The sequence below is a fragment of the Hypanus sabinus genome, chromosome 7 (genome assembly GCF_030144855.1).
Source record: "Hypanus sabinus isolate sHypSab1 chromosome 7, sHypSab1.hap1, whole genome shotgun sequence".
NCBI lineage: Eukaryota > Metazoa > Chordata > Chondrichthyes > Myliobatiformes > Dasyatidae > Hypanus > Hypanus sabinus.
The window spans coordinates 48,043,216-48,282,788 of record NC_082712.1 but is presented as its reverse complement, the minus strand read 5'-3'; the positions used below and the strand labels follow the sequence as shown (position 1 = coordinate 48,282,788).

Here is a 239,573-nt window from a genome sequence, read left to right as displayed (position 1 = left end):
TGGGGTAAGAAGGGGAGGAGGGGCGTTAACAGAAGTTAGAGAAATCAATGTTTATGCCATCAGGTTGGAGGCTACCCAGACGGAATATAGGGTGGTGTTCCTCCAACCTTAGTGGCTTCATCTTCACAGTAGAGGGGGCCATGGATAGACATATCAGAATGGGAATGGGACGAGGAATTAACGTGTGGCCACTGGGAGATCCTTCTGCCCCATTCTCATTCTGATTTCCACGTCCCATTACCATTCTGATAAGCAGGATCTCCCAGTGGCCACACATTTTAATTCCACGTCCTATTCCCATTCTCATAACGTCTATCCATGGCCTCCTCTACTGTCAAGGTGAAGCCACACTCAGGTTGGAGAAACAACTCCTTATATTCCGTCTGGGTAGCCTCCAACCTAATGGCATGAACATTGATTTCTCTAACAATTAATTCCCCTTCTTACCCCATCCCTTATTTATTACTTTTTCCTTTTCTCTTTTTTCCCTCTCACAATCACTCCTTGCCTGTTCTCCATCTTCCTCTGGTGCTCCCCTCCCCTTTTATCTTTCCATAGGCCTCCCATCCCATGATCCTCTCCCTTCTCCAGCTGTGTATCCCTTTTGTCAATCAACTTCCCAGCTCTTAGCTTCATCCCTCCCCCTTTTGTCTTCTATCATCTTAGTCTGTAGACACAAAGCTTTTTCAAAAAAAGGATTTTCAAAGCTTGCAGGGAGATTTATGCCGGTTAGAAGAATGGGCTGAAAGTTGGCAGATGGAGTTTAATGCTGAGAAGTGTGAGGTTCTACATTTTGGCAGGAATAATCCAAATAGAACATACAGAGTAAATGGTAGGGCATTGAGGAATGCAGAGGAACAGAGAGATCTAGGAATAACAGTGCATAGTTCCCTGAAAGTGGAGTCTCATGTAGATAGGGTGGTGAAGAGGGCTTTTGGAACGCTGGCCTTTATAAATCAAAGCATTGAGTACAGAAGTTGGGATGTAATGCTAAAGTTGTACAAGGCATTGGTAAGGCCAAATTTGGAATATTGTGTGCAGTTCTGGTCACCGAATTATAGGAAAGATATCAATAAATTAGAGAGTGCAGAGACGATTTACTAGGATGTTACCTGGGTTTCAGCAATTAAGTTACAGAGAAAGGTTGAACAAGTTAGGTATCTATTCATTGGAGCGTAGAAGGTTGAGGGGGGATTTGATCGAGGTATTTAAAATTTTGAGAGGGATAGATAGAGTTGACGTGAACAAGCTGTTTCCATTGAGAGTAGGGGAGATTCAAACTAGAGGACATGATTTGAGAGTTAGGGGGCAGAAGTTTAAGGGAAACACGAGGGGGTATTTCTTTACTCAAAGAGTGATAGCTGTGTGGAATGAGCTTCCTGTAGAAGTAGTAGAGGCCAGTTCAGTTGTGTCATTTAAGGTAAAATTGGATAGGTATATGGACAGGAAAGGAGTGGAGGGTTATGGGCTGAGTGCGGGTAGGTGGGACTAGGTGAGATTAAGGGTTCGGCACGGACTAGGAGGGCCAAGATGGCCTGTTTCCGTGCTGTGATTGTTATATGGTTATATTTCAGATTTCCTCCTCCCACCCCCACTTTCAAATCTCTTACTGTCTCTTCTTTCAGTTAGTCCTGACAAAGGGTCTCGGCCCAAAACATCGACAGTACTTCTTCTTATAGATGCGGCCTGGCCTGCTGCGTTCCACCAGCATTTTGTGTGTGTTGCTTGAATTTACAGCATCTGCAGATTTCCTCGTGTTTGTGTTCTGAAACTTCAACTTGGTTTTCAAGACTAGCCAGAAGCAAACATCCTTCAGCATCTACTTGGCGAACTCCTTAATAATTTTCTACACATCAATGAAATCAGAGATATACTGTATAGCTGTCTCCTTAATCTGGCAAAACAAGCTTGTTATCTCTGGAATTAATCGGATGAACGTTCTGTCTTCTATGAAACTTGCTATTATCTTCCTCTTAGTAAAATTGCCTTCACTATGTAGTTCAAAGCTTCTGTGTGCGGCCCTCCAACCTGATGGCATGAACATCGATTCTCAGACTTCCAATAATGCCTCGCCAGCATTTTGTGTGTATCTGCGGCCCTAATTATTTGATTCCTGAGGACGCTGGTTGAAGCCAGTTCAGGTGAAATGTCCCACACGAACAACTCCCTCTTTACCAGCACTGTTGCTTGCAGGTGTTGCTGCAATATTCCTTGATACAACCAGCTTTAACAGCTTCATTGAGTTTAATACTACACTGCTGCTAAATTGGCACACTATCTGATAGGTGGCAGGTACTGTTTGTATCACAAGTGCCAGTCAGCTTTGATCTCATGTAAGAAATTGTCTTACTCTCACCTCTAGACATTTTACAGAATTACCATTGCCAAAACCCAAGCAACAATATCCTGAGGAGCACCAGGGATGAGAAACTCAAAATTGATTCAGATGCATTAATACTGTGGTCATGAGTGTAAACCTAAGGCTGAATATTCTGGGGCTGAGTGAGTAACTTGCCTCCTGAAACTTCATAACCTTTACACCAACTGCAAGGTATGAAGCAGGAGTATAAAGGAACACTATCTAGGATGTGAGCAATTTCAATGGCAGAGACAGTGCAATCTGCATGATGGCGTGCAACATGTCTACCTGACGTACTTTTTACGAGGTGCATTCTGTGAAGGGCGAAGTTGTCTTTGAGAGCATCTCACACACCCATGGTCACTCGACAAGGTAACACCAGTATGGTGCAAAGTAAAATTACCCTCTTTCAAATTGCTTTCCTTCCTGATATAGAAATGTATTGGCACTGGGTCAAATACTGCAGGAAAGTCTTTCATACAGTCATTCAGATGTTGAAGAAGGCAGTTCACTGGTGCCTTCTGATGGACAATTATAGATGAGCAATAAATGTTTACCTTCTAGAGTTGCATGCATCTTACAAGTAAATAAAGAAAAGGTGATATATTACCATTTATTATCTTCAAAAAAATTGTTTTTCTCACTTGTGCTAGAACATAGAACATTACAGCACAGAAACAGGCCCTTCGGCCCTTCTTGACTGTGCCAAACCATTTTTCTGCCTAGTCCCACTGACCTGCACCTGGCCCATATCCCTCCAAACCTCTCTCATACATAAGCCTGTCCAAGTTTGTCTTAAATGTCAAAAGTGAGCCTGCATTCACCACTTCATCTGGAAGCTCATTCCACACTCCCACCACTCTCTGCATGAAGAAGCCCCCCCCCATGTTCCCTTTAAACTTTCCCCCTTCACCTTTAACCCATGACCTCTTTTTCTCCCCTGGCCTCAGTGGAAAAAGCCTGCTTGCATTCACTCTATCTATACCCATCATATGCACCTTTTATACACCTCTATCAAATCACCCCTCATTCTACGCTCCAGAGAATAATAGTGCTAGTTAATGTTGCTCCTCATTCTAACTTGTGATAACTACCATCATCAAAGTAATTGATAATTATAGTAAAGGCCAGAGAACAAATTCTGATTCTCAGGTGCAGCATTTGTAACATCAGAGAAAGTATCTTTTGTCCTTACTATTTTCCACTTTTCCAACCAATTTACAATGATTGTAGCAAGGTAGATTCTGATTTCATGCATTTTCTCTTTTGTTAATCTCTCATGCAATAAATTACAGTTTGTCATCTAAAAATCCACAGAGAGATTTGTGAAATTGCCCTATGTGTTAACAAGATACTTACAAAATGTTTGGTTGCTCAAACATAGCTTGTCTTACATAAATGCAGACGGGTTCTGATCATTGCTATCAAAATAGTCACTCTGCTCCTTGCTATTAATTATTCTGAAAATGTTCCATGACTGACACCTTTATATTTTCCTTGATTCTTTTTCCTCCTCCTTGAATAATCTGGGTTAATAATAAAGATGAGCAACATATGTGCCACAACCATACCCTTTTGTATTTTTAAGGCAAAATATGAATATTAAATTCTGATCTGCTCAGATTTATTGGATGAAGCCAATTTTATTTCTTGATTGTAAACTTGCAAAGCTATACATTCTGCTTTGTTGAACAATATGATGTTGCCTCTGAGTTGCTGCCAATTTGCTTACAATTGTTTTCTAATAACTTCAGAGGCAGAAAATATTGCCAGAGTTTTAATATCAAGTTATATCCCGAAAGCCAGTGAATCCCTAAGTCACTGCCCTTATGTTGGGAACAGGAAGTTGCAGGTCCGTGATTCAATTAGCACTTGCAGTTGCAAGCAGGTGAAATTCTATGGTGCAATTTGTGTATCAGTTAGTTATAATATTTCATGACAAGTATTTATTTAATCAGTTTTGTGCAGTTTGACTCATTTATTAAAATTCAAACAAGCTCTAAAGTGTTAGTTATTATTCTGAACAGCACCCGCTTCTTTTTATGTAACAGATTTTCCATACAAACTAAACTTTGATTATTAAAACACATGCAAATATGGCATCAATATGCAATTTACTAATGTACAGCATATAAAGATTACATTTGTATATAACCAGAAATGATGAAGATTTATTGGAGATGCTCAATTAATATGCACTGTCAATTCAAGGAAAATAGGCTGGTGGCATTTGATCTGAAGCAATTTTCTCATATGCAGGTGGAGCATTGGGAATCTGTTAAATGGAAAACAATTATTGTTTTTAAGGCTAATATACACAATAACTCAAAAACACAGTTTAATATCATTAATAGTTTACTGCATCATTGTTTTGTTTCACAGTGCTTAATTTAGATTTATTTAATGATGGAAATAAGAAACGATTAAAGCTTGTCAGTTATTTTAAGAAATATCTGGTGCACAATGCTTTAGATTACAATACTATTTAAGCTTTTAATTTGGCAAGAATATGAAAGGAATTATATATAGAGTTGTGATTTTGAGGCATAATACAAAAATCCAGATTTTAATGGAGACAGTTAAGAGAGGACAGCACATCAGTCAAGTCCTGTGAGATATCAGATTTTAATGGTGAACTTGCTGGGCCACAGATATTCTTGGGCTTTTTAACTACTTAGTCTCTGTGGAGAAATTTATTTCCTGACAAATAGTTGTAGACATGAGTCACTGTGAGATGCAGCTCACATCTAACTGTTCTCACCAGCCATGATTTGTTCTCTGGTATCAATCTTGACCTATGCACTCAGGTTTCTTCAATTCTTTTAAACAATTTTTTAAAACCTCAAAGTCCACTTCATAGTGAACATTGCTTTTGATGTTTATTGTTGAAAATGTTACCTAGATATCAAGGATGTAATTTTATCTTCAAGTTTGAATACAATACAACTTGCCAAGAAAACTTGAACAAGAATACTTATTCATATCTTTATATCCTGGAAATCTAAATGTGCCAATTAGATAAATTTATGGAATAGGCAACTTCATACCATATTTGAATGTGTGTAATCATCCATGGGTATTTTTGTCTCTGAAGAGATCTCTTCTTTGCTATGATAAAGGGTTGGCGTAAAGGAACTCACTGCATTATCAGGCGCACGTTGATTCTGAAATAAAATGGGTAAGTAAATTCAGTTGGGACATACCACTAATCCTTCAAATGGATTATGCAAAGATTAATACCAAGTATGAAAGTGAAATACAGTTTAAATTTATAAACTTAAAATGTTACTGAAACTTCTATTCCCAGTTGTAATAAAAAGAGTAAGATAGATCATCTGGTTGCTACAATAACTTTGCACTCAAAAACAAAGAACTGATTGTGGACTTCAGGAAGAAGTCCGGAGAACACATACCAGTCCTCATTGAGAGGTCAGCAGCTTCAAGTTTTTGGGTGTCAAGATCAAGGAAAATCTGTCCTGGGCCCAGCACATTGATGCAATCATGAAGAAGGAACTCCTGCGGCTCTACTTTGTTAGGAGTTTGAGGATATTTGGGATCTCACCAAAGATTATTACAATATTTTATATGTGCAATGGATAGCATATTTACAGCCTCATATGAAGTCTACAATTGACAGGGTTGTACACTCAACCAGCTCCATCGTGGGCATAACCCTCACCCCCTTTGTGAATGTTTGCATGAGACAGTGCCTCAAGAAGATGGAATCTGGCATTAAGAACCTTCACCATCTGAGGCATGCCACCTTCTCATTACTGCCATCAAGGAAGAGGTACAAGAGCTTGAGGATGCATACTCAATGATTCAGAAACAGTATCTTCCCCTCTGCCATCAGGTCTCTGAATGGTCTATGAACGCATGAACACTACCTTGTTATTCCTTTCTTTTGCATTATTTATTTTAGTAATTTATAGCTTCTTATGTCTTTGCACCATAGTCCTTGTCTATACCTTTGTATAACAGATTCTCTCAGTCTCTTCCTTTGCACAAATATTCCCTTGGTGTCTGCACCACCTTGATTTTTCCTCCATTCATATTTTCCTAACTTCTAACTAAGAGTTCTAACATTTCCTAGAAATATTTACTCTATTTATTTCTCCACAGATGCTACCTGACCTGAGTATTTAAGACATTCCCTGTTTTTACAGTTCACTGTGTTCATATTTTAATGCAAGGGTTCCCAAACTGCAGTCTATGGACCCCTCAGTTAATGGTAAGGCTCAATGGCATACAAAAAGGTTGGGAACCCCAGTTTGATTGGTATCTTTGCATTTTTGATTCACAGAATACATTATTGCTTGACTGTTTTTCATTAAACTACCTTCTAGTCATGTATGTTGAAAATGCAGAGTCAGGTACATGAAAAAGATACCTGGAGTATTAAGTATCCATTGCGTTTTTTGTAATACCAGCACCCAATTATCAGTAGAATTAGAAGTATTATAACCAGAACAGCAATGCCAATGGCCCTGGAAGAAAAGAAATAGGAATGTCAATTTGTACCACTTAAAGTTCCTCTGTTCTCCATCTGATAGAAAAGACATTTTTAAAATATATTTCAATAATCATTAGAAAGTCAGTGAACCTAAATCTTGATTATCACTGATTATAATCAGGTTTCTTGACACTTTTAAGAAAAAGATATTTAGTCAATTGAGCTAGAACCACTGTTTCACTATATACATATATCTCAGCTGTTTTGTCTTAATTTAATTTATTTTTGGTTTTGTAATCTTTGATTTTCATTCTCTGTTAAATACCTATATTTAGAAATTTCCAGTTTCTCCTTATTTTGACCCTACAAGTTTTTGGGTGAGTGTGTTCTAGATATTTTTGATTAATTATTGTGTGAAGGAGTACTTCATAATATCTCTGAACACTCTGGGTCTAATTTTAAGGTTATTTCTCCTTGCTCTGAATTATTCTGGCAGAGAATGTAACTTAGCCAGTAATGGTTTATATAGTATAATCACTTATTAATCTGAAACAGTTCTTCAAAATTGCCATTTGATTTTTGATAAGCTGGGAAAACTGAGCATTGTTTATGCATACTGCATAGCTCAGTTAAAGTTTTGGTAAATGTAAATTGCATACTACCAAAGTTCAATACAGTGGACTCTAGTTAATTAGGCCATTGTTTAATCAGGGCAGCCACATACTTGGGACAAGTCTTAAAGATCAAGAACTAATTGAGAAAATAACTGGGATTCCTTTTGTTTACTTGGGACACTATGCCGTTTAATTGGGACCGCAGACTGTTGCCAAACAGTTTCCAACTAGAGTCAGACATGTTCATTTGTGTGGCTGTTAGACACTACACCATGTTTTGAGTGAACATTTTTTAAATAGCATCAGTTGCATTTGCTTGCATTATAAAAAGCTGTGATTTTTATCACCGTTAGTTTCTGAGAAATTAGCAACAAGACAATTTAAAACTGTTTTGCTCACTGTGGTTTCAAGCATTCAGGTTTGAAGGTGCCAGGAGTGATAACGAAACAATTTCAAAACTTCGAGTTAGGTATTACAAAGAATTAAGGTATTGATGATCATCTTCAATGTTGCAGTGAAAGTGAAGACTTAGAGGATGCAATCATTGATAGTATGATATGAAGACAGTCCATTATCGACATTAGTTGTCTGCCCTGATTCTGTACATTTACAGTTAATGCAGCAAATTAAATTCTCCTTCGATAACTGTTGGTCAAACAACACTACAGCACAGAAATAATCCCTTTGGCCCATCTAGTTCACGGCAAACCATTAATCTGCCTAGGCATATTGACCTGCACCATAGCCCTCCATATCCTTCCCACCATGCACCTACCCAAATTTCTTGTAAATGTTGAAATCGAACCCACATTCACCACTTGCACTGGCAATTCATTCCACACTCTCACAATCTTCTGTTAAAACTTTCCCCCTCATGTTCCCGTTAAATATTTCACCTTTCATTCTTAACCAATTAACCTCTAGTTCTAGTCTCACCCAAGCTCAAAGGAAAAAGCCTGCTTCTATTTACCCTATCTATACTCCTCATAATTTTGTACTCCACCATCAAATCTCCCCTCAATCTTCTATGTTCTAAGGAATAAAGTCCTAACATTCAACCTTCCCAAGAACTTGGGTCCTCAAGTACTGGTAACATCTTTGTAATTTTTTTCTGTGCTCTTTCAAACTTGTTTACATTTTTCCTGTAGGTAGGTGACCAAAACTGCACACGCAACTCCACATTAGACCTCACTATTATTTTATACAATTTCAATATAACATCCCAACTCCTTTACTCAATACATTGATTTTTGAAGGCCAATGTGCCAAAAGCTTTCTTTATGACCCTATCTGCCTTTGAGAGCACTTGCATGGAATTATGACTCTGTAGACAATAGACAATAGGTGCAGAAGTAGACCATTCGGCCCCTCGAGTCTGCACCGCCATTCTGAGATCATGGCTGATCATTCACTATCAATACCCAGTCCCTGCCTTGTCCCCATATCCCTTGATTCCCCTATCCATCAGATATCTATCTAGCTCCTTCTTGAAAGCATCCAGAGAATTGGCCTCCACCGTCTTCTGAAGTAGTGCATTCCACACCTGCACAACTCTCTGGGAGAAGAAGCTCTTCCTCAACTCTGTTTTAAATAACTGACCTCTTATTCTCAATCCATGCCCTCTGGTACTGGACTCTCCCAACATCTGGACCATATTTCCTGCCTCAATCCTATCAAATCCTTTAATTATCTTAAACGTTTCAATCAGATCCCCTCTCAATCTCCTCAATTCCAGCGTGTACAAGCCCAATCTCTCCAATCTCTCTGCATAAGACAGCCCTGCCATCCCAGTGAATCTACGCTGCACTTCCTCAATTGCCAGAATGTCCTTCCTTAAACCTGGAGACCAAAACTGTACACAATATTCCTGGTGTGGTCTCACCAGGGCCCTGTACAAATGCAAAAGGACATCCTTGCTCTTGAACTCAATTCCCCTTGTAATAAAGGCCAACATTCCATTTGCCCTCTTCACTGCCTGTTGCACTTGCTCATTCACCTTCATTGACTGGTGAACTAGGACTCCTAGGTCTCTTTGCATTTCTCCCTTACCTAACTCTACACCGTTCAGACAATACTCTGCCCTCTTGTTCCTGCTTCCAAAGTGGATAACTTCACATTTATTCACATTGAATGCCATCTGCCAAGTATCTGCCCACTCACCCAGCCTATCCAAGTCTCCCTGTATTCTCCTAATGTCCTCTTCGCATGTCACACTGCCACCCAGTTTAGTATCGTCAGCAAACTTGCTGATATAGTTTTCAATGCCCTCATCTAAATCGTTGACATAAATCATAAAGAGCTGTGGTCCCAATACGGAGCCCTGTGGTACCCCACTAGTCACCTCCAGCCAGTCTGAGAAACACCCATTCACTGCTACCCTTTGCTTTCTATCTGCCAACCAGTTTTCTATCCATGTTGAAACCCTGCCCCCAATGCCATGAGCTCTGATTTTACTCACCAATCTCCTATGTGGCACCTTATCGAATGCCTTCTGAAAATCTAGGTACACAACATCCATTGGCTTACCCTCGTCTAACATCCTTGTTACACCCTCAAAAAACTCCAACAGATTAGTCAAGCATGATTTGCCCTTGGTAAATCCATGCTGGCTCGGCCTAATCCTATTACCGCCATCAAGATATGCCACTATTTCGTCCTTAATAATGGACTCAAGCATCTTCCCCACGACTGACGTTACGCTAACAGGCCGATAGTTCTCCATTTTCTCCTTCCCTCCCTTCTTGAAAAGTGGGATAACATTAGCCACTCTCCAATCTTCAGGAACTGATCCTGAATCTAAGGAACATTGGAAAATGATTACCAATGCATCCGCAATTTCCTGAGCCACCTCTTTTAGAACCCTCGGATGCAGACCATCTGGACCCAGGGATTTATTAGCCTTCAGTCCTATCAGTCTACTCATCACAGTTTCTTTCCTAATGTCACTCTGTTTCAATTCCTCTGATATCTTATGACCCTGGCCCATCCATACATCTGGGAGATTGCTTGTGTCCTCCCTGGTGAAGAAAGATCTAAAGTACACATTAAATTCTGTTGCCATTTCCCTGTTTCCCATAACAATTTCTCCCAATTCATTCTTCAAGGGGCCAACATTGTTCTTAACTATCTTCTTTCTCTTCACATAGCTAAAAAAGCTTTTGCTATCCCCTTTTATATTCCTGGCTAGACTGAGCTCATACCTGATTTTTTCTCTCCGTATTGCTTTTTTAGTTAAGATCTGCTGTTCCTTAAAACTTTCCCAATCATCTGTATTCCCACTCATCTTAGCCCTGTCATACTTCTTTTTCTTTAATGCTATACAATCTCTGACTTCCTTTGTCAACCACTGTGGCCCCTTCCCCCTCTTTGAATCCTTCCTTCTCATTGGAATGAACTGCTTTTGCATCTTTTGTATTATGCCCAAGAATATCTGCCACTGCTGATCCACTGTCTTTCCTGCCAGGGCATCCGCCCATTTAACTTTGGCCAGCTCTTCCCTCATGGCTCCGTAGTCTCCTTTATTTAATTGCAACACTGACATCTCTGATCTGCCCTTATCCCTCTCAAATGGTAGATAAAAACTTATCATGTTATGATCACTACTTCCTAATGGCTCCTTTACTTCAAGGTCACTTATCAATTCCTGTTCATTACACATCACCAAGTCCAAAATAGCCTCGTTCCTGGTTGGCTCAAGCACAAGCTGTTCCAAAAATACATCCCTTAGACACTCCACAAACTGCCTATCCTGGGGTCCAGCACCTACCTGATTCTCCCAGTTCACCTGCATGTTGAAATCTCCCATAACAACTGCATTACCTTTAGCACATGCCAATGTTAACTCCCTAATCAACTTGTACCCAATATCCATGCTACTGTTTGGGGGCCTGTACACAACACCCATTAGGGTCTTTTTACCCTTACTGTTCCTCAGCTCAATCCACACAGACTCTACCTCCCCTGTTCCTAAGTCACCCCTTGCTAAGGACTGAATCTCATTCCTCACCAACAGGGCCACCCCACCCCCTCTTCCCATATTTCTGTCTCTACAATAGCACGTATACCCTGTTACATTCAATTCCCAAGTCTGATCCCATTGCAGCCATGTCTCCGTTATCCCAACAATATCGTAGTTCTCCATTTTCATCTGAGCTTCAAGCTCATCTGTCTTATTTCTGACACTACGCGCATTCAAGTATAGTATTCTTAGCCCATTCCTCCTCTCTTTGCTTAAAACACTGTCTATTGTACCTAACCCAGCTCCTTGAACTTCCATCGGGCTAATTGCACCTTGAATTTTGATGACCTTCTCAAGATCACCCAAACCTTCTACACATTTAACCCCATGCTCCTTCTGACCAACCCTCTGTACATGTAACTTTTCCAACACATGTTCTGTCTCACCTTTCTCCTTTACACAATTAATATTTGGGAAACGTGTATTCCCCACCTGTCCCTTATCCTTCATCATATCATCTTCTCTTGTTTTCTGGATCCCTGCCCATCTTCCCAATCCCTGCCCAATGTATTCCCACATCTTCTGATTCTACCATTCTCCGCGGTGCCCTATCACTTACCATCTAAGATCTACCCTAGTTAGTCCTCCCAAAGTGCAGCACCGCATGTCTGTCTGCATTAAATTCCACCTGCCATATTTCAGCCCATTTATTCAGCTGGTCAAGGTCCTACTGCAAATTGAGATAGCCTTCTTCACTCTCTACTACACCCCTCTAATCTTGGTGTCATCCACAAATTTGGTGATTTGGGAACTAATACACAATTATTAGGAACTAATGCACCATTTTATAGTACTGTAGTAGTATTGATAGTGTTCTAATTTGTTCTGTATTTCATTTAAATTCTTTATTTGTTTCTCAGTTAAATGGTAGTTCACTTTATTTAAAAATAACTTTTAAACTATTTCAATGAATCTTTGGTTAGTTGGGGTAACTGTTTAATTGGGCCAACATGTACTGGTCCCAATGTGTTCCAATTAACTGGAGTCCACTGTATATCAAAAATATTTCAATGACTGAAGATTATTTCTACTAGTTATATATTTGTATTACAAAGCAATCTCATTAGGATAATAGTGAACTTGGTATAATCTTTGGTTCTTGATATCTAAATTTTTAAAAAAATCACAGAAGGGGTATAGATAGAGTGAACACACAGAGTTTTTTTTCTGCAGAAAGAAGAACTAAAATCAAACAGCATAGCTTAAATATGAGAAGGGAAAGATTTAAAAGGGATCAGAGGGGCAAATCTTTGGTGGTGAGTCTAAGAATCAAACTACTGGAGAAAATAGTTGAGGCAGGTACAATAATGATATTTAAAATATATTTGCATAAGTACTTAGGAAGGGTTCAGATGGATATAGGCCCAACATAGGTGAAGAGTGCTCGGTGGGCACCATGGTTGGCAAGATCTCATTGGGTCAACGGGCTTGTTTCCATGCTGTATTAATCTCAACAGTAAATGCATCTTCATCCCTGATGAAGATTGCAGAGTTTGTCATCAAAACATTGGTTATAATCGATACCTGTACTCAGCTGGAAGCACAAGAGGAGTTTATTTGGCATTATTACAGTTATTTATATAATTCAGCCATTTACAGCTACCGACAAATTGAACAACAAAGTTAAAAATGTCAAGATGATATGGATTTATGTTTCATAATCTTCAATCTTTTTAAATGCAGACAGTTGAACTTACATTGATCATGTCAGACAAGTTCACCTTTTAAATTCAAAATTGGTATTAACCTATTTAAAATGCATTTTATATGCTGAAACATGCTGAAATTGTGGGTCTTCCTGACATATGATTTTTTTTTTGTGAGGTTTGAGTGGAATGAAATTCTAAACTCACAACAAGCAATGTGATTGCGATTTTAGATGCTGAAGTTGCACTTATTCCACAGTAGCAATAGGGAATAGTTAATTCATTTGGGTATTAATTGTGTAACTGGTAAGTTAAATAGGATACTTTTTTGAAAAATGTTTAGATGTGAATCACATACTGAAAGTTAATAGCTTTGGACATTGATTACAGATGTCTTAACACAATGGTGATATTTAATCCTGTCTAACAGTGGTGACTTTGTACTATAGATTTGCCTCTGTGAAGTAAGTCTTGTGTTCATAAGGTATCTCTTTGGGTAGATGATGTAATAAACCCTCTAGGATATCATAATGAATTCAGTCATTTAATTCTGAAAGCGCAAAACATGAACATCAAGATGGATGTGTTCTAGTATTAAGGGATATTGTCTTCAGGGAAAAATACTCTATTTAGAAAGAGAAGATGTATTGACAGGCAGCAGAACAGAACATGGCTTTACTGTATATTCAACATAAATAGGTGTACTGTGACAATTATTCTGAAAAAAAACTAACAGACTTTTAATGCACAAAAAATAATTTTTACAAAAAATTCTCATTTGTATCTTTGTTTAACAATTAATTTGCATTGGTACTCAAGTTTTCACTTACTCTTGAATTTTCAACCCTCTTATTGAATGAGCTTCTGATCAACAGAACAACAGTATTTTCACCCCATTTAACATATAATTCTGTCCTGTTTCTACATTGCACACAAGTTTATTTTTGCAGCTCATTTAACAAGAATGATCTCCCAAAAAACATGCTGAAATTGTGGGTCTTCCTGACATATGATTTTTTTTGTGAGATTTGAGCGGAATGAAATTCTAAACTCACAACAAGCAATGTGATTGCGATTTTAGATGCCGAAGTTGCACTTATTCCACAGTAGCAATAGGGAATAGTTCTTAATTTGTTCTTCAGCCTCAATATGTAAAGTTCAAATCTTCCAATTTTGGACTTTATATAAAATGTGTCAGACTGCAGCATTTATAGCAAAAAACTGGGTCATGCATCTTAACAAGTATATGTTGGTACTTCGTAGGATCCTTCTCCCACGATGTTTAATCTTACTCCATCAACACTTACTATTTAATTCTTCCTTATACATTTAACTGATTTATCCTTAAACATAACCTTTTTGTTAAGGAAGACACTGTTAATTCATGCTTCATCTACTCAAAGTATTGAACCACAAACACATGTAAATAACACACATACTCATTCTTTAATTTTACATGGTCTGCCAGTAATTTGATGTTTCACTTCCAGTCTCCATTTCATAAACTCAACAATGATATTTATAGTCGCTTCAATGATTTGAGAAACTTTATGTATGTATGATCAATGTTTTAAACCAAATTTCAGAGAACTTTTAAATTGAGTTCATACTGCAATTTATACAATTGTCAAAATCAGAACTTGGGTTATGAAAGCAGATGTAGAAATTATAGAACCAGTTCAGCAAATGTTTAAACACTATTTGCAATTAATTCCACTGGTGCATTAAGTTATCTTGGAAGTAGTGAAGGGGAAAAAGTGATCAGAATGCTTGCATTCTCACAGGTTATTCAAACTTACTCTTCTAATTTCAGATGAAATCCATCTCCCCTAGAACGAAAACCTCCTTGCACAGTATAGTCATTCTTTGGCATTTCTGGTGAGTCCGTTGGTCTAAGAAGCAAAAAAGCATAAATATGAAATATTACTAGAATATGTTCAACTTGAAACAATTTGATTGTTCAGAACCATCATCTGCAATAGCAAGATAAACTTCAATATTACTCAGTGTAAGAGATGGAGAGGACAGCTGCATTATTAAATGCTCTGAACATAACTTGAATTATTGTATCGAATTAAAACTGAACTATTATTTTGATTGCTTCAGTTAGCACTAGTAACTTACCCTTGTTAGAAACTGCTGGTGATGTATGAAAAGGTCTTAATTCCAGGGCTGAGTAGTGATGGTATTAGCAGTGCCTTTTGTATTCCACCCCCCAAACCCCCTGCCTGGAGTTCTCATGACTATCATGAGATCAAGGCCTGACCAGTAGGATTTTTTTTATAGGTATAATTGGTGTGAATAAGCAGCAAACTGGCAAAAAAAGGAAATTGTCAGATGTTTCAAGCTTGATCTGCCTTTTATGAGCACAAGATTGCAATTCAGTTCTGAATCCAAATAGTACCTTCCTGTGGTGCTTCCTAGCATGTATTTTACCCCTGTGCTCCTAAACTACTTGAAAGAGGCGCAAGTTCCGTTTAATAATTGAGCTAGGTTTCAATGAGGTCTCCGCTTTTGAATCTATCAAATCATGAAAGGCCTTGATAGAGTGGATGTGAAGAGGATGTTTCCCATGGTGGGAGAGTCTAAGACTGGGGGGGGGGGGGGGTCAGCCTCAAAATAGGGGGGGTTGTGGCGACCCTTTTCCTGGCACATCCGAACCGACTCACAATTAGATAGCCTACGGGGGTTTGCGAGCACAGAGCTTTGGAGCCTCTGCGCCATGGGGGGGCAGGTTGAGGGAGGCTTAAAAGTGAGGCTGAAGATTTCGAATAAAGTTTTTTTCCTTCGACTGCAGTTACCGACTCCGTGTCGTAATTTTAGCGCTGCATGTAGCACACCGCTACAGGGTCATCCTTTTAGAACAGAGATGAGGAGGAATTTCTTTCGCAAGAGAGCGATGAATCTGTGGAATTCTTTGCCACAGACAGCTATGGAGGCCAAGAGTTTATGTATATTTAACGCAGAGGATGATAGATTCCTCACTGATCATGGCAAAGAGATATGGGAAGAAGGCAGGAGACTGGGGCTGAGAGGAAAATTGGATCAGCCACAATGAAATGGTGGAGCAGACTAGATGGGCCAAATAGCCTAATTCTGCTCATATATCTTCTGGTTTAAGAGCTTTGTGAAAGGAAATCACTGTTTCAGATTGTATTTTTTTTTCTTTCTCTTGCTTCCACCTGCACCAATACCATTACCCCATTCCAGCTCCCTTGCGTTAGCTGCAACTCTAACTTTGAATCATGGTAAGAATCCAAAGTTCAAGAAATTGGCTCACTCAAATCAGACTGTTTAGTGACACTAATTCCAAGTATATTTTTGCATCATTTTTTTTAAAAAAAGAAGGTAGAATCCATGGGATGGATAAATCACCTTGATTGTGAAAATATATAAAAGGTATTATATAACCATATAACAATCACAGCACGGAAACAGGCCATCTCAGCACTCCTAGTCCGTGCCGAACCCTTAATCTCACCTAGTCCCACCTACCCGCACTCAGCCCATAACCCTCCACTCCTTTCCTGTCCATATACCTATCCAATTTTACCTTAAATGACACAACTGAACTGGCCTCTACTACTTCTACAGGAAGCTCATTCCACACAGCTATCACTCTCTGAGTAAAGAAATACCCCCTCGTGTTTCCCTTAAACTTCTGCCCCCTAACTCTGAAATCATGTCTTCTCGTTTGAATCTCCCCTACTCTCAATGGAAACAGCCTATTCACGTCAACTCTATCTATCCCTCTCAAAATTTTAAATATCTCAATCAAATCCCCCCTCAACCTTCTACGCTCCAATGAATAGAGACCTAACTTGTTCAACCTTTCTCTGTAACTTAAGTGCTGAAACCCAGGTATGCAGCCAGGAATATGATATTCTTTTTGCAAAGAGGGCTACTTTGTGTAACCTGCTCAAATGTAGGCTAGAGATGGGCTTGAAAGCCAGTTCTTCAAAACTGTTTTCAGAAACTGGGCTATGATATTATTACCTAATCTCTGATGGGACTAAATGTCTAGAAGATTGAAAGAATACGTGACTGTTGTGTATTTAATATATCAATAATGTTTAAATAATATAAATAGTGTTTGATTAAGCATCCTTTGTTTACATAATACATTATGAATTCTATGTAAAAGTACATGAATGACATGTATCATCACACATCATACAGTACTGTGCAAAAATAGTGAGGCACCTTGGCAATATACATGTACTAAGACTTTTGCACAGTACTGTAGTAATTTTGTATATTACTGTGTAGCTGCTGCAAAAATAAACAAGTTTCATGACGTGCAAATGACGATAAAGCTGATTCTGATCTGGGTCTCTTTTGCGGACTGAGTGAGGGAGGGGCGCAGCCCTTATGTGTATGGTCTCAAACGGCTGGCAGTGAGAGGCAATCAGCGTTATTTTTCCCCTCGATGTGTTGTCAGTCGTGAACTTTGATGTGTAGGTCAGGTGGCACTTCTGCAGTGTAGACCAACGGACTGATATTGTGGGTCAACGTACTCTGTCGAATACGAAAACGGCAGACAGCGAGATAGGGAAGAAGCTCGCGGTTAAAGATGCTGTACTTGCTGGGGGGGAGCTATCTTCTAAAGAAGGCAAGCAGCTACCAGAACCTTCCAACAAACTGTTCGCGCACAGCGCCCATAGTCTGAAGCATCGGTAGTAATGGTTGTGGGTGCATTGGGGAACCGGTGCGCTAGCAGGATCACGTTGGAAAGAGCATATTTGGTGTCATCAACTGCTTTAGTTACGTGATTAGCGGTTTTGCAGGAGGGAGCACGAGTTCAGCTGCTCGCGGAATGAAGCACTGAGAGAAATTCACCATATCTAAAAACTCTTGCAGCTTTTTAGTAGTGTGGTGCGGTGGGAAATTCATAATACGGTGGCTTTGGATGGGAGGGGTTTTGCACCTTCTGTGGATATGGGATAGCCGAGAAAGTCAATGGCTGGTATTTAACAAAATTAATAATCAACCCGTGTTGGCTTAGCGCTCAAAGTGCGTGGAGATAAGTGTTCGGACTTGGATGCACCGGCGACAAGTATGTTAGACCTGTAAACGAAAAGAAAATGTAAGTCATTTAATTCAGAGTCCATCAGCTGTTCGGAAGTCTAAGTTGCATTTTTCAGCCAAAATGGCGTGTAGAAACGCAAGCGAAATGGGGTTATCACAGCCATTTTGGGAATGTCCTCCAAGCACCTGATGATAGCTCCTAACTAAGTCAACTTCAGTAAAAAATTAAAATTCTGGCTAAGCTTACCGGGAAAAAACTTGGATGTGCGGAACCTGGTAATAATGGAGGGGGGGGGGGGTAACCTTGTTAAGGCATGGGTAATCACCACATGAGCAACAACCACCATCAGACTTGGGGACCATGTGGCGGGGTGAAGCCCAGGGGCTATTCAATCACAATGTTGTCAAACTCAGCCTTCGTGGTGGCCGGCTTTTCTGTGTTCACTGGCATGGACCAGCAGGCCGGTAGTGGAAACACGGTGCTCAACCCCGTGTTTTGTGACTGTGGTTCAGAATGTGATCTTGGTGAGGCAGCAGTTGAGTAAACTCACATGCGGTGGTGCACACGCTTGACAGAGTCATTGCAGGAATCTTACTGGGGGAGCAGGTAATGACCCAAAGTCCTTGACATCCGCAAGCTGGCAGTTCTTAAAATCAACCAATAGTCCTTGGGCACACAGGAAATCTGCATCAAGCAAAGGTCCGGCCATTTTATCCAGGATGAAGTCCAATGTGTAATGTCGCCCACTCATCGTGTCCCATAAGTCTGGATCTTGCTGCCATTGGTGTCCTCCAGCGAGGTTTTGTTGCTCTTTGCCTTCTGATCGATGGGTGATACTGGTATCACATTCACTTGAACACCCGTGTCACACAAGAAGCATCACCCTGAAAGGGTGTCTGTAATGAACTGTAGACGACCCTGGCAGCTGGAGTAATGGAATTCACAGACCTCCGATGTCCCAATGTGGTGGCACTATCGAAGCTGCACGATGGTTGGCACTTTGTAGTATTCATATCAAAGTGAGTGTGGTAAGAACACAGGTCTAGCACTGTCTGTTTTTGGAGCTGTAGGCGTGCATGTGTTGGAGGCTCTGCTGACCGGGTTTACTGAAGCAGGAAAAGGAAGAGGAATTGTGCATCTCTGCCTGGCTGAGTGTAGATTATCAGCCATTTTAGCAAGCTCCCTAAAGTTATTGATGGGTGTATTAGTGAGGACTATGCGAACTTGCTCAGGCATTTGCTGCATAATGAGTTCTCTAAAAATAAAACACAGATGGTGATTCCCAGGAGAGACGGCATGTGGTCTATTATCTCTGAAGGCTGTGCAAGGAGAGCAACTGTTTGGTGTGTTCAGACTCTAATAGTCCAAAAGTCTGCAATAGCTGAGTTCTCAGCGTGCGATTGTTTTTTGCACTCGGATGGGGTTCAAGCAGGCTCGACACTCTCATTGCCAAGAGATGACTGAGCAATGCTATTTCAAAGTAATATCTGGTGTCATCTGTGGAGATTTCTCGCAGCATGAATTGTGCCTCTGCTTGTACAAACCAAGAGATGGTATTGAGCCCCCAAAATTCCAGCAGTTTCAAACTGACTGCCTTGGCCAACATGTTCAATAATTCTGGAATCATCCTAGAGGATTAGGAACACCAGTGTAGGTTTTCATAAATAAAACAGCAGAGTGTTTTTAAGTTTAAGGAAAACGGTAACAGCTCCTTTATTGTCAACCAAATACAGCACATAAAGCACGGTTAAAAAAAACCGCATTGTCACATCATCTTGTCAGACCAGCCTCTTGAAGTGAACCCCAACTCAATATATGTGGTTGTGAATTAGGCATATGTTTCCACCCTTTACATTACCCCATAGGGGCAGGGTGAGGGAATCATGTTTGGGACAAGGGAAAGGGAGATGGGAGGAACTGAAATACATCAGAGAGACGTTCTGTAATGATCAATAAACCAATTGTTTTGAATCAAAGGACATTGCCCGGTGTCTCAGGGCTGTGTGTGTCTGCACCTGCGGCTGCCCCACCCCCCACTGCCCTAGCACTCCTCTGCCACCTATTCCATACCCCTCCCGTGGCACTCCACCCTCGCCATTGACACTTTTTTGCTCCCACTAGCTTTACAAACTTGCTCTCTACTCCACATTGACAAATACAATACTGTGTAAAAGTCTTAAGCACCCTAGTGCTATATACATAATCTTTTGAGTAGTTTTATGTTTTGGAGTCAAAAAACATAAGAATGACTCTTTAACACATCCTGGCATGAGAGCCATAATTCATGCAATGTCGAATGCAGGGGTGTTGTGAGCATTGGACTTGGAAAATTTTTCTCCTGCCAAATTAGATCCAGAATTAGCCTCATAATTTTTATTCTATCACATAATTCTTTAATATTAAAACTTTGTTAAGCAAAAATCCTGATTGAAATACAAGCATGGAAAGATTAACTAAAACTTTATAGGGGTTTATAGGGGTGTATCAAGTATATTGTCTACAGCAAGTTTTAAGAAGCAAGAGGAAGCAGGGTTGCCTAGTGGTTAGCATATTGTAGGACCAGTGACCCAGGTTTAATTCTTGCCATGACTGCATGGGTTTCCTCCAGATGCTCTGGTTTCCTCTGTTACGTCCGTAGCCCCCTCCTTTGTGAGAATCGCAAGATCACCATTGGGTTGGGTCAAGGGGCCCAGGAAATGAGAGTGGGACGTGCAAAATGCCTCATTTCTCCGGCGATGTAAAGCTACGGGACATGGCCATTGTCTCCGGAAGACCAAGTTGTGTATTGAGTACTGTACTATTCATTGAAGCCCCTCAGGGGATGACCAGAGTGGGCTGGTTGAGGGATTGCATCATCCCAACCTCATTGACATCTGAGACACCGTGAGGAAGTATAAAAGAGGGTCTGGGGAACAACCCCTTCAGACGCACCAGGAGAAACACTAGAAATCCCGTGACAGCGTTTAATAGCGACAGCCGGTGGGGGGCTCGTGTGCGTCCTTTCCCTTGCCTGGGATCGGCAGCCTCACCACGGAAGAACGGCTCTAGCTAAAGGAGAGGCCACAAGTGAACGGCCACCCCAACAGGACTCCTGACGGATCGAAATCGTAAAGGTTGGAAAACCCGCAGCGGTAACTGTTTCCAGTCTATTCCTATTTCTCTCTCTCTCCAACAAAGTGCAACACAGTGACAACCAAAAGGCTGCAGCCTGCGTGAACTGAGTGACTTTTATATTTCCATTGGACAATACATTACCCCCTAGACAACGATAGAGCTATTTCTTACTGGTTATTATTGTACCCGCGCTTTAGATTTAGTATTGACGACGTATATTATTTGTCTGTTTGCATTAATCTTATTTTGTGCCCTTTATCAATAAATACTTTTAAAAATAGTACCATCAGACTTCAATGGACCTCTCTATCTTTGCTGGTAAGTGATCCAGTTACGGGATTTCGTAACACCTCCCACATTCCAAAGACATATGGGTTAGTAAGTTAATTGGGCTGGAAGAGCCTATAATGTGCTGCACCTTTACAAAAATTTCTATAGTACCTTGTAAGGAAATATCTGTGCTATTACCAAATAGCAAATATTTGCAAAGATGAATTGATTCATCCTTTTCATTCACGTTTTGATTCTGTTATGTCCTCCAGTATTTACAATATTTTGCTTGTACCTAATATTCTGACAAGTCCTAATATTCAGCTGAATGCATACTTTTCTATGGTTTATGGTATTGGAATATGCTGAAACCGGAGCGGATTCAAAGGAGGTTCACGAAAATTATTTCAGGATTGAATGGCTTGTCATTTGAAAGGCATTTAATGGCTCTGGGCCTGTATTCACCAGAATTCAGAAGGATGAGGGGTGACCTCACTGAAACCTATTGAATAACAAAAGCCCTTGATAGAGTGGATGTGGAGAGAATGTTTGCTGTGGTGGAAGAATCTAAGACCAGATGACACAGCCTCACTAGAGGGATGTCCTTTTGGAAAGGAGTTGAGGAATTTCTCTAGCCAGAGCATAGTGAATCTGTGGAATTCTTTGCTGCAGACAGCTGTGGAGCCAAGTTTTTATGTATTTAAAGTGGAGGTTCATAGATTCTTGATAGGTCAGTGCATGTAGAGGACAAGGCAGGAATTTGGAGCTGAGAGGGAAATTGGATTCGCCATGATGAAATGGCAGTGCAGACCGTTACACAGTTTCCATTTTTTTTCTACCACTAGTAATACAGGTATGTCCAAATATCATTACCTCTTTGACTTTTCAGTAACAAATGATTCTTTATTCAAAATAATGCAGTACATTTTCACTCTTGTTTTAAGGGGTCAGACTATGGAATGTATTAGTATTTGCTAGGTTCACATACTGATTTCTTTGCATTTTAAACTGCTGATCCTGGTAAGGTTTTTGTGGTGTGGGAGCTATGGTTACAATTCTATTAGCAGTGTAAAATAGACATGTTAAAAAAATCTTCTGTTATGTAAAAATATGACTATGTAAAATCTTGATTTGATTCAGTTTCCAAATCTGACACACCCTTGTAATAACATTCAACAGTTGTAAGAGAAGAGTAAAGAATGTAGAAAAGTCCTCTGCCACAGATCATGGACAATTTGCCCCATAATTAAATCTATCCTGGTTATTCAAAGAACAAATTGGTTCTATTGCAAAGCAGAGAAATAAAAATAAAGTTTGAAGACCTTGTAGCATTGAGGTCATAAGTCTATCTAGTCAGATGACTTCAAGGTGGACAATATCAAAATATTCTCTTGCAAATTACACTTTCAGAGTATTCTTGGTTGGTTTGTTTTGAATAATAACATAAGGTGAAGTAAAATATATTCAGAACAACATTTTTTAAAACAATTTCAGAAGTACTGATCACTTAATTCTTGATTTTCTGCAGTGCCATATTGAAGAGGAGCTTGCATTTTTCACTTAGAAGTGTGATGGCACTGAAGTTTCAGGAACAATTTTTGAAAAAAGACCATAAGACATCATAGCAGAATTAGGCTATTTGGCCCATCGAGTTTGCTCCACCATTCAATCATGGCTGATCCTTTTTTCCCCTCCTTAGTCCCACTTCCCAGTCTTCTCCCCGTAACCTTTGATGCTGTGTCCAGTCAAGAAGCTATCAAGCCCTGCCTTAAATACACCCAGTGACCTAGCTTCCACAGCTGTCTGTGGTAACAAATTCCACAAATTCACCACCACCTGGTGAAAGAAATTTCTCTGCATCTCTGTTTTAAATTGACACCCCTCTATCCTGAGGCTGTGCTCGCTTGTCTAAGAATCCCCCACCATGGGAAACATCCTTTCCACATCCACTCTGTCCAGGCCTTTCAACATCTGAAAGGTTTCAATGAGATACCCCCTCATCCTTCTAAATTCCAGCGAGTACAGACCCAGAGCTATCAAACGTTCCTTGTATGATAACCCTTTAGTTCCTGGAATCATCCTTGTGAACCCCCTCCAATGCCAGCACTTTTCTTAGATGAGGAGCCCAAAACTCTTCACAAAGTGAGGCCCTCACCAGTGCCTTTATCAAGCCTCGGTATCACATCCCTGCTCCTGTATTCTAGACCTCTTGAAATGAATGTTAACATTGCATTTTCCTTCCTCACCACTAACTCTACCTGCAAGTTAACCTTTAGGGTGTTCTGCACAAGGACTTCCAAGTCCTTTTGCATCTCAGATTTTTGAATTTTCTCCCTGTTTAGAAAATAATCTGTATATCTTTTCTTCTACCAAAGTGTATGGCCACGCATTTTCCAACATTATATTTCAATTCTTCTCCTAATCTGTCTAAGTTCTTCTGCAGCCTATCTATTTCCTCAACACTACCTGCCCCTCCAACAATCTTTGTATCATCTGCAAACTTGGCAAACTTTCCATCATCTAAATCATTTATATACAGCATAAAAAGAAGTGCTCCCAACACCAACCCCTGTGGAATACCACTAGTCCAGTTGGCAGCCAACCAGAAAACGGGCTTTTTATTCCCACTCACTGCCCTTTACCAATCAATGCTCTAACCATGCTAGTAATTTTCCTGTAATACCATGGGTACTTAACTTGGTAAGCAGCCTCATGTATGGCCTTCTAAAAGTCCAAATATACAACATCTGCGGCATTCCCATTTATCTATCCTTGTAATCTCAAAAAATTCAAACAGGCTCTGGCAAGAATTTTCCTTAAGGAAACCATACTGACTTTGCACCATCTTGTCCAGTGTCACCAAGTCCTCCATAATCTCATCCTTAACCATTGACTCCAATGTCTTCCCAACCACTGGGGTCAGGTTAATTGGCCTGTAATTTCCTTTCAGCTGCCTTCATCTTTTCTTAAGAGTGGAGTGACATTTACAATTTTCCAGTAATCTAGCACTATACCAGAGTACAATGGTTTTCGTAAGATACCTTTGCAATCTCTACTGCTACCTCTTTCAGAAGTATAGGGTTCAGTTCATCTGGTCAGGATGACTTACGTACTCTTGGGTCTTTCTGTCTTTTAAGCACCTTCTTCCTTGTAATAGTAACTGCACTCACTTCTCTTCCCTCACACCCTGCAACATCTGGCACACTGCTGGTGGCTTCCATAGTGAGAACTGATGCAAAATATATCAAAGCTGATGGCACTTGGCCAAGAGTTGGCACTGTATGTGGATATGAGTGAGATTCTGCAGTTCTTTCAATAGCTTCACCAGCCATTTCAGAACAAATGAAACAGGAATGAAAGTATATCATCCTTGATTCCAAATGACCGCCAAACAAGATGGTTCTAATTGTTATTGTAACAAAAGTTGTTTTCAAGTTTATTCAGATTCGGCAATAGTATTTGCATATGTATTTGCAAACAAAGTGAGGCACTGCATGTGTTAAACTGCAAGGAATCACTTTATTAAAGTTGTATAAAACATGCAATACAGGAAGGAAAACAAATGTAGCATTAATATAGCAGTACAGAAAGCAAACTAATACTTATCATCCACTAAACAAGCTGTTCTGCAGTGTGCTGACAAACTTTCATGCAGCCTTTTCTCTGTCACCCTCTTGATGTTCTTGTCCCTATCTCAGAGGTCGGCAACCTGCGGCTCCGGAGCCACGTGCGGCTCTTTGATCTCTGTGATGCGGCTCCCCGTGGTTTGTTAGCTTTTGAAATGTAATTCGAAATTTGAAGATTATGGTGATCTTGTACAATCTGAAAACTTTGCGGAGACACCATTTCCTGGCACATCCGAACCGGCTCACAATTAGCCACCGTTCTGGCTAAGGGAGATAGCCTACGGGGGTTTGTGAGTACGTGTCTTTTGGAGCATCTGCGCCCACGGGGACGGGTTGAGGGAGGCTTTAAAGCAAGGCTGTTTAGTTCGAATAAAGTTACCTTTGACTGCAGTCTTTATTTTAGCGCTGCGTGTAGCACACCGCTACAACGTTTTTTTTTATCGCTATTAATATACATCACAACTGCCAATGCCTGACACCCGCCAGTGCGCGCATTCTTTTAATTCTTCGATCCAAGGTAGGCTACCTACAGAGTAACCTTCAACCCAACGTCTTTTTTTCGGAGTTCAAAATGTTTTTGTTGCATGCAGAAATGTAATTTCGTTTTCTCTGCAGGAGTTCATCAATTTCATAAATGCAACACATTATAGTTTGTTTATACATAGCATAAAGGCAAAAAAAACCAGTTGTATGCAGTGTTATTTCATTTTGTGGCTCCCAGTGTTTTCTTTTCTGTGGGAAATGGGTCCATATTGGCTCTTTCAGTGGTAAACGTTGCCGACCCCTGCCCTATCTTCTTCAGTTAACATTAGTCCCATGAGAGGGTTCTCTCTCTCCTCTCTCCTCCCTCTCCTTCCTTCCTCTCTCCCCTTCCCCCTCTCTCTCTCCCCTTCCTCTCTCTCTCTCCCCCTTCCTCTCTCTCTCTCCCCCTTCCTCTCTCTCTCCCCTTCCTCTCTCTCTCTCCCCTTCCTCTCTCTCTCCCCTTCCTCTCTCTCTCCTTCCTCTCTCTCTCCCCCCTTCCTCTCTCTCTCTCTCTCCCCCTCTCTCTCTCCCCTTCCTCTCTCTCTCTCCCCCTTCCTCTCTCTCTCCCCCTTCCTCTCTCCCCTTCCCCTCTCTCTCTCTCCCTCTCTCTCTCTCTCCCTCTCTCTCTCCCCTTCCTCTCTCTCCCCTTCCTCTCTCTCCCCTTCCTCTCTCTTCCCCCTCTCTCTCTCCCCTTTCTCTCTCCCCTTCCTCTCTCTCTCCCCTTCCTCTCTCTCTCCTTCCTCTCTCTCTCCCCCCTTCCTCTCTCTCTCTCTCCCCTTCCTCTCTCTCTCTCTCCCCCTTCCTCTCTCTCTCCCCCTTCCTCTCTCCCCTTCCCCTCTCTCTCTCTCTCCCTCTCTCTCTCCCTCTCTCTCTCCCCTTCCTCTCTCTCCCCTTCCTCTCTCTCTCCCCTTTCTCTCTCTCCTTCCTCTCGCTCCTTCCTCTCTCTCTCCCCTTCCCCTCTCTCCTTCCTCTCTCTCTCTCCCCTTCCTCTCTCTCCCCTTCCTCTCTCTCCCCCTTCCTCTCTCTCTCCTTCCTCTCTCTCTCTCCCCTTCCCCTCTCTCTCCTTCCTCTCTCTCTCCCCTTCCTCTCTCCCCTTCCTCTCTCTCCCCTTCCTCTCTCTCTCCTTCCTCTCTCTCTCTCCTTCCTCTCTCTCTCCGCCTTCCTCTCTCTCTCTCCTTCCTCTCTCTCTCTCCTTCCTCTCTCTCTCCCCTTCCTCTCTCTCTCTCCTTCCTCTCTCTCTCCCCCCTTTCTCTCTCTCCCCCTTTCTCTCTCTCCCCCTTTCTCTCTCTCCCCCTTTCTCTCTCTCCCCCTTTCTCTCTCCCCCCCTTTCTCTCTCTCTCCCCTTTCTCTCTCTCTCTCTCCCCTTCCTCTCTCTCTCCCCCCCTTCCTCTCTCTCCCCCCTTCCTCTCTCCCCCTTGCACAAAGGAATTGGCCCTTTGTTTACCCTTCTATATCCTTTGTATACTAGTACTTGCACTAGTACTCTCTCATTCATTTGGTACCTGCACAATGATCTCACCTTCCCCAGATAAACATGTTTTTCGTCATAACAACGCACACAAAATGTTGCACACAAAAAAGTACAGTCAGCGTTTCTGGCTGAACCCCTTCGGCAGGACATCTCGGCCTGAAACACTGACTGTACTTTTTTTCCATAGATGCTGCCTGGCCTGCTGAGTTCCTCCAGCATTTTGTGTTTGTTGCTTGGATTTTCAGCAACTGTAGATTTTCTCTTGTTTATGTTATTCATCATTATCTGGAGTCAAGGCTGTAGACTTGTAATCTCTTAACTTTCTCAAAACATTGTTCTCAAAATGATCCCACTCCAGACTAACACCATTTTATCTTACAGACTTCCAATTTATTTTAGCAGATACAAAGGAGGAATCACATTTAACTCTTTCCTTACTGTAATATATCACATGTTTTATATAAACAGTCAGATTGTTAGAGTCTGTCAGAATAGTAACAAATATTTATAATAAGTACATGGATATAAAAGCTTTGGAGATTTATGAGCCAAATGAGTGTGGATAGGGAGATAAGGGATGCATTGCTTGAAAGTTGCAGCCTAATTTTAGATGGCCTGGATTTGTACATCTTTACTTTATTGAAAATGTTGGTATGATTCATGGAAGTTACACTTTGTTACCAAATACAGGCAAATAGATGAGTGGGCCAAAGGCCCTGTTTCTGTGTTGTATAAATCTATAATTTCACCATCCTTCATTGAATACAGTGTCTATTTTGTGACCATACTTCCCAGCTTCAGTATATTTGAAGCATACGATGCACAAAACATCCTGCAATGTAAATTCCTGTATCCAGAATTATTATGTTATCTTCCTGCATTATGCTACCTGATTACTAAGCTGAGAAGTGATTTATGGAAAAGTCTGGCAGAAGCTGTCCCTTAGCTAAGTGTCATCAGTATTACTAAAATTGCCTAGTCATTGCTACTTGTAGGACATGGCTGTATGTAGATTAGTTTGCCTTTGACAACAATGACAATGTTTTAAAGAAACAATTCAACATGAAAATGGTGCAAAGGTTTATTTTTCCTGTTTTTCATTAATTCAATCAGAAAAATCTCTACAACATCATATAGTTACACAATTTAAAAAATGTTCAAGACTGAAGGAGACCATGTCAAAAATGTTTTAATAATAAATGAGCAGAAGCAGGGTGACACTGAGGTGGAAATTGGTTGACCTAATGATGACAGAATGTCCCAATCTCAGTTGTGAACAGTCTGATTCAGAGGCAGGCAGTGCAATGGGGAGAGGTAATATTGGGACTCTGGAATGGACTTTGTGGCAGAAATGGCTTTGGCTTTCCCTATAGTAATGAAGGTTCTCCATTGGTACTGGATGTTGGACAGTCAGCCTGTTTAGAGACAGTGGACAGTGAAAGGAGTCTTGATGGTGGGAAAGAACTGGCTCTAATCAGCATACACTTGAAAAGTGAAGCTGGATGACGTAGCCAAGTAAATGTTGCTGGCTGTATTGGTGCTGCTTCATGCACTCATGCTGAGCTCATCAATTTTGTCTGTAACTTCCACCCTGCCGTTAAATTCACTTGGGCTATCTCTGTCACCCCTCTCCCCTTTCTTGTTCTCTCTGTCTCCATCTCTAGAAACAAAATGTCCACTGACATTTTTTATAGACCTACTGATTGCCTTGGTTATCCTGACTATACCTCTTCCAACCATATCTCTTGTAAAAATGCTACTCCCTTCTCTGCTTCCACTGCATCTGTTCTCAGGATGAGGTTTTCCATTCTAGGACGTCAGCGATGACCTCCACCTCTGAAGTACTGGGGTTTTCTCCCTCTGCTATTGAAGCTGCCCTCAACCGCATCTCCTCCATTTCCTGTACAACTACATAACCCCATCTTCCCAGTGTTGTAACAGTGATAGAGTCCCTCTGGTCCTTATCTACCATCCCATTGGCCTTTACAATCAACACATTATTCTCCACAACTTCCATCATTTCCAAGGGTACCCTACTACTAAACATATTTTTATCTCCCCCTCCCCACAGGGATCTCTCCCTCTGTGATTCCCTTGTCCATTTGACCCTCCCCACTAATTTCCTGCCCGGCATTTATCCCTGCAAGTGGCCAAAGTGCTACACCTACCCACGCACATCCTCCCTCACCTCCATTCAGGGCCCAAGAAGTCCTTCCAAGTGAGGCAACACTTCACCTGTGAATCTGCTGTGAATAGACGACCCGTCTATTGTGTCCGGTGCTCCAGATGCGGCCTCCTCTGCATTGGTGAGACCCACTGTAAATTGGGGGACGGCTTTGCTGAGCACTTCTGCCCCATCTGCCGCAAACAAGACTGAACATTTCAATTCCCATTCCCATTCCGACATGTTGTTCCATGGCCTCCTCTTGTGTCAAGGTGAGGCCACCCTCAGGGTGGAGGAGCAACAACTTATGATCTGTTGGTGTAGCCTCCAACCTGATGGTATGAATATCAATTTCTCCTTCCAGTGAACAAAATTCACTGCCCCCCCCCCATTCCCCACTCTGACCTTTTACTTCTCCTCACCTGCCTATTACTTCCTTTGGGTTCTCTCCTCCTTCCCACCTTCCTCTCATCAGATTCTCATACAATCTCTTCTCCCTCCTGCCATCTGGGAAAAGGCTCCGAAGCATTCGGGCTCTCACGACCAGACTATGTAACAGTTTCTTCCCCCAAGCTATCAGACTCCTCAATACCCAGAGCCTGGACTGATACCTTATTGCCCTACTGTCCTGTTTATTATTTATTGTAATGCCTGCACTGTTTTTGTGTACTTTACGCTGTCCTGTGTAGGTCTGTAGACTAGTGTAGCTTTCTCCATTTTTTTTTAACATAGTTCAGTCGTTTTTTTTGTACTGTGTCATGTAACACCATGGTCCTGAAAAATGCTGTCATTTTTACTATGCACTGTACCAGCAGTTATGGTCAAAATGACAATAAAAGTGACTTGACTTTTATTCTTGGAGAAGATTCTTTCTTCTCCAGCCCTTGACCTTTCCCACCCACCTGGCTTCACCTATCACCTTCCAGCTAGCCTCCTTCCCCTCTCCCAGCTTTTAATTCAGGCATCCCCCCCCCATTTCCTTTTCAGTCCTGAAGAAGTGTCTCAGCCTGAAACATCAACTGTTTATTCATTTCCCTAGATGCTGCCTGACCTGTTGAGTTTCTCCAGAATTTTGTGTGTGTGTTGCATTAGATTTCCAGTATCTGCAGATTTTCTTGTGTTTATTATCAATTCCAGTTTGTAGATACTTATATACAGGCTTGTACATATTTCAGACTTAACTGAGTGCCAAAACAATGGTACGTGGGTACATGTGCTTTCTTCACTCAGGCAATAAGGCATGGCATTCTTCTGGCATGATGTAATTCATCATTTGTGAATCCCAGACTTCTTGTAAGATCTGGTTCAACAACCATGCATTGGCTACAAAGTTACCTCCAGTTTAGAAATGTATTCCTGAATTTGAAGTCCCTTGCTATTTTGCAAGCATGCATTCATGCTACAGTACAGTATGTTATCAATCATGCATTGCATGTTGATTAGCTTCACTGCTGTACACTGTGTGTTAGCATGTCACATAATTTAACACTCATAGAACAACTTTATTAAAGGCATTGACTACATTTGCTCTGGATTATTTGAAACTCAGTTAACGGGAACCTGTGGCCGTAATATTGCTGTGCATTTGATTTCTCGGCAGCAGCGGAGTGGCATCTTCTGTCGGGTGGGAATGGGGCATTTCTCGCCCCACCATTCAGGGTCAGGTTGGATCCGAGCAGATAAGGGAAGCTCGGAGCAGACTCGCTCACTCACTGGGGCAGTTAGACCGGTTAGCGGCCGCTCTTAGCGCGGTTCTCGCTTCCGCTTCACAGCTGTTTCCGCAATTCTTCCCCACCCTGTGGTTCATTTCTTATGAATAGTCCTTTGGAATGGAACTCTATCTTAACCTGCGCACTGGCTGTAATCTATTTAGTGGCGGGTGCTTTGATAGCACTCAGTGCAATTCTTTGAACAGTTCCAGAGATACTTAGAACAGTTTTCTGTTTGTTTTCATGTAATAGCAGTTAGCCCTACTGCAAACCCACGCAAACCCGGAAGTAGTTTAAACATGCTTTCCAATTTACATTTGAAATTGTTTCCTGATGACTAACTTTTCATTATCAAAACTGTTTTTTAGCAAAGTACAACATGATCTTGAATTACATATTGTACATTTCATTGCGAAGAACCTACTTAAAATATTAGCTATGAAGGGATTGTCTTTAGTTCCAGCATTATTTTCCATCAATTCTACACAGCTCCTTTCCAAAATAATTACAGAGGCAGATTTTGGCATGAACCGAATGAAATTGCAACTGTAATTTGCAAGTGATTTTGATATTACAAGTAATTAGTAACAGGCTATTGCTTAATTGATGAGGCAATGCTTCAGTGTTTGTGCATTAAAAGATCGATCTCGGGTTGTTATTTACATACTGTAGTAGTGGGCGGGCGTTTAATCGGATAGGAATCGGGCCGTTCGCTACCGGTTTCCTTGTGGTTGACGGCTGCCTGGCGTGAGTCGTCGCCAGGGCTCGCGTTCCGATGGCGGCGGTTGTTAGGGAGGGCGCGGAGCTCGAACCGGGCGCCGGTTTAGGCCGCGACGTGCGGATCCGGGGGGCCCGCAGTCGAGGGCCCGAGCCCCTCGCCGCCAAGTGGGAGAGCGGAGCGAAGAAACAGTCGAGGAGAGGCCTGCACGGCGTGGCGGCGGCGGGTCCGGCGCAGGTGCCGGAGGCGGCCGTGTGGCTGCTGGTGGCCGCCCATACACTGCTGCTCTGGGGTGCCATTCAGCTATCGCTGCAGCAGCTGCTGACCGGACCAGCGAACAGCGGTGGTGGGGACGAGTTCAATGCACTCAGGGCAAGGTAAATGGCGTCAGATCTGCAACACGCCCTCTTGCACCCGTTGTGGTGCAGAGTGGGCCCCCAACTATGCTGTGAGTTCCAGTTAGACATTGAACCACCTGCCCCATTGGGTCAGTGGTCTAATACTAATTCCGGCTGTGGAATGGAGATTATTCCCTTCTAATCATTAGTTTGTCATTTCCGATGTTCAAAGTGATGCTGGATTGTTGTAGTGGCGTCCAAATGAAGTTTTCACTTTTAAGAGGAGGGGATATAGTTAATAGAGATACCTTTTTTTGTGAAATTGTTACATTGTAGTTGCCTGCTGTGCAGGTCAATTCCTGGTCCTTAGGTTGTTAATGGAGACTTGTTTTTTTTTAACGTTTGGGCGCATGCAAATATCTTGAAAAGACAAGTAGTCAGAGTAAGCAAAATTGAAGCAGCTTTTGGAAATCTTCAGGCTATGAGATGTTTAATACATTAATCATTTTTAATTTTAGCAGATCGTAAGATAATTACATAGAGTACAGGGTACAGAAGCAGGCCCGTCAGCCCAAGCTATCAGTGCCGACCATGATGCCAGTTTAAATTGTCCGCTAGTGACCCGTATTCCACCATCCCCTGCCTGTTCAAATGCCTTTTTAAATTACGCTTGGAGGTATTAATAAATAGTTGTTTCAGTGGACATAATTCCGTTTTTTAAGAGTGTTGCTCATCTGTTCATAGTGGAACCACCCGGAATTGTTGTGCTGTTTGCTTTAAAAGGTTCTTCCTTCAAGTTCGATATTGAGGTTTTAAGGACACAATCTTAAACCACTAGCACCGATGCAATGAAATGCTCACCAGGAGCTAGTGGCTTCCTGTCAGAAAAAAAACCTTGTCATTGAAATGTCTTTCAAACATATCCTTAGGAGGTGTATAATATTTTGCCATTGAAGCGCAGAATCTGTGATCTGAGATGAAACAGATGAAATGTCTATTAGAAATTCAAGTTTAATTGTCATTCAACCATTACATGAATACCCACCAATGAAGCCAAATGAAACATCATTGCTCCAGGGACCAGCTGCAAAACACAGTATTAAGCTATACACAGCACGAGGTACTTATAAGATAGCAAGGTACATTTCAGATATCAGTAAAATAGTCACATAGGAAAATGTAGTCCAAGACTCTGAGGCCATGAATGTTGCAGCAGTCTGCAGTTGAACATAATATGATATGTCTTTAGAAGACATCTGTAACTAAACTTTCTGATAAGTAAACAACACACACAAAATGCTGGTCCTGACGAAGGGTCTCGGCCCAAAACGTCGACAGTGCTTCTCCTTATAGATGCTGCCTGGCCTGCTGTGTTCCATCAGCATTTTGTGTGTTGTTTGAATTTCCAGCATCTGCAGATTTCCTCGTGTTTGCTTTCTGATAGGTAACTCTGCTTATCAGATCTTCTGCAGCTTTAGACTATTAGCACCAGATCTGCAAAAGTGAAATGGACTGGTTGACACTTCAATATTCTCTATATTAACAATATATTTGCAGTGTAGCCATCTAGCTGAGGCCTAAAGACTGGTGCCCCTGTATTTGTGTAAAAGGAGAGTTTCTGTTCTGAACATATTGATCACAAGCAAAAGCTGAAGCAGTGTCTATCAGTGACTGGTTTACTAATTCATTTGCTTACTGAGACTTGAGTGTAATGTCTTTTGTGTAAGGGACTTCAGAACTATAGTCTGAGTTACTGTTAATGAAGGGAAATATCTTTAATTCCCTTTTTAATACAGTTCCTTGTTTTGGAATTTGTTTTAGCATAGAGTGGATAAATTGTATGTGATCTTGAGCAGTCAAAAATGGGACATTTAAGATCAGGAAAACATTGCAGAAATGCTTTCTTTTCACCTATGCACCCCTTCAGCTGCAACTGAAGGGATATACTGAACATTGATCTTCCATTCTTTTGCTTATAATTAAGAACTGCTTAATCGTACTGTTGAAAATGGGGGATATCAAGTCAGCAACAGTACAGCAGTTTTGTGTTCTGGCCATTTTGGTTAGGTGATAAGGGTAACTGTATTTAGAAAGATGTACCTTGCTTGCTGTTTGAGAAATAAATTTGAGGACACATCTGCAATGCTAAGAAGTGTCATAGAATCACACCGCGTGGTAACAGTCCTTTTGGCTCAACTGGTCAATGCTGACCAGGATAACTGATTTGGCCATTTGCCCACATTTGGCTCAGAACCTTCTAAACCTTTCCGGTCGACTTGTCCAACTGTCTTATAAAAGTTGTTATTGAATCTGTACTGGCAGTTTATTCTACAGACACTTCAGTGACCACTTCATTAGCATTACCTATACACCTGGTCATTAATGCAAATTTCTATTCGGCTGATCATGTTCAGTAACTCAGACATGTAGAAGCATGCAGACATGGTGAAAAGATTCAGTGTTCAGACCAAACATTAGAATGGGGAAGAAATGTGATCCTATCTGACTCTGACTATGGAATGATTGCTGGTGCCAGATGGGGTGGTTTGAGTATCTCAGAAACTGCTGATCTCCTGGGATTTTTACACACAGCAGTCTCCAGAGTTTGCAGAGAATGGTGCAAAAAATGCAAAATAACATCCTGTGAGCAGCAGTTCTGTCGATGAAAATGCCTTGTTAATAATGAGAAGGGCCAGACTGGTTCATACTGACAGGAAGGTCACAGTAAATTAAATAATCATGTGTTATAACAGTGGTGTGCAGAAAAGCATCTTTGAATCCACAACATGTCAAACCTACAGCAGCAGAACACAAACACTCAGTGGCTGCGTTATAAAGTACAGGAAGTACTAAATAAAGTGGCCACTGAGTACACACTTAGGTTTTGAAAGTTTCTCTTCAAGTGCCTATTAAATCTTTCCCCTCTCCTCTTAAGCCTATGTTCTCTAGTTCTTGATTTCCCCAACACTGGGGGAAAAAAAACAATCACAGTGCATTCACCTTAATTATGTCTCCCAAAATTTAATTTTCTCTATAAAGTCACCTCTCAGTCTCTATGTTCCAAGGAATAAAGTCTTAGCCTGTCCTACTCAGTCCTGGCAAAGCTTCAGCATCTGTTCCAGTTAAAAAGACTTTTTATAGCAGGGTGACTAAAACTGAACACAATTCTAGCCGTGACTTGTACAACTGCATCATGGTCTCCCAGCTTCTGTACTCAGTGCCCTGATTGATGAAGGCTACTGTGCCAAAAGTCACATTCACCACCTTGTCTACTTGTGACTGCACTTTCATGGAACCATGTATGTGAAATTCAAGGCCTGTCCCACAACACTCCCCAGGGCCCTCCTGTTCATTGTGAAAACCCTACTTTGATTAGATTTACCAGAGTGCAACATTCTGCACTTATCTGAATTAAACTTCAGTTGTAGGGCAGCAACCGTGGAGGCCCTTTACCCATGCCCACCGAGCCTCGCTTTGTCCGTTAATGAACACGGTGCAGTGGCAGAGGCTTTCCTATGTATGACTGTTGCTGTGGTAGTGCTGTGCCCCTCCACTGTGAGGGCTTCCGTTCATTGCTTCCGGCTGCTGCCTGCCTTGGCGAGGTGCCGCTGTGAGGTGGTACCAGCTTGATCCTCTGCGTGGTGCTGCAAGACTGAGTGGCAATTGAGAGAGGGGGTGTTGAGAGTGCTAAATTGCAGAGGTACCAAAATTGCAAGTTCAAATAGATTTTGAACGGGCCATTGATATATGTATGAGTAGGACGTTAAAGAAATTTTGCCTCTTCTACGTGAACAGTGAAGTTGTTGCGAGTAATCAGATGGCAAAACCATCTTCTTTTGTTAGGAAATATCTCCAGGACATTACTGATTTTGGACCCAGACCAACTGGAAGTGCTACCAATGAAATCCTGACTGTTAACTACCTCTTGGACCAGGTCCAGAAGATCAAAGCAGAAAGTACAGCAGTGCATACAATTGCAGTGGATGTTCAGAGACCAACCGGCTTCTTCAGTATTGATTTCCTTGGCGGTTTCACCAGTTATTATGCTAATGTTGCTAATGTTGTTGTGAAGTTGGAACCAAAGAGTGGAGCAAAGCATGCTGTGCTTGCAAACTGCCATTTTGATTCTGTGGCCAATAGCCCAGGTAAAATTATTTCTGTACTCTTTCTGTCTATTTCTCTAATGATTTGGTGATCTGCGATGTGAAGCAATGAAACACGAGGTGGCCAAGCTTTTATCTGTGCTTCCTTCCACTTCTTTATACTGTCTATCTCCACTCTTGTGCCTCAGTCCAGATGAAGGGTCACAACCCCAAATGTTGATTGTCATTTCCCTCCGTATACTGTATGCTGCCTGACCTGCGAAGTTCATTTGTGTATTGCCCAAATTCCAACATATGGAGTCCCTTGTGTCTCTGTTTATGTCTGTCATTCTAGGAATCAGCTGTTGGTAAATGACTAAAGTTCACTTTTAGTGAAGTTATTTTTCTCACACAACCTTTAGCATGAAGTGGACCTGTAGGAACCTGAGTTTAACATGAACTGTAGGAACCTGAGTTCTCATGTTCTTGTAATGGTTATCAAAGGACAAAATATGTTTTTGATACTTTCTGCTCACACATGTTACTTTATCGATTTTGACTTCCATGGTAGAATTATTTACAGTTCTCTGTAAGCCTTTACTTTTCAAGGAACCCATGTCCATGTTATTAAGAAGGTTTCCTTATCTTGAAGATAGCTTTAGCTTCAGGGGGCTATAATCTCTCCTTCAACTGTAGCCAGTAGTGGAGAACATTTTAGGTCTTCTATCACAAAAATAAGCCTTACAACTAGGAGGCAGGGGAAGCTAATGCTGATGGGGCTCCATTGTTAGAAGCTGAAACCAGGCTTCAAGCTATTATTTGTCCAGCTTACCCAAGTCCAAACCTTTCAGGCAGCCACTGGACATTGCATTGACGGCTCTGTCTGACTCGTTGGTTGAGAGGTCACTTAGCTCTATCTACTATTTAATGTACAAATGGTACCTTGTTGTTGTGGTTGTACTGACTACCCTTTTGGATTATCAATATAAATAGTGACATGTCAAAATAATCTGTGAGGATTCACTTGGGTGTTTCATTTCGTACAGGTGCCAGTGATGATGCGGTCAGTTGTGCAGTTATGCTTGAAATTCTGAATGTTTTGTCTAAATCTTCATTACCTCTGCAACATGCAGTTATATTTGTTTTTAATGGAGCAGAAGAAAATATTTTACAGGTAGGATGAAAAAGTGACCCTTGCATTGAATATTAACATAGAAGTTAAAGAGTGTTAAAACTGCTTGGCTTTGAGTGTATCAACCTGTCTCTGTCTTTTTCTTGGCAGGCAAGCCATGGGTTTATTACCCAGCACACTTGGGCTAAACTAGTAAGGGCATTTATTAATTTAGAAGCTGCTGGCGTAGGAGGGAAGGAGATTGTTTTTCAGACAGGTAATTACTTGTTAATATGTTTATGGTTAATAATGTTATCTTTGATAAAGTTTTACGCAGATCAGATGTTGGATTAGAGCCTGGCTACCAAACCTGTGCTTAGTCAGGTTGGGGCTACGCTCTGAATTGTTGGAATCCTGCTGCATTGACTGACTCTAAATGTTATTCATGTCTTTGACCAATTTACCAATCTTACTGGCATATCAATAGCAGGTCTAAGGTTTTGTTGCTGTCCTATCCAGAACTGATGTAGGGTCTTCATCTGGAAGGTTGACGATCTCTATATCTTCACAAATGCTTCCTGATCTGCTGAGTTCCTTTTTGCGACAGATTTCAGCACCTGCTCTCTTGGATGCCATTTATGGTTGTTATATTTACCGTTAATGGTTGGATTTGTTGGGGGAAGAATAATAAGTGGACATTGTGTTCAGTGGTTGTAGTTGGGTCAGGTTTCAATTTTATACCCTGGCCGGCCTCTGACTTTCATTACTATCCAGTGTTCGGTGCTTGCGTATTTTATTTATTTAAGGTGTTAAGCAAGAATCTTTTAGACAAGAACATATCCAAACCTGTAGCTACTTTTTTCATTGTCATTAATGCAGATTGTTGGTTCTCTCTGTCTCTATAACTTCATAAAGTTTGCATTTTGAGCATTGACATCAAATACTCTCATCAAATCTTATTCTTTGATCTCATTAGAAAGCTGGCAGCCTCCCTGTGTAACTCCGTGTTGTGTGATCTCCTACAGAGCGTTGCACCTGAGTCGGAAACAAAGAAGAAAGATTGTAACTTTAATTGAGTGATCTGATTATCATTAGGTTTCAAAACTGCTCTTAAACTCACTAAATTGCCTTCTGCTTTTGTAGTAGTGCTAAAACCTTTCTTTGATGTAGTATCTTTTAGAGCAGGGGTTCCCAACCTTTTTTCTTATGCTGTGGAGCCCTACCATACATTAGGGTTGGGAAACTCTGTTTTAGGGCAGCCAGTATACTATGCCATTAGTTACAAAGTTAATGTGCAAAAAGATAGGTCTGTTCTGTGGGTTGACATTCTAAATTGGAGAAAGGCCAATTTTGATGGTATCAGAAAGTATGTAGCAATACACACAAAATGCTGGAGGAACTCAGCAGGCCAGGCAGCATCTACGGAAAAAAGTACAGTCAACATTTCGGGCCAAGATCCTTTGGCAGGACTAGAGAAAATAGCTGAGGAGTAGATTTAAAACATGGGGGAGGGGAGAGTGAAAAGCATAAGGTGACAGGTGAAACTGGGAAGGGGAGGGATGAAGTAAAGAGCTGGGAGGTTGGTTGATGAAAGAAATACAGGGCTGGAGAAGGGGAAGTCCGACAGGAGAGAACGGAATACCATGGAAGAAAGAAAAGGTGGGTGGAGCACCAGAGGGAGGTGATGGGCAGGCAAGAAGATAAGGTGGGGGGGGGGGGAAGCAGATGGGGAATAGTGAGTGAAGGGGGGCATTACCGAAGGGTCTTGGCCCGAAACGTCGACTATACTTTTTTCCATAGATGCTGCCTGGCCTGCTGAGTTCCTCCAGCATTTTGTGTGTGTTGCTTGGATTTTCAGCATCTGCAGATTTTCTCCTGATTGTGATTGGATTGGGACAGGCTGTTTTCTTGCAAAGGTGTACTTGGTAAGTGTGAAGCCTTCAAAGGTAAAGTTTTGAACGTATCAAGCTTGAATGAGCCTGTCAGAATAAAGGGTAAAAATAACAGGTGTAAGGAACTTTGGGCTTTCAAGAGATGTTGAAGCCCTGGTTAAGAATGAAAAAGGAGGTGCTTTGCAGATATAGGCAGATAGGAGCAAATGAGGTGCTTATGGAATATAAGAAATGCAAGAAAATCTTTAAGAAAGAAATCAGAAAGACTAAAAGAAGGCATGATGTTGCCTTAGCAGACAAGGCAAACAAGAATCCTAGGGGATTCTACAGGTATGTTAGGAGCAAAAGGATTGCAAGGGAAAAATTGATTTTCTGGAAGAACAAAATGGTAATCCATGCATGGAACCAAAGAGATGGGGGAGATCTTAAATAATTTTTTGCATCTGTATTTACACAGGAGATGGAAACAGAGTCTATAGAAGTGAGGCAAAACAGCATCAACTTCATGGAGCCTATACAGATTAAAGAGGAGGAGTTGCTTGCTGTTTTGAGCTAAGTGAGGGTGGATAAATCCCCAGGGCTTGACAGGGTGTTTCCTCGGATCCTGTGGGAGGCAAGTCAGAAATTGCCAGGTCCCTGGCAGAGAAATTTAAAACATGCTCAGTGACAGGGGAGGCACCAGAGGTTTGGAGGACAGCCAATGCTGTTCCAGTGTTTAAGAAAAGCTCTAAAAATAAGCCAGGAAATTATAGGCTGATGAGCATGACATCAATAGTAGGAAAGTTATTGGAGGGTGTTCTAAGGGATGGAATATGAGTATTTGGAAAGACATGGACTGATTAAGGATAGTCAGCCTGACTTGGTGCATGGTAGCTCATGTCCATTCAATCTTATAGAGTTTTTCGAGGAAGTTACCAGGAAAGTAGATGAAGGCAAGGCAGCGGATGTTGCCTACGTTGACTTTAGTAAGGCACTTGACAAGGTGCCGTATGGGAGGTTGGTCAAGTAAGTTCAGTTGCTTGGCATCAAGATGAGGTAATAAATTGGATTAGACATTGGTTTTGTGGGAGAAGCCAGAGAGTGGTTGTAGATGGCTGTCTCTATGACTGGAGGCCTGTGGTTAGTGGAATGGCGCAGGGATTGGTGCTGGGTCCATTGTTTTTTTGTCATCTATATCAAAGGTTAATTGGATCAGTAAGTTTGTTGGTAATGCGTAGATTGGGGCGTAGTGGATAGTAAGGAAAACTCTCTAGCACACAGAAACAGAAAATCTAAAGCACAATACAGGCCCTTCAGCCCACAATACTGTGTTGAACATGTACTTACTTTAGAAATTACCTAGGGTTAACCATAGCCCTTTATTTTTCTAAGCTCCATATACCTATCCAGGTGTCTCTTAAAAGACCCTATCGTATCCACCTCCACCACCATCGCTGGTAGCCTATTCCATGCACTCATGCACATAAAGAAACTTACCCCTGACATCTCGTTAGTCATTTTAGCCCTAGTAAAAAGCCTCTGACTATCCACATTATCAATGCCTCATCATCTTACATGCAAAAGACTGGGCACCCATGGTCAAAATTTCTGTTACTGTGAATAGTTAAGTGAGTGGAAGATGAACTCCGAAAGGCATAAAGTTAAAGATGAAGCATTCTTTTCAACATTTTAAGCAATATTAGTGTATTATTTTTGTTTGGTACAATTTCAGAGTGAAAAAAAGGAAAGGAGCACCATGCAAAAGTTTGGGCACCCCAAGAGATTTGAGCTCTCAGATAACTTTTATCAAGGTCTCAGACCTTAATTAGCTTATTAGGGCTATGGCTTGTTCACAGTCATCGTTAGGAAAGGCCAGCCGATGCAAATTGCAAAGCTTTATAAATACCCTGACTCAAACCTTGTCCCAACAATCAGCAGCCATGGGCTCCTCTAAGCAGCTGCCTAGCACTCTGAAAATTAAAATAAATGATGCCCACAAAGTAGGAGAAGGCTATAAGAAGATAGCAAAGCGTTTTCAGGTTGCTGTTTCCTCAGTTCATAATGTAATTAAGAAATGGCAGTTAACAGGAACAGAGGAGGTCAAGTTGAGGTCTGGAAGACCAAGAAAACTTTCCAAGAGAACTGCTCGTAGGATTGCTAGAAGGGCAAATCAAAACCCCCATTTGACTGCAAAAGACCTTCAGGAAGATTTAGCAGACTCTGGAGAGGTGGTGCACTGTTCTACTGTGCAGCGACACCTGCACAAATATGACCTTCATGGAAGAGTCATCAGAAGAAAACTTTTCCTTTATCCTCACCACAAACTTCAGCATCAGAAGTTTGCAAACGAACATCTAAACAAGCCTGATGCATTTTAGAAGCAAGTCCTGTGGACTGATGAAGTTAAAATAGAACTTTTTGGCCATAATAAGCAAAGGTATGTTTGGAGAAAAAAGGGTGCAGCATTTCATGAAAAGAACACCTCTCCAACTGTTAAGCACGGGGGTGATCGATCATGCTTTGGGCTTGTGTTGCAGCCAGTGGCATGGGGAACATTTCACTTGTAGAGGGAAGAATGAATTCAATTAAATACAGTACCAGCAAATTCTGGAAGCAAACATCACACTGTAAAAAAGCTGAAGATGAAAAGAGGATGGCTTCTATAACAGGATAATGATCCTAAACACATCTCAAAATCCACAATGGGCTACCTCAAGAGGTGCAAGCTGAAGGTTTTGCTATGGCCCTCTGACCTTAGTCAGACATTAGTCCCCTGACCTAAACATCATCGAAAATCTGTGGATCGACCTCAAAAGAATAATATATGCAAAATGGCCCAAGAATCTCACAGAACAAGAAGCCTTTTGCAAGGAAGAATGGGCAAAAATCCCCCAAACAAGAATTGAAAGACTCATAGCTGGCTACAGAAAGCGTTTACAAGCTGTGATACTTGCTAAAGGGGGTGTTACTAAGTACTGACCATGCAGTGTGCCCAAACTTTTGCTTTGGGCCCTTTTCCTTTTTTTATTTTGAAACTAAAAGATAGAAATAAAAAAGTAATTTTGCTTAAAATATTAAAAAAATGTATTATCTTTAACTTTATGCCTTTTTGAAATCGGGTCATCTTTTACTTGCTTAGCTATTCATAATAACAGAAATTTTGACCAGGGGTGCACAAACTTTTGCACACCACTGTATACACCTCTATCAGGTCACCTCTCATCCACCGTCGCTCCAAGGAGAAAAAGCTGAGTTCACTCGACCTATTCTCATAAAGCATACTCCCCAATCCAGGCAACATCTTTGTAAATCTCCTGTGCACCCTTTCTGCAGTCTCCACATTCTTCCCTGTAGTGAGGTGTTCCTCTTTTTCAACGTCTATATGCTCAAGCTTTTCAATCCACTGTAAGTTATCCCTATAATCGCCAAGATCCATTTCTGTAGTGAATACTGAAACAAAGTATCCATTAAGTACCTCTGCTGTCTCCTCTGGTTCCATACAGTTTTCCACTGTCACACTTGATTGGTCCTATTCTCTCATTTCTTATCCTCTTGCTATTCACATACTTGTAGAATGCCTTGGGGTTTTCTTTAATCCTGCTTGCCAAGGTCTTCTCATGACCCCTTCTGGCTCTTCAAATTTCATTCTTAAGCTCCTTCCTGCTAGCCTTATAATCTTCTAGATCTCTATCATTACCTCATTTTTTGAACCTTTTGTAAGCTTTTCTTTTCTCCTTGACTAGATTTTCAACAGCTTTTATACACCATGGTTCCTGTACCCAACCTGTTTTGTTAGAACGTAACTATGCAGAACAATGCTCAAATACCCCTGAACATTTGCCACATTTCTACTGTGCATTTCCCTGCGAACATCTGCTTCCAATTTATTATTCCCTGACCCTGACCCCGACCCCAACCCCGTCTGGAGGACCTGAGTCATATGGAAAGATTGAATAGGTTAGGACTGTATTTCTTAGAACATAGACAATTGAGAGGATGTTTGATAAAGGTATACAAAATTATGAGGGGTATAAATAGAATAACAGCAAACAGGCTTTATCATCTGAGGTAAGGCGGGATTAAACCAGAGATCATGGGTGAAAGGCGAAAAGTTTAAGGGGAACATGAAGGGAACTCAGGGTCATGAGAGTGTGGAATGAGCTGCCAGTGCAAGATAGATTTCAATATTTAAAAGAAGTTTGTATGGGTAGGGGTATGGAGGGCTGTGGTCATGGTGCAGGTTGAAGGGAGTAGGCAGTTAAATGGCTTTGGCATGGACTAGATGGGCTGAAGGGCTTGTTTCTGTGCTGTATTTTTCTATGACTCTAAGAACAATTGGCAAATCTTAACACTAACAGAGAACTTTGTGAAAGTGTTTCAAATGTTTTCAGGAGGAAAGAAATCTTCACCGTGCACTGCTTCAGGAAGGCTAATAGTATCATCAAGGATTCCTTTGCGTATCTCTGTACCTTTTGGAAGAAGATATAGGAGCTTGAAAAAGGGGGTGACCAGATTCAAGACCTCTTCTTCCCCACTGATATCTGACTTCTATATCATTTGCCTCCTTCACATCCCCTTTCCTGTGGTGCCATCACATTCTTCAACTCTTAACTCAACCTTTCTTGTCACTTTAGCATTTATTTTTGCAATACTTCAGATTGCACTGTAGTCTTTGCAGTATTTTGTTGTTTTGTGCGCTGGTCACTGTACTTATTGTATGTTGATTACAAATTTTAAGTGAGGAAGATATTTCATTGCATCTTGGCGTATATGACAATGAACGGATCTGAATCTAGAAAGTAATTGGGGCAAAAAGTGGATGCTGGAAATGTGAAATAAAAAACAGAAAATGCTGGAAACGTTCAGCACATTAAATAGCATCATAAGAAGAGAGAGAGATGAGACAGAGTTCTACAATCTGAAGAGCAGATGCTTGAAAGTTTAGAAAAAAATTAGAGAGACTATTCCAGGAATTACAGATATCAATGCTGGTGATTATGTTGGTGTTTTGAGCAAGGAGGCAGGCTGAAGGATTATAGAGAGATATAAGAACTTGAATAGGTTAGAAATGGGGAGGGATGAAATCACAGAGTAACGGAGTCACTCAGATCTCCTTAATGAAACACAGTGAGTCATTCAAGTACAGCAGATAGAGATGGGCTTTGGGCATTTTTTCTGTGGATCTGCAAATCAGGCTCTAGGACATTTCACTGCTTTTTGCTTGGTGGAATGACCTGTTTTCATTGATATTCTGCTGTCTGCATTTTACCACCTAAAGGTCCGGAAAATCCATGGTTAGTTCAGGCTTATGCTCGTGCAGCTAAACATCCTTTTGCGTCTGTCGTTGGTCAGGAAGTATTTCAAAGTGGGGTCATTCCATCTGACACAGATTTTCGAATCTACCGGGACTATGGCAATATTCCAGGTATGGTGTTTCTTTGGTGATTTCTCATTACAGAAATTGCAGTTTGAGCTGTTATTGCTGAATTTATAAAACACCTTTAGTTTCATTTAGTCTTTCAAACTAATTTCACAAATGCACCTTTTGAATGCACATTGTTAAATCAGGAAGCCAGCTTGTGCTTTGTAACTAGGGGATAAACTGAATGCAAGGAAATTGAAGCCGTTGGTTTTGGTTTCCATCTGCATTTGGTTCCTGGTTTGAGGCACTGTGAGTGTAAGTTTGGTAATCTTCTGTAGGGAGATGTTGACAGTTGGGATTGAAGTTGTACATCTGATAGTTGCTCGTAAAAAGGATTGGAATCTGTCCAGGTTCTACTCCAAGCTTTGAAGGTGCAGTAGAGATGGTCCTGGGTAACAAATGGGTTCCATTTTTTAAATGTGCATCCACAAGTGGATTTTATCCATAATTTGGAAAATAAACAAACATCACTTGATATGGTAACTAAATTATTGTAATGAATGGCATGAAAAGCACATAAGATCATTAAGAAACAGTTACTGTAAGTAGAAAGATAGAGGAACTGGTTCTGTCATTCCTAGAATGAACCTATGTACGTATCTCGGATTTACAAATTTAATAATGTATAACTAATGTAAATATTGGACCTTTTTAACCCTGAAACAGCACAGGCTCTTTGGCTCACAATAACTGAGTTAACCATACTGGCAATTTAAACTGAGCATCCGCCTGCACATGGTTTGCAGCCCTGCATTTCCCACTCTGAATGTCTACGATCATTAGATGGTTGAGGTTCTGCTTTCCCCAATCTCACTGTTGCTTTAATTCATTCTGTTTGTAAATTCTACCAGTACCTCCAGAACTCTTACAGAAGTTAAGGTTTCAACTATTTAGCGCTGTAATGTAGTTTCTTTTCCTGTTCATTGTATGTAGAAAAAAATTATCCACTTATCAAGAAGCATAGTGGTTATAGTGAAAGGTGTGACTATCATGAGCCAAAACCTAGCCAACAATGCTTTGGTAGATTAAACTTGAGGTTTCCTGTTTTTGTGCTTCCCTTAATTTAACATATTCATTCTGTTACAAAACAAAATTAACATTAACTTACTTGCGACTAATAATTGTTTTCTTTTTCAGGAATAGATTTGGCTTTCATCGAAAATGGTTACATCTACCATACAAAATATGATACAGCAGATCGTATCCATTTAGACTCCATTCAGAGGGCTGGTCAGTATTATGTGACTTCTACAGCAAGAAGGACTTGGTTAATTTGTTCTATTAACTAAGCTTTTCAAAACTAGCTAATGATAATTGCTTATTTAAATTGGTTTATTATTGTCAGATGTACACTGAAAAACATGTCTTGAATATAGTTTATGAGGACTATTTCATTACAACTGTGCATTGAGGTAGTACAAAGTAAAACAATACTGAAATTATTAGTTACAGAGAATGTGCAGTGCAGGTAGTCAATAAATTCATAACAGAATATTTCAAGGTTAGAAGTCTATCTTATTGTATAAGGAAACCATTCAGTAGTCGTATGACAGCTTTTGCCTAATGGAAATGAGGAAGAAGGGAATGTCTGGGGCAGTTGCGTCTTTGATTACACTGGCTACTTTACTGACGCAGCAAGAAATGTAGATGGAGCTCATGGTGGGAAGACTCAATTCTGTGATGTGCAGAGCTGTGTGCACAACTCTGTAGTTTCTTGTGGCCTTGGACAGTGTTGCCATACCAAGTCATGATGTGTCTGGATAGGACTCTTTGTGTTGCATCATTTAAAAATTGGTGTGGGTCATAGGGGACATGCCAAATTTATTTAGCCTCCTGAGGGACTAGTGCTTGTGAACTTGGCAGTGGTTGGATGGATTGCTGGTGAACTTGAAGCTTTCAGCCCTTTCAACTTCAGCACAGATGATGTAAATCATCCCCTTGCTGAAGTCAAGACCAGTTCTTTAGTTTTGCTGACATTGACTGAAAGATTGTTGGCATGACACCTTGTCACTAGGGTTTTTATCTCTGTCCTGTACTCAGACTCATCGTTATATGTGTCACAATGCTATATACAAATTTGTAGATGGAATTGGAGTAGAATCTGGCCTCAGTCATGATTTGTACAGTGAATAGAGTAGAGGGATGAGGAGAAAGGCCTTGTGAGGCACCAGTGCTGAGGATAGTTGTGATGCAGATGTTGTCTTTTATCTTTAGCATTTGCAGCTGGAAGTCAAGTTTCCAGTTCTAAAAGGAAGTGTTGAGTTCCAGAGTTTAGAGTTGAGTTTGCTTGACTTAGTCTTGAAGGCAGAGCTGTCGTCAACAAACAATAGGTGACTTACTGTCCAGGTGTTCCAGCGACGAACGTAGGGCCAGGGAGATTGTGTCTGCCATAGACCTGTTTTGTGGTAGGTGCATTGCAGTGGATCAAGGTTGTCTGGGAGGCTGGAGTTCATGTGTAACATGACCAGCCTAGCTGAGTTAATCTGTTGGAAGAGGGTTGCATTTGGTTCCATTCTGAGTTATAAAAGTCAACACCTGTATGTATCAATTTGAGGGTTGAGGGGTTCCTCTGTACTCCTGGGATAACGTAAGGGTTTTCAATGCAGATGGCTGAATGTATCACTAATGGCTGTTTGGAAAAACAATAGCATTCCTCTGTACTTTAAATATTTATCCACTGCTATGACTTGTTTTTGTCCTGCAAGGCTTTCCATGACATACTGCCTTATGCTTAGAATATTTTAAAGAAACATTATTTTCTCGCACATTCCAACTGTGTCCATTATTGTGAAATTTCTCATGGGAGCTTGCCGCCGAACTAATCTCACTATTGCTACTTCTGAGTCATAGACTTCAGGCAATGGTTTTGTAAATAATGTAATTCTTTTATACCAGTATAATTGTGAAATGCTGCACCATTATTGCAATGGCTCTGCAAATTGCCCCATGTGTGTAGGTGAAAGATAGAATCTGCGAAGGAGGTACAATGTAGGACAAATGGGGTCAATGTAGGATTAGTATAAATGAGTGATTAATAACTCAGTGAGCTGAAGGGGCTGTTTTCATGCTCTACCTCGCTATGAATCTACTGATTGTAGTGATGTTTTCCTCAGGTCTTTTGATTTTTCACTTGTGATACCACGGGCCAGAGAGAATAGCACGTTACATAAGATTATTCACATAAGATCATAAGTTACACAAGATCTTATTGTTACATAAGAAATATTTCCTCAAATTGCAAAAGAAATTCTAATTTTTACATAAAAAAACAACTGCTTTCAAACATTTGTGTTGTCGTTAGCAGGTTTACATTGCTATGATTTTGGTGCCTCAGGTTCTTCTGCAGGTTAGGAACATCTTGTTCACATTTTGTCCTAAGTGCACCCAACACAGAGGCACAGATGTACTAACATAAAAAATGATAATGTGACTTGACCTTGTTTTATGCATTCCCTAATATAAGAACTTTACTGCCAATAGATTTTGAACATTGGTTGGGTTATATTTGGATCAAAGTCGTTGACCAGAGCTCAAAGGATGATCCGTGCACTTGTTAGAGAAAGGCCAGTCTTTCTTCAGAGACCAAATTTCAGTTCGAGATGACTGAAAGCTATTATACCTGTAGTTTATTTAGTAAACTTATTTTAAAGTGTGCTGCTAACATTTAACCTTAACTACCACTTAAGGAGGATTTTCAAACAATGATATTCATTTTAACACCACATATAACCACTGCCCTGACCCTTTTAGTAAAAAATACTCTTTCTTGAGATTTGGGTGGGTTTTGCAAGGACAGCATTTATTGACCATCCCCAATTACCTTGGAGGTCTTGAACGATTGCAGATCCTCCAGTGCAGTTTGGTGGATAGGGAGCTCCAGGATATGGGTCCAGAGATGGTGATGGTGCCCATCAGACCCTCTGATTTTACCATTCACTTGTACAGCTTACAGTGGCCAATTAACCTGCCAGCCTACACATCTTCAGAATGTAGAAGGAAAACAGAGCACCTATAGGAAACACACACAGTCACAGGAGAACATGCAAACTCCACACAAACAGCACCACAGGTCTGGAATTAATCCCAAGTTACTGGAGTTCTGAGGTAGTGACTCTACAAGGTGACCCACTGTATTGCTTCCTGTTATTCTTTTCATCTTTGAATGTTTCTTCATTTTTCCTTTAATTGCTCCTTCTGCTGTTGATTGTGTGCTAGTATTTCCCACTCTAGAGAAAAAAGGTTTCTCTGACCCAACTAATTATTGGTTGTCTCCTGCTCTGCCACCAAGTACTGGACTTTCCCACAAGTTCAATGCTTTTGACAAGTGATGCACTCCCATTCAGAATATTAAGGACCATCCCTCTCCTCACCCCATCAGTTCGTCCTCAGGGATGAACACTGTTCCTTCAACAAAGACCAGCATGTTCCTGACTGGATACATATGGAAGATATTAAATTTGAGACTGTGGAGACGACTGGTGTCGGCTGATGTTACTTGCTGCAAACAACCCATCCCAGAATGTGATTCAGATCTTGCCGCATGGAGATGCAGGCTGTTTCATTTCCTGAGGAATGGTGGCTGAAATTGAGCATTATGCAGTCATTAGCAAGTATCCCTGGCCCTGACCTTGTAATGGCAGAATATAATGAAGCAGGTGAAGATAGTGCTGCTTGAACTGCATTGATGACCTGAGACGAGGATAATAAACCACAAAGAATCACAAACAAGTAGTCCTCAACCAATGAAGACAAGTGTGTCGTGGAGTTGGGATGCCATTTATAGTTACACATCACCTTGTTTCGGCTGCACTTGAAGAATTGTGTGCAGTTCTGTTCACCAGTGCTTGAGGAAGGATTGATTTAAGCTGGAAAGCAGGCACAAGATATTCATGAGAAAGTTGTCTGGATTTGAGGGCTTGAGGTGTCAGAAGAGATTGGATAGGCTGGATCTGTTTTACCTGGACCGAAGGAGGCTAATAGGTGACCTGCTGTATAAAGCTGTATAGTATTATGAAAGGCATAAATGGATTAGATAGTATTACCCACGATGGGGATGTCTACGACTAGTGATAATGCATAAGATGAGAGGGAAGAGCTTCAAAGGGGATCTATGGGGTAAAATTTAAATAGACAAACGGACATACTTTATTGATCCCGAGGGAAATTGGGTTTCATTATTGTCGCACCAACCAAGAGTAGTGTAGAAATATAGCAATATAAAACCATAAATAATTAAATAATAATAAGTAAATTATGCCAAGTGGAAGTAAGTCCAGGACCAGCCTATTGGCTCAGGGTGTCTGACACTCCGAGGGAGGAGTTGTAAAGTTTGATGGCCACAGGCAGGAATGACTTCCTATGATGCTCAGTGCTGCATCTCAGTGGAATGAGTCTCTGGCTGAACGTACTCCTGTGCCTAACCAGTACATTATGGAGTGGATGGGAGACATTGTCCAAGACAGCATGCAACTTGGACAGCATCCTCTTTTCAGACACCACCATCAGAGAGTCCAGTTCCACCCCCACAACATCACTGGCCTTACGAATGAGTTTATTGATTCTGTTGGTGTCTGCTACCCTCAGCCTGCTGCCCCAGCACACAACAGCAAACATGATAGCACTGGCCACCACAGACTTGTAGAACATCCTCAGCATCGTCCAGCAGAGGCTAAAGGACCTCAGTCTCCTCAGGAAATAGAGACGGCTCTGACTCCCAAATAAGAGTAGTTCATTTGTAGAATGAGCTGCCAGAGGTGGTGATGGAGGCAGGAACAGTAACAACATGTAAGGTATCATGGGTTGTTGAATTAGTTTAGATAGGCAGGATGGTTGGCATAGATTCGATGAAGCAAAGGTTTGCTTATGTGCTGTACAACTCTATAGAACCCAGGGCACATTAGAATTTCTTCAGTGCCACACCATGTATCTTTGTTGCTGGATTAATGCTCCTTTTCCTGGGTTCAGCACATCATTAGGGAACCAGTCTATCTCCCATTCACTGTTTACCTGGCATCTTTTTCCAGAGTTTCTAATCCTCAGCAATGGATTACCACCCATGTCCATTCTATTTCTATTAACATGGGGTAAAAACGTGTCTCCTGGCCCAAACCATTGAACGATATAACTTTAAAAAAAATTGTGTGTACATTCACAGCAGTCTGCAGAAGACTGCTATTTAATAGGGTGCCACTGGCTAGTGCAATGCTACTACAGCTCAGGATGATGGAGTACAAAGTTCCGTTCTGGTGTCCTCTGTAAGAAAAAGGATCTTGTGCTTTCCCGGCGTATATGCCGAATAAACTCTTCTCGGGCTTCCAGCTGGGTATAGGTATCGATGACCAACTCTGCCATCTTCTTCAGGGTTGATGTCAGGGTACCTCCGTAGTCTGTCCCTCCTGATTGGTTAGTCCTCATCCAATCAGATTTCTGCTCTCCCACCTTGTTGACAATTGAATTCCAGTTCTTGTTTAGACCTTCGGCTTTGTTAAAATTCTTTTCTGCTATTTTTATTTCAATGGTTTCCTTTACCAGCTGGTCTTAAAAGCCAATAGCGTGGCTCAGTAGTTTAGTGCCATTAGAGTACCCGAGGAAATGAGACATTTGCACAGGGTGTTCCTACAGAATGGCTACAGGTGAAGGAAATCAATTGGGCCCTTAAATGGGCCGACAGGAAAACCAGGAAACCTAACAACAAAGAGGAGTCCATCGCTACCACCTGTTTTTCCTATATTTCCCTGAAGAAGATGGCAGTTTATCATTGAAATGTCAGTTATAATCGATACCTGTGCTTGGCTGGAAGAATTTATGTCCTCTGTAAGAAGTCTGTATGTCTTTCCCAATGAGCATGTGAGTTTCCTTCCACAGATGTACTGGTTAGTAGGTTAATCAGTCATTGTGAATTCTCCTGTGGTTAGGCTAGGGTTAAATAGGGGGGTGCTGGGTAGTGCAGCTCGATGGCCTGTTCTGTACTGTTTCTCTAAAAAAGTAAATAAAATTATATTTGTCTTTAACCTTTAGCTTTCTTTTTTTTCCCTTCTCATTAGTAGGTGTGAATTGAAGTCATCTGATTTCATCTGAATTAATCATCTGATTTCTTGAGCCTGCTTTGCACACACTGGTTTTCTGCAGTGAAATATTTGATAAACAAGTAGATTATATTTTTCAACATCCTCAATAAATCAGAATGTGGATGGAAACATTTTTAAAGCCTTTTTTCCTAAAATTTTCCTGTATTATTTCTAGGTGATAATATATTAGCTGTACTGCAGTACTTGGCAATGTCCGAGGAATTGGCTGACTCGACACAGTATCGTCATGGCTCCATGGTGTTTTTTGATGTGCTTGGAATGTTTGTTGTGGCTTATCCAAAACGGATTGGTACCATAATAAACTGTCTGGTAGCCTTAGCAACTGTCCTCTACCTGGGAAGAAAGTTCTCTCTATCAAAAAGTTCTGGTAAGTCAAAGTTTAATATATCATAAGCTTTTATTGTCTTTTTTTCTACCTATAGTATCTAGGCATGTTTGAGTAGGCTGCATTTGCTGCCCGTTTCTAATTAATTTTGGGAATGGTGAGCCACATTCTTGAACTGCTGCTCTTTCTGCTGAAAACACTGTTCAGTTGGGTTGAAGAATTTCGACTAAATAACCTTGCAGGACTGTTGATGTTTCCAAGTTAGAATGGTGTGTGACTTGAGGAAATATTTAAATTTATTTATCATGTGTGTCTCAAAACATGCGTACAGTGAAATGTGTTGTTTGCGTTAACAACTAATATACCTGAGAGTGCACTGGTGCAGCCCACAAGCATCGCCATACATTCCAGTGCCAGCATAGCATGCTCACAATGCTCAGCAGAGCAACACAGAACACAACGTCCTGTTCCTCCTTTCCCCACACACACACACACAGTCCTCCAGCAACCTGGTGTCCAACAACCCTCTTGAGAAGCTCCAATTCTGGCCTTGCACGTCAGTGATTTTCAGCATTCTGTCTGTGTGAAGTTTGCATGTTCTCCCTGTGACCATGTGGATTTCCTCTGTGTGCTGCGGTTCTCTCTCACATCCTAAAGATCTGTGGTTTCATAGCGAAGTTGGCAGTTCATTGTAAGTTGTCCTCAGTGTGTAGGTGAGTGGTAAAATCTGGGAGATAGGGGTGGTGGAATTGATGAGAAAATGAGAATAGAATTGGATTAATGTAGATTTGGTGGGCTGAATTTGGGCTGTATCTCACCTTGACTTAGGGGTTCTCCCACATTAAAGGTGCTTTATAAACACAAGTCATTGTTAAAGATATTGAATCTTTGATCATCTTTTTGTTTATTCTCAAGTGTTAACTGGTGTGATTATTTGTAGGTTCTCTCTATAGGAGTGATCTACTTTATGGAATTGGCATCACAATAATATGCTGGTTTATCATCATTGTGACCGTCCTCATTGTAGCTGTATTTATATCTCTCACTGGACACTCCATGTTTTGGTTCACCCACTTCTATGTTTCTGTCATCTTGTATGGCTCCATAGCCCTCATGAAGCTCCTGCTGATGCATACACTGGCCAAAAATCTTTTCTATGGAGTAAGTATACTCATGTATTTATTTAGAATTGATATAAAAAGTTCATTGGGGAATAAGTTCTCAAATTTAGTATTTCTGTTTTTTTATTTCAATAATATAGCATTTAATTTTCTCTCAACTTACATTAGTGTTCTGTTCACCTTCTTGTATAAGTTATGTATAATTAGGTGTAGGAGCCATGTATCTGTTCTCTATTTACATTGTATTGTGTCACACATTTAGTATGCTAAATGCTAGGACTTTATTCCCTGGAGCATAGAAGAATGAGAGGACATTTGATAGAGAGGTATAAAATTATGATGAGTGAATGCAAGCAGGCTTTTTCCACTGAGGCTAGGGGAGAAAAAAACACAGAGGACATGGGTTAAAGGTGAAGGGGGAAAAGTTTAAAGGGAACATTAGGGGAGGCTTCTTCACACAGAGCATGGTGGGAGTGTAGAATAAGCTGCCAGATGAAGTGGTAAATGTGGCACTTTTAACATTTAAGATAAACTTGGACAGGTACATGGAGGGATATGAGCCAGGTGCAGGTCAGTGGGACTAGGCAGAAAAATGGTTCAGCACAGCCAAGAAGGGCCAAAAGACCTGTTTCTGTTCTGTAATGTTCTATGGTTCCATGGTGTTTGGATTGGCGAAGGATGGGTATAGGGACTCTAGCCATATATGGAGACAGAGTGTTATTGTGGATTACAGAGACGTAGAAGATTATGGAAATACAGTGGGATGTGTACAAGGGCCTATGGAGATGGGGAGGAGTGGGTTTAGAGCTCTCTTTTAACTAATGCCTGACCAATAATTTCTATATTCTCTTAATCCCACTCACTTCAATCCTCTGGTTGACAAAATAGTAGAGATTTTGCAGATTGATTATGTGTGGTGAACTGCTTGTTCAAGTCTCTCATGGCTTCTTGATGTTTTAATGGATAGACATGGGAAAAGGAAGATAAAAAGATGAAATTTCCTTTGTAAATCATCTGGCTTTATAACATTGAGTTTTCAGTTCGGTGTTAGTGAGCTTCCAAGGAATAAACATAGGTTCCTGACTCTGTAAATTAATGTAACCGGACTAGAACTGTTTTCCAAAAAATTGCTCGTAACTTATGAAGCATCCTTTTTGGCTGGGGTGTTTCTGGTGTCAATGCACAAGGGAGCAATTCATGTGCTGAAGCTACCATAAAGAACAAAGAAGATAATTCTTACGCTTAGAGGTCCAGGCTATGAGAAAGACAGTACTTTTCAGTCCAGTTACTTTTCCTTTGGGAGTAATGTACACTGACTTACAGCTACTGTCGTACAATGCTTAATGACTTGTCTAAGGTATTCCAGCACCATAAGGTATTCAATCATACCGATTAATTTCTTTGCATTTGGCAATATCAAAAGATGTTGTTGCAACATAAATAATAACTGTATAGATGAGTCATTAACTGAAATGATGACTGTTCATTTCCCTACATTGATGTTACTGACTTGCTGAGTTTCTCCAACATTCTTCTTTTTGTAAATAATATGTTTGTCTCTGGGTAACAAAGCTAAATTTGCTTGTACCATTTCTTTCATGAATTAACTTGTGACTCAGATAAATGTTGGACTTCTCCTTGTGCCTTGGCCTTGGCTCTTTTTTTGAAGGATGCACATGGTTAGGGGAGAGTGCAGAGGACATTTAGCCAGATGTTGCATGGATTGTTGGACTTAAAACCTGGGGAGAGATTGGATAGGCTGGTCTTGTTTTCCCTGGAATGAAGAAACCTAAAGGATGATCTCCTAGAAATATCATGACATTTTTAGGGCAGATGGTCCGTATCTCTTTTTTTTTCTCCTGTGATAGAGAAGGCAGAAGTTTAAAGTGAGAGGAAAGAATTTTAAAGGAGATCTGCCAGGAGTGTTGTACATACAAAGCAGTTGATATCTGGAACTCCCTGCCAGAGGGGGTTTTTGAGTTAAATACATTCATTTTGTTTAAGAGGCATTCAGGCTCTTAAGTAGGCAAGGTATAGAAAGAGGTGGTCCTAATGTGGGCAAACAAGAATCAACATATATGTGGTTTGCTGACGGATGGTTTTTAGCATGGCTCTACGAAATGGATTATGAACTGTGTGGTCTATTCACAACTTGTTGCAGTCTCTTTTTCAGGCTTTTTGTACAGGATTGGCCATACTATGGTAGTTTATTAGAATCATGTGTTATACTTGGATTGCATTGAAACGTTTGAGTTTTGACTTCCTTGATCTGTCCAGTAAGTTAAGTTTGCCCAATTAATCTATTAGCACAGTGGATTCTGGTTAATCGGGACATACCCGGACCAATACATTTTGGCCCAATTAAGTAGCTGCCCCAATTAGCTAAAGCTTATGGAATGGTTAAAAAGTTATCATAAAAAGACAAGCTGAGTGACAAATTATGTATTTAAATGAAGTGCAGAACGAATTAGAGCACTATTAAGATTTGCATCTGTCAAATCTTCATTTTCATTATAAGGTTCAAAATGATTGTCAATACCTTCAAATTGTTTGAAGTTCCTCACCTATTGAAGTAGTGAAATAGTTTCATTTTCACTCCCAGCCTGAATACTTACATCTCCAAGTCTGAATACTGGAACCTGCAGTAAGCAAAACAGATCTGAATTGCTTATTTCTCACCAATCATTGGTGACAAGATCACCACTTTTTGAACACAAACACAGTATTTTAAAAACTGTTCACTCTAAGCACAATGTGGTGTTGAATGGCCACACAAATGTGAGTGACTGACACTAGTTAGAACCTGTTTGGCAACAGTCTCCTGTTCTGGTTAAATGTCCCAAATAAACAAAGGGAGTTCTGGCAATTTTCTCGATTTAGTTTTTGTTCTTTAAGAGTTGTCCCAAATAAGCAGCTACCCTGATTAACCAGTGGCCCAATTAACTGGAATCCACTGTATTTCTATGTTGTCCTCTGTTTAGACCATAGAACATAGAATAATACAGCACAGTACAGGCCCTTCGGCCCACAGTGTGCCGACCCTTAAACCCTGCCTCCCATATAACCCCCACCTTAAATTCCCAATATACCTGTCTAGTAGTCTCTTAAATTTCACTGGTGTATCTGTCTCCACCACTGACTCAGGCTCTCAGGCACTGTCTCTCTGAGTAAAAAACCTTCCTCTAATATCCCCCTTGAACTTCCCACCCTTTACCTTAAAGCCATGTCCTGTTGTATTGAGCAGTGGTGCCCTGGGGAAGAGGTGCTGGCTGTCCACTCTATCAGTTCCTCTTAATATTTTGTACACCTCTATCGTGTCTCCTCTCATCCTCCTTCTCTCCAAAGAATAAAGCCTCCCTTAATCTCTGATCGTAATGCATACTCTCTAAACCAGGCAGCATCCTGGTAAATCTCCTCTGTACCCTTTCCAATGCTTCCACATCCTTCCTATAGTGAGGCGACCAGAACTGGACACAGTACTCCAAGTGTGGCCTAACCAGAGTTCTATAGAGCTGTGTCATTACCTCGCGACTCTTAAACTCTATCCCTCAACTTATGAAAGCTAACACCCCATAAGGTTTCTTAACTACCCTATCTACCTGTGAGGCAGCTTTCAGGAATCTATGGACATGTACCCACAGATCCCGCTGCTCCTCCACACTATCAAGTATCTTGCCATTCACTTTGTAAACTGCCTTGGAGTTTGTCCTTCCAAAGTGTACCACCTCACACTTCTCCAGGTTGGACTCCATCTGCCACTTCTCAGCCCACTTTTGCATCCTATCAATGTCTCTCTGCAATCTTCGACAATCCTCTACACTATCCACAACACCACCAACCTTTGTGTTGTCTGCAAACTTGCCAACCCACCCTTCTACCCCCACATCTAGTTCATTAATAAAAATCACGAAAAGTAGAGGTCCCAGAACCGATCCTTGTGGGACTTCACTAGTCACAACCCCCCAATCTGAATGTACTCCCTCCACCATGGCCCTCTGCTTTCTGCAGGCAAGCCAATTCTGAATCCACCTGGCCAACCTTGATGCCATGCCTTCTGAATTTCTGAATAACCCTACCTTGTGGAACCTTGTCAAATACCCTCCTAAAATCCATGTAGATCACATCCACTGTACTACCCTCATCTATATGCCTGGTCACCTCCTCAAAGAACTCTATCAGGCTTGTTAGACACAATCTGCCCTTCACAAAGCCATGCTGACTGTCCTTGATCAGATCATGATTCTCTAAATGCCCATAGATCCTATCTCTAAGAATCTTTTCCAGCAGCTTTCCCACCACAGATGTAAGGCTCATTGGTCTATAATTACCAGGAATATCCCTACTACCTTTTTTCAACAAGGGGACAACATTTGCCCCCCTCCAATCCTCCGGTACCATTCCCTGGATAATGAGGACATAAAGATCCTAGCCAGAGGCTCAGCAATCTCTTTCCTCGCCTCCTGGAGCAGCCTGGGGAATATTCCGTCAGGTCCCTGGGACTTACCTGTCCTAATGCATTTTAACAACTCCACCACCTCCTCTCCCTTGATATCAACATGTTCCAGAACATCAACCTCACTCATACTGTCCTCACCCTCTCACTGGTGAATACTGAAGAGAAGTATTCATTTGAGGACCTCACTTACTTCCACAGCCTCCAGGGCACATCTTCCCACTTTTATCTCTAATCGGTCCTACCTTCACTCCTGTCATCCTTTTGTTCTTCACATAATTGAAGAATGCCTTGGGGTTTTCCTTTACCTTGCTCACCAAGGCCTTCTCATGCCCCCTTCTTGCTCTCCTCAGCCCCTTTTTAAGCTCTTTTCTTGCTATCCTATATCCTTAATAGACCCATCTGATCCCTGCTTCTTAAACCTCATGTATGCTGCCTTTTTCCACCTGACTAGATTTTCCACCTCACTTGTCACCTATGGTTCCTTCACCCTACCATTCTCACCGGGACAAACTTATCCCTAACATCCTGCAAGAGATCCCTAAACGTCGACCACATGTCCATAGTACATTTCCCTGCAAAAACATTATCCCAATTCACACCCACAAGGTCTAGCCTTATAGCCTCACAATTTGCCCTTCCCCAATTAAAAATTTTCCTGTCCTCTCTGATTCTATCCTTTTCCATGATACTGCTAAAGGCCAGGGAGTGGTCAATGTCCCCCAGATGCTCACCCACTGAGAGATCTATGACCTGACCCAGTTCGTTACCTAATACTAGATCTAGTATGGCATTCCCCCTAGTCGGCCTGTCAACATACTGTGACAGGAATCCCTCCTTAACAAACTTAACAAACTCTGCCCCATCTAAACCATTGGAACTAATCAGTTGCCAATCAATATTAGAGAAGTTAAAGTCACCCATGATAACAACCCTGTTATTTTTGCACCTTTCCAAAATCTGCCTCCCAACCTGCTCCTTGGTATCTCTGCTGCTACCAGGGGACCTATAAAATACTCTCAATAGAGTAACTGCTCCCTTCCTGTTCCTGACTTCCATCCATACTGACTGAAAAGAGGATCCTGCTACATTACCAACCCTTTCTGTAGCTGTAATAGTATCCCTGACCAGTAATACTACCCCTCCTCCCCATTCCCCCCCCCCCCCTATCCTTTCTAAAGCACTGAAATCCAGGAATATTGATAATCCATTCCTGCCTGGGTACAGGCCAAGTCTCTGTAATGACCACTACATCATAATTCCGTGTAAGTATCCAAGCTCTCACTTCATCACCTTTGTTCCTGATGCTTCTTGCATTGAAGTACACACACTTTAGCCTACCTTTACACCTTTTATTCTTCTCTTTCCTCAAAACTTCTCTATATGTTAGACCTGGCTTTACTCCATGCACTTTTTCCACTGTTCTATCGCTTTGGGTCCCATCCCCCTTGCAAATTAGTTTAAACCCTCCCTCCCGAATCATTATTTAAATACATTAAAGTTTATTTAAATACATCTTTGCTTGCATTTATTTTGAACAAAGCTGCATTTATTCCTTGCTCTACTTGTTTGCATTGGGACTATGCTTCATTTTTGAATTAACTCTGGTGGTATGGCATAAAAGTTACTGGATTAGTAATGCGGAAACTTGGGCAAACAATCCTTGAGTTCAGATCCCATTAAATTTGGAACAAGAACAAGAACAAGAACAATTTGTTTAAGAACAATGCCACATAACCCTTTTTTTAGATTATTGTAAAAACCCATCTGCTTCATTAATGTTCCTTAGTAAGGAAGTGTGTTGCCCTTGTCTGGTCTCTATGTTAACTCTTACATGCTTGCTATTGTAGTTGATTCTTGATCAGCTAAGGATGTGCAATAAATGCAGGCCATGCCAGCTGTAAAATGAATAAATTAAAATAAATGTTTTACTAATTTGTCCTGTTTGGCACAGTATTACAGTACTGCAGTAAACTTCTACTGTGTGAAGTAATACTCCTTTAATGGGAAGAGATTCCTGGATTTAGTTGCTTCAGGTGTGATAGAGTAGGAGGGACCAGAGGAGGAGGTGTTGCGTTGCTTGTCCGAGAAAATCTTATGGCGGTGCTTTGGAAGGATAGATTAGAGAACTCCTCTAGGGAGGCTATTTGGGTGGAATTGAGGAATGGGAAGGGTGTAGTAACACTGATAGGAGTGTATGATAGGCCACCTAATGGGGAGCGTGAGTTGGAAGAGCAAATGTGTAAGGAGATAGTAGATATTTGTAGTAAACACAAGGTGGTGATTGTGGGAGATTTTAATTTTCCACACGTAGACTGGGAAGCACATTCTGTAAAAGGGCTGGATGGTTTAGAGTTTGTGAAATGTGTGCAGGATAGTTTTTTGTAACAATACATAGAAGTACCGACTCGAGATGGGGCAGTGTTGGATCTCCTGTTGGGGAATGCGATAGGTCAGCTGGCAGATGTATGTGTTGGAGAGCACTTCGGGTCCAGTGATCACAATAGCATTAGTTTCAATATAATTATGGAGAAGGACAGGACAGGACCTAGAGTTGAGATTTTTGATTGGAGGAAGGCTAACTTTGAGGAGATGCGAAGGGATTTAGAGAGAGTGGATTGGGTCAAGTTGTTTTATGGGAAGGATGTAATAGAGAAATGGAGGTCATTTAAGGGTGAAATTATGAGGGTACAGAATCTTTATGTTCCTGTTAGGTTGAAAGGAAAGGTTAAAGGTTTGAAAGCACCATGGTTTTCAAGGGATATTGGAAATTTGGTTTGGAAAAAGAGGGATGTCTACAATAGATATAGGCAGCATGGAGTAAAGGAATTGCTCAAGGAATATAAAGAATGTAAAAGGAATCTTAAGAAAGAGATTAGAAAAACTAAAAGAAGATAAGAGGTTGGTTTGGCAAATAAGGTGAAAGTAAATCCGAAAGGTTTCTACAGTTATATTAAAAGCAAGAGGATAGTGAGGGATCAAATTGGCCCCTTAGAGAATCAGAGTGGTCAGCTATGTGTGGAGCCGAGGGAGATGGGAGAGATTTTGAACGATTTCTTCTCTTCGGTATTCACTAAGGAGAAGGATATTGAATTGTGTAAGGTGTGGGAAACAAGTAAGGAAGTTATGGAACCTATGACAATTAAAGAGGTGGAAGTACTGGCGCTTTTAAGAAATTTAAAAGTGGATAAATCTCCGGGTCCTGACAGGATATTCCCCAGGACCTTGAGGGAAGTTTGTGTAGAAATAGCAGGAGCTCTGACGGAGATCTTTAAGATGTCATTAGAAACGGGGATTGTGCCGGAGGATTGGCGTATTGCTCATGTGGTTCCATTGTTTAAAAAGGGTTCTAGAAGTAAGCCTAGCAATTATAGACCTGTCAGTTTGACATCAGTGGTGGGTAAGTTAATGGAAAGTATTCTTAGAGATAGTATTAATAATTATCTGGATAGACAGGATCTGATTAGGAGTAGCCAGCATGGATTTGTGCGTGGAAGGTCATGTTTGACAAACCTTATTGAATTTTTTGAAGAAGTTACGAGGAATGTTGACGAGGGTAAGGCAGTGGATGTAGTCTATATGGACTTCAGCAAAGCCTTTGACAAAGTTCCACATGGAAGGTTAGTTAAGAAGGTTCAGTTGTTAGGTATTAATGCTGGAGTAATAAAATGGATTCAACAGTGGCTAGATGGGAGTTGCCAGAGAGTAGTGGTGGATAATTGTTTATCGGGATGGAGGCCGGTGACTAGTGGGGTGCCTCAGGGATCTGTTTTGGGCCCAATGTTGTTTGTAATATACATAAATGATCTGGATGATGGGGTGGTAAATTGGATTAGTAAGTATGCCGATGATACTAAGGTAGGAGGTGTTGTGGATAATGAGGTAGGTTTTCAAAGCTTGCAGGGAGATTTATGCTGGTTAGAAGAATGGGCTGAACGTTGGCAGATGGAGTTTAATGCTGAGAAGTGTGAGGTTCTACATTTTGGCAGGAATAATCCAAATAGAACATACAGTGTAAATGGTAGGGCATTGAGGAATGCAGAGGAACAGAGAGATCTAGGAATAACAGTGCATAGTTCCCTGAAGGTGGAGTGTCATGTAGATAGGGTGGTGAAGAAGGTTTTTGGAACGCTGGCCTTTATAAATCAAAGCATTGAGTACAGAAGTTGGAATGTAATGTTAAAATTGTACAAGGCATTGGTAAGGCCAAATTTAGAATATTTTGTGCAGTTCTGGTCACCGAATTATAGGAAAGATATCAATAAATTAGAGAGAGTGCAGAGACGATTTACTAGGATGTTACCTGGGTTTCAGCACTTAAGTTACAGAGAAAGGTTGAACAAGTTAGGTCTCTATTCATTGGAGCGTAGAAGGTTGAGGGGGGGATTTGATCGAGGTATTTAAAATTTTGCGAGGGATAGATAGAGTTGACGTGAATAGGCTGTTTCCATTGAGAGTAGGGGAGATTCAAACGAGAGGACATGATTTGAGAGTTAGGGGGCAGAAGTTTAAGGGAAACACGAGGGGGTATTTCTTTACTCAGAGAGTGATAGCTGTGTGGAATGAGCTTCCTGTAGAAGTAGTAGAGGCCAGTTCAGTTGTGTCATTTAAGGTAAAATTGGTTAGGTATATGGACAGGAAAGGAGTGGAGGGTTATGGGCTGAGTGCGGGTAGGTGGGTCTAGGTGAGATTAAGAGTTCAGCACGGACTAGGAGGGCCGATATGGCCTGTTTCCGTTCTGTAATTGTTATATAGTTATATGGGAAGAGAGAAGGTAATGAGGAAATAATCCCTCTTTAATGGAAGGCGATCAGTCTCTCTGTCAGCTTTATCTCGTAAAGATAATGGATGTTAGTTCCCTGAATTTTTTTATAAAGAATAGGTTAAAAAAATTCACCAGAACCTGTCTTGTTTATTACTTATCTGATGTACTTAACTGAGATTTTTTTGCTTCTGCACAGAAGAACGTGAACAAGGTTTACCTATCAGAACTGTATTTTGATGTTTCACTAACAATCTGGTGCTGCATTTTGATTTACTTTACTCAACGAGATCTGTGCTCTGCTTATGTACCGGGACTGTGGGTGGCTTTTCCTTTACTGGTGAAGTTACTGATAGGTGGACAACTGAAACAAAAAGGTAAACTTTCACATTTATATTCTAGTGCATATAAATGAATACACAGCAGTAATCAGAAAATAATTTGATTGTGCCTTCGCTTTGTGTATATTATCAGTTAATTTTTTTTCGTTTCTTACAAAAACTCAGCTCGCTTCTTGATTGAACTCTTGGTAAAAGGCATGCACAAATGAGCTGCACTGATCATCGGGCATCAGACATTGACTAGAATCTTTGAATGAAATCTTTGTTCCCACTTTTGTTATACTATATTGTACAGTAATTGAAGGTAGTAGTATTCATGAATAATGAATTGTCGATAAATTCAGTGTATGCTTTGTATAAAGAAAAATATGGACTCCCATATTGATGCATTTTCAAAGAAGGCACAACAGATTTTGAGGAGAATTGGAATGTCACCAAAGACACCTACAAATTTCTGCAGATTTACTGTGGGCAATATTCTAACTGTTTGCAGTATGGAGGGGCCACTGCACAGGATTGGAAAAAGCTGCAAAAAGTGTAAATTCAGCCAGCTCCATCCTGGGCACTAGCCTCCCCAGCAAAGAGGACATCTGCAAAAGGTGGTGCCTCAAAAAGGCAGCATCAATCATCAAGGCCCCCCCCCCACCTTCTTCTCATTGTTTCCATCAAGAAAGAGGAGGTACAGGAACATGAAGACACACACTCACTTTTCAGGATCAGATTTTTCTCTGCCATCAGATTTCTGAATGGATAATGAATCCACGAACATTACTTCAGTATTTTTCCTCTTTTTGTACAAATTTAATTTAAAATTCATATATATTTATTTTAATTGATAATAATCATTATTACATATTACAACATAGTGCTGCTGCAAAACGTATGCCAGTGATTTCAAATCTGATTCTGAATTCTTTAAAGATTAGGTTTATTTTTCATGTACATTGAAGCATACAGTGCAATGTGTTACTAGCGTCATCAACCAATGTAGTCCAAGGATAGTGCTGGATACAGCCTGCAAACGTCACCTCGTTTCCAGTGCCAACACAGCATGCCCTGAACTCATTGGAAAACAATTTTTTTGATATTCCTTCCTGGAATTTTATTTTCCAGTTATGAACGAACAGTCAGTGCATCATAATGTTTTGGGCATTCTGCACATGAGATAATTTTCAACAGAAGCAATGTGGTTTCCTCTGTGTTTTGCTGCCTGTGTATAATCCTTGAAAAGGGAGAGGATTGTTTTTCATTTACTTGAGCTTTAAGCTTTGATTGCTACCCTGCAATTTTGTTATCAGCACCAGTACCAAGTTGTTGGTTATGTCACTGTTCACTTAATGAGGTTAACGATTTCCATTTGTACTACTTCCCACAGATTTTCTGTGCTAGGTTTGCTCTGCAGTGTTCTCATGGTTGTTTCTTCCTCTTTTCTGCCTTCAAATTGTTTACATACTTCACCTTTTGTTCTTGAACGTTTATTTGGGCACAGTCTGTGAACCTTTTGTATTTGCAATCTTCTTGCTGGTATAAGCTTTTCTGCTTCTAGCACTGAGCCAGAAAAACTAGTGTTTTTTGAGATGTTAGTGTAAATTTTTCCATAAGTTTTAATTGGGTACAGCTCGGTGAGGTTGTGATGCTGTTCATCTTGTTTTCATGAGTGGAGGGCACTACAATAAAATGTCACTGTAAAATTACCACTTTTCACTAACATAAGTAAGTTTAAAGTAAGTTTCTTCCTTTCCTGCACCCAATTTCTGAAAGGTCCATGAAACCCTTGAACTCTACTCGTTATTTCTTTTTATTGTATTATTTAATTTATAGTACTATGTACTATTTTATTGTACTATGTAATTTATAATAACTTTATACCTTTTCATGTTGTACTGTCTCAAAACATCAAACTTCAGGATGTACAAGTCAGTGATGATAAATCTAATTCTGGAAAGTAAATTCCTTTTTAGTATGGTTAATTCTGATTTGTCAGATCCTTAATTGAGGGCGATTTCAACTCTGTTTGAGGCTCTGTAGGTAGCTGATGCAAAGATTCAAAGTACTTTTTTAAATCAAAGTATGTATGCAGTATACAATCTTGAAATTTGTCCTCCCCACAGACAGTCATGATATATGGAACCTGTTCAAAGAAAAACATCAACTCCCCTTCTTCCATCCCCACAGACATGAAAAAAACCAGAAGTTGTGCAAATGGCATCAAAAGATAAGCGAGAATACAATATAAAACACAAAATCAAAAGATATATTTCAGTTTAGTTCGGTGTTTGTTACCTGCAGGCCACCCTGATTCAAAAAATCTCCTAAAAATAGCAAAAAAAAGTGACCATAAACTAGAACACATCAAATATGTGAATTAGTGTCCAATCTACAAACCGTGTTGTTTAAACCTTGCTCTGGCACCATCCTTCAACAGCATTGAGAGAGAGAGAGAGAGAGAGATCACTGGAACACAAGGACCTTCCCTCAGGAGTAGCGAGTGAGAGGAAGTTAGAGCCTCCCACTTGTAGACACCCTTCTCTGGCAGCAGAGAGTGAGAGGCTTGTCGACGGTGCTGAACCCTCACTTGCCCTCTGCACCCACCTCAATGATTTCAGTTGTCCTTGGTGCTTGAATTGGTGAGATCGCTGAGAGATGGAGTTGATCATGGGCTAGTGCTCCATCTCCAGGCTTCCTGGCCTCCATGCCGCACACTTCGTTTGCCGCCTTGTAGAATCCTCTCGGAGACAACAAAGCACCAGATCATCAGTTCATCCCGAAAATACACCGCCAGAATATAGATAACAGGCTCCAACAGTATCAGAATCACATCTGAAATAAAAAGTAAGGACCAGCTTGAGGATGTCACCCTTGGTAGTGTTGTTCGCTGGCGCCATCTTCTGACGAGGCCAGTGTTAACCTCCTGTTAATCCACAATGGTAACACTATATAAATATCTATTTTAAGTTGGTACGTGTTTAATTTATGATAAGTAAATTCTAAGACTTGCTAAAAATTCTGTTAATTATAGACTGTTAATCTGATTTAGTGTTTGGGAAGATGACTGAGTCCATTTTTAAGGATGAAGTTTCAGGGTGCTTGGAGGTATATGTTAAAATAGGCTAAAGCCGGCATGATTTCCTCAAGGGGAAGTCTTGCCTAAAAAATCTTTTGGAATTTTTTAAGGAAATAATAAGTAGGAGAATAGGTGGATGTTGTGTATTTAGATTTTCAGAAGGCCTTTAACAAGATGCCGCACAAGAGGTTGCTTAAACAAAGTATGAGCCCAATGGTAATACAGGAAAGGTAGATTGTACAGGAAGATTGGCTGACTGGCAGGAAACAAAGAGTGAAAATAAAAAGGGCCTTTTCTAGTTGGCTGCTGCTGGCTAGTGGTGTTCTGCATGATTTGGTGTTTGGACTGAGCTTTTTCATGTTATATTGTCAGTGATTTGGATGGTGGAATTGATGGCTTTGTGGCAAAGTTGACAGACCATACAAAGGTAGGTGGAGGGGCAGATTTTGTTGAGAAAGCAGGGAGTCTACAGAAGGACTTGATTGGGAGATTAGGCAAATAAGTGGCAGATGGAATATTATGGAGGAAATGTATGGCCATGCACTTTATTTCTTTAGCCAGAGGGTGGTGCATCATTGCCACAAATGGTTGTGGAGGACAAGTCATTGAGTATATTTAAAGTGGAGGTTGATGGAGTTTGATTAGTCAGGGTGTTGGAGATTATGGAAGAAGGCAGGATAATAGAGTTGAAATGGAGTTGACAGCTGCTTTCCAAAAATGTAATGCAAGGATTTCCAAATACCTCGCAAAGCTTGTATGTGTTTATACCTTCATTTTCCCTGTTTATTTTATGAGGACAAGCTAGCTGGCTTCCAGAATAACAGCTACTTGCATGAAGCTTGGCTTGATCTTGTTTCACTGGCCTATTAATTGGTCATGGGGCACCTGTTTCAAAATCCTTTGCTCCATTATTGTTCTGGGTCTTAACCCGTGGAGAGGTTAATATATAAGCATTTGTTTGCGATTGCTCCAGCCACAGCTGTGTACTGTTTATACCACAGTGTCCCCAAGCCTAGCAAATTCAACCCCCATCCAATACCTTTATTTTTCTCTAACCCCCCCCCCCCCATTAAAACCTTCAACACAGACTTGCTGTGACTCAGCCTTTGTGTGTGGTTAGAGCATACTGACTGACAGCTTCCCAACAAAACTGGTGCAAACCCATTGTTTTGATAAACCTTGTAGTCTTGGATCACACAAGCATTTTGGAAAGGGAGGGAGAGCAGCCAGATGTCTTGGTACATATTGATACTAATGTCTAGGAAAGGAAAAGCAAAGAGGTCCTGAAAAGAAAATTTAGAGAGCTAGGTAGAAAGCTGAGAAGCAGGACCTCTAGGGTAGTAATTTTTGGATTGCTGCCCGTGCCACGTACCGGTAAGGGCGAAAGACAGGATGATTTGGCAAATTAATGCATGGCTGAAAAACTGATGCAGGGGGCAGGGCTTCAGGATCTTGGATCATTGAGATCTCTTCTGGGGGAGGTATGACCTGTTCATAAGTGACAGGTTGCATCTGAATGCGAGGGGAACCAATATCGTTGCCAGCAGGTTTGTTAGAGCTGTTGGGAAGGGTTCAAACATTTGGCAGGGGGTTGGGAACTGGAATGAAGGGACTCGGGATAGGATGGATGGTATAAAAGCAAACATGGTGTGCAGTCAGACTGTCAGGAAGGGTAGGCAGATGATAGGACAAAATTGCAGCCATCAGTATGAGTATCAGTGCATTCGGGATGTAGAATCAAAAAGGGTAGCAAATACAGTACTCAGTGTTATATCCGAGTGCACGGAGTATAAGAAATAAGGTGGATGATCTTGTTGCATTATTACAGATCGTTAGGTATGATGGTTGTGGCCAACACTGAATCGTGGCTGAAGGATGGTTGCAGTCAGGAGCTGAATGTCCAAAGTTACACGGATTGGAGGGATGGGGGGTAGGCAGAGGGGGTGGTGTGGCTCTACTGGCAAAGAATGGCATCAAATCAGTAGAAGGATGTGACATAGACCATAAGACCATAAGATGTAGAAGTAGGCCCAACGAGTCTGCTCTGCCGTTCAGTCATGGACTGATCCAATTCTTCCAGTCATCCCCACTCCCCTGCCTTCTCCCCACACCCTTTGATGCTCTGGCTAATCAGGAACCTATCTATCTCTGCCTTAAATGCACCCAATGACTTGGCCTCCACAGCAGCTCGTGGCAACAAATTTCACAGACTTACCACCCTCTGACTAAAGTAATTTCTCCCCATCTCTATTCCAAATTGACATCTTTCAATCCTGAGTTGTGCCCTCTTGTTCTAAACTCCCCTACCATGGGAAATAACTTTGCCATATTTAATCTGTTCAGGCCTTTTAACATTTGGAATGTTTCTGTGAGATCCTCCCTTCATTCTCCTGAACTCCAGGGAATACAGTCCAAGAGCTGCTAGATGTTCCTTATACAGTAACCCTGTAGGACATAGGATTGGAGATATTGAATCCTTGTGGGTTGAGTTAAGAAACTGCAAGGGTAAAATTACTCTGATGGCAGTTATATACAGGCCTCCCAACAGTGGCTGGAATGTGGACCAAAAGGGCAATGTTATAATAGTTTTGTAGATTTCAGCATGCAGGTTGATTGGGAAAATCAGGTTGGAAATGGATCTCAAGAGAGTGCGTTTGTTGAATGCATATGAGATGGCTTTTTAGAGCAATTAGTCATTGAGCCTACTAGGGGATCAGCTATGCTGGACTAGGTGTTATGTAATGAACTCTCATTTGATTAGGGAGCTTAAGGTTTAAAAAAAAAACAACAGGTAGCAATCACAATATGACTGAATTCAACTTGAAACTTGATAGAGAGAAGGTAAAGTCTGATGTAGCAATATTTCACTGGAGTAAAGAAAATTACAGTGGTACGAGAGGGGAGCTGGTCAAAGTAAATTGGAAGGAGCTGCTGGTAGGGATGAGACCAGAACAGCAATGGCATGAGTTTCTGGGAAAAATGAGGGGGATACAGGATAGATGTATTCCAAAAATGAATATATACTCAAATGGAAAAAAAAGTCCAATTGTGGTTGACAAGGGAAGTAAAAGCAAAAGAGCAAAAATACAACAAAGCAAAAATTAGTGGGAAGACAGGATTGGGAAGCTTTTAAAGCCCTTCAGAGAGCAACTAAAAGAATCATTAGGAGGGAAAAGATGAAGTATGAAAGCAAGCTAGCAAATAATATCAAAATAGTTGGTAAAAGCTTTCTCAAGTGTGCAAAAAATGAAATAGAGAAGAGAGTTGACTGCTAGAAAATCAGGCTAGAGAAATAATAACGGGTTCAAAAAGATGGCAGATGAACTAAATGAGTTTTTGCATCAGTCTTCACTGTGGAAGACACCAGCAGTGTGCTAGATCTTGAAGGGCGTGAGGGAAGAGAAGTGAATGCAGTTACAATTACAAAGGAGAAAGTGCTCAAAAAGCTGAAAGACCTAATGGTACATATGTCACCTCGATCAGATGAACTGCACCTTAAGTTTTGAAAGAGGTAGCGTTAGAAATTGTGGCGGCATTAGTAATGATCTTTCAAAAATCATTGGACTGAGGACTGGAAAATTGCAAATGTCACTCCACACTTCAAGAAAGAAGGAAGGCAGCAGAAAGGAAATTATAGACTCGTGGTTGGGAAGATGTTAGAGTCAATTGTTAAGGATGAGGTTGTGGAGTACCTACTTAGAGTCAAGGGACAAGATAGGACAAAGTCAGCATGGTTTCCTTAAAGGAAATCCTTGCCTGACAAACCTAGTAGAATTCTTTAAGGAGATTACAAGTAGGATAGATAAAGGGGATGCAGTGGATGTTGTATATTTGGACTTTCAGAGGGCCTTTGGCACTGTGACACACTTGAGGCTGCTTACCAAATTAAGAGTCCATATTATTACAGGGAAGTCACTGGCATGGTTAGGGCATTAGATGATTGGTAGGAGGCAGTGAGGGGTGATGAAGGGATTCTTTTCAGATTGGCTACCAGTGACTAGTGGTGTTCTGTAGGGGCCAGTGTTGGGACCACTTATTTTTCTGCTGTATGTCAATGATTTAGATGATGAAATAGATGGCTTTATTGCCAAGTTGCTGATGATGTGAAGATTGGTGGAGGGGCAGGTACTGTTGAGGAAACGGATAGGCTGCAGAGGACTAAGACGGATTAGGAGAATGGGCAAGCAAGTGGCAAATGAAATACAATGTTGGAATGCATGGCCATGCATTTTGGTAGGAGCAATAAATATGCAGACTATTTTCTAAATGGAAAGCAAATCTAAAAATCTGAGATGCAAAGGGACCAGAGAGTCCTTGTGCAGAACACCCTAAAGGTTAATTTGCAGGTAGAGTCAGTAGCGAGGAAGGCATTTGCCATGTTAACATTCATTTCAAGAGATCTAGAATACAAGAGCAGGGATGTGATGCTGAGGCTTTATAAGGCACTGGTGACACCTCACCTTGGGTATTGTGAATAGTTTTGGACTCCTCATCTAAGAAAAGATGTGCTGGCATTGGAGAGGATTCAGAGGAGGTTCACAAGGATGGTTCAGGGAATGAAAGGGTTATCATAGAAGGAATGTTTGATAGCTCTGGGTCTGTACTCGCTGGAATTCAGAAGGACGGTGGGGGGGGGGGGGTTGCGAAACTCATTGAAACCTTTCGAATGTTGATAGGCCTGGAGAGAGTGGATGTGGAAAGGATGTTTCCCATGTCCATAAGACATGGAAGCAGAATTGGGCCATTCAGCCCATGAAGTCTGCTCCGCCATTCCATTGTGGATCGCACTCAACCTCATACACCTGCCTTCTTGCCATATCCTTTGATGTCCTGACCAATTAGGAAATAATCAACTTCCGCCTTCCACCTTAAATATACGCACGGATTTGGTCTCCACTGCAATCTATGACAGAGCATTCCACAGATTTACTACTCTAGCTAAAAGAATTCCTCCTTACCTCTGTTCTAAAGGATCCAACATAGGAAACATCCTCTTCGCATCCACCCTGTCCAGTCCTTTCAAGGTTCAGTAGGTTTTGATGAGATCCTCCCATGGTAGGAGAGTCTAGAACCAGAGGGCATAGCTTCAGGATAGAGGGGCATTTATTTATAACAGAGATGCAGATAAATTTCTTTAGCCAGAGGCTGGTGAATTTGTGAAATTTATTACCAGAGGCAGCATGGAGGCAAAGGTCATTGGATGTTTTTAAGGCAGAGCTTGATAGTTTCTTGATTGGACATGGCATCAAAGCTTACAGAGAGAATGCCGGGGAGTGGGGCTGAGGAGGGGAAAGAAGGATCAGCCATGACAGAATGGCGGAGCAGACTCATTGGGCCAAATAGCCTAATTCTGCTTGCACATGCTCTTTGAACTTGCCCCTTCTCACCTTAAATTTTGCATTTTGGTGTTAGACATTTCAACATGGTGGGGGTGGGTGGGTGGAAGATGCTGTTTTTTGACTCCATCAGTGCATCTCATAATATTATAAACCTCCATCAGATCTCCCTTACCTCTCCTGCTCCAGAGAAAATAACCCAAGTTTGTTCAACTTCTCCTATAGCACATGCTCTCTAATTCAGGCAGCATTCTGGTAATTCTCTTCTGTATCCTCTCCAAATCCTTGACATCTCTCCTATAATGGGACGGCCAGAATTGAATGTAAGCAATGCAGCCTTGCTAGAGTTTTACAAAGCTTCGAAGCAACTTCCCAACTCTTAAACTTGGTCTCTTGATTAATAAAAACAAGTATGCCATATGCCCTTTTTTTAATCACTCTATAAGCTCCCCACTTTAAGGGAGCTATGAACTTGGATGCTAAGATCCCTCTGCTCATCAACATTGTAAGTGTCTAGACATTAGCAGTGTACTGTGTCTTTACTTTTGATATCCCAAAATACAACAATTCACAATTGACTGGGGTTAAATCCATCTTTCATTTCTCTGCCCATATCTGCAACTGATCTGTACCCCACTGAATCCTTTTGTGAGTTTACTATACCATCCACAACACCACCAATATTTGTATTATATGCAAATTTACTAACCCACCCATCTTTGTTTTCATCCAGGTCATTTAAGCATTTATATAAACTCAATGGTTACTTTAATAGGCATACCCGTACACTTGTTCATTAATGCAAATATCTAATCAGCCAATCATGTGGCAGCAACTCAATGCATAAAAAGCATACAGACATGGCCAAGAGATTCAGTTGTTGTTCAGACCAAACATCAGAAAGGGGAAGCAATGTAATCTGAGTGACTTTGACTATGGAATGATTGTCGGTGCCAGATGGGGTGGTTTTGAGTATCTCAGAAACTACTGATTGCCTGTTTTCACACACAATGATCTCTATAGTTTACAGAGAATGGTATGAAAAAACATCCAGATACTGGCAGTTCTGTGCATATGTGCTTTGTTCATGAGAGAGGTTAGAGGAGAATGACCTGACTGGTTCAAGTTGACGGGAAAGCAATGGTAATTCAAATAACTTCAACAGTGGTGTGCAGAAGAGCGCGTATAACCTTCAAGTGGATGGGCTACAGCAGCAGAAGACCATGAACATATACTCAGTCACCACTTTATTAGGTACAGGAGGGAGCCACAGACCTTCAGCCAGAATAAACCAATTCTGAACCCAAACAGTTGCTTCACTATGGATCCCATGCATCTTAATCTTGTGGATGAGCCTCCCATGAGGCACCTTGTCAAATGCCTTACTAAAATCCATATAGACAACATCCACAGCTCTGCCATCATCAATTACACTTGTCATCTTTAAAAACTCAATGAAGTTTGTAAGACATGACTCGCCCCGTACAAAACCATACAAACTGTCCTCAATTAGACCGTGGTTTTCCATATGCTCACAAATCCTATATCTGAGAATTGACTCCAGAAACTTCCCTGCTACTGATGTGAGATGTATCACTCTATAGTTTCCAGGATCATCCTGGAAACATATCTGAGAAAGCTTCTGATATGTTAATCAGGAAGCTACTCGCAAAGTGCGGCTTAGTTTGAAGCTGAAGTAGAGTTTAAGGGGCTTTATGAAAGTTGCAAGCATTCGGTTTTCGTGAGTAAAATAAACCAGAATCTACTCTACGTCCATTAAGGTAATTGTATGAAATTCAATTGGGAGACAAAAATCTGCTTGTAAAAGTAGTTGCAAAGACCAAAGCCCAGCTGGATGAATGGAAGGTCAAAACGAAGTGGCAGTATGAAAATGGAGGATTCGTCAGATGATGATGTGGATGAGAAAACCAAGAGGAGAGATCAGATCAATGAAATATACGCACCTCCCCAAGATCAAAATGCACAAACTAGATGACTTTATACATCTATATGGGTAGGGAATGTGGAAAAAGGTCAAATGCATGTAAATTAGACTAACTCAAGAATATACTTTAGGAAGAGTTGGACCAAGGGCCTTTTTCTATGCTGCGTAATGGACTGATTTGGACATATCAACACCATATGAGTTGATAGAGTGAGCAGGCTTTGAATAAGTTTTGATAAAAGCATAATTATGATGACATGAAGCGCATGCTGCTAAGACCTAGGAGCAGAATTAGACTGTATGGCCTATTGAATCTGCTCTGTACTGGTTGGCTGCATGTGACGTGTTAACCTTGTAACCTTTGGCTGATCAAGAATCTACTAACCTCAGCTTTAAATGTACACAGTGACTTGGCCTCCATAGCAGTTCTGCCTAAAATAAATTCTTCCTGGTCTCTGTTCTAAAGGGTATTGTTTTATTCTGAGGCTTATGCCCCTTAGTCCTAGACACCTTTCCCCTACTGGAAATACCTTGTCCATGTCTACTCTATCCAGACCTTTCAATATTCTGTAGATTTCAATGAGATTTCATCACCTTCTCCCCCCCCACCCCCAATCCTTCTAAACTATGAGTGCAGGCTGAGACCGATCAAAGGTTTCTCATACATTAACCCTTTCACCCCCAGGATAATTTTCATAAACCTCCTCTAGATGATCTCCAACGTCAGCACATCCTTCCTTAGATATGGTCCCGGAACTGTTCACAATACTCCAAATGTGGTCTGACCAGCACCTTGTAATACCTCAGCATTACATCCTTGCTTTTATAATCCAGTTTTTATAAAATGAATGCTAATGTTGTGTAAAGGGGGTTTCTTCTTTTTTCTTTGTTACTGTTGGGAAAGGGTTTCCTTTTGTTAACTAGCAGGAATGCTAATTTACTGATAACAAGAATGGTATTCCTTTGTAAACCAAATGGGGATTAATGTTCTTTCTTCTGAGTCTGTAAACTTTTGATGACTGGCTTTTGGGCAGATCGGCGCGAGGGGGTCGAGAGAGAGAGGACGCAATGCTCTAAGCTGGGCGAGGATCGGACCCCAAAGGGGGGGTCCGAGGCCGGGAGGTACTCCGGGGGGGGGGGGGGGGATGAAGCTAGATGTACTTGGTTGACCACTCGGAGGGTCCTGAGCTGCGAGTCGAGGAGTTCGGAGGGGATTGAATGGTGGCCAGAAGACTTCAGTAATTGAGCTCCAACGGTTGTGCACGAAGTGGTTTGGACTTTGATAAGTTTGGCGCCTTTTCTTTATTTTTTTCTCTTTATCTATACTGTATCGTTATTAATCACTTAGTTATAGTAACCTTTATAAATTGTACTCATTTAACCGCTTATGGTGTACTGTCTGTTTTTTGTGCGAGGCGGGGACATCCCACAGCATCCACACCAGCTGATTACCCAGTTTGGCGGGGCCGAAGGCTGCTACCCCTAGACGAAATGAGCTGAGCGAGCCTGAGGCGACCCAGGGGGTTACAGTTGCATTTGTACTTTCTTAGTACCAATTCAACCTACAAATTAACATTTAGTGAATCCTGCACCAGGATCCCAAGTCAATTTGCATCTCCAATTTCTGAATTTTCTCCCCATTTAAAAAAAATAGTCTGTTTCTTTATTCCTTCTACCAAAGTGCATAATCCAACACTGTATTCCATCTGCTACTTCTTTGCTCATTCTCCCAAGCTATCCAAGACCTCCTCCAGACACCCTGCTTTGTTATTAACATATATTAGGTTATTATCATATAACATGAAAAGTAGCAGACCTAGCTACAGAACACCAATTGTCACCAGCAGCCAACCAGAAAAGGCCTCCTTTATTCCCACTCTTTGTCTTCTGCCAGTTTGTTAACTTTCTATGTATGCTAGTGTCTTTCCTGTAATTCCATGGGCTCTTGTTTGTGTTACCTGGGCTCTTCATGTGTTACCTTGTCAGACACCATGTGAAAATCCAAGTAAACAATATCTACTGATTTTGTCTGTCCTGCTTTAATTTCCTCAAAGGATTCCAACAGATTTGTCAGGCAGGATTTTCCCCTAAGGAAACCACGCTGACTTGATCCTGTTTTATGTGCTTTCAAGTACCCCCACCCCCAAGACTTTGCCTATAAGTTCCTGTCTTTTGCCCCTCTCTCTTAGAGTTATCAATTTTCTAGTCCTTTGAAACAATTCCAGAATCTAGTGATTCTTGAAAGAGCACTGCTAATGCCTTCATAATCTCTTCTGCTACCTCTTCCAGATGACTAGTCCATGCAGTCCAGGTAACTTGTCCACATTCAGACTTTTCAGCTTCCCAAGTACCTTCTCCATAGTGATAATGACTATGTTGCTGGTGTCTTTGAAAGTGAAGACCGATGGAAGCTGGTCAGTTCATCTGCTGTTTCTCCCCAATTAAAACTACTTCTCCAGTGTCATTTGCTAGCTGAATGATGTCCACCCTTGTGTATCCTCTACTCTTTTATATCTGGAAGTACTTTGGTATCCCCTTTAATTATTACCTTCATGTTTCATCTATTCTCCCCTTATTTCTTTTTTTATTTGCCTTCTGTTGGTCTTTGAAAGCTTCTTCTAGCTTCCTGCTAGTTTTGCAATATTGTATGCCTTCCTTTTGGTTTTATGCTGTCTTTGACTTCCCTTATCAGCCAGAATTGCTTCATACTCCCTTTAGAATGCTGCTGCTTCTTTATGATGAATTAATGCTCCATCTTCTGAATTACTTCTAGAAACTCCAGCATTGTTGCTGTACAATCATTCGTACTGGGTTCCCTTACCAATCAGCTTTGACCAGCTCTTCTCTCATGCCTCTGCAATTACCTCTATTCAACCGCAATACCAATACATCTGATTTTTGGCACTTCCTCTCAAACTGCAATTTGCAAAGTTAGTAAAATTGAGAGTCCGGAATACATTACTCGGTAGATGGATTGAATCCTTTGGAAGGTCTTTCTAACAGCTGCATTTGTCTTCATTGTTGCTCTAGGGTTCCACTTTTGATGCACAATATCATAGCAGTTTTTCTGTTAAGATGTACATGATATATTTTTGAATTATAACAACATTCAGCAAAATTGTGTTATAATTAAGCATTTCTTATATACCATTCACTTTTCTATTTAGTTTTATTTTTTTCCCTTCCCCACCCAAAGTACTTAGAAGATTTGTGTCAGGTTTGCATATTGACATGAGTGAAATCATACTATTTATCATTGTGTATTTTTGCCTTGTTGATTATTTAATTTTGAGAATGTCTTTTTCTCCTGGGTTGTCTTGTTTTCTAAATTTTCCTCTTAAAGTGAAAGGAATTCCTGTGTATCATGCTGAAAGAAAACTGTTTCGTGACAGTTTTTAGAAGTTGCAAAAATTTCTATTTAAAACTTAATTTTTCCTGTGGCTAATTTGTGGTATATTTGAAATATCAGTTTATTTGTTTATTGATTTTCTAATTATTTCTTTGTGATCAAGGTCCTACATTGAAGCTGATGGCAATTTATTTTCTGGGCCTGTCTGTTCCTCATCTTTTGACTATGTATCTATTTTGGGCTGCATTTGAAATGTTCACACCTATCCTCGGTCGAAGTGGGACTGAGATACCTCCGGATATTGTACTGGCTTCTATCATTGCAGCATGCACAATCATTCTAACAACTTATTTTGTAAGTTATCCTATTACATTATTTTTAAGCTTTGAAGTTTTAAAAAGGTAAAGCAAAGATATTTAATGTTTTGCTGTACTGAAATAGAAAATTATTAATAAACATTTCTTAAAGGCACAGTGCAGTTTTAGTTTTGAGTTGCATCCCTTTATAGCTGTTGAAGTCCTGGTCAGACTGTACTGCAAGTCAGTAAACTGGCATTATATTGAATTTTTGTAGCTGTAAGTAGGCAGTTTCACCTAACAGGTTTGTGTCATTTTTTTCACCCCAATTTAACTTTCCTCATCCAAAACTTAATTTGATTAGTAGAATCAACAGAAGTAGGTCCTTTTGTATCTCATCCCTGCTCATCATGTTGCCTATCTACATTGATCTTGTTTACCCACAATGTGCCCCATCCCTTTTGTGCCTTTCCTACCAAAATATCTGTCTAAATGCCTGAGACATATTGAAAATTTATATGCAACCCTGAGTTCTTACTTAACATATCGCCAATGCATTTGATAAGCTAACGGAGATATTCAGTGTTCTCTACATAAATGTTTTCTCTTTCATTTGATTGGGAGCTTCATGGTATCATTTGTTGCTCATCCTTCTCTACACCTTTTCCAACCTTCTGACTTTGGTCAAAAAAATTATAAATTACAAGGATGACCAATGTCTATTTTGCTTTCAATTTTATGCCTGAATAATAGTTTCTTTATTTGGGTGAATTTGTGATGAGAACTCCCTGATATCCAAGCATTCCTCTTCTATTTATAAAGTGAGTTCATGCAAAATATTTTCAGGTTAAAGCATTGCACATCTTCTCTGCTGTGCACTTGCTCAGTATAACTGCTCTGGCAAGTTATCCAGATCAACTTCTAATTTCCTGTTATCCTCATCTAATTCTTTCTTTAACAGATTTCTTTAATTTTTCATTCAGATCACCAGGCCATTAAATTCTATCAGATAGCGTCATGTTTATAAGTACATTTTGATGGGAATGATGAAAAATCTAGTGTGTCCATAATGTGGCCTTTGATTTTTGTTCTGGGTCTTAAATTGTGGAGAGTGTGACATGCCAATGTGTTTCAATATATAAGTAATTTTTTGCAATTGCTCCAGCCACAGCTGTTTACTGTTAATAGCCATGGTGTCCCCAAACCTAGCAAATTCAACCCCCATCCAAAACCTTTATTTTTCTCTAACCCCCCCCCTCTCTGCGCCCCCACCCCCATCCAACCATTAAATCCTTTAACACAGACTTGCCATGCCTCAGTCTTTGTGTGTGGTTAGAGTATACTTACAGTTTCCCAACAAAACTGGTGCAATCCCATTGTTTTGATAAACCTCGTAGTCCCCACTTACTTAGCAATGGTGTTGTGTCTTCTGCTTTCAGTTACTTACTCTAAAGGTATTTTCTTTAGGTAAGCCTGATCTACCTGTGCCGCAGTACCAAGTGGACTCTGCTGAGTTTGGCGATTGTGTTTCTGGGTTCTGCCTCCCTTGTGTGTAGTGGAGTGTTCTTTCCATATTCAGGTGAACCTACTAGTCCACATCCCAAACGAATCTTCCTGCAGGTAAGGGGTACTTTGATTACTTGCAACAGAGCTTGCTGGCTCTACTAGAAGAAGGGCAACTTATATTTTTATAAGTCTTTTTTAATCTCAGGAGACTGCAAATATTTGCAGTCAGAAGTATTTCTGAAGTCTAAAATCTTGTAAAATAACCAAATTGCTGACTGTAACAGGGTCAGAAATGGCATTGGACTAACGCTCTGCTTTTGTTGGTTATGTAAATAAGGTAGGTAGACTGTTCCTATTGTTCTTCAAGGAAAAAGATGTGGGATAATTTTAACCACATCTGACAGGGCAGATATGATTTCACTCAAGGTACAGCATTTCTGACAGTGTTGCACTCCCTCAGCACTGTGCCAGAATGTGGGCTTGCATTTAGGGCTTAAGTGGGGGGGGGGGAGAAATAGGATTTGAAGTCTCGCTCCTCCTGACTCTGATCAGAAGGTGCTGATGCATGCAGAGCTGGCATTCAAGACATAAACAGCTAGTGGAAATGCCCAGTTCTGAAATGTTAATATGATCCTTTAAGCAGATTGAAACCGCTGGTTTTGAATTGTGTTCAGGATGCTGCCTGAACATGCAGTGAATCTGGAAAGATAATTGTGTTTAGTATCCAGGGTGTTGGGGTCAGCAGGCTTGATCAGGCAAGTGTGATTTGAGAAGTGGTAGCTTGTCTCAGTTAGGAAATTTACTTGTTTTAGTATCTCATATAGACTTCTTACATTTGGATTAACTTCTTTTTCCACTTTAAACCTCTTTAGTGGTTAGCTCTAGAGTGAAGTTTGATCTTGGAACTTTATTGAGCCATAGTGCTTTAAAATAGTAGCTCAGAATGGCTTGTAAGGGGGCTGGGGTGGATAGATTTGGGTATGCGATGAGAACATTTGTTGGTGTTTCCTTAGTTCATGAGTCGTGAGTAAAATGGTAGATTTTACAGTAGATGATAGATGCAACTGGGTAATTTTTTGTCTTCATCACCTGATTGGTAATCAGAGTTGTTTCTTTGTCATTATCTGCATCTTCGACTGTGCTCCCTGGTGCCCTACCATTCACTGTGTATGTCCTATGCTGGTTTGTCCTCCCAAAGTGCAAATCATCACACTTGTCTGCATTAAATTAATCTGCCAGTTTCCGGCTGGTCCAGCTTTCATGGCCTTCCATACTGTCTGCTTTGCCCCCTAAACTTGGTGTCAACTGCAAATTTACAGATCCAGTGTATTCACATTATCAACCAGACCATTAATATAGATAGCAGAGTCCTTGCTAATGTCCATGTAGACAATTTCCATTGCCTTCATGAATTTTCTTGATAATGCCCTTTCTATCCCAATACTTAACCTGTGCTTTAGAATACCTTCCTATAACTTGCCCACTACTGATGTCAGTTCCCTGGCCTATAATTTCCAGTTTATTCTTCAAGCCTTCTTGAACAATGGAACAGCATTAGCTATCCTGCAGTCCTGCAGCACTGCAGCACATCACCTGTGGCTATGGATGTTTTAAATACATGTTTCAGGTCAATTTGCCCTTTAATCTGCACCAGCTTTCCACAAGGTCCTAGAGAATACCGTGTCAGGTTCTGGGGACTTATCCACCCCATTTTGCCTCAAGACAGCAAGCACCTCATCTCTAATCCAACATGGTCCACCTTACTACTGTTTTGCCTCAGTTTTATAGACCCTTTGTCCTCTCCCAAGTAAGTACAGATACAAAAGATCCATTTCAGATCTCCCCCATCTCATTCAGTCTCATGTAGAAATGACCATGCAGATCTTCAAAAAGACCAACTTTGTCCCTTGCCATCTTTTTGCTCTTAATATATCTGTAAGAAGCTCTTGGGATTCTACTTCACCTAGTCTATCAGAACAACCTCGTGTCTTTTAGCCCTCTTGATTTCCCTCTTAATTTTCCTCGTGTTCTCTTGCAATTCTTATACTCCTCAAGCACCTCATTTGCTCGTTGCTGCCTTTTCCTGCTATGCACCTTTTTCTTAACCAAAGCCTCAATATACCTCCAGCCAATGTTAGCCTTGCAGGAACTCTTGTAGACTCTGTATACTCAAAATTTCAGTTTTGAAGGCTTCCTACTTGGCAAGCATCTCTTTGCCAGAAAACAACCTACCCAAGTACACACTTTCTAGATCCTTTCTGATGCCATCAAGATTGACCTTTCTCCAATTTAGCGTATTGACATAGGAGCAGAGTTAGGCCATTTTGGCCCATCCCGTCTGCTCCTTCATTCCACTATGGCTGATTTATTAGCCCCCCCCCCCCCCAACCTTGTAATATTTGACACCCTTAATAATTAGAAACCTATCTGCTTCCACTTTAAATATGCCCAATAACGGCCTCCACAGCATCTGTGGCAATGAATTCCACAGATTTACCACCCTCTGGCTAAAGAAATTCCTCATCGTCTCTGTTCTAAAGGGACACAATTCTATTCCAAGTGTGTATCCTCTAGTCCTAGACTACCCCGCTGTAGGAAACATCCTCTCCATGTCCACTGTACCTTGGTCTTTCAGTAGGTTTCATTGAAATCACTCTCCACCCTACCCCATTCTTCTAAACTCCAGTGAATATGGGCCATGAGCCATAAAATGCTCCTCATATGTTAATCCTATCGTTCCCAAAGTTATTCTCATGAATATCCTTTGGACACTCTCCAATGCCAGCACATCTTTTCTTAGATAAAGAGCCCAAAACTGCTTACAATATTCCAAGTGCGGTCTGACCAATGCCTTGCAGATGATACAAAGATTGGTGGATAGGCGGGTTGTGTTGAGGAAACAGGCTGTAGAAAGACTTAGACAGATTCTGAGAATGGGCAAGAGAGCGGCAAATGAAATACAATGTTGGAAAATGCTTGGCCATGCACTTTGGTAGTAAAAATGAATATGCAAACTATTTTCTAAGTGGAGAGAAAATACAAAAATCTGAGATGCAAAGGGACTTGGGGGTCCTTGAGAACTTGCAGGTAGAATTGGTGGTGAGGAAGGCAAATGCAATGTTAGGATTCATTTCAAGAGGTCCAGAAATCAAGAGCAGGGGTTTTTTGCTGAGGCTTTATAAGGCAGTGATGAACCTCCTCGAGTATTGTGAACAATTTTGCGCTCCTGATCTAAGAAGAGCATTGGAGAAGGTTCAGAAGAGGTTCACAAGGGTGATTCCAAGAATGAAAGGGTTTGATAGCTCTGGATCTGCACTTGCTGGAACTTAGAAGAAATGTGGGGGGTGGGGTGGATCTCATTGAAACCTTTCGAATGTTGAAAGGCTTGGACAGAGTAGATGTGGAAAGGATGTTTTGCCATAGTGGGGGGAGTCCAGGACAAGAGGGGGACAACTTTAGGATAGGGGGTGTCCATTCAGAATGGATGCAGAGAAATTTCTTCAGCCAGAGGGGGGTGAATTTGTAGAATTTATTATCACAGACAGCTGTGGAGGCCAGGTCATTGGGTGTATTTAAGGCAGAGCTTGATAGGCGCTTGATTAGACATGGCATCAAAGGTTACAGGGAGAAGGCCAGGTTGTGGAGCTGAGGATGGGTTAAAAAAAAAGGATTGGCCATGATTGATAGCAGAGCAGACTCGATGGGCCCTAATTCTGTTCCTGTGTGTTGTGGTCTTATAAAGCTTCAGCATTACATCCTTGCTTTTGTATTCTAATCCACTTGAAATGAATGCTATCATTGCATTTGTCTTCCTCACCACCGACTCTACCTGCAAGTTAATCTTTAGGGAATCTTGCACAAGGACTGCCAACCAAGTCCCTTTGCACTTGCAGTTTGTGAATTTTCTCTCTGTTTCGAAGATAATCTATACTTTGATTCCTTCTACTGAAGTGCATGAGCATATACTTCCCTACACTATCTTCCATCTTCCACCGTGCCCATTCTCCCAATCTATAAGTCCTTCTGTGGACTTCCTGCTTCCCCAACAATACTGCTCCTCCACCTTTCTTTGTATTGTCTGCCAACTTCACCACAAAGCCATCAATTCTGTCATTCAAATCATTGACATATAACGTGAAAAGAATCAGTCCCAACACAAACCTCTCGCTAGTCAGTGGCAGCCAATCAGAAGAGGCCCCTTTTTGTTCCCATTCTTTGCCTCCTACCAGCCAGCCATCAGATCCAAAGTGTACCCTCACACATACTTCTGTCCCCTGCCCTGTCTGGTTCCCTATCACACTCAATCCAGTATCACACTCTCTGTACTTGGGACCTCTATATACAGATTAAGGAAACTTTCCTAAGCACATTTGACAAACTCCATCCCATCCAGTCCTGTTACAATAATGGGAGTCTCAGTCAATATGTGGAAAGTTAAAATCACTTATTTTTCTGGTAATTCCCTGCTATCTCTACAAATTGGTTCCTCTAAATCCTGCTGAATATTGTGATGCCTGTAATATCATCCCATGAACATGGTCATTCCTTTCCTATTCTTCAGTCCCACTCATAAAGCCTCAGTAGGAGAGCCCTCTGGTCTGTCCTGACTGAGATTGGTGTGATATTTTCCCTAATTATGCCCTCCCCTCCATCCTAAATCACAGAGCCCCCGAAACACTGAGCTGCCAGTACTGCACCTCCTGCAACTAAGTCTCACTAATGGGAGCAATACCATGTGCTGATCCATGCTCTTAAGCTCCTTTGCATTGAAATAGATGCAACTCAGAACATTAGTCCCACCATGCTCAAAGTTTTGGTTCCTATAATTGTATGTAGGCTTAACATCTACTTTCCCAAATGACCACTCCACTACTTGCCCTGGCAGACTGTTCCCTATTGGTAAAAGTGCTATAAAAATGTAGGTTATTTTTAAAATTAAATTGCAAATCTATCAAGCTCTCAAATAAATGGAATACTAAAAAAGGTGCCAATTGTGTAAATTGATCGGCAAATTCTGCAGATATAACTTGCTTACTACCATAAATTTGAGGTAATGATGTGCATTATCAGCCCACCATTTTACCTTGCCTAAATTAAAATGGGGAAACCAGGTTAAAAGTGAGAAAACATGACACTTGCTGTGTAAACTGGAGAATTTTGACATATCCATAGGCTGATTGTAGAGGGAGAATACTGATTTCTCTTCTTCTTTCTTCTTCAGCATATAACACGGACTTTTCACAATGTTAATGGAGAAATGGTCAAGAAAGATTCTGGCATCTGGATTAATGGATTTGATTACACCCTCATGTCCCATGTTACTCCATATATACCTGAAATCAATGATACATTGAGGAGCCCCTGTGAGAACGCACCTTTTTGTGGATTCCCTTGGTATTTACCTGTTCATGGTTTTATCAGGTGAGAAACTTGCTCTCCTCCCACCTCGTTTCCACTTCTGCTTTCTTGAAAACTTTGCATCTTATTAGGGCTGGCTGCTCTGTGTGCCACTATTTGTCCAAAATTATACATTTAGCAGGCAATTGACTGTGGGTTGGAGTGGATTAGGGTGAGTGGATGAACATCAGACAACCCTTGTTTAATGAGGTGAAAAGCCTCCTCTTGATATTTGTCCCTGATAATGGTACAGGGGTCAAACATGCTTTTGAACATAGAACATAGAATAGTACAGCACAATACAAGCCCTTTGGCCCACAATGTTGTGCCGATCCTTAAACCCTGCCTTCCATATATCCCCCCCACCTTAAATTCCTCCATATACCTGTCTAGTAGTCCTTAAATTTCACTAGTGTATCTGCCTCCACCACTGACTCAGGCAGTGCATTCCACGCACCAACCACTCTCTGAGTAAAAAACCTTCCTCTAATATCATTATGTTAAATACCGTTAGATACCCCAGTACCATTATTAACCTGAGACCCATCTGTTCTTCACAGACAACAATTCCATTGTAGCACTATTTCTGATAAATCCACCAATTAATGTTACTTCTTTTTGCTTAGATTTCAAAATAATGTTTCTAAGCTTATTGACTAATTTTTACTGTTTTCTAGGAAAAACTGGTATCTGCCAGCTTCAGAACTTCCAATCAGAGAACCTGTTGCTTTCAGACTTATTTCCAAATACAAGCTGCCTTCACAATGTATAAACATGACCTTTGAGGTGGATGGTATGATGATTAAAATATTAATTTTTTCCATAAAATACATTCTAATTATCTAAATATAAAAACTTTTCTCTGATGGGTTACAGGTCTGATTTTAAAAAAGAATATCAACGAAAGAAAAGAACTATCATTTACAATCTGAGAATGATTTGGGCACATTCCTTTGAAGTGTTAATGGTTTCTTCTTTGCGGTGTTGCAGATAGTGGACAGTGGGGAATTGATAGGGTACAGAGCTGGGCTGAGAAGTGGCAGGTTAAGTTCAACCCGGAAGTGTAAAGTGATTCACTTTGAATGGTTGAATGTGAAGGCAAAATACAGGGTTAATGGCAGGGTTCTGAACAGTAGAGCAGATGAACAGGCCCCTCAGTCCAACAGTGTGGAGGAGCAGAGGGATCTTGGGGTTCACATCCATAAATTCCTCAGTGTTGCAGGGTGGTTAAGACGATGTATGGTGTGTTGGTCTTCATTAGGTGGATGAATTGAGTTCAAGAGCTGTGAGGTGATGTTGCAGCTTTATGAAATTCTAGTTAGACCATACTTGGAACACTGGGCTTTCTGGTCTGCTCCTTATAGAAAGGATATGGAAGCTATTGAGAGCGTGCAGAGGAGAGTTCTAGAGCTTTTCTCTTTGGAGAGGAGGAGGATGAGAGGTGACCATACAGGTGTTCAAGATAATAAGAGAAATAGATAGTGAACAACTAGCACCTTTTTCCCACGGTGGAAATGGCTAATATGGGGGGTGGGGGTGGGGGAGTGGATAACTTTAGGGTGTTTGGAGGGAAGTATAGGGGGGATGTCGGAGGTAGTTTTTATTAAAACGCAGAATGTGGTAGGTGCACGAAATGCACTGCCAGGGATGGTGGTAGATGCTGATACATTAGGGACATTTTAGAGACTCTGAGATAGGCATATGGATGAAAGAAAAATAAAGGGCTACGTAGGAGTGGTTAGATTGATCTTGGAGTAGGTTAAATGGTTGGCAAAACATCATAGGGCAAAGATCCTGTACTGTTCTGTGCTCTATTCCCAGTATTTTAGATTTAAAATAGCTGATGCCTAATTTGCAAGATGTTTAAATTTGTCATTTACTGTAATCCCTGCACTTACACTGTGGTGTTCTGCTGTGTGCATTGTTAGTGTGCTCTAATAATTAGCATAAGAACTAGTTAGACAATATGTGATCTCAGTGTTTTCCATGAAATAATCCATTGGATCACGTAAATTGTTATATTTTTTACATCTGCATGATTGTGGGAATGAGTCTCTACTTTTTGCGAAGGCTGAGGAAAGTCCATCTCCCACCCCCCATCCTCATCACATTCTACAGGGGTTGTATTGATAACATCCTGAGCAGCTGCATCACTACCTGGTTTGGAAATTGCACCATCTTGGGATGCAAGACCCTGCAACGGATAGTGAGGTCAGCTGAGAAGATCATCGGGGTCTCTCTTCCCGCCATCACGGACATTTACACTACACGCTGCATCTGCAAAGGAAACAGCATTATGAAGGACCCCATGCACCCCTCATACAATCTCTTCTCTCTCCTGCCGTCTGGGAAAAGGCTCCAAAGCATTCGGGCTCTTACGACCAGACTATATAACAGTTTCTTCCCCCAAGCTATCAGACTCCTCAATACCTGAAGCCTGGACTGACACCTTGCCTTACTGTCTTGTTTATTATTTATTGTAATGCTTGTACTGTTTTTGTGCACTTTATGCAGTCCAGTGTAGGTCTGTAGTCCAGTATAGCTTTCTCTGTTTTTTTTTTATCACGTAGTTCAATCTAGTTTTTTGTACTGTGTCATGTAAACCATGGTCCTGAAAAACGCTGTCTAATTCTTACTATGCACTGTACCAGCAGTTATGGTCGAAATGACAATAAAAGTTGACGACTTGAGTTAGTAAGTTAACTTTGATTTAATTTTAGCTTGCTCTACATCACCACCTGATGGCGAATTTCTGTACTGCATTTTGCACTTTAGTTATCAAAATATTTTAAAATAACTGAAAAAGCTGATAAAAAGCATCTATTATTCCACTGCTTTTGTGAAAACTTAGTCACATCTGTTTTAATTCTGTTCATCTTTTATCACATGTATGCACTTTTATGAGGTTGTATCTCATACATTTACTTTTCCACTCAAAATGGTACATGAAGTCAAGATTTGCAGATGCTGAAAATCTAAGCAACACACAGAAAATGCTAGAGGAACTCAGCAGGCCAGGCAGCATCTATGGAAAAGAGTAAACAGTCGACAGTTTGGGCTGACACAAAGGGTCTCGGCCCAAAATGTCGACTGTTTACTCTTTTCCATAGATGCTGCCTGGCCTGCTGAGTTCCTCTAGCATTTTGTGTGTGTTGCATGGTACATGATGTATTGTATTGAATGGCTGATGTTCCTGTTTAACTGCAAATCTGTCTCATTTTAAAAAAAAAACAAGTTGCAAATGAACTCTGATGATTTTGTATTCTAGTTTTATTAAGAGAGAATTGGGTATGAAAGGTGATTTCTCTCCATGCTTTATTACACCTTTCCTCTTTGCATAGGTCCCAGTCACATGACACTGTACATTCGGCCACATGAAGGTTCTTCCATAATCAGGTCGTCTGTTGGGGATGGAAGTTCTTTGTACAGCACTGATGATGGGGATTACTTTTTCTTCTATTCCCATGGGCTACAGGCTCCCCCATGGCAATTTTGGTTGGAGATCCAGGTAAACATGCTTTATCTTGTAGTATTAATTTAAAAGCAAAACTTGTATTACGTATTAGGGGATGAGATAGAGAAGTGGCAGAAGTGTGTGTTGGGGGAACACTTTGGTGCTAGTAATCATAATTCTGTTGGTTTGAAGTTAATTATGGAGAAGGATAGGCCTGGTCCTCAGGTTGAGATTCTGAATTGGATAAAGGCTAATTTTGATGTCAGAAAATATCTGTTTAGTGTGGATTGGGACAGGTTCATTTCTGGCGAAGCTATGTTTGGTAAGGGAGGGCTTCAAATGGGTAATTTTGCAAAGACAAGAGTTTGTGTTCCATCAGAAAAAAAGGAGGAGGTGCCTTGTAAACAGAGGCAGCAAAGAATAAATGAGGCACTTGAGTATAAGAAATGCAAGAGAACATTTAAGAGGGAAATCAGGAGGAATAAAAGAAGACACAAGATTGCTCTGGTGAAGGAGAATCCCAAGAGCTTCCACAGATACACTAAGAGCAAAACGATAGCTTGTTAAAAATTTGGTCCTCTTGAAGTTCAGTGTGGTCATCTATGCATGGAGCCAAAAGAGATGGGGAAATCTTAAATGGATTTTATTTGCATCTGTATTTACTTGGGAGATGGGAACAGAGTCTATGGTACTGAGGCAAAACAAGTGAGGCCATGGACTGCTTTTGGATTAGAGAAGAGGAGGTGCTTGCTGTCTTGAGGCAAATTCGAGTGGATGAATACCTGTGGCCTGAGAAGGTGTTCCCTCAGAGGCTCATGCAGAAATGGCAGAATCCTTAGCCATGGGTGAGGTGTTGAAGAATTGGAGGACAGCTAATGTTCTGTTGTTTAAGAAAGGCTCTAAGAGTAAATTGGGGAGTTATAGGCTGGTGAGCCTGACATCAGTAGTGGGTAAGTTATTGGAAAGTATTCTAAGGGACTGGATATATATGTATTTGGATAGACAGGGACTGATTTGGATAGTCAACGTGGCTTTTTGTGCTTTACATCCTGTCTAGCCAAACTTATTAACTTTGTTTTGAAGGGGTTGCCATGGAGGTTGTTGAGAGAATGGCAGTGGATGTCATCTATATGGACTTTAGAAAGGTCCCATGTGGGAGGCTGGCTAAGAAGGTTTAGTCACTTGGCATTAAGTACGAGGTAGTAAATTGGATTTGACATTCACTTCACAAGAGAAGCCAGAGAGTGGTAGCAGATGTTGCTTCTCTGACTGGAGGCCTGTTACTAGTGATGTGCCACTGTGACTGGTGTTGGATCCATTGTTGGTTGTCATCTTTAGCAATTGTCTGGATGATGCGGTAAACTGGATCAGCAAGTTTGCAGATGACATCAAGATTCGGGGTATAGTGGACAGTGAGGAAGATTATCAAAACTTGTTGTAGTTTCTGGACCAACTGGGGAAAATTAGGCTGAAAATGCCAGATAGAATTTAGTGCAGGTAAGTTTGAGGTGTTGCATTTTGGGAGGACAAATCATGGTAGGCCTTACACGGTGAATGGTAGGGCACTTAGGAGCGTGGTAGAACAGAGGGATCTGGGAATACAGATCCCTAATTCCTTAAAAGTGGCATCATGGGTAGAGGTTATATAAAGAGCTTTTGATACATTGGCCTTCATAAATCAAAAGTACTGAGTACAGGAGTTTGGATGTTGTATAAGAGATTGCTGAGGACTAATTTGGAGTACCATGTACAGTTTTGATCAATAAGGTATCACTGAGATCAAAAAAGTACAGAGAAAACTTAAAAGAACATTGTCAGGTTTTGAGGACCTGAGTTATAGGGAAAGGTTGAGTAGATTAGGACTTGTTTCTCTAGAGCAATAGAGGTGTACAGTACAAAATCATGAGGGGTATAGATAGAGTAAATGCAAACAGGCTTTTTCACTGATGTTAGATGAGAATAGAACTAGAGTTCATGGGTGAAGGGTGAAAGGTAAAATGCTTTAAGCAAAACAGGAGAGATGGTGAGAGTGTGGAATGAGTTGCCAGGAGAAGTGGTGGATGTGGGTTTGATTTCAACATTTAAGAGAAGTTTGGGTAAGTACATTGATGGGAGGGGTATGGAGGGCTGTGGTCCAGGTGCAGGTCAGTAGGATTAGGAAGAAAATATTCCAGCAGGGACTAGATGGGCTGAAGTTCTCAATGATTTTATGGTAAAAACAAGATTCAAATCCCCCTTGACTACAGGCAATGCTGTGAATCCAGCTACATTGATTGAGATGAGCCCTGATGCATGTCCATGGAACAGAATTATTTTCACAAGAAATTATTAAATTGAGATATGCAAGTTGTTTTAGTGCTTCTGCTCTTATTCTCATAGCTCTCTGGGCTGAATTTCTCTCCCCAGTCCTGGCTCTGAACTTGCAATTCTGTGTGTGGCATTCCTTGTCCCATTTAAGGATGATGTGCATTGAGAACAATTTGGAGGCTCGTTACACTACAGTACTGTGCAAAAGACATAGGCACATATATATAGCTAGGGTGCCAGAGATTTTTGTGTTGTATTGTAGTAATTTTATGTATTGCATTATAATACTGCTGCAAAACAAAATTGACACATGTGAGTGATAATAAACCTGATTTTGATGTGGACTGAGAGTGGGACAGGAGCAGAGAGGGAAGCACCAGAGACATTTTGTAATGATCTATAAACCAAATCTATTGTTTGAAATCAAATGACCTTGCCTGGTGTGTTTGCACCTGTGCCACCCCATCCCTTCTGTCACTTGCCCCACACCCCTCCCACAGTGCTCCACCCTTGCCATTCCTAACATCCTTTGTTTCCACCAGATTTGCAAACTCACTCTCTGCTGCTCGTTGACATACAGTATTGGACAAAGATCTTAAGCATCGTAGATGTATATACTTTTGCACAGTACTGTAAATCCTGGAATATATGGGTAGTCTGAGTTATTCCTGTTGGATTAGATCACACCTAAAACGATATGACTTCTGGTCATCATACCTGATGAAGGACATGGGCTTGGAGAAATTCCAACAACAGCTTACTTCAAAGCTGTATTCTAATGTCCAGATTGAGAGTGAAGAATAAAACTGGGCTGGTACTTGCAGCTGTACAGAGCAAGGCAAGTGGCTGAACGGACTAGATGTTGTTGCTTCTCTCAAGTTCTGAATCTGATCCTGTGGTGTTTCTTAATGATTTATTTCCATTGTTTTGGTTAAAAAAATAAATTTCATAATCTTTGTCAAAATTTCTTTTTTTTAAGACTCTAGACCCTACTCCTGATGAGATGGTGGTTATTGCTGTAGCTTCTCATTATTTATTTGGAGATGAACAAAGGACAAGAGAACTTATTGCTCTTGAAAAGAGATTTCCAGAATGGTGTTATATATCCAGCTGGACCAGTATGTACAACTTGTTTGTCTTCTGAAACTAGGTAAGAGATGGAGACAATATACCCCATGTTGCTACACCATCTCTGCAAAGGCAGCAAAATATCTTGAATATGAGACCATAATATGTCAATAATCATTCAATTTGATGACTATTTTGGATTGAAGGAAAGACTGATCAAGTGAAGCTTCAAGCTATTGCCAGGAACTTCTTGGCCCTAAGATGATTAAAAAATATCACTGGTCTTCTTGACTCATTTTGCTGTGTTTTGTCATGTGTTTGTTCATTGGCAATGCTTCGCCTCAGTGAAGACCAGCATACTTGCTCCACAGTTTGGCCCCTTAAAATTCTAACTATTTGCAAGGAATTAGTTGTGAAAGTCGCCTTGAACTAAGACTTGAGATGCATTAGTGTACAGAGACTTGAGTGTATTGTTAACTGCCTGTCCCTGATTTATATTAGAAAATGAATACCTATATAATAAAATCTAGGATTAATGGATGAGGCGAAGCAATATTACTGTGATATAATTAAGACTTCAACCATTGCATTTCAGAAGGGAAGTGGATTTGTTATGCAAGATACTCTTGAATCAAATAATGCACTCAGAGTATTTAAGTTGTTCCCAGGGTATTAATCTTTCCCTCTGTTGTCAGATGTCTGGTGAATCTGGCAACAGAGGGAATACTGTTGTAAATGGTATTAGGTACTTACGATGCTCCTGGCATTTATAATTTTGACTCTCAAGGTATTTCTGAAAGTTCACAATGCTCTTTTGTACACCTTGGGAGGAGTATATAATCAGTCAAATTCACCAGCTGCAATTGAACAAGTGCTCCACCAGAAGAGATTCTTAATACCATACACCCAGTATGCTTGGATCCATAGTGTGAAATCATATTCATTTTATTAAGAATTTAATGATCCTTTTTTTAAGCCATGTGTAGACGCACCAGTCTGTTTCTCAATCATGCTTTACTTGACACTGTTGTGTGGAGTTCCTTCACAGAATGCTTTTTAAAGTATTATACTGAGCATTGTTTACATTAGAGGTACTGTAGTTTTTATTTCTTTGCACTGGCATTTGGATCTGGATTGAAATGAAACTGGACAGATACAAGAACAAAAACTTTTGGGGTTAGATTTAGTATGAATGACAGTTTCTTTTATGCCATGATTTTGTTAAAGCGTCTGTATTAAGTTAAAATTGAACAGACTTTTTTAAAAAATTGAAATTAATTACTGCTTTAATACTGAATATTCTAGCAATGTTAACTGGTAACTATAGTATTATTGAATATTAAAGCAAAATAAAAAGTATTAAACAGTTGATAGAGAACCTATTTTTGTAGAATACTATATAGTTTCCATGGTTTTGCATACTGTGGTATTGAAAAACTGGAACCCGAGTATATAGTTCTAGCTTTTGAGATGCCAACACTGGAGCAATGGTAAATTGCACATAAGCTTTTCTGACACTGAAGTATATCATAAGTTTAAAAAAAATATTGCTGTGATGAATGTAGTAGTTAAATTTTAAAATATTCTTGTTAGAATGGGTGTCAAAAAAGCCTGTTTGCAATGAGATGCAGATTTCTTACCTGCTGTTGTTTCAAGTTGGGTTTGGAAGTACATGGAGAACTACAATCTGTTTTACTGACTGATTAGTGATGAAATTTATTTTGTTTATAATTTAGTAGGTTAAGGATGAATGAGTAAGATATTTTCAAACCGCTATCTCCAAACACAGTTTTAGCTTGGGTCTGACACTCTTGAAATGGAAGCTAGTTTTAATGATGACATTGTTTATAACCAAGTATTACCTCAATGTCAATGTCCATTAATTTCACAGGTTTGTTTTGTAGGGAGAGTGGAAATAAATCAGGTTGCAGACAGTACTATTGATAAAGATGAGATGACCATCATACGCACATGGTTGCCTGAACTATCAAGGGATTGTTGCTGAAGACAGTGTAACTACTAGTTTTAAATGTGTACTGGAGCCAGATTAATATGTTAGTTTAATCCAGCATTCTTCCGTTTACCAAAATTATATCAGCTTTTCACTTGTTGGATATTTGTCTCAAAACCTATTTGAGGCATTTTATCAAATCCTTGGATTACTTAATTGGGTTGCTGATTTTTTTAAAGTAAATATATTTTACTTAAGATTGAGTTTTGGAAAAAATCTTAAAGGCAAAAGTGCATTGGACAATTATCAAATAACAGGCCAGAATACTTCTAGGAAAGATGCTACCAGAAAATGCATAAGGAATTTAGTTAAAGTAGCTTGTTAAACTCGGGGAAAGTACAGTACCTAGAAAGAAACTTCCCCTTATTTTTCTATAATGTCTCATAACCACTAGGTGGCACTTGCTGAATGTGCACCACATTGAGCTTTTACTTTAAAAATGGTGCCCTTTGTGTGTATAACTCCTGCAAAGTTGTTTTACATGCTTCAATTTTTATAGTTGAAATACATCCAGTATATAACAAAATAAATAGTTTAATAATACTGATGGGAACTGTACATTGATTATATCATGTGGCAGTGATTGTTGAGGGAAAAATGTTCAGTGGAAGCTTTCATTGATTTTATTTTAAGATTGAACCAATTCCTGTGAAGTAAAATTTTGCTATTAATATTTAGAGCACAATGCTATTTTTTTCAGGAACAGCCTAAAAACAAACTTGCGTAATCAAAAGTGTTTATTGCTGTAAAATCGTACATGTGCCAGGAAACAAAAACAAATAAATTCATTAGTAAAACAGATAAAAACTGCCATTCCATCAATCTTGCAAAGAGAATTCTAACTTTATGCCCATGTTGCTACATTATTGAGGTTATGTTAAACACCACCAGACCATGCTCAATATTTCTGAGAGTCTTGTCTCTATTTCACAGCTGTCAACAAAAAGTTACAGGAAGGGGTCTTACTGGGATTTTTAAAAAAATATTTTTGGATGAAAATACTGCTTGTTTTGAAACACTTTTTGATAGGTTTTAAGTAGATTTATAGTGTGGTGTTTTAACAGGTTAATGTGTCAGTTATTTACAAGGTCATGTTAGCAAACTGAAGAGTACAAAAGAGAATTTTTAACAGTAAGCAGACTTAAATATTAAATAGAAAGATATTAACTGCATAAAAAAACAACTGCTTGGAAAACAGTCTAAAATATAATTAACTTTGCCATGTGTGGATGTACAGCCAAGCACACTTCAAACTTAGTTAAGAAACTGACCTCAATTTAGCCCAGCCAAGTACAGGGGCCAGTAATCAAATAATACATTTTTATATTAGCTTAAGTCTGATTGTATGGTACATGTGCAACATGAATCCAATCTCAACTCACTCACTCACTCCCTCTGCATTCCTCTGAACATTCAACAAAATGTTAAAATCCCTTTTAAAGGATATATTGCATTTAATGAATTCTGTTCTATCCTTTATTATCCTATGAGCTTAAACATTGATAATTAATATACTAATTACTATTTAGGGCTAGATTACCAATTTGGTCCACATCAAAATTCAATTCAGTTTGGCTAAAAAAATAGACTACTCGTATTGTATAAAATAAGCAACAATTTGCATTTCTTTTGTTCAAATTGCACAGTAACAAATATGCTATTTTAGTCTCTTAATACTGCTTCAGGTACATATACCTTTGCATTCAGATGCAAGGAAATGGGTATGAAGATAGTACCACTGTATAAGATTATACACGGCAGCACCTTATTTGGAGTAGGAAATTAATGGGTGACTTTACTCCCTTGAAAGTGGATTAACATAATAATCAAGCTTTAATTAGGACAGCCTTTATTAAAAGCTATTGTTACTGTTCATATTTTACACCTTGCTAGAATCTAACCAAGTATAAAAAACATGATTACATAGCTTTATTTTATTTACATAAAAATACTTTTTGCATCTAGAACAAAGCTTAAGTTTTTGGGAAAGCAATAAATAAAGGCATTTCTAAACACAAACCTGTTAAAACAGTCTTTTGATAATTTTCATAAATGATCTTTTTCAGCTCCTCCTGTCTCAAAACAATGGTATTTATTTTACAGCACAAATCTCACACAGATCTTACAACAGGGTACCAAATTCAAGCATCAGTTTAATGTTTGAGCTACCAAATGCTCATGCAACACATGCGCCAACACTGTACAATATAAATAGCTGTATGAGCAGTTGGGTTAACGATGGTGTCTTAAACAAAATCTGAAATGCACTTTATTTTAGAAAAAGTTCTGTATAAAATACTTGAGGGCCAAGATCAATTCCTTAAGCACCAACACGGGTTTAAAAGTTTAATTTGGAGCCTCATTCACATGTCATGCACATGTCTTTTGCTTCAAAAACTGTGACAGGGTTTTCTGACATTGAAATATCCTGTCATTGTGGAACCAAATGGCATGATTTGTATGAGATCTTAACACCTAGCAGGAAACTCTGCACCGATAGAAAGGGAAATTTTAAATTGCCACATTTTGTACAATAAAGGTTTAGACTTTGCAATATTCTAGGTAGGAATAATTAATCGTTGTCTCCAATGTTCCAATGGAGTACTGAATCATGCCTAGCTCAAGTAATAGGTCAGTAGGTCAAGTAGAGTACAACTGCTTATAACACCAAGGCTATAAGCATGAAAGAGACATTGTGGATCACTTCCACCCATCACTAATTGGTTGTTCGACCACTATAACTAAAGTTAGGGCTAAACTAAGCAATAACCTATGGAGCATATGGTCAGAATTACCAATCTGAGACCATCTCTCTAATTCAGCAGAGGTATAGTAATGAGCAAAGTGCACACTTGTATCTAGAAGGCATGGTAATGTATCCTGCCTGAATAAAGTGGAAATTAAATATACTTCAAAAATATCAAGCATCTCACTTTTGAGTCATAAGTGCCTGGAAGAGAAACAGATACATTGTAGAATTGGAGCTCCTTTCAAATGTACTTGGGAAAATCCCTTTTAAGAATATAGTTTTTATATTAAATTTATGATAAATGAACATTTCTAGTACAAGTGAAGTATGGACTCACACCTCAATGTAGCGCAAACTGCAAACTAATGTTCAGTTTGTACAGCATTATTTCATTATACTTCCTTGACGAAGAACAAAAATAACAGAATTTGAAACACTTCTGAACTAAGAGCACCTTTATAAGACTCGCCACCCTAACCAAAATAAGGCAGTATTAAACCAGGCACTGTTCCAATCCAGAAATAGTTGCCTTTATAAATTCAGAATTTATGCATTTAGAATTCATGCATTTCTTCCACACTGTCTGGCACTCTGTATGTCACATGATGCTCAGGAGCACAGAAGGGAAAAGAATGGTTACTTTGCCAGAGATGTTCCACATCAGCAATCTATTTCAATAACAAGATGTCATTTTTTTTTGATTTTATGAAATGAAGGCAGACATTTTGTTCCAAATTCAGATTGGACATGCGTGTGAGAATTCTCCTTCAATATACAAGACATGTGCATAACAGAGAAAGGCACCATTGATTCATTTGCATTCTCAAAGTCTGGAATTCAACCATCTAAAGAATAGCTATTCATGACAGAGTACACTCATAACTCCCTTCATCCATGAGTGGTACATCTTTCTCCTCTCCCTGGTCATCATCTTCCTGCCCGCTGATACCACTACCACTATCAGTCTGACTATTGTTAACATGGCTCACAGAGGTTCTGCTGTCTTCGGACCATGGGTTGGGGGGCTCCACTGCCTTTGATATGCTCAGACGACTTGAAGGCTGAAAAGCTTCGGGCTGAATTTGCTCCTCTGTGACCTCATTCAATTTTTGCAGCTGAGGCTTTATACGATTTAGAAATGGCTTGTATCCAGGGCTGGCCATATTCAATTAGCATTAGGGGAAGAAAAAAAGATTACTGTGTGAAACAGAATTCTGCTATTCCTTAACAAATCCTTCTCACTGAGTATTTATTCAGCTGTTCACTATGTGTAAATAAATGATACCAAACACAAACATTTCAAGTAATCACCTTTCACACAGGTGTGAAAATGGTCTGAGGTTACCAACAATCTGCAAAGACCTTAAATAAAGACAGTGGTTAACTTGTCATTTTAGATGTGATCTTTCAAAATAAATTTTATTCCTGTTGCTACAAGTTGTGAATAAAAAGCACATTTTTTTCCTTTATCGGGTCTTCATCTAGGGCTTGCTTGACCCATTTCTCCATTAAGCAAATGTACAAATCTCCTTTATGCACATTTGCTTTGGCTTCACTCCCAAATATCCTGCTGCTCACTGACCATGAATCTACCTTGCAAAAACGCTTTAAATGAATGAGAACAGCAGCTGCACTTCTTTACATACCAAGATTGCCATCTGAGGGGAAAATATGACTGCATCAACATCTATACTCCAGACCAGGAGTTTATTAAAAAGCAGGGGGAAGTGAGGAGACAAACACAGGAGAGTGTTCCGTATGGAGTTAATTTAAAGGAAATACTTTGTTCAGTCAGATATGGAAGGTTCCTTGATGGCACACCTGAGCTTATCCAGTGACCATAACACCTGGCAATAAAAAATGTAGTCTGAGAAAGGATCCTGGCATATATGATGAATAAATTCTTCTTGGGCTTCCAGCCGGGTATAGGTATCGATGACAAACTATGCCATCTTCAGAATCAGAAACAGGTTTATTATCACCGGCATGTATTGTGAAATTTGTTAACTTAGCAGCAGCAGTTCAATGCAATATATAATAAAAGAAAAATAAATAAGTAAATCAATTACAGTACGTATATTTAACTAGATTAAAAATCATGTAAAACAATATATATTTAAAAAAAGGTGGTGTTCACAGTTTCAATGTCCATTTAGGAATCGGATGATCAGGGATGATGCCTAGGCGTGTCTGGTCTGCGGGTATATATACAGGTTTCCACTCTCCCAACTTGTTTATAATTGAATTCCAGTTCTTTCTTTGAGCAAGACCTTTGTCTTTGTTCAAATACTTATCTAGTCTTATTTCAATGGCTTCTTTCACCAGATCGTCTCAAAAGCCATTGGTGCGGACTGTAGTCTGTCGAAATCAATACTCTGGCTTTTGCATATGAGAAATCGGCAGTAGCAGAACATTGCATGCACAATGGTCATAGATTGATCTTGACAGTACAAAACTGTTGTGTCATGCCAATGACTCTTGGAACTACCTGGTAAAGGAAGCCATTGAAATAAGACTACAGAATAAGAATTCTGACAAAGACAAAGGTCTAACTGTAAGAAAGAACTGGAATTTGATTGTGAACAAGGCAGGACAGTGTAAACATGAGTGTATATAAACTCCCTGACCAGACATGCCTAAACATCACTGGTGAAGGTGGCAGTTCATCATCGAAATGTCAGTTAAACTTGATACCTCTACCTGGCTGGAAGCCCAGAAGAGCTGATTCATCAATATGTAGACTTGATTATTTCCGATGAAGTGATAGTTTAAAAAAAACTGTGCCTTTCAAAGGAAAGATGTTGGCAATTTGGGACTCCATTACTATATAGATGACTAAAAATTAATCCCAAAATTTAACATATAGCCACTTGAAACTATATAATCTTAAAATGCAAAACCAAATGCTCTGACAGTACAGGGCAACACTTACCAGTCTGATGAAGCCCATCCATCCACAGCAAGCATCCCATCTTTAATACCCTGCAAAACATCCTTGGAAATCTCGGAGTGTTGGATTGAACTAATTATCTGACCTATTGCTGTAGAATCTCGGAGGACGAGTGCTGTCACTATGCACCACTCCAAACAGCCAGCTTCCAAAAATATATGGAGTAGATACCTGCAGGATCAGAACAGGTGACAAAATTAATGATTGCAGAAGTAAGTCCCCAAAAGTTCCACCATTTCAATATGTTTCATTTCGAAATTATGTGGCCATTTTAAAAATAAAACCTCCCTCTAGGTTCATGCTGCTGCTTCTATGCACTGTCACCTCAATCTTCCTCACACCCACCCACCAATCCCACCTCAATTCTATTTGCAATTAACTACATTAGCCAATTGCCAGGATATTTATGATGTGGGCACCTCAAGATCATAGACAATCACGTGCAAATCCCTCAGACAGTTCCAGATTAATCCCAGGTCACTGCAGCTGTGAAAGGACAATAATGAATGCTGCATCACTGTGCCAGCTTTTATCTTTGCCATTTAGGCTTACCTCAATCCTGCCCAATGGGCAGCTGGGACCTACTCAACCTTTTTCCACCTTATTCTGGATTTCATTCACAAATGACCAGTGGAATCTCTGACTTCACTCACTCTCTTACCCCATGCAGAGGAAACAGAAGGGGGACTTCGCCCATCTCATTTTCAATTCTGCTGGAATGGCAGAATATGCTGAGCAAAAATTATATGGGATATGTTTTCACACACTAGTTTTAAATGCTGTTGACATAATGATACAGAAAATAAGGTTAGCAGGTTATTTACCTTAACTGAACCTGTGACTTACAAGGACCTTTATTAGCCAACTCCATTGATATATACTCCAGCTCAGACTGCGTGAGGCTGAGTGTGGAAAAATGCTCATCTACCATAGTCCAGTCACCATCCACCATTGAACTGGTTTCTGTGAGATCAGTAGCCGACCCAATACTGCATTCATCACCTACAATAATAGTGAAAATATAATGCAGCATGAAGAAAACTTTACAACTTCCAGGAAACACAAGTTACTTTTTTACGCCAAAAACAAATGCCAATAAATAAAAATTTATTGATAATCAGTCCTGAATGTGAAGTTTAGTGCTTAATCTGCATCAAAATGAATTGTAATTTAACACTAAAAATTAAAATTACAATTTGCATTATGTAGCTACTGCATAACTGTCATTTAAAAATATACCATTCTCAGAGTAAAAATAATTTTTGCCAACTAGCAATAAAAGGAAAAAAAAATTAAGCAGAAACCTGCACATGTGTGATATTGTTCATACATAAATGTATGCCAACACACCAAAGGTATAATAAACAAGTGTCAAACACGGAACAGATTTTTAAAAGCTTGGCCACTTATGTAGGTTTTAAGGTAGAAGAGAATTTTAAAGTTTATCTAGTGACTAAATATATGGATTGTGAAAAAATCAAAAAGGGCAGGTCAGAGGATTATGATGAGAGTAGGGGTTGTGCTGGAGGAAAGAGCAGTGGTATACTCAAAACTATTAAAGTACCAGGAAGATACAAGACAATTTTCAAGAAAATAGTGTCTGTCCTTACTTTTGCACTTCAAGGGTGATGTGTCTACAGAACATGCCCCCAGACACTTAGGACAGATACAATAACATTCAAAAGACATTTGGAAAGGTGCATTGATAGGAGCAATTTAGAGGCATATGCACTACATCGGGGAAGTTGGAACTTGTTCAGATGTCCTTTTCTCAAGGGGCTTTATTCCTCCACAATCAATGCCGTCCACATCCACATCTCTTCCATTTCGTGAACATCTGCCTTCACTCCATCCTCTCACCACCCCACAAGGGATAGGGTTCCTTGTGTCATCACCCACCACACCAGTAGCCTCTGTGTCCAGCACATAATTCTCCGTAACTTCCTCCATCTCCAACGGGATCCCACCACTAAGCACATCATTCCCCCCCCCCCCTCCCCACCCTCTCCGGGGATCAACGCCCTACCCGACTCCTTTGTCCATTCATCCCTCCCCAGTGATCTCCATCCTGGTACTTATCCCTGCAAGTGGAACAAGAACCATACCTGCCCATACACCTCCTCAAAGACTCCTTCCAGGTGAGGTGACATTTCACCTGTGAGTCTGTTGGGATCATCTACTGTATCTGATGCTCCCGGTGTGACCCCCTGTATATCGATGAGATGCAACATAGATTGGGAGATTGCTTCGCTGAACAACAATGCCAGAAAAAGTGGGATCTCCCACTGGCCACCTACTTCAAATCTACTTCCCAATCCCATATGTCAGTTCATGGCCTCCTCTACTTTCGTGATGAGGCCACACGCAGGTTGGAGTAACAACACTTAATATTCAGACTGAATAGTCTCCAACCTAATGGCATGAACATCGATTTCTTGATCTTCTGGTAATTGCTCCCCCCCTTCACTATTTCCATTCCCATTTCTCTCTCTCACCTCATCTCCCTACCTGCCCATCACCTCCCTCTGGTGCTCCTTCCCTTTCCCTGGTCTTCTACCCTCTGCTATTAGATTTCCCTTCTCCAGCCTTTTACCTCTTTCATCTATCAGCTTCCCAGCCCTTTACTTCACCCCTCTCCCTCTCCCGGTTTCACCTATCACCTACAATCTCGTACTTCTTGCTCTAACTTCTCATCTTTTCCAGTACTGAAAAAGGGTCTCAACCTGAAATGTTGACTATACTCTTTTCCGTGAATGTTGCCTAGCCTGCTGAATTCCTCCAGCATTTTGTGTGTGTTGCTTGGATTTCCAGCATCTGTAGATTTTCCATTCAGTTGGCAACTTAGTTGGTACATATGAGTTGAACTAAGAGGCCAGTTTCCATGCTGTATTATTTTGTTTTATAAAATCTGTCAGCCAACTGATTAAGTCACAGGGAGGAAAGAACATGCACAACACTCAATGTTAATCCCCCATTTCCCAATGCACATTATGTGGCAGCATTCAGCAGGGCGGACAACTGCCAAATTCAGAGTCTTTATCAGCAGTATGAGTCAGTATTTGTCAAGAACATTACAAAAGCAGTAAATAGCTGAATATACTTAAGCAATTTTTTTAAAATCATGGAACAGAAATTTTCAATTTCCCATTTTATAGTGCTTTCAGTGTTTATGTAAGATAATAGTTACACAGTTCCTAGAGATGTATGGTGATAATGGAGTGGTGCCAAAGAATGGAGGACTGAAAGTATGACCTCCTTGTTTAAAAGGATAAAAATAGTAATTTAAGTCAGTCAGTCAGTTTAACAATGTGGATTACTTGGATTAACAGTATAAATTAATTAATAAATCAGTATGGATTTGCAAAAAGAAAAATTTATTTTATCAACTGGGTAGAATTTGATGGAAGGCAATGGTGATTGTGCAAATGCTGATTAAATGATGTTCGCAAGGTTGAAGACCACTGAATAAATGGTGCAGCAACAATACAGAATTTGACTTGGGATTGAACATAGGATCAGCCCGTTATATGGGGCTGAATTCCAAAACTTGCAGACAACACCAAACCGTATAATAGATAATGTAATCAGTATAGTAGGATCTCCTGGCGGCCACCCATTTCAATTTCACTTCCCATTCCAACATGTCAGTCCATGGCCTCCTCCACTGCCGCAACGAGGCCGCACTCAAGTTGGAGGAGCAACACTTCACCTATCAACTACTACCTTGTACCTCAAATTTACAACTTTTTGAAAATTTTTTTCCCTGATCCTGTACGATAGTCCCTCCATACCACACAGCGATACAACCAGTTAGAATGCTTCCAATGGTACAACTGCAGAAATTTGCGAGTGTTTTTGGTGATATGCCAAGTCTCCTCAAACTTCTAATGAAATATAGCCGATGTCATACCTTCTTTGTAATGCATCAATATGTTGGGCCTAGGATAGACCTTCAGAGATGTTGACAACCAGGAATCGAAACTGTTAACCCTTTCGACTGCTGATCGCACGATGAGGGCTGGTGTGTGTTCCGTTGACTTCCTCTTCCTGATGTCCAGAATCAGTTCCTTGTTCTTGCTGATGTTGAGTGCAAGGTTTTGTTTGCAACACCACTCAATCTAACTCACTCCTGCATACCTCCTTGTACCCATCTGAAACTCTGTCAACAATAGTAGTGTTGTTGCACATTTATAGATGTCATTTGAGCTGTGCCTAGCCATGTAGTTGTGGGAATAGAGAGTAGAGTAGTGGTCTAAGCACACATCCTTAAGGTGCGCTAGTGTTGGCTGTCAGTGGCGAGATATTACTTCAGACTGTGTGAGGAAATCAAGAATCCAGTTGCAGAGGGAAGTACTAAAGCCTGGATTTTGGAGCGTATTAATTAGAACAGAGGGTATGATTGTGTTGAACACTGAGCTGTAATTAATAAACAGCAGCCTGACATATGTATTACTCTTGTCCAGATGATGCAAGACTGAGTTCGAGCTAGTGAGATTGCATCTGCTGTGGACAAATTACAGCAGGTCCAGGTACTTGGCGAGGCAGGTGTTGATTCCAGCTATGATCAACCTCTCAAAGCTTTCATTACAGTAGATGTAGTGCCACTGTGCAATAGTTGCTGAGGCAGAATACCCTGCTCTTTTTGGGCACTGGTATGATTGTCGCCCTTTTGAAGGAGGTGGGAGCTTCCAACTGCAGCAGTGAGAGATTGAAGATGTCTTTGAACTCCTGCCAGTTGGTTGGTGCAGGTTTGCAGAGCCTTACCAGGTACACCATCAGTGCCTGACACCTTGTGAGGGTTCACCCTCTTAAAAGATGTTCTGACATTGGCGTCTGAGACAGAGATCACAGGGTCACCACATGCTGCAGGGATTCACATTGATGTAGTTTTATTCTGCCTTTCAAAGCATGCATAAAATGCACCAAACTCACCTTGGAGTGAAGAATCACAGACATTCATTATATTAGATTTCAGTTTGTAGGAAGTAATAGCATGTTACCCCTACTGAAGCAACCATGCATCCGATTCTGCCTTTAACCTGAATCAAAATTATTTTTTCGCTCTTAAAATCATCTTCGTAGGCAGTAACTGGACTTGTATAGTTTTGGATGGCCAGCCTTGAATGCTGCAGATCCAGTCCTCAGCAGACTATGAATCTGCTGGTTCAATCCACGGGTTCTCGTTTGGGTATGTCTTGTATGTTCTCAGGGACGCACACTCGTCCACACAGGTCTTCATGATGTCAGTGACAACTGTGGCATCTTCAGATTCAAAGCTGAGTCCCTGAACATTGTCCAGTCCATTGACGCAAAGCAGTCTTGTAAGCGCTCCTTTACCTCCCTTAACCGTATTTTCTTTGCCATCACCACTGGTGCTACAGTATTTACTCTATGCCTATACACCGGGGGTAGTACAGCCAGGTGACCTGACTTCCCAAAGTGTAGGCATGGCATAACACGATAAGTGTCCTTGATGATGATATAACAGTGGTCAAATGTGTTGGCTCCCCTAGTTCCACAGGTTATTGGCAGTTGTTCAGACTTCAAGCTGGCCTGGTGAAATCTCCTGTAATAAGGAAGACATCAGGGTGCACTGTTCTGGGCCTGCTGATTACAGTGCTCAGCTCCTCTAGTGCCTACGTGATGTTGGCCTGAAGTAGAATGTATACCGCTACCAGTCTGATGGCAGAAAACTCCCATGGCAGATTAAAAATATGATAATTGACCACTAAAAGTTCCAGGTTGGACCAGCATGACTGAGGTGGAACCACTACGCCACCTGTGCATGCCGATGAGTTAATTGTAAAGTATACTCCATCTCCTCTACCTCTAAAAGACTGTCCTGTCTTTGAAGAGAATGGTGAAGCCATTGGGGTACTGCGTTACATACAAAATGGCTAATGATAGCCATGCTTTCATGAAGCAAAGAACACATCAGTTCTTGATGCCCCTCTGGTACAACTATCTTGCTCTGAAGTCTTCAATTGTACTTTCCAGTGACTGTACATTCACCAGCAACATAGTTGGGAGTGGGGGGGGGGGGGGGTCTAAGCCTCTGTGCATCAATCGTGCCTGTATACTGGTTTGTACCTGTACCTGTAGTCTCTACTTTCGTTTTCTTAAAGGGGAACTACACTCATAACCTCAGTCTGTTGATTTTGAGTATCGATAGAATTTTTAAATGTCTTAAAATGATGCTGCTTACTGTAGTACCCATGACCATGGATTTCAGCTGTAGTAGTCCCTAAACTGGAATATTTGATGATTCCCATCAGAGCTGCACGCAAAGAATCACCACTTATCAGAGCCATCTTAACCGAAAAGTTATCATTGTAAATTTTACCACACAGAGGGCAAATTTATGAAGTTCTCCCACATTATCAAAGGAGTGCAAACTGCATTTATTTTGTGCTGATTTACATATTATATTTTATGATACTGACAGTTTTATTTCCATAGTCAGAGAACTACTGCAAGCTTCGATAACCTTCCTTACAGTTTACTCCACCACCAGTCTTGATGTCATCCATAAAATTTGCTGATCCAGTAAACTGTCATCCAGATCATTAATATAGAGGATAAGCAACAATAGACCCTGCAGTGTACCAATAGTTACAGTCACGCATCCATTAATACTCTCTGGCTTCTCCTGCGAAGTCAATTTACTACCCCATCCTTTATGCCAAGCAACTGAAATTTCTTGACCAATGTCCCATGCAAGACCTTGCTAAAGTCCATGTAGACAATATCTACTATGTCATCTTTCCTGGTAACCTCCTCGAAAAACTCTTTAGACACAACCTACCATGCACAAAGCCTTATTCACTATACCTAATCGGTCCCTGTCTAACTAAATACTTAAATATACTTAAATACTTGAATACACTGCAATAATCTATCCACTACTGATGTCAGGTGTATTGGCCTTTAATTTCCCATTTTATTCTTAGAAATTTTCTTAATAGTAGAACAACATTGGCTTGTCTTTAGTACTGGCTCCTCATTTGTAGCTAAACAAGTTTTAAATACCTCCGCTAGGCTCCTGCAATTTCTTTAATAGCCTCCTACAAAGTATGAGGAGACAACAAGTTCCCAGAGATTTGGCCACCCTAATTTACCTCAAGCAAGCAAGCATCTTCTCTGTAATCTGCACATGGTCCACAAGCTCATCTGTTTTTCCTCAGTTCTGTTACTGTGTTTGACTTCCGAGTAAATACAGATGAGAAAAGGGATTCATTTAAGATCACCCCTATCTCTTCTGGCTCCATGCATAGATGACTACACTGATCTTCAAGAGGTTCAATTTTGTCCCTTGCTTTCCTTTTGCTCTTAATCTATCAATAGAAGCCCTTGGGATTCTCCCTTACCTTGTCTGGTGGAACAAACTCATGCCTTCTTTTAGCCCTTCAGATTTCCCTCTTAAGTGTTCTCTTGCATTTCTTATACCTCTCTAGTATCTCTTTTGTTCCTTGCTGCTTATATCTGCTATGCACATCCTTCTTCTTAATCAGGGTCTCAATATCCATTGAAAACCAAGGCTCCCTAAAACTGTTTGCTTTGCCTTTTATTCTGATGGGAGCATACATACTCTGTACTTTCAAAATTTTACTTTTAAAGGCCTCCCACTTTGCCAGAAAACAATCTGTCCCAATCTACACTTGCCAGATCTTTTCTCATACCATAAAAATCGGCCTTTCTCCAATTTAGAATTTAAACCCAGCAACCAGTGTTCCCCTACACACACACACACACACACATTGCTTTTATAATTAAGTGCCAGTGGGACAGTGTTGGGGCTTAATTCATGCTTTCAAGGTATTGTACATAACCTTAATTAATATTTTTATAGCAGCAACAAGATAGTTACCTTTAGAAAGCATTGGTGAGAGAACTGCTTCCTGTGTCTGCGGTCCGTGCAATGAGCCAGAATCCATCTCTCTGTCTGCAGTATTTAGACCAAGGCAGATATGACTGCCACGGGTGTTTATGATTCCACTCTCCAACTCACTGCTTGCAAATCCTTCAGTTGACTGTGACTTAAGAAACTGATCTCCAACTGCAAAAAATTAGAACCAACATTACTCATGGTCATTTCATTTTAATTAAGTTATTTAATATCTGTTCCTTTTTTCCACCATTTCAAAATTGTGAAGCCCAGTCTTACAATTACTAACTATTATAATGTATTGCCCTGATGAATCTAAAAGTGAAAGCACAGTTCCCTGATAGCTATAACTTTTGTAGGGCTATTCCATTGGACGTTTTTCCAGAGATCAGAGAATGGAAAATAAAAAATAAATTGTACAAAGAGAAGTTTATGTGCCTTTAAACAACCTGCCCCAATGCTACTCCTTGTAGGAATAGATCCTGATGCATGTATTTATATTTACCACCCTTGCAACATCACTAGAAAGCCATAACTGTATCAGCATCAGAGATACACGTGATCATGACTTGGATATATATCACTCTTCCCTTTCAATGGGCAAATACTTTGGAACTTCCTACTAAATGTCTTGGAGCAGCTGGAAGTGCCACTGGCTCAAGTTCAAACCCAACCTCCAGTGTTGTCTTTACGGAACTTGTACGTTCTCCAAATGGGATTCCTTTGGGTACTCTGATTTCTTTCCACATCGCAATGATGTTAAGATTGGTAGAATAATTAATCACAGTAAACTGACCCCAGTATCACTTGTGGGCTGCCCAGCACAATCCTCACTATTTTGGTTAGATGAAAATGATCCATTTCACTGTATGTTTCAATGTATATGTAACAAATAATGCAAATTTTTATCTTCTTTTTCATCAGAACTGCAGTACCAGCATTTTGTGTTTCTGTCTTCAATTTCCAGCATCTGTAGTCTTTTCACAATGATAGGTTGCTGCTTAAGGAAGTGATATGTATGTACTTTTATTCAGATGAACCAAGAACAGGCAGTAAATCATTAGAACTAGAAAGTATTTGTACCAGCACTTTGGAAAAAATAAGCCAATTGTTCCATCCTCCAATCTTTCCCTCAATGGTCACTGGGATTTAGGTTCTACAATACAGTGAACATAACACTAATTTCAAGCTAGTGGGGACATTAGTGGAGAATGTTTGGATGATAATTGAAATTTGGTGACTTTTATGCCCATCCCTATAAATTATACTATATTGTAAATTCATTATTTTCAAGTGAACTACCCTTTCTGAACAAAATAGCATTTTATTGAAGCCAGTTTGCTTCTCAAGATAGTGCCATTCCAATATTTTAATTTCACTTTCAGAACATTTCAAAGATATTTCCGAATATTCTTTTTGCACTTTTACTAGTCATGAGCCAGAGATTCCCAAGAAGCCCTGCGGATGTTGCATTTTCCCGGGTGGTTTTGGAAACATCCTTCAATCTTTCATCATGTAGTAACATCTTCCTATGACGAGGCTCAGAATAGGATATCTGTCTCAAAAGTATGGCAAACGAATGGCATTATCTTTGTTGGCCTGAAGATATTAAAAAAGCAGCAAAACAGCTAGTTGGAACAAGTCAAGGACAGTGGATGAGTAGACACAACAAATACGTGTTTTTGTCACATGATGAAAGAAGTGGAGACTTGTTTTGTGAGACTTCATTTTATTAAATGATTTTCTGGAATTAACTCTTGCTGGATTTAAGTATCAAAAGTGAACGTAACAGAAGCACTACTAAATCAGAGAGCATTTCAAAGTACAGAGTTACTTGTGAGATGCTGTATGATAAGGTAGCAGAATTAATGCAGATTTATCAGATTAGTCTGATTCGAGGTTGACGTAACTGGTTTGAAATGGCCTGATTCAGGGGGAAAGATAACAAAGGAGCAACATCAGGGTTCAATACCTTATTTGGAAAAAGTGCAATGAGGAAATGCTACTTTTGGTCTTGGGCTAAAGACAAAGAAAAGTAGACCCAGGTTAGCCTGATAATCAGAAGCGACGGAATTGAAGTATAACAGTGCAGAACTGATTGAGGTAGCAGAGCAAGAACTCTGGACAACTTCTGCGAGGAAGGCCCCCATGCCCAAGGCAAGGAGACTACTGATCAATTGTCAGGCCAATGGATGATTCCTATTTCAGTGTTGCAAGTGGGAGAAGTAGTTTTGGTGAATATTGGTACTAAAGGAATAATAGCTTTCACTAACACAACAGATTCTGCAGATGCTGGAAATCCAGAGCAACACACACAAAATACTGGAGGAACTCAGCAGGTCATGCAGCATCTATGGAAGTAAATCAGCAGTCGACATATTGGTCTGAGATCCTTCACTAGGAGTCCTCCAGCATTTTGTGTTAATAGCATCTCAGAAGTGTTGACCTGGGGTCAACATAACGTGAATATTCACATTGATTCTATAGCTGTGAGTAGCTTAAATATATTAGGATTAGTATAGTCGTTTACTTAAGATAGCTGACCAAGGTTAAGGGTCAACACAGCCCCACAGCTTGATGAGTGTGATTAGCGCCTTAAAATAGTGGCTGGGAGATATTGAGCTGTTGATTGTTTATTCTTCCAGTGGATTTCGAGAATCTTGCAGAAGCTACAGTATCATTTCAGGGCTTTGAGTCATCCAACATTCAGAAGCACATATGAAGGCAGGGGCAATTGCTGCCAGTAAACCATCAGTTTGTCCTAACTTGAGGTTGACCTTCCACATGTCAGCAAAATGCTGTTGTTTTGTTGTATTGAGGGAATCATTGGAATCAGAGTATGGAGATCACAACACTGTCCAAACCTTTCCTTATTTAACAGCTTACTTCTGGTTGCTGGTAACTACCAGTTACCGTAAGATGAGCTACTAATGGATACAGGTACTCATGCCACTTCATCCCAGCAACAGCCATTTCCTATAGGTGGTAGGGCACGAAGCCAAGTAGCAAAACCACAGTACAAATATAGATAAAGTAAGTTTTTAGAAGCTAAACTAAACTACAAAGTATACAGTGAAGTACATGAGAAATCACTAAGAAAATAGCTGTATTTGGTTGATTGCTGTATAAAATGTTACATTGTTTGGACATTAAATCTTTTCTCTTGGCACTTTAAAAGTTGTTAATACTCGTTAGTAGTTGATGGTTAATTTTGAAGATTCTGTGATTTACAGTATTCACACATGAAACAAGAAGTATCTTTTAAATTTAATACTGTGTTTTAGAGAACAAAATAATAATGCTATTACCTGTTTTGTATTTCCCATTTTTGAATGGTGAGTTTAGGAATGAGCAGGAAGGAATAACAGGAAATGGCCAAACAAAGTCCTTGTGGAGTCTTTTTAAAGCCTTTACAAAGTCCTCAACTCGTGCTGCTCGAGTCCTTTCTTTGCAGAGCCAACCAATGAGCTCAAAACCCAGCTGTGCAGCAAAACTGCAGAGATCTTTCAACCTCATTTCTTCCAAGAGTCTTCGTGCATGCCGCCAAAGCATCTCATCTATGTACATGTTCTCAGCACTATCAACATCTTTGCTCCACCTGAAGAACAAATGCAAAGGGTGATTTCTCCCCTACTTGTTGCTAATTAGAATTGTTATACTTATTTTTAAATCATGTTCCTGCAACCTCCATTAACAAATGCCAATATAAATGGCAAATTCCGAAAGCCTGAAGTACAAAAAATGCTGGAAATACTTAGCAGCCCAGGCAGCATTTGTTTATTTTTCACTAGTTAAGTCTTCAGTATTTTCTATACTTGTTTTTTCCATTACTTTGGCATGAAATGGAATGACATTGGTTCAAATTTTAATTGCTTACATGGCACTTTCTTGAAAACATCAACATATACATTAAGAATAGTTACTGAATCATACAGCACAGAAACAAGCCCTTTGACTCCAATGGTCCATGCCAACCAAGATTCCATCTAAGCCAGTCATAGTTACCTGTCTTCAGCTCTTATCCTTCTATATTATTTTGTTTTTGCACGATTTAAAATCTATTCAATATACATATACTGTAATTGATTTACTTATTATTAATATTTTTTTCTTTCTATATTATATATTGCATTGAACTGCTGCTGCTAAGTTAACAAACTTTATGACACATGCCGGTGATAATAAACTTGATTCTGATTCTAAACCTTTCCTATCCATGTATCTGCCAAACTGCCTTTTAAATGTTGTTAATGTAACTGTCCCAACTACCACCTCAAGTAGCTCATTCTGGTAGACTATCTTCTGAATGAAAAGTTGTCCTCAAGTTCCTATTATAGTTCTCAGTAGTTTCTCAAACTTTATTATATGTTGGTGATCATTTGGATACACATATTTGAAACAAAATAAACTGGGATGGAAAAAGATTGTTTGAATCAAATAATATGGTTATATGAGCTCCTTACAGAGTTAAATGTTGCAAGTAATTTCCAAAGTTTACTGAGATGAAATGAACAAAAAACTGTTGCCAGATTTGGGCACAGTTGACTGTGTGTAGATGAAATTCAATCTATTACATGTATCCTACTGTGAAAAATAATTTCACATTGAAAGGGCACATTTGGGTTAAGTTCTAGTAGGTAATGTTGCTGTCTCAGGTTTGGAGAAAAGAACTAAATCACACTATTCATAAGGACATTACATATATTATCTATCCAATAAATTGGTGAACCCCAAACTGCGAACTTGAGTAATTACATCAATGACTGGCATTCCCAGACACTGGTCACAGAAAATTTGTTTGTCCATCTAATTAATGCTGAATACAGTGCTTCCAAGCTGCTGTACAGACTTGACCTTTCACTTTTTCCCCAGATAGCTGCTAATGAGATAGGTAGAAAAAGGAATGAGGTCCTTCACAGCAAATACAGTGAGTTTGGAAAGATCAAAAAGCAGTATCACAAGAGTAGTAATCCCTGGATTACTTTCGGTGCCCCAAGTTAGTGAGGGTAAGAATAGGAGGATGTGGCAGATGAATGCGTGGCAGAAGAGTTGGTACAGGGATTCATATTTTGGATCATTAGGACTTCTTCTGGGAGAGCTGACCTGTAAAAGAGGGGTGGGTAACATCTGAACTGGAGAGGGGTGGAGGAACAATATCCTTATGGGCAGATTAGGTGCCACTAGGGTAGATTTAAATAGATTGATTTGGGGGATCGTGGTGGGGAAGTGGGAAAGATCCAAAGCAGCAATGAGGCAGATGGGAAGCTGGAAGTCGATACAGCAATGAATGGGAAGGTTCCCACTCCAGGCCATGAACTGCAGGGATTGAGGGCAAGGTAGACATCATGATTGTTGTGACTGGTTGATCTGAGTCATGTGGACGCTGTAGTTGGAAGATGCAAAAGATTCATCACAGTAGGTCCTCTGGAAGGAATCTAGTTTGCTTTTCCCAACACAATGAATTCTACTTTTTGAACACAAAGATGGCAATAAATGATTAACTACTGTTTCAATGGCTATAATCACCTACTTAAGTTTAACATCTTGAACGCAGACAGATAGCTTTGCAGAAATATGTATTTACAATGGCGGTATATCCCAACTAGTAGAACCCCTTTGAATATTCAAATACTGGTAGTTGAGCCAAGAACTTCTAAACACAAACTCCAGATACCCAAAATATGACTAATTTATTTTATTGTATTTTGTGATATTTCCAAAAATATGCAACTAACCAGAATATAAATGACAAACCAGACATGTTCTGAATTGTGCATCAAGTGGCAGGATGTATCTTATGAAAGTAATAGTTGGAAAATTACACAATATTGTACTCTAATACAGGCTCATTCATCAATAGAAAAATGAAAAATGTAAAACCTGGACAATTAAATGACAATTTTGAAGAGCCAAAATAGTTTCATATTAGGAAACTACATAAGAAAGATTAGGAACTTGTAAATAATTTTGACTTATCCGTTCTTTTAACTGCAAATACTTATTGACTATTCCTTTCAGTTAATGTGACTCACAATTATACCTATCCTAATATTTTAATAGATTTACTTTTAATATTGTGACAGAGTGGAGGTTATTTTTTGCAACAAATATCTGCATTTCATTTTGATGTACCCAATGTTAACAAATTATTCATTTATCTTTATATTTTATATGTCAATTTAATTCACTAGTTTAACACTGGCAAAAATAACTAGGAATGATTTAGGATGTAAGTAATTTGAACACAAATCTAGTTAGAAAATTAAATAGAATGGTACCTTTTGGCGGAAGGCCCTGTGGGCATGCTTAGTGTCTTCTGCAGGTTAAATTTACCAGTACTGAGCCCTTCTGTTGACTGTGAAAAACTAATACTCCTATGTTTGAAGAACTCAAAACCACCAGCTGAGCTGGGTTCCTGTGAGAAAACAAAAGGCAATACATGAACCTCAAATTCTCATCCCTTATACCACATAGGAACAAACAGAAAAACATCTAATGCAGCACTAGGAAGGATCCTGAAACTATTTCTCTTAATCCAAATTATTTGCTGGAATTTGGGAGTGACAGTGAAGTTGTTGTGATGAGTCCTGATGCAAGGTTTTGACCCAAACATCGGTAATTCCTGTCCTTCCAAATCCTTCTCCCAAACATATGCTGTTCAAACCCCTCCAGAAAATTGTTTGTTGCTAAAGTTTTCATTAAAGTATCATAGAAAAGCATGAAACGTGTTGCAACAGTCACAACAGCTAATGTTCTTTAGGCATTCATCAGCTTTGATCAGCCAACTCTGGCACTCAATAACTTATCTCAAACATTTAAATCCTCAACTACTTGCAGCAACTACTGTAAACAATGCAGAATGTTTAAGCTTCTCAATCTTTTTTTCCAATTTACTGCTTTTGCAGTGATAATCATATCCACATTGTTGCCTGAAGATCAGGCATTATCTATCATCCTTATCCTGTTACCTTATGATATAAACTTATGACTTTATGGATAGTCAGAGGCATTTTCCCAGGGTTGAAATGGCTAACACACGAGGGCACAGTTTTAAGGTGCTTGGAAGTAGGTACAGAGGAGATGTCAGGGGTATGTTTTTTTTACCAGAGAGTGGTAAGTGTGTGGAACGGGCAGCTGGTGACGGTGGTGGAGGTGAAGGTGGATACGATAGGGTCTTTTAAGAGACTCCTGGATAGGTACATGGAGCTTAGAAAAACAGAGGGCTATGGGTAACCCTAGGTAATTTCTAAAGTGCATATTTGGCACAGCGTTGTGGTCTTTAGTACTCGGTCAGGTATCCTGCCTGGTCTGTGTGCTTTCTGTGAGCTCACCCTCCTGAGGGATGCTCTCAAAGACCGAACTCACAATGTCATAGGGGGATTCTTTGTAAAGTTTCCTCCATGTTTTGACAGTCAGTGTAGTGTGCAGAAAAGGCATTAAGCTCATCTGGGAGTGAAGCCTTGTTGACACCCATGTTGCTTGGTTTCACTTTGTATGAGGCAAAAGCATTCAAGCCCTGCTATAGCTGTCAAGCATCCTTCAGTGATACTAGTTTGGTCCGGAATTGCCACTTTGCATGTGAGATAGCTTTGAGGAGATTGTAACCAGACTGCTTGTATTTTACTTGGTCACCAGATCTGAATGGCACTGATCTGCCCCTTAACAGATTGCGCATCTCAATGTTCATCCAGTGTTTCTGGTTAGGGACACACTCATCTATGACTGCTTATAGAGTCCATGACAGCTGTGGTGTATTTGTTTTGATCCTCTGATGAGTCCTTGAACATGGCCTTGCCCTCCAACTCGAAGCAATACCATAACTGTTTCTCTGTCTGCTGCGACCACCTCTTTGATGTCCTTATCTCTGGAGCCTTACTCTGTATGCAGGTATCAGGACATGCAAGTGATCAGGTTAAAGTAATCAAATAACATATGCCCCATTGACAATGTAAAGTACAAATATAAAGCTTGAGGACTTCTATAAACTGAGCCTCAACACTGAATTATGGAAAACTAGTCAGTGGCCATTTTATTAGGTACACTCACTCTTTAATGGAAATATCTCATCAGCCAATTATGTGGCAGACATGGTCAAGAGTTTGTTGTTCAGACCTAACATCAAAATGGGAAAGAAATGTGATCTAAGTGATGTTGACTGTGGAATGATTGTTGATGCCTGATAGTCTGGTCAGAAACTGCTAATTTCCTGGGATTTTCACTCTAGAGTTTACAGAGAATGGTGCGAGAACTAAAAAACATCCAGCTAGCGGCAGATCCATGGGCGAAAATGGCTTGCCAATGAGAAAGGTCAGAGGAGAATGTTCAAACTGGTTCAAGCTGACAGGAAGCTGATGGTATTTCAAATAACCACGTGTTACTACATTGGTCTCTGAACACACATCGAGCTTTGAAGTTGATAGGATACAGCAGAAGACCATGAATGTACACTCAGTGGCCACTTTATTAGGTACAGCAGGTGCCTAATAAAGTGGCCATTGAGTGTATATCCTATATTTGCACCAGCTACGAAGTGATTGTTTTGTCAGTTGGAGGCCAATCATTTCATTTCAAGGACCGTACTGTTTGAGTTCCCAAGGGAGTGTCCAAAACTAATCATCTTCATTAGTGATGTTACTCGCTGATGATTGCCCAGTTTCATTTGAACTTCCTCATAATTCAGTCTATGCCTGCATACAACAGGATCTGACAAGAATCAGGATTGCACTATTAAGTACACGCAGTATTTGTGCCATACATGTGCCAAGCACTGAGAATCTCAATAAATATCTAACCATCTCATGATATTCAATTTAATCAGAACCAAATTCCCCATTAAACATTCTGAATCACCTATGGCTTGAAAATTTAGTTGGATTAATCATACAAGTACAGTGGAATTGAGAAGTACTGCTGTGACTCCCCTCCAAAGTTCCTTTTAATTAGTAATGACTAGTGTGTACAAAAACCACGTGCTTTGTAATTTTGTGCCCAGTGAAAACATACGCACACCAAATTTTTAAGTGGAAGTAAACCTGAAGCTATTCCGCTTTAAATGAACTAGCAGCTCTTTTACACTTCACACCCTTTGCTTCTTTAGAATTTGATATACTTAATCAATAATTTCTTCAATAAAAACAGTATAAATAACCCAGTTCTAAAATCTGCAGAAAATCATCGCAAATTCCACATTGTCAATACCATCTGCATCAGAAACTGGAAGAAGGGAATGTGATTCTGTAGGATCATGAAATATACTTAACACGCTAACGAGGTAGAGGGTGACAACCTTCTATGTACAGTTTACACACCCGGGGGGGGGGGGGGGGGGGTTGGCGGGAGGAAGGTATAGTCCCACACTGTTACTTGTAAAAACACTACCCGGTTTCCACAGCATCTGCTCTCAGGATGAGGCTTTTCATTCCAGAACGTAGGCGATATCCTCCTCATTCAAAGAAAACTGCCCTCAACTGCATTTCTTCCATTTCATGCACATCTATCTTATCCTCTCACCACTCTACCAGGGATAGGGTTCCTTTTGTCCTCACCTACCACTCCACCAGTCTCCGCAATTTCTGCCATCTCCAACGGGATCCCACCACCAAGCATATCTTTCCCTCTCTCCCACTTTCTACTTTCCATAGGGATTCCTCCTACGCAACTCCCTTGACCATTCATGCCTCCCCACTGATCACCCTCCTGGCACTTATCCTTGTGAACAGAGTAAGTGCTACGCCTGTCCCTACACCTTCTCCTTCACTACCATTCAGGACCCCAAACAGTCTGTCCAGGTGAGATAACACTTCTTCTGAGAGTCTGTTGGGGCCATATACTGCGTCCTGTACTCCCAGTGTGGCCTCCTGTATATTGGTGAGACCCAATGTACTTTGGAAGACTGCTCCGCAGAGCACCTACACTTTGTCCGCCAGATAAAGCGGGATCTCCCAGTAGCCACTCATTTTAATTCCACTTCCCATTCTCATTCCGGTATGTCACTCCATGGCCTCCTCCACCATTGCGATAACGCCAGACTCAGGTTGTAGGAACACTACCTTGTATTCTGCCTGGGTAGCCTCCAACCTGATGATGTGAACACCGATTTTGCGAACTTCCAGTAAATTTTGCCCCCTTTCCACCATTCCCCATCCCTCTTACCTCATCTCCTTGCCTTCCCATTGCCTCCCTCTGGTGCTCCTCACCCCCCTTTTTCTTTCTTCCATTGTTTTCTGTCCTCCCCTATTAGATTCCCCATTCTCCAGCCCGGTATCTCTTTCACCAATCAACTTCCCAGCTCTTTAGTTCACCCCCTCCCTCTCGGTTTCACCCATCATGACTTGTGTTTCTCCCTCCCCTCTGCCCACCTTTTAACCCTACTCCTCATCTTTCTTTCTCCATTCCTGATGAAGGATTTTGACCCAAACTGTCGACTGTTTACTTTTTTTCCATAGATGCTGCCTGGCCTGCTGAGTTATTCCAGCGTTTTGTGTGTGTTGCTTGGATTTCCAGCATCTGCAGATTTTCTCTTGATTGTACGCAGTTTAAATTCTTTTGTGCGCTCGTAGCAAAAGATGCGTGTGCTCACATCTTAGAGGGAAACTTGCTCCCCTCCTGCATTCCCGCCATCTTTCAACTCTCCACACATCGTAAGACAGCAGCATGATAGTTTACCCCTCAGTTGCCTGGAGCTCCAATACCACTTGGCAAGCTTTCTGAATAAAGCAGTCCACATTACTGGCACTCAATCTGGCATTCTGAACATTCACTATCACAACTTGGTTATACTGAATATTATTTACAAAATGTCTTTCAGTAACTTGCTGGCATTCCATAGTACTACCTTCCAAATCCTGGAAGAGGAAGGGCAGAAGAGTATTAGGGATGCCACCATCTGCAAGTTGCAGTTTTTAAAAAATGCATTAATATTCTATGGCCTAGATCCTGAAGCTCTATGCAGAATACCCACACCACAAAGACTGCAGCAGCTCAGAATGGCAACTCACCATTATCAGTTATAAACACTGGACCTGTTAATAATTCTCACATACCAGATGCAATTTCACATCTTCCTTCTCTGCATTCGAAAGCCGTTACAAAATTTGCTGACAGAATAGCATGGAATGACTATGATAATGATTCAAAGATTCAAAGTACTTTTATTATCAAAGAATGTATAAACTATACAATCTTGAGATTTGTTTGCTTACAGATAGCCACAAAGCAAGAAACCCGAAAGAATCCAATAAAAGACCAATACCTGATGCACAAGATAAAAAAAAGCTTGCAAACAACTGAAGTGAACAACAACATTCAAATCAATTCAAGACCTCAGATCCCCGGTGTAGACCCAAAGCTTCGCTTATCAGTTCAACATATTAGCGGGCATTGGAGCACAATGAAAGAGGAGGTGGTGCAGTGCATGGCAGTTTTGCTGACAACACTGATGATAATCATTGCATACTGTAGCAACATGTTTTGATGCCCAAAAACCAGCCATTTTCATACATGCCTGAGTGGTAGGAGTGGGTGGAGGAGTTTCTAATTCTCCTGCTCCAATGGCTTTCAAGAATCGGATCATGTGACGGCAAAGATCCCATTTTCCTTGTTCTAGGGCTGTGTTGAAAAGCAGTGTTGCGTGCTGTCTGCTAACAGCAGGAACTTCCATGTTCTACCAGGAGAAAGAAACAGTGGTCAGATAATGCAAACAACACAATGTTTCTGCGGACTTTATTGCTATGCGCTTTAATTTTATATTGAGTCTTTAGGCAATATAATTTTTATGGAAATGAATATCTAAAATTCAGGTTAAAATCTACAACAGGTGTGGAATGTACAAGATAGCCAAAATCAGCCAATAGGAAGCTGACAGGTGTTGCGTACCCGTGATACGTGACAGTGGTGTACTTGTCACGTGACAGGTGTTGAAGCTATACTGGACTTGAGGTAATGGTCTTGTGATGGTGGAGTGACGTCATTTTCCCTGCCAGTAGAGGTCATGTGACAGGTTTTTTTTTAACAGGGTATAAAAGGAGGACCCCTCCCTGTGAGGAGGGGCAGTTTGTGGCTGGATTTGCCATGTTGACTTAATGCCACTGCGTGATTTAACGTTATGACGCAGTTTAGTTGAAAGATGAAGTTTTATTTAATGCCTAAAGTTTAAAAGGTCATTGCCAGCAGTTTCTTTATAATACTGCTAGTTGAAAACCAGTGGAGAGTGAAGATCGGAGTTCGGGAGTTAAGAGATCGAGGACAGTCGATTTCGACGGTGAAACAGGTTCGACCTTGTTTGATCCTCATTCGGAAGGAATTCGTTGACTGTCCCCGTGTTAATCCCTGTGAATAGCAGAAAGAATTGGGAACATTTTTGTAAAGGAAAGGTCAGTGCCTTTAAGCCGTTTCATTCTTCATCTTCGTAAATTCTTTGTGGGGAAAAGTGTGGTTCGACTGGGAATCAAAGCAAGATGACGTGAAAGAGAATTTAAATAGTCTTAAAAAGTCTCTCCCTTAAATGTACTGTAAGCATTTTGAACTTTTGCAATACTACTTTGAACTGTTTTTGCAACATCGCTTTAAGAACTGTTTAAGCTTCATTGCTTTAATAACTGTTAAAGCTGCTGCACAGCAGCTGATTTCCGGTTACGTGAGTGGTTTGTTTACTTTTGGGGGTTTGTTTTTCAGTGTTTAATAAATGTGCTATTTGTTAAAAAAAAACCCTGCCTCACTCATATATTTATTGTTGCTGAATCCGTAACACAGGTTAATAGTATCATTAAAACAATGTGTATGAGAATGGAGGTGTTCCGATGATATTTTCAGAAAAATATGAGGAAAAATACAGCATCTCACGCTGTTATCTGGTTGTCAGTACACTAAACATGGTCATATTCACTGTCTATCCATTGTCATTTACTGTGTAAAATATCCCTAACACCAAGTACTGTAAGATGGACTTCAGCAAAGCCTTTGACAAAGTTCCACATGGAAGGTTAGTTAAGAAGGTTCAGTCGTAAGGTATTAATGCTGGAGTAATAAAATGGATTCAACAGTGGCTAGATGGGAGATGCCAGAGAGTAGTGGTGGATAATTGTTTATCGGGATGGAGGCCGGTGACTAGCGGGGTGCCTCAGGGATCTGTTTTGGGCCCAATGTTGTTTGTAATATACATAAATGATCTGGATGATAGGGTGGTAAATTGGATTAGTAAGTATGCCGATGATACTAAGGTAGGAGGTGTTGTGGATAATGAGGTGGATTTTCAAAGCTTGCAGGGAGATTTATGCCGGTTAGAAGAATGGGCTGAACGTTGGCAGATGGAGTTTAATGCTGAGAAGTGTGAGGTTCTACATTTTGACAGGAATAATCCAAATAGAACATACAGAGTAAATGGTAGGGCATTGAGGAATGCAGAGGAACAGAGAGATCTAGGAATAACTGTGCATAGTTTCCTGAAAGTGGAGTCTCATGTAGATAGGGTGGTGAAGAGGGCTTTTGGAACGCTGGCCTTTATAAATCAAAGCATTGAGTACAGAAGTTGGGATGTAATGCTAAAGTTGTACAAGGCATTGGTAAGGCCAAATTTGGAATATTGTGTGCAGTTCTGGTCACCGAATTATAGGAAAGATATCAATAAATTAGAGAGAGTGCAGAGACGATTTACTAGGATGTTACCTGGGTTTCAGCAATTAAGTTACAGAGAAAGGTTGAACAAGTTAGGTCTCTATTCATTGGAGCGTAGAAGGTTGAGGGGGGATTTGATCGAGGTATTTAAAATTTTGAGTGGGATAGATAGAGTTGACGTGAACAGGCTGTTTCCATTGAGAGTAGGGGAGATTCAAACTAGAGGACATGATTTGAGAGTTAGGGGGCAGAAGTTTAAGGGAAACACGAGGGGGTATTTCTTTACTCAAAGAGTGATAGCTGTGTGGAATGAGCTTCCTGTAGAAGTAGTAGAGGCCAGTTCAGTTGTGTCATTTAAGGTAAAATTGGATAGGTGTATGGACAGGAAAGGAGTGGAGGGTTATGGGCTGAGTGCGGGACTAGGTGAGATTAAGGGTTCGGCACGGACTAGGAGGGCCAAGATGGCCTGTTTCCGTGCTGTGATTGTTATATGGTTATATGGTTATAAGATGTCATTTCATTTATAGATCTGATTTTCATATAACATTCAATTGCAACAATCATCATAGCAACCAAATTTTACCATAAAGCAAATGTAATGTTACAATCATTTTGAGAGGACTACAACATAAAAAACAAGGATATAATGTGAAGGTTTTATAAGGCACTATATTATACTAACATCATGATGCTTACCCATGAAAGCAAATTTCAATGAAAATTACCCATTTGGAAGTAACCCAAGGACAGCTTGGTGCATCACCATTAAGAGTGAGCTCTTGAGAAACATGAACAGAAGTTATTCATCCCTTTAAGTTTGCTTTGACTGGTAATACCACTTAACATCCTTGTATTTCATACATCAGCCAGTCTGTGCCTTGAACATACTTAATGGGTCTGCCTTTTGGATCTTTCTTGGTAGAGAGTTCCAAGTTTCACCACCTTCAGAGAAGAACCTCGCCTCCCCCATCTTTGTTTACCACTTGTTCTGATAATCTCTAGATTTAGAACACCCATGAGAGGAAAGATCTATCCTGTCAATCCATTTCAAAATTTTACACATTTCAACAAGAACAATTCTCACTCTATTGGTGAACCCTTCCTCATGTCAGCATCTTTGTTCCACAAAGCAACTTACTGAATTTTCTCTGCATTGCCTCCAAAACAATTATCATTCTTTCAACAACGACACCAAAACTATACTTGAGGTGCATTCTTGCTTCGAAAGTTACATCCAACTGTTTTATTTGTCTATGCTATATTCATATCAACATAAGCTAACAGTCCATTGGGTTTTCCTAATTGTCTGTTGTGGCAATTTTAACATTAACATTTTATATTTCATGTACTTTTCTGCCTTCCTCTTTTCTTGAATAGAGATGTTGCCTTTATGGCTCACCAATTATGTAGCCTCTCCAAAATGCAGGGAATCTTAGTAGATTAAAACTAAAACCCAAAAGACTTTGGTCATTAGTCCCATTAATTTATCTCATACTTTTTTCCTGAGTGAAATATGTTGTTTTAAATTCCTCCCTATCGTCACTATTTAGTGTCTTCTATAGTGAAGATGGTTTGAGCATTCCCATCCTCAGAAAGACAGACAAAAAAAGTATTTGCATTGTCTTCAGCCAGAAATGCTGAATGGATGACTCATATTAGTCCTTCTGTGGTTTGCACCTACATGGAAGTCATCAGCCAATTCAATTTACTCTGTGGAACATCAGGAAGTAATTAAGATACTTGGATCAAAGATACTGGGATCTGACAACATTCTGGCATGAAAATACCTAAAACCTAAGCTCTGGCACACTTTAAAGTAAATTTCAAAACAACATTGCAAGTATTTTTTCCCCTGAAGATAATTTTATGAATTAGTACACACTGACTTCTTACCTGTAGGATGATGAGATAAGATGCAGCAGTGTCCAAATCCTGCGCCAGCAAACATTCCTCAAACAAATCTTTAGGATTACCTACAGCAGCAAATAGGTAATTCCACAAGGCATATTCCGTCTTTCTAGCACAATGAACTACTGTCTGCAGAAAAAGAGGGAATTCAGTAATGAACTTTGCCACAGTTGGAAGCAGTGGGTCAGGAATAGGTTCCCGAGAGGTAGCTTCTTCTTCCAATACTTCGTGAAGCATCAGTTCCAGTACATGAGGGAAATATGGTAATGTGACACAGGACTGAGCTAACAACAGAGCCTGTTCACCAAGGTTCCTTACGAGAAGCTGGCGAAGAATATGATGGAGGTAGATTTGAGAAGTCCTCTCAACAGTACAAAATGGGAATAGGACTTCCAAAGGTTCTTTTTCACTACTATATACATATAAATTATCATAGAGCACAGTTTCATTCACTGCACCAAGGACAAGGGCATCTTCAAATAAAACCGCCAAGGGATAGATATTGATCTGGAATGGCAACATAATCCGCCTGGATAAGAAGGAATGTGGTTTGCGATTGTCTCGAGGAAAAAGAGGAAGCCAAACTTTCATTCCTGCTTCTCCACAACTGAGCCAGAGAGCTTCAAGCAAATGACGCTTGTGTTTGTTAGATCGACAGGTTGTCCACACGTTTTCAACACATTGCGCAAGCACAATGGGAGCAGAGAATGGGAGCTAAAAGATAACAACAAGATTCTGGTCATGAAGTTAGTAGTAATATCTGTTCTGAACTAATCCAAAATATCTACTCCAGTATCATTTTAGGGTATAATTTATAAAGAAACAAAGTATTCAAATATTTAATGCATATCTAATAGTCTGTATGGTGATTTTTCTACAGTATTTACTTACCAGCTTCCTATGTTTAGAAATACTATCCTTCTCTCGTACCTGAGGACCAGATCGATCCCTCTGTAGCATGATAAGCTGACCTGCCAAATTAAGCATAATGCTTTCTGCAGCAGAGGCCTGAAAGAGAATGTATTAAGGCAAAGGCACTCAGTAAAGTAGGAATATCTTCACCTTTAAAAACAATAATAAAATTTAGTGTCATTAATTGCTTCTAGTTTCCTTTCCCTATGAATTTCAAATTAATCAGACACCATTTGAAGTACATAATTAACAACCAAAGGACCTAAACACAATGATTGGATGATCCTCATCAATCTATTGTATTTTTTGGGGTGGAATTTCAAGATGGCGACGTAAACATCTGCCTTTTAGGCGCTCTTCACTTTTCTAACTATAATCACCCTTTAATCAAATCTTTTCGAATTTAATCAAATGAGTTGATATTTTCGATTGACTTTTTTTTCTCTTAAAACTATATTTGATCTAACTTTGCCGAACTTAAAATGGCTACAAGTAAGAAATCGTCTAAGGAGCCTTTATCTATCGATGCAATTTCTAATCTTCTGGACACTAAACTTGCAAGTTTGGATAGCAAGCTGGAAAGTAAAATGGCAAGTTTGGAAGACAAGCTGGAAAGTAAAATGGCAAGTTTGGAAAGTAAAATGGCAAGTTTGGAAAACACGTTTACCACGAAAATGTCTGAACTTGAAGGAGCTGTTAAATCGCTTGATACTAAGTTTCAGTCGCAGGCAACGGATATTCAGCGGCATGAAGATAAGTTGGAGACTCTTGAAAAATTAATTGTTGAAAAAGCATGTACACTTGAGGAGTTGGATAAGAAGGTACAATCGACTCTTAAAGTTGTAAATCAGCATAAGTTTAAAATTACTGATCTCGAAAATCGATCTCGCAGACAGAATTTGCGTATTATCGGGTTTTCCGAAAAAGTTGAGTCCGGTGATTTAACTGAATTTTTCTCTAAATTACTGTGGGAAATTTTCGGCGCTGAAGGTTTGCAATCGAAACCTGTTATTGACCGCGCTCATAGAGTTGCGAGGTTTTCGTCTATGACTGATAAACCACGAGCGGTGATTGTTCGCCTTCATTATCCTCGTGATAAAGAGCTTTTAATTCGATTAGCTCGTAAAAAAGGTATGATTTCTTACAATAACTTCCAATTTCGAATTGTTGAGGATTATTCTTATGAGGTTATGAGAGCCAGAATCGCTTTTAAACCAGTGATGGCAGAGATTCACTCGATTGGACTTAAACAAGCTTTAATGTATCCAGCGAAGCTTAGAATTGTGCTGGACGACAACAGTCAACGATTTTTCAACACTCTGGAAGAAGCGAAGAAATTTGTTGAAGAATTTCGATCTTCTACTGCAACTTGAACTATGTATTATGTGGAAGATTTTTCGGAGAGAGGATATCTTTCTATTTTAAGTTTTAACCTATGAAGCTGGGTTATAACTTTTTATTTTTTGATCTATGGGTCGGGTTTTTTTTTACTATCATCATTGTTTATAGATGTTCTTTTTAATTTTCATAATATCTTTTTCTTTTCTTTCTGTTTTGGTTATATACGTTTATATTTTGCAATAATGATTTACCTTTTTTTAAGATGTCGTTTCTTTTTCCCGTAAGATTCTGTTTTTTGCAAGCATTTATCTGTTTGCCTGTACTCAGATATGGGACGAATGTTCTGGATTTTTGTTTTTTTTATATATATATTGTACTGTTTATTATATCCCTTTTTTTTAAATTTTATTTTGTCTTTTAACAGATTGCTGAACTCACATTTGTATTTAGTAATATGGCTTTTTCAAAATGGCATTTCTTCTTCCCATAAGCCTTTGCTTTTGAAACGTCATCTTGTATTTGAACACGGGATTTTTTTTAAAGGTATATTACACTTTTAAATTTTGACGTTTATACTTTTTTTATTAATGATTGTTTGTTGTATTATATTAGTTTTCTTTTATTCTGATATATATATTTCTTTTTGCAACTCTATATCTTAATTTGGGTGTTATATAGTTTTCTTTTAATCTTTTTTATAGAGCTGCCATCTTGAAATGGGGGTAATATTAGTATTAGTTTATGCGCCTGCTGCTTGGCTTTTTTTCGAAGGGTGGGGGGAGGGGGTAGGGATCTTTTTTCACGCTTTTGCTTTTTATTTTTTTGCTTTTAGTTTATGGGCCGACTTTAAACTATTAATATTGTTGAGGTGTCATGTTCTCCGGTTGTTCCTGAATCAATTTTCCTCCTTCCTGAATTGTGGGTTATGTGTCTTTCTAACCTTTTATGATACACACAATTAATATTGGTATGATGGATAAATCTGTTAACTTTATCTCCTGGAATACTAATGGTTTAAATCATCCGATTAAACGTAAAAAAATATTTAAAGTATTCCATAGACTGAATGCTAATATTATCTTTGCACAGGAGACCCATATCAGGAGGGAGGATAATCAACGTTTTTTTAGGTTCTGGAAGGGTCAACAATTTCACTCGAATTGTACCGCTAAAATTAGGGGTGTGTCTATTTTTATAGATCCCTCAATATCGTTTACACATCATGAAATTATCTCTGACCCACAGGGTAGATTTTTGTTGATAACTGGCTTACTTTTCCATCGGAAAGTTGTTCTAGTTAATATTTATGCTCCAAACTTTGACTGCCCTGAATTTTTTAAACGTTTATTTACTTCCCTTCCTAATCTAAATGAATATATGCTGATAATGGGTGGAGATTTTAATTGTTGTTTGAATCCTTCGATGGATAGATCTAAACCTATTCGTACTCTTCCGAACAGATCAGCCCTACTTATTAATTCATTTATGGTTGACTCGGGAATTACAGAAATATGGCGGTTTTTGAACCCTAAAGATAAAGAATTTTCATTTTTTTCACATGTATATCATAGCTATTCTAGAATTGACTATTTTCTTATTGATCATCGGTTATTAACGGATGTTATTGATTGTAAATATGATTCTATTACTATTTCGGATCATGCACCTTTGAAGTTATCTATTAAGATTTCGGACTATTCCAATAATATCAGATCTTGGAGGCTTAACGCTACTTTGCTTCAAGACCCAGAATTTATTACTTATATAAAACAGCAAATTGACTTGTTCTTCTCAACAAACTGTACTGAAGAAATCGACAGAGGAATACTTTGGGACTCTTTTAAGGCTTTTATTCGTGGACAGATTATCTCATATTCTGCTGGTAAAGATATTTAGATATTGCTTTACTAGTGGATAAAATCAAGGAAATTGATAAGATTTATTCCGTGACTCCTACCAAAGAACTTTATAAGAAGAGAGTTGAGCTTCAAATGGAACATAGTTTACTATTATCTTCTTCAATTGAAAATCAATTAATTAGGACCAGGGCTCAATTTTATATTCATAGTGATCGTACTGGTAAACTGTTAGCTAATCAATTAAAGGCTATCTCGACTAAGCGACAAATTATTAAAATTCGCAAACAAGACGGTAATTTAACTACTGATCATAAAGAAATTAATAATACCTTTCAAGATTTTTATAAATCTTTATATCATTCAGAATCTGATGGTGACCAGTCCATGATAGATAATTTTTTTAACAATTTGAATATTCCTAAACTGATTGATGAAGACCATGGCCTGTTAGATGCTCCTATTTCTATGGTGGAAATAGGAGAGGCTATCTCATCAATGAATTCAGGGAAAGCTCCTGGTCCTGATGGTTATATAGTAGAATTTTTTAAAACTTTTTCTTCTTTGCTCTCTCCTTGGTTATGTGAAATTTTTAATGATGCGTTTGCTAAGAAGAGATTACCTCAATCTTTTTATGAAGCTAATATTTCTCTAATTCTTAAAAAAGATAAAGATCCTACTTTATGTACATCTTATCGCCCTATATCACTATTAAATGTAGATTCTAAGATTCTTACAAAAATTTTAGCTATTAGATTAGAAAAAGTACTATCTCAAATTATTTCAGAAGATCAAACTGGTTTTATGAGGAATCGGTATTCCTTTTTTAATGTTAGAAAATTGATTAATATAATTCATACTTCACCACCCACAATCCCAGAATGTGTTATTTCATTAGATGCTGAAAAAGCTTTTGATAGAGTTGAATGGATATATTTAATACATTGAGAAATTTTAATTTTAGTCCTAACTTTATATCATGGATTAAATTAATATATCATAAACCTGTTGCTTCTGTTTTTACAAATAACTATAGATCCTCTTTTTTTCAATTATCTCGTGGTACGAGACAAGGCTGTCCCTTAAGTCCTTTATTATTTAATATTGCATTAGAACCTTTAGCTATTGCTACTCGTGAATCTCCTAATATTTTTGGTATTACCCGTAATGAGAAGTTATACAAATTATCACTTTATGCTGATGATTTGCTGTTATATATTTCTGACCCTGATAGGTCTATTCCCGCTATTTTATCCTTGTTGGTTCAATTTGGTACTTTTTCTGGTTATAAACTAAATTTAGATAAGAGTGAATTATTTCCTTTAAATGCACAAACTTTATTGAGTGATAGGATACCATTTAAAGTTGTTACTGATAACTTTACCTATTTAGGTATAAAAATTACCAAGAAATATAAAGATTTATTCAGACTGAATTTTTTACCTATGCTTCATCAAATTCATCAACTTACTACAAGATGGTCTCCTTTGTTTTTATCATTAATTGGTCGGATTAATGCTATTAAAATGATGATTTTACCGAAATTTTTATACTTATTTCAAGCCCTACCAGTTTTTATTTCTAAATCTTTTTTTGATAACATTGATTCAAAAATTTCCTCATTTGTGTGGCAAAATAAAAACCCTAGGTTAAGTAAAAAGCAATTACAAAAATCAAAAAAAGATGGTGGTTTAGCTTTACCTAATTTTAGATTTTATTATTGGGCAAATAATATTCGTAATTTAATGTATTGGAAACTAGATTTGGATTCACCACTGTGCCCACAGTGGGTAAATTTGGAATGTAATGAGGTAAAGGGATATTCTCTATTCTCTGTTCTTGGTTCTTGTCTTCCTGCGGATTTAGTTAAATTTAATAAACAAATATCTAATCCTGTTATTAAACATACATTACGAATTTGGTTTCAATTTCGTAAGTTTTTTACTTTGAAAAACTTTGTTCTTGATAGCCCTATCTTACTTAATTTCTTTTTCAAACCCTCTTGGACAGATCAAGCTTTTAACATATGGAAAAGGAAAGGTATAAAATGTTTTCGTGATCTCTTTTTTGAAGATACTTTGATGTCATTTGATCAACTTTCCAACAAATTTGAATTACCTAAATCTAATTTTTTCAGATATTTACAAATTAGAAATTTCTTACATAAAGTTTTACCATCTTTTCCTAATTCAACTTTGGTGGACTTTACAGATTTGATTTTTACCTTAAATCCTTGTCAGAAGGGATTAGTAGCTTTTATTTATAATATGATTATGAAGATACAACCAGAAATATCAGTTAGAATTAAACAAGAATGGGAAAAAGAACTTCGATATAATATATCAACAGATAAATGGGAAAAAATTTTGCAAATGGTTAATTCTTCTTCTATATGTGCTAAACATGCTTTAATACAATTTAAAATTGTACATAGAGCTCATATGTCTAAAGATAAACTTGCTCGATTCTATTCTCATATTAACCCTCAATGTGACAGATGCCATTCAGAAGTGGCCTCATTGACCCATATGTTCTGGTCATGTCCCACTTTACATAATTACTGGAAGGACATATTTACTACTATTTCCTCAATTTGGAATATAGATTTACAACATTTTATTACTGCAATTTTTGGCATACCAAATGAAGATGGTAATCAGTTTTCCCCTTCAATCAGACGAATGATTGCTTTTGTAACATTAATGGCCAGAAGGTCTATATTACAAAATTGGAAAGAAGTAAATCCTCCTACCACGTTTCAATGGCTTTCTCAAACTATTTCTTATCTGAGCCTGGAAAAAATTAGAAGCACTATTTTTGACTCATCAATTAAATTTGAAGAAACTTGGAGACCGTTTATTCGACATTTTCATATGAATTAATTTGGCCTTTTCCAGACCTTCTTTCTGCTTATTCATGTTCAGGTATGGAGTTCTGGAGTTTGTTGACACTATCATATACTTGTAAACTATTATTATTGCCCATGTTAGTTTAGTTTAGAGTTTTATTTTTCTTAATATATACTTTTTTTCACATATTTTCAAATTTTTTTTTCTTTTTTAATGGTTATTTTTGTTTTTTTTTCATATATAATCATATGGACTTGATTGATTAAGGTATTTTCTTCTGTTGATGTTTAATAGGATATTGTTATCTTATTATCAATGGGATTTCAAGTCTATTGTATTCATAATTTACTCATTATTATGTTATGTTTTTTTTGTGTACATGTGAAAATCAATAAAAAGATTGAAAAAGAAAGAAAGAATCTATTGTATTTTTTAAAACTACTAATTAATTTCACTATGGAGAGGCATTTAAAAAAAATGGAATTCTTGCTGGCCTGATATAAAAACAGCTTGCACTGCAACACCATTTTCACAAATTTTTGCACTTACAATTCATTAAATCAACAAATCTAAAGTATAGTTCTCCTATCAATAATAGATACTGTGACATCCAACTTGGCAGTCCTTAATGCTTTCACCTCCAATTTTATCACTGCACATACTACAGAAATTAGGGGAAAAACCATACACTTTCACTCAGTTCTTTGAACAGTACTAACCACTGGCTATTCAGTGCTGCCAGTAATATTAAAAATACAGGATGATATATTTTTCTTCTGGTGAGGGACATGCAAGTGCTTTGAGAAGATACGGGCAGCAAATAATTTCACTAGGACAACTCATCAAAGTGCATGCAAAATTAACCTGAACAAATTACCATATAAAATAGTAGCATAAGAATTACATATATAGTGACCAATACCTGCTGTGGCATTTTCAAGGTGATGCCGGTCTCTGTTCTCACAGAACTCAAAGTTATTGATACCACAAGTGAAGGGTGTGGGATGTAACGTGACATAGATACTTCTTGCAGAATTTGAACACTGGCAGTGGGATTAGGGCTAAAGTTTTAAGAAAACAATAAAAGTCAGATTAAAATCAGTGTTTATAAGTTCGTGTTTTCTCAAACATTACAGTTTGTTTTCCTATGCTTGAATTCAAAAACAACTTTAAGTTCAAAAAATAAAAAAGAAAATTCACACTAATATTGGGTCATAGAGTAAAAATCTTGTTGAATTGGGGTTGTTTCATGCTGCCAGTGGACTGCTCTGGAGCTTGCATGCTGTAGGGGAGAGATTAATCCCATAGCCAGGAATTAGTCTCAAATGTAGCTCTGGAATTAAGGCAGCTCACTGCTATTCTACCCCCCCGCCCCCCACCAGGAGAGGGATAATAAATTGCCAGTAATATCCAGATCCCACAAAATGATCCCACACAAAGGTTAAGGAAGCAAACACATTCAAAAAAACATTTTTTTGCATACAAAACCTATCAACTACAGGCAGTCCCTGGGTTATGAACGAGTTCCGTTCCTGAGTCCGTCTTTAAGTCGGATTTGTATGTAAGTCAGAACAAGTACATTCGGTATTATTTAGCGTTAGTCAAACGTTTATCTTAGTATATAGTATATATTTTACCTTTCTATGCATATAACACTTAAGAAACATATGTACTCCAATAATTAAACCACTGTGTTGCTTAGTAATAATTGTAGCTTTCATTGGGGCAGGGCTTTTCACATGCTCCGTTATTCTCACTTTATCCTTTAAAATTGTTCCGATCATTGACTGACTGTAGCCTGTTGCTTTTCCAATGACTGATGATGTTTCACCTCTTTCCAAATGCTTTATTATTTCCACTTTATTTTCCAATCGTGATCGCTTCCCATCAACGGAACAGAAACACTGCGAGTGGCAAGTCCTGAGCTCTGCTGGGTCCTAAGGACCACCACACTGAATTCCCCAGGTCCTAAAGTCCACCGCACTGAGCCTGGCTAAATGGGACAAGTGGGGGCTGTGCTGTGTTTGGGTATTTAATCCTCCACAATATTCCACGTGGGAACTTAAACTGGAAGTGGCAGTGTTTTTTATATGAGGTTGAGTTGCCAGCTGGACATCAACCCGGCATGGATGGGAGAGTGCGCTCGGGAGCAGTCTGTCATTGGATCAAACTCAGGAACCCCCGTTCTCAAGCCCAGCGCTGATCTCACTGCACCACCAGCCGCCCGGAAAAGGCCAGGGTGGGGTCAGGCTGAATCTTGCTAAGAAAAATTTAAGCTGAATACAAAGTTATACACTCAACACAGTGTCAATGGCAACGACTTAAAATTGCGGACGGCGTTGCGATCCGACTTAAAATGGCAGACGGCATTCTCCTTCCTCGGTTCGTAAGTATGAGTTGTTCGTAAGTCGGACGTTTGTAACTCGGGGACTACCTGTACTCTAAATACACATTGAAATGGTGTTACACATAATTTTCTGAGGACTCACTAAAATGAACAATATTTAGTTAATAGCCAATTGCAAGTCATTTTTTCTGAGCAACTGGGTCTTCCATGTGCTTCCAAGTTTTATTAAAGAGTCCACGTTCTAGGAATTAAAAGCTAACTAACCAATCACATTTCAGCTTAGGCCTAAGACAGGTCAAGTGTATCCTTCAAAATAATTTACTGTTCTCTGTTCGAGAACATTCAAAACTAGGTCAGTTTAAGGAAATAAATCCAGCATTACTGTCGTGAGTTGGCAAGGAACTGGCTTGTGAAATCTCATTAGGAAATATGTTCCAGACTTTTAATAAAACAATAGCTAATCTAAAATATTTTAAAAGTCTTATTAATAGTTTTATATTTTCATATTAGTCCTTATGCAAAATATTCTCTTCCAAAAAAGGAAAAATATATTCATTCATTTTGCTCCATTTAAATGGTGGAGTCTGCCTTTAAAGGTATCTTGCTTGGTCACTGGATGAGGATCAGCATCTATCCAAATTCAAATGCAATATCTGGACAGAAAACAACAAAGTTCCTCACAAAGACAAAATGAAACTCATTACTGTTGATAATTCATAAAGAGCATATCTAAGTATGCAGACCATTACTAGTCCTCTTAAGAGAACAAATTTGAGGACTAAACAAAGAGAGAAAAATACAAAGAAAACCTATTTTTGAGGTATTTGTTCTGCTTTCAAATGAACTCCCAATGAGTGATCTGCTCATCTACTTACAAGAGTTTTAAATTCCAAGAGAATTGGTGCAGCAAGATTTGTTGACCACCCAAGGAAAATAATTTAAAAATTAAATCGGGGATTTAAAAAAAATTAAGTAGACAAAAGTCAGTGTAATAATTTCATTTCAAAAAACTGCTCATTCTTCATTAAAAACGATCTAACATACCAGTAAATGGCTACACACAGTAAACAGATTATCTGTAATTTACAAATTACTTATTCAGAATAACATGAAAGAATTATTCTTAATCATCAAGCTGAGGCACAGTCACTGAAGCTTACAGCAGATTTGTGTCCCACATATGTGAAGTCAGCTGCATTAACAAAGGATTTAATTCACGAATATTTGAACTTTTAAGACTCTTTAAAATGAACTTAAAATTGCTTAATTTCTAAGATAAATAAAAATGTTGATAATACAGTTTAACTAGAATGCTTTTGTTTTAGCTGTGTGGTCCAAAAACAACGGAATTTTAAAGCCCCCTTTCAACGCTGTCATAGCTTGCATACACTGGGATCTCACTTAATGCTGAATCGTTACAGCACTCTCAGTTTGTGAGATCGTACACTCACAAGAAAGTACTGCTATGCCAAGAATTTAGTGCAAAACCTTGCCTGCATTCCCACAGCAATGAAACTGTGATCTCATTCCCATTTGGTTTGTTGCTGAATAAAGCACTGAGGCAATGTGCAGAGGACTGGTGTTGAATAGTTAGGGCAATTAGTGCAACAGCTCATGGCTGAGGTACAGGATTCAGTTTGAACCATGGCCAGCACAAGAGTGGGCCATTGCTCAGGACTGGCAGCTGCAAATTGATGTCTTCGCAGATTGCCTGGATCACATCACTCATCGCTTCCATCATATTGGACTGAACGGTGTCTCCCCTTCACTTGGTTTGGTTGCACAGTGGTTCCCAGCCTGGAGATTTCTGTACATTAACAAGAACAAGCAATGATTGCACCCAACAAGGGCCTGTAGTTACACTGACACCATGATACAGACCTGAGCACCAAATCTCAGTGCTGAGTGGGCACAACATCTATCTTTAGCCCTCAATAAATAACCTCTGCATGTTCTTCAGTGGCTCATGCCACACTGATCCATGCAACAATGAGAATATTGATATTTCAGTGATGTGGGAGCATGAAGATTGAGCCCTCAATCAAGGTCTTGGCACAGCTGGGGAAGATAGGATTTGCATCAGATTTCCAGCATAACATTGCTGCAAGTAATGCATCTCTACATACATAATGCTATAAAGACATTCTTAGCATCCCTTAGCAGAGTTGCTTTTGCTGGCAATGCATCCAGAGTACTATGCAAAACGCCACTTTACTGTGTGTGGATGGCCAATCTGGCGAGCTTGTGGAGTAAACACTTCTACGAGTGGGAAGCCTAAATCATAAATCTATATGTCTGAAGTTAGCATGCTTTGCATAAAGCTGTGTTAACTTTATCAGAAAATTAAACTATAATATGGGAGGACCATTTTGGCTACTTACCCATTATCATTCCGATCAATACTGTATAAGCAGATAGAGCAGTCTGCCCTGAACAATATCACCATGTCCCTGAAGACATTTATCAATAAAGTCTCTGCCTGTACTTTGGTAATATGAGCAAAAACATTGTCCAAGTTGGATGATCGGAGATAAAGTCTTAACTGTTTTGGAAAGAAGAATAGAGTGAAAAAAATAATAACAATGCAAGTTCAATATCGAACATTCAGCAAACGTTAACAATTAAGTTTTCTGTAAAATGAACTGCTGGAAAAATATGGTTTGTCCTGCATGGTGATGTGCTTCTGGAATGATTTTGGAGCTGTATTGAGAATTTCCCACCATGCTCTTATATTCCTCACATGGATTGCAGATCGCAAAGATTCTAACCCCCACCTATCCTTGAAATTCAATGGCATTATTATAACCTTCCTCCATTAACATTGTGGAATATGAGTGGCCATCATTAGCCAGAAATTTAACTGCAAAAGCCACATTAAATAATGTTGGGAATCTGCACTCACTCACTGAATTGCCAAAATCCTTCTACCCTCTACCTTCAGAAAATACACTGCAGCAACTCACCAAGGCTTCTCTGAGAATTCCTTTTAAATCCACATCTTTACTATCTAGGACAAAAGTAATAGACCTATGGGAACACCACCAATACCGCATTCTCAGTTAAATTGTGTAGCATTTTCACTTGGTGATACATTGCTGTTTTATATCCACTGGACCTAATCATTAAAGCTCCCTACTTAGCAACCCTATGGGAGTACTAACATTAAAAATTATAGCAGTTCAACCACAATCTTCTCAAAGGCAATTAGGTATGAACATAGTCAGCAATGAACTTTAAAAGCTTCGGCTGACTCTGATACTCCACAACCAAATCAATAAATGAAGAGTTATTTGCATTTTGTAAAACCTGCATGGAAGCAAAATATTTAAAGTGCATTTTTTTTGCACAAAGTGGCAAAGTTATTCATCAGATCATTAATATTTTGCAATATAATTTATAATTCTGATGACCAACAATCCAAATATTCAAGAGTGGTTTCTTTAACATTCCTCATTTCATCCTTGTTCTCTTATGAGAAGCAATTTGTAGCAACTTAAAATCCCTTTTTTCTGAAAACTGAAGAAAATTAAAATGAGACACTATTTCAAAATGGAAGGCAGGAAGCAGGTTCAATCAGGTTAAATGGGATTAAAAAAAAGTTCTGTTTGAATTAAAGATTGGCTTGTCTATTATCAGGATTTTGATAAACACTCAGAATCCTGACCAGAAATTAATAATTATTCATTGCTCTCTATCCAACTTTATATGCTGACTGGGTATGATTGTCAGTACCATCTTCAAAGACCCTTCAACCTTGGAAGTTTCAGGGTTTCTCCTTGAACCTTTATCTCTGGAATTAATACTAAAGAGTCTGCTCATAAAATAGAAACTTCTAACTCATATTTATCTTTATGAAAATTTATGGATGAGAAAAATGACGAGCAAAAAGGATGGGAGTTCCCAATGTGGCTTATGGAGAACAGAAGATCCGTGGACATTGATTCTAATTCTAGTGTCAACAGATATTGTTGTTTTAATGCTTTGGTACATGTCTTCTTGCTTCTTATATTATTTTACAATTTTTTTTTGTAATTTTTTTTATTTAAGTTCATCATCAAATTAACATTTCCATAAGATGTGTTTCAGACATTGTACCTATATATCATATAATCATATATATCACAAATCTCCACAAAGTATTTATCTGAGGTACAGATAAGAAGAGAAGAGTGGAGAGAAAAAACAAGCAAAAGGGAAGAACTACATACAAGTAGGGAGTGATCTTTTGTTTTTACAACAGATTCATTGATTCGTGAGAATAAAGTCAGGCCTATGAGGCATTATTTAGTTAAACCATTTTTCCCAGTATGAATCAAATTGTTCCAAATTGGATAAAATTCTCTTGTTTGATTGGATTTAATAGCCTATTGACATTAAAAGAAATGAATTTTACCTTGTCCTTAGCCATCTGTATTTATCTGTCAATGTATCATTGAAATTAGAATAAAAGTTAATCGATCTACTCCCTGAACAAATACGAACCAAGAAACGCAGATAATAACAAAAATGGCAACGGACGTGTGATTCCAAGGCTGAGGTCACTAGTAGATGACCCTGCGTTGAGCTAGAGGAAATGTCTAGCTGTGGGGGATAACCTCTTCCTACTTGTGAGTTGAGGGCCCCCAAAGCAGTATTCATAAAAGTCAGTGAACAAATCCATTACACAGAAAAGATTTCATGTATATATATTTTCTCATTTTGGTGGGGAAAAAGGAGTAAGTGAGCGAATAAAGAATAACAACTAAGTAATATAAAATCTACATTTTAATAAGTATTTCTCGAGATAGGTATATAACCATGTACTTTTGCTTGCACTTAACTTCTCAACATTTTTAAAGTTAGCTAAACCTTATGGCTCTTCTGAAGGGGGTGAAGACTGCCTTTGGGAAACTCCCGGTCTCTTCCTGATATATTTCTCTCGGCTTCCTCCCGTCTCCTGCCTACTCGATTCTCGCACTATTTCCCAAGCGGAACGGGACAGTTCCTCAGTCAGGCTTTCCCTCATTTTGGTGACACTGACAGGCAAACCTCTGGCCTTCAAGTCTGTAGTTGCCTCTTCCACCGTCTGGTACAACAGTGTCCCGTTGTCATAAAACACTCGAAGTTTAGCAGGGTACGGAGTTTGAAACCTAATGTTATTTTGCTTTAGTACTTGCTTTACTTCAGAGTATTCTTTGCATTTCTGCAGGACCATGGGGGGGGGTAATCTTGGTCGAAATATATTAATTTATCGTCGAAAAACACTCTCTTCTTACCCCAGGCCCTTTGTAGAATCTGCGTCATGGTGCTGTACCGAAGGAATTTAATTATTATAGAGCGTGGCTTTCTGTCCTGGGTAGGTTTCGGAACCAGCACGCGGTGCGCCCTCTCGATTTCCAGCTCCATAACCGAGGGAAGATCCAGCGCGTCCCGCAGTAGCTTTTCGACAAACTCCGTCATAGACGAGCCCTCCGCTCCTTCGGGAACGTTATAGATTCTGATATTTTTCCGCCGTGATCTTCCCTCCAGATCAAGCAGTTTATCTTCTTGGTGATGTAGTATTTTTATTGTCTTACTCAGTATCCGTTCCACGTTTTGAACGCAATCTTCCACCTTCTCGATTCAAGTCTCTGCCACTGCTATTTTTTAATTAACGCTGGCGAGCTCTACCTTAATATCCTGGAGCTGCTGCTTTATTTCTTTCTGGATTTCCATTATTTCTTTTAGAAGTTCGAAAATATTCGCCGCTTCGCCTGAACAAGGCCCAGCGTCCGCCTCCCTTGCACGCGGTCGGGTAGGAGAGCCACCCGCTGGACTCCTCTCTGACGCAGGCTCCACAGTGTCGCTTTTTTTATTTTCGTTCCTTTTTCCCATTCTTGCCCCTCTTTTCAGTACAAATATTTTTCGAAAAATATTATATTTGATGGAATAACAGGGCTTAATACGCATTTTTCAGGAGGAGCTAGTGACTTAAGCTGCCATTCTCGACGATGACGTCACCAGAACCCCCATTTTACAATGTTAATAACTGAAATAGTTTCAGGCTTCACACACTGTTTTGGCAATATTTTAAAAGGAACTTTTGAGCATTAGTAAAATAGTTAGGCTTAGGGCCTATTCTCCTGCAAGGATTTTATCACAACTGGTAAATTATACTTGGCCATACAAGTCGTATGTTCTTCACTTACCTCCTCTTGTTGGTCAATCAAATTATAACAGGCTAAAACAATGAAGTCATTCCACCATGCCAAACCACCAGTCACTGCCATATTTTGTTCCTAGAGGAAAAAAATAAGGATTGAAATGTTTCATCTGATTCTGGAAGAATTCATTTTATAAATGATGTCAAATTTTTTTAGATCATTATTGAACCTGATTGAGCATTTATACCAGAAATACTATATTTAGATATGCATCACCAGATTGCTCTGAATCTTGCCTAAACTGAGTTTATTCAAAACAATATAGCTATTAAAGTTTTAAAGATATTTCCTCCATTGTTTATAAAACTATGCATATCACCATTTGCAAACATCCATCTCAAACCCTTCAGCGAAGTTGTAAGTTTTGATAAAGATCCTTATATGGGAAACAATCTATCACATTGTGCCAACCTGTGATCTTGCCAAATTTTCAAAAGTTCTGTCCTCTGCCACTCTACCAGTATCCCAGATAGGACAATAATCTTCCTTCTGTCCACAAGCTTTAGCTTTAATCTTTCATGAGAGGTTTTATTAAATTTTTTGGGCAAATCAATATAAATAAAATCCAAATATATTCCCCAATCTGCTATTATAATTGACTCTTCAAAAATGTTAAATAACTAACTTTAAAAATCTATGTTGGATTTCTCTCACAGATTGAAAAATTCCAGTTTTATAATTCTTAAATAGATCAGAATAAAATTCCAACATTTATTTCGATATCAGGTACAGTTTGCAAGAAAAACTTTGTGAACTCTTTGCAATTATCTGGTTTTCTGCATTACTCACAAAACGTGGTCTGATCTTCATCTAAGTCATAATAATACAGACACAATCTGCCTAAACTAATAACACAAACAGTTGTACACCACATCAATACTGAGTACATTATTTAAATAATCACAATCTAGGTTCAAAAAAGGATGTGAACCTCTGGGATAATGCCTTCTGCAAAAGCTATTTGGAGTCAATCAATGAGATGAGATTGGAGGTGTGGGTTGCAGAGGTGCCCGCCCTATAAAAAAATGACACACAAAGTCTCCCCAACAGAGTTGTTGGGGAGGGTTTAAACTAGTTTGGCAGAGGGGTGGGAATCAGAATGTGAGTGCAGGGATTAAGGTAGAAGAACAAGGGCATGATGCTAAGAGTTCTGAGTTGATGAGGAAGGACAGGCAGAGGACAGAACATAATTGTAGTCAGTTAAAGGGGTTGAAATGTGTCTATTTGAATGCTAGGAGTATTAGGAACAAGGAGGATGAACTTAGAGCATGGATTAGTACGTGGAACTACGGCATTATGGCTGTTACTGAAACGGTTGGAGGAAGGGCAGAATTGGATGATGCAGATCCTGGGGTTCAGGTGTTTTAACAGGAATAGGATGGGAGGTAGAAAAGGGGGGGGTGTGTGGCATTGCTGGTCAGGGATAGTATCATGGCTATAGAAAGGGAGGACGCCGCAGAGGGAGTGTCCACTGAGTTGGTCTGGGTGGAAGTCAGAAATAGGAAGGGATTCCCACTGTGCTGGGAGAAGTCTATAGGCCCCCAAATAGCCCTCAGGATACCGAGGAGCAGACAAGTAGACGGATTTTAGAATGGTGCACAAAATACAGGGTAATTATGGGTGATTTCAACTTCCCTCATATTGACTGGCACCTCCTGAGTGCAAGGGGGATAGATGGGGCTGAATTTGTCAGTTGTATTCAAGAAGGATTCCTGACACTGTATGTGGACCGGCCGACGAGAGGAGAGGCTATACTGAATCTAGTTCTGGGTAATGAACGTGGTCAGGTGACAGACCTCTTGGTGGGGGAGCATGTTGATGAGAGTGACCACAACTCCCTTAGCTTCAGCATAACTATGGAAAGGGATAAAATCAGATAAAATGGTAAAGTGCTTAACTGGGGAAGGGCTAACCTTGAAGGGATGAGGCAGGAATTAGTGAGAGTAAATTGAAAACAGATGTTCAAAGGGGAAAGCACAGAAGTAATGTGGGAGAAGTTTAGGGACCACTTGAGCTGGGTTCAGGATAGGTTTGTCCCACAGGGGCAAGGAAAAAATGGTAGGAAAAGGGAACCGTGGCTGACGAAACATATGAGGCAACTTGTCAAGTGGAAAAAGAAAGCATATGTTAGATATAAAGCAGGAAGTAGGAGGGACTCATGAGAAATATAGGGTAGCCAGAAAGGAGCTAAAGAAAGGACTTAGGAGAGCTTGAAGGGAGCATGAGAAGGCCTTGGCATGTAGGATTAAGGAGAACCCCAAGGCGTTCTATGCGTATGTGAAGAACAGGAGGATGACGAGACGAAAGTGGGACCGCTACAGGTTAAAGAGGGCAAAATGTGCCTGGAGACGGAGGAGGTTGGGGAGGTCCTAAATGAATACTTTGCTTTGGTATTCACAAGTGAAAAGGATCTTGATCAGGGTAAGGTCGAAATAGAGCAGGCCTGTGTGCTGGACAATGTGGAGATTACAGAAGAAATGCTGGATCTTCTTAAAAACATCAAGATTGATAAATCCCCAGGGCTGGATATGATACATCCCAGGTTGTTGTGGGAATGAGAGAAGAGATCGCAGGGGCATTAGCCATGGTCTTTGAATCCTCTTTGGCTGCAGGGGAAGTGCCAGAAGACTGGAGAATGGCAAATGTAGTTCCCTTGTTTAAAAAAGGTAATAGGGAGAAACCTGGGAACTATAGACCGGTGAGTCTTACGTCAGTGGTATGCAAACTACTGGAAAGGATTCTTAAGGATAGGATCTATGAGCATTAGGAGAAGTACAGTCTACTCATGGATAGTGAACATGGCTTTGTGAAGGGAAGATTGTGCCTCACGAGACTGATTGAGTTTTTTGAAGAGGTAACAAAAGAAATTGATGAGGGTAAGGCAGTGGATGTGGTCTACATGGACTTTAGCAAGGCACTTGACAAGATCCCTCATGAAAGACTCATCCAGAAAATCATGAGGCATGGGATAAGTGGAACCTTGGCTGTTTGGATTAAAAAATTGGCTTAAAGGAATGTACAATGTCTTGTGTATGTGACTCAAAATGGCTCCTTTGGTTTGTTAAGAGTAGGAATGCTTCTTTGTCTGATAAGTGTTTCTCTCGCAGTTGTTTATCTTTAGACTTGCTGATATGGGGATTGTATTCATTTGTTAACCAATGGGGAATGTTATTTTGTCTTGTGAGGCTGGGAACTTGGGGGGGGGGGGGGTTTTCGCAGGTTTTCGAGAGTCGGGAAGAAGACGCAGAGGAAGGTGAACGTGCGCTGCACTGCTTGGTTGACCACCGGGGGTGGTCCCGGGTGCGAAGACGTGGAGGTTGGAGGCAAACGACGAGGGGTCGAATGGTTCGATGGTTGAGCTCCAATGATGTGCACTAAACTGACTGAACTTTGATAAGTTGGCGCCTTTTGCTTTTTCTTTTCTTTCATATATATTGTATTGCCTAGTACTCTTTTAGCTTTAGTAAACTCTTTAAAGTGTATTTCATAACGGTATCTGGTGCGAATTTGATACTGTGTGCGGGCGCGAGGCATAAACTTGATTCTCACAGCACCTGCGTGTACGGGAGGTGGGATTGGTGTGTGGCTGGATCTCCTTATCCCCTAGACATATACCAGCCTGTTGGTTAAGTGTTACATTTGTGGGGGCTCGTCCTGGGATTGGATTGTCAGGTGCTGTGGAATCGCGCAGGCAGCAGTGCGGAGATGGACAGAGATAAGATTGTTAGCTAGCGCGAGTTGGAAGATGTACCGGTGCAGTATGCCTGTGTAGTGAGCGGAGTGGATTTTCGCGTTTCAGGGGACGCATTAGTGCGGGGCTTAAGTTTGGTAAAAGGTATAGGGCAGGTAGAATTGGTAGCTAGACGGTGTGGTAAAGAGGTGGAGTCTAGCTGGGTGTTGGTTCGTACGAGTGCTGACGTCATGACGTTGGAACTGCCAGCGACGGGTCAGTGTTCCGGGGGAGGCGGAGCCGCGGGGGCTCCACACTCTCTCCGAGGATGAGGAAACAACGGAGAGGTAGCACTCGTGATGGGGACGCCCAGATTCCCAGGAGTGCCGACGGGACATTTTATAGGAGATTGACAGGGTAGTGGTCCATCTCCTGAAGCTTAATAGAAGTTGGATGATGCAACAAGACAATGATCTGAAACACAAATCAGCAACAGAATGGTTTAAAAAGAAAATTAGTGTTTTGAAAAGGCCAAGTCAGAGTCCAGACCTGAAGAGGGCTGTTCATGCAAGGTATCAAAGAAATATTGATGAACTGAAAACAGATTTGTATGAAGGAATGCTCTAAAATTCTTCCTCATCATTGTTCAAGTCTGATCAGCAGCTACAGGAAATGCTTGGTGGAGGTTATTGCTGCCAAAAGGAAGCGCTACCAGTTATTAACTACAAAGGTTCACATACTTTTTCCAGTCTGGACTGTGAATGATTATGCAATGTGCTCCATAAAGACGTGAAAAGTACAATTGTTTGTGTGTTATTAGCTTAGCAGATTATGTTTGTTTATTATTATGACTTGGATGAAGATCAGACCACATTTTATGATTAATTAATACAGAAAACCTGGTAATTGCAAAGGGTTCATAAACTTTTCCTTGTAACTGAATATAATTGTCTGATTTTTCTTATCCTCTTAAAAAGATAATGTACACATTTTTCAATCTAACCAAACACTTTACAAATCAAGACAATTTTGGAAAATTATAGTTATGTCAATTGCAATGCATCAATACCCTTTAAAACTCCCAAATGGGTACCAGTTTTTCCTGGAAATCTCCTGTCTTTAGTGCCACTATTTTCTTCATTACTTAGGTAGCTAGTGAATATTTTGGTGGGCTCTTGTTCTTGGCCCAATACCAATTGTCTCAATATTGCGTCTCTTCTAAAAATACAGGTGTAATGATGTAACACATGAAATCCATAAACATAATCCTTTTTATGGCACTATTTATGTAATTTATAATAAATATTTATCTTTGCACTCTCCTGCTGCCGCAAAACAAGTTTCATAATATTTAAATCAGTGATAATATATGTGCTTCCGATTTGTTCTGAAAAGGCAGTGACTGAGTGAAGTTGTCATATCGCATGCAATGACTCATAAAATGTAATAAACCACACTGTACATTTGAGTTGTGTTAAATTGACGGCACATGATCATATTAGCATTGGGCATGAAAATCAGAACTGAAAAGACTGAAAATCTGTGATCAGAATCATTTATTATCACTGACATCATGAAATTTATTATTCTTGCAGTACCAAGAGTTCAAAAAATAAAAATGACTCAGTTGAAATAAATAAATAATGCTCAAGAGGAATAGTGATGGAGTGACCATGGACCATTGAGAAATCTGATGGCAGAGTGCAAGCAGCTGTTTCCAAAATATTGAGTATGGGTCTACTTCTTCGCCAATAGTAGTAATAGAAAGAAGGCATGGTCTTGATGACCTTACTGAGGGACTGCCATTTGAAGATTAAGTAGTTGCCCAAGCATGTCTCCCATATCTATTGATGATCTATTCCCTGTTATAATGCCGTAATTCTCAGAATAAAGGATTACTTGTCTGATGGCACCACAGTTGTTAGTATTTTTCCATTATGACCATTAAAGGCATGAAAATATGAAACTTTTCTATTTTTTTTGGTGTTGCTAAAATTTTGCACAGTCAGCCATAAAATCAGTCTGACTAGCGGTTTGAAGGGTCAGCAAAAGGGTGAACTAAGTAGCTAAAATGCATTTTTCTATTTGAACTTTGTAACCTTATGAACTTTTGTTACCTAATGTCTTAAGCTTAGGCTTACAGCTGACAGTGTTTCATAATCATGATGCAGCACTGAGTGCAGAAAAGAGGAACATACATTGATATGGCTTAGTTACTGTCTGTTCTGTGAATAAAAATACCTTGTGCTACTATTTGCTCTTGTATTTCTGTACAGTATAAAGGAAGGAACTATTCACTGCTTATTTGTAGTCCAGGATGCCCTGATTGTGAGGCAGATTCCTCGTGATATATCTCATAAATAAAGTGGGTTTGATCCTAGACTTCTCAGAATCTGTGTACATTTATCTGATCAAGATAGTTAGGATTAGTTTTGCTAACGGTAAGAATTACTTTAAAGAACAGCAGATGGGGACAGTAAACTGAAACAAGCTAAAATTGAAAAGTACAGCCATATCTATGGATGGTGGGTAGAGGAGGGGGTGAGATTGTGGAGAAGGTGGGGATTACCAGAAATTGTTAGATTGATATTAAGCCATAAAATGTTAAATGTATCTACATGAAAGAAAGACAAATGGCTAGTCCATGATGTTAAGCCAAGCATCACTGAATTAACATAGGAAGTTATAAAGAAAATGGCATGGACGGGAGAAGCATGGATAAGTTAAATCTAGGGTCACTGTGAAGACCTACTTGGTGAAGAATTGTACTTCAGTGAAACACCCAAGGATATCCATGGATGCACGTCTTAACGTAATGTTTTTGAGATGGGCTCAGTAGAATAATTAGCAGGAAAACACAAAAAAACCCTCAAAAATAAGATAGAATAGTAATTCTAATGACAGCTTACCTGTGTAATATTTCCAAAAAGTTTCCATTTTCTTGTAAACAAAGCGTAGTGTGCAATTCCATATTTGCCTGCCACAGCAACACACTGACCCAGACGATCTATTGCTGTGAACTGAGGAAATAGCAAATGGAATGAAGACTAAAATTAAATTCTAATTAACGAGGTTTCTTGATTTCATAATTCAGTTAACGGGAAAAAAATCCTCACCTTTATTGGCCAATTACTCTCTAGATAGGTACTGTGGATCTACAAAGAGAGAAAAAAAATTACACAAATCTAAATATTGAAAATCCTATATAGAAATAACTGCATTTAGTATTGTTCCAATGAATCGTTCCCCCAGCAATCAACAGGTTATTTCCCTGTTAAAGATACTAAAAGGATATGAATTTCTCTCATACACCTCAGACAACTGAAGACCTCTGTAACATACTGAGCTGAATAGTATACAAGATGTCATGATTCAGGTCAATGTGAAATGTCAAGGTCATTTATTGGGCTTGAAAGTAATATCCCAGGTGGTTAATTCAGGACTGCAATGGAGTAACTTTTAATTTGTGCTGTAATTGTAATTAGTTTATTATTGTCACTGTTTCAGTAAGAAGTGTTTTAGCTTACCTGTTCATTGAATGCAACTCCCCCATGGGAGGCAGGGACTGGCCCATGTAAAGAGCATTGCAGCCCCTCCCACTAGCTTCCATTTAACTGATGATGTCACAGCACTGTTATCTTAAATCTAGCATACAATAATCATGCAATCTCTTTTAAGTATCATGTTTCCATTGTTACGTGACCACAGTTTCATTTACTGTGGGTGTCACTTTAAAATGCCTGGATGAGGGACTATGACATCAGTATAACAAGCTGCGACAGATCACTGGGACTTTCAGAAAGAAGGAGAAAAAGAAAGAGAGAGTGGAAGCTTTGGACCACAAGCTGCCGGTAGTATTTTGTTATGACAATGGGTGAAGTCTGATACTTTCCCATGCCCAAAGGATTGGATTGATCAACGGCACACAGTGCACATTGGATGTGTGACTGTCACTTCCTATGATCCATATGTGGATTTTGTTGGAGTACTCTGTGCCGACCACTTTTGTTAACCCTTACATGGTTTCGGGTCTGTTATGTGGTGACCACCTGTACTAAGGTATATTCTGTGACTGTCACCTTTGGGATATTTCTACAGGGATTTTGGAATGACTTGATGGATAGGATCTTCGGCGATTATTACTTCGATTTCCCAGAGTGGAATCTGTGGAGTTTTTCATAATCGCCTCCTCGCTACATTTTAATGTGGATTTACAAATCTCTCCCCTCGTTTACTCCGTGGATTACTGGACCTTTCTAGTTTGTCATCTTAAGACTTTAAGAACTGTTCCTAAGCTTGACAGTTTGGGAGCAACACACATGCATAACACTGTTAACTTCTCTTTATTTCATTTAATTTTCTATATTTTGAGTAGATACTAATAAAGATAGGGTTTAACATTAAAATCTGACTCGATTTGTGATCTATTGCTGCTAGTACATAACCACCAGATAGATGAGGATGCCGTAGAAAGAGTAGATATTGGGAGCGTGCTACAGTAAAGTGAGTCAGATGCACACTTCAGGTAAGTATTTGACACTGTGTGGTATGTCTAGTGTCTGTTTTGAACTGTAAATAAATGGTTAACTTACTTATCCACAATGAGTGTCTTCTGAACCCACTCACCGAACCTGCAGACCTGATTTTCCACAATAGTCACGTGTAAAAAAACAGTGAATAGCTTTTGCTTGCAATCCAGACAGAATATTCCATACAGAAGTACACAACGACAGTCAAAGGAAAACAGAATGCAGATTATGGTGTTACAGAGGCAGTGCAGTGCAGGTAGACAAAGTAAATTGGGACGAGGTAGATTGGGACATCAAAAGTTTATCTCTTACATATTAATTGAAAAATGTTTATCAATTCAAGGGAGCCAAAATGCTGAATTTCAGGCACTGAAAAATTCCTTGTTGTTTTGTCAAAATATGGACTGAAATTAAATGGTACTATGTTGTGAAATACACTATAGTATGTTTCTCATGAATAACAAATCTTGCAATGATTATCAAGTTTAACAAAGGTATGTGAATTCAGAAATCATCACCTGTACAATATGCCAGTGCCTGTGTCCTAATAAAGTGCTTAAATCCTGAGGAATTAGAATGTCATCTGAAAGAGGATTCTTTTCCCTGACTGGCTGGTGCCCTGAATTTGCTGATGCGGTACTTGAATTCTGATTCTGCAATGCATCACCACAATTCAAATAAAGACGATCCTCCCCTTGCAGAAGTACTTGTTCCTGGTTATTCTGGGGGAAAAATAGATACCAATTGTTAAATATTTGAATTTCCTATTCAGAACGTTTTCCCCCAAAGACAGACAAAATAAGGGGGTGCCGAAATAAAAGTTCAAGATAAATTTCTGTTATTAATCATGTGAATTAAGAAATGTAAACCAAACTTAAGATCAAGCTTATTCTGCTATTCAATGCCATCTAAGATCCTTGCTAAATTTACTATCTGATCGTCAGATCCTGTTGGTGTTCAAAGTTCTATACAACTTTACCCTGAACGCCCAACCCAAAGGTAAATATGCAGGAAATTTACAACCCTCTGTATTAAGAAATTCTCAATTCAATCCTAAATGGCTGACATCTTAGCCTGAGACTCTCATCTTATTTAGGGCTCTCTAGCCAGTGGAAACAACATTGCAGCATTTATACAAGTTTCCCACTATACATTTCAAATAAACTCTGCATAATTTTTTCTGGAAGCAGGCCAATTTTAATATCTTCCCTAAAATAATATTCCCAATAATAAATCCAGAAAATTCTTGATCCAAGGGAAGAACAGATATTTTGTCAGAGGCCAAACTTGCATACATTTCAAGTGCCTTTAGCAAGAATGTTTAACTCATGGTGAAACAAAAACGATAGAAATTTTGTTTCTAAGTTAGTATGTAGAACCTACCATCAGCATTGAACCATAAGCTGAAAAAGGAAACTTTAAGCATTTGATTATGCAAATGTTTCTTCTGGATTCTATGCCTTGTGGTAATAGAACCAAAATTTAGATTGCAGAAGTAACATGATGGTTTTAGTCAGTCTGGTTTCATCCTCAAAACCTTTTGAAAATAGTGAATAACACAAGACTACATCTTGAAATGCTAATAAGCTGAAACGTTTTGTCCACTAAAACTTCTAGGTTATAGCTATACAGATATCAAACATACAGATGAACTATACAGATATCAAACATACCTACACTATATAGCTCATGTTCTAATAATCAGGAAAACAATGTGAAGATAGTACAATTGACTGGGAAGGTCATTAAGAGCCCCCATCACCCAGGACATTCTCCTTTCTCATTGCTACCACCAGGGAGGAGGTACAGGAGCCTGAAGGTACACCCTCAGTGATTTAGCTTCAGCTTTGCCATCAGATTTCTGGATGGATGCTATCTCACTACTTTTTTTTGCACAACTTATTTAATTTAACCTTTTAATTATTTATATACACTTCTTACTGTCAGTTACTGTTTAATTATGTATTGCATCATACTGCTGCCATATAACAACAAATTTCACGACATACACCAATGATATTTGACTGGGAGTCCCGTGATATAAAAGGACTAGATAGGATAAAGTCTGGCAAGTAGGTTCAGAAAAGTTTCCTTCATTGATACATAGCAGTCCCAATGAGAGAGCAAGCGATAATGGTCCTGCTATTAGGGAATGAGACAGGGCAGGTGACAGAAGTTTGTATAAGGGAATACTTTGCATCCAGTGACCACAATGCAATTAGTTTCAAAGTAAACATGCAAGAAGCTAGGTTTGGTCTGTGGATTGAGATTCTAAATTGGATTAAGGCCAATTTGGATGGCATCAGAAATTATCTGGCAAGCGTGGACTAGAACAGGCTGTTTTCTGGAAAAGATAAACTTTGTAAGTGGGAGGCCTTCAAAAATGAAATTTTGAGAGTACAAAGTTTGCAAGTGCCTGTCAGGGAAAAAAGGTAAAGAACTGCAGGAAACCTTTGGCTTCAAGAGATATTAATACACTGGTTAAGATAAAAAAAAAGATGCATGGTAGATATGGGCAAGTAATAACAAATGAGGTGCTTATGGAGTATAAGAAATGCACGAGAACACTTAAAGAAATCAGGAAAGCTAAAAGAAGGCATGAAGTTGCTCTTGTAGACAAGGTGCAAACTTGAGATGTGCAGCAATGTTTCTTTTGGAGAGCAGTGTTTTCTTCTGTGGTGTCCTTCCATAAACATCATTTGTGTTCAGTATTTTTCCTATAGTGGACATGTAACTTTAGCAAGTTCTAGAGATTTATGCAGGTCTTTTGCTATTATCCTTGGGTTCTTTTTCACCTCTTTCAACATTGCACATTGTACTCTTGGTGTGATCTTTAAAGGATGCCCACTCTTAGGGAGGATAGAAACAGTACTGAGTTTCCTCCATTTGTAGACAATCTCTCTTACTCTGGACTGATAAACAAGTACAGGAGATGAGATGTTACGTTGAAATTGAATAAGATGTAGATGAGGCCTAACTGGGAGTATTGTGTGCAGTTCTAGTCACCTACCTACAGGAAAAATGTAAACAAGGTTGAAAGAGTATAGAAAATATTTATTAAGGATGTTGCCGGGTCTGGAGGACCTGATTTATAAGGAAAGATTGAAAAGGCTCGGACTGCATTCTTTAGAACCTAGAGACTGTGAGGAGATTTGATAGAGGTATACAAAATTATGAGGGATATAGATAGGGTAAATGCAAGCAGGCTTTTTCCTATGAGTTTGGGTGGGACTACAACCAGGTAATGGGCTAAGGATGAAAGGTGATGAGTTCAAAGTTAACATGAGGGGAATCTTCTTCAAAGGGTCACGAGAGTGTGGAATGAGCTGCCAACACAAGTGGTGCATGCAAGCTCTATTTCAATGTTTCAGATAAGTTTGAAAAGGTAACGTTGGAAGAAAGTTTGTGAACCCTTTGCAATTATGCATTAGTTTTCTGCATTAATTAACTCATAAAATGTGGTCTGATCTTCAACTAAGTCACAATAATACACAAATACAATCTACCTAAACTAATAACACACAATTGTACTACTTCTTGTCAATACTGAGTATAGCATTTAAGCTATCACAGTCTAGGTTCAAAAAAAGTATTACCTCTGGAGTAATGCCTCCTACAAAACCTATTTGGAGTCAGGTGTTCCAATTAATGAGATGAGATTGGAGGTGTGGGTTGTAGAGGTGCCTTGCCCCATAAAACAGACACACAAAGTCAGGTTACTGCTCTTCTCAAGAAAGATCTGTTTATGTGCACCATGCCTTGATCAAAGCAACCTTCAGAGGGCCTTAGAAGAATTGTAGATATGCTTGAAGCAGGAAAAGGTTACAAAAGCATTTCTAAAGACCTGAGTGTTCATCAGTACACAGTAAGAGAAATTGTCTACAAATGGAGGAAATTCAGTACTGTTTCTACTCTGCTTAGAAGTGAACATCCTGCGAAGATCACACCAATGTGTGATGCTGAAGGAAAAAAAGAATCCAAGGGTAACAACAAAAGACCAGCTGAAAGCTCTAAAACCTGCTCATGCAGCACACACAAAATGCTTTATGAACTCAGCAGGCCAGGCAGCATCTACAGAAAAGAGTACAGTTGATGCTTCAAACTGAAAACCTTCACCAGGACTGGAAAATAAAAAGATGAGGAGCCCAGTAAGAAAGTGAGGGGGGGGGGGGTGAAGAAGACCAACAAGGTAGGTGAAACTGAGGGGGGGGGGTGAAGTAAATAGCTGGAAAGTTGATTGGTGAAAGAGATACAGGACTGGAGAAGGGGGAATCTGACAGGAGGATAGAAGGCCATGAGTCTCTGTTCATTAGTCCACTATAAGAAAAACGCTGAACAAGAATGGTATTCATGGCAAGATACCACAAAGGAAATCATTGCTCTCCAAAAAAAGCATTGCTGCACATCTGAAGTTCGCAAAAGGCCACCTAGATGTTCCACAATCCTTCTGGGACAATGCTCTGCACAGATGAGAGAAAAGTTGAACTTTTCAACAGAATTGCATACCACTGTATTTGAAGGGCTCTGCACACCAACACCATAACCTCATCCCAACTGTGAAGCATGTTGGAAGGTGTATTATAGTTTGAGGCTGCTTTACTGCCTCAGGGCCTGGACAGCTTGTAATCATTAAGGGAACAATGAATTCACAGTTGTATCAGGACATTCACCTGGAAGTTGGATGCAACTGGAAGCAACAAGACAATGATCTGAAACACAAGAGTAAATCAGCAACAGAATAGTTGAAAAAGAAAACCCTTGTTTTGGAATGACCAAGTCAGAGTCCAGACCTTAACCCAATTGAGATACTGTGGCATGACCTGAACAGGGCTATTCATGCAAGGTATCCCAGAAATATTGGTGAACTGAGAAACTTTTGTATGGAGGAATGATCTAACATTCCTCCTCGCTATTGTGCAGCTACAGGATACGTTTGGCCAAGGTTACTGCTGCTAAAGGAGGTTCCACCAGTTATTAAATACAAGGACTCACATACCTTTACCAGCCTGGACTGTGAATGATTAAACAATGTGTTCAATGAAGACAGGAAAAGTACAATTGTTTGCATGTTATTAGATTAGGCAGATTGTGTCTGTCTGTTATTGTGACTTAGATGAAGATCAGACCAGATGTTATGGGTAATTTATGCAGAAAACCAGGTAATTGCAAAGGGTTCACTAAGTTTTTCTTGCAACTGTACATGGATAGTAGGGGTATGGAGGGCAATGGTCTCAGTGCAGGCTGATGGAAGTAGGGAGTAGGCAGTCTAAGTGGTTTTGGCATGAACTAGGTGGGCCAAAGGGTCTGATTCAAAGCTGTACTTCTCTATGACTCCATGTTAAACTTGATTCTGATACAGAAAGGGGAAAGATTGCTTGTATTTCCCTGTGTATAGAAGTGTGTTCAGAAATGTTTGTTTTTGACTGAAATAAATCTTTCTAAATAGTTAAATGGCAGTTCCAACATTTTATAAAGTTGATTATTCAGTTTCTGAAAACAGTAACATTCTTGAAAGTCCATTGGTGTTATAAAATAATCAAGCCAACATCAAATTACAGCAATTAATTATAAAAGTAGACAATAGCGGAAAACAGCAATTTTTAAAGAGACATTGTCACGTCAGGTGGGAAACAAAGATCAAAGTTCTCGTCAGGTGGGAGGGACTATAAAAACACATTACAGAAAAAGTTAATAGATTAACTGACTTGCCAATTGTTTCTGCTAAAGTATCAATAAGTTATCTTTCTGATGGATTCATCCCACAGCATTAACACGCATTGTTACAAATAAATGTTGATTAACAGCTTAGAAAATTACACAATAAGAACATTAAGACACAAGGAGGAAAATAGGCCATTTGGTCCACCCCAACCCTATTCTTCTGCCTTCTTCCTGTAACCTTTGATGCTCTTACTAATCAATAACCTATTAACCGCTGCATTAAATATACCCAATAACTTGGCATCCACAGCTGTCCGTGGCAATGAATTCCAGATTCACCATCTTCTGAATTAAGAGGTTCCCTTTCCTTTTGCTCTAAATGGGCATCCTATTCTGAAGCTGTGCCCTCTGGTCCTAGACTGCCCCCCTATAGGATCCATCCTCTTCATATCCACTCTATCTAGACCTTTCAATATTCCACAGGTTTCAACGAAATCTCCCTCTCATTCTTCCGAGGTTCAGTCGAGTACAGGCCCAGACCATTCAAATGCTCTTCAGATGTTAACCCTTTCATTCCCAGGATCTTTCTCAGGAACCTCTCTAATACCTGCATCCTTTCCTAGAAAAGGGACAAGAACTGCTCACAATACTCCAAGTGTGGTCTAAACCTCAACATTACATCCTTGCTTGTATCTTTTTGAGTTCAGTAAAACATCTTCTTCATCTCTTACGTTAGTAACTCTCAATGGGGCTGGTTACGTGTCCTACGAGGGCATTAGAAGAAGCAGAAATTGCCAGGGGGATGTTTGGGAGGGGGGTAGTTGGGGTGGGGGTGCTTTGTGGCACCCTAACTTGAGGCATGAGACCTGACCGACCATTAGTAGAGTAGAGTAGGTAAATAAAAGGCTGAGGCACTGGAACAACCACAGCTCTGCAGGCAGTGAGCACTCATCATCACAATGCACCTGAAACTCAGCAATTTCATCCGACCATACCAACCAAACAGGCATAATTGGGGATGCATAAATTAGTAACCAGGGTGCCCAACAGTTCTCCTTGACTTGCAGCACTGACCAAGTTCATACAATTTAACAATTGTAAGTTAAGTACACCCTCTCAAATTTCTCTACAGATCTATGGAAAACAGGTTGCATAACGATACAGTGGTGGCTGGAACCAAATAGTGAAATATAACCATATAACCATTACAGCACGGAAACAGGCCATCTTGGCCCTTCTAGTCCATGCTGAATGCTTACTCTCACCTAGTCCCACTGACCTGCACTCAGCCCATAACCCTCCATTCCTTTCCAGTCCATATACCTATCCAATTTTTTTTAAAATGACATTTTTAAAAAATGAAATAGAGCTAATCAGTAAACCTGCCAAACCCAAGGATTCCTCTTGAGGTGTTCAAAGCAACCTTGGCTTCATATGTGCGGAATTCATCTTCACCTGACCTTCCTCTGTGTGCCACTACCAGCATTGCACTTATAACTCACTGCCATCGTCAACACCTGATAGGCACTTCCAGTTTGTGTTATTTCTTTATTTTAATTTAGCCCTATAAATGATGGATAAATATCTCTGAGTCTGAAGGTGTTGAAACCTTGAATTCTAATGCTGCTAAGAAACAGAAACTGCAGAGAGTGCGTCAATACAATGTTACATACCTGGAATATAGTTTTATTCCATTCCTGTCAAATCAACGATGCCCCACATATCCTATTTTTAATATTGTACTGTCTAATGAAGCCATTAAACCATCAAGATAGCAGAAACACTTCGTAAAAGACACCCTGAAAAGGCTACTTATGGTATTACCCAGTTCCAGAAGATGAAAGAAGCATTTGAAAAGCTTTGCACGCTCCAGTCATTTGCCAAGAAAGCTAAAAATGGCCTTGATAGTGGTCTCATACACTTGGTGAAAGATTAATAATGCCTGTTGTATTAGAAGTGCTCACCACTGTTCTCAAATTGGATACCAGTATTTTAAAATCAATTCCTCTGAGTAATAACTCTACAGCTCATTGTGTTGACGAAATGAGTGAAGACACTATCAACTATGCACAGAGCTACAACAAACAGAATATGGGGAACAACTGGATTAGTTGACCGTGTGAGACAATGAGGTATTGCTAATAGCATATGTAAGGTTTAACAAAAATGGAGAAGTTTATGAAGAAATTCTCCATTGTAAAAAAGTTAAAAACAAATATCAATGGAGAATCAGTCTATGACGAGCTCAAAATGTGTACTGAGGATAAAAGTATTCTGATTATGAAAATGATTTCCTGTGCACAGATGGAGCACCATATGACAGGTTGCCATGATGGTTTAGTGGCATTTATGGAAAAAGAAATTCCAAGTCTGTTTGCAATCCATTGTGTAATTATCGTCAACATCTCACAGCCAAAAACCTCAGCCAGTGATTTTCAAGCCTGACTCTTGTAATATCTGCTATCAACAAAATTAAAGCTCATCCATTAAATAGCAGAAAATTTTGCCAATTATGCCAAGATAACAAAAAGTCTGAACACTTGCTTCACACTGAAGTGCGTTGGTTGTCAAAAGGCTGCTGCTTAAAATGTTTCTTTGATCTTTTCAACTGTTGAATTTTTACTCAAGGTCAACAAGAACTTGGGAAACAAGCTTAAACTTCTACGTGGAGATGTGGCATACCTAGACAAAATGAATGTTCTAAATATGAAACTGCAGGCTGAGAATTTCAATTTAATCGAGGCAAAAGTGCAGTGTCCACTTTTATAGGAAAATTGGAAATATGTAAGCAAAACAATGGGAGGAGAATGTTCTCAGTTTCCCTGCATGGAAAGTATGGCACTCTCTTTTTACAGATGGTGATTTACAAGAGTACTGTTTACACCTGCAGTCACTGAAGAAGGATTTTCAGAATCAATTTAAGGATTTGAATGATCTTGAAATCCAGACTGGGTAATTAATCCATTTCTTTGCAAGTGGAAGTACCGGAAGAGAGCTTCCAAGAAGAAATTATTTAAATTCAGAATAAAGAAGCAAAAACTCTTCAAAAAAATGTCAGTCTTTGTGGTTTGTGGCTACACAGTCATACAAAGTTTCCTGGTCTATGGAGAAGAACCAAGCTATTCTTCATTGTAATTCCATCCTAACTTGTTGAAAAAGGCTTCAGTGCAGTGAACCATGTACTCACAAAAAAAAACAGAAGCCACTTGGATATTGTTGTGTGGAGATTTAAGGCTGATTTATACTTCTGCATAGGCTCTACGCCGTAGCCTATGTAAGTGGCCTACGCCATTGTGAGCATTTATACTTGTGCACTGGTGTGTCTGCGTTGCTCTGCAATTCACCACCAAAACACTAGTTGGTGGTGGGGTTTCTATGCCACTGTGTTGAGTTTCTTCGTGTACTTTAAACAATAGCGGCTGGAACTGAGTGCATCATGTTAGAGTTGGAGCTAATAAATGTTGAACAAGAGTTACTTTTATTGAAATTACTGCAATGCAGAAAAGAGGGAAGACATTCAAATCATTTTCCTCTTCTCTCTCCATTTGAAAATGGCGGAGAAGCTGCTGCAACTGGAAACGCATAGGAGGAAATGCGACACTACCAAGTGGACCAATCACAGTTGTTGCGGTCTGTGTCACCACGATGCGTAGTTACATTTTTGGGGAAGTGCGCGTCAGACTATGGTGTAGGGTAGTGGTCACCAACCCGTCGATCTCGATCGACTGGTCGATCTTTGAGACTTTCCCAGTAGATCCCGAAAAAGAATGAAAAATAAGTACACAAATACTGCTGAGAGATTGTTTTCGGGTTGCGGGGTTTTTGTTCTGTTCTTTCTGCCCAGTGCGCATGCGCAAAGGTCCCCCACACTACAAGTGTACTTCAGTGGTCCCCAACCACCAGGCTGCGAGGAAACAATATGAGTCAGTTGCACTTTTCCTCATTCCCTGTCACGCCCACTGTTGAACTTGAACCCATGCGAGGTCATCGGTCGCCTAAACGCGCAGATGCGGGAAGACCCGACGCTATAGGGCCGGAGCGCGGACAGATGGGTGCCGCCTCTGAACCTGATTAGCACACCGAATGTTCATGGGGAATCTGGTGCTAAAATATTCGCAGACAACCTAATTTGGGCTCAAGGTTTCGTAAGTATCAGAGCAGCTACCTCGCTGCGATCTAATGAAACAAACTTTTGTCAGTCGATAGATCCTACAAGGAGGGCGGGCGCGGGCCTCTCACTCTCCTTGCTCGGCTGGCCACTCTGTCTGGACTGCAACCGCCATGGCCCCGGCACGGGGACCCCCGGCCCTGACCTTGTCCTCTCACCCCACCCATGACCAGCCACACCTGGCCAGGGCGTCTGGCGGCAGGCGGGCAGAGGATGGAGTTTGGGCCAGGAGGCTGTCTAATGAGGCAATGAAGCCCTCAAAACTGCTTTGGTACCTTGAGTCCAAGCACCCTGCACTTAAAGACGAACCCATTGAGTTTTTTCTGCGGAAAAAACGTGAGCAGGGTGGGACAGCAGCTAAGTGCCGAGAGCTGTGAAGGTCGTGTTTAACACCTCCCCCCCATTGGCCGGTCCGCAATGATATTGTCAATATTAAACCGGTCCATGGTGCAAAAAAGGGTGGGTACCCCTGGTGCTTATGCATTATTTTTACTTCCGGGTTGTGGGGTTTTGCTTCCGGTCTTTTCTGCCCCAGTGCGCATGCGTGTGACTAATCAATTTGGAGTCGATCTCGCCTTTCACTAAGGCCGAGATAGTGGATCTTGGGCTTAAAAAGGTTGGTGACCACTAGTGTAGGGCATGCAGCTATGCCGTACCTACGGCGTAGATTCGACACAGTCATATAAATTGGCCTTTAAGGCTTTTGCTCTCACTTGAACCAGATATTTCAACTCTTGCTAAAAACCATCAAGCTTAAGGATCACATTGATATTGAAAGCCTTCGTCAGTGCACAGGTACTGTGTAAGCTAGGTTTAAAGACAAAAAAATTTGAAGCAAAATTATTTTTCTCATGTTATCATATGGTAGACATGTTCTTACACTATGGGGTGCCAGATAGTATACTGTGCCCAAGAGGGGTGGCTGGCAAGTATGAAGGTGCTTTAGTGGGGCACTGGGCTAAAAAAGTGTTTGGGAAACACTGTCTCACATAATGAGACCATCAAACATATCTTCCACTCTTTTTTAAGTATTCCAAAAACAGTGCTTCTTCCACTGTAGCCTGGTCCATTTTTGATTGATACCAGCACAGCACCTCTCCATGTAGATGTTTCAAAGTCTTGGAACCTTTCAGTTATGGGCTATAGTGATTTATTTGATATTTTTCCATTTACCTAAATGCTTTATGCTGTGTACAATGTGGTCTGCTCACAGACTTCAACCAAGAGCACTTTAACATCTCCTTTCAGCTTGCAAAATTAACCATATTCAGAAGTTTAACACTCAAAACAACAAATCTTCCCTGAGAATTGAGAAACAGATATAAAAAATATAGACACAAATGTTCAGTGACTTAAACCTTGTCTCATTTAAAACCCCTTGGGAATTTAATCTTTTCGGGAATTCACATGATCATAGATTTTCCTTTTTCGTTCTTTTTTCATTCCCTTAAACTTCAGAATCAGGTGTATTATCACTGGCATGTGACGTGAGATTTGTTAACTTAGCAGCAGCAGTTCAATGCAATACATAATCTAGCAGAACGAGAGAAAAAAAATAAATAAAATAATAAAGTAAAAATATAAGTAAATCAATTACGGTATATGTATATTGAATAGATTAAAAAAGTGCAAAAACAGAAATACTGTATATTCAAATGTGAGGCAGTGTCCAAAGATTCAATGTCCATTTAGGAATCAGATGGCAGAGGGGAAGAAGCTGTTCCTGAATCACTGAACGGGTGCCTTCAGGCTTCTGTACCCCTACCTGATGGTAACAGTGAGAAAAGAGCATACCCTGAGTACTGGAGATACTTGATAATGGATGCTGCCTTTCTGAGATGTCCTGGGAACTTTGTAGCTAGTCACTAATTATGTACAATTGAGAGATATTTCAGTAACTTGTTAAGGAGATGGTAACTCAAAGTTTAGAAATGACATTGAATACAGGTTGAATACCCCTTGTTCGAAATGCTTGGGGCAGTAAGTGTTTTGGATTTTGGAATATATAATGAGGATAGATTGGGATTGCCATCACTTCAACTGAATTTATGTGCTACCAGTAAGTAGTCTTTGTTTTACACTTGCTCATCACACAGACATACTTAACAATAAAAATTATTACATACCATTAACAAAATGAAAATATCATGTGTGCAAGATAACAAAAACAGCACAGCAAGCTTTTAATCTCCACCTATGATGTCCTGGTTTGATAAAAAGGTTATAGTACACTGTATTTGTATTTTACCTTTTTTCAGATTTTATGCAAGATGAAAAAACAATCAGCATTGTAGACTTGTTCTGATGATAGATTTTCATCAGTGACGATCTTGGCAAATACATCAACAAAATTCTCTGCTGCAGATGATCAGCAGATGCTTTATTACCACAAATCTTTAAAAATTTAATGCCGTGCCTTCTCTTAAATTTCTCCAACCAGCCTGCAAAATATTTACAATTCCCTCTAATTTTTAGTTTGTCAGGCTAGACCTTTGCTTGTTTCATGATCAATATACTGGTAAAGCTAAGCAGCATATGTTCACTCCAACACTAACGAATCCACTCTTTTGATTCAGGATATTCATTATTTGCTTTGTGCAGTTTTTTTCCTATTTTTCCATTAACTTTTGTTCATTAGACATGTAAGGTCACTTCTCAGAATTGGCTGTGGTGTGCATCGCCTGGGAACTTCCTCAGCACCTTGTGGAACCTTCCTTTTGTGATGTCATGTCAGCACTCAGAAAAATTCTGGATTACAGAGGTTTTCAAATTTTGGATTTTCCGATAAGGGGTATTCAACCTGTACTTCATTTAAATTTCATGAGAAATATTTGTGACCAAAATGTACTGCTCAGAAGGTAGTAATATAATGGATAAAACAAAGATATTTTTCTAGTGTGTAATTAATAAAAAAAATTAGCTTGTAACCTACCATGCAGGGATTAACCGTTAGAGCGCTTTTGATGAATTGAAATTGAAGAATTTCTGCTTGCTGTATCACACTTTTATTTTCCAGGTCACTTTTTATTTGTTGAGTGTTATCACTGGAAATTGCCCAAAGGTGGTAGCCTTCTGCACCCCAGCTCTGTGAACACAAAATAGCTTTAAAATACAAGAAATAAGAAAAACAAATTTGAAACCACCAAATATTCCAAAAACAACAATTTTCAGTTTTGTTCCAATCAATGGGAACACTATGTCCCTTCATCTCAGAAGCATGAGATTATACAATGTAAAAAAAAACACAGCTACGAATCACTCCCCATATACACTCAGTCGCCATTTTATTAGGTACACCTTGTCATTAATGCAAATATCCAAGCCAATCATGTGGAAGCAGCTCAATGCATAAAAGTATGGAGTCATGGTCTAGAGTAGTGGTCACCAACCTTTTTAAGCCCAAGGTCCCCTACCTCGGCCTTAGTGCAAGGTGAGATCGACTCCAGATTGGTTAGTTACATGCATGGCAACTGGGGGAGAGGGGGAGAAAAGACTGGAAGTAAAACTCCGCAACCCGGAAGTAGAAGTAATATATAAACCCCAAGGGTACCCACCCTTTTTTCGCACCGTGGACTGGTTTAATATTTGACAATATTCTTGCGGACCAGCTGACGAGGGGGGGTGTTAAACATGACGGGAATATAGCGATACTCGAAGCAATTTAGTTTTTACTGCTCTCGGCACTTAGCTGTTGTCCCGCGCTGCTCATGTTTTTTCCGCTGAAAAAACTCAGTAGGTTTGTCTTTAAGTGTGGGCTGCTTGGACTCAGGGTACTGAGGCAGTTTTGAGGGCTTCATTGCCTCATTAGACAGCCTCCCGGCCTGAACTCCAGCCTCTGCCCGCCTGCCGCCAGATGCGGTTGGTCGTAGGTGGGGTGAGAGGACAAGGCCAGGGCCAGAGGTCCCCGTACCGGGGCCGTGGCGTTCACAGTCCGGAGAGCAAGTGAGGAGAGCAACAGGCTCACGCCCACCCCCCTTGTAGGATCTATAGGCCGAGAAAAGTTTGCTTCATTAGATCGCATCGAGGTAGCTGCTCTGATACTTATGAAACCTTGAGCCCGAATTAGGTCGTCTGCGAATATTTTAGCACTGGGTTCCCCACAAACATTCGGTGTGCTAAACAGGTTCAGAGCCGGCGCCCATCTGTCTGCGCTCCAGGCCAGTAGCATTGGCACTTCCCACTGGCTGTACTCTGGGCCAGAAGCATCAGCACTTCCTGCTGGCCGCGCTCCAGGCCAGTAGCATCGGCACTTCCCACTGGCTGTGCTCTGGGCCAGAAGCATCAGCACTTCCCGTCGGCCGTGCTCTGGGACAGTAGCATCGGCACTTCCCGCCAGCCGCACTCCGGGACAGTAGCATCGGCACTTCCCGCTGGCCGCGCTCCGGGACAGTAACATCGGCGCTTCCCGTCGGCCGCGCTCCGGGACAGTAGCATCGGCACTTCCCGTCGGCCGTGCTCTGGGACAGTAGCATTAGCACTTCCTGCCGGCCGCGCTCCGGGACAGTAGCATTGGCGGTTCTCGCCGGCTGTGCGAGGCAAACACTGGAGCAAGAGTATCACTGCATTTAGGTGACTGATTACCTTGCGTGCGTTCAAATTCAACAGTGGGCTGACAGGGAATGAGGAAAGGTGCAGCTGACTCATATTGTTTCCTCGCGGCCCGGTGGTTGGGGTTCACTGAAGTACACAGTGCAGTACGGGGGAGCTATGCGCATGCGCACTGGGCAGAAAGAACGGAACGAAAACCTTGCAACCCGGAAACAATCTCTCAACAGTATTTGTGTATTTATTTTTCATTTTTTTTCGGGATCTACTGGGAAAGTTTCAAAGATCGACCAGTCAATCGCGATCGATGGGTTGGCGACCACTAGTCTAGAGGTTCAGTTGTTGTTCAGACCAAACACCAAAATTGATAAGAAATGAGATCCATGTGACTTTAACAATGGAGTGATTGTTGGTGCCAGATGGGGTGGTTTGCAGGGGTCTCAGAAACTGCTAGTCCTCTGAAATTTTCACATACAAAAGTCTCTAGGATTTATAGAGAATGGTGCAAAAAACGGCCAGTGAGCAGCAGTTCTGTCAGCAAAAACACCTTGTTAATGAGTGAGGTTATATGAGAATGGCCAGACTTGCTCATGCTGACAGGAAGGTGATAGTAACTCAAATAACCGCCCGTTACTAACAGTGGTGTACAGAAAAGCATCTCTGAATGCACAATACGTTGAATCTTGAAGCGGATGGGCAACAGCAGTAGAAGACCATGAGAATACATTTAGTGGCCACTTCATTAGATTCAGGAGATACTTCAAAGTGGCCACTAGTGCATATACATTACTGATAGGTCATTGTCGAATAAAACTTACGTTGCAATTTTAAAAAACACGAATAATTTGTTTATAAACAATTTTTTCTCAAAAGATCACTATCTTTTCCCATTGAACACAGTTTTCTTAAATGTGTCTCTACTTAATATACAATACATTAGAAGACAGTATAACTTTCAAACACCGTGAACAAGACTTTCACTACCTCTGAATTCTACTCACCATAGAGCTGATTTTAATGGGATCCTTTTTTGTGCCATCAGAATAATGCCTTCAAAGAGGTAATTTATAGAAATAATTAATTATATAAATGTACAAGCTTCCAAAAATAACTTCTAGTAATTCTTAACCATTAATGCATATTTCCTAGTCTTTAAGCTAATCAATACATTTCAGCAAATAAATGCTGAATTTTCTAATTTTACACATTAAGGACAATATCTCAAAATGATATTTCTGAATTTTTTTCTGTACTTCTGGAGTACAATTCCAGTTCCATAGATAATTTTCACACAAGCCAAGACAGAAGGTTGATAACCTGCATTAGGTACATCTCCTGTGCTCAAATGAAACTTTAAATTGGAAATGCATTGCAGTAAATCAAGATTCTGAACTTCAAATGCATTTTCTATCCCTAACCTGGAAGATGAAGTCAATTACAGTGCCTTTGCTATCATCTTAACTGGGAACTGCTAACCAAGCAGAAAGCAGGATTCAAACTGATCACATTTTGCAATTCTTCGTAGACAGTCCTTTTTCCAGCTTGGCCAGCAGGACCAACAAATTAACTACCAACACACTTGCAACATCTATCTCCATCCTTCATACTCCTACTGTTGGTGAAATTATTCCACATACTCATATTCAAACTCAGTCATTGCATCAAATCAAGTTTGCAACTTTTTCAGTCTCAAGGCTCTCTCACAACTTTCAATTCCAACCTTGATCCTACTTTTTGAATCTTGTATGGTATGGTATCTCACATTGTGAGTATGGCACTTTGACTTAAAGTAACATTGTAAAGTATTTGCAATATTAAAGACACAATATAACTGAATTATGAAAAATAAAACCTGAAGATCTAATTTGCTGAAGAGCATTCTAACTGTATGCCACTGTGTTTAACATATGACAAGAAACACACAGCAGAAAAATATATATGGCATAAGGAATGCTTTGGAAACCATGTTGGAGACTTCAACTAAAATCAAAATGCAAAGTATTATGTGGTATCTTATCAAATAATTTTCTCTTAATAATTTTCAAGTCACCTTGTGCCATATTTACATTGCTCAGTACTGAAAACCTAATTATGAATACAATTTCTGCATTGCATTTAGTCCTCTACAACAACATTGCAGAACTTTTAATTACTGAAGGAAATACTTACGCAAAATCTCCACCTAATGTGCAAAATAGATGAGCACCAAAAACACTCCACAAGGATAAGCCTCCACAATCCCACGTAACCATAGCAACACTCCAATCAGGTGACCATTTGACCAATTTCACAGCTCCTGTTTTGTTCCAAATATCTGTTCAACAGAAAGGCAGAAATGAATATTGAAATGCAGTACATGCAGTGAAGTTCTCAATATACAATCACACAGTATTTAAGATGATTAGTAGTATCACATTTCTTTCTCTTAAAGATATTTAGTGCAGCACCAAGCAGAACATTTACAGGACCAGCAATTGGGTTCAATTCCTGCTGCTGCCTGTAAGTGTACACTCTCAACATGAGTGGGCTTCCTCCGGGTTCTCCGGTTTTCTCCCACATTCCAAAGATGTACAAGTCAGTAAGTTGTGGGCATGCTATGTTGGCACTGAAAGCATGGCAACATTCGAAGGCTGCTCCCAGCCAATTCTCAGACTATGTTAGTCATTGACACAAGCAACACACTTCACTGTATGTTTCAATGTATATGTGACAAATAAAACTAATTTAAGATAATGATCATGCTCTCAAGTGTCATGTCAGTTGAAGATCAGGAGGCTTGATGTTCTTTACATAGTCTTAAGTTAGATTATTTTTGGTTCTTGTGTGAAGAACAAGAATGTGTTACAATTTACAGCAAATCCCATCTACTTGCAATTTGACATGTGCTTCAATTTATTATTTTTAAAATTCATTTCATGGTATGTGCAAACAAATGATGCAAACAAGGGATCAAGGGGTCTGTGTCATTGGAACGAACAACTGCTCATCTCATGTAAGATTAAAGCACTAAAATAAATGGCTCAACATCTGAGAAGAAAGGTTAAAGTCACTCCACCGTTATTTAATGTCAAATCAGGGGGAAAAGAAACAAATTGGAAAATAAGAATAGACTAGTAGAAAAAAAGAGGAAAATTTTTAAATGTTTTTAAATCTCTGACAGTTAAAACCTGTAAAGACTTCATACATATCAATTAATTTTCAGGGCCATGATAGATTATTTTACAATTATCAGCTCATCAAATTGTTAAGAGTATATATATGGACATTTGCAAGATCTGTAATTTTGCAGCAAACAGCACAATTTTACTTATCTTAATGCACATGTAATAGAGGGCAGGGGAACGGTATAGCTTACTACAAAACTAAAGTGGAAAAAGTTACACTGAAATAAAGCTTTTCATTTTCCTTTACGCTCGTGCACTAGAAACGACATTAATCAATCTTGAAACTTGAGGAAGCATATATTTAATCTTGTAATTTTCTGTTGACTAAAATTTACAATAAATATTGTTAACATTAGCTGCAATGACATTTTGATATTAAAACTCTGGCCAAGCATCTGTAGTTTCTAATAATTTCTGTCTAGTTCATTTGAGCATGATAGAGTAGGTGCTGTTAATATACAACCAGTAATTAAACTAAGCAATTTTTTCGGTGGAGTTTGGTGAGGTGAAGATTGTGCAGAAGGGCAAAGATTAGTTAATGAAAAAGATGTTTCTTACGTTATTTATCTTGGAAAAACATACAGTGAGACTGCCCGTGTTCTTTTAATCTATTTAAGAATATTCATTACTTAACAGTTTTACCAAGTTAGATTGAAATAAATTTTAATTATAAACTTTAAAACCGAGATTAATTGTTTCAACATTGATATCAATGGTGTTTTAGTTAGGTTAAGGAAAAAAAGCTTTATTCTAGGATTATATTTCTACATAGAAAAGCCTTAACATCTCATACCTACCAGGATAATGTTTTGGAGTTAATTCGAACTTGTGGGATAGTTGCATGCTTCCTGTAGTTGTATCCATTGAGTAAACTAAAACAGAACCACTAGTGGAATGCAAAATAAAATCAGTTGCCAGAAAATATTCATACATTCCTGTAAATTTTCCATTCATCACTGGGCCTTTTGAAACACTGCTTAATACTGTCTACAGGGTTATTATTATGATACAGAATATGCTTACTTGTTCATGACAATAAATTTCACAAATAAAGTCAATTACAAAATTATATTCTGTATTCTCTATCACGTCGACTTGATTTGAAGGGAAACCCGTTATTGTGTTTCTTTTAAAACTACGACAATAACCACAACCTCATGGTCTCATGCTCATTAAAGATCAATAATTAAAAATACAAGAACATCAATTTTTGTACCAATTGCCACATTTAGCTATGTCAGTGTTAACTTCAATTATAAACTCATTTTTCATTAGTTTCCAATTCAATAGAGCATTCTAGTTAATTGTATTATTCTTGATTTCTCCTTCATAATACCAAATTTGTTTCTTTGTTACCAATTTACCAAATTGTGAAAATACTGTCACCATTTCTCTTTCAATTCCTTGCATAATTCTTGCATTTGCCTCTCTATGCTAGTGAAAAGTCCCCAATTTTGTACCATTCTACAAAATGATGATACCAAAATCTAATTAATATGTACACCATTCATCAGTGGCAAAATTTTTTATACACAGATTGCACTTTAATGTCAACAAGTTGACTTACTTTGCACAGCCAAATGCCATCAATTTGTACTTGTTGTTAATAGCCACACAAGTTCCATCAGTAACTTCTTGTGCCCATACACCATGAAAATCCTGAAAATTAAAATTTTGTTGTATAAATGTCATACATACAATTTACTGAACAGACTTTGATCATAACAAGAATCTTGTCACTCTGCAACAGTCTTTGGCATTCTGACAACATTATGGCCATTCAGCTAGAAGCTGAATAAACAAATCTCAGAACCCTACTTTGTTGGATACATTTGGCATATTCCACTATTCTCATACCTTGACATTAGATTTGCTCTATATCCAACTGAAAGCTATATTTCAGCAATAGAGAAACTTAGAAATGCAATTTATCATATATATGAATGTTGTAAGTCACAACAGGCTAAACAAATAATTAGCCAGATGAAAATAAGTTATACTCATTATAGCAGCTGATCCAGGACAACACACACTGTTGGTTATAGGTAGTGCATGAAATATGGGTTTTAATGCATATTTTAAAAATATATTACATTTGGGATCTTTAAACGTTACAACTGTATTAGAAACATTACTAAATGATGATTATGAAAATCAACACAATCAGGGTGCCTTTATAAGTAAAGTAAATCAGAATTTGTTAATCCCACATACAAAACAAGACTTCATCCAGATTACAGCTGACATCTGTATTAGAGTTGTGTTCCTTGAAAACCATCCATATGCGATTTTTTGTAAGCTGACTTCCTTTTGCCTACTGTATTCCTATAGGAATGCTTTTACTCTCATACTTGAATTCTAGGAAGGTGTAGTCAATGGAAAATACATGAGAAAATGGGGAGAAGAGACCTTATAAATTCTAATACTACAAGGCTGCATGCAATAATAATGAAAAATCCTATTTGTTGCATTTAATGATAAAAATTTAGCTTCCAAAAATGCCAGGAACATCAAGTATTAATTAAACACCTGAAATAAAATGAAAATATGCTGTATTATTTTGTACATCATTACGATCTAAAACTTATTTTACCTCAGCTGCAAGTCTACTGGACACAGGAGTAATGAACCCAATTCGACCATCATCAAAAACCACAGCAAAACCATCGAGGGTTGCACAGTATTCCATATCCTGGACACATACAAACTCAAACTCTAATGAAGGACCTGTCAAGAAGAAAAAAAGTATCATGCTGTAAGATACCAGTGTTGCCAGATGTTGCAGGGATTTTCACAGGTATTGTTTTATTCTCCCTTTCAAAATGTGCATAAAAGGCATTCAGCTCATCTGGGACTGAAGCAGCACAGGCATTTATGATGTTAGGTTTCGCTTGTGGTAAGTAATGGCCTGCAAACACTGCCATAGCTGACATGCATTGGATTCAGTCTCTAACTTCACAGGGAATTGCTCTTTCACTCTTAGGGTAATCTTGCAAAGGTTGTACCTGGAGTTCTTGTAGAGATCTGGATCACAGGTCTTGAACACCATGATTGGGCCCTCAGTAGTGTGTGAATATCCTAGTTCATCCACAGCTTCTGGTCTGGGCACGTTCAGTATATTCTCAAAGGTACACACTCAACCACACGGGTCTTGATAAAGTTCGTGACAACTGTGTCATATTCATTCCAATCCAAAGATGAATCCCTGACTATGATCCAGTCCACCAACTTAAAGCATTCCTATAAGCGCTCGTCGGCCTCCCTTGACTATACCTTCATGGTCATCACCACTGGTACTGTGGTTGTCAGTTTGCCTGTATGATCAGGAAGGCATCAGGATGCACTGTCTCATGACTGCTGATCTGTCATCCTTTATCCAACAGATCCTTTATCTGCTGCTGTGGTCTGGTCCAGGTGATGGAAGGTCAACCCCTTGGGCTGAAGTGCCGTGTCCAGAATGCTAAGGGTGAGCCATATCTCTGTGAAGCAAAGTACACAGCAGTCCGTGATGGCCCTCTGGTGCTGCAATCTTGCTCTGAGGTCTTCAATTTTGTTTTCCATAAACTGTGCATGATGGTAGTAACTAGTAGGGAGTAGAGGCCCTGTATTTCAATTTTGTCCAACAGCTGCATTTTCTTAAAGGGAAACTGCACTTGCTACTTGAGTGGTCTGCAGTCCAGAGATTGATAATTTTGAAGATCAATTGATTTAAAAAAAAATTAAAACAATATTTCTTACTGAACTATCTATGGCTGTGACTATAGATTTCAGTTGTAGTGAGCCTAAATGACAATATTTGATGATCCCCTTTGGAGCTGCAAAGTTCCCAAGTTGCAAAGGAGCAAAGTTGCAGTTCCTGGTGCCATCTTTAAAACATGGTCACATGGTCTTCCCATAGACCATAATTGGTGAGTGCCATGCAGTTTGCCAAATACTCATCAACCCTTGCTGAACAAACAATTCAAACCAGCAACTAATCGTTGAGCAGCCCGAAGTGCCCAATGCAAACTCAACTCAAAGGAGGATGGTGGATAATTACAAGGATCTGGAAGAAATCAATGGGTCAGGCAGCATCTATGGAAGGAAGTAGACAGTCGATGTTTTAAGGATCAGACCCTTCATTTTGACTGTAGGACTGGTCATGATGAAGGATCCTGACCTGAAACGCTGACTGCCCATTTCTATTACACTCTTAAAAAGAGGCTGCTTCTACTATGATCATTCTTCTGTGAGTGATAGAATTTACATCGGCCATGATGGGTGAATTGGAATGAAATAACGATCCTCCCCTTCCCATAGTCTATTATATCCAGGAAGCATAGATACCTTAAAATGCAACTTTGCTAGGCAAATATCACCACAAGTCATAATGACGAAATGTGAACATCTTACCTCGTGATGACTGGAGGTCCACAGAAAATGGAACAGAACAAAGATTAATGGCTTTTCTTCCATTTGTTAAACCATCCCAGTGAATAAGATGTAGTATCCCATCACTTGTAGCGATTACTAAATCATCCTGCATTGACTGCAGACTAGGAAGAAAAATATATTTTAAATTGAAACTTTAATCCACTGCAATAGAGAAAAACAGACATTGTTTATAACTAGGAAAATCCAATTCTAAACATTCTATTCTCAATTTTTATTAAAAATCCTACATTAAATTCCTTGAAATTGACTGCAGTCTGCAGACATTATTTACAATTGTTAGAAACAATGCTAATGATATCCTTCCTGTTGAATGTTACAGGTGTCAGTACTCCAGAACAGATGCCAGATACTTACAGTCTATCTAATCAAGAAGGCCAATGGGACACAAAAAAATACTGCCAGACTCACTCAGCAGTTCAGGCAAAGTATGTGGAAAGACAAACAGTTAACATTTCAGGTCAATCTGAAAAGTAAACCCTGTTTCTCCATTTGCAAATACTGCCCTGACCTCCCGAGTGCTTCTAGCTTTTTCTGCTTTTGGTCTAAAAACTCAAATATGTTAATGAATTTCTATTAAGCCATTAAGAAAATCTCCTGTGAGCAAGATAATTAAGATTGCCTTCGCTTTTCACAGTAATGGGGCAATATTACGATAACCAACTAAGCATGTAAAAAAAATTGATATAACAATTTTAAAGAAGCTGAACCAATTGTTATTCTCTGAGAAAATATGGAAAATATTTCAGGCATAAATTACATCAAAAGGATAGCCCAATGTTTGTTTCATGGGCAGCAAATTAATTTGTAATTTTGTTCATGTATGCATGTTGGTATCTCTGAAGTTACTTGAAAAATCTCTTGAAGCTCCAAAACGTAACCGTTAATTAACCAACCAAATATTACATTGTCATATTAAAGACCCCATCAGAAGTCATACTTACCACAAGATAAAACCTAGATACATTTGTGGCTCAATGGCTGTTATCACAGCTACACACTGAAATTCCTCATTTGTATAGAAAGGAAAAGAAAATGTAACCCCTGGATATTTTATGGAATAGAAAAGTACAGCATAGAAGCATCTAGTCAGTGATCATTTAAAATGAACTCAGTTTTGTGAATTACATGAAGTTGCATCAGAGCTAGCTACAAAGTGAAAATCTCTATGCGTCACAAACAATGCATATTTTAAAAATATACAATGTGATTTGCATCATATTCAAAGATTACCTTGTGATTTTTGCTTGGAAATCTAGCACCTTCTTCATCTCTACAGTTATGGAAGGAGCACATTGTTCCTCCTTGTACCCAGTAGCTACCTTAACTCTTGGGTTTCCTCTATAACAAATGAAAAAAAGTTTGTTAAGGCAAACGTGATTCTGATTTGCCTAGCTAAGAGTCGTACAATTATTGAATGAAACAATACTATATTTAAGTGGTCAGACTAAGGAACTGAGGCATCAGATTGCAAACAAAATGCTCTACTGATATAATCTACTTTCATCACCAATCAGACACTTGATTTTCTGATTGTTCTTTAAATCTGAATTAAGTCTATTTTTTTGGCAAAGGCAACCAGAACTGGTACAAAAAAATTACATAACCTTTTAATGCATTTACTTTAAAACTAATGACATTGTGGTCACTGAATGCAAAGTATTCCAGTAAGCAAACTTTTGTCGCCTGTCCTGTCTCATTCCTTAATAGCAGATCCAGTATCGCATGCTCTCTCGCTTGGACTTCTATGTTTTGATGAAGGAAATCTTCCTGAACACATCTGACAAACGCTATCCCATCTAGTCCTTTTACAGGATGGGATTCCTAGGCAATATGTGGAAAGTTTAAATCCCCTACTATAACAAGTCAAGTTGCTTTTATTGTCATTTCAACCATAACTGCTGGTACAGTACACAGTAAAAATGAAACAACGGTGCTACATTAAACAATACAAAACTACATTAGACTTCAGACCTACACAGGACTACATAAAGTGCACAAAACAATGCAAGACAGTACAATAATTAATAAACAAGAGAATAGGCACAGTAAAGGGCAAATTACAATAATAAATGATGTAAATATAACTATCTTATGTTTCTTGCAATAGACTCTTTACAAATTTGTTCCTCTAAATCCTGCAGACAGTTGGGTGGTCTGTATTATAGCCCTATAAATGTGGTCATAAATCTCTTATTTCTCAGTTCCACTCATAATGCCTCACTAGTCAAGTTCTCCAGTCTGTCCTGATGGAGCACTGGTGTGACATTTTTCCTGACTAGTAACGGCACTCTTTTCATAATTCCTTTTGGTAGAGTCTAAAGACTCACTCTGAGCGAAGAGACTTCTTCAAAACTCAGTCCTAAATAGCCAACCTGTAGTTTGAAATCTAAGAAGTTTATCAGACATCTACCCAGAGGGTGAAAAGCACGTCATCTATCTTCACAATTTCTTCTCACGGCTGCATAATAACTTTGTGATCCATGTGCAAAATTATCCAGGCCCCTCTGCTCCACACCTCAGCACTTAAAACATTCTATTTCAACTTTGTCTACAAAAGGAGATGACTTTGTATTTTCCCAGTGTTACTAATGACATATCTGAGCATGGTCAAGACAAGAAAACAGGTAGACTAATAGAGACAGAGTTGTACAGCTTAGAAATTGGCCTTTTGGCTCAAATCATCCATTCTAACCTTGATGCCTACAGTATGTACACTAATACATCAGCCCACATCATTCTCACATATTTATGCTCCACAGTTTTATAAACACAACCTCCTATGTTCCACTGAGAAATAACCCTGCCTATCCAATCTCTCCTCATTACTGCAGCCTTCAAATACTGGCAACATCCTGGTAAATTTCTTCTACACCATTTCTTATGCTACCACATCCTTCCTGCAGTGTGGTGACCAGAACATTACATAATCACAGCATGACAACTGTTTTGTGTAGTTGCAATATCACATCCCAGATCTTAATACTCAATTCAGAAATCATTACCTGATCATTTGACATCGTTGCAGCTAAGGAAACTGTTTGGCCCATTGTGCTGTGCCTGCTATTAAAAGCATTATGAAATAGTAGCTAATATAGGGTTATGGTAAGGAAATTTACTTCTTTAAGAATGGCCATAATACCCAACACGAGTAAACTGGGTTTTGTTGTGGGCAGAAAGGAGAGAAATAAGATTTTAAAAATCTTTCTACTCCCTAGTAATTATATCCTTCATAGTAATAAAAACCATAACCAACAAATAATTTGCAATCCTTTTCTTAAAAACTAGAAAAGTATCTGAAACTCAACACCATGTTGAAATCTTGTATATTATAATATCTGAGAATTAGTAAATGCACTCCCATCTATTGAGATGTTCCCACAACCAATGAACTCACTTTACCTTGTTATTCCATGCTCTCGTTATTTTTTGCCATTTACTTATATTTGCATTTGCAGCTTCTTGTCTTCTATGCGCTTACTCTTTCATTGATCCTGTTACAGTTACTATTCTACAGATTTGCTGAATAAACCCATAGGAAAAAGAATCTCAGGATTGTATTTGGTGACATTTTTCGCATTCTGATAATAAAGTTTACTAATGAACTTTTGAACTTTAAGTCATATCATTCACAAGTCATTAAATAGGCATGCAGGATATGACTATTAAACAGCATTAAAAGGAGCCATAGTACAGTCAGCAAGTGAAAGACGTTTGAACTTTGTTGCCACATCAGCATCAGGTTTGATGAGGTGCTCTAGTGAAGCAAATTGAAGAAAATGAAATCTAGTCTTTGTTCTTTTGCAAAATCTCCAATTGACACACTTTTCTCATACTTTACAACTGTTTAAGATTTGGTCCACCTGTTATGTTAGTAAATCATATACTATAACTTAGTGACAGCATTAAACAATTAAAATGAAAAGGTATTCCATATTCTTTGGAAAACTCTATCCCAAATATGTTATCTCAAAATAAAGTACAAATCTCCAATACTATGACCATGCCAGGAGATTTCAAGTCTGTATGAAATAACCAGCCATAATAATTTTAGCTCATTTGCAGCAGATGCTATTTTCCCAGGCTCACTATAACAGTCAAGCCATCTGATTAATAGGCAGGCATTCTTAGTATAGTGTTTCCTAATTCTGGTTATTTTCCTGTGCAGAACATACTTAAGTGTTTTTAAAAAAATTAAGAATTCAACCATAGTCATGCTGATCTGGTAGGATTACAAAACTTATTTGCATAGACCATGGAAAAGACAATAAATTGTGAACTGGCAAATTAAAATCGTTTTAGTCAAATAAAACCCTTTGAACACTTTGTCTCTTCATTAACTGTATACTGTGAATTGCTATTAAATTTATAAATGATTTTCACTTGCCAGATTTTATATTTTTGACAGTTTGCTATCATCATGTTGGGCATCTGCACTGCAGTAACTCCACACAACTTAGTGGTATTAAAGTAGCTGTATGAACATAAAATCCATTTTTGTTAACTTAAAAACACAGAACATAATTAGACAAACAAGTAAATAGCATTAAACAGTAAAAAGCCTGATAAAGAATGCTATTGAACTTCATGATTCCACGCATTAGCTACAGCAAAACCTTGTAATTATTGAATACCTAGAAACATTTTCACTGTAAATTTGAAATTATTTATAAATATGCAGAACTATTAGAAATGGGTCAATTGACAAAAAGCAATCGAATTACAATTTTTTTTGTTGTATCAAATATCAAAAATATTTCTCAGCTCAAGTAACAGCTATTTGCTTGAGTTATCTTTGAACTCTGGAAAAAAAAATACTATGTTGGGGAAGTGATTCTGGACAAGCCTCCTTTACTGGATGAAATCATTGTTAATTGCATATTCTCCCCTCACTTCCTTTCATTGTTAAGAGGTTTGGAAATTGATTTCAACTTGAGAAAACGTATGTTGCTAAACAAAAACAAAACAAGTCACAATTCAATGATTATTTAACAGGTTATATGTTTATTAAATCAACATGGCGTTACATACTGTAGCTGGCACATGCAACACCACGCTTATCTTCTTAAAACTGATACAAAGGTTGTACTTTCAGATATAGCAGGCAGATGTAACACTAATAGCCAATCTTGTATTTGTTCCCTTTCATTCTCTTGACTCTCCAATCTCATCACCTTTCTGATTATATACAGTATACAAAATTGCTAGTAAAATAACAATACTTCACCTCCCGTAACACAAGTTGGCATTCAAAGCTGTTCCACTTATCTCCTTAAATCAACTTAAATTCTTCTAAATACTTTTGCAAAATGATAACACACAAGATTCAATTACTTGATGTCATCATGTGAAGATATGAAATTCATTTCACCCTCAAAACATTAGGCTACTGCTGACCGTCTTTGTGAAGAGGGCACTGAATCACCTTCTTGAACCATATAATCTTTTGTTCACACTGATGTTGCACAGATGAAATATATGACATTTTCAAATCAGGACAGTGTGTGACGGAGAAACATGCAGATGATGGTGTTTCTATGCACCTACTGCCTTTGCCCCTCTTAGAGCTTGTAAGTTGCAAGGAGTAGATTGGGTGGATTTTGCAGGTAGTATGCACTGCAAGCATAGTGTGCCTCAGATGAAGGGAATTAACACAGGGCTTAAGGTTGTGTCAGGTAGTTCTTAGATCTGTGATCTTTTACGTAAGTGGAGAACACTCCATAAAATACCTGAATTAGGTCTTTTGAGTGTTAGGAGGCAACTTATGCAACTGCTCCTGCCTAATCTCTGATAAACAGTAATACCAAGTTGTTAATGGTGGGGGAACTCATGATGGCGGTGTCACTTCATGGCCATGCTGGATTAGGCTTCCTTGTTGGAGATCACCTTTGACACTTTCACTGAGGGAAATATTTCTTTTTACTTGTCAATCCACAATTATATGTTGTCTGAATCTTGCTCCATGAAAATGTGGGTGGCTTACTTCTCTGAGAAGCCACAAGTGAACATTGCGTTATATCCAACATCCCATTTGACAGGAAAAGTCACTGATGAATCAATTGAAAGTGCATCCACTTAGGGCACTGCCCGAAGCAACTCCTCTAATAATATTCTGGACTGGGATGACTGACTTCCATAATCATGAACATCACCTTTTCTTCAAGGGACAACTCTAGCCACAGGAGTACTTTGCTCTTGATGCTCAGTGCTTTCAGTTTTACAGGTACTAAAAAGCTAGCTGGTCAAATACAGCCTAGATGTCAAGAGCAGTCACTTTCACCTCACTTCTAGAATTTAGCTCTTTCATCAATATTTAGATTTTTCCACCTAGAACTGAGCTTGATGGGATTGGACAATTTCAGCTTTGGTATCAAAAGTCCGTTTTCAGATCAGCTTAGGCTGGTTCTTTTAAAGTGAGTTTAAAAAAATAATTCAGTATAATAGTAGATATAGCTTGGCATGCTAAAGTCTGCAGAATATAAATCCTTTACAGAGAAATTGAAGGTGATATATCACTGCACCTTGATGGAGAGCTCTGGGCTTGCAGTGGGCACCATCACAGCAAATTCCTAAATCTGAACAGCTGTGGTTAGTCTGCCCTGAGCCCCTTTGTACCAAGTCTCCATCCTGTGGCAAGAAAATGAATGGAAAAAAAGCTCCATTTTATTCTGTAAAGTTTGCTAATCATTCTTTTATTTATTAAATGCCTTCCGCAAATGCATGTGGGGAATATTTACTGCATTACCTTGATCTCACTAAAATATTCAATAATGCTGATTAAACATGAAATAGTAATTCAGCAAGAGCCCAGTGTTTAATCATGACTTCTGTTGCTATCTGTGTGGAGATTGTACATTTTCCCTGCCATTACATGGGTTTCCTGCAGGTTCTTCCAGCATCCGAAAGACATGCTAGTTGATAGATTCATTCAGACACATTGCCTTATTTCATTTTCCCTCTGATTTTGCTTGTCAAACTTGCCCATCTTTTATACAAATTTCAATTTCTTGACTTTGTAATGATTCTGATCATTATGACAGTTACTTTTGTTACCTTATATTAATACCCGTACTGAAGTCAGATTCAGATTTTTTAATCCTTATTTATCCTTGTCATGACTTTTGTTTTGCAATAAACAAGACACTAAAGTTTATCTTCAAAGATGGTATTGCATAGTCCATGTACCTTATGTTGGTATTATGCTTGCTGCATGTTTCAAAATTTGCTGATAAAATATCTAGTTAAATTTTAATATGGATACACTTAAAATATTGTACGAAATAGAAAAAAAAACTCATGTTTGTCTTACAGACTTATCGCCTAAAACATGCATTTATATGAAACTACTGTAGGAGTTGTTAATTGATTTTAACACTGATATTAACCTGTACAACTACCCTGCTAGGGACAGATTGAATACACGGCACATTATCACAGCAGCATTTTGATGTACTCTGGAATTTAGAGAAAAGCTGACAGACAATTGAAATACTAGGGTTGAGTTTACTGAGCCTATAAGTGAAAAGTACCAAAGTGTTGGGCCATCAGATTGAGGGTTGGAGATGCATCTATTTTAACGCAAGCAGTATTGCGAACAATGCAGATGAGCTTAGAGTGTGGATTAGTACTTACAGCTATGATGTGGTGGCCATTACAGAGACTTGGATGGCTCAGGGACAGGAATGGTTACTTCAAGAGCCGGGTTTTAGATGTTTCAGAAAGGACAGGGAGGGAGGCAAAGAGGTGGGGGTGTGGTACTGTTGATCTGAGATAGTGTCACAGCTGCAGGAATGGTGGATGCCATGGATGGTTTGTTTATAGAGTCTCTGTGGGTGGAGGTTAGGAACAGGAAGGGGTCAATAACTTTACTGGGTTACCTAGGCAGGAGATAAGGTATTGCTCCATCGACCTGCGTGTGGCCTCATCTTGACAGTAGAGGAGGCCATGGACAGACTTGGCAGAGTGGGAGTGGTCTGTGGAATTGAAGTGTGTGGCCACAGGGAGATCCCGCCACTGCTGGAGGACTGAGCATCGGTGTCTCCTGCCTAGGTAGCCTCCTACCTGCTGGCATGAACATTCAACTCACAGACCTCCGTTGATACCCTTGCCCCCCCCCCCCACCTTACCCCATCCCTAGCTATAATTTTAGTCTGGTTCTCTTTCTCTCTCTTTCCCCCCCTCACTATAATCTCCCCCAGCCCTACCTTTCTTTCTCTTTTATTTCCCATAATTCTCCACCTTCCCCCTAGCCCATTTCCCTTCAGCCTATCACTTCTCAGCTCTCTACTTCAACCCTCCTCCCACTTCTTATCCCCCCCCTCGACCATCCCATGTTACTTCACTCCTGATGAAGGGTTTCAGCCTGAAACGTTGTCACTACCTCCTCCCATAGATGCTGTCTGGCTTGCTGAGTTCTGCCAGTATTTTGCGTTTTTATTTATTTCTAGCATCTGCAGATTCACTCGTGTTGCCCTTAAGTGTGAAGTGGTTCATTTTGGAAGGTCAAATATGATGGCAGAATATAGTATTAATGGCAAGACTCTTGGCAGTGTGGAGGATCAGAGGGATCTTGGGGTCCGAGTCCATAGGACGCTCAAAGCAGCTGCACAGGTTGACTGTGGTTAAGGCGGCATATAATGTATTGGCCTTCATCAATCATGGAATTGAATTTAGGAGCCGGGAGGTAATGTTGCAGATATATAGGACCCTGGTCAGACCCCACTTGGAGTACTGGGCTCAGTTCTGGTCGCCTCACTACAGGCAGGATGTGGAAGCCATAGAAAGGGTGCAGAGGAGATTTACAAGGATGTTGCCTGGATTGGGGAGCATGACTTATGAGAATAGGTTGAGTGAACTCGGCCTTTTCTCCTTGGATCGACGGAGGATGAGAGGTGACCTGATAGAGGTGTATAAGATGATGAGAGGCATTGATCGTGTGGATAGTCAGAGGCTTTTTCCCAGGGCTGAAATGGTTGCCACAAGAGGACACAGGTTTAAGGTGCTGGGGAGTAGGTACAGAGGAGATGTCAGGGGTAAGTTTTTTTTTACTCAGAGAGTGGTGAGTGCACGGAATGGGCTGCCGGCAATGATAGGGTCTTTTATAAGACTTTTGGATAGGTACATAGAGCTTAGAAAAATAGAAGGCTATAGGTAAGCCTAGTAATTTCTAAGGTAGGGACATGTTCGGCACAACTTTGTGGGCCTAAGGGCCTGTATTGTGCTGTAGGTTTTCTATGTTTCTATTTCTCTTCTCCCTGTATTTTAGCAGCCATCTGACTTAAAAGCAAAACCTTAAGCATTTTAAAAACTTTCCAGTGCTGTGAAATGATTGGCTAAACTGTCAGGGTCTGCAAAGCCTGTCCTCAGTACAGGTAGTGTATGCATAAAAGACAGGCAATGAAGAGTATAATGCTAATACTTGACACTATCCACAATCCTCTTTGATTTTTGTTTCACCTTTCTGTCTGTAGGATACTAGAAACCTTGGTGTAACATAATCAATCAACTTGATTATCAGTCACATCTCAGTTTACAGTAATGATGTTTCACTTTGAACCTATATCTAACTAGCCCTAGCTCCTTTGAAGTTACCCAGTTTACTTCAACAAATGCTTTAAGGATGAAGGCCTTTATAAATGTTGTGGAAAATGAAGATTTTATAATATCTGACCTTTATCAGAATATTGGGCTTGGGCCCTGAATGTGAAGTGCACCCCTCTCCCAGTCACGTACACATGACGCTGTTCTGAACAGCCAATTCTGAATGGGAAGAGATGACAGAGGCAGTGGACATAACTCAGGGAGAACAGGAGTGACGTGTCCGTCACATTAAGGAAAATAAGGTGGGTGTGATGGCATACTAATAATTTCATACATGGGGAGAAATCAAGAATTTGAATTCAAGCCTGAGCTTCATCGAAAAGTAATCTGGATGGAGCTTACGCAAAACTGAACTAAACCTCCAGTCATGTAATCATAGATGATCACATGTGATCAATGTCAAAACAAATTGACAACTGAACAACAAAGCTATTTCAAAATTAAAAGTTAAAACTCACTTGGGATACACCGGTTCATATAAGTATTTCTCTTGTCCTGAATATACAATGTCAAAGAGCAAGATGTATCCATTTTTAGTCTGAAAGAAACAGAATCAAAGTTTAATACAGAATTAATAAAAAATTACTGAATTAAGGTCATTTTTTTAAATAATAGAAGCATTTTTTGCCATACATGCTGAAATAACAAGGAAAAAAGGTCCAATAAATTAAGGCCCTCTTACACATTCGTTAATTACTGTTGGCTTTTATTTTTACATATACATACTAAGTATCAAATATTGGTGATGACAAATTGAATTTTCCTAAAACTGCTTATAATGGTCATGCCACCTATTCACAGTGCTGATTCATCTATTGGTTAAGCTTCTAGCTTATGACTGAATCACGCCACACATGTTTAGATTATAATCAAATTTGTTTTTTTCAAACATTACTAATTTTGAAAATTATCTATACAGAAGGTATGTTTGTAATTTTTATGGAGAATTTGTGAAAAACTCAAAATGTACAAATACTCTCGTGAATACAGGCTTGGCTGTGGCAACCATTGTTAGAGTGGACTCAAGGTCGCATTGAAGCAGTGGGGCCTTGGCCCAAGAGCGAAAACCAAACTGATGTAAGTGTGAGCCAGATTAAAAGATTAAGGTGTCGAGGCCCAGGGCAGAGTATGAACCAGTGTTCAGTTTACTACTCCAAGGTTTTTATTCGCATAAGCGCTGAACTGATTTTATAGCTGTGGCCTACAGCTAACATTCACCTCAGCAATGAACTGGCTCTGTGGGGTTTGGGGACTCTGCAGTTCATGTTCTGTGTGTTATTTAATTTTTTTTGCTTGTATGATTTATTCTTTTTACGTACATTGAATATTTGATGGTCTTTGTTGTGTGGGATTTTTTTCATGGATTCTGTTGTTTCTTTGTTTGGTGGCTACCTAAAAGTTGAATCTCAAGGTTGTATATGGTACAAAACACTTTGATAACAAATGTACTTTGAACTTTGAAACAGTACTTAGCAAATAGTTTTACCAAGGATTATTAATATCAAGCCACAGATGACAAAAGCTTTGTAAAAAATCTAGGTTAATCTTAAACATTGATGGGGTCAGGGCTGTGTTAAATAAAGAACAGGGAAGAGTTTTAAGGATTAAATTGAACAGCTTGGAGCCTACAAGCTGCCAATGGCAGGTTAATTATAATCAAGAAGCCAGAATGTAAGAAATTAAAGTATTCCAGATGGTGACAAGATGAAGAAATTATGGACAGAGGGAAGATCAAAGCCATGAATGATTTGAAATCAAGGCTGATCCCTGTATATTAAGAGAATACTTAAATTGGAACCAATCTAGGTCCTCAGCACGAGGGAAAATGGGTGAAAAGGACCTAATACAAACTTGGACATGGGCAATCAAATCTTAGTCTAACAGAGGGTAGAAAAAGGCTGGTGATTTGTACACTGGAATATTCTCTGCTTGGAAAACTACTATTTTCCAAAGGCTGGCCCGTGGGGGGCAGTCAATATTATAGTATTGATAATGGCTGGGGTCACCTGTCTTGTAAAGACACTGCCCAGACGGCAGTAGCAAACTTCTTCTGTGGAAACATTTTGCCAAGAACAATCTTGGTCATGGAAAGACCATGTCTGCCCACATTATACGACATGGCACATAAGGGACCAGATATACAAATATTTGTATAGACATGAGCTGATTAGGGATAGTCAGCATGGCTTTGGTTCATGGTAGGTCATGTCTAACCAGTCTTGTAGAGTTTTTCAAGGAAGTAGGAAAGTAGATGAAGGGAAGCCAGTGGATGTTGTTAACATGAATTTTAAGGCATTTAACAAGCCCCCACATGGGAGGTTTGTCAAGAAGGTTCAGTCACTTGGTATTCAGAATAAGGTAGTTAATTGCATTAGATATGGCTTTCTGGGAGAAGTCAGAGAGTGGTAGTAGAGGGTTACCTCTCTGAATGGAGTCCAGTGACTAGTGGTATGCCGCAGGGATTGGTGCAGGTCCTTTGTTGTTTGTCATCTATATCAATGATAATGTGGTTAACTGGATCAGAAAATTAGTGGACAGTAAGGAAGGCCATCATGGCTTGCAGAGGGATCTGCATTAGCTGGGAAAAAGGGCTGAAAATGGCAATGGAATTCAATACAGACAAACGTGAGGTTTTGTACTTCCGCAGGACCAACCAGGGTAAGTCTTACACTGTGAACAGTAGGGCACTGAGGAGTGTGATAGAACAAAAGTAGTGTCACAGGTAGATAAGGTTACAAAGAAAACTTTTGGCACATTGGCCTTCATAAATCAATGTAATGAGTACAGGAGAAGGGATGTTATGTTGAAGATGTATAAGACATTGGCGAGGGTTAATAGGGTGTATTGGGTGCAGTTTAGGTCAGCTACCTATAGGAAAGAAAACGGGGTGACCTGTTGGGGCACCCTTTGAGAGAATTGAAATAGAGCTGCCCTGCCCTGCCCTTTTGCCCCGCTTGTTGTTGCTGCTAAGGCTGGCAGTGCGCATGCGTCGTGGTGTTGCGTCCCGATTTCCATGATGGTGGATCGGCTCTTGGATGAAAGCGGGCTGTTGATTTTGGCGAATGAGCAATTTTATACGAATATATAACCCTGAACTTTGCCTGTATTCTGTAAGTTAGCGCATTTTGAGTTGATTTAGCCAAAAAAAAGTGCCGCTGTAGTGCACCGTTTACGCTAATTGGAGGTCACAAACAGACAGACAGAGATTGAGACTTTTAGTAGTATATAGATGTTAATAAGATTGAAAGAGTACAGAGAAAATTTACAAAGGTGTTGCCAGGTCTGTTAGACCAGAGTCATAAGGAAAGAATGAATAGTTAGGGCTGCATTCCTTGGAATGTAGAAGATTGAGAGGAGATTTGATAGAGGCATACAGAACTATGAAGGGTGTAGCTTGGGTAAATGCAAGCAGGCTTTTTCCAATGAGGTTGGGTGGGACTTCAACCAGAGGTCATGGGTTAAGGGTGAAATGTGATAAGTTTAGGAGGAACACGAGGGGAAACTTCTTCACTGAGAGGGTTGTGAGAGCGTGGAATCAGCTGCCAGCGTAAGTGGTGCATGCGAGCTTGATTTCAACATTTGAGAGACTACTGGATAGGTACATGGATAGTAGGAGTATGGAGGGCTATGGTCCAGATGCAGTCAATGGGAGTAGGCAGTTTAAATGGTTTTGGCGTGTACTTCTGTTTGACTCTATAATGAACAAATAAATGATGACAGATGTGGCATAAAAGATATTCTCAGGGACAAATATGACAACAGGACTGCAATCCAGTCTTTAAAAATATGTCTATACAGCCCAATCAATAACCCGCATAGTTTTTGACAGGCAAGTATTTTAAGTGTACTCATTGTACTGTAGGAGCATCAACAGTAGCTAATTTGCATACACGCACACCAATGTGATAATGAAAAAATGTACTGTTTTAGAAAAAAAATGTTTTAATATACAAGTCTCCATGGGCTAATCCAAGGTTGGGACAGCAGATCAGTGTCCAGAAGTGCCAAAGTTTCGGGGAGGAATTGTGAAGTTAGGAGGAAAATGAGAGGAAGTATAATGATTGAATGGGTTGAGAAAAACACAAAAGAAAAGAAACAATCCGGAGGATACAGACTGAAGTTGAGAGCAGCAGCCACATTAGCAGATAAACAGTTACAGTTACTTGGAAAAAAAGACTGGCAAAAGTGAAGGTTACCATGAAATTCCAAAGCAAAACATACTTTTCTCACAAGACTGATTAAATGTTCCATGTTGTGCCATCTGGCCATGAAACTATTTAAAACAAAACTCCATGCATGGAAACAGACAAACATGCATCCTATATTCAAAAATAGATGATATTAACGTCAAGCAAATTGTGTGACCATCAGCTCTTGATCCAATTTTTGGTTCGAGCTTCCTCTCTGCAACTCATTCACTAACAGCTTGTTCTCTTCCTCACTTCCATTTGCAATGGTAATTTAAAATTCATATGGAATGGACGATGCCTCTTTGGGGCTCAACACTTGGACTCTTCCTTGTTGATCTGCAAAGGTTAATTAATTTGCTCTGTCACTTGAAGACACTGAGGGGCAAATTCAAACAAATTTAAGTTGAACAGGCAATATCTCAATTACCGTCTCTCATTTTGTCGAGTCAGCCCGCTGCTAATCCTGCCCTGCCCCTCCTAGGTAGGTATTCCCAGACAGGGATAACAGACAGGCAATTTAATGGAACTGTTATGATATATCCAATTCCCTAAACAATGGCAATGGGACTTCATGAACCAAGTATCTTGAGTGATTGTGGAAATACAGAGTATGCAATCATTGTACCTTAAGCAAAAAATTGATTTACTAAGGAATATTTAAAATTTAAAGTGATATAATAGGCAGTTTTTCTGATAAGTGAACATTGATCTTCATGCATAAAGATCAAAATTTTGTAGTAACTTGGAAAGTGCTGAATCTTGATGCACAAGATAAACTGCTAACTTGCCATATGTTACATCCTGAAGATACATGCAGTATCGACTTTGAAAATAATCTATAGGAGTCAAACACATGGTGAAATTTTTAAAATGTGAACTTCACTCTCTGGCAAATTTGATAACCACTTTTATGAGACTTAGGAGAAAAGGAATTTGTGCAGAGAAAGAAGATACAAATAGAATGCAAAAGTGATTTCACTCCTCATCTTCAGTGACCATATGCTAGTAAACAGAAATTGGTTCCCATACCATACAAATGCAATTCAATAAATTCCAACAGTACCTGGAATAACTCAATTATCTGATGAGGCGGCAAAACAGAACTCTTCACTGATTACAAAGTTATGCTAGACAATTTTGTAAAACTCACAATGACTAATGCTGCAAGATGCACATGAACTGTTGGGTAAAATACTTCATCTGTAATGCTACTGACCAACTTGATCATGCTCACACAAGATCTTCCTACAACTATACTGTAGATACTAATCTTTAATAAATTATTTTTATATTTCTGCAAAATGTTGACAAGGCTAGTACTTAACTCCCTTAACTACAGTTGAAGAAGTTTGATAAGGGCCCCCAAATTCTAAGAACTTTCTATAAGGGCATAACTGAGAGCATCCTGACTGTCTGCATCACTGCTTGGTATGGGAACTGTACTTCGCTCAATCACAGGACCCTGCAGAGAGTGGTGCACACAGCCCAGCGCATTTGTAGATGTGAACTTTCTACTATTCAGGACATTTACAAAGCCAGGTGTGTAAAAAGGGCCCGAAGAATCTTTGGGGACCCAAGTCACCCCGACCACAAACTGTTCCAGCTGCTACCATCTGGGAAACGGTATCAAAGCATAAAAGCAAGGATCAGCAAGCTCCGGGACAGCTTCTTCCACCAGGTCATCAGACTGCTTAATTCATGCTGACACAACTGTATTTCTATTGTTATGAACCCCGTAACTGGATCACTTACCAGCAAAGATAGAGAGGTCCGTTGAAGTTTGATGGTACTATTTTTAACAGTATTTATTGATAAAGGGGCACAAAAATAAGATCAATGCAAACATACAGATAATATACGTCAATACTAAATCTAAAAACGCGGGTATAATAATAATCAATAAGAAATAGCTCTATCGTTGTCTAGGGGATAATGTATTGTCCGATGGAAATATAAAAGTCACTGTTAGTTCATTCAAGCTGCAGCGTTTTGGGTTTGAGAGAGAGCGACGGGTTAAACTTGCCCAGTTCTTTTATGATGCCAATCCTTCGAGTCTTTTGGGAGTTGGTTTCCCCGTTGTTAGCTAAAAGCCAGTCTCCTGTGGTAAAAGCCACCGGTTCCGGGGTAAATGGAACCGAACGCACGTGGCCTCCTCCTTACCGGCTTCCGCTATTACGGGATCGCTAGCGTTCCTTCTGGTGCGCCTGAGGGGCTGTTCCCACAGACCCTCTTTTATCCTGACTCACAGGGTCTCAGATATCAATCAGGTTGGGGTGATGCAATCCCTCCCTCAACCAGCCCACTTTGCCTGAGGGCTTCCACGTAGCACAGTATTGCAATACACAAGTTTGTCTTCAAGTGCCGTGTCCCGTAGCTTTATATCGCCGGGGAACGAGACATTCCGCACGTCTCTCTCTCTCATTTCCTGGGTCCCCTGACCCAAATCAATACTGATCTTGCGATTCTCACAAAGGAGGGGGCCACTCTTCGGCCCCTCAGAGCTGTGGTACATTCATAACACAATGTTATATTGACTATACTGTTGTACATACTATTTATTATAAATTACTATAAATTGCACATTACACATTTAGACAGAGACGTAATGTAAAGATTTTTACTCCTCATGTATGTGAAGGATGTAAGTAATAAAGTCAATTCAATTCAATTCCTTGAGAAGGTGTTGTCAAGCTGCCTTCCTGGAAGGTGAGATGGATCATTCTCCGGGCACTTCATGCAGTGGATTCCAGTTAAATGGGATACATTGGGACCAGTACATTTTGTTCCAATTAAGCAGTTGCCCCAATTAGCCAAACTTTCATGAAGAATTGAAAAGGTATAAAAATACAGACTAATTTTAACTGAGTAACAAATTATGTATTTAAATGAAATGCAGAACAAATTAGAACACTACAGTATTATTAAACTGGATTAGTTATCAATAGAGGAATTCAGCATACATCTTTTGACTGCAAATGAGCAAGATCAGCACAAACACCTAGTGCAGATAATGGACTGCTTTCATACAATCCTTTTGACAATCATTCAAGCTGATTGTTAATACCTTCAAATTCTTCATACTTCTTAACTTGAAGCAGTGAAATAATTTCATTTTCACTCCTGGTCATTTTGGCATCTTCAAGGTTGAATACTTGAAACCAGTAAGCAAACCAGTTTTGAATTGTCTTACTGCTTATTTCACAACAACTATCAGGGACACAAATCACTGCTTTTTCAACACAAACATACACAACTGATGATATTTAAAATATGTTTACTTTAAGCATGATGGGGTTTCTAATGGCCACACAAGAGCACATGGCTGACGCTAACTAGAAACTTTTAGGCAACGATCTGTCTCAATTAAGAGGCAGTGCCCCAAATAAAAAAAAGGTAATCCTGGCTATTTTCTCAATTAGTTTTTGTTTTTCAAGAGTTGTTCCAAATAAGTGGCTGTCCCCATTAACTGATGTCGCAATTAACCAGAATCCACAGGCTCTCCATTCAATCGTTTCCACACATTCTCCCACTCAACGATCTCCACGTGTTGCAGATTAAGCCTAAGAGTCCGCTTCCAAGTTTTCGCAGCATTCAACAATTCCATAAGACATTAAGACATAGGAACAGAGTTAGGCCATTTGGCCCATGAAGTCAGCACATTTGATCAAGGCTGATTTATTTTCCTTCTGAATCTCATTTTCCTGCCTGCTCTCCGTAACCTTTGATGCCCTTACCAATCACGAAACTACCAAACTCTGCTTTAAATACTATATACAATGATTTGGCCTCTACATCTGTCTGTGGCAATGAAATCCACAGATTCACTATGTTATAACTAAAGTACTTCCTCATCATCTCTATTCTAAAGGGACACCCCTCTCTGTTCTGAGGAAAATGCTACTTTAGATCTGGTCCTGCGCAATGAGATAGGTAAAATTAACAGACTAGTTAGACATCTTGGAAACAGTGAACACAGTATGACTGAATGTCTTATACAAATGGATCTAATTAAAATAAGTGAGTATTATGCCCTTATCAGGGAGACTACAATGGGACGAGGGAGGACCTGGCTAGAATAGACTGGGAACACAGGCTATTTGGTGTGACAACTGAGGCATGGTAGAAGACTTTCAAAGTTTTTTCCATGATGCTCATATATTCCAGTTAAAAGCAAGGGCAGTGAGGGTGGTGAGAGCAAGCCTTGGACAATCAAATAAATATATGAGGACATTAAACTTAATCTCATGCACACAAAGTCACCAAGTGTAGTGGGAAACTGGAAGATAGGGAAAACTTAAAAAGCAACAAAGAACCACATAGAAAGCAATAGGGAAAAAAGATTATGCAGAAGATTTTTTTTATAATTACATAAAGCAGAAAAGGGTGGCTAAAGTGAACCTTTGGAAAATGAGGAGGAATTAATAATAGGTGATATGAAAATGTCTCCATCAAAATTTCAAACGAATTCAAGACCTCGTAGATGAGTGTGGACCTTTGAGAACATATGGACATACGCAAATCAAAAGCTGTGGATGATCCAGGAGATTCATGATCTGCTGAGGGCTAGATCTGCGGCATTCAAGACTAGTGATTCAGAACTATACAATAAGTCTTGGTGCAACCTATGGAAAGCTATTTTAAGGGTGACAATACAATTCCGATTGAGGCCGCAGGCAGAATCAGATGTGCCTCAGATCTGGCAGGGTTTGCAGGACATTACTTCCGACAAAATAAAACCCAACATTATGATTGGAAGTGATGCTTCTGTCTCAGATGAGCTCAGTGCCTTTTATGCTATTTGTAAAGAAGAATAACTATGCCTGTGAGCATGTGGCGACCCTATGATCTCTGTCTTGGAGGCTGATGCCAGAACAGGGTGAATCCTTGCGAGGCCCTGATGGTGTACCTGGCAGGTCTCTGACATCCTGCCAAGTGGCAGGAGTGTTCAACGCCATCTTCAATTTCTTAATGCTGCAGTCAGAGATTCCCAGGTGCTTTAAAAGGGGACAATCATACTAGTGCCTTCGAAGAGGAGGATGAGTTGTCTCAACAACTATCATCTAGAGGCACTCACATCTACTATGAGGAAGTGCTTTGAGGTTGGTCATGGTCATTGTACAAGATTGGGAAAAAAAACTGCAGGAAGTTGTGCTCTAGCCTCCCCAGCATCCAAGACACATTCAAAAGGTGATGCCTCAAAAAGGTAACCCCTTTCCACCTAGGATATGCCCCTTCTCATTGCTATAATCAAAGGAGGAAGTACAGAAGCCATGAATACTACCTGTTTTCCCCCCTTCTTTTAGCACTACTTATTTAATTTATATATGGGTCCTTCACAGTGAAGGACACACATAACATGCCAAAGAGAGATGTTATGGATTCCATGGGAGGTGAGAACCTCTATACAACCACTGTTATTGAAGAGGCAGTGATGAGTAAACTAATGGACCTAAAGGTAAACGAATCCCCAAGTCCAATGGGATGCTTTCAGGATACTAAACGAAGTGGTGCAAGTTATAGTACCCATGTCTGTGATTGTTTCTGGGCATTTTTCAACAGATTGGAAAAAAGCAAATATCCCAGCATAGTTTTAAAAAAAATAGTGGATTTCAGTTAAATAGGCTTGGTTACTTGAGGCAACCGTTTATTTGGAACAAGTCTTAAAAGAACAAAAACTAATCGAGAAAATAGCTGGGATTCCATAGTTTATTAGGGACAACATGCCGCATAATTGGGACAGCAGACTGCTCTGAACAGTTTCTAACTAGCATAAATTGTGCACTTGTATGACTGTTAGATACTACACCATGCCTAGAGTGAACAATTTTTAAATAGTGTCAGTTGCATCAGCTTGTGTTCAAAAAGCGGTGATTTTTGTCATTGATAGTTGGCAACAAATAAGCAGAAACAATTCAGTATTGTTTTTCCCACTGTTGCTGCCAGAAATGGCCAGGCCAGAAAATAAAAATAATTTCACTACTTCATATTAGAAACTATGAAGGATTTGAAGGCATCAACAATCATTTTGAATGTTACAATGAAGATTTCGAAGATGCGATCATCGAAAGGATTGGATGAAAGCAGTACATTCAGACATCTGTGCTGATTAGTCAATCCAAAGAACACAGTGGAACATGGCAGATTAATTCCTCCATCAATAGTACTGTAGTAGTATGGTAGTATTTAATTTGTTATGTATTTCATTTAAATTCATAACTAGTTACTTAGTTAAGTGGTAGTTTGTCATTTTTTATACCATTTTAATTACTTCCATAAAACCCTGGCCAACTGGGGCAGCTTAATTGGGCCAAAACATACTCGTCGACTGTATAGGACAAAGGGGGTAACTATAGGCCAGTTAGCTTAAGGTCTGTAATTGAGGAAATGCTTGATGCTATCATTAAAGAAGTAATGAGACTTCTGGGCAGAAGTGGTTTAATCAAACGGATACTGTATGGATTCATGAAGAGCAGGTCCTGTTTGACAAACTTGAGTTTTTTTGAGGATATATGCGATCACAAGACAGAGGAGCAGAATTAGGCCATTAGACAAACAGAGTCTGCTCTGCCATTCCATCATAGCTGATTTATTATCCCTCTCAACCGTATTCTCCTGCCTTCTCTCCGTAACTTTCAATGCCCTGACTAATCAAGAACCTCTGCCCTCTCTTTAAATATACACAAATGACTTGGCCTCCACAGCAACCTGTGGCAATAAATTCCATAGAATCATCACCCTAAAGAGCTAAAGAAGCTCTTCATCTTGGAATGGAAGTTTCTCTATTGAGGCTGTTCCCTCTGGTTCTAGACTTGCCCACTATAGGAAACATCCTCTTCACATCCACTCTCTCAGCCTTTCAATATTCTATAGATTTCAGTAAGATCTTCCCCCCGCCCTCATTTTTCTAAACTCCAGTGAGAACAGGCCATCAAATGCTCCTCATACATTAACACTTTCAATCCCAGAATCATTCTTGTAAAGTTCCTCTGGACCCTCTCCAATGTTAGCACACTTCTCATATATAATGAGACCAAAACTGCTCACAATACCCTGTGCAGTCTTACTAATGCCTTATAAAGCCTCAGCATCATATCTATGCTCTCATATTCTAGTCCTCTTGAATTGAATGCCAACATTACATTTGATTTCCTTACCCACTCAATCTGAAAGTTAACCTTTAGGGAATCCTATATAAGTACTCCCAAGTGCCTTTGTACCTCTGATTTTTAAATTTTCTCCCCTTTTAGAAAACAGTCACTTTCATTTCTTCAACCAAAGTGCATGACCATACGTTTCCTGGCACTGTATTCAATCTGCCATTTCTTTGCCCAGTCTCCTAATATGTCCAAGTCCTTCTGCAGACTCCTTCCTTCCTCAAGACTACCTCCCCCTCCACCTATCTTTGTATCCTCTGCAAACTTGGCCACAAAGCCATCAATTCCATAATCCAAATCGTTAACATATAATGTGAAAAAAACTGTCACAATACTGACCCTCACAGAACACCACTAGTCACCAGCAGCCAACCAGAACCCCTGCACCCCACCTTTATTCCCAAACTTTACCACCTGTCAGTCAGCCAATCTTTTATTCATGCTAGTAGAATCTTTCCTGTAATACCATGGGCTCTTATCTTGTTAAGCAGCCTTATGTGTGGCACTTTGTCAGAGGCCTCCTGAAAATCAAAGTAAACAACATCCACTGACTTTCCTCCATCTATCCTGCCTGTTATTTTGTCAAAGAATTCCAACAGATTTGCCAGGCAAGATTCCCCCCAAGGAAACATGCTATGGCCCAATTTATTATGCATCTCCGGGTACTCTGAAACTCCATCCTTACAAATGGACTTCAATATCTTCCCAAACTCTGAAGCAGACAAACTAGCCTACAATTTCCTTTTTCTGCTTCCCCCTCTTTAATCTTCTTAAAGAGTGGAGTGGCATTAGCAGCGGACCAATCGATTTGAAGAAAGAGAGGGCGCTTTGCATGGGTCAGGGTGAAGAGTTTAAAAAAAAGGAGCGTTTCACAGGACTCGGTGCAATAGAATGGTTGGTATGACTGCGAGGCCAGTTTCCTGTACTGGGTGTCAGATGTGGGACATCTAAGAGACTTCCAGCCTCTCGACGGCCACATCTATGCCAGGTGCATCAAGTTGCAGCTCCTTAGAGATCGAGTTAGGGAACTGAAGCTGCAGCTCGATGACCTTCGGCTTGTTAGGGAGAGTGAGGAGATGGCAGACAGGTAAGAACTCCGGGGCCACAGGATATGGATAAATGGATGACACTCAGGAGAAGGAAGGGAGGGCACCAGGTAGTGGAGCTGTCCCCCTCAACAATAAGAACTTCATTTTGAGTGCTGTTGGTGGGGGGGGGGGGGGGGGGGGGGGAGGAGAAATGACCTACCTGGGGGAAGCAATGACGCCACTGAGTCTGGCACTGTGGCTCAGAAGGGTAGGGAACAGAAGAGAAGTACTGCAGTAATAAGGACTCTATAGTTAGGGGACAGATAGGCGATTCAGTGGACGTGAAAAAGAAATAAGGATGGTAGGGTTCGTAATATTTCTGAGCACACCCACAATATCCTGAAATGGGAGGGTGAGTAGCCAGAGGTTGTAGTACATATTGGCACCAATGACGTAGGTAGAAAAAAGGTGGAGATCCTGAAAGCAGAATACAAGGAGTTAGGAAGGAAGCTTAGAAGCAGGACTTCAAAGGTAGTAATGTCAGGATTGCTGCCTGGGCCAAGTGACAGGGAGTATAGGAATAGAATGTGGTGGACGATAAATACATAGCTGAAGGATTGGAGCAGGACTCAGGGATTCAGATTTTTGGATCATTGGGACCTCTTCTGCGTTAAGTGTAACCTGTACAAAAAGGACGAATTGCACTTGAATCCAAGGGGTAACAACAATATCCTGGCAGGGAGGTTTAAACTAGATTTGCAGAGGGGGTGGGAACTGAAGTGAAGATACAGAGGATGGGGAGGTTAGAGCAAAGATGCATTTAGACTGATGGTTTGAGCTGTGTCTATTTTAATGCAAGGAGTATCATAAACAAGGCAGATGAACTGGGAGCATGGATCAAAACATAGAAATATGACGTGGTGGCCATTACAGAGACTTGGATGTCTCAAGGGCAGGAATGGCTGCTGAGTGTACCAGGCTTTAGACATTTCAAAAAGAGCAGGAGGCAAAAGAGGTGGAGGCGTGGCATTGCTAATTAGAGATAGTGCCACAGCTGCAGAAAAGGAGGAATTCATTGAGGGATGGTCTACTGTGTGTTTCCCCTCCCCCCACAACAGGCTGCCCAATAGTAACAGGGATACTGAGGAGCAGATAGGGAGGCAGATTCTGGAACAGTGCAATAATAATAGGGTTGCTGTGATGTGAGATTTTAAACTTTCCTAATACTGATTGGCATCTCCTTAGCACAAGGTGTTTAGATGGAATGAAGTTTGTTAGGTGTCTTCAGGAAGGTTCCCTGACACAATATGTAGATAAGCCAACTAGAGGAGTGGTCATACTTGATCTGGTATTGGGAAATGAACCTGGTCAGGTGTCAGGTCTCTCAGTGGGAAAGCATTTTGGAGTTAGGGACCAAACTCTATTTCCTTCACCATAGTGCTGCAGAGGGATAGGAGTAGTCAATTTGGGAAAACATTTAATTGGGATGGGGGAAACATGATACTTTGGAACTTGGGAGCAGATGTTCTCAGGGGAATGCATGGCAGAAATGTGGTAAATGTTCAGGGAACATTTGCATAGAGTTTTGCATTGGTATGTTCCAGTGAGGTGGAGAAAGCATGGTAGGGTTAAAGAACCATAGTGTACAAAGTATGTAGAAAATCTAGTTAAGAAGAAAAGCTGATGAAAAGTTCAAGAAATTAGTAGTTAGAGCTCTAGAAAATTACAAGGTTGCTAGGAAGGAGCATAAGAATGGAATTAGAGGCAGAAGGGGCCATGAGGAGGCCTTGGTGAGCAGGATTAAGGAAAACCCCAAGGCATTCTACAAGTATGTGAAGTGCAAGAGGATGAGCCATCTGAGATTAGGACCAATTAGGTGTGATAGTGGAAACGTGTGCATGGAGACGGTGGCGGTAGCGGAGGTACTTAATGAATACTTTGCTTCAGTATTCACCAGAGGAACAGACCTTGGCAATTGTGGGGATGACTTGCAGCAGACTGAAACACTTGAGCATATAGACATTAAGAAAGAGGATGTGCGAGAGGTTATGAAAAGCATTAAGTTAGATAAGACACCAGGACTAGATGAGATATACCCCAGGCTACTGTGGGAAGCAAGGGAGGAGATTGCTGAGCCTCTGGCGGTGATCTTTGCATCATCAATAGAGATGGGAGAAGTACCAGAGGATTACAAATGTTGTTCCCTTGTTCAAGAAAGGGAGTAGAGATGATCCAGGAAATTATAGACTAGTGAGTCTGACTTCAGTGGTGGGCAAGTTGTCAAAGATTCTGAGACACAGGATTTATGAGCATTTGGAGAGACATAATCTTATTAGGGACAGTCAAGCCCTTGGCTTTGTCAAGTGCAGATCATGCCTTGGGAGTCTGATTGAATTCTTTGAGGATGTAACAGAATACATTGATTAAGGTAGGGCAGTGGATGTAGTGCACATGGATTTCAGTAAGGCACTTGATAAGGTTCCCACACAAGGCTCCTAGAAAATAAGAGGCATAGGAACCAAGGAGACCTTGCTTTGTGGATCCAGAACTGGCTTGCCCACAGAAGGCAGAGGGTGGTTGTAGATGGTCCGTGTTCTGTATGGTGTTCCACAGGGATCTGTTCTGGGACCCCTCCTCTTTGTGATTTTTATAAATGATCTGGATGAGGAAGAAGGGTGGGTTGGTAAGTTTGCTGATGACACAGAAGTTGGAGATGCTGTGAATAGTCTGGAGGGTTGACAGAGGTTACATTGTCAAGATGCAGAACTAGGCTGAGAAATGGCAGACGGACTTCTACCCAGATAAATGTGAAGTGCTCCATTTTGGTAGGCCCAATTTGAAGACAGAATATAATATAAATAACAAGACTCTTGACAGTGTGGAGGATCTGAGAGATCTTGGTGTTCGTGTCGATGGAACAAGCAGGTTGACAATTTTCTTCAGAAAGTTTATGGTGTGTTGGCATTCATCAACCATCAGATTGAGGTCAAGAGCCATGGGGTAATGTTACAACTATACAAGACCTTGGTCAGATACCTCTTGGAGTACTGTGTTCAGTTCTGCTCACTTCACTACAGGAAGGATGTGAATACTATAGAATGCAGAGGAGATTTACAAGGATGTGGCCTGGATTAGAGGGCATACCATATGAGAATAGGCTGAGTACACTTGACCTTTTCTCCTCAGAGGAAGAAGATGAGAGGTGACCTGACAGAGGGGTACAAGTTGATGAGGCGTATTTTTCGTGTGGATAGCCAGAGGCCTTTTCCCCAGGGCTGAAATGACTAACACGAGGGGTCATAGTTTTAAGGTGCTTGGAAATAAGTACCGAAGGAAAGTCAGGGGTAAGTTTTTCCACACAGAGAGTGGTGGATTCGTGAAATGCACTGACAGCAGCAGTGGTGGAAGTGGATACAATAAGATCTTTTAAGAACCTCTTAGATAGGTACATGGAGCTTTGAAAAATGAGGGCTATGCACTATGGAAATTCTAAGCAGGTTAGAGTAGGTTACATGGTCAGCACAACATTGTGGGCTGAAGGGCCCGTAATGTGCCGTAAATTTCTATGTTCTATGTTCACATCTGATCATAGTCAGTGGAGACAACACAGACAGACACACACACACTCGCCCTCATGACATCTGCAATTTTCCAGTCCTCCAGAAACAAGTGATTCTTGAAAGATCATTATCAATGCCTGCAACATCTCTTCACCTACCTCCTTCAGAACCCTGGGATGCAGTCCTTCTGGTCCTGGTGATTATCACCTCGACTGGAAGGACTGCTTAGGGCCCTGAATGGTAGTGAGGGAGGAGGTGTAAGGGCAGATGTAGCCCTTGTTCTACTTGCAAGGATAAGTGCCAGGAGGCAGATCAGTGGGGAGTCTAACTTCAGTAATAGGAATATTACAGGGAAAATTGTTTGACATGGTTAATTTATACTTAAAATTTAGGGATTAAAAGATAAGTGAGCATGACTTTGCTAACAAGGATACCCCAATATACCAAGCCATTTAAAAAAAAAAGATGTATAGCATAATGCTGCTGATGTAGTTCACATGCATATTACAGCCTTCTGTAATATCACAAAAGAAAGGGGGTGATGTTGGAGGGTTGTTTTTGTGATTAAAAATCAGTGACCAGTGGTGCAACAACAGGATCGTTGCTGGAACTCCTAATACTCATTATAAAAACTAATAATTTGGATATGAAAGTAGGAGGTATGAATGTTAAGTTCACAGATGAAACACATTCATGTTCTTGATAGCAGGTGTGCTCAGGCTAAAGGATGATATTCTAGCAACACACACAAAATGCTGGTGGAATGCAGCAGGCCGGGCAGCATCAATAGGAAGAAGCACTGTTGACGTTTCGGGTCGAGATGGTTTGGTATAGTGGGTAAGGTAGACCAAGTAGTCCGTGAGCCCGTGGGGTTGGTATGTACCAACTGAGGGGAATAATGCTCATTATGATTTTTTTTGTAAGGTATACATCTGCAGAGTTAGAAATTATGTGATAGCATTGTACCAGTGGTAGCTTTGTGTGCGCTCTCATGAATTTTATAACACTACCCTAAAATAAGCATTTCTGAAAAGTGGCCAATATAAAGTACAACATATTTATTCAACCTACTAGTATTTTGTCATCAGTGATCTCTCAACATTGAAATTTGTCACAATGACAGCTGAGTTCAAGTACTTTTCATCAAATATTGTTACAAAATTCTATATTGAGAACTATGTCATTGGTGGCACCTGCAGTACGGTGCCCAATTTCAATAGAGTGAATCATTTCACTTTAGAAAAATATTTGTCTGTTGTTTATTTTGGAAAAGTCAATAAAATAAACACATAAACACAAGGATTTGTAGAGAATTTATTCAGGAATTCAAATAAGTAATCACTTTTTGTATATATTCCATATTAACATCAGTACAGCAGAAAATGTTACCCCCACACCCCCCAAAAGGTAAAAAACCTAATTTGAAGAGATTTCTGGAGTTTTATCAATGTGATATTTTCCATATTGTATCAAATCAAAACAACCTTAAGCTTTTGTCATAGCATATAGAATTACAGTACAATAATTCAAATGTGGGGTTCCACACTTCCATAACCCAGCCTATTTGGTTGTAAAATGAATATATTTAATCAAAGACTGCTTTCCATACTTTCATAACCTAATAATAATCATCATAATAATTTTCCAACTCTTCCACATCTTCATCTAATCTTTCCACACCCTGAGGTGGATGCCTGGTTCTCAGTCTGCCAGTCTACTCATGTCAGTACACCTGAAGCCATTTGCAACACACATACATATTGGGAGTGAACCTTTTTTGGACAGTTACAGGCCAGGGCCAGTAGATCCAAGACAGCATCAGGTACTGGCTGGCCTTCCATCCAGTGCACAACCAACCGTTCAGCTTCTTCTTCTCTCTCCATCTTCCATCCTCTGCCTCTAAAGCTTGGCACTTGTGGGTCTTTCTCTAAACATCTTCTCTATATACCAGCCTGGTAGTTGGCTTGCTGTGTATATTTTGTTAAGCAGTCCTTGCATGGTGGGAGTTGATGACTTTCGATTTCACCTTTTTTGGCACAGAAATGTAATACCTGAGCTCATTGACCTTGGTGGTCGATGCTTTTGGGGCATACAGGAGACATGTAAATGCCTCCAGCTTGTCTATCAGTTCTGGGGAGAGGTCCCATTCCTGACCCAACTCTAAGAATGTGTCCTGAGTTTCCCTGTTGCTGGTCAGAAGTTTTAGGGCATTTGTCTTCCCTTTGCCTGCAAAAGCACTTACAGTGTCACATCCTGTATATGCATGTAACCGGATGAGAGCCATACAAGCCTTTATGCCAACAGTGGCAGCAACCTTTCTGTTACCTACAAGCCTTGTACGGGTTCTAGTGCCATACTTCTTGAACAATGGGGCCTCAATCTTGTCTCAAAATGCTAGACATCTGTTTCTTCTGAGCAGATCACCTTAGATTGGTATCCCTCTCGTGTGGCATGGGCAGCATGGAGAAATAGGCGGTCATCTGCTTCTTGTTGACACTGAAGAGCTGACACCTCTTCACTGTCTTGAGATGTGATTCTGTGGCATTTGCCATTCACAGTTGCATACAGAATCTTCTCCTGTGGCTTTGCTCTGTCCTCTGCCTTCCTCCAATTCATGGACTACGAAGCTAATGAGACTTTTTGTTACTGACTTTGGTCCGGAAGCTCCTCCACTGCCTCACCATCTGTGTGCCTGTTATACCTTACAACTCATGACCAGTCTCTTCACCCCGTAGAGATCTTTCACTATTCTTGATAGAGTTCTCCTTGTATGCGTCGAACACAACATCTATTCTGCTACTCTGCCTTCCCTCAGAGCCATACCCAGAATTGTTGTGGCACATCTGCGAAAGTAACTTGATTACCTTTCACTCTCTGGATCAAGTACATTCCATCAACCACTGTAGCAGAGTTTCCTGGGAGTTGCTCTTCTGCTGCTACATTTTTCTGCAAGATTGTGGCTAAAGTAGCTTTATTTGTCTTTCTCAGCAATCCTTCTGGTGCAGACAGGGCCCAGGGCAATGGTCCAAGGGGATGAGAAAGGATATCCTCCAAACGTAGACTGCACCCTTGTGCCATCACTATGATATGTTCAAAGACCTGTCTGCTTTCAAGATGATTGTCCTCCCACTTGATTTCACCTCTCTCTTCTTACACATATTACTGAATGTTTTCAGCTTGTTGGTTTTCAATGGGTCATGGAATTTCTTTGCTGGCGGGTCTTCCTCTAGTCTCTCATCCTTGAAGGTTGCATAGCATTGCTCACCAATCTCATATGCCTTCATCAGGTCGGAGGCAATGTCCTTGGGGGATGCCTTTGCTGTAGAGATGCTAATGAGGTCCCGCTTCTCTGCAAATGGGTTGATCCATTCAGGTAGGAGGCTAACCACTGCTGAAACTGCTTCCTCATCTTTCTGGATTCTTGGTCGCTGTAGCTCCACATGACAAAGCTCTGATTTGTTGCCTTGCACCATCTCCCTTAACCGTCCCAGGAATGAACTGCGGTGCTCAGCTGTTATGTAATAACGCTTGATAACTCCAGCATTCAGGCTGAATCGTGATGTGCCTCCAAGGAGTCTATGTGTCTTTGTTCACTATAGCTTCAACAGCCTGGTCCACAGGGATCTGCCCAAAGGGGTTGTTACTTGACAGCTGCACTAAGAATTGGCCTGTCTTGAAGGCCTCATACACGAGAGGATCCCTCTCCGGGAGGTTCATCACCTGAGCAAAGTAAGGGGTCAGGTACTTGGCATAATTCATCTTATCATAGGCAAAGTACCATGGGATCATGGTTCTTATAGCATGGAGGCGCAACACACAGAAAACTACCACTGCTGCAATGCTATTACAAATTTTCTAGCACTAGGGGTGTATACCTTGCCAAAAATCACTATAAGAATTATTCCCCCCAGATGGTACTGGTGGCCCAAATTTGGTGTCTTGGCTCATGGACTAAAGCAATTACAGATGTAATTTAAACAAGCAGAAGGTGATGCACTCTAGCAGGACAAAGTGCCAGGGCATACGCAGTGAATGGTAGTGCCTAAGGAGTAGAGAGGATCAGAGGAACCTTAGTGTACATGTCCAAGTATCCCCCAATATAGCAACACAGATAAATAAAATGGGCAGGACTGTTTACAGAATACTTGCTTTGAACATTGGAGCACTAAAGCTCTGGTATCTTTTTTTATATTAAAAAAAGATGATTCAGCTACACTGGGAAACCTGAAGGAGGCATTATTGTAGTACAGTAGCTAAGATGGGGTAGATGGAATAAAAGTTTCTAAATAGAAGGAGTGTCTAAAACCAGAAGGCTTAGGTTTAAGGTAAGGATTAGGGTGTTGAGGTTGAGGATTTTTTTTGCCCTGTGGCTGCAATCTAGAAAGCACTGCTCTATGGCGGTGATCAAGCAGAGACTCAACATTTGAGGTAATCACACATGTACTTGAATTACTCTGAAAGGGTTTTTGACCTGAAACAATGACCATGGCTCTTCCCAAATGGTGCTATTTGATCTGTTGAGTATCTCCAGTATTTTTGTTGAAGTGCCTTCTTCGATTGTTCTGGACCACGTGCTGGAAAATGGGTTATGTATTGATTGGTAGCTGATAATTGTACATGGTAGGCCAAAGGGCTTGCTTTTGTTCTGTACTAGCCTATCACCCTAGGAACCAGCTGAGGACCATAATACGGAACAGATTGTCAACGGAACAGCGAGTCAACAGATTGTAAACACTGGTAATCAAACACACAAGTTTGTCTGAAATCAGCCAAGGCAGAAGAATACAATTGTGGGTTGCCCAAGTTAAAATTTATTTAACAAAACATAAATCAATGTTTGCAGCAATTTAAAACTCGCAATTCGTATTTCATCCAGGTTTTTCTAAGCAGCATATCAAATTGCAACTGACAGGAATATATTACTTTCCCACTTGGGTCAACTTACATTTTTTTCCTCTTTTGTATTGAGCAAAAGCAAAGCTAAGTTATCACATCTTCATCTGAGCTATTCAGACTTAAAATTCTATAAAATTCTTACATGGTAAAACAACAAAGATGCAAAATTTCAGTTAAGTCCAAGGGCATTGAAGACCATGAAAATCAGAGTATCAAAACAGTTTGACATGAAACAAATGGTGCAGAAAAGGAACTCCTGTCTCAAGTCAAAAATTATTCTGTACCAATGTACTATTAGTACTTGATTTAAAGTTACATTAGTTATACTTAAAATCCTTAAAATACTTTAAGCACTCCAACTAAACAGCACATCAATGTAAAAATATCTGTCTAAAACTGGGTTCAGAAAACACCCAAGTTTAAGTTATGATTATTGTACTTGCCCTGAAATACCCACATTGATTTTGTAGTCAGCATACACACAAAAGCTAACAAAGGTGACATGTTACTAAATCTTGTTTAATTATGGTCCAAATCTAGGTGTATAGTTTGAAAGCAAACAAGATTCATCCTCAAATGAGTCAAATATTTCCACAATGAGAATTTAGGAAGATGGGAGCCTTGGGGGGAAAAAGTGTCTAAAAATATTGGACAAATTGAGCTAAAATGATAGCCTGTGGCATAGCTGGCCTCAAGCTTCCATACATATCTAACCCATTCATATTAAATTTGTAATCATACTGATCCAAAAGGAGATTATCAAAAATACCCTGCATTGGCTTTGCAGAAAATCTGCAGGTATAACAGCAGGCTGTCATAGTCTGGCAGGGCATACTAAGGGTAATGCACAGGTAAGTTTGAAAAATTGAGTTTACAGAACTGTTTATATAGTACAAGCTTGCTGAAAAGGTCAACATTTAATAGCAATCTCCTATTGTCTTGCAAAAGGTGATGAGCCCGTTAGTAATACACTGCAGGTTTGAGAGGTGCTATCAATAGACTTTGTATATTGCAACTAAGGAACAAATGAATATTTAGAATGATGGATGGAGAGCTAATCAAGTAAGCTGCGCATCAAGCTCAATTGACTTTGGGAACACACTTCAAGGCAGGTGGAAAGTTTTCCAGTGCACTGAACTTGCTTCTTGTGGACAATGGAAGCTCACTGGTGTTATTGAAAAAGTCATTAATGCAAAGTAATCCTCCCAACTATTCCTACAGCCACAGGTTTTTTAGCTTCTAGTAAACCATGACTAATTTCTTGTTTAGGCTGATGACAATGCCATTACATGCCACTAGCTGGTGGCTTAATTTTTTTTGATGGAGATTGCAAAATGTGAAATTGATGACTGGACAATCATTATTCAACAATCTCTTTCTAACCATATGGAAAGATCTGCACTGATGAAGCAGTGGATGCTGGGCTCAAGGAGACAATGCAAGGAAGTCTTGCAGAGCTGTCCTTGCACTGAACAGCTTCCAACAACCATAACATCTTCCTTCTTGCACAAACAGCAACAACCATGCATCAGCAACACACACAAAATGCTGGTGGAACACAGCAAGCCAGGCAGCATCTAAAGGAAGAAGCACGGTCGATGTTTCGGGCTGAGACAACTTCGTCAGGACTAACTGAAAGATAGTGAGAGATTTGAAAGTGGGAGGGAGAGGGGTTGATCTGAAATGATAGGAAAAGACAGAAGGGGGAGGGATGAAGCCAAGAGCTTGAATGTTGATTGGCAAAAGGGGAACAGCTGGAGAAGAGGAAGGATCATGGGATGGGAGGCCAAGGGGGAAGGGAGCACCAGAGGGAGACGGAGAGCAGGCAAGGAGTGATTGTGAGGGGCAGAGAGAGAAAAAGAGGGAAGGGGGGGGGGGAGAATAATAATTAAATAAAGGATGGGGTAAGAAGGGGAGGAGGGGCATTAACAGAAGTTAGAGAAATCAATGTTCATCCCATCAGGTTGGACACTACCCAGATGAATTATAAGGTGTATTCCTCCAACCTGAGTGTGGCTTCATCTTGACAGTAGAGGAGGCCATGGATAGACATATCAGAATGGGAATGGGAATGGGACATGGAATTAAAATGTGTGGCCACTGGGAGGTCCTGCTTTCTCTGGTGGACAGAGCATAGGTGTTCAGCGAAATGGTCTTCCAGTCTGCTTTGGGTTTCACCAATATATAGAAGGCCACACCGGGAGCACCAGACACAGTATATCATACCAGCCGACTCACAGGTGAAGTGTCGCCTCACCTGGAAGGACTGTCTGGGGCCCTGAACAGTGGTGAGGGAGGACGTGTAAGGGCAGGTGTAGCACTTGTTCCACTTACAAGGATAAGTGTCGGGAGAGAGATTGGTGGGAAAGGATGGGGGTGGGGGACGAGTGGACATGGGAGTCGCGTAGGGGGTGATCCCTGCGGAAAGCAGAAGGGGGGGGGGTGGGTGGGTGGGTGGGAAAGATGTGCTTGGTGGTGGGATCCCGTTGGAGGAGGTGGAAGTTACAGAGAATTATATGTTGGACCCAGAGGCCAGTGGGGTGGTAGGTGAGGACAAGGGGAACCCTATCCCGAGTGGAGTGGCATGAAGATGGGGTGAGAGATAACTATGTGTTATCTCTCTGGTGTCCACTAACTATAGTTTTCCCTGGAGCTCAGTTGCACACACTATCAGATGTTACTTTTGAAGAGTTCCATGGTATAACCTTTACCTATATAATGTTCTTCAAAAATTCTTACTGGATTTACTAACATCTGAAGTTTAAAACTACAGCTTAAAATTTATAGCTTTACACTATGTATATTTAAATCTCCCAATTAATAGAATTTTTGCTCTGTTTACATTAATACTTCCAGAATAATAATGTCTCAGATAGTTTTTGTATTTTTTAAAAATAATTTTACCTAGTGTTTTCTACAGAGGAGCTACCAAGGACTACTTAATAGCCATTGAAGTGAAAATGCTTATGTCACTGAGAAAATAGATTATTCTGACAGAAAACACTCTAATGTCAGTAAAGATTTAAATATTGACAAAAAGTGCCTGCTGAAATCTTAACTCAATTGTCGCTCACGTCAGTAACTTCAGCATCTGTTGATGGTGGAAGGCACTTTGTGATTTTTATTATACAGTAGTTTGGTTTTGGTCAGCTAACAATGAGAAGTCTGAGACTGTCATTTGTATAGTTCAATTACATTCCACTGTAGAGCTGGTTTATAAGCCTATACAAAAATATTATAATGTGCACTACAAAAACATCCATGTTGCTTAATTTTGATAACCAGGGAGTTTTTATATATATATATATCTATTATCTGATAAAATGGCTTTTATAGTAAGAGTTTAAATCATTATAATATTTAAACAGATAGGATCTTTGCACTACCAGTATTCCTATAATCTCCTTTCATCACCTCATCTCTTCCTACCCACTTCCACTTGCAATCACTAATGTCATGCTTTGGTAGATATCTTAATGATCTCTTCTGTGGTGCCAATAAAAAGTCCAAATTACAATGGTTCACATTTACAAACCTTAGTTTAATTTTTGCTAACTATATTTGTACAAAAAATGTTTGATAAATAGCTGGAAAAATACCAAGGTAAGCAATGCACAACATGGAAAATACTGCGAAACTCTAAGCCTCCAATAGTGTAAATATTTTAACAACCAACTAACCTTAATATTTAATACAATAGTGTACCTTACAGGCACTAACTATAAAATGATCTAGCAATGTGGCTAAATAGTTCACCAAGGAATATACATTGCTCCTAATTGTGAACTTTGATAGAGATGCATGGAAATGGCTATGGTTATTGAATTTACTGAACCATGAACCAGGCATACCGGTAAATGATAGCTCTTGTAGGGAGCAAGTTAGCACTTGAACTTTGAAGTTAAGATTACTCACAATGTTAAGATGGCATAAAGTCAGAAGTGGGTGCAACAGAATACTTTCTCTAATACAAACTCCAGCATTAAGAGAAATACTGAATTCTGCTACCACCACACTCTGAAAGAAATCTACAACTTCAGGAGATGGGAATGAATGTTAGAGATTGTTATCCTTCAGAAATTATGTAGGTAAAAGGCATTAATACAATGAGCAGTCCTTTATATTAAAACTATTAAAATTCAAATGTAAACTACAAAGAGTTATCAATTTGGAAGTTACTGGATAAATTTATAAAGAATTATGTACAGAATCCACAGTAGGCTAGTTCTCTGCAGATCCTTGGCATCATATCAGGGGATCTGTCCTGGGGTTACCGAGTAAATGTTATTTCAAAGTAGGCATGGCAGTACCTTTATTTTCTTAGCAGTTTAAGCAGATTCAGCATGTCATGTAAAACGTTTGAAAAGTTTCATAGATGCACAGTAGACAGTATCTTGACAGGTTGCATTATAGGCTGGTATGGAAATACCAATGCCCAAAAACATTAAAGCCTAAAAGTGGTTGATACAGTCCAGTCCATCACAGGAAAAGCCTTTCACACAATTGAGCACATCTGCAAGGAGTGTTGCCACAAGAAAGTAGCATCCATCAAGGACTCTCACCATTCAGTTCATGCTCTCTTCTTGCTTCTGCCATAAGAAAGGAGGCACAGGAACCGTAGGTCCCACACCACCAGGTTCGAGAACAGTTGTTACTATTCAGTCAGGTTCCTGAACCAGTGTGGATAACTTCACTTACCTTAATGCTGAATTGACACAACCTATAGCCTCATTTTCAAGGACTCTCCACCTCTAGTTCTTAGTATTATTTATTTACTTAAGTTTTTTGTTTTTCTTTGTATTTGTACAGTTCGCCTTTTGCACATTAGTTGTTTGTCAGTCTTTGTGGTTTCTCATTGATTCTATTGTATTTCTTTATTCTAGTGTGAATGCCTGCAAGAAAATGAATCTCAGGGCAGTATATGGAGAAAAATATGTACTTTGATAATAAATTTACTTTGAACTGGAGATATGTTTTGCCAATGGTCTGACCCTGAAACATTCTCTTATGTATCAGCTAAATGTAGAACAATGGAATAATATTATTTGGCCTATGGTTCCAGTCAGATAAATTTTGCCACTTAGCACATCAAACATGATCATATGCATATTTGCTCTACCATTAATTGGGATACTTGTGTATCTAGAGTCAGACTTCAACATTAAATTTGGTCATCTGGGTTTTCTATCCTCAGCTTTAGACAATCTATCTGAATTTCCTTGACCAATGATATTTGAATATTCAGTTATCTTCTCAGTCACAGTGCTCTCCCATTGTAAATACAGTTGGCCTTCCTTATCCGTAGATTGGTTCCAAGACCCCCCGCGGATACCAAAAAAATGCGGATGCTCAAGTCCCTTATTTAACCTGTCTCAGTGCAGGGACTACAGGACCCTGCGGAGCTCGGGACTCGTTGCCCACAGTATTCCTGTTCTGTATAGAACGATCATGATTGAAAATAAAGCGGAAATAATAAAGCGATCAGAAAGAGGTGAAATGCCATCGGTCACTGGAAAAGCGTTAGGCTACAGTTGGTCAATGATCGGATCAATTTTAAAGGATAAGGTGAGAATAATGGAGCATGTAAAGGCCCTGCCCCGATGAAAATGACAATTATTACTAATCAACAGTTGTTTAATTATTGAAATACATATGTTTCTTAAGTGTTTTATATGCATATGTAGTCACACTGATACGCAACGAGTGAAAGCAACACACTGAATCGAGCAGGATCTGGTAGAACTGTTTAAATCCGTGCGCGCTTTAAGTCCCCGCTCCCAGCATCCCCCTCCCTTTGCGGGGTGGAATTGACGTCGGCTTCCAGGCTGAGGTCTGCCCTGCACTCAGAGCCCTCTAGGTTACTGCTGGCTGCGGACTTGCTCACGACTGCTGGAGCCGGTTCGCTTGCCATGTTGGCGAGCCACCACAACACCCCCCCCCCCCCCAACCCCCGGCACTAGGTGCTGCAGAGTCCACAGCCTGCACACTGTCAGTTCTTTTAGGTGGCCAGCCTCGTTGTCGTGGGGGTGCTACCGCAACCGGGTGTTCAAGTCTAGATGCGCCGATTTGAGACGGTCAATGGTAAAAGTCTCTTCACAGCCGCTAATGTCGAGAACGCAGGTCGTCCCATTATGGCGCACTACCTTGTAGAGTCCTTCGTATGGTCGCTGCAGGGGTGGTCTGTGTGCACCTTAGCGAACGAAAACATACTTGCTCTGTTGTAGGACCTTGGGCACGAAAGAGGGTGCTGTTCCATGATGGGACGTCGGGACTGGGGCAAGTGTTCCAAGCCGCTCCCGTAGTTTAGTTAGGACCGCTGTAGGTGTGTTCTCTTGGCCACGGGGTGCTGGCACAAACTCACTGGGAAATGTGAGTGGGGCACCATAAACAAGTTCGGCTGATGATGCAGCCAGGTCCTCCTTGGGTGCCGTGCGGATGCCAAGCAGCACGCAGGGGAGTTCATCAATCCAGTCTGGCCCTCGGAGGTGTGCCATTAGGGCTGACTTCAAGTGCCTGTGGAAATGTTCCACCAGGCCGTTGGACTGCGGGTGGTAAGCAATCGTTCAGTGGAGCTGGGTTCTGAGGAGTTGTGCCAGTGCAGACCACAAAGCCAATGTGAACTGCACACCTTTCTGAAGTGACGTGGGCTGGGAGTCCGAACCGTACCACCCAGGTGGTAATCAGGACTCTGGCGCATGTTTCCACGGCCGTGTCAGCGAGTGGGGCAGCTTCCGGCCACCTCGTGAACCTTTCCACCATAGTGAACAGGTAACTCGCTCCTCTCAAAACCGGCAGTGGGCCCACCATGTTCACGTGGACATGTTCAAACCTCCAGTGTGTCGGCTGGAAGGGTTGCAGTGGGGCCCTCACGTGCCTCCGGATTTTGGAGGTTTGACAGTGCATGCATGTACTGGCTCAGTGCCCGATCTGCTTGCATAGGCTGTGCCAAACAAACATGTCTGCGATCAGTTGGATGGTCGCCCGGATGGAAGGGTGGGCTAAACAGTGCAAGGCGTCGAAAACGCGGTGCCTCCAAGCTGTCGGGACAATGGGCCGAGGTTGCCAGGTGGATACATCGCAAAGGAGCTCATTACCTTCAGGCCCAATGGATATGTCTTCGAGGCAGAGTCCTGAGACTGCAGTTTGGTATGCCAGCATCTCACTGTCCAGTCGTTGTGCCTTAGCTAACGCTGTATAGTCCACCCCCGGAGACAGAGAGTGCACTGATTGGATGGAGGTGCGTGACAGCGCATCAGCTACCATGTTGTTCTTCCCAGAGATGTGCTTGATCGTGGTGGTAAACTCCAAGATGTACGACAGGTGGCGTTGTTGGTGGCCCGACCATGGGTCAGACACTGGCAAACGCGAAGGTGAGAGGCTTGTGGTCTGTGAACTCCCTCCCTTCCAGGAAATACTTGAAGTGCCGGATGGCAAGGTACAGGGCCAGCAGCTCCCTGTCGAAGGCGCTGTACTTAAGTTCCAGGAGTCGTAGGTGCCGGCTGAAAAAAGCGAGCCGCTTCCACTGGCCTTTGATAAGCTGCTCGAGCTCGCCACCAACTGCCGTGTCGGAGGCATTCACAGTGAGGGCAGTGGGGATGTCGACCTGGGGGTGGACCAGGAGCGTGGTGTTTGCTAGCATGTTCTTGGCTTGTTCGAAAGCTGCCGTCGCCTCCTCTGTCCAGGTGACCTCTTTGATCTTGCCGGACATCAAGCCAAAAATGGGCTGCATGATCCAGGCCACTGAGGGTAGGAAATGGTGGTAAAAGTTAACCATTCCAACAAATTCCTGCAGGCCTTTAACAGTGCTGGGTCTGGCAAATCGGCGGATGGCTTTTACGTTTGCCGGCAGGGGCACAGCTCTATGGCGGTCAATCCGGTGTCCCAAGAAGTTGATGGCGGGTAGGCTGAACTGGCATTTGGCGGGGTTGATAGCCAGGCTGTAATCACTTAGGTGGTGGCAGAGCAGGTGTTCCTGGCAGGAGCGGCTGGCAATAAGTATGTCATCCAGGTAGATGAACAGAAAGTCCAGATCTTGCCCTACTGCGTCCATCAGGTGCTGGAATGTCTGCGCCGCGTTTTTGAGCCCGAACGGCATGCTAAGGAACTCAAACAGGCCAAAGGGGGTAATGAGGGCCATCTTGGGTACATCATCCGGGTGGACTGGGATCTGATGATACCCTCGGACCAGGTCAATCTTTGAAAAGATGCACGCCCCTTGCAGGTTGGCCGTAAAGTCCTGGATGTGTGGTACCGGATAACGATCGGACGTGGTGGCAGTCTCCATCTTCCCGCGGACTTGGGCACCATATGGAGTGTGGAGGCCCACAGGCTGTTAGAACACTGCACAATCCCCATCTTCTCCATTTTCTTGAATTCCTCTTTTGCGAGGCGGAGCTTGTTGGGCAGTAGCCTGTGGGCCCGGGCATGAAGGGGAGGTACCTGCGTGGGGATGTGGTACATCATGTCATGCTTGGGGGCTGTTGGGGAAAAACTACGGAGTGATGATAGATGGGAACTCCAATAACACTCTGGCGAACTCGTTGTCGGAATACGTGACTGAGTCCAGGTGCTGGGCCTGTAACCTGGCCTCACCGAGGGAGAAAGTCTGGAATGTTTTTGCATCGACCAATCATCGCCCCTTCAAATCCACGAGCAGGCAGTGCACACAGAGGAAGTCTGCACCCAGCAATGGCTGTGATACTGCGGCCAACGTAAATGTCCATGTAAAGCGGCTGGAACTGAATTGCAAGGGGATGGTTCTTTTGCTGTAGGTGCAGATGGTGCTGCTGTAAGTTGCGGTCCTGTTCTTCTAGTTCGGGTATCGTGGCTCGAGGGGGGTAGGACACTGATTTCCGCCCCCGTGTCCACCAGGAATCTACACCCGGCGTGCTTGTCCCAAACGTAGGGGAGGCTATCACGGTGACCAGCCGCTGTAGCCATCAGCGACAGCTGGTCCTGGCACTTTCCCTGGAATAAGCATGGCGGTCGGCAGCCGCGGGCCCCGGAACCCCACTTTTGATGATAAAAACACCAAGACCCAGAAGTGGTGCCATCCCTTGGTGAGGGTGTTACGTGCTCCGCTGCTGGGGTGTGGGAGGGCTGGGCTTTCGGCCATGCCGCAGCACTAATTTCGATGGTGATTCTGCCATTTTGTTTGGCGCACCAAAGCACGCACGCGCGGGCAGCCACCCTGCGCGGGTCTCTGAAGTCTTCATCTGCCAGCAGGAGGCGGATGTCTTCTGGCATTTGCTCCAAGATCTGTTCAAAAAGGAGGCAAGGCTTATGGCTGTCTGCCAGTGCAAGCATGTCGCTCATCAGGGTTGATGGCGTGCGATTGCCCAGGCCGTCCATATGCAGTAACTGTGTGGCCCGTTCGCAGTGGGAGAGGCCAAATGTGCGGATTAACAGGGTGTTGAGTGCCTTGTACCTGTCTGTTGCCGGGGGCTGATGCAGAAAGTCGATAATGCGGCCCGCTGTCTCCTGGTCAAGGGCACCCACCACGTTGTAATACCTGGCGGCGTCTGAGACAATTTGCCTGATCTAGAACTGGCAAATGCTTGCTCTGCTTGCTCGAACCAGACCAGGGGTTGAGTGGTCCAGAAGGTTGGCAGTTCAAGGGAATCTGCATTCTGCAGAGCCAAATCATTTGTGCTGAGTCCGAATGCCGTTGAACTATCGGGGTCACCAATGTGGTCACGCTGATACGCAACGAGTGAAAGCAACTCACTCAGTTAAGCAGGGTCTGGTTGAACTGTTTCCTGTTTAAATCCACGCAGCTTAAGTGCCCGCTCCCAGCATCCCCCACTCTTTGCGGGGCGGAAGTGACGTCAGCTTCCAGGCCAAGGTCTGCCCTGCATTCAAAGCCCTCTTGGTTGCTGCTGGCTCCGGACTCACCCATGACTGCTGAAGCCTGTTCACTTGCTGCATTGGCGAGCCACCACACATAGAAAGGTAAATATATACTATATACTAACACAAACGTTTGACTAACTGACACTAAATAATACTGGGTGTACCTGTTCCAAACTTAGAGAACTTAACCATATAAACTTCCGGTTTTTTTTTATTCTTGATCCGCGGTAACCTATACACATCCTCCAGTATACTTTAAATCATCTCTAGATTACTTATAATACCTAATACAATGTAAATGCTAAATAAATAGTTGTTATACTGTATTGTTTAGGGAATAATGACAAGAAAAAAGTCTGTACATGCTCAAACAACAAGTGCTTGAGAGAGAACTTCCGGGTTTTCTCGATCCGTGGTTGGTTTAATCCGCACAAGCGGAACCCGCGGATAAGGAATGCCAACTGTATGTAATTCATTTAAACCATTTGTTGGAATTATTGAAGCAGCCATTGAAATTGTATTGAATTACCCACTGTAAAATTTGTTCTTAAGAATATAAAGAACTTGATGTACTCTTGATTTTGAAGAGATTCCTTCAAACTTGTCATGAAGAGTAAAGACTTTACATCTACTGGCTTCAGTGTGGCTTACTCACTGTAAAACAACTTTTTGGACTAAAAATGGAATTGCACTGACTGAATATTAAAGGCAAGTATTGTAACCAACTTGTAATCAACATACAAATCTACACATAATTTTTCATGTCTACATTATTGAAAATAGCTGAAATGAAAACAATAAAAATACATTACTCTGGTTAAAACCACTGAATAATAGCTTAGCTACAAGAACATTTTGAAACAATTCGGAGGACTACTGTTATCTTAAAACTCAGGATGTGCAACTTGATTAAGTGCAGAATGTTCCAGTTGACTGAACATGTTTATTTTAGTGCTCCATTTATAACTTGCAAAACCAAAAGTTTTAAGTTTTACTTCAAATAAAACAAAATCATTAAATATTGCACTCATTGCCTTTGGTGGGATAACTAACAAACTGTAAACTTCCATTTTATACTGAAGAGACCATGGAGGCAGATGAAGTCATTAAAATAGTCAACTGTCTGAAGTTCAGGTAATATGCTTAGGGAATACTTGACAGTGAACAGCATCAAAAAGACAACTCTCAAAAGGAAATGCAACCAATACTCTTAACAGAATGTTGGCCACTTCATGAACATAAACTGATCCTTGTGTACAGAACCTGCTTAAAATGGCAGAGCATAACACTCCCTTAAACTTAAAATTTTGAGTAGAGAACACAAAATAGGGACAAATAATCTTGTGATCATGCTGCTCAGGAGGCAAATTAACACTTTTGAACTCTGTTTACAAAATGGCAAGCTTCCAATTTTAGTTACGCTACAAGAAGCTGAAGTTTTCCTCAAGGAAAAATGCTATCACGGAATTGCTAGTAACATTACCTAGCCTAGTGATCAGTTCTGGTCCCATCTCATTTAATCTTTTATTTTGAAGGAAATCTTTTAAAACTTGATTGTAAAGAAATAGAAAACCACACAATTTGGCACTACCAGGTAAAACAGAGGTTTTCTGTCCAGTTTTATAGCCACTTACAGTACTTTGTAAAAAGTATTCAGCCTGAACCCTTTCGTTCAGGCATGTTACAACTAGGGATTTTGATAAATTTAACTGAATTTTTATTTGTGAATCACATGCTCCATCCCCTCCCCACAGTAGAGTACAAAAAACAAGTAAAATGGAAAAGCATTAATAATTTTTTTAAAAACCTGAAATGTCAGCGATTCAGAAGTATTCATCCCCATTTGCTCAGTACTTAATTGAACCACCTCCTGTAGCTGTTACAGCCAATAGCATTTTTGGATAAGTCTCTGCTTAGTGGTGCTAGGAAGTTTATGAACCTTGTAGAATTTTCTCCATTTCTGCATAAATATGACCTAAAATGTGATCAGATCTTCATAAAAGGCCTAAAACTAGATAAAGAGAACCCAATTAAATAACACAAAACATTACACTTGTCCATTTATTTATTGAGAGAAATGATCCAATATTACATATATTTGTTAGGGAAAGTATGTGAACCTTGGAGTAATGCCAATCGGAGACGGGTGTCAGATAAGATTGGAGGTGTGGTTTGGAAAAGTGCCCAGCCATATAAAAAATTTAAACAAAGTCAGGTTCCTGACAGAGCCTGCTCCTCTCAAGCAAGATCTCTATGTGCACTATGCCTTGATCAAAACAACTTTTAGATGAACTTTTACATGTAGAGATGAAGTTGGAAAAGGCTACAAAAGCATTTTATGGACCTGAGTGTTCATCAGTCCACAGTAAGAGAAATTGTCAACAAATGGAGGATACTCAGTACTATTGCTACTCTCCCTAAGAATGGGCTTCCTGCCAAGATCACACCAAGAACACTATGTGCAATGCTGAAGAAGGTGAAAAAGAACCCAAGGGTAACAGCAAAAGACCTGCAGAAATGTCTAGAAATGTCTGTTCATGTGTCCACTATAATAAAAATACTGAGCAAGAATGGTGTTCATGGAAAGACACCATGGAGGAAACCACTGCTCTCCAAAAAAAAATTGCTGCATGCCTCAAGTTTGCAAAAGACCACCTGGATGTTCTACAACTCTTCTGGGACAATGTTCTGTGGACAGATGAGACAGAAGGTGAATATTTTGGCAGAAATGCACATTGTTATGTGTGGACATAAAAGGGCACTGCACAGTAACACCAAAACCTCACCATAACTGTGAAGCACAATGGAAGGAGCATCATGTTTTAGAGTTGCTTCGCAATCGTCGAGAGAACAATGAATTCAAAATTGTATCACAACATTTTATAGGAGACTGTCAGGGTAGCAGTCTGTCACCTGAAGCTTAACAGAAGTCGATCAATGCAACAAGACAATGACCCAAAAGACAATAGTAAATCAACACAGAATGGTTAAAAAGAGGAAAATGTGTGTTTTGGAATGGCCAAGTCAAAGACTTGACCTTAATCCTGTAGAAATGTTGTGGAAGGACCTGAAGCAAGTATTTCATGCAAAGAAGCCCACCAACATCCCAGAGCTGAAACAGTTTTGTAAGGAGAAATGGCTTAAAATTCCCCCAAGCCGATGTGCAGGGCTGATCAACAGTTACCACAAATGTTTGGTTGAAGTTACTGCAACACGAAGGAGACACACTAATGACTGAAAATAAAGGTTCTGATACTTTTTCCAACAAACATGTAATATTCAATCATTTTTTCAATAAATGAACAAATATGTTTTTGTGTTATTTAATTGGGCTCTATTTAGTTTTAGGACTTGCATGAAGATCTGATCATATTTTAGATCATTTCTGAATAAAAAGAAAATTCTAAAGTTCACAAACTTTCTAGCACCACTGTAGCTTTGCACAAACTATTGGAGCAAAACAATTCAGGTTTAAGGTTTTCTCTAACTTCTTACTTTGAAAGTGGGCCACATTACAAATCCCTGTTGTTCTATTTCATTCGCAGAAATTTGATTTTAAAAAATTGTATTTAAAATGTTGTAGCCATGGAAAAGAAAATCAGAATATTTGTAATTGCTAAAACAGTTAAACAGTAACACCAACACTACGATCATACGAGTAGCACAAATGGTAGAACTTTTAACAGCTCTTAACGAAGATTCAATGCACAGTGAATAACACTGAAAACAACAGTATGAATCTCCTATCTTACCGCAACAGCAATCATGCTGCTATCGGACTTCCATTCCGTCTTTTCATATGATCCAAACTGTGAAGCTGCCTTTGCAGATTCCTTGTAGCTTACAATTAAAACACTGGGCTGAAAAGAGAAAAGTTTGTGTTACTAATGATATGCTTATTGCAATAAACCCTGATACCTTAAGCATGCTGATTCAAGATTCCAACTGATAATCTCCCCTACCCTCACTTGTCCTCAGAGACTGACAGAAATCTTTCAAGTGAGTGAATCCTTGCAAGATGTCAGGCCCCAACTGTGTACCTGGATGGACAAGGAAAACCTGCCCCAACCATCTGGAGTATTCAAGGACATCTCAACTTCTCACTTACTTGAAGGGCATCAATCATATCGGCACCCAAGAGCAGAGTGAGCTGGCTTAAAGACAATTGCTGAGTAGCATTCACATCAGCTGTGATTAAATGCTTGACAATTCAGTTTACAATTAACTACTGGCTACTAAGCAAGGACCTGGACCCAGTGCAATAAATATACTAACACAACAGGTCTATAGTGGATGTCATTTCACTCAGCATTGGACCACCTCGACAATAGCAATACCTACATTAGGCTGCTGTTTATTGATTACTGCTCAGCGTTCAACATTATCCCCTTAATATTAATCAATAAGCTTCAAAATCTGGGTCTCTCTACCTCCCTCTAAAACTGGATCCTTGACCTACTCATCAGGAAACCAGTCAGTGTGGATCGGAAATAACATCCCCTTGCTGCCAATCAACACAAGTGTACTTCAATGATGTATGCTTAGCTCATTACTCTAATCTTTAAATTCATGATTATCTGGCTGTACACAGATAAAAACACCATCCATAAATATGCCAATGACACAACTGTTGTTGATAGAATCTCAGATAGTGATGAGGAGGCATACAGGTTGAGCGGCGCCACAACAACCTTGCACTCAACGTAAGATGAAAGAATGATTGTGAACTCCAGGAAGGGGAAAATTGGTAGAACACAGTAGTTCTCATTGAGTGGCCAGCAGTGGAAAGGGTGAACTACTTAAACGTCTTTGGTGTCAAAATCTTTGAAAATCTAAACAGGGCCCAACATATTAATGTAATTACAAGAAGCCACACCAGTGGCTATATTTCATAAGCAGCTTGAGAAGAATTGGTATCTAACCAAACACGCTTACAAGTTTCTACAGATGCACCATGGAGAGCATTCTGACATTCTGACACATCACCATTTGGTGTGGAGGTTCCAAGGCACAGAATCAGAAAAGGCTGCAGAGGTTTATAAACTCAGCCAGCTCCTCCATGTGCACTAGCCACCCCACCATCAAGGACATCTTCAAAAGGTGATACCTCAAGAAATATGCATCCATAATTACAGACCCTCACCATCTTGGAAATGCCGTCCTCTCATTACCATCAGGGATGAGGTACAGGAAACAGAACCACTCCACATTTTAAAAAAGAGTTTCTTCCCCTCCACCAGATTGCTGAATGGTCTATGAAACCATGGATACTACCTCACTATTTTGCTCTTTTTGAACTATTTTAAGATATATTTTTCTTATTGTAATTTATAGAAATTATGTTTGTCCATGATGCTACCACTACTGTTGCCATGATATAATTTGATCAATTTTGAATCTTCTTACAACCATATCCTAGATTTTATAACAATACAAATTCAGGACACACTGTGGCTCAAGTTCCAGCCTGCCTGAACTAGTTTGCAACATGCAATTAATACTCAAGTAGTACCTTCCTTAAAAGAAAAGTGATCTACAGTGCACTGTTTTGAATATGGCAAACATGGTAGTCCAGATTCTTTTTATCTCTCATCTTCTCACCACCATTTTAACTATCATGAAAGCAGAAGTTACAATCTTTTCCCTATAAGTATCTCATTTTATACCGTTGATAAGTTACATTTCTTTACTGCAGAAAATAGGAAAGATCAGAACTGTGTCATTCTCTCGAGTTGAAGTTGAAATAAATCATGTCACACTGATATCAAAGTTTGATATTTGTTTCATTTAAGATTCTCTTTCAAAAGGAAATACTTATGGCAAATTGATAAAATAGTAGTTTGCACCTTTCTGCTCAGCAATAATGCATTTTTGAGGGATAAGGGGGAGAAAAAGATCAGTTTAAGATCTGTATATGTTTGCATTATTCATTAAGAGTATGTAACTCCTGTAATTGAAGTAAAAAGCTTAATGTTATCCTAGACTTGGAAATTAACATCTCCCTTTTCAATTGTGTTCTTGACTTCTGATGAACAGACTGCAATCAATAGGCAGCAACACCACCGTGATTATTCTCACCAATGGTACCCCAAAGGCTCTGCCCTCAGCATCCTTCTTTACTCCCTATATACACATGACTAAGTGACCAAATTTTGCTTTAACTCCAATTTACAGATGACACCACCATAGTGGGCTGAAACTCAAACAACACAGCATAGAACAGGCCCTTCACCTTATGATGCTGTTCTGAGCTTTTAACCTATTCCAAGATTATTTGAATGCTTCTCTCCAATATAGCCCTCCATTTTTATTTCATTCACATGCCTCTCCAAGAGTCTTACCACTGGCAGTGCATTCCATACATTTACCACACTCTAAAAGGCACCTCCTATACTTACTTATATTTAGCTTACAATTATGCACATTCATATAAGACAATTCCACGCTGGGAAAAGTCTCTGGCTGTTCACTCGATCTACGTTTCTCATCTTACTCTTCTATCATTACCTCTCATTATCCTTTACTCCAGAGAAAAACGCAAGATTGTTCAAGCTTTCCCCATAAGACAAACTCTCTAATCCAGGCAGTATCCTGGTAAATTTCCTTTCAAGCCTCTATAGCTTCCACATTTTTCCAATAACAAGGCAACCAGAATTGAATGCAACACATGAAGCATGGTCTAGAGTTTTATAGAACTGCAACATTACCACTGCAGCTCTTGAACTTAATCTGACAAATGAAGACCAACAACCATGTTTTCTTAACCCCTCTATCGTCTTGCACAACAACTTTGAGGGATCTATGGATTTGGATCCCTCTTTTCCTCCACATTGCTAAGAATGTTGCCATTAATCCTGTACTCTGCCTTCAGGTTTGACATTCCAATGTGTATTATTTCACACTTTTCCTTATTGAACTCCATCTGTCACCTCTTAACCCAGCTGTGCATCCTATCAATATCCTGCTGTAACCTACACTAATCACAACAGCATCAAACCTGGTGTCATCTGCAAACTTATGAACACAGCCCTCCCCTTCCACATCCAATTTATAACGATCAAAAGGAAGAGGTCCCAGAACAGATCCTTGTGGAACATGAATAGTTACTGAGCTCGAGACAGAATGCACCTCATTTACTACCACCTTCTGTGGGCAAGCCAAATCTGAATCAGTGATATAATGGGGGGAGGGCGAGGGCAACTTAGAGAGATGATGACATGACAACCTTTTCCTCAATACCAAAACAAAGCTGGTATTGACTTCAGGAAGGGCAGCAGTGCACACTCCTGTTTACATCACCAACAGCCTATCACAGCGCAATCATGTAGACACTATAGACTTCTGAGGAAGTAGAGGCACTGATGGATTTTTTTGGCTAAAGAAATTTAGCATGTCCACTTTGACCCACACCAATTACTATAGATGCACTACAGAAAGCATCTTGTCCAGATACATCACAGCTGTGCATGACAACTGTTCTGTCTGGGACCACAAGCAGAAAACATAATCAGAACGTCAACCACCCCAGACTACTTCTCTTCCATCATCCCATCAGGCAGAAGATACAAAAGCCTGAAAGCACATACCAACAGGTTCAAGGGGAGTTTCCTGCTGCTATAAGACTATTGAATGGTCCTCTACTACAATAAGATGGGCTCTTAATCTCACAATCTTGTTATGGCTTTACAGCTTTGTCAGCCTGCTCTGCACTTTTCCTTCTTACTGTAATGCATTCTATTGATTTCTCTTGTATTGTTTCAAAGTACTGATATAATGAAATGATCTATATGGTCATCATACAAAAAGTTTTTCCACTGTTTCTCAGTAGATGTGACAGTTACCAACAATCAATTTTCAAATTTAGTTGGAAACAAGACAAGTACTCTTAATCTTTCAATAACTATTAATTTAGAAACGGCTGCCAATGTTTCAGGCATGGTAATGTACAAACCTAAACAAGTAAAGAATTGCCTGAAACACTATTCTGGATTAATTGATTGAGAGCAGAGTTCTGTATCTCATGCAGAGATATGAGAAGCATCACTCCATTAACTGGTTGTTCATGTACCTGTCCAAATGCTTTTTATTAAACACTATTGTTTTTGCTTCTATCACCAGAACTTCAACATATTGCAGGCACCTATGTACAATAAGAAAAACTGGCTTAGCACATCTTTAAACTTTCCCCCCTCAACTTGAAGCCATGTATTCTAGCAGCTGAAATACCTATCCAGTGAAAAGGAGATCAGCCCTACATATGCCTCCTATAATTTTAAGAATTTCAATAACGTCATGTCTCAGGTTCCAATAGAACAGAGAAAACAATCCATATTTGCACAGCCTCTATACACAGCTAATACTCTAATCCAGGCAGTAACCTAATGAACCTTTTCTGCACCGTCTCCAAATCCACCCAATCCTTCCTGAGATAGGGTGATCAGAACTGCACACACAAGCAGCCTAACCAAAGTTTATGCAATTGCAACATAACTTCCCGGCTCAGCCCCCATCGATGAAGGAAAGCGTATCATTTAATTTACCACCCAACTACACCAGTTGTCACTTTCAGTGAGGTATAGACTTCTACCCGAAGATCCCTTTTATACATCAATGCTCCCAAGGATCCTGCAAATTATTGTATACTTTCCCACTTACATTTGGTTTCCAAGCACAACACCTCACTCTTGCTTGGATTAAACTCCATCTGCCATTTCTCCACCCAGATCTGCTACTGATATATAATACAATTCCCATCTACAACTCCATCAATCTTTCCAGTACTTAATTAGCTATTAATTGTAATTAGAGAAAAATTGAAGCATTAGCAAATGCAAATAATTATTACCTACTTATCCAAATAACTATTGAACCTAACAGTTCTATTTTTGGAGGGAAAAAATGGAGAAAGGCTTTGTAAATTAAATGGTATGATTTTAAAAGTTATAGGAAGAGGCAAGGCATTCAAATAAATCTTCAAATCCAGCAAAATTGAAAAGACTTCACTGCACATGAAAACCTTCATTTCATTCACACATGCAGTAAACGCAGCCAAGAAACAATAAAATTGAATAAAACACTGGCTTGCTTCAGCTAGAATATGGTGATCAGTTTTCAGGAAGGATGTCACAACTTTGGTGCACATTCAAGTTAGGTGGAAAGACAAGCTAAGATTGTCCTGAAAATAGGGGGCAGGGTAAAGAGGTGACCAAATGGCAAGAGGTTTTAATGTTACATAAAAGGAAAATTTCCTCTAGAAATGCAGAAAAATGGCAAAAAAAAGCACAATGAAAAAGAAAAAGTATTTGTGTACCAAGTTGCCTTGAATGGAATGCACTTGAAAGGAGGGTGGAAACACCCTCTAAAGTAACTTAAGAAATGGAACTGGTTATATAGTTTAAAAAGGGAAAAAATTGCTGAGTCATTGAACACGAGTAGAAAAGTGAAACAAATTAGACAGCTTTTTTCAAAGAGATGGTTCAAACACAATGGGCCAATTTTTACCCATATGAACAGTACTGCAAAACACTTCACTGTACCTCAGTATGTAACAATGATAAACTAACTCCAATACATAAAAGATGCAGCACATGAAATTGTTCTTTTCCAAGTGCAACAACTGGGCAGAAGCACTTAAAATCCAAAAGATTGCACAACCTTCTGATTTGCAAACTTTGCCAGTCCTTCAACACTAGATCTCAATTATCAATGAGCAATTAAAGCTTAAGAAATAAATTCTAGTCTTGCCAGCTAGGCCCAGATCCCCCAGAATGAACAGAAAAACTTCCAGTTTCAAGTCCTTTGGAAGAATTGAGCTGTTTAAAAAAAAGAGCCACAGGGCATCCTAGGTATTGGGACTCAAAATATGCAGCCCAAGGCATAATAATTATTGCTTGAGCCCTTGACTTCGTGGGAGGATTCTCCAGCAGGTAATGCCTGTTCAGCAGATCCTGCGTATCCAGTTCAAGTTAATGCAGATGAAAACTTCACAGGCTGAAGAATAGATCCAGTATAATTCAGCCCAATACTTGATGCAGCTTTCTTTTTCAATGTTAAGCTAACCACATAATGTACATTACTGTCTCAGCTTTATCAACTGGTATGATAATTGCTATTCATAAGCTGCAGTTAAAAGCAGTAAAGCTTTTATATGAGATTATCTCAGTCACCCTCAGAAACCTATCAAGACTTTAACATATATGCTCTTCTTTCTCTTTTCATCAATACATTACAACAGTCTCTAATACTAATTACTTTGTGCAGGGCCACAGTATTCGCCTGTTAATCCAGTCTAGAGCCTGTTAGTTGCTATAATATTGCAAACATCCTACCTGGCCTTCAGTGCCTCTTATCTATTCTATAACAATTTATTAATACTAACTATGATTAATTATTAATTATTAATAACTAACTGTCCTCTGAGCTACAATTTGGTTAAGAATTCTATCATGTTTAGCCATATCTACAGCGTGGTAAACTTTGCAACCCACAAAATGCTGGAGGAACTCAGTAGGCTAGGCAGCATCTATGGAAAAGAGTACTGTCAACAGTTTGGGCTGAGACCCTTCAGCAGGACCCATGTCTGTTGCTTGGATTTCCAGCATCTGCAGATTTTCACTTGAGCATGTTAACCTTTGCTCTTTCCCACTCCAGTTCATTTCTTCTACCTCAGGGAATTGTCCAATCTATTGGTTCATTTTTCATAGCTGTTTGACACACTCCCCTTATTTCCCCTTTTCCTGTGTCCCTTAATCTACCAACTGGAACAAAAACAATTCAAAAGGGTTATTGGTCAAATAACAGGAAAGATTTCAGATGAATGCACAATGCAGTCTGAACAACATCTGTGAGGCTGAATGAAATCTCGCTTCCATTTCCTCCAAAGGTTTTGGAAGAATTACAATTGTTTATCTAATTTTGGTAATATGCACACTCCCAGTATGCCATGGGACCATTTATTGGGTCCCAGTGCTCTTTCCATGCTTAATGTGGGCAGATTTATCTTTACTCTGGATCCCATCCCATCAGTTAGATGACAATGGAGAGATACTAATGGAGCAGTTTAGAAAACAGGCAGGTTGTGAAGGATGAAAAGATGACACCAACTCTGATCTTGGCTATAAACTTTGATTAGGTAGCCATTTGGTAGAGGAACAAGAGCAAATATCAAACAGTAAAGATGGACTCAATGTTTAAAGCGGGGACAATCAAATTCATTCAGACTCAAAACCAACTATAGCAGAATCAAAGTTGTAATTAACTTGTACATCAAGCCAAATATTTCCCCTCACTTTTTCTTGCACCTGGTTAAAATTCAGATGACATTCAAGCTTTCCGAACACCAAAATAATTTTCACATACCACAAACTTTCATGATAAAGAAATTTAATTACAAGAGGTCAAATGCAGACAATTCCATAACTAACTCTCAGCATCTACTCTCAAATGCCAGCAAATTTGGTACTTGAAAGCATCCACATCCAAGCAAATCCCAAATGTGCTGACTGGATTCTGCCAATGAACCCACTTCATTTTCATTCTTCTCATTTTCAATATTTTGAATGGTTCTGAACATGAGATATTCCTAAGCTAAATAGCTTTGAGAGATGGCAAAACAAGGATATGATTTTGCTGTATCTGTTAAACATTTCCCCAGCAGCTTCTCTCAAGAGTTGGTGGAGTCCATTCATGTGACTAAATCATGCTACAACAGATCTTGATGCCACTTAGGACTTTACCTACTGGGTTCAGCCAACAAAGTCATCCTTTTTGGTAAGAATTAGTCACATATTGGCTTGATTTAATCAGTAGCACACTTACCTGAGTCAGAATGTTCAAAGCCCTTTACTTGAACATCATGGCTGCAACTAGTGCAGTCTTGCCTGTTCAAGTGCATCTAGTGTGCCCCAAAGCACCAAACTTTTTATGTTTCCTTGAATGCTTTAGACCTCTCCGCCCTCACTTTACAAAAATATATATTACTGCATCACATTTTGTTGATCATGGGTCCTTCCGGGCAAATTAGTTTGTCTACTTTTTTTTTTACAAAAAGAAAGAATCTATTGTTTAAAGACTTTTCTAAAACCAGGCTGGAGGAAAAACTGCATTTATAGAAAGTTATTAGAGCCAATATTACATTATTAGTGAGGAATTGCAATGGTGGGACCATAAAATATAAATTTGTCTGAAGAGCAGTGCTGCAGAAAAAGGCTTGGAGGTGTCAAAAAGCTGGCTCCACTTTGCTGCTTTCCACGTCAAGCTCATGTATTAGACTGCAACTGGGGAATACTCTGAGAGGTAGGCTGTCGATGTCAGTACGTTAGTGGGTCAATTAAAGTTAATAGAACACAAGAGTTTTCTTGTATTTTTTAGCTATGGATTTCTGGTATTTCTTGAAACTTAGAAATCTAGATCTTGAAAGGGACTGAAATATTTTAAGGAAAACTGGGCAAGAACAAATCTAATCTCACTACTTAAGTGTTTCTGTGTAAGGTTTTGTTCACACAGCAAGTAATATGAAATAACAAGCAAGGACATCTTTGGAGCTCTCTCAAAGTACAGCTTATTCTTCCTGTCAGTGCCTTTGGAGGTTCAAGTTCTTGTGTTAGGTATTTGCAATTTACCAACACAGATCTAGCAGTCAAATAGGTCTGGAGTCCATACTTGCAACAAACAATCTGCTTAAGGTACTCAGCAGGTCAAGCAGCAACAGTTAGATAGAGGGGAATTATTGGCACTTTAGGTCAAAAACCTGTATCAAGACAGAGTGGAGAGGTTAAATAGCCAGTATAGAGTCAGGGAATGGGGAGAAAGGAATCAGAGGTGACAACCTTCTACTCTATCCGCAACATCACCCACCTTTGTCTCATCTTCAAACTTACTAACCCACCCTTCCATTTACTCAAGCAAGTCATTAACAAAAATCATAAAGAGAAGGGGTCCCAGAACAGATCTTTGTGGAGCAGTGGTCACCAATCTCTAGGCAGAATGCACTCCATTTATAACCACCCTCTGCCTTCCATGGGAAGCCAATTCTGAAATCACACGAGCGAGTCTCTCTGGATCCCATGCCTCCTGACTTTCTGACTGAGCCAACATGGGAACCTTATAAAACACAATACTAAAATCAATTTTCACCAACCTACTACTCTACCTTCATTTTTGTCACTTCCTCAAAAGATTCAATCAGGCTCATGAGGCATGACCTGCCTCTCACAAAGCCATGTTGACTACGCTTTTCTAAATACTCATGCACCCTGTCTCTAAATTCCTTAATGGTTTGCACACCACTGACGCAAGGCTCACCGGTCTGCAATTCCCCAGAGTTATCCCTGTCATCGTTCTCTTACAAATGAACATTTGCCACCCTCTGATCCTGTGAACAGTCAGGACACAGATGTCAGGCCCTTCAGAAAGTGATGTGTCAACTCTGACTTATTCTTAAAATCAATTTCATCCTTCCCTTCAACATAGCCCAACATTCTGTTTTATTCACATGTCAATCTAAGAGTCCCCTAAATGTCTCTAATATACCTGCCTCCACCATCACCACCAGCAGCACACTCCATTCTGTTAAATAATAAGCAGCTCTAACATCCCCTATATATATATATACATACCTTTTAAGAACTTTAAAATTATTCCCCATATTAGCCATGTCTGCACTGGGTGAAAATCTCTGGCTGTTCACTATCTCTGCCACTCATGTACACCTCTATCAAGTCACTTCGTATCCTCATTCATCCAAATAGAAAAGCTTTAATTCAACCCATCTTCACAAGACAGTCTCTCAAATCCAGGTAGCACCATGGTAAACTTCCTCTGCAACCTCATCTACATCCTTCCTACAACGAGGTGACCAGAAATGAAGACAATACTCCAAGTTGCAATATTACCTCACTGCTCGTGAACTCAATCCTCAAACTAGTGAAGGTCAACACACCAGATGCTTTCTTAATGACTCTATTAAATTGCATTGCAATTTTGAGGGATCTATAGATGTGAACCCAAAGAACATTTTGTTCTTCCACACTTAAAAACTCTGCTATTAACCCTTTACTGCCTTCAAATTCAACCTTCCAAAGTGAATCACTATACTTCTCTGGGTTGAACTCCATCTGCCACTACTCAGCTCAGTTCTGCATCTTATTTCAACCTACGAAAACCCTCCACCCTATCCACAACTCCAACAACTTTTGCTCATCTACAAGCTTACTAACTCACTCTTCTACTTCTTCATTCAAGTCACTTATAAAATTCACAAAGAAATATTGTCCCAGAACAGATCCCTGCAGAAGACTAGTGACAAACCTTCACAAAGAATACATTTCCTTTACTACCACCATTTGATTTCTATGGGCAAGCTAATTCTGAATCCAATGCCTCCTGGCTTTCTGAATAAACCTACCATAGGAAAGCTTATCAAACAAATTACTAAATCCATATACACCACACCTACTGCTATAAATCACCCATCTATAAATTTGCTGACGATACAACCATTGTTGGTAGAACCTCAGGTGATGACGAGAGGGTGTACAGGAGTAAGATATGCCGACTAGTGCAGTGGTGCCACAGCAACAACCTGGATCTCAACGTCAGTTAAGATGAAAGAACTGATTGTGGACTTCAGGAAGGGTAAGACAAAGGAGCACATACCAATCCTCAGAGGGATCAGAAGTGGAGAGAGTGAGCAGTTTCAAATTCCTGGGTGTCAAGATCTCTGAGGATCTAACCTGGTCCCAACATATTGATAGGCAATAGGTGCAGAAGTAGACCATTCAGCCCTTCGAGCCTGCACCACCATTTTGAGATCATGGCTGATCAATTACTATCAATACCCTGTTCCTGCTTTGTCCTCATATCCCTTGATTCCCTTATCCATGAGATACCTATCTAGCTCCTTCTTGAAAGCATCCAGAGAATTGGCCTCCACTACCTTCCGAGGCAGTGCATTCCAGACCCCCACAACTCTCTGGGAGAAGTAGTTTTTCCTTAACTCTGTCCTAAATAACCTACCCCTTATTCTCAAACCATGCCCTCTGGTACTGGACTCTCCCAGCATCTGGAACATATTTCCTGTCTCTATCTTGTCCAATCCCTTAATAATCTTATATGTTTCAATCAGATCCCCTCTCAATCTCCTTAATTCCAGCGTGTACAAGCCCAGTCTCTCTAACCTCTCTGCGTAAGACAGTCCAAGCATCCCAGGAATTAACCTCGTGAATCTATGCTGCACTTCCTCTACAGTCAGGATGTCCTTCCTTAAACCTGGAGACCAAAACTGTACACAATACTCCAGCAGGGCTCTGTACAAATGCAAGAGGATTTCCTTGCTCTTGTACTCAATTCCCTTTGTAATAAAGGCCAACATTCCATTAGCCTTCTTCACTGCCTGCTGCACTTGCTCATTCACCTTCAGTGACTGATGAACAAGGACTCCTAAATCTCTTTGTATTTCTCCCTTACCCAACTCTACACCGTTCAGATAATAATCTGCCTTCCTGTTCTTACTCCCAAAGTGGATAACCTCACACTTGTTCACATTAAACGCCATCTGCCAAGTATCTGCCCACTCACCCAGCCTATCCAAGTCACCCTGAATTCTCCTAACATCCTCATCACATGTCACACTGCCACCCAGCTTAGTATCATCAGCAAATTTGCTGATGTTATTTTTTATGCCTTCATCCAAATCGTTAACGTAAATGGTAAACAGCTGTGGTCCCAATACTGAGCCCTGTGGCACCCCACTAGTCACCACCTGCCATTCCGAGAAACACCCATTCACCACTACCCTTTGTTTTCTATCTGCCAACCAGTTTTCTATCCATGTCAATGCCTTCCCCCCGATGCCCTGAGCTTTGATTTTACCCACCAATCTTCTATGTGGGACCTTATCAAATGCCTTCTGAAAATGTAGTTATAAAGAAGGCAAGACAGCAGCTATACTTTATTAGGAGTTTGAAGAGATTTGACATGTCAACAAATACATTCAAAAACTTCTATAGCTGTACAGTGGAGAGTATTCTGACAGGCTGCATCACCGTCTGGTATGGAGGGGCTACTGCACAGGAACAAAAGAAGCTGCAGAAGGTTGTAAATCTAGTCAGCTCCATCATGGGCACAAGCCTACAAAGTACCCAGGACATCTTTAGGGAGCAGTGACTCAGAAAGGCAGTGTCCATTATTAAGGATCTCCAGCACCCAGGGCATGCCCTTTTCTCACTGTTACCATCAGTTAAGTGGTACAGAAGCCTGAAGACTTACACTCAGTGATTCATAAACAGCTTCTTTCCCTCTGCTATCCAATTCCTAAATGGACATTGAATCTTTGGACACTAACTCAACTTTTTTTAAAATTTCTGTTTTAGCACTTTTTTAAAAAAACTATTCCATATACGTAATTGATTTACTTGTTTATTTATTATTTTAAAAATTTTTTTGTCTCTGCTTGATTATGTATGATATTGAACTGCTGCTGCTAAGTTAACAAATTTTATGTCACATTTCAAAGAATTTCAGGTTCACAAGGTATGACCTGCCCCTCTCAAAGCCATGCTGACTATCCCCAATCAGACTATGCTTCTCCAAATGCCCGTATATCCTACCTCTAAGAATTTTCTCTAATCATTTGTCTACCACTGAAGACAGACTTACTGGTCCATAATTCCTACAATTATCTCCACTACCTTTCTTGAACAAAGAAATAACATTTGCCACCTTCTAAACTTTTGGTACTCCTCCTTGGCCAATGAAGATGCAAAGATCAAAGGCACAATTTCTTCTCTCACTTCCTGTAGCAAGCTGGGATTCATCCAATCTGGCTCTGGGGACTTATCCATCTTAATATTTTTCAAAAGTTCCAGTACACCCTTTCTTAACCTCAACATGTTCTAACATCAGTTTTTTTTAATCACTGTCCCACAAATGTCAAAGTCCCGCTTACTGCTGAATAGTGAAGCATTCATTAAAGATCTCCAATCAGCCCTACCCTCATTCTAGTCATCTTCCTGCTATGTACATATGTGAAGAGCATCGACTTATTAAGACCTTTTAATGCCTCTTCTAGCCCCAAGTCCATTCTTAAGCTCCTTCCAGGCTAGCTTGCAACTCTATGTGGTTTTTGCTTCCTAAACCTTCCTTTTGACAAAATGCTCCACTTCTTTCATACATGGTTTCTTCACTGTACATCCTTGCCTCAGTGGAATAAACATATCCAGAATCCATGCAACCTCCACATTAGGAGATTCTTCAGTGGTTGTACATTTCCATGAGTACAACCATTCCCAATTTATGCTCCCAAATTCCTGCCTAATAGCACCATAATTTCCCTTCAAATTAAATACTTTCCCATACAGTTTGTTCCCATCCTTCTCCAAGGCTATTGTAAAGATCAAGGAATTTGGACACTCTCCAAAATGCTAACTTGACCAGATTCATTACCTAATACCAGATCAAGTACAGCCTCTCATCCAGTCAGACTGTCTACATATTGTCTGGAATCCTTCCTGGGTAGACCTAACAAACTCCACCATCCAAACCTTTTGCACCAAGGAGTTGCCAAGTAATATTAGGGAAGTCACCAATGACAACAACTATTATTTTTGCACTCTTTCCAAAATCTGCCCATCTGTTCCCCAGCATCTGCTGCCATTGGAGTTCTATAGAATATCTCTCTTTACTGAGTGATGGCTCCCTTTGTTTCTGACATCCACCCTTAGTGACATTAAACAATCCCTCCATGTCACCTTCCCTTTCTATAACTGCAATACTATCCATGATGAGCAATATGACGCCCTCACATTTAACCCTTCCCCTATCTACATCTTGGAACATCCAGCAGCCTTTACAGCTCTTGTAACAGCCAAGTTTTAGTAATGGCCACAACACCATAGTTCCACATACTGACCCAGGAGCAAGTTCATTACCCTTATTCTTGAGTGACCCTACTAATCTTTATAGATGCACTACAGAAAGTATCTTATCCGGATGTACAGTTGGGCATTGCTAAAGCTCTGCCCAAAACAACAAGAAATTGCAAAGATGTGGAAACAGTCAACTACAACAATCAGTCCCTCTACCTTTGTCACTCTACACCTCCTGCTACCTTGGTTAAGAAGCCAACATAATTAAAGACTCTTCCCACTGCAGTCATATCTTTTCTTCCCCTTCCCCCCCTCACCACCTTCCATGGGCATAAGATACAAAAGCTTGCAAACATATACCACCAGGCACAGGAACAGATTCTATCTCACTGTCATACTACTTTTGAATAATAAAGATGAACTCAATCGCTCATTCCATCTTGTCATGACTCTTGCACCTTTTCTTCCCGCACTGCACATTCTAAATGTAACACTATATTCTGCTTTGTTTTTGTTTCCCCTTTGTTCTATCTCCATGTGTTTATATTTTGAAACAATCTGTACAGATGGCATGCAGTTCTTTTTCCACTGTATCTTGGTACGTGCCAATAATAAACCACCATTAACAGAAATAACCCATGAACAAAATGCAGTCATCAATTCCCACTCTGCAAGCAGCCATAAGGAAATTGTTATAGCGACCTGTGATCTACATTACAAAACAGTAAATTGATACACAAATATTGACCAGGACATGGATTAACCTTCTTGTCTGGATTTTGTTTCATACACACAAGCAGACTAAGGGAGAAGACAGGTCTTATTTTAACATTTCATATAAAAAACAGCATTGCCTAAACTATATTAATTCCAACATAAGTTATATACTCAAGGTTCTAGAATGTGACCTGATCTTTTAAATAAATGACACAAAGTGTGCTACTAGAGAACTACAGGCAAGAGCCAATATGACCCTGCCTAGTCAAAATGACTTAAAAGAATTGTTCTTGCTTTTTTCTAAGACCTCATGGGCAATGAATTCACTTGATTTGTTCCTCACCTAATCTACTAAAATGGGCTACTGAACAGAGTGATCATTCTTACCAATACATACAACCCTGCGTTAAAGATAGTGGAAATTCACTCTTACAGTATATCAAAATAATTATTCAAAAATTTAAGGTATGAAATAAAATTCAGTCCTTAATCGTGGGAAACAAAGTAATACAACCCTAAAATTTCTTCAAGTTTTCTTTTCCTGACACAGCAAAATAATGCTGCTTTGGATTATGGAGAACATGATACATCTCATTTTCTAGGAATGCACATGCACTTGCAACATATAGAGTATGTCAAGGACACAAAGGGTTTACTAATGTATTGGCTTCCTCAGCACCTGCTGTAAACAATGTAGCACAGAGGTAACAAACCTTTTTGAGAGTGTGTCAAATTGGCAATAATCTACTAAAAACTCACTCTCACATGAGAAAATAGCACCGGTTGCAATAGATGATCCTGATAGATTCACAGGTGAAATGTTGCCTCACTTGAAAGGACTGTTTGGAGCCCTAAATAGTGGTAAGGGAGGAGGTGGAGGGGGGCAGGTATAGTATTTGTCCCACTTATCAGGAAAGAAACCAGTGGGGAGGAGGGACCAGTGAACAAGGCAATAGAGTGATCCCTGTGGAAAACAGAAAGGGGGAGGGGTGAAGGAGAAAAGATCAGTTTGTGGCGGCTCTTTTCCTAGCGTATGCGAACCGACTCACAATTAGATAGCCTACGGGGGTTTGCGAGCACAGAGCTTTGGAGCCTCTTCGCCATGGGGGGCCGGTTGACAGAGGCTTAAAAGTGAGGCTGAAGTTTTCGAATAAAGTTTTTTCCTTCGACTGCAGTTACCGACTCCGTGTCGTAATTTTAGCGCTGTTTGTAGCACACCGCTACAATTGGTGACCCCGACGGTCCAAACGATTTTTGGACCAGAAATGACCGACGCCGCCTCTGTTCATGCGGTTTCGTTGAAACTGCCGGGTTTCTGGACACAGCGCCCGGACCTATGGTTCCAGCAAGCCGAAGCCCAATTCCACGTTCGCCGGATCACCTCAGAAGACACCCGCTACTACTACGTGGTGGGCTCCCTCGACCAGGACACAGCTGCCCAGGTCGCGGAGTTCGTACAGTCGCCCCCGGCAGACGGCAAGTACACGGAATTCAAAGCCCTGCTCCTCAGGACTTTCGGACTCTCACGGCGCGAGCGGGCTGCCCGTTTACTGCACCTGGATGGCTTGGGCGACAGACCTCCATCGGCTTTAATGAATGAGATGTTGTCTCTGGCCGAGGGACACACAGGCCTCATGTTTGAGCAGGCATTCCTGGAGCAGCTGCCCGAGGACATACGCCTGCTGCTGTCCGACGCGGATTTCAGTGACCCCCGGAAGGTGGCAGCCCGGGCGGACTTGCTGTGGAACGCCAAAAAGGTGAGCGGGGCGTCCATCGCACAGATCACCCAGCCACGCTCCCGGCAGCAAACTAGTCCAGGCCCGGCCGCAGAGCCCACTAACCCCCGGCCCAATGACCACTGGTGCTTCTACCACCAGCGGTGGGGCGCAGAAGCCCGCCGTTGCCGCCCGCCCTGCAAGTTCCCGGGAAACGCCAGGGCCAGCCGCCGCTGATGGCTACGGCGGCTGGCCATCGGGATAGCCTCCTGTATGTGTGGGATAGCAGGTCGGGACGCCGCTTTTTGGTCGATACTGGGGCTGAGGTCAGCGTTTTACCTCCGACAAGTTACGACACTCGCAGCAGGGCACCGGGTCCCCCCCTGAGGGCCGTGAATGGCAGCACAGTAAGGACCTATGGCACCCGTCAGGTGCAGCTACAGTTCGGCCCCAGCCAGTTCACGTGGGACTTCACACTGGCCGCCGTAGCCCAACCGCTTCTGGGTGCGGATTTTTTGCGAGCTCACAGCCTGCTGGTTGACCTGCCCAGGAAGAGACTGGTACACGCCGAGACCTTTCAGACGTTCTCCCTGGGCGCGGCCCAGTTGCCAGCCCCTCACCTCGGCTCCATCACGCTGTCCGACAACGACTTCACCAGGGTCCTGGCGGAGTTCCCATCGGTTCTGGCACCGCAGTTCACAGCAGCCATGCCCAGGCACGGCGTACAGCACCACATCCCGACACAGGGACCACCCCTCCATGCCCGTGCTCGGCGGCTTCCCCCGGACAAGCTCCGACTGGCGAAGGAGGAGTTCCAGAGAATGGAGGAATTGGGGATCATCCGGCGGTCCGACAGCCCCTGGGCTTCCCCCCTGCACATGGTGCCCAAAGCGACGGGGGGCTGGAGACCGTGCGGCGACTACCGCAGGCTGAACGAGGCTACCACACCGGACCGCTACCCTGTGCCGCACATTCAGGACTTTGCGGCAAACCTGCACGGCGCCCGGATCTTCTCCAAGGTCGACCTTGTCCGAGGGTACCATCAAATCCCGATGCATCCTGACGACGTCCCCAAGACGGCTCTCATCACCCCGTTTGGCCTCTTCGAGTTCCTCCGCATGCCGTTCGGCCTGAAGAATGCCGCACAGACGTTCCAGCGGTTAATGGACGCGGTGGGACGGGACCTGGACTTCGCGTTCATCTATTTGGATGACATCCTCATAGCCAGCAGCAGTCGTCAGGAGCATCTGTCCCACCTCCGTCAACTCTGCGCCCGACTGAGTGAGTACGGTCTTACAATCAACCCTGCCAAATGCCAGTTCGGACTTGATACCATTGACTTCCTGGGCCACAGGATTACTAAAGACGGGGCAACCCCTCTGCCCGCTAAGGTAGATGCGGTCCGCCACTTCCCCCGACCCACCACGGTCAAAGGCCTTCAGGAATTCGTAGGTATGGTCAATTTCTACCGCCGCTTCCTCCCTTCAGCTGCCCGGATCATGCGCCCCCTGTTCGCCCTGATGTCGGGTCCGAGCAAGGACATTACCTGGGACGAGGAGTCCGCCGCCGCTTTCGTTCAAACGAAGGAAGCTTTGGCTGACGCCGCAATGCTAGTACATCCCAGAATGGACACCCCTACCGCCCTCACAGTGGACGCATCAAACACGGCAGTCGGTGGGGTGCTGGAGCAGCTCATCGCAGGTCGCTGGCAACCCCTGGCGTTTTTCAGCAAACACCTGCGGCCACCCGAGCTCAAGTACAGTGCTTTTGACCGGGAACTGTTGGCGCTCTACCTGGCAATCCGGCATTTCAGGTACTTCCTAGAAGGTCGGCCCTTCACCGCGTTCACGGACCACAAACCGCTTACCTTTGCGTTTACGAAGGCATCCGACCCCTGGTCATCCCGCCAGCAACGCCACCTGTCCTACATCTCTGAATACACAACGGATGTCCGGCACGTCTCGGGTAAGGACAATGTCGTGGCGGATGCGCTCTCTCGCCCTACCGTTCATGCCCTTTCCCAAGGGGTAGACTTTGAGGCACTGGCAGAGGCACAGCAGGTAGATGAGGAGATTCCGAGTTACAGGACTGCAGTCTCTGGTTTGCAGCTCCAGGACTTCCCCGTGGGCCCAGGTGAGAGGACCCTACTCTGTGACGTCGCCACCAACCAGCCCCGTCCGGTCGTCCCCGCAGCCTGGCGGCGACGTGTTTTCGACTCCATTCATAACTTGGCGCATCCCTCCATCCGGACAACTGTCCGGATGGTTTCCAGCAGGTTCGTTTGGCACGGACTCCGCAAACAGGTCAGTGAATGGGCCAGGACGTGCATGCACTGCCAGACGGCCAAGGTTCAGCGGCACACCAAAGCCCCACCGCAGCAGTTCCATCCCGCCCACCGGCGTTTCGACCACATTCATGTGGATATCGTGGGCCCCCTGCCAGTGTCGCGCGGAGCGCGTTACCTCCTGACTATCGTGGACCGGTTCACAAGATGGCCAGAGGCGGTCCCGCTCACCGACACCACCTCCGAATCTTGCGCCCGAGCCCTGATCGCCACCTGGATATCCCGCTTTGGTGTACCAGCCCACATTACCTCCGACAGAGGCGCCCAGTTCACCTCCAGCCTGTGGTCAGCTATGGCCAGCCTTTTGGGGACTCAGCTGCACCACACCACTGCCTACCACCCACAGTCGAACGGGCTAGTGGAGCGTTTCCACCGTCACCTGAAGTCGGCCCTCATGGCCCGCCTGCGAGGAGCCAACTGGGCGGACGAGCTTCCCTGGGTCCTTCTCGGCATCCGCACAGCGCCCAAGGACGACCTGCACGCCTCGTCGGCCGAGTTGGTATACGGCGCGCCCCTGGCCGTCCCCGGGGAGTTCCTACCAGCCCCGAGGGGGCAAGAGGAAGAACCCGCTGCAGTCCTGGGCAGACTTCGCGAGAAGCTCGGTAACCTGGCCCCCATACCCACTTCACAGCATGGGCGGCACCCGACCTGCGTACCCAAAGACCTACGGAACTGTAAGTTTGTGTTTGTACGAAGGGGCGGGCATCGGCCACCGCTGCAGCGGCCATACGAGGGGCCGTTTACGGTGCTCCGGAACAACGGGTCCACGTTCGTGCTGGACGTTGGGGGGAAGGAGGAGGTTTTCACGGTGGACCGCCTCAAGCCGGCCCATGTGGACCTGGCGCAACCGGCCGAGTTTCCGGCGCCTCGGCGCAGAGGCCGACCTCCCAAGCAGGTTCTGGCCCTGGCTGTGGACATTGGGGGGTGTATCGCCGGTTCTGGGGGGGGGTTATGTGGCGGCTCTTTTCCTAGCGTATGCGAACCGACTCACAATTAGATAGCCTACGGGGGTTTGCGAGCACAGAGCTTTGGAGCCTCTTCGCCATGGGGGGCCGGTTGACAGAGGCTTAAAAGTGAGGCTGAAGTTTTCGAATAAAGTTTTTTCCTTCGACTGCAGTTACCGACTCCGTGTCGTAATTTTAGCGCTGTTTGTAGCACACCGCTACAAGTTAATGGTAGGATCACGCTGAAGATGGTGGAAGTTGCAGAGAATGATGTGCAGGATGCAGAGGCTTGTGGAGTGGTAGGCAAGGACAAGGGGAACTCTATCCCTATTACTGCAGCAGGAAAATGGGATGAGGGCTGATGTCTGGGAAATGAGAGATGTGATCAGGGCAGCATCAACATTAGTAGAGGGCAAACACCATTCTTTGAAGGAGGACATCTCAGATGCTCTGGAATGGAAAGTCACGTCACAGGAGAATCCAGATTACTTACAAAATTGCTGAATAGTGAATGCATGGCAATGACACAAAAACAAAATAAAAAGCCAATGTTCAACTTGAAAACTATTCTGGGCTTCCATACAGAGCCACTTAAAACAAGCTTTAAATAGACAATGGCATCAGTACCAGATACGAAAAGTGGATGCCAGCGACAACTCACAAGGCAGAAGTGTTTTTTTGATATGCAGTAAATTCATCATGAAAGATACCCCCGCCCACTCTCTCTCGTACTCCATCCCCAGACCACCACCCAACCTCTCGCCTACCCCATCCAACCCTGGATCCCCGACCACTTTCACTCACTCCCAGATCCAGACGCGGAACCCTGGCCACTCCTCTCGGCTACCCGCCACCCCGTTGCCGCGGAACCCTGGCCAACTCACTCCTTCCAGCCTCGGTCTTTTGGCCTTTCTTTCATTTCTATCCCAACACTGGATCTCCGGACTTTCTCTCACACCCCACTAAATCCCGGCTTCCTGGTCTCCCTCTTTTCCCATCTCCAGAACCCCGGTCTCTCTCTCTCGTTCTCCCCCCTCCTAACCCCCAACTCTACCCCGTCTCTCTCCACCCCCAGTCCCGGAACCGTTCACTCACCCTGCCGTACCACAGGCTGATCTGGCTCTGCGATAAGAGAGCAAACAGCAATCTCCGAGAGTCGGGCTGGATGTAAAAGGGCTTCTCTGAGCCCCTGAGCGGACAGAGGAGCCTCCGGGGCCATCCGCTCAGGAAGTACATGTCCACGGGGAGCCTCCGGCCCGGCCGCCGCTACAAAGACTCGGCGCAGGCTCCTGGCGCGGTGGGAGCCCAGTGCTCGTTGACAGCACCACGAGCAGACAAGCAAGGCGACCAGCTGCGAACACGGCTGCCTCACTCACGGCCAGCTGCGATAGCGTCGGCACCCAGCCGCTCGCCATTCACATCCGCTGGCTCCGGCAGCCTGTCGTCCGCCATCTTACCTCCGACTGGTGACACGACACGCGAGGGAGGGAGGGAAGTGGTGGGAGGCCGGCGTCCGGCGGCACCCGGATGTCGGCCGACCGCAAAACCCGGCGCGGTCACCGGTTCTTGACCGAAGTGTTCGGTGTGTGGCGCGGACCTGGGAGAGACAGAAGGCTGCAAAACCCGGCATTAAATCCTTGTGGATTGGCGTGGGAACACCTCTCAAAGGTGCCAAAAGTCCGTTCTTCTCGGGTGTGCAGGAATAGATGTGTCTTTCGTAAAGCCGAAAGAATTTTCCATTGGAGATGCAGTACAGAATTTTGCATTTTATGCTCCTCTAATAATACAACAGGGAAAACTGGTTATTTTTTTAAAAAAGATAACAAATTAAGTACATTTAAATAATGGCAATGCCAGCACACGTCTGCAATTGCGAGAAGCTCCGCTGTACAAGAACAAAAAATGCTTCTTCTTTGAAGTTCAGAATCAACATGGGCTGCATTTTTTTTTCCATTGCTTGGATCTGAAAAATTCGAGGCCTGATCCAGAGTGTGCAATAATCAATAAAATTAACTTTCTGTCATCTCACCTCTGGTCTCACACCCAAAATTGCCAGTTTAATTTATGCAGGGCGGGGTCTGCAGGACAAGTTGTGGGTTTAAATGGATTTAAACCTATCTACCATGATCGCTACTTCAAAATAGATGAGTTGATTGTCAACTGGAGTTTATTGTCATGTACACTAGACAGGAAGGTGCTGTACAATGAAAACTTGTTGGCAGGAGCGTTATAGGTATGTAGGTAGACTCAGCACACAATATAATTCATATGTATAAATTACACATAAAATTATACCATTGTGAAAAAAGGCTACAAATGCAGAACCTTAGAATAGCACCAAAATAATTTTACAATGGTTTTCAAAAGCAACATTTTGTAATGTGAATCAAGATATGAAAAATAAAAAGACAATGTAAGATATAACACCAGTGGAGGATTGCTACAAGAAGAGGGGCCCTTTTTTTAATAGATGAAAAGCATAAACCTGAATTTAGTCACTAGGGCTTATAAAACTTAATTCAATGGGTGAAAGAGTTGGGTGTTTAAAGGACTCTTTAGGGTCAGCACTGTGGCGTGGCTATAGAGCTGCTGTCTCATAGCTTTAGCGATTTGGGTTTGACCTTAACTTCTGGCACTGTCTGTGTGGAGTCAGCATGTTCTCTTTCTGACCACATGGACTCCTTTCGGGTGCTCCACCTTCCTCCCACACCTCAGACATGAAGCTAAGTGGATGGTAGTATCTGGGGAGTTATGAGGAATGTGGGGAGAATAAACTAAGGATTAGAATAAAACTGATGTTTGATGCTGGCATGAACTTGGTGGGCTAACAGGCCTATTTTCATCCTCTATGAATCTATAATTGCCTTTCGCCAGCAAGTATTTGAGTTGACAATAAAACTGAATAAAATCAAGTTTCTTAGTTACTGCCTCAAAAATCTCAGTCAGATTTGTGAGATACCATTTCATGTGCTTACAACTATGTTGACTCTTCCTAATCAGCCCTAGCCTTTCCAGTGAACATAAATCCTCTCCGTTAGAATTTCCTTACCTACATTTTATCCTGAAGAAAATTCCCCTGATCCATCATCTTAATCATTGCCATAATTCTATACAGTTTATTTGTCATTAGTTTTGAAATCTTCATCATGGTGTTTGGTTTTTATCTCACGATGTTTACCACCCTTTTAAAAATACTTGTTTGCATCCTTTAACCATTCTATATCTTACTCCACCATAGGTGTTTGAAGAGAAGATGCCTTTCAGCTATCTTTTTATGCAAACCAGTTGTATTTGTATTTGCTGGAGGGCAACAATTCTTTGTAAGGATGGTGTATTCTGTACAACATTCAGAATACAAAATATCAATCCTTCTTCAAAGTCACAAACACAAGAAAACCTGCAGATGCTGGAAATCCAAAGCAACACACATAAAACACTGGAGGAACTCAGCAGGTCAGGCAGCATCTATGGAAAAGAGTAAACAGATTTCAGGATGAGACCCTTCAACAGGACTCTTTTGGTGACCTGATTTACCTTCCACCTCACTTGCTACTCCTGTATTAGCAATTATGTTTATCCAAATATTATAAGTTATCAGTATAACGTGAAGCCCTTTATGCACTTTAAGAATGTTCTTCCTTTTTAATGTTATGAGCTGTAAACCTCCTCTTTATCATTTACAATTGGATGGAAAATTCACCATTTATGCTGTATTCTCTATAGACATTCTAATGATGACATAATACTTGAATGGCATTTGTTGAAATATGGCAAATTTGTTTGTTTAGCATTGGCAACAACAGCACAATGTAGATAACTCAATTACAGTTGACCTTCACTAATCTGACTACCTGTACTCCAGTTCCTTCGATAATCCGGCACTGATTTCAAATTTTCCGCGCAACTGTAATTTCAGATTCCCCGGGCCACTGTACCAATCTGCGGCGCATTGTTTTGGTTGCGCTAGATCTGTTCACGTGTTGGCGCGCTCTTGTACGCACAGACAGGTGATTCCTGCTTGTTTTCTTGCATTTATTAATATCACTTGCTCTTTTTTAGCCACAATTATGGCCCCAGTGAGTAAAGGAAATGCACCTTGTGCTGTGAAGCAAAAACACCACACATTATCCAATACGGCTGAACTCTTAAAAGAACTGGGCAATGGTTTATCGGTGAAAAGCTTGTGCGAGTGTTACAATATTGGCTGTTCCACAGTGTAGAATATAAAGAAACAGAAAGAAAAACTGCTACATTTTTTTTCTGATAGTTGCTCAAAGAAACAGATGTGCGTAAGAAAAACAATGCAAGACGGAAGAAGTTCAGAACTAGATAAAGTGCTGATAACGTGGTTTAATCTTTGTGTGAGTGAAGGTGTTGAACTACCTGGATATATGGTGAATGAACAAGCAAAAGTGTTTCATGAAGAACTAGGACTAGATTATGAGTGTGACTATAGTGAAGGCTGGCTTCATCGATTCAATCAGCATCATGGCTTACAGTTTTGTGCGGTATGTGGTGAAAAACGTTCAGCAGACAGGGAAGCAGCAGCAGAGTTTGTTGATGAGTTCGTCTCTGATGAAAAATTAAGCCCCGTGCAGGTGTACAATGTTGTGCAGTTTCAGCACCAGTTCCTGATGCTTCACTCATTTTTCAAGATGAAGATGTTGATGATACTGACAACCCCACAGTTGCAGACATGTAACTTTGCCTGAAGGTATATTAAACATCTCACTTTAGAAGTTGAAGTACTCTACTTTTCTGTATAAGTTAATTCATGTACATTTACCTGTACCCTTAATTTTATCTGTGCCTGTACAGTATATTACTTTTTTAAAATTTCACTTGCTACTCCTTTAATAGTTCTGTTTCATTATTATTAACTTGTACTGATATACATGATATTTTAAAGGTATGATGAGGTGGTTAGCTATTGCTTAATGTGATCCTTCTGTAATTCGGCATTTTCACTAATCGGGCACTCCTCAGATTCCAATGGTGCTGGATTAGTGAAGGTCGACCTGTATTAATCTACTTTTTGTTAACATTGAGCCAACCCTGTGATCTATACCATCTGTACAGGTTACGGTCATTAAAAGAACATGGCAGATTATGACACATATTCACTTCTGGTCGGTTAGAATATGTATCCATTATTATGCAGTTCTACTCTAATAGCATGCAATTCTTTAAGTTTAATTGCCAGATTATAAATATAATGAAACTCCATAGGAGAGATAGTTCCCATTGTAAAATTTTGAAGAACACTAATATTAGAAGATTCTAATGCTCTTCAGGGAGAGTAATCTTTGATGCTGGATCACAGCAAAGTGATTGATTACTTCCTGTCCTCTGCAGTGTCCACCAAGTCACTCAGTTCAGGAGGATTTAGAACTAGGTCCTGTTCTTATTCTGTACTGGTCTTGTTGTTGATGCTGTCACCCTGAAACAAAAAATATATAAAGGACAGATGAGGAGCTGAAGCCAACTTTAATCACTTATTTAATTCCACATGGAAAATGCAATTTCTCCTCTATATTTCATGTGCCAATCGGTGCCTATACTTTGATAGTTCCTTATATAATTTGACTTGATCAGACTGAATGTGATTGAAAGGAATTCCTTTGCCAATTGCATTTTTAGTCACACTGGGAGCAATCTAGTTACAGGCAATGTACAAACTGAAACAAATTTTGTTCTCTCATTACTATAGTTTGTTGAGAGAGGGGCTTACATTAAAATCTCTAAGACAAAAGTCTACCAATCTGCCCTTGTTGAATATTACAACCCTCAGGAGATAAATTTGCTCAGCAAAATGCTGGAAAGAATTAACTTCTTTCCATATTTCTGAAGCTAATTTGGAACGAAGACTGAGGAATTCTTCACTGCTTCTAGTCTGGCAACATACTCATTACACTTCTGAGGGAAAGTTTGTTCAAAGATTAAAGCCACAAACTCACCACTAAGCTCATGATATTCCATTGCCACTTAAAAGTATCATCGATTTGCATGTTAGTTCTCTAAGCTCCTGTAAGCTTTGGAGATGTGAACTACCTATAGCCAAATGCCTAGTGCAATTCCAATGTGCTCTTGGCAAAATCCTCCAAATCAATGGCAGGCATTCTATCCTGTTTTTTGAAGACAGAGAAAACACTTCAAAGGTAATTGCAAACCTTTGAAAAAATGAAATAGTCACAAACCAGTGATTTTCATGAGTAGATGTTTTTCTACTATAAAGAGCCCATCTTTCCTAATATACTGTATGGGAATGCCTGGTTTGTGACTATCCAAAATGAATGTGCATTTAAGAAAGGGACTGTGTAGGAACTCTATTAATTCTCCTTCATTCAACTCAATGTAAACTTCCAGTCATCCAACATTTTGCAAATGAGAAAATCTGCAGATGCTGGAAATCCAAGCTACACACACAAGATGTTGGAGGAACTCAGCAAGCAAGGTAGCATCTATGGAAAAAAGTGCAGTCCACATTTCAGGCAAAGACCCTTGGGCAGGACAGGTAAAAAAAAGTTAAGTAGGTTTAAAAGGTGGAGGGTGGGGAGAGAGAAGCACAAGGTGATAGGTGAAACTGGGAGGTAGGGGGAGGAATGAAGTAAGGAGCTGGGAAGTTGTTTGGTGAAAAGAGATACAGGGCTGGACAAAGGGGAATCTGATAGGAGAAGGCAAAAAGCCATGGAAGAAAGAAAAGGAGGGAGGAGCACCAGAGGGCAGCAATGGGCAGGCAAGGAGATAAGGTGAGAGAATGGTGAAGGAGACGAATGGGGACCAGTACTAGTTCAAGAAATCGATGTTCATGCTATCAGGTTGGAGGCTACCCAGGTGGAATGCAAGGTACTGTTCCCCCAACCTGAGTGTGGCCTCGCAACAGTGGAGGGGGCCATTGGAATGGGAATGGGAAGTGGAATTAAACTGAGTGTCCACTGGGAGATCCTGCTTCTTCTGGTGGATGGAGCATAGGTGCTTGGTGAATCGGTCTCCAAATTTACATTGGGTCTCACCGATATACAGGAGGTCACACCGGGAGCACTGGACAAAGTATATGACCCCAACAGACTCACAGGTGAAGTGTCGCCTTATCTGGAAAGACTGGTTGGGGCCCTGAATAATAGTGAGAGAGGAGGTGTAGGGGCAGGTGTAGCACTTGTTCCAGTTGCAAGGATAAGTTCTAGGAGGGAGATCAGTGGGAAGAGATGACCATACTGGCGTCTGTCCCCTACTTTTCCTATGCTACATCGATGGCTGTATTGGCGCTGCTTCCTGTACCCATGATAGCTCCTCAACATAATCAATTTTATCTTTAACTTCCACCCTGCCCTCAAATTTACCTGGTCTATTTCTGACACCTCCCTCCCCTTTCTCAATCCCACTGCCTCTACCTCTGGAGACAACTGAAGTCTATTATAAATGCTAGGACTCTCACAGCTACCTGGACAAGTACCTCTTCCCACCCTGTTAATTGTAAAAGTGTCATCCCCTTCTCTCAATTCCTCCGTCTCTGCCGCACCTGCTCTGAGGATGAGGCTTTTCATTCCAGAATGGAGAAGTCCTCCTCTTTCAAAGAAAGGGGCTTCCCTTCCTCCACCATCAATGCTGCCATTAACTGCCTCTCTTCCATTTCATGCATGTCTGCTCTTACCCCACCCTCCTGTCACCCTACCAGGGATAGAGTTCCTCTTGTCCTCACCTACCACCCCACCAGCCTCCATGTCCAGCATGTAATTCTCCAGAATTTCCACCATCTCCAAAAGGATCCCACCACCAAGCGTATCTTTCCCTCCCCCCCAATATGAGGAATATGAGGAAAAACGACACCTTATGTTTTGTCTGGTTTGCCTCCAACCTGATGACATTAACATTGATTTCTCGACTTTCCAGTAATGTCTCCCTTCACCGTTTTCTCATCTTATCTCCTTCCCTGCCCTTTGCCTCCCTCTGGTGCTCCATCCCCCTTTTCTTTCTTCCATGGCCTTCTACCCTTTCTTATCAGACTCCCCTTTCACTAACCCTGTATCTCTTTCACCAATCAACTTCCCAGCTCTTTACTTCATCCCTCCCCTTACCTCCGGGTTTCACCTATCACCTTGTGTTTTTCTCTCCTCCCCCACCTTTTAAGTCTATTCATCTTTTTTTTCCCAGTCCCGCTGAAGATGTTGGTCTAAGATGTTGACTGTACTTTTACCCAACCTTTTGCTGCCTTTTTCTTAAAATCACTTGCTCATTCATTATTCCTGTGCAACCTGGCCAACTTAGACTTCTAGTTAAGAACTGTATTTATTTTCAAAACCATTCCTGGATATCTCTGGCCTATTGTGATCTTTATGACCTATACAATCCTCTAAGAAAACCATGCTTCTTCTCTTTCAATCTTTTCACCTCCTTTTGCTCCTTCAAAAGGCTCCTTATAACTTCTTTGATCAAGCTACTGGCCAACTGCCCTTTGTGGCTTGGTGGTAAAATCTGTCCATAAAACACTTGTAATGTTTCACTGTGTCTAAAAGCTTACATAAATAGAAGTTAATTTTGATAAATGGCCTTCAGCAGATATCATTAAAAGGCTCATTTATACTATATGAATA

General features: G+C 40.5%; 2 protein-coding genes and 1 long non-coding RNA gene across 7 annotated transcripts; 1 reads left to right on the top strand and 2 right to left on the bottom strand.

The window, feature by feature from the left end:
• Positions 1–31,637: 31,637 nt before the first annotated feature.
• LOC132396765 (endoplasmic reticulum metallopeptidase 1) lies at positions 31,638–165,414 on the top strand. Of its 4 annotated transcripts, none has more exons than XM_059974640.1 (16): positions 31,638–32,090; positions 35,895–36,196; positions 37,180–37,307; positions 37,416–37,521; positions 44,394–44,540; positions 45,675–45,767; positions 51,780–51,992; positions 52,891–53,111; positions 62,486–62,663; positions 76,485–76,675; positions 78,085–78,237; positions 83,345–83,544; positions 84,198–84,313; positions 86,862–87,028; positions 90,261–90,431; positions 165,286–165,414. In XM_059974640.1, exons 1-15 carry the CDS (start codon positions 31,771–31,773, stop codon positions 90,423–90,425), a joined length of 2,700 nt encoding a protein of 899 aa, XP_059830623.1. In that variant the 5' UTR covers positions 31,638–31,770; the 3' UTR covers positions 90,426–90,431; positions 165,286–165,414. The 4 variants fall into 4 exon arrangements, with proteins under 4 accessions (XP_059830623.1, XP_059830622.1, XP_059830620.1 ...); XM_059974639.1 differs by lacking the exon at positions 165,286–165,414 and adding an exon at positions 118,136–118,649; XM_059974637.1 differs by lacking the exon at positions 165,286–165,414 and adding an exon at positions 117,148–117,293 and having other exon boundaries at positions 31,639–32,090.
• On the bottom strand, positions 62,670–74,109 carry LOC132396766 (uncharacterized). Its single transcript, XR_009513107.1, has 3 exons — positions 71,203–74,109; positions 70,650–70,756; positions 62,670–65,447 (listed from the first exon to the last, which is right to left on the bottom strand). It is a non-coding gene; the product is annotated as an uncharacterized LOC132396766 (long non-coding RNA).
• Positions 93,085–232,440, bottom strand: ric1 (RIC1 homolog, RAB6A GEF complex partner 1). Of its 2 annotated transcripts, none has more exons than XM_059974635.1 (26): positions 232,078–232,440; positions 211,151–211,258; positions 177,177–177,256; positions 168,352–168,459; positions 167,080–167,222; positions 165,281–165,414; positions 164,255–164,346; positions 163,485–163,573; positions 161,693–161,837; positions 160,525–160,573; positions 157,911–158,063; positions 145,668–145,871; positions 143,737–143,775; positions 143,530–143,667; positions 136,936–137,025; positions 133,150–133,310; positions 129,344–129,482; positions 122,355–122,471; positions 121,449–122,177; positions 117,448–117,606; positions 112,223–112,359; positions 109,253–109,542; positions 105,927–106,115; positions 98,884–99,061; positions 98,042–98,230; positions 93,085–96,264 (listed from the first exon to the last, which is right to left on the bottom strand). In XM_059974635.1, exons 1-26 carry the CDS (start codon positions 232,216–232,218, stop codon positions 95,970–95,972), a joined length of 4,296 nt encoding a protein of 1,431 aa, XP_059830618.1. In that variant the 5' UTR covers positions 232,219–232,440; the 3' UTR covers positions 93,085–95,969. The 2 variants fall into 2 exon arrangements, with proteins under 2 accessions (XP_059830618.1, XP_059830619.1); XM_059974636.1 differs by having other exon boundaries at positions 143,530–143,640.
• Between the last annotated feature and the right edge of the window lie 7,133 nt (positions 232,441–239,573).

Excerpts from the sequence above, each read along its gene's own strand:
- LOC132396765 (XM_059974640.1), top strand. The coding sequence starts at position 31,771 with ATGGCGGCGGTTGTTAGGGAGGGCGCGGAGCTCGAACCGGGCGCCGGT. Across the intron at positions 32,091-35,894 it reads TTCAATGCACTCAGGGCAAG|GAAATATCTCCAGGACATTA; the intron begins GTAAATGGCGTC and ends TTCTTTTGTTAG. Across the intron at positions 36,197-37,179 it reads TTCTGTGGCCAATAGCCCAG|GTGCCAGTGATGATGCGGTC; the intron begins GTAAAATTATTT and ends CATTTCGTACAG.
- ric1 (XM_059974635.1), bottom strand. The coding sequence starts at position 232,218 with ATGTACTTCCTGAGCGGATGGCCCCGGAGGCTCCTCTGTCCGCTCAGG. Across the intron at positions 109,543-112,222 it reads ACAGGGCCTTCCGCCAAAAG|GTGGAGCAAAGATGTTGATA; the intron begins GTACCATTCTAT and ends TTTGTTCTTCAG. Across the intron at positions 106,116-109,252 it reads AAATGGGAAATACAAAACAG|TTGGAGATCAGTTTCTTAAG; the intron begins GTAATAGCATTA and ends AATTTTTTGCAG.